This window comes from Pelophylax lessonae, assembly GCF_965119305.1.
Source record: "Pelophylax lessonae genome assembly, chromosome: 3".
Lineage (NCBI taxonomy): Eukaryota > Metazoa > Chordata > Amphibia > Anura > Ranidae > Pelophylax > Pelophylax lessonae.
In genome coordinates, this window is record NC_138770.1 from 279,924,678 (window position 1) to 280,213,035 (window position 288,358).

The 288,358-nt window shown below is 45.9% G+C and overlaps 1 protein-coding gene across 2 annotated transcripts; it reads left to right on the forward strand.

The window, feature by feature from the left end:
* Nucleotides 1–53,541: 53,541 nt before the first annotated feature.
* Nucleotides 53,542–189,217, forward strand: FXR1 (FMR1 autosomal homolog 1). 2 transcript variants are annotated; one of them, XM_082249408.1, is made up of 17 exons: nt 53,542–53,696; nt 104,388–104,440; nt 104,522–104,615; nt 110,148–110,219; nt 121,856–122,004; nt 129,935–130,028; nt 133,618–133,734; nt 134,175–134,345; nt 148,724–148,802; nt 149,026–149,135; nt 149,300–149,386; nt 149,484–149,691; nt 150,386–150,589; nt 151,142–151,342; nt 160,226–160,306; nt 160,769–160,860; nt 188,124–189,217. In XM_082249408.1, the coding sequence occupies exons 1-17, from the start codon at nt 53,646–53,648 to the stop codon at nt 188,274–188,276; spliced, it is 2,016 nt and encodes a 671-aa protein (XP_082105534.1). In that variant the 5' UTR covers nt 53,542–53,645; the 3' UTR covers nt 188,277–189,217. The 2 variants fall into 2 exon arrangements, with proteins under 2 accessions (XP_082105534.1, XP_082105535.1); XM_082249409.1 differs by lacking the exon at nt 160,226–160,306.
* Nucleotides 189,218–288,358: the final 99,141 nt, after the last annotated feature.

Consider the following 288,358-nt stretch of genomic DNA (forward strand, 5'->3'; position numbering starts at 1 on the left):
CTGAAGATTTGGAAGATGAAGAGGAGGTACCCGACTGGTTGTGGTCATCTCAGTTGCCAGAACCCACACCTGCCTCCCTGTCTTCGTCTGACTTGGCTGATAGAAGAGCCCTTCGGGCAGAAGCCCCTGAATTCATACCCTTTCATATGCTTCCAGAAGAAGCAGCTGAGGATGAAGATCCTGAGGAGGAGGTTGCACCCTTCTCTGAAGAAGAACTGACCTCTCTTGAGCCATCAGGTGCCTCTGTGTTGGAACATGAGGAGGGGGACATGGAAGAATCCTCAGAAGTGCCTGATCCTAGTACCTCTGAGAGCATGCCTCCACGGGAACAGAGGGAAAGGAGAGTCATTCACCCACCTAAGAGACTGACCTATGATCAATTGGGTGAATGTTCGGAAGAAGCTGTTTTTATCTCCAAAAGGTCTCCTGACCAGCCTAGTTCCTCCACTGTAGATTTGGTGGGGGACAACCCTAGCTCACCCCCAGGCACAACTGTACAAGCCACCCAAGTTTTGGGGGGTCTGTGAGAGATCATGAGAACAAAGTATTGAAGTAGAAAACGTTTGCATTTAAGTTTGTACATAAGGATATTGGGTTTGGCCATTATAATAAGCACAGTTTTTGAGGTTCACAATTTGGTTTACTTTGTGAGTTAATGTTTGCGCACATTTTGTTGCTCTGACCTCACTATATGTTTTTTTTCTTTCTCACCTTTTGATGTTTTTTTTTCAACACAAACTTTAAGATGTAAGTGTTTAAGAAATTGCAAAGGCACATGTGCTTTTTAAAGGAGCACTATATAAAAGCACTAGAAATTAGCACTATATTAACACTGTAGAAATCACTTATTTGCTTATTAATTGCACTTTATCGTTTTACTGTTGCACTGCTATTAGAATACAAAATTGGATATATTCAGATTGACTTATTTCAGCAAAATGTTAATGTTTTTGTTGTATAATGCCAACCTATGCACTAGGGTACATACTGTTGACCTCTTTGGGGACCAAAGTTTCTCAAGTGGGGGGAGTGTGTAGCGGGGTTAAACATGCCTAAAGACACTGTTTGATATGTGGGAAGGAACTAGGCTCCCTCTAGTGGTAGCTGCATGGAATTTCCCAGGCTGTGACTTCCTTTTCACAAGATGAAGAAACTACATCTCCCAGGCTGCTTTGCAAGATCCAGGGTGCACGGCTGCACCGCACGGCACTATGGGGGAGGTTATTTAAAGGAAGAGAGAAGTGCGCGAAGGGGGGCCTTTCTGCGCTGGACTCTGAGGAACCAGCGAGCGAGAGTGAAGGACTGACACTGGATATTGGGCCAGAGCCTTTTAGCCTGGAGGGACGACGTGGAACCGTCCCATCTCAAGCACGAGGCACATTCCTGGAGGTCATACTGCTGTTTGCCGAGACCGGAAGTCATCCGCCAGAAGGACCCCGCGCGGCTGGCATATAGCCAAAGGACTGAGACCGCAGTGGAAGCGCGCGAAGGAGAAACTTCTGTTGGTGAGAGGGCACATGCCCAATAACTGACTTTATCTGCTGAAGAGACAGTTTTATCTACAGATAGCGGTAGCGCAGCAGGAGGTGATAAAACCCCGGGGTTTATCACCATACTCTCTCAGGAGACTCATAGACAAACAATAAGGTCTGTAAAGGAGTCGCCAGAGGCTTATCTCTCTCGCAGAAGTTATTGCTCAGTTACGCAGACACCCTGCGGTGACAACTAACAGCTCGTTGTTTTCTCTCTCTTGATCTTTATTCCTAATCTGGATTACAAATGAGCTCTATTCAATAACCTTGCTAGCGAAGATCAACAAGAAAGAAGAGAACTCTGGGGGAGGGACTCAGATAGGCCCACCTACCTGGTACTGTGTCTAGCCTTAATGCAGGAGGAGTGTGGGGGTATTCTTTTACCTTTTTAAAGCTGTTTTAAATAACCTTTTATGGACTTGTATTGTATTGTATTGTATTGTATCTCCCCTATTCAATTTGATATATAGTAAACTAAGTTTGGTTAATTACAATCTTGTGCGTTGTTCCATTGTGTCACCCAGAAGGACTACTATTCAAGAAGGTAACAAGGTATTGTTGCATAGTGAAGTATTGTATTCCAACCTGTGTATCTATTTGATAGTCCAGTCCTATTCTGGGTCAGTTGTGCCTGAGGAGGGATCGAGCCAATTTGATTGGGTTGTTAGGCAGGGTGTAGACCCAATAATATAATCAGCAGCTCCTGCGGGGGTGGTGCTACACACAGATTATCTAACCAAACCAGAGAACACATCTTAAACCCTAAACTGTCTCCAGACAAAAGGGCAGGGAAGCAATGCATGAGACGGAGAGAGAAGGGAAAAGCATATAGAAAAAGAATAGAAATATGAAATAACTACTCTTGACGGACTAGATCTTTTTGTATCCTCCATACATATCATTTTTCACCCCCCATTTTTTTTCTTGCCTTTACCTCTCTTACTCACCCTCTCTTTCCCATCCCCCATCCATTCCTATTGTCTTTCTATTCATGAACATAAACACGACTCGTTACCTTGGCTGACGTTCATAGCTAAAAGTTTTTGCCCCCCCACCAATCCACAATAATTACCTTCTTTCTATTGTCCTCTGTGTGCAGCCACATAGAGGTCCTAAACGCAACTTAAACATCTCCACTCCTTTTTCTATAGACACACTCTCCATTTACACCCAAGCTTGAAGCTATGCCCAATTCCTCTGGATACGTTTTTCTCATTTAACCTGACCTATACTGTTTTTCTTTTCATTATCGATTCCTAGGTATCATTGGTTCCAACTGCATTTCCCAGGTTATTGGTGCTGTTAACTTGTTGTGTATCTTTTCACTTATTTGTACTGAACTTGTACTTATTGTGGAACCTTTTTATCACTTATTTTACTCAAACTTTATGGAAAATAAAAAAAAGAAATGTAGCACTCTCCCGTGAAGGTGTCACTGTGAATTGACCCAGATCTCCTTTGCTAGTACAGAGGCTACCAGATAGAGACACAGTTCCAAGCAAACAAATGTAGGGTCAGTCTAAGACATGGGTCCTCAACCTGTGGCCCTTCAGCTGTTTTGGAACTACAAGCCCCATGAGGCATTGCAAGGCTGACATTTACAAACATGACTCCCAAAAGCAGAGGCAGAAGAAGGTAGGGGTAATCAATCACTAAGCTTTGGGAAACCTGGCCAGACCAAAAAAACAGATCATCGCTCCACTTAGTACAGAAGAGCCAAAACTAAATTTAGCCTAACTAGGGCAGGTGCAGATTGGACAGTCTCAGCTATTGTCCCATCGGACATAAAAAAACATAAGTATGTCATGATTCCCAAATTTTAAGGAACTTGGTTTTTGAGAATAATGGATAGTTTCTCATTAACCAGCATGGTATTCATATGTTTCTTAACTTCCTGGAAATAGACAGTGTTTCTTCCAGGCTTTGACTATCATTTGTATAGCAGCCAGAAACAAATGTGTAGCCAATTTCCTTTAGCAGGAAAAGAGACCTGGAATCATATACAATCTAAAAAGCAATCAACTTCGGGCAGGGCCACCAAAAGGGTAGCATATAGACCACACCACCTGAAGCATTTGTCACTATAATTTAGGACAGCATAAGCTATTTGAGCGTGTACCCAATAGCTTTTTGCTGTTTAGGACCAGATTTTGCCCCAGTCGTCCGGTTTCCCCAGGGTCAATGAGTTCCAGCTCCTATTTCCGAACATATGAGTAGTGTCCTTGCACATTCAGAGTGGAATAAAGAAGTGATGCAAGTTTGGGAGATCCCAAATAATGCAAACAGACATGCTCAATGACTAAGTTTGTGTACGGAAACTCTGTTATTTCTGAGGGATGAGATCCAATGTCAGAGTTGAAGATCGTGATAATATTCTGCTCTTGGTGCTTTTTGGTGTTCTTGCAAGGTTGCTCAGGTGGGGAAAGAGTATGAGGTTAGGAAATTATTTCTTTTGATTTACTGTGAATTCCGACAGTTCTGCAAACTGAGTAATGGTTTGATGGAAGCTCTAATAAGGTCTAGCATTAGAGACACCAGTAATGTCTGCTTTGTCTCTGATCACCATTGCTAAGAGCTCTATGGCCAAGATGAAGAGGAGCAACCTTGTTGTATGCCTCAGAAAATATTGAATGGTTGTGCATAGTATCCTGCATATCTAGCGGCGGTGGAAGGGGAACAGTGTAAGGGAGATATCCATGAGAGTATGGATATCCATGGATTCCCCAAAACCTCATCTCTGTATTACATAATGTAGGTATTAATCACCTTGTATATATATATCAAGGGTTAGGAATTTAAGTTGTGGGTAAGGTGGTAACCTTATGGATTTTATACCCAGCTTGGGATCCCAGAAGAAAATGCACTTGGTCCTTGTGGTATTTATTGATCTGACAGCCAATAATTTCGCCCACCAATTTCAGGTCCACTTCCAGGAAGGAAAGAGGTTGAAACTGTTGGAAATTAGAGGGAAAAAAATGGACATTCAGAATTGGTTATGTGTGCTTGCAGAGAGGGAGAAAACAGACAGGCTTCCTTTTTGAGGTAATTGAAAATATGAAAACAACACTTTCTAAATTTTTGCATTGGTATATGTCCCCCCAGGGCTGTGTAACAATCCCTTGCATATTAGCCTTAAAAATTAGTAGAACTGATTTTTCAGATGAATAGACTGAACGGCAAAAGGGTTCGGAATTAAAGTGATTGTAAAGTCTCGTGTTTTTTAAAATAACAAACATGTTATACTTGCCTCCTCTGTGCAGTGGTTTTGCACAGGGCAGCCCAGATCCTCCTTTTCTCAGGTCCCTCTTCGGTGCTCCTGGACCCTCCCTCCAGTCGAGTGCCCCCACAGCAAGCAGCACGGAGCTGCCTTTCAGCCCTGCCCCCTCTCTCTCGATTGGCTAAAATACTTTGACTGCGTCTCAGTCAATCAGAAGGGAGAGTCCCGGATGGCCGAGGGAGTTGTGGACATTGTTGGATAGAGATGGCGATTAGGGGGTGTTGGGGCGGCTGCTACACACAGACGGCTTTTTATCTTAATGCATAGAATGCATTAAGATAAAAAAAAAAAAACCTTCTGACTTTCCAACTCCTTTAGAATGGAAGTAAACTATGAATTTCATAATTCTGCTGACAGGCAGGGTATTTATGACAGAAGAGCCCTATCTTTTTTTTTTTTTTTTGCCATAGATGCATCCTCCTGCATGCCAGTTGCCATATACACTGAGCTGCAAATTTATGGCCCCGATATGTGCAGCGGCGATTCTACTCCCGTGCGCAGGAGTGATGTCATTGCGGCCTGGCATATCAAATGGCTGAAGGCCACAGCCTGCAGGATTGTTCCCACTGCAGCGCGGTTTGAAAGGTAACTGCCATAAATGTACTAATATGCTGTGCATACAAGCACATTATGGCATAACCCACGTGGGGGCCCCTAAAAAGAAGAAGATTATATAGCAGAGTTAACTACCGCTTATAATTAGCAATATTTGAGTTTTATAATGGGTTTAATAAACAGCCTGCAAACCGAACCCAAGCACATTTGCTCATCCCTAAAACCTGCCCAAAAATTTTAATTTTACTTCTTTTCAATAATGTAACAATGACATTGCTTTTACATTTTTCATACGTGACACTTGCAACCAGCAGGTAACAAGTGTTAGTCAAGTACTTGAATCTTTTAGAAGGCTCATCTGCTATTATGCTGTGAATATTCTTTGTTTTGAATAGCAGGTTTTAATTACACATAAAAAAATTGAAAGAGAAGTATGGCTTTACATTTTTTGCCAGTATTATACTTACCTAGGTGGATGCAGCATCGGACCAATGCTGCATCTACCCCGGTGCTTCTACACTGAGAACTGAGCGATCGAACACCACTAATCACTCGGTTCTGACAGCTCCGTGAGCAAAGAACTAGGACATTTTTTTTTCCGTGGTGTGTGAAACACACTCAAAAGCTACACCCGGTGCATAACAAAAGTGCACACACGCAAACAAGGCAAACACAAAAAGTGCACAAGGCGTACACAGGGCCCTCCTCCGAAGAAGAACGGCACTAACCCTGATCCCCCGGGGCGCAAGGCTCCTGACAGGGACTGAGGTACTCACTTGGTCCTGCCTGGCCGAAACCAGGCAGACCCCGTTCTCTGGGAGGACTGCCGAAACAGCCCACCCCCAAGTACTAGGTGGGACTCCCCCGAAGGGAGACCCCATGAGAGAGGGCGAACTAAGCCAGAAGACCATATCCACCCCCTCCGAAGACTCTCAGGGCAGGCCCGAGGACCTATGCCATACTCATCGTGCCGTGAATAAAGCATACCGCCACATAAAAAAGGAAAAACGTGAACACACACAACACAAAAAAGAGTGGGGAAAGGGAAGTGGAGAAGTGCGGGTAGTGTCAAAGTGAAAGACCTTGACAGGCCCCCCTGGCCAGAAATAAAAAATTCCTCTGGTCCCAGCCAAAAGGCCCGTCCCAAGAGGCAGGTGCGAAAAAAGTGTGTATGTGGTGCAGTGACCAAGGTGCCAAAAACTCAAAGATGAACTGCGCCTCACCAGTGAGAATTATGGCACCCCTGAGCTGCCACCCCAGGGGCACGTACACCACTGGCTTTTTTTCGGTCCCGGCCTTCGGCCAGACCAGTGCAGCCTATCCCTACCAGCAGGCATCGGAACCTGAACGGCTTAGGGAGAGCCTACCTTCAACTGGGGACAAGCCTTTTGCAAGGCCAGATTCAACCCAGGAGGAAAGGCCCTCCCATCACCGTCCCTGTTCCTCAGCCAATTACATCCAGGAGCAATACTAACCGGCCTCCCGGACAGACCGGCTTTCTTACTCCTTTCAAACTGGTAGGAACAGCTTAACCCATTCCAATCAGAAGGCGGCGGACCCCACATGCTTTCACGGACATGACTTACTCTCCATACCCCAGTGACGTCCAGGCGCTCCGGATTTTGGTCATGCCGGTACTAGCTACGGTCCATACCCACTGATAAGAAAAGATACTACACTTGATCTTAGCCAAAAGGCCGAGAAGCGATTGTGACAATGCCTGGTGGGTGTTGTGTTGCTTTAAGGACGCTTTATGGTGCGCCAGAAAGCGCCTTATCCACCAGCGGGAGAGGATGTCCATTTAGGACTGTCGCAGACTGGTTCACAGTCTGCTCAGAGACTATAACCTGATGGATCTCATGGAGGAAGAGGAGGTCTGAAGATTTCCCCTTCCCCCACTCTCCCTTTTGTGTCTTTGTCCATTCAAGAAAGCTTCGGGCTTGTGACATCATTCCCCTTCCCTTACCCCTCTCTCCTACCCCCCATCACACCTGTTGCTTTTTTGAAATGTAATATTGATTGATTGATGCAACGTACAGATGTTTTTTCAGTTTCATGCTTTAGGGGTATTGCGGCGTCATGCATGATGTGATGGCACGGGGTATCCTTACTCCGCACAACACATCAGGCATCATACCGCAGAATGAATGTATTTGTTTGAATGTATTTATTTGTATGATCGGAAATGTATTGTAATGTAGTGTATTTATGCGCTGCGTCGCAGTACAGGGGAGAATGTACCCCAACAAAGTATTGTTTTTTGTATATCTTTTATGCAAATAAAGATTGTGAGCAGAGAACTGCTGACTTTCACTTGCCCTGCCCCCTCCTTGCTCATTGGAGCTGGGCTGTGGAGAGGCGGAGCGGCTGGTTCAGGCTCTCAGAAGCTCGCTGAGAGACTGAGTCAGGTGTCTGTCCAGGCACCTGGCAGATCCTGACTTCCATTGCCGTGATGATGCAGTGCCTGGTATGACTTCTGTGACATCAGCAGAGAGCGGACTTCAGCCTGCTCTCTGCTGAAAACAGGTCACAGGAGTGAAGAACGAACTACACTCCTGTGATCCATAGATGTACAGCCAAACAAGCTTTGGTTGTACATCTCCTTTAAATACAGGCACCAAGAGGAGTCTTGCTCAAGATCCTCTATTATGCAAATATAAACAGGAGGCCGAGTTTACCCCGACCCTTTCATATTGGTCACTTGGGGTTATGAGTGATCTCACTAATAAGACACAACAGTGGATAATTGGATTATCTGCATATCAGACAACCTCTGATTACAGGACTCTTAAAGTGGTTGTAAACCCACTTTAATGACTTTTACCTATAGGTAAGCCTATATTAAGGTGCTGTAAATATCTCCTAAACTTGCACCGTTTAGGAGATATTTACAGTGCATGCAGCCGATAACGTCATCGGCACATGCGCTCTGAAGAAACGGCTGCCCGTCCATTTTCTTCAGAGCCGTGTGCCGTGACATACGTGGGAGTAACGTCACGCGGCTCTGACCAGTAATACAGTCGGAGTCTGCAGACCCGGAAGGAAGACAGGTGAAGATGGATGCGGCCGGCAGCAGGGACAACGCGGGCTTCGTTGCAGGTAAGTGTCACATAAAGTGCTACTATGCTATGCATACTAGCACATTATGCATTTACTTTGCAGGGAAAAAAAAAAGTTAAAGAGTTTACTTCCTCTTTAATAAACTCTTATGGATACAGGTACTCTTTGAACAACATTGTTAAAAAAGACTAAAAACCAAAGAACTGACTACTTGTGCAATGAAGCAGGCAGGTCACCAAGGTTTTTTTTTCATGTCTAGTATAGCCTATCGTTTCTGTAATGAAAATGAAACCTGAAACTAAAATCATGTAATAATCACATGTCTAAAAAGAAATGAAAGTAATGCATGCAAGAAAGTAAGAAATGAAAAATGAAAGATTCATTCACAGATGTAATATTTGTTTTCATAAAAAATCTTAAATCTTTTATTATAATCATTAAATGGCAATTCTGAACAATGCTTTTACCTCTTTTTCATCACATAGTAAGGCCACAAAGGCATGTTTATTTAAAGTGAGTGTAAAATTTGTAGTGTTCTCATTCAGAAGTCCTATCTCTTATGGCCTGCACTCCTATTCATAGAGTCTGCTTGCACGTCTTAAAAGTTTAACTGACTAATGGAGTGGCACAACTCCAGATAGTGTGCTGCCAAAACCTGATCCAGCAACTTTAACCTAATCACTGATTGAGATGTGATACTTTGGGTCTTTTCCACCACAATTACCTATAGCTCATCTTTTAGAACTTATTGTATAGATATTACATTATATGGGACAAACTATATGTAAATTCACCAGTTATAACCAGAAAACCCTACATTCAAAGTGTAAAGAAGCTGCCAGGTGCTTAAGAGGCTTGTTTATTTGAAGTTAGGTTTGACTTTAATCATTTGTCTATCGCCTGCATTTTACCCCTGTATTAAAGATCACTTGGATTGAACTTGGACAGACAGGACTCCCGTATTCAGTCTGTTTTCATGGGTTAGGGCTCTTTCACACGGTCCGCCTTCGTAGGCTGATCCGTGCTGCTCAGCAGGGGATCGTAAACACAGATCCCTGCTGAGCAGGAAGGTGACAGCTCCCTCTCCGCACACAGGTGTCAGAGCCCCTTGCATCTCTATAGGGGAAATCAGATGAGAGCGGACCGCCTGTCCGCTGTCCGCTCTCATCCGATCTGATCCCCTGGACGGATGGAAAATAGGGTTTCCATCCATCCGGATTTCACGGAAAGGATCGAATGCGGATGTCAGCGGACATGTCTCCGCTGACATCCGCTGCCCCATAGGGATGCATGAAGCATCTGATCAGATCGGCCTAAAAAACTGGCAGGCGGATCTCATCGGAGCGCTCGTGTGAAAGGACCCTTAGGGTTTTTTAGTTGCCAATTATTTTTAACCACTTAAGGACCACCCGCTGCAGATTTACTGCGGCAGGCAGCCCCCTCCTGCGTGAACCGACGTAGCTGTAAGTTGGTCGTGTGCCTGCAGCTAGGGGGTGAGTGCACGCCGGCAGCGGCGTGCTCACGTCCCCACTCGGCAGCTCCGATTGCCGCCGGGCACCTGCTATCATTCCCCGCTGAGAGAGAAGGACGGTCAGCTGTTGTAAACACAGCTGACCGTTCTTCTCTATGGAATGATCACAGAGCGCCTGTGACCCTTCTATATAGGATCACAGGTCTCTGTGATCATTTCAAAAGCCCAACCCCCATACAGTTAGAAACACTCCCCTAGGCTTACATTTAACCCCTTCATCACCCACTGTGTTAGTCCCTTCCCTGCCAGTGTAATTTTTACAGTAACAGTGCATATTTTTAGCACTGATTACTATAGTAATGTCACTGGTCCCCCCCATAAGTGTCTAAAATGTCAGTTAGGGATCCGATCTGTCCACCGAGATGTCGCAGTCCTGCTAAAAATCGCAGATCGCCGCCATTACTAGTAAAAAAAAAAAAAATTACATAAAAATTTCCCGTAGTTAGTAGACACGATAGCTTTTGCGCAAACCAATCAAAATACGCTTATTGAGATTTTTTTTTACCAAAAATATGTATCAGAAAACAAATTGGCCTAAAATGTTAAAAAAATAGAATTTTTGTAAGAACTTACCGTAAAATTATTTTCTCTGAGTCATCTGACAGTCGCAGCCTGTTCAGTTAGCCTTCACGAGTGGGTAATGCACCTCTCTGTAGGAGTAGGCTAGGCAGTGGAAAGGTTAACAAACAAAAGCTTTTACACATAACACACCTCTAGGGGGCTGTTCCTCAGCTATTACCCATCACCCACTAGGTTCTGCTCTCGGGTTTTGTAGCAAGCAGTACATGAAGACTATCAACCCCAAAAAAGAAAGAGGGGCGGGGACTGAGACTATCAGAGGATTCTACTTTCTCTAACGTCCTCTGACAGTCGCAGCCTGTTCAGCTAGCCTTCACGAGTGGGATGTCCCAAAGCAGTGCAGGTGTGAGGGGTGGGAAGACGCAACCAAAGAAAAGGCAACGTGTCAACCAGGCCAGAGATGAAACAACTGAGCCAACAGGGCAACAAAGCTCAACAGGAGCCAACCCTGAACAAATACACCCCAAGAAGAGATAGAACAACACGTTTCCGCAAAACAACTGCCACGCTCAAAAATTACGCGGCCAAAGGAAGCATCATAGGATGCCAGTACATCAAGCCAGTAGAAATTTGTGAAAGTGCTGTTGCCTTTTGTTATATGTAAATGTGCATACACCCCAATCGTAGTAGTAGCATGCACCTATACACATCTAGATCCTGAGAGATCTTTACACAAAAGAGGTAGTTCAATCCGCAATACATACAGTGGGTACGGAAAGTATTCAGACCCCCTTAAATTTTTCACTCTTTGTTATATTGCAGCCATTTGCTAAAATCATTTAAGTTCATTCTTCTTCCTCATGAATGTACACATAGCATCCCATACTGACAGAAAAACACAGAATTGTTGACATTGTTGCAGATTTATTAAAAAAGAAAAACTGAAATATCACATGGTCCTAAGTATTCAGACCCTTTGCTGTGACACTCATATATTTAACTCAGGTGCTTTCCATTTCTTCTGATCATCCTTGAGATGGTTCTACACCTTCATTTGAGCCCAGCTGTGTTTGATTATACTGATTGGACTTGATTAGGAAATCCACACACCTGTCTATATAAGACCTTCCAGATCACAATGCATGTCAGAGCAAATGAGAATCATGAGGTCAAAAGGAACTGCCTGAAGAGCTCAGAGACAGAATTGTGGCAAGGCACAGATCTGGCCAAGGTTACAAAAAGATTTCTGCTGCACTTAAGGTTCCTAAGAGCACAGTGGCCTCCATAATCCTCAAATGGAAGACGTTTGGGACGACCAGAACCCTTCCTTGAGCTGGCCGTCCGGCCAAACTGAGCTATTGGGGGAGAAGAGCCTTGGTGAGAGAGGTAAAGAAGAACCCAAAGATCACTGTGGCTGAGCTCCAGAGATGCAGTCAGGAGATGGGAGAAAGTTGTAGAAAGTCAACCATCACTGCAGCCCTCCACCAGTCGGGGCTTTATGGCAGAGTGGCCCGACGGAAGCCTCTCCTCAGTGTAAGACACATGAAAGCCCGCATGGAGTTTGCTAAAAAACACCTGAAGGACTCCAAGATGGTGAGAAATAAGAGTGAAAAATGTAAGGGGGTCTGAATACTTTCCGTACCCACTGTATATATTATGTAACCCTTTAAATAAATACAGTGGGTACGGAAAGTATTCAGACCCCTGTACTTGGCCGCATTCATCTTTCCCTCGATTGCAACCAGTCGTCCTGTCCCTGCAGCTGAAAAACACCCCCACAGCATGATGCTGCCACCACCATGCTTCACTGTTGGGACTGTATTGGACAGGTGATGAGCAGTGCCTGGTTTTCTCCACACATACCACTTAGAATTAAGGCCAAAAAGTTCTATTTTGGTCTCATCAGACCAGAGAATCTTATTTCTCACCATCTTGGGAGTCCTTCAGGTGTTTTTTAACAAACTCCATGCGGGCTTTCATGTGTCTTACACTGAGGACAGGCTTCCGTCGGGCCACTTTGCCATAAAGCCCCAACTGGTGGAGAGCTGCAGTGATGGTTGACTTTCTACAACTTTCTCCCATTTCCTGACTGCATCTCTGGAGCTCAGCCACAGTGATCTTTGGGTTCTTCTTTACCTCTCTCACCAAGGCTCTTCTCCCCCGATAGCTCAGTTTGACCGGACGGCCAGCTCTAGGAAGGGTTCTGGTCGTCCCAAACGTCTTCCATTTGAGGATTATGGAGGCCACTGTGCTCTTAGGAACCTTAAGTGCAGCAGAAATCTTTTTGCAACCTTGGCCAGATCTGTGCCTTGCCACAATTCTGTCTCTGAGCTCTTCAGGCAGTTCCTTTGACCTCATGATTCTCATTTGCTCTGACATGCATTGTGATCTGGAAGGTCTTATATAGACAGGTGTGTGGCTTTCCTAATCAAGTCCAATCAGTAGAATCAAACACAGCTGGACTCAAATGAAGGTGTAGAACCATCTCAAGGATGATCCGAAGAAATGGAAAGCACCTGAGTTAAATATATGAGTGTCACAGCAAAGGGTCTGAATACTTAGGACCATGTGATATTTCAGTTTTTCTTTTTTAATAAATCTGCAACAATGTCAACAATTCTGTGTTTTTCCGTCAATATGGGGAGCTGTGTGTACATTCATGAGGAAGAAGAATGAACTTAAATGATTTTAGCAAATGGCTGCAATATAACAAAGAGTGCAAAATTTAAGGGGGTCTGAAAACTTTCCGTACCCACTGTATATACAAATTACACACTAAACAGTATTTACAACACATTAGTATAAATCCCCTGGCTATTTACAAATTACCAACAATAGCCATATTTACAATACAATGTATGTATAAGCATGGAATTAGGTTACCTTTTCACTTCAGGCATGGTGCCTGCAGTGTGTTCAAACACAAAAGAGAGAAGCCATGCATACATTTTAAGTGTGAGAGATATAATCCATATTTACCTTCCCCAGTAGTTTCATCCCGGTCTGCGATGCAAGAGAACTTCCTCTCCTTTATTAATATAGACCCATATCGCCTTGCTCAGAGCCATTCTGATTGGTGTAGCAATCTTACCCTTCTCCTCCCTCTGGGCGTATTATTCAGGATTGGACAATTCCCCCATCCCCTATATTTAGCATAACTCAGCCTCTCGATAGCCCTCCTCTCTGGGGGGGGGGGGGGGATTAATCATGCTAGGTCATCTCCTGGGCCAAATTGTCCATCCTTGGACAGCCAACTACCTTCATTACATATCTAAAAGGGACACAGTCTATGAAGTAGAGGGCGAGATAAAGGAATGACCTGGGACGATCATCAATTATTTTCTGGCCCCGTAATGTCTGGGGAAAAGGAACATAATTATGGGGCTGTACTACAGTTTGTTTATCAGTGTAAATAGCAGACCCCTCCCAGGTAGCCCAGGCATGCATTTCAAACATACTTATCCGTTTGAAATTTTGAAATCAATACTCAATATCTCGTACACACACACACACTATATATATATATATATATATATATATATATATATATATAAATAATATATATATATATATATATATATCTCAATCTATATACAGTCACTAATGGAGATTTATACATAACTCCTCATTAGGCAACACAGTAATGGAGATTACACAAACTCATAAGGCAACAGTGCGCACAGACGACCACGCCGCCCCACGCACACCTTAGCCACATGAAGCCTGACGGCGGAAAGACCAAGAGGCAATGACGGCTCTAGTAGACCGTGCACTCACAGGAAAAGGAGGCATCGGAGCCTATAGCGAATAGGCCCAAAACCAAAGTCCGTTTGATCCAAACCGTAAGGAGCTGCAGCGGACGCAGCCGAACTCTTCCGAGGGCCCTCGGAAGGACAAACAGGGAATCCGACTCCCCAAAAGACTTCGTGGCCGACAGGCAAAAACCTGATCGCCCGAACCACAGTCAAGGAACGCAGTACAAATTCCTTGGGATGTTTGGGCTGCGCCCAAGGCAGAAGCGACGGAAGAAAGCAATGATGCCTGAGGTCTGCGTACCAAGACTGACAAGGCTAGTCTGGGGCCACCAGGGTTACCTGTACCCGTTCCGACGCCAACTAGCAGAGGAACCTGGACAGCTGTCGAATTGGAGGGAAGGCCCAAATCAGCCGATACTGATGACAGGGCACCACCAACGCGTCCGTGGCATCTGCCAGAGAATCGCGGGTTCAGGCCACGAACCTACCCACCTCCATGTTAAGACGGGACGCGAACAAAGCCATGTCCGGAGTCCCCCACCGGGCACACAGGAGGCGAAACACCTCCGGATGCAGGGACAATTCCCCCTGGTCCAAGGACTGGCGACAAAGATAGTCCGCCTGCCAGTGCTCCATTCCCACAGTCAAGGAACGCAGTACAAATTCCTCGGGATGTTTGGGCTGCGCCCAAGGCAGAAGCGACGGAAGAAAGCAATGATGCCTGAGGTCTGCGTACCAAGACTGACAAGGCTAGTCTGGGGCCACCAGGGTTACCTGTACCCGTTCCGACGCCAACTAGCAGAGGAACCTGGACAGCTGTCGAATTGGAGGGAAGGCCCAAATCAGCCGATACTGATGACAGGGCACCACCAACGCGTCCGTGGCATCTGCCAGAGAATCGCGGGTTCAGGCCACGAACCTACCCACCTCCATGTTAAGACGGGACGCGAACAAAGCCATGTCCGGAGTCCCCCACCGGGCACACAGGAGGCGAAACACCTCCGGATGCAGGGACAATTCCCCCTGGTCCAAGGACTGGCGACAAAGATAGTCCGCCTGCCAGTGCTCCATTCCCACAGTCAAGGAACGCAGTACAAATTCCTTGGGATGTTTGGGCTGCGCCCAAGGCAGAAGCGACGGAAGAAAGCAATGATGCCTGAGGTCTGCGTACCAAAACTGACAAGGCTAGTCTGGGGCCACCAGGGTTACCTGTACTCGTTCCGACGCCAACTAGCAGAGGAACCTGGACAGCTGTCGAATTGGAGGGAAGGCCCAAATCAGCCGATACTGATGACAGGGCACCACCAACGCGTCCGTGGCATCTGCCAGAGAATCGCGGGTTCAGGCCACGAACCTACCCACCTCCATGTTAAGACGGGACGCGAACAAAGCCATGTCCGGAGTCCCCCACCGGGCACACAGGAGGCGAAACACCTCCGGATGCAGGGACAATTCCCCCTGGTCCAAGGACTGGCGACAAAGATAGTCCGCCTGCCAGTGCTCCATTCCCGGAACGTGAACAGCCGATATCGCTAAAACGCGCAATTTGGCCCAAAACAGGATCTCGGCCACTACCCTTGAGATCATGTAATTGATCGGGAAACAGATGGAGATTGGAAGGAAAGAAAACTGTCTCCGGGGCGAGAGTGAAACTCAATCTCGCACCCTGAATAAAGCAGTTCATGAACCCACCCGTCCTGAATTAGGGACAACCAGGGTTCCCGAAAAGTAACACAGACGGCCCCCCACCCCCGAAACAGGTCAGGGCGTCCCTCAGGCGGAGAAGGACTGGGCTGCCGAATCGGCCTGACCGGTCATGGGCTTCCCGGACCATGGCTTCCTGTGACCGCCTGAGGCCTTGAAGGATTTACCTCTTTCCCGTGCCCCTGAGGCACGAAGGGACCCACAAAGTGAAGGAAAGACCCCGCCTGGCACATCTAATGCATCCCCAAGAAGCCAAATACCCATAAAAGGGACATCGGACACAGACTTCTAGGAAGCATGGTCAGCCGACCAACATTCAGCCACAAAAAAGCGACAGATTGCGACCCCAACCTCAGGAACCGTGTGATCAGAGGAGCCTCGCTCCAAGGCCGCATCACAAAGGTACTTCACGGCCTGGGTCACGCGATACACCAGGTCAAGGGCAGTCGGAGAGACCGCCTGCACTACCAAGGTGCGCCTAAGCACCGTGGACCATTCCGTGAAAGCATGAGAACACCATCACCGAAGCGAACCTAGGTTCGAGCAGGAAGCCTGCCACCAAACATATGTGGCGTGAAAGCGACACCACGCGCCTATCCACCAGATCCATGAACACCAGGGAGACCTCCACGGGCATCAATGTTGATGTAGTCAACCTAAAAACAGTGGAGTCCACCTTCGGTGACACCGTCTAACAATTACCCACAGCATCCGCAAAGGGATAATGGTAATATGCAGCGCCAGCATATGCGTGATGCGACGCCATAGGTCGTTCACGGTTATGTGAAAAACTCCTCGGGGCAGGGAAAAAAACCTGACCTGACTCCTGGGCTTTTGCAGGACCCGAAGGAAACCCGCCAACCTGACTGGGTGGGCTCAGCAGCAATATTTTAAGTCTCCCTGACGGAGCTAAGAAGTGCATTCACTATAGTGCGGTCCCGTGCGGCAGCGGAGGAGGACCCCTCTTCCTTCCCATCTGAATGTGAGGACTGGGACCCCTCAGGGGGGACATTGTCCGTGACAACCAAAGCAAGCTCCGAGTTAGAAAAAAACTGAGAGGACATTTTGAGTAGCGCATTCAGACAGCAGCAGACCAATCTTGGACGCCAAGGTCACCAATGCAGCAGATAAGGAGGCCATGGAAGAGGATTAAGGGTTCCTGAATCACCTACCATGTCTGTGGGGAATTTTCTATCCTGGGACTCCATTTTGCAATAAAAAAATTGAGTACACTGGCCCTTTAAATCGGCGGTTCCCACGGAGCACACAACAAATCTACACCGCCGGTGGAGACCCCTTTAAAACTGCTACAACAACAGAGAAAGAATAGTTTTGCAGGAAAAAAAAAAAAAACATAAATCAGCCCCACAGTGTCACAGTATACACTAGCACCTCACACATGCTGCTGCAGTGAAGGGAGAAGTGACTGCCCGCACCAGAGGCCAATCCATGCCGAGTCACAATACAATGAATGCCTAATGAAAGTAAATGGGAGAAAGCACTCTCAAAATGGCCGCCACCCTTACTAGGCAGCCCCGCCCACAACAAAGATGGCGCCCGAACCGGTGCCCACAGCGAGAAAATGGCTGCAGCCCACACAACGAGGCCAGATAGCCTGCCCTCACCCAAAATGGCGGCCGTTCGAACGGCGCCAAATCAGCACAAACCCAGGGACCAGGCCACCGCGGGGACACCTCAAAGCCCCCCCGCCCCCCATGGTAGGGGCCGCCTAAACAGGCCAGGGAGGGGGATACTACAGAGACCACATTTTTCTGCCTTCCCCTAGGAGTGGGCCCACACACCCCCCCCCCCCCCCCCAGATATCTGTCCTGGGGACACAAGGGTAGTACCACTCACCATTCCACGGATTGCGGACAATTGCGGACATGTTCATCTTTATCACTATCATCACACTCATGGTCACCAACAGCACTAGTCGATACTACGTCTTCTGTAAAGTAAAAAATATATATAGGTATGTGCATTTCTATTTAATTTATTGTTATTTGTGTGTTCAGAAAAACCAGCAAATACTCATGACAAGAATGGAACACAGGTTGTTTTGGCATCAATAGGTTTTACAACTGGCATGACATATTTACTCTATGTAAAAAATAAAATTGGATTTTTGACTTACCGTAAAACCCATTTCTCTGATGTTCTTTAAAAGGACACAGCTCCTGGTAGTAATAACCATTGGGTTATACTGCCCCCTACAGGAGTAGGGCACTAGGCAGAAAAAAATTCTGGCTATACCCATGGGCAGTCCCAGGGGGTATACTCCCTCTCTCTGCTATAGCTACTCAGTTTTGTAACAAGCAGTGTCAGAAGAATAATAACTCTACAGAGGAGTGGGTGCTGTGTCTGTCAATAAACATCAGAGGAATGGATATTACGGTAAGTCAAAAATCCCAATTTCTCTTCCATTCATTGACGGACACAGCTCCTGGTATTCATAACCATTGGGACGTCCCAAGGCAGTGTTAAACATGAGGGGTGGGAACAACCAAAAAATTCCCCAAGGCTAAACATTAGCCAACTAGGCAACAGGGACTCAACCAAACAACCGAAGCCCACATGAAAAAAAACGATACACCCTCAAAGAGGATCCGATCCTCTTAAACAGCAGCCTGCAAAACCTTGCGGCCAAAGGAAGCATCCACAGATGCCAACACATCCACTTTGTAAAAGTGTGCACCGACGACTAGGTGGCCAACTTGCAAACCTGGGTCAGCTGCCAGGTACACCCTAATTGCCCGGACCACATCCAAGGCATGCAAGGCAATTTCCTTTGGCTGTTTAGGCCTAGGACACAGGAAAGGCAACACAATGTCTTCATTCAAATGAAAGTCAGAGACAACCTTTGGAAGGAAAAACGGACAGGGGCGAAGAACCACCTTATCCCTGTGAATCACTAGGTAAGGTAGACAGGATAACGCTGCCAGTTCCAACACCCCGCCGAAGTAATAGCCACTAAAAAGACCACCTTCTGGGACAATGTAGGCAGGGGAATCCCCCGAATATTATCAAAAGGAGGCTTCTGCAGAGCTGAAAGCACCAAATTAAGATCCCAAGGCAGCAACAGAGCCTGCATTGGAGGAACCAAATGTCGGACACCCTGAAGGTGCACATCAGCGAGTGTGTGGCCAAAGGTCGTTGGAAGAAGGACCACCAAAGCCGACATCTGGCCCTTGATGGTACTCAAGGCCAATTTCTGTTCAACCCCCCGTTGAAAGAAGGTTAAGATCGAACCAAGAAGGAGCGAGGAGGAACCAAGAGACCCCACAAAATGTACATCTTTCACGTAAGATGGTTGATCTTCCTAGAAGTCGATTTCCTAGCTTTAAACAGGGTAGGAATCACCAACTCAGATAAAATCCTTCAGCACCTGGCATTCAAAACAGCCAAGCTGTCAAAGCCAGCTACTGTAAAGCAGGCTGGAAGATCAGTCCTTGGGACAGAAGATCCTCCCTAAGAGGAAGCTTTCAAGGAACGTCAGCGACCAGCTGCACCAGATCAGCGTACCAAGCCTGTTGAGACCAGTCTGGAGCCACTAAGGTGACCAGAATCTCTTCTGCCTCGATCCTGCAAAGAAGTCTGGGCAGAAGCTTGAGAGGAGAGAAGGCGTAAACCAGCCGATACTGACCCCATGGAGCCATCAGCACATCTGTGGCGTCCGCCAGAGGATCCCCTGAGCGAGCCACAAACCTCTGCACCTTCTTGTTAAGCTGACACGCCAACAGATCCACCTTGGGGGTGCCCCTCCGGAGACATAGCTGATGAAACACCTCCAGATGAAGGGACCACTCCCCGTGGTCCAATGCCTGCCTGACAATCTTCCACCTCAGGAATGTGTACGACGGAGAGGGCTGGAATGTACTGTTCTGCCCACCTTAGAATGCCGGCTATCTCCAGAGCTGCCAGAACACTTCTTGTGCCAAGGGCAAATGACTCCTGCGCTTAAGGGGTGGCCTTGTGGCTGGTATCCGGAAAATCCGATTCAGGTCAAATTGTAGTAAATTCAGGCTGTGCTGCCACTCTCAACGGGTCGTGGTAACCCAAAGAAGATACTGGAAAAGAGAAATGGACAGAGGGCGCACCAGCCTAGCGCATTATCTTTAAAACAATTTATTGTAATAGACATGTATACACATTATACTCACAAAACGATTATGAAACACGGGCAATAAGCAATGAGGGACCACCAGGGGTCTCCACTGGGCATCCTCAGCTGCCGCAGGCCGTGGAAGGATGTAGACCTCCAAAAAAAACGCTTACGCATTTCGGGGTGTTCCCCCTTTCATCAGAGCGGTAGTCTGGATTCTTCCAGCGTCCAGATCCCCTGAGCAGGCGGCTTGCCAAGGATGCCTCCCATGCCAGACAGGCTGGCATGCGTGGCGATCACTGTTAAATACAGGAGGAGGAAGGATTTTCCCAGTCGAAGCACCGGAGAACTAAGTCACCATATCAAGGACTCTCTCGTTCCGACTCAGCCAGATCTGATTTGCCAGAGACTGGGGAGTCTTGTCCCATTTGGTCAGAATCTCCCTTTGCAGGGACCTCGTATGGAAGTGTGCAAATGGAACCACCTCAAAAAAGGTGGAACCATCAGGCCAGGCACCCGCATTCAAGTCCGGGCCATCTGTTGGACAACAGGAGGCGAATTGCAGCCTGCAATTTTTGGCTTTTGTCCAGAGGAAGCAGCACCCTGGTTAAGTCCAAGTCCAGAGTCAGGCCCAGATAGTCCAGCTTCATGGATGGAACCAGAGCAGACTTCTGAAGGTTCATAATCCAGCTGAACTCCCACGGAGTTTGTATTGTGAACTCCAGGTTGTCCACCAGAGGAGAGGGAGACTCCGCTCGCAGAAGATCGTCCAAGTAAACCAGTACCGTGATCCCCTGTTGGCGCAGCAAGGCTAGCACCAGGGCTAACACTATTTTGAAGACTCAAGGAGCAGAGGCGAGACCAAAGGGTAATGCCATAAACTGATAATGCTCCTCCCCCACAGCAAAGCGGAGAAAACGTTGGTGACTGGCACATATTGGAATGTGAAGATAGGCATTCTTGATATTGATAGAGGCGAGGATATCCCCCTGACGCAAGGATGCCACCACAGTTCGAATGTGCTCCGTTCTGAACTTCTGTACCCGCACAAAGCAGTTTAGCGCTTTGAGGTCCAGGATTGGACGTACTTTACCTTTCTTTCTGGGGACGGTGAAGATTTGGGGAGGGACTGGGAAGTTTTGAGTAAAAAACGTTCCGAAGTCGGAACCGGGACAATCACCCGTTGAAGGAACAGGTCTTGTACTGCCCCAAACAGGCCCTGTAAGCGGTCTAGGGACAGGTGCAAGTTGGAAGGAAAAAACCTTGCCGGGGGACAAGAGCGAAACTCGATCTTGTAGCCAGACCGAATGACTTCATGGACCCACTTGTCTTGCAGTAGGGAAGTCCATGGGTCCGGAAACCAGGGAAGATGTCCCCCCACCCCCGATATGGGTGAGGGTGCACCTTCATGCTGAAGGACCCTTGTCCACGGTTCTGGAGAAGCCCGATCTTGGCTTGCCAGACCAGGTTCGTTTGGATCCTCCTGAAGAGGTTCTGAAAGGCTTCGAGCCCTTGGCAGTCGACCCTGAGAGACAAAAAAAAACAAAAAAAACTTTGAGCTGAGAAGGAGGGCCCACATCTATGACAAGGTTCCTTGCCCTTAGTAGCCTGCCAAAGAAAAGTACTCTTCCCCCCTGTGAGACCTTTAATAATGTCATCCAGGGTAGCTCCAAACAGGCGATCTCCGTGGAAAGGAAGATCAGTGAAAGCCTTTTTTGAAGTCTGATCCAAAGACCAGCATTTAAGCCAAAAAACACGCCCAAGGACCACTGCCAAAACAGAGAAGCGAGCCATCAGGGGAGCCGCATCCAAAAAGGTATCACAGATAAACTGCAGCCCCTGGACCAGCTAGTCCGCCCCCACCCAGGTCACGGCGTAAGAGCTTAGCCCACTCGGTCTAGAGTTTGCGACACTAGAGCAATGGTGAATACCGGCCTCATTGCCGAACCAGCCAGAGTGTACATATGGCTGGCCACAGTCTCCGCCTTCTGGTCAGCTGGAGCCTTAAAAGGCCAGGGACTCTTCAGCAGGAATCATGGTTGCATTGTTTAAACTGGAAACAGGAGGGTCCACCACTGGCGGCACAGTCCACTTCTTAGGAAGGGACTCTTCATAGCGGTAACGCCTAGTAAAGGCGTTTAGGGACCCCACGGGGACACTTTGGTCATCCCTACACTTTAGCGACAATTCTGTCAAAATAGAAAAGGGAAAGGAAACACCTTTGCCGCTCTGGATGTCATGTGAGTGCCAAAGCCTCCGTCGCAGCTTCCTCCATCTTCAGGGTCTCACGTACAATCAGTGCATCCACCAGGGCATATTATTGCGCGGTCGCAGATGTGGAGGAATCATCCTTACTATCAGAGGATTCCAGGCGCGTGGTTGCAGACCCAGCAGGGTGACCCACGTCTTTGGCGGCAGCCAAATCAGGTTCAGAATCTGATGAGACAGATGAGGCAGGGGAAGGCGGGGGGGGTTTGAGCTTTTTGGTAGTCCGTCGCCCGCAAGCCACCTCCACCCGGGACACAAGGGACTCCAGGACTGCCGGCAGTGCATGGATTGTTGGGACCCGGAGAGCCCCGCAGTCTCAGGGAGGAGGATCAGGTGGGGAAATGTGCTGCAAAGACTCCATGAGTCACCAGGGAGACCCCACAAAAAAGTGTAAAACACTGCTAAGGGACAACCCCCACCGCGCTGGCAGCACCACCCGGTCGCCAGGCACAAAGCACATGTCCATCACGGCAAATTTCCTCACATATCTTTTTAAGTCTTGGATAGAATCCATCCGAGCCCACGCGGAGGAGACCTCAACAAGCTCCTCCTCCAACGGGAGCTAAGATGGATTTCTGATCTTAATGCTACCAATGCCCCTGGGCTCAATGAGGCATTTAATTTTAAGCCCTTTCTCCTGGGCTTTACATCAGGAGGCTATGAGGGTGATTTATAAACAGAATTCTCTGCCCCCCTTTGTCTATACCACTCTATATGTATATATGTGTATTGTCATATCATGTTTTCTTTGACCATACCTTGATTTTTAGCCATTGTGCACGTGTAGCTTCTAATCTGTGATTGTATACAATAGCGCTTATTGGGATATGTTTAGTGATCGACCGATATCGTTTTTTTAATGCCCGATATTAATTAACCGATATTTTGGTCATCGTCCGATATTTTCGGACATGTAAAAAACTGAATTTTTGTAAAATCTTACCGTAAAATTCCTGAGTCCTCTGACAGTCGCCGCCCACTCATACAGTCTTCACCAATGGGTATTGACCTCTTATCCTCAGGAGCAAGCTAGGCATAAGACTTGTTAAAAACAAAGCAATTTACATAGACACACCTACAGGGGGCTGTCCCACTGGTCCAATACCCCCGGCTAGACTCATTCCTAATTCAGTTTGGTAGCAAGCAGTAGATAGTCCATGAACCCCAAAAGAGGACTCAGAGAAAGGAATTTTACGGTAAGATTTTACAAAAATTCAGTTTTCGCTTACGTCCTCTGACAGTCGCCGCCCACTCAAACAGTCTTCGCCAATGGGATGTCCCAAAGCAGTGTAGACATGAGGGGTGGGAAGCGCAACCATCACCAAGGCAACGCAGCACCCAGGTCAGAGAAGCGAACCTCATCTGAACAGAAAGGTAAAAGCTCAACTGGAGCAAACAACCCAGGAAGCAAATAACCAAGGGGGAAACAACCCCAACAGCCAGGGACCTAGAAAACTAGGGCCCCCTTAAGGCACTGCCGCACACAGAGCCCTGCGGCCAAAGGAAGCATCTGCAGGTGCCAGAACCTCAAGTTTGTAAAATTTGGAAAGGGTGTGCACCGACGACCAAGTCACAAGCTGGCACACCTGGGACACCGAAGCCTGTTGCTGGAAAACCCAGGACGCACTCACCGCTATGGTAGAGTGCGCCTTGACAAGGAAGGGCGGTACCCGTTCCCTAAAACGAATAGGCCTGTACAATCGGCCATCTGATCCATCTAGAAATGGTTGCAGCAGACGCAGCCTTTCCCTTCCAAGGACCCTCAGGAAGGACAAAAAAAAGAATCCGACTCCCTAAAGGATTCAGTGGACGACAGGTAAACCCTGATCGCCCGGACTACATCCAAGGAATGCAAGGCATACTCCTTAGGATGCTTAGGGTTCGCACATAGCGAAGGTAAGACAATATCCTCGTTAAGGTGAAAATCAGAAACCACCTTAGGAAGGAAGGATTGGTTGGGTCGCAAGACCACCTTATCCCTATGAACCACCAGGTAAGGAGAGCGGCAAGACAAGGCCGCCAACTCTGACACTTTGCGAGCAGATGCAGTAGCCACCAGAAAGGTAACCTTTCTCGTCAGCAGAGGCAGAAAACATTTTTCTGGTGTATTCAAAGGGAGGATGTTGCAAAACTGACAGGACCAAGTTTAAGTCCCAAGGAGGTAAGGCGCTCTCCGAGGAGGAGCCAAACGACGCACATCTTGATAAAAGGTGCCTATCAACGAAGTAGACGCCAAGGGGCGCTGAAAAAGGATGGCCAGTGCAGATAACTGGCCCTTAACAGCGGTCAGCGCAGACGCTGGTCCACACCAGATTGGAGGAAGGCTAATACCCTCGCCACCGAAAAGGAGCAAGGATGGATGCCCCTGGATTCACACCAGGCAAAATAAGCCTTCCAGGTACGGTAATAGATCTTACCGGACGAGGCCTTCCGAGCCCTGAGCAGGGCAGGAATGACCGCCGACGAGAGACCCCGATCTCTCAAGACCTGGCTTTTAACAGCCACGCCGCTAAGGTCGGCGACTGTAAAGCAGGATGGAAGATCGGCCCCTGAGACAGCAGATCGTCTGGAACGGGAGCCGCCACGGAGTCTCGACGACCAGTTGGACGATGGCCACGTAGCAAGTCTGTCCACCAGAATCACCAACTTCGGTTCCGAGACTAACCTGCGAAGGAACCTGGCCAACAACTGAAGCGGAGAAAAGGCAGAAATCAGGCGATACTGATTCCAAGGCACCACCCGCGCATCCGAGGCGACCGCCAGAGGATCGCGCGGTCGTGCCACGAACCTTCCCACCTTGTTGGTTAGGCGAGAGGCGAACAGATCCACATCCGGGGATCCCCAGCTCACACACAGCATCTGAAAAACCTTCGGGTGTAGGGACCATTCTCCCTGGTCCAGGGTCTGGCGGTTCAGATGATTGGCCTGCCAATGCTCCACACCCGGAACGTGAACTGCCGAAATCGCCGGGACGTGCGTCTCGGCCCCAGACAGAATTCTGGTCACTTCCTGTGCCGCCCGGGCACTCCTGGTGCCCCCTTGATGATTTGATGTAAGCCCCGAAGATGAGCCGACCAACGGAGAAAGCATAATCTGATCGCTCGCAATTCCAAGATGTTCATCGGCAGGGAGGATTCCCCCTCCGACCAAGTGCCCTGGGTAGACAGAATGCCCAGAACGCCACCCCAGCCTGACAGGCTGGCATCCGTGGTGATCACAGTCCACAACAACGGGCGGAAGGAGTTTTCCTCCGTCAGAGTCGCGGAAAGGAACCACCAGAGAAGATCCTCTCTGACTTGGCGACTCAGAGATATCCCCCTTTCCAAGGATTGAGAATGCCTGTCCCACCTGGCCAAGATCCCCGCTTGAAGAGAGTGCGGGTGGAACTGTGCAAACGGTATTGCCGCGAAGGCTGAGACCAGCAACCCCAGGGATCGCATGCAGGCCCTGAGCGACGAGGAATCCATGTCCCGAAGGGACCTGACCTCGTCCTGTAGAGTCCGGAGCATGTCCTCCGGCAGGAAACCTTTACTTGGGCAGAGTCCAGAACCATTCCCAGATAAGGGAGACAAATAGAAGGGGACAAGATCGACTTCTGAACGTTGATGGTCCATCCGGACTCCCGGAGCGTCTGAACGGTAGTTGACAGATCGCGTAAGAGACTCAGGCTGGCATTCGATCGTAACAGATCGTCCAGAGATCCCAAGACCGCAATCCTCTGCGCCCACAACAGGGCCAGAACAGGAGCCAGCACTTTGGGAAACACCCTTGGAGCCGATGCGAGACCGAAAGGTAACACCACAAACTGATAGTGACCCTCCGTGATTGAGAATCGGAGGAACCTCTGAAGACCCGCGAAGATAGGGATGTGTAAATACGCATCCTCGAGGGAGCGGTGGAAGCCAGGAATCTCCTAGACTTAACCACTTGCCGACCGCCGCACGACTATCTACGTCGGCGGTCAGCCCCTCACAGGCAAACTAACGTAGGGCTACGTTGCTTGCTTGTGAGGGTCTAGGGAGCGAGCGCGCCCCCCGGAGGCGCGCTCCCGCGTGGTCACGGACCCCCCCGCGCGTGTGACCAGCGGACCCGATGTCCGCCGGCCACTCGGCGATCGGCGGGGGAGAGGGAGAATGTCAGGCAGCTTGTGTAAACAAGCTGCCTGTCATTCTCCTCGCTGCAAAGACACTGATCACATGGATCTACTATGTAGATCCGTTGATCAGTGTCCTTACAGCTGAAGCCACAGCCAATCACAGTAGAAAGCACGCCCCTAGGGACACACACAGCCCCTCCCTCCCAAATAAAGTTAACCCCTTCACTACCAGTGTATTTTTACAGTAACAGTGCATATATATAGCACTGATTACTGTAGAAATGTCACTGGTAACCCCAAAAGTGTCAAAAATGTCAGTCAAGGGTCCGATCTGTCCGCCGCAATGTCGCAGTACCGCAAAAAAAAAAAAAAAAAAAAAAAAATCGCAGATCGCCGCCATTACGTGTTAAAAAAAAAACAACAAAAATGACAAAAATCTTTCCCTTTGTTAGTAAACGCGATAACTTTTGCGCAAACCAATCAAAATACGCTTTTTGCGATTTTTTTTACCAAACATAGGTAGCATAAAACAAATTGGCCGAAAATGTTAAAAAATTTTGATTTTTACATTTTTTTTGGGGGAATTTCATATAAAAAAATGTGAAAAATATAGTTATTTTTGCAAAATTGACGCTCTTTTTTTGTTTATAGCGCATGATCAAAAAAAATCGCACAGGTGATCAAATACCACCAAAAGAAAGCTCTGTTTGTGGGAAAAAAAGGACGCCAAATTCGTTTAGGTACAGCGTCGCACGACCGCGCAATTGTCCGTTAAAGTCACGCAGTGCCGAATCGCAAAATACCCCCTGGTCGGAATGGGGGTAAAATCTTCCGGGGCTTAAGTGGTTAAGGAGGCCACCACCGAACTGAGGGATTCCATGCGGAACTTTTGAACCCGCGCAAAGCGGTTCAGAGCTTTCAAGTCCAGAATTGGACGTACCTTGCCTGTCCCGATGAGGCACCGGGACGATCACCCCCTGGGCGAGGAAATCCTGAACCGCCCAATGAAGATTGCGTAACCGATCTGTGGTCAAATGAAGATTTGAGGGAAAGAATCTGCCCGTTGGCCGCGAAAGGAATTCGAGCTTGTATCCCGATCGAATGATTTCCAGAACCCACCTGTCCGGAACTCGGAGTAGCCAAGGGTCTAAAAAAAACCACGCAGACGTCCCCCCACCCCTGTAATGGGTGAGGGCGTCCCTGCAGGAGGAGGCGGAAGGACCCGATGGGCCGGCATGGGTGGATTTTCGCTTGCCCGCCCAGGGCTACCTCTGACCACCCTGGCCCTTAAAGGGTTGCCCATTGACCTGTGCCTGGAAGGCACAAAAGGACCCCCAATTTGGTTTAAAGGAAGGGCCCCGCTACCATGGGAAAACTTACCCCTGGTGTTCTGGGGCAGCAGAGTGCTTCTGTCCCCAGTGCCTCCTTTAACCAACTCGTCCAGGGAATCCCCAAAAAGGCGATTCCCCCCATAAGGGATGTCAGACACAGTCTTCCTGGAGTCTGGTCAGCCGACCAGCTCGTCAGCCACATTAAACGATGGAGCAGCACCGTGACACCCGACAGCCAAGCTGCTAGAGGAGCCTCCTCCAAGGCCGCGTCACACAGGTACAAAAAAACCTGCCAGACGCATCTGCTCCACCATCTCCACAGTAGTCGGAGGGTCGGAATCCGCCTCCAGAGTGCGTTTGAGCACTGAACACCGGAGAATCCTCCGAGGGCATGAGAGTGGCCTTGTTTAACCTGGACACTGTGCGATCCACTTTAGGGGACACGGTCCATCGCGAATCCGTAGGAGACGCGAAAGGGCAACGGAATTGAAACCATTTTGGTACCACAAGAGGGCGCATTAAATGTACGCCATTGTTCGTTCACCGTCACGTGAAACTCAGCGGGACAAGGAAATACCTGTGCCGCTTTTCGGGTTCTGCGAGTCCCAAGGAAGACTGCTTACCCGGTGGGTGGGCTCATCCTCTAAATGCAGTGTCTCTTTAACCGAGGAAATAAGCGCAGACATAGCAGCGCGTTCTTTGGCCGTCTTGGGGGGGGGGGGGGGATCATCCCGACCCCCATCCTCCGCCTCCCCATCCGAATGGAAGGACTGAGACCCCTCAGGGGGTATACTGTCCAAGGCAACCATAGCAAACGCACATAGTGAAAAGCCTAGGCCTTTAGCTAAACAGCCTGTTCTGACATCACTAAAGCCCCCTTGGACACTACGTCGCAAGAGCAGCAGTAAGGGTAGAAGATTCAGGCGCACCTGAATCACCCACCAAAAGACTGGGAGGAATTTTGCTGTCCTGGGACTCCCATGAAAATAAACAAAAGTTTGTATGGCGCTGGCCCTTTAAGACGCGACTGCGGCGATACCCACCATCATGCACCGCAATCAGGACCATAACTGAAGCACCCACAGATATCAAAAACAGCCAATAGCAAGAGAATATCCCCCAAAACAGCAAGAAAGACCCCCAGGAGCATTACCCTTTTGCCGAATGATTCCACTGTATGCAGGAAAAGGAAGTGATGTCAGACCCCTAGAGCCCGGCAAGCACAGGCTAAGGAAAAATGGATGCCCATTGATTGCAATGGGAGGCTCCGGGAAAATGGCCCCCGACACGTGTAAACACAGAACCGTGCCACACACAAGATGGCGCCCGAACGGCGCCAATACTGCAGAGGAAATGGCTGCTGAAGAGCCTACAGTGAGGCCAGACAGCCGCCCACACCCAACATGGCGGAGCCTCAGTTTTTTACCGCAGCGGTCCGCCGCCACATGTCTGAACCCCCACACAAAACAGTGCCGACAGGGTAGGGACCCTCACAAACCCCCACACAGTGTTCCGCACACAGTAACTCCCCAGCAGGGACCAGGAGGATGCGAGCCCCAGACACAGACATGAGGGAGGGAGAACAGACCCAGCAGACTGTCATCCCACACAGAGGCCCCACACAGAGTACTACTTCCTCGACCAAGATAGCGTGGGCGCCTCTCCACAACGGGAACCTCCCACCCCAGGTGGCGGGGGTGCCGTCCGCCAAAGACAGGACATATGCCACACACAGTCAGACCGCAACTGAGGCATCCTGGCGAGGTGGCCCTGAGGACAGGGGCAGGTCGTTTACGAGGCCAGGGCGTACGCATAGCCTGCTAATTGCTCGATGGCGGGCTGGGATTCCATAAGATCCTCTGTCCTGGAGTACCAAAACGACCAGTCCGAGTCCCAGCTCCGCAAACGCTGTAGTCTTCCGAAGATCCAACTAACTAAGCGCAGAACAAATAAAAAGCTAGTAGAGCAAGGAAAACACTTTTGCAGAAAATAAAAGTAATAAAACAGAAGAAAGGCTGAGAGATAAAGCCCCAGCACAGGGAAAGCCTATCTTACTCCTATCTAGGCAGAAGACAAACTGAATTAGGAATGAGGCTAGACGGGGATATTGGACCAGTGGGACAGCCCCCCTGGTAGGTGTGTCTATGTAAATTGCTTTGTTTTTAACAAGTCTTATGCCTAGCTTGCTCCTGAGGATGAGGTCAATACCCATTGGTGAAGACTGTATGAGTGGGCGGCGACTGTCAGAGGACGTAAGAGAATTTTTTTTTTTCTTTTTTTCTACTCCTTGTAGACTCCCAAATAGACACTCCTTGTGTCCATACCACCTTGGACAGGTATTGAGATAATAATAGCCTCCTTCCCTTGCTTGTCTTACTATATGAACCCTTCCTATATGCAGCTTTATGATGTGTCATTGCATTCCTTAGACAGATACTTTTATATACTTAACTATTTATTGCAACTTCTAGGACCGATTGATTTCTCTTTGGTGATCCTTGAGGGCAGTTGCTACAGCCGGGACCTGGGAGATATTCCTTTATGGAACCCATTTGGGAATCTGTTTGGTCTGCATAGAGTATTTCAACTGTTTATTCCATATTGATCTACATCCAGCCCATTTCAAGTTAGCCCTACATTGAGGGCCTTTATCTGTGCTGCACTCGGGTAAAAAAGGCACTTGGGATTCAATATGTTTGTATATAACGGTGTATGTACATCTAGCAATTGTGAGTATTTTTTCTGCCATTATTAACTCACTAATATGGGTATATTACTAAATGATAAACTATTGTTGAGGTAAATATTGTACTGATATTTGCATTTTACTTTATAGACTATAATACTGTGTTCAGATTTATTCCCTGAAGAAGGAATTTTTCCAAAACAGGTTGGTAATAATGAGAACACTGGGATGAAGCCTCTTTTGCTCACTATCTGAACCAGTGATACAATTGCATCCATACAGATGGTTTTTCATATTTGTTTTTAATCTAGATCTATTATGATTTTAATCTCTGTCAATAAAAAAACCTTAGTTAGACTTACCGGTGTATTTCTAAGAGCCTTTCTGGACAGCACCCGGACAGGACAGCAGTTTTTAAATCCCTCCTCTTCCACCATGCCTACAATTAAATAGTAGCCTCCAACATGCTGGGAAAACTAAGCACATAATAACCTGTTGTGTTGGTTGTTTTGTTAAGTCAAACTTTAACAAGAAAAAAAAAAAAAAAAAAAAAAAAAAACTTAGGGAGGGTAGTAGGCTGCTGTCCTGAAAGGCTCCTAGAAATACCGTCACCGTTAAGTGTAACTAAGGTTTTCCCATATCGCCTTTCAGGACAGAACCTGGAGAGGATAGCAGAGTAACCTAGCCTACAGCGGGACCGCTGCCTGCAGCACCTTCCTACTGAAAGCCTCATCTGCAGCTGACAGTAAGTCTAGCCTATAGTGCCGAAGGAAAGTAGAAAAACGGGACCAGGTAGCTGCCTTGCAGATTTGTTCAGGCGAAGCACGGGTTCTTTCGGCCCAGGAAGCAGCCATTGACTTAGTAGAGTGAGCTTCAATACCTGAAGGGGGCGTTTCCCCCCTGAGCTATGTAGGCTTCCTTGATAGCCCATCTAAGCCACCTTCCCAAAGCACCTTTTTTGTTTCTTACACTATCACACTCCTCAATCTCATCACCTTCCAGTTCTATGTTTTTCACACTCTCTTTTGCACCTCTGACGGAGATTGATACTCTCATACTTTTTGGATTCTATAGTACACTGCACGGGTTTTAAGATTTAGCACCTTTCCTGGGCTTGGGTTTCCACTTTGTGGACCCTCGCCATTTCTTACGGTTCTTCAGCCCTATTGGTTTTAGTACCTATCTGGACGCCATTACTTTTTGCAACACCGTTTACCTTTATGTCTATATATATCGCCATTTAACCAAGGCAATTCTTAAGCATTTAGCCTTTATTATATATAAATATAATTTTTTTTCTTTATTTAGAGGCTGAAGCTTTCTATTCTATTTTGTCCCTTTCTTGCACATTTGTTTTGCTGTCGACCTTAGCCCAGTCCGGTATCTGCCATCTTTTGAGGTCACTATATCCCTCATTTCACAGGATCTGGGTGGGTTTACCCCTTTGGCTGCACATACACGCTAGAATTCCTGTCGCTGTCATTGATTGTATGTTCCAAGTTTGAACTATTGGTGAGTGTATAATGATGTAAATATGCATATATGTGCTGATCTGTAATCACTGCACCTTTGCACTTTTTGCAGATCTGCGATATTATACTTCAATGTTACTTTACCATGTATTCTATGTTATCTATTTTTAGAACCATTAAAGAGGTCACTACCAGTATTGGTCCCCGAAGAAGTCCACCATGTCGGCGAAACATGTCGGACCCTGGTGACCCCATTACTGTATCTCTTGGTTCAGATCTTTACTCTGTATAAATCATGTACATTGTTCATATTATTTGATAATTTGCTTCCTTGATTTTAATGATTGATGTTTTGATATTGAATAAAATTATATCTTTTAACTGCTTTGTTTACATTTATCTATATTTTGCCATATAGATCACTGCCTTTAAAGTCCCATTTTGGTGGTTCTATCACTGTATGCTCCCTATATATAGGGGGGCTTTTTCACCTTTACGGGATCCCGTGAAGATGAAGAGTGCATTTAATTTTCTGAACTCCTTGGTCACGGACAAATAATGTAACAGACGCCTCCTCACGTCTAGAGTATGAAAGGACTCCTCTTTAGCGTTAGCTGGAGCAGAGGAAAAAGTAGGCAGTACTATTTCTTGAGTACGATGAAAAGATGTAGCCATCTTCGGTAGAAAAGCCGGATCTGTTCTGAGAGTTAAGCGATCCAGAAAAATAACTAAAAAAAAAAAAAAAAATTATCTGCAATTTACATGGCCTGAATTCTCACTGACTCTACGAGCTGAAGTGATCACCACCAGAAAAATTGCTTTAAGAACTAATCTCCTCAGAAGAGAACATAGGCTATTGCCGTCATGTTGTTCGACAAAACCTGAACATGTTGGCCTTTGACAATTTGATTAAAGGACATAAGACCCAGAAAGATGGCTTTCAATTCTCGCCAGTTCGACAACTTCCTGGCTTCTGCCTTGGACCAAGTACCTTGAACAGTATGGTCATCTAAGTGGGGTCCCCAGACTCATGCACTTGCATCCATGGTTAGCCTTTTGTTTAGTGGAAAAGACCAGATTAGGCCCTTTGACAGATTGATCGAGTTTTGCCACCACCAAAGAGCTCTTTTCCCCTTTGTAGAAATCCTGATTGGTTTTTCTAGTGGCTGTAGATATGACCATTTTTGAAGAATGTCTATCTGGAGCGGGCGTGAGTGTAACCTGGCCCAATGGACGGCTGGAATGGATGCAGTGAGAAGGCCCAACGCTGCCATAGCTGTCCAAACTGACAACCTGAGGTTGGTCTGAATCGGAGCCACTGTGGACTGAACTTTTACTACCTTCTCTTGAGGGAGGAAGACTTTTTAAAGTACCAAATGAATGGTGTATCCCAAAAATCAAATCTCTTGCGATGAAGTCTAGCTGGATTTTTCCAGGTTTAAAAGCCACCCCAAACTCTCAAAACGAGATCGAGTCTCCTGTAGATTTGTTAACATCATCTCTCTGGAGTCTGCAAAAAGCAGTAAGTCGTCCAGATAAGGGACAATGGAGATCCCCCCTTAACCTCAGTGGCTCCAGAGCTTCTGCCATCACTTTGGCGAACACCCTGGGAGAGGAGGACAGCCTGAAAGGGACAGCCCTGAATTGGGAGATGCCAAGTTGACCGATAGCCAGGGAAACTTTTGGCAAGACCCGGCTATTGGAATATGTAAAGAAGTCATGAAGCATCCTGGGGATAGCAGTTTTGTTACTGAGTAGATAGTGTCCATCTGAAAAGGTTTGTACCTTATAGACCTGTTTAGAACCTTTAGGTTTAGGATCAATATATATTTGCCTGAGGGCTTCTTCAGCTGGAAGAGGGACGTCATTTGCTTTTGGAAGACTGATCCGGGGGTTTGAAGAGAACCCCGCCCCTGCCCATTTGGGAGGACCATCTAGGCTTGAGGTCCTGTTCCTTACCTCTCTGGTGGCTTTGAAACAGCACAACATTTTTTCTTTATAAGCTGTTTCTTCTTAGAGGGAAAGGCTGCCTTCTTAGCCGCTGTTTTATCCAGAACGGATTCCAGATCTGGGCCAAACAAAAGATCCCCAGAAAATGGTAAACTAAATTTGATTTTAGAGGCCAAATCCCTCAACCACATTTTAACCAAATTGGACACCTGGCAGAATGGACCAGAGCCGAGGATCTAGCAGACATTTTAATGGATTCCGCAGAGGCATCAGTCATATACTTAACTGCCTTAAACAGTAGAGGAAAAGACTCCAACAAATCTTTCCTAGGTGTCCCAGCTTCAACATGAGTTTTGAGCTGTTCCAACCAGCACTTCAAAGCGCTGGCAACCACCGTGGATGCCATAGCCGGTTTAAGGCTGGACGAGGTAGAGTCCCAAGCCTTAAGGAGTAAATCTGCTCTTTTATCCATTGCATCCCTGAAAAACGCCCATATACTCGAATGCCAGAACAGTGTGACGAGAAACTGCATAAACTCTAGGCCTTTTATTCCAAACTTGGGGTTCCTCATCCTCAAAAGGAAACCGTCTCTTAAGAAATTTAAAGAAAGGAGCTTTTTCAGGTTCCTTCCATTCTTTTTTAATGGCTTCTGTCAGAACATTATGCTCTGGGAAAACCCTGTGCTTAGACTCATCCAACCTCTGATACATTTTATCATGCACAGACAGCTGGATCTTTTCTTCCTGAATTTCCTGAGTAGTATCGATTGCAAATCATCTACCTCTTTTAAGGACAGTTTATATTTGGAAGGTCTCCCAATATCTTCCTCTTCCTTCTCATCCGAATCCTCCCTCCGAGTCACTGGCCTCTGCTGACTTTGAGGTGGATGCCAAGGAGCTAGACAGAGTACTTTGCTGGGAGTTTGTGTTTCTGGAACCTTAACCAATAAGGAATGGAGCGAACTCAGTATTAGTTAACTCTCTCACAGAAGAAAATAAATCTTTACATTGTTGTGCAGACTCCTCTTTAACAAGACCTTCAATACAAATTTTGCACACAAGGTTTTAGCCAAGTATCTCTGCAAGAAGGACATTTCCTTGTTACAGAAGAAGACCTGGACTTCGCTGTAGCTTTAACCTGCATAAAAGAGCGGAAAAGAGCCCATTACCTAACTAAACATAAATCCTAAACACCAGGTGAACAAAATAAAAAAGATACTCAGTGCAAAAATCCCAGCCAGACACCAAAACGACAAGACTCCAAGCCAGGCACTGTAAGGCTGAGACTATTAACCCAGCACAAACAGCGGCTGGCTCCAAAGGAGGCAAAAAAAAAAAAAAAAACAACCCCACAAAAGTGAAGATGAAAAAGTACCCCTGTACCCCTCTTCCCTGGGCCTGGACGGTTCTAGCGGCGCCTGCATCTGCCAAAGCTGCTGACCTCACATCCATCCTGTGCAGAGAGCGCAGCGTTATAGGACAGAAACAATTCCCTTTTAAAAAGGCCGATTCTGGCGTCCACATGCTCCGAGGTCCGTTAGCACCGACCCCTGACCTGCTGATGATCCTTCTGTTCAGGGGGCAAAACCAAAGCCGCACAACCTTGCCGGAAGTCCCGCCTACCACCCTCGCAAGCTGGGACCCGGGCCCGACATGCTGGGAAATTCAAAACTAAGAATTCCAGCCTGGGCTGCCTACCAGCCCAATGCAAAAAGTGGTCACCGCCTCCACCTATAACTGGTCTTAATGGTAAGGAGCGCACTGGAAGTGCAGACGCAGATCAAAAAAAAAAAAAAAAACACAGATTTCCAGTCACAACTTACCAACCAGCCAGCAACCAACCGAATTGAACTGTTAGTATGCGTTAAAACAGGGGTTTGGTTGCAAATGAGCTGGGTGTTCAGTGTGACCCTGTGCCTTTAAGGAGGGGTGGGCTTCCTCTAGTCACCTGTCCTCCATCTATCCCATTAGATGCATGTGCTCTCATTGTAGAGACTCTTTAAATTGTATAGTTAGGGACTTCAGATTACAGGGTGCCTTGCCAGGGCCTGCAGCTTACACATGTATTTGCAAATGTGTGCAACCAAACCCGTTTAACGCATACTGTTAGACAGTTCAATTCGGTTGGTCGCTGGCTGGTTGGTAAGTTGTGACTGGAAATCTTTGTTGTTTGTTGTTTTTTAATCTGCCTACCAGCCCAAGACCTGTGGCTCCCAGGTGTGAAAACTGGCGAGGCCTCTGCTTCCCTGAGCCAGAAGGATCGACAGCTCCGGAACACCCCCCCGGCAGCATGGGGGGGGGGGGTGCTGGGATGGCCAAACCGAAGAACAAGCAGACAAGGAGGTAACAAAAAACACTTTTCTCACCTGGAAAGAGCGCAGCCCACTAAGGTTCCTAGCAGTGCTTCCACTATGGCAGAGGAAACACAATAACTGAAGCGTGGTGCTATGCTCTCTCCAGGTGCTGTCCTGAAAGGCAATTTGAGAAATACTGTGTTTTTACTATAATACTATTCATTCATTGACTGCACTAAAAGTCCCATTTTGGGGCTTCTCTCTCTTTTCATGCTTTACGGTACTAAGTTAAATTTCTTCCAAACCTTGCAGTATATCACTCTAGTGGTAGGCTTCCTGGAACTAACTAGGGTCTGTGCAACTTTGTCTTAGAACCCCTGGGAGGGTAAGAGGGAGATAATGGGAGAAACATTTAATTTGATGGTGTTTTCTACTATATTTTTTGTACTTTTGAAAATCAAGCAATAAAATTTATAATAAAAAAAAGAACCCCTGGAAACTTAGTATCTGCTCTTCAGATACCAAGCTGTCAAGTTTAAGGATGCCACCCGAGGATGAGATTCCGAACCCTGAAACCACAGGTCCTATCGCAAATGGAGAGCCATTGGTGGTTTCTAGGCTAGCGCCTGTAGGCATTAAAACCATAGTCTTTTGTGCCAAGAGGGTGCTATCAGAATCAAGTTGGTATCTTCCAAGAGAAATTTCAGGAGGACTTCCGGGATTAGTCTGATTGGATGGTAAGCATAGCAAAGGCTGAATGAGCAGGAGTTAGCAAAAGCGTAGATCCCCAGAGACTGATCCCTTGGGTTCAGGGAAAAAAATCTCTCCGTCTTGCTCTTTGGGGTGCAAAAAGGTCTACATCTGGGAGACCCCACCTGGCAGCAATTTCCGCAAATATTTCCGGGATGAGGGACCAATTGTCCAGACACCTGGTAGTGGCTGAGGTGATCTGCCAAACCATTCTGAGACCCTTTCAGAGGAAGTGCTGAAATGGAGGCTAGATTGGCCTCGACCCAAGATAGAATCTTTTGGGCTGCGAACTGCAAGGTCTAAATTTTGTACCCAGTTTGTTTAGGTACACTACAGTAGCAATCTTGTCGGATAGGATCTACAGATGGCGCCCTCTGACCTCTGCCTGAAAAACTTCTAAGGCTCGCTGCACTGCTAGGAGCTCCCTCTGATTTGATGACGCTCCTTTGTTTTGAATAGGGGCTCCCCATCTGAAAGAGCTTGCATCCGTGGTGAGTCTCTGATATTGGAATGACCCATTCCAGCCTTTTTTCGAGGTGAAATGGCGACCACCACCACAGGGATCTCTTTACTTTGGAGGGATTTACTTTTAATACCAAGGACCCGTTCCAGATTCCTAGAAGGAATAATTGAAGAGGACGTTGTCGAAACCATGCCCAAGGTACAGCTGGAAAGCAGGAGGTCATAAGGCCTATGGCTCTTGAAACATCTGTGATCGAGACCCACTGGTTGGTTTGCAAGGATGCCATCATCTGAGCAGTTTTTGAAACCTTTGCTCTTGGATGAAAATTTTTTTGATCTAGTGATGAAATCTCGTACCTGAGATATGTTACTCTTTGGGAAGGAGTCAGAGATGACTTTTCTTTGTTGATCATCCAGCCTAGCGACTTGAGGAACTCCTGAGCTGTCTGGAGATCCCCCCCTAGTTTTTGACACGAATCTGGCACTACTAGGAGGTCGCCCAGGTAGGGGATGATCAGAACTGATTTTTGTCTCAATGGGGTCAAGGCTTTCCTTAGGACCTTTGTAAAGATGCGTGGGGCTGATGATAACCTGACGGGCAGTGCTTAGAACTGAAAATGTCAGGTCTCTGATCCTAGCTTCACTGCTAGTCATATAAACTTTTGGTATGCTGGCTGAATAGGGATGTGAAAGTAAACATCCTTTAAATGAAGGATCCCGGGTAAAGCAGAATTCTTATGGAATACACTGATTCCATCCGAAAGTGCTTGTATCTGACCAAGCGATTTAGAGCACGCAGATTCAATATGAAGCGATAATTCCCCGAAGGTTTCTCTATCCCAAAAATGTGGGTGTAAAACCCCTACCCTGGTTTGCCCCTGAAATTGGGATCAGAACCTTCTAATCTACCAAGTCTCCTATCTGGAGACTCAGAGCAGCTGCTTTCACTCGATCTCTGGGCAGACTGGTAATTAGCAATCTCTCCGGCGGCTGGGAAGTGAACTCCAGTCTGTATCCCTTGGCCACCAAGTCTAAAATAAAAGGGCTTCAAGTGATCTTCTTCCACTGTGGGAGGAAGGCCCTTAATCTTCCTCTCACTCTGCGGTAGGAGTCATTGTAGCTTGGCGGGGTGTTGGGGAGGGGTTAAACAGGACCCCCCCCCCCACCTCTGCCTTTGTGGCCAGTCCAGTGTTTCTTGGGCCCGGCCTCCTCCACACGCGGACCCTGTTTTCTGCCTCCTTGCCCTCGAACAAACTGAGGATACGGAGTATTTTTCTTGTCTGGGAATGACTTCTTGTCAGCAGTACGTTCCAGAGCTTCCTCTAACCCAGGGCCAAAGAGATGGTCGTCTGTAAGGGCAAGACTACACAGGTGCAATTTGGAAGCAGAGTCTCCTGACCATGTTTTAAGCCAGAAACTTCTTCTGGCCGAATTAACCAACGCTGATGTCCTGGCTGCCATCCTGACCGACTCAGTAGAAGAATCAGCCAGAAAACCTACCGGCTGAAAAAGAAGCGAGAAAGATTTAATAATCTGATCCCTTGGTGTCCTGGCAGACAAATTAATGTGTATCTGTGAAAGCCATAATTCTAGTTGTCTGGATACACAAGTAGACACCAAGGCTGGTTTCAAACTAATAATAAGACGCTTCCCTAGCCCTGAGCAACAAGATATCTCCCCTCTTATCCATTGGGTCTTTAAGTGTACCCATATTGTCAAAAGCTAAATTCATCTATTTGGAAATTTTTGAAAGAGGGGCATCCAATTTAGGATACTTGTTCCAAGGCTGCACCATCATCAAAAGGAAACCTTCTCTTCAAGTTACTGAAAAAAAAAAATGGATTTTTTTCTTACCATAAAATCCTTTTCTCTGAGGTTCACTGACAGACACAAACTAAAATAATCCTGCGAGCAAACGAGTTCGAGCACTAACTATACACTGCAGCGAGCACAGCACTCTCTCATAAGTGTGGGGTTAAATAAATAAAAAATGCCACGCAAATAAAGAGCTTCCAGCGTATATATATACATAAATAAATATCAAGTGCTAATCATATGGTATTGCATAAGAGTATATATAAATATCAAAGAGCTAAAATGATCAAAGTGCTAAAAAACATGCAAATCAGGGACCATAAATCCAATGTGAATCGTAAATGCATAAAGTGCCAAAATTCATACAAGTCCAAATATTTCATACAAATAGGTAAACAATATATACTCAAGAAAAAGTGACAATAGTGCTGTGAACGATCACGGAGGATCTGCTTTGATACACTTTTTTCACTCTGAAGTGGACTATTTATTCGATCACGGAGGTGATCGTTCACAGCACTATTGTTACTTTTTCTTGAGAATATTTTGTTTACCGATTTGTATGAAATATTTGGACTTATATGAATTTTGGCACTTTATGCGTTTACGATTCACATTGGATTAAGCGCCGGTTCACACTACCGCGACGCTAGTTTAGGTGGCGACCTCCGAGGTCGCGGTGCGAGCAGCGCGCCGCGACCTTGGAGCGGCCGCCACGGACTTCATAACATTGAAGTCTATGGCGGTTGCCTCCTGGTCGCCCCAAAGAAGCTCCGGACCCTTTTTCTAGGTCGGAGCGACTTGTGTCGCTCCTATTAGAACGGGTCCGTAGCTTCCCTATGGGAGGCGACCTGCGGCGACCTGTGAGGCGACCAGGTCGCCCTAGTGTGAACCGGCACTTATGGTCACTGATTTGCATGTTTTTAAGCACTTTGATATTTATATATACTCTTATTCAATACCATATGATTAGTACTTAATATTTATGTATGTATTTAGGTATATATACACTGGAAGCTTTAATTGTGTGGCATTATTGATTTATTTATTCACTGACAGACACAGCTTCAAGTCTTCAGACCATTGGACTTATGCTCTCGCTCTCTAGGAGTAGGACTAGGCAGAAAACTTTTTGGTTACACCCCTGGGGCAGTCCCAGAGGGTATACCATCACTTCCTGCTGTAGGACTTCAGTTTGTAACAAGCAGTGTCAGAAGAATAAATAACTTAACCCCAACAGGGAAGCGCGTCGTGTTTGTCAGTGAACCTCAGAGAAAAGGATTTTACGGTAAGACAAAAATCCAGTTCTCTCTTTCGTTCACTGACAGAAACAGCTTCAAGTCTTCAGACCACTGGGATGTCCCAAAGCAGTGTTAACACGAGGGGTGGGAAAAAAAAACAAAAAAGCAGAATTCCCAACAAGGCTAAACCTAGCCAACCAGGTAACAGGAGCTCAACTAGAAACAACTGGAGCTCACCACCAGGAAAACTTTTCACCGTCAAGAAGCGGAAACCTCCTTAACCTGCAAAACTTTGCGGCCAAATGCTGCATCCGAAGATGCAACTACATCCACCTTATCAAATTTTGTGAATGAGTGTACAGGCAACAAAGTAGCCACCTTGCACACTTGAACCATTGACGCCTGATGACAGAAGGCACTAAGCGCACTCAAAGAATGCGCTTTAACAGGTAAAGAAGGAACCTGACCCTTAATGGAGTAGGCCTGCACCACCGTCTGCCTGATCCACTTGGAAATGGTCGCAGCAGATACGGCCTGCCCCTTACAAGGTCCATCCGTAAGAACAAACAAGGCATAAGGTTTCCTAAGCGGTTCAGTCCCCGCCAGGTAGACCCGAATCGCCCTTACCACATCTAAAGAATGCAAAGCAATTTTCTTAGAAGGTTTAGGATTGGGACATAGGGAAGGTAGCACAATGTCTTCATTTAAATGAAACCCTGAGACAACCTTAGGAAGGAACACCTGACAGGGTCGCAGCACCAATTTGTCCCTATGAATCACCAGGTAAGGTGACCGCCTGGACAACGCAGCCAACTCAGACACGCAACGTGCGGAAGTAATGGCTACCAAGAAAGCCACCTTCTGCGACAAAGTGAGCAGGAATTTCTCAAATATTTTCAAAGGGAGGCCTTTGAAGCACTGACTGATTCAAATTTAGATCCCACGGAGGAACCAGGGATTGCACCGGAGAAGCCAGATGGCAAACTCCCTGCACAAAAAAGTGTGAACCAAGGTCTTCGCTGCCAACGGCCTTTGGAAAAAAAAATAGCCAAGGTGGAAATCTGGCCCTTGATCGTGCCCAGAGCCAAACGTTGATCTACACCCAATTGTAGAAACTCCAACAGGCGAGACACAGAAAAGGAGCAAGGAGAAACCCCCCCCCGCGACTGACACCAAGTAATGTACGCCTTCCAAACTCGATAAAACCTTCCTGGAAGTAGATTTACTAGCCTTCAACAGCGTAGGAATCACCGACTGACAGCCCTCTGTCTTTCAGCACCTGGCTTTCAATAGCCACGCCGTTCAAGCCAGCGACCATAAAGCAGGATGGAAGATTGGTCCCTGAGACAAAACATCTTCCCTAAAAAATGGATTTTTGTAAAATCTTACCGTAAAATCCTTTTCTCTTAGCTCATTGACAGACGTAGTCCTCGGTGATACAGCACCTTCGGGTTATGTTGCCTCCACAGGAGTAGGACTAGACAGGAAATAAAATGCTCTGGCCACACCCTAGAGGCAGTCCCAGAGGGTATATCCTCTCTCTCACTGCCTCAGCAAATCAGTTATGTCATAAAAGCAGTCTTTAGAGAATTTAACCCAACCCAACTCAAAAAAACAGAGGGGCGGGTACTACGTCTGTCAATGAGCTAAGAGAAAAGGATTTTACGGTAAGATTTTACAAAAATCCATTTTTCTCTATCGCTCATTGACAGACGTAGTCCTCGGTGATACAGCACCTTCGGGAAGTCCCAGAGCAGTATCACAAATGAGGGGTGGGAAAATGGAAATCAAATCCAAATCTAGAAGGCCCAACCGGTGCCAACTAGAAGTTGACAATGCTCATCCTTAATGATGAGACTCAACAAAAAAATTTTCAAACAGAAAAAAACCCTCGAGGTAGACCACCGGTCTCCTCAAATTGCGGCCTGCAAAACCTTGCGGCCAAATGAGGCATCCGCCGATGCCATCACATCAATTTTATAAAATTTTGTAAAGGTATGTACCGACAACCAGGTGGCCGCTTTACATACCTGGACCACTGACGCCTGATGGCGAAAGGCCCAGGAAGTACTGAGCGCTCGAGTGAAGTGCGCCCTAACAGGGAACGGAGGATTCCGACCCTTAATAGAATAAGCCTGTACCACCGTCTGACTGATCCATGTAGATATGGTCACGGCAGACACAGGCAACCCCCTTCAAGGGCTATCCGTGATCACAAAAAGTGAGTCCGTCTTACGAAAACCACTTTAGGAAGGAAGGATGGATTCGGAAGAAGAACCACCTTATCCCTATGAACCACCAGATCTGGGGAACGACAGGATAATGCGGCCAGTTCTGACACCCTGCATAGAGAAGTAATGGCCACCAAGAAGGCTACCTTCTGGGAATGCAAGCAAGGGAATCTCCCTAATATCTTCAAAGAGAAGTTTCTGAAGAACCGACCACACTAAATTAAGATACCAGGCGGTAAGGGTGCGCGCACTGGCGGAGCCAGATGTCGCACCCCCTGGATGAAATTCCGCACCAAGGAATGATTAGCCAAAGGTTTCTTGAAAGAAGATTGCTAACGCCGAAAACCTGACCCTTGATCGTGCTCAAGGATAGTTTCTGCTCAACCCCAGACAGACCAAAATTCGGGTCACCGAATAGGTATGTGGGGAAAATCCAATAGATTCACACCATGCAATATAAGACTTCCATGTGCTGGAAGTCGCTTTCCTTGCTTTAACTGGAGGTAGGAATAACTGAAGCTGACACTCCCTTGTCCTTCAGTACCTGGGTCTCAATGGCCAGGCCATTAAGCCAGCGACTGTAAAGCAAGATGGAAGATCGGTCCCTGAGACCGCAAATCCTCCCTGAGAGGAAGTCTCCAAGGAGCGTCCGCGACTAGCCTCGCCAAGTCGGCGTACCAGGCTTGACGAGGTCAATCCAGAATTTCCAGAATAACTGGAATTCCCTCCACCTCTATCCTGCGAAGAAGTTCCCGCAGCAACTTGAGAGGATGGAAGGCATGCCGTAGCTGATACTGCCCCCACGGGGCGATCAGCGTTTCTGCTGAGTCCGCTAGAGAATCGTGGCGCGAGCTACAAACCTCCGCACCTTCCTGTTAGGCCAAGGTGCCAACAGATCCACATCCGGGATGTCCCAATGAAGGGACAGCTAGGGAAAAAACCTCTGGATGAAGAGGCCATATGCGATTGGATCCGAATCGGGCTGCTCTAGAGCTGCTCGATCCAGTAAATCAGACAAAATCTGATCGCTCTCAATTCCGATACCCTTATTGGTAATCTGGATACTATCGGAAGAAATTACTTTCCCTGGTTGAGCATCGGAGACTTCCTGGGCCGCTCGCTCAACCGGATCCGATTGTCCAGGGAATCGGAATTCTGATTCCATTAAAAAAGAATCTCCTTCAGGAGAATTCGGGTATGAGACTGGGTATACGGTACTGCCTCTAAGAAGGCCACCATCAGTCCCAGCCAATTGACGGACAGCAACATCCGAATCGTTGACTGAACCTTCTGGAGTTTCCCAGCAAGGAGAAACTCTCTTGCCCAGGATGTATCCAACCTTAGGCCCAGATAGTTCAGTCTCCTGGTGGGAACCAGGGATGATCTTTGGGAAAGCAAAAAAACGCTGATGTCCTGCGATGATGGGGATATAAAGATAGGCATCCTATATGTCTATGGACGCCAGGAAATCTCTTTTATGCAGGGAGGCCACCACTGTACAGATGGACTTCCCAAGTCCAGATTTGGACGCACCTTGCCCTCTTTCCTGGGCATTGTGAATAGGTTCGAATAGAACCCCTGAAACCGTTCAATGTTAGAAGGGCAGAATCGCACCGGTGGAAGTGATCGAAACTCGATTCTGTGTCCTCCAGAAACCGGTGAAGACATCCCCCCCCCCACCCCAGAGATGGGTAGGGGCGCATCAGGCTATATTCTTCAGGCTTGGCTGAGCCGGACTCTTTGTTTACCCGACCAGCGCCATTTGAAACCCCTCTAAAGGGGCTTTGGAGGGTTTCGCCTTATCGCCCGCCCTCGCGGAACGAACAACTCTATATGAGCAGAAAAGGAAGGTCCTCGTTAGTTACGAGGTCTTTTTATCCTAACAGTCTGTGGCAAGACAGCAGGTGGTACCGTCTATCCTATAAAGAGGAATTCCTCAAACGGATAGCACCTAGCCATGCGTTTGGAAATAACAGGGGTTCGTTTCAAAACTACCCCATTTGGGTAAAGGAAAATCCTTCGCCCTTTTGGTAGGCTTACAAGTACCAAAAAGGAATCTCAGTCTCAGCTACCTCTGCCGGTGTAACCTCAAGACTAAAGGTTTCCCGGACGGACACAACTAGTGCATCCACCACTCTTGTGCTATGGCGGAGGCAGAAACGTGCTCCTCACTGCTGAGGAGATATTACCTGAGACAACAGCCCCCTAAGAGGGACCTGCAACTGCATTGACCAGTTCCGAATCCGTATCTGAAGTATCTGATAAACAATAGGGGTAGGCGGGGGTCGCTACTTGACCCCCGTCCCTGACAGGCCACCTCCACCCGGGATACCAAAGACTCCAAAATTGCCGATAATGCATTAAAACACAAGTGGGGTACTGGAGGGTCCTGCGGCCACCTTGAGGGGATCAGGTGGGGATACCTATGCGGCAGGGTCAATGATTATACAAGACACTTGCCAGCGACAAAAAATGACAAAGTAAAAAAAAACTTTTTTTTTTTTTTGTGTCCCCCAGTCGCAACAGCGCCCCTCAGTGTTACCTGCCTTTTTGGACCCCACAGAGAGAGAGACAGACCCCAAGGCTCATCCCTGATGCACAGAAGTTTTCATCAGCTTGCTCAGTGCTTGTCTTGTTACAGACAGGAAGTCTTTGGCCCTATTTCCTGGGTAAAAGAGGCGGCTCCGCCCCTTAACACGCCTGCCGGCTCCTCCCCCTGGCTCCATGAGGTGTTTGAGTCACCTCAAACATGGCCGCCCCCATGCTGGAGACACGAGGCTACACCAAAATGGCGGCCTCGTGCGATCTACCAGACAATGGCGGCGGCCTGCACAGAATAGCGGCATGTCTGCAGAAGGATCTCGGCCTCACAACCCTTCACCCTCATGGTGGTCAGCGTGGTCGGAGGTACCGGACCCTAGCGGGCCGTATGCGGACCGCTGCTTAGCTGGAGGAATGATCTGGAATGCAGTATACATGTATAGACATCGCCCTGTGGCTACTGACAGGTAGGATACCTTATACTATCACAGTAAAGTTCTAGTACTGCCACTGACTACAATCATTTACACATCTTTACAATTAGATTGTCAGCTCCCAAACCAAGCCTCCTGGCTTCTTGTACACAAAAATCACACTCAATTAGGGGGATCTGTGACATGTTGTAGGATAGAGGGGAACCCATCCTTACCATTACAGAGAGGGGCCCAGGTTCACCACAAGACCCGTCAGGGGGAAAGGGGGGAACATACTACTCACCATACCGGAACCAGGCGGGCGCCAACTCCTGACAGTACCCCTCTCCACCGAGGTAGGAGGGCTGTCGACCAATACGGGCGCCGTGACTCATGGTCTTTGGCGTTTCAGCGAGACGTTTAACTCGCAGGGTCAGTCCCCGTCCAGTGGGACTATGTCGCGGCCGACCCAGCGCGGAGCTATGGCCTGCACGCGCTCGTAGGCTGAACTGGGGTGACCACTGGATCTCAACATCCAGCCCGTCGCCCAGTTCAGCTTTCTTGCTTGAAGATCTCACAGGAACACTGGAGAAAAAAAGCTGTCTTAAAAAATTATTTTCTAAGAAAAAAATCCTGCCAGGACCGAAGATCCCAGCAAGGTATCTAGGTCCTTACTCCTGACTAGACAGAAAAAAACTGATTTGCTGAGGCAGAGAGAGAGAGAGGATATACCCTCTGGGACTGCCCCTAGGGTGTGGCCAGAGCATTTTATTTCCTGTCTAGTCCTACTCCTGTGGAGGCAACATAACCCGAAGGTGCTGTATCACCGAGGACTACGTCTGTCAATGAGCGATAGAGAAATGAAGTTTCCAAGGGACGTCTGCTACCAGCCTTACCAGGCCTGTGTACCAAGACCAGCAAGGCAAGTCTGGCCCCACCAGAATGACTGGAATCCCTTCTACCTCGATTCTGCTTAGCAGTCTCTACAGAAGTTGTATTGGAGGAAAGGCGTACATCAGATGATACTGGGCGTCTGTGGCGTCGGCCAGAGGATCCCGAGACCTTGACATGAACCTCTGCACCTTCCTGTTGAGACGGAAAGCCAGCAGGTCCACATCAGGGGTCCCCCACCGAAGACACAGTTGATGAAAAACCTCCAGGTAAAGAGACCATTCTCTCAGATCCAACATCTGCCGACTGAGATAATCCGCTTGCCAATTCTCTACCCCCGGAATGTGCACAGCACAGAGAGCCGGAACATATCGTTCTGCCCACCTCAAAATGCCAGCCCCTTTCCTGGCTGCCAGGACACTCTTTGTGCCCCCTTGATGATTGACATATGCCACAGCCGTAGCCTTGTCCGATCGTATCCGTACTGGGCGTCCCTGCAGAGGATTTGTCCATTGAGACAAAGTCTGATCGCCCGAATTTCCAGGATGTTGATCAGCAACCTGGACTTCTCCTTAGTCCAGACACGTTGGAGAGGAGAGACTCCCTCGAATCCAGACTCAACTGAATCAGACTGTCAAATGACAGCGGATCCTTGTTCCATTTGATCAGAATCTCCCTTTGCAAAAGGTCTGGTGTGGAACTGCGCAAACAGAACCGACTCGAAGGTGGAGACCATCAGACCCAGCACTTACATGCAAGTTCTGAGTGATGATCGATGGTTGAACAGGAGCCGAACAGCCTCTTGTAGCTTCAGCAGTTTTATTTGAGGAAGAAACACCCGGGCTGACGCCGAGTCCAACGTCAGACCCAAGTAGTCCAGGTTTGTGGACGGAGACAAAACCAATTTTTGAAAATTCAGTGTCTTTTTTCTGCGAACCAGCCGGACAAAAGGGCCATTTGTGAGCCGAAAAGAAGGGACCCCACTTACGGCAAGGTTCCTTGCCCTTAGCAGCCTGAGGAAACAAGTTAGTCTTGCCTCACGTAAGGCCCTTAATTATCTCTTCCATAGAAGCACCGAAACAAACGGTCACCTACAAAGGGAAGATCGGTCAGTACCTTTTTAGAAGCCTGGTCAGCTGACCAGTACTTCAACCAGATCATGCAGCGAAGGATCACCGCCATCACAGAAACCCTGCCAGCCGGGGGGGGGGGGGGGGCGCATCCAGGGAATATACTGTAACCCTTGGATCAACCGATCCGCCAGCTCAGAAGGTTGTCGACTCCCCTTCAGATCCTGGTGCAAAACATTAGCCCATTCCCCTAAGGTTTGGGATAACAAGGTGATAGCAAACACCGGTCTAAAAATTGAACAAGCCAAATTGAACGGGTGCCAAATTGCAACGGCGTCGCCGACTCAGCAGCAACTGAGTCCTCCAACTTTAAAGTTTCCCGCACTAATACAACCAGGGCCTCCGCCAGCGCTTTTTCATGCGCGGCTGCAGAGGGGGAGGACCCCTCCTCACTATTAGAGCATTCAGAGTGCGTGGACGCAGACCAAGTGAGCTGACTCTTGTCCGCGGCGGCCAAATCCACCTCAGAATCTAAGGAAGCAGAGGATACAGGTGAAGGTGGGGCGCTTCTTGCCAGGTCTCCTTTGCAGGGCCATATCTACTTTGGTTACTAGTGACTGCAGGGCCACCGTCATGGCTGCCAGGGCAGACTGAGACCCAGAGGGTCCCGCAGCTTCCAGGAGTGATCGGGTGGTGAAACTAGCTCCCCAGGCTCCATGACCATAAAAGGGTTAAGTAGAACATCGTTGCTCAGCAAAGAAAAAAAAAAAAAAAAGGGCGGCCCCTGCTCACGGCTGTGACACTACAAAAAGCAGCGGCACTGTAGTCCTACTCCTAGAGAGCAAGAGTTTAAGCCCAATGATCTTAAGACTTGAAGCGGTGTCTGTGCACGAAAGTGAAAAATGGCTTCCTTTCAGGATCCTCCAATTCTAATTTGATTGTATCTAGAAGGGAGCTGTGCACAGGAAAAACTCTGGCCTATTTCTTATGCATTCTTTCATACATAAGATCATGTTTAGATAACTGAACCTTCTCTTCCTAAATTTCAAGTGTAACAGACAGCTTTCAGCAAAGTATCCACATCCTCTAGTGACAATTTGTACCTAGAGCCTCTGCTGGATTCCCTATCCCTAGGCTCTTCCCCTGATCCTGACTCCTCATGTGAGGAATGGGGGAGGCAGACTTCTCTCTAGGATCCTCCCCACTTGCACTCTGCAGTGGGGCTTCAACCACAGACCTATCTGAGGCTTGACTCTGAGTGGGAGTCTGCATTTTGTCAATAAGGTTCCTAAAAGAGCTAAAAGGTAGAGGAAAGTTCATCATGAACTGAAGTGAGGATCTTTTGGGAGGATATTGCTGGATAATACTTTACCAAACTGTCTATGCATGCACGGCAAACTACTTTCCTCCATGTAGAGCCTAGCTTAGTTCCGTAGACTGCACATTTCTTTCTGGGTGGCTGTGCCCGAACCTTGTTCTACAAACAAAAAAGAAAAATCCAGTTTGTGAATTTAAACCACCAAAAATTCCAAACAATCCTAGTGCAGGAGAGAGGAAAAGTGCCCCTTTCACCAGGCCCATAGCTTGATGGAGGGAAAAGAAAAACCCCACAGGATTGCAAGAGGGAAGATTCCCCAGGCTTACCTGAGAGGTGCTGGTGCCAGAGCCTGGGTCTGCTGCTGGAGCAGTTGCTGCAGAGGAATCCATGCCACTCTGTTACTGTTCCCACAGCCTCTGCTGGGTTCTTCACATAACACCAGCCGCCTAGCAAACTCCTGTTTGCGCTTACCGAGACTGCAACCAGCGTCTCCAGCGCCGCTGATGAGGTCACTGCGACCAGAAGTGACCTCGTCACTTACTGGGGCCAGCGTGGAATGCAGGAGTTCCGCCCCTTCCTCCTACACCTGGAGCGGATACAGGAGACCCTGAAAAAAGCACTCTGCATGGCCTGTGAAGGGAACAGCGGAACAGCAAACACACCTCAGTGCATGTATACCGCCTAAGCACCTCCCCCCGCTGACAAAACACCATATGGATAGGAAGAGACTCCCTCCTTCCTAGGATGCCATCAACAGTCCTGGCCCTCCCCAGGCACTGAGAACAGGAGAAAGAGCAGTCACCACTAACCTGCAAGCAGAGGTATCTCACTGGGCAGGAGAAGATACGTAGGATTCTTTCAAGTCTCCAAAGGACAGACCATAAGACCAAAGAACCAGGTTCCAGGAAACATGTTACCCCCTGTCCGGAGGGAACACTAATATTGAAGGGTGAGGACTGGAGGACCACCTTTTATCTGGTGGGGTTAACGGGTTTCCTGTCCTGGAAGGAGGAGCCCTTGGTCTCATGGGCTGTCCTGGAAGATACTGGGTTTTTTTTGTTTCCAATAGTTTTTATTGGCAAACTTCAGGGATTGCATAACAGATACAAATGTTTATTAGAGAGTTAATATCCATCTTAATCAACCAATGAGAACATACAAAACAGGGAGAGGCCTGAGACTAGGACTTTACATCTACCCCCCCCCCCTCTTAAGTAGAAGAATTCTTGGACTACATATAACTTGTCTGGGGTGTAGTCAAAGAAAAAAGGAGAAAGGAAATTAAATACCTTGCTTTTTTTTTTGTGATCACAATATCCCAAACATGGACTTCAGACTCTACAAATTCCCTACAAGGTAATGAACCCAAGGCTCCTAAATCTTTTCGAACTGTGGAATTTTATCATGGAGGATGCTGAGAGTTTCTCATTCATCATTATCCAGGAAAGCTTGGCCCTAATCAGGTCAAACGGTATTGTGGGGAATTTCCACAACTTCGATATCGCGATGCAGGCCGCTAAGAAGACGAAAGATCAGTGGGCCCAGTAAGGCCTCTTGTGGATTCTTTTTAAGGTTCATGCCTGTTAATGAGTAAAATTAAGAAAGACCCTAATCCAGAATCTATGGACTTTCAGACATTCCCACCAAATATAGAGGAACAAACTATCTTAGGTACAGCTTCTAAACAAGCGAGACACTGGAATTATAATTTATATTAGTAATGGTGGTGATCAGTAAATTATAGTGGGTCTATGATAATATGGTGGGCAATCTGACACTGGGTGGGGGGGAAAACTGACACCAATAGTGGCATTAATAGTGATCAGTGCTAATACTTTACACTGTCACTGTACTGACGCTGGCTGGGAAGGGGTAACATCTAGCGGCGATCAAGGGATTAGCTGTGTGCCTAACAATGTTTATTGTGAGTTTTATGTGGTGCTGTTAACTAAGCAATTTCCCTCCTTATACATACAGGAGACCATTTTCGATCCAGCGTTGTGCTTGAGAGCAGCGGCTCGTTCTCTCTCCTCACAGGGCAGATTGATAGCAGCGGGAGCCATTGGCTCCTGCTGCTTTGAAACAAATGTGACAAGGGAGCGCAGGTATGCCACAATACAATGCAGCTTCCTATGGTGGCACACTGAGAAGAGGAGGAGCTGCTGGCGGGGGACTCCAGAGGAGGATCAGAGCTACCCTGTGCAACACCATTGCACGGAGCAGGAAAGTATAACATGTTTGTGGCTTCGATCATTAGTTAAAGCATGCATGGTCACCATAGTACTCCCTCCTAGACATTTCTCACCAGAACTAGTGCCCCCTTTTGGAAGGCTTCCCATTTATTCCTGCTCTGGTGACAACGCACAATTTTGGATTTTCCCTTAATTTCAACCCCAGTGATAGTGGTCACCACCTTAAATTATTATTATACAGGATTTATATAGCACCAACAGTTTGTGCAGCACTTTACAAGTGGGCAGACAGTGCAGTTACAATACAATTCAATACAAGAGGGCCCTGCTCGTTCGAGCTTACAATCTAAACTCGAGGGTTAATGATACAAAATGTATTACCTGTAGGGCATGAATGATGAAGAAAATAAATCTACAATTATCAGGTCGGGCAGGATAGGCTTCTCTGAAGAGAAGGGTTTTCAGGGATTGCCTAAAAGTGGACAGAGTAGGAGACAGCAAGACAGATTGGGGTATGGAGTTCCATAGGATGTGAAAGGCTTGGGAGAAGTCCTGGAGGCGAGCATGGGAGGAGGTAATAAGGGAGCTAGAAAGCAGGTGGTCTTATGAGGAACTAAGAGAACCGTTTGCTTGGTATTTTGAGACTAGGTTAGTGATGTAGCCCGGGCCCGAGCTGTGGATGGCTTTGTAATTGTTGGTATTTTTCATTTGTTTTTTTGGGCAAGTGGCAGCAAATGGAGGGACTGGCAGAGTGGGGTAGCAGACAATGAGCAGTTGGCAAGGTAGAGGAGTTTGGCAGCAGCATTCATTATAGACTGAATGGGGGGGATAGCCCATGTAGAGGTATTCCAATGAGGAGGGAGTTACTATAGTCAAGGGGAGAGATGACCAAAGAGTGAATGAAAAGCATTGCAGTATCACAATGCTTTTTAGACCCCGTTCACACTGGGGCGACCCGACTTTGCCGGGCGACCTGTAAAGTTGCGGTGCGCAGCTCGCACCGCGACCTTGGAGCAGCCGGCACGGACTTCATATCATTGAAGTCAATGCAGGTTGCCCCAAAGCAGCTCCGGACCCTTTTTCTAAGTCGGAGCGACTTCTATGGCAGGCGACCCACGGCGACTTGTCAGGCGACCAGGTCGCCTGACAGGTCGCCCCAGTGTGAACGGGGTCTAATTGATTAGGAAAGGGTGTATTTTGGAGATGTTATGTAGATTGAGGCAGCAAGGTTGGGAAAGGGATTGGATGTGGGGCCAAGAGGATAGTTCAGAGTCCAGGATTAAGTCCGGCAATGGCACTGTTCAAATTGGCACGATGTCAATTTTGTGGTGCCACACCGATTCTAAAAAGTAACACAAGCATTACTTTTGAGTGTGACTTGACTAGACATCTGTGCATGAACCCACACAGATGTCTTCAAAATCGTACGGAGATGCAGCTTTAAAATGGTATGGTTTCAGAAGTCGCACAATTTCAAAGCTGCAGGTAATGTGAACAGTGGCTTAATTAAAAATACGCAAGGAGACGGATGGAGAGAGCAGAGGGGTCGATATATTTGGGGGTCATCAGGGTAGAGTTGGTATCGAAAGCCATAACAGGCTATGGGGTAGAGTTGGTATCGAAAGCCATAACAGGCTATCAGCTGACCCAGGGAGGAGGTGTAGATCGAGAATAGGAGAGGTCCAAGAACTGGACTTTGGGGGACCCAGATGGAGAAAATAAGAGGAGAGAAGGAAGTAGAGTTGTAAGGGACACCAAAAAGGTGTGTTGGGATAGGTAGGAAGAAAACCAATAAAAAGTATAGTCATGGAGACCAAACGAGTAACGTTTCTGAGGAGGATGGGGTGGTCAACCATGTCGAAGGCAGCATTGAGGTCCAGGAGTACAGAATAGTGTCCATTGGTTTTCGCCATTAGTAAATCATTAAGATTTAGAAGAGTGGTTTCTGTGGTGTGTTGCGGGCGAAATCCAGACTGAAAGGGTTCAAGAAGGTTATTCCATGAAGTGGTCACTTAGTCGGATGTAGACCAGGCATTCAAGCAGTTTGGAGAAAAATTAAATAGACTCTAGTGGTGCACGCGGAGAGGAATAACACAAAAAGCTCTGACCCCCCCCAGCTCTATTAAAAACTAAACAAAAAAGTGTGTGCTTTGTATATGAGAGCCAATGTGCGAGGAGCTGGGGGGGGGGGGGGGGGGGTGCCGGAGAGTTCCCGCTCAGCAGGCACCTGTATGGGTCGGACGGTGTGTGAGAATTCCCAGAGAGGTGATGCTGCTTCTATTCCTGGCTGGGATGCCAGCGCTCTATAATTAGCAGACAACACATGCACGGTACTATATGTGGATGGGATCCCCGCCTTCCCTATTCCTTTCACGGCTAAGCACTACAAACCCGACTGAGTGAGTGTCCCCCCTCCTCCCCTCACACCCCGCGTGTCCTCTGCCTCCCTCTCCCCTGTGGCACCCACCATCTCCGGCCTGCTTCAGTCTCCTCCCCTTCCTCTCCTCCTCCCTGCCTCGCTCCCTCCCTCCTTGGGTGACGCAGAAACTTTCTAGAAATCCTTCCCATCGCCCTTTGCGTTTCCAACATGGAGGACCTGACGGTGGAAGTGCGCGGCTCTAACGGAGCTTTCTACAAGGTAAGTGGGGAGAGCGGGCGTGTCCCCGGTGTGACGAGGAGCGGGGACTCGTGAGGCCGGGCCTAAGTGTAGTGCGGGAGGGGGCGGCGGCCTGGGCTTGGCGGTGCTCTCCGGGCATGTACAGCGAGCAGTGGAGGCCGCGGCTTTGCGGTGTATGGAGAGCATTGTAGTCCCATGTCTGGGGGGACACTGTGCTCTCCTATTAGGATGGTGCTGACCTTATCATTGATTATTCATCTTCTGTGAGCCGAGGGGGATGATGGATCATATAGGGGCCTATCCTGAGAAGAGCTTCAAATGTCTACCTGGGTCAGAGTCTACATAGAGCTTGTCTATAATAATAATAATAATATTAAGGGGGGGGGGGGGGGGCATGTTTGGGATCAGACATAATAATATTAGGGGGGCCATGTATGGGATCAGACATAATATTGGGGCCATGTATAGGATCAGACATAATAATATTTGTGGGGGCCATGTATGGGATCAGACATTATTATAATATGATGTATGGGATCAGACATTATTATAATAATAATAATGGGGGCCATGAATGGGGTCAGGCATTATTATAATGGGGGCCATGTATGGGGTCAGGCATTATTATAATGGGGGCCATGTATGGGGTCAGGCATTATTCTAATGGGGGCCATGTATGGGGTCAGGCATTATTATAATGGGGGCCATGTATGGGTCCAGGCATTATCATTATAATAATGGGGGCCATGTATGGGATCAGGCATTATTATAATGGGGGCCATGTATGGGATCAGGCATTATTATAATAATAATGGGGGCCATGTATGTGAATGCATCAGTATTGATACTTCCTTCTGTATTCCCTATTTTGCAAATTGGTCTAGTAGATTATAAACTGTGGCGGGATTGTGGATGGGTGCCGTGTCTTGGCGTGGTTGGGGTTGGGCAGTGTGTCTTGGCGAGGGGGATTCCACATGGGCGCCGTGTCTTGGCGGGGGGGGGGGGGGGTGGATTCTGCATGGGCGCCGTGTCTTGGCAGGGGGGGGGTGGATTCCGCATGGGTGTTGTGTCTTGGCGGGGGGTATTCCCCATGGGCGCCGTGTCTTGTCTTCCTTCTGTATTCCCTATTTTGCAAATTGGTCTAGTAGATTATAAACTGTGGCGGGATTGTGGATGGGTGCCGTGTCTTGGCGTGGTTGGGCAGTGTGTCTTGGCGGGGGGGGGGAAGATTCCGCATGGGCGCCGTGTCTTGGCGGGGGGGGGGGTGGATTCCGCATGGATGTCGTGTCTTGGCGGGGGGTATTCCGCATGGGCGCCGTGTCTTGTTGGGGGGGGGGGGGGGGGATATTCTGCATGGGCGCCGTTTCTTGGCGGGGGGGTATTCCTCATGGGTCCCGTGTCTTGTCGGGGGGGGGGGGAAATATTCTGCATGGGCGCCGTTTCTTGGCGGGGGAATATTCTGCATGAGTGCCGTTTCTTGGCGGGGGTGTATTTCGCATTGGGTGCCGTGTCTTGGCGCAGAGGGGGGAATTTCTGCATTGGGTGCCGTGTCTTGGCAGGGGGGGGGGAATTTCCGCATGGGCGCCGTGTCTTGGGAGGGATTCCGCATGGGCGGTGTGTCTTGGCGGAGGGGGGAATTCCGCATGGGCTGTGTGTCTTGGCGGAGGGGGGGATTCCGCATGGGCGGTGTGTCTTGGCGGAGGGGGGGATTCCGCATGGGCGGTGTGTCTTGGCGGAGGGGGGGATTCCGCATGGGCGGTGTGTCTTGGCGGAGGGGGGAATTCCGCATGGGCGGTGTGTCTTGGCGGAGGGGGGGATTCCGCATGGGCGGTGTGTCTTGGCGGAGGGGGGGATTCCGCATGGGCGGTGTGTCTTGGCGGAGGGGGGGATTCCGCATGGGCGGTGTGTCTTGGCGGAGGGGGGAATTCCGCATGGGCGGTGTGTCTTGGCGGAGGGGGGGATTCCGCATGGGCGGTGTGTCTTGGCGGAGGGGGGGATTCCGCATGGGCGGTGTGTCTTGGCGGAGGGGGGGATTCCGCATGGGCGGTGTGTCTTGGCGGAGGGGGGGATTCCGCATGGGCGGTGTGTCTTGGCGGAGGGGGGGATTCCGCATGGGCGGTGTGTCTTGGCGGAGGGGGGGATTCCGCATGGGCGGTGTGTCTTGGCGGAGGGGGGGATTCCGCATGAGCGGTGTGTCTTGGCGGAGGGGGGGATTCCGCATGGGCGGTGTGTCTTGGCGGAGGGGGGGATTCCGCATGGGCGGTGTGTCTTGGCGGAGGGGGGGATTCCGCATGGGCGGTGTGTCTTGGCGGAGGGGGGATTCCGCATGGGCGGTGTGTCTTGGCGGAGGGGGGATTTCGTCTTGGCGGAGGGGGGATTCCGCATGGGCGGTGTGTCTTGGCGGAGGGGGGATTCCGCATGGGCGTCGTGTATTGGCGGGGGGGTGGATTCCGCATGGGCGGTGTGTCTTGGCGGAGGGGGGGGGGGATTCTGCATGGGTGCCGCGTCTTGGCGGGGGGGATTCTGCATGGGTGCCGTGTCTTGGCGGGGGTTTCTGCATTAGTGCCATGCCTTGGCGAGAGGGAGGGTTTCCACATGGGCGCCATGTCTGACAATAACAGCATACTTTCCTTGAAGTTAGATTTGTCAAGGCTCTTGTTAAATCTGATGTGCCCGCATGTTAAGCTTTTTCTAAAGCTGAACTTTGCCTGATTTCCGAACCCCAGTAAAATATGCCACTTTATGCAATCTGGGGAACATAAAAACTGACTTGTGGTTTTGCATGGGCACCTGACCTTATGTAAATGGACTGTGCTTCTAGGACCTTGGCAGTCTGTAGTGGGAACATTGATTACGTGTGGGTGCTCAACCTGTGGCCCTCCAGCTGTTGCTGAGTTACAAGTCCCATGAAGCATTGCAAGGCAGACTGGTATAAGCATGACTCCCAAAGGTAGAGGCATGATGGGACTTGTCATTTTGCAATTGTTGGAGGGCCACAGGTTGAGAGCACCCATGGATTAGGGTAATAGCATTGATCTCTACCATCCTAAGGTAACATGGTTCCAGTTTCGTATTACCTTCTGCAGTATATCGCAAAACAATAATGTAGCCCATCCACACTCTGAACCTCCTTTTCCTCTATTAGATCTGCAGTTTCTGACATTACTTATGTTTAACGTTACATGTCGCCCTTTGATTATGTCAAGGGCTGCATTTGAGGCCCCCTTTTAGCTCATACGTTGATAACTCTAGAACCTGAAAGAGATTTGCCTATTATCATGTCTTTCCACTTTGATTGTTGCTGTGTTTGTGTTCTGCCCTGCACAGACCAAAATGTTACTGGTCTTCCAAAATTATTTTTTTTGGAATGGAAGACTCCAGCAAATAGAAAAACTCAGATACGAAACTGAGCTGCTGAACTTTTCTTCCTGGCTGTATGTACTACTTTTGGAGTAATAACTGTTTTGATTCTTGAGCTGTGGTGGCCTAGGGGCCACATGTATCCTGTTGGCACTTATGTGTGGCCTTATATTACGTTTCTTTGTTGCCTATTCATTTTCTCTGCTTACGATTTAAAGTGGATCTTGCTGAGATATGTACTGAATGGCATAGGTAGGGAGCAAAAATGTGGAAGCCTTGATTTTTGTAAAGAGACTATAATACTGTTCTTTTGCATTCACATATGTGTATCCAGTCTGCAACTTTTCTGAAGCATGTTGCCAGTCTCTAACGACTACTGGGTGCCCAATTGTGTATATGGGACTGTATGGTTGTGTGTTTTCTTTTGTTTGTTTGTTTTTTTTCCTATTGACTCGGCTAGATGGACTTGTCTTTTTTTTTTTTTTTTTTCAACCTGACTAACTATATAACTGTAACTCCTATAGCATGTTGCAGTCTGGCAGCTTTCTCTAGGATTCGATCACTGTTTTTCATGTGTGGCCTTTATGCAATGTCTGGGGCTGCATTTGAGGCCCACTTTATCAAGTGAAGTGACCGCCGCTGCTCTAGAGAAGTGGTATCCAAACTGTGGCCCTTTTCTTATCTTTATCTGTCCCTTGGGGCACTATTCCACCAACTGACAACAATAATGGACACCATGCCCCCTACAGACATTATTTCTCCTAATAAAACCAATGATGGGGCACCAAAGCCAGGTCATTTCCTACTCCCGCTGGCCACAGTCTAGCCTTCATAAAGCATGAAGGACGGTAAACTGGCTCTTTGCTTAGAAAGCTTGGAGACCCCTGGTCTAGAGCAAAGGGGAGGTGCTTGGTGCCCCAGAATTTTATATAGGATTTATATAATGGCAACAGTTTGCACAGCTCTTTTCTCGATGAAAGGATCCAGTGCAATTAGAATACAATTAAACATGAGGAATAAGAGGGCCCTGCCCATGGGGAGCTTACAATCTATCACAGATTCCTGAGGGCCAGAATGTAAAGGGATAAAGCTTTTCTAGGAGTTTATTTTGGTGTGCCATTGTGATTGGACCCATACATTGTAGCACGGTATCCAGTTGTCTGCTGGCTCAGCAAATTTTCTGTGGGTGTTCTAAGCATGTTAGTAGGTACACTCTTAGTTGACGCAACCTTGCTAGGAAACCATTCAATGACTGTAAACAGTTGTCTTTTCACTCCTGTCTTACAATAACTGCTGTCAAAGTATAGGTAAAACCTGTTTATGTATGCAGGAGATTTTGGCTGATGCATTTCTGAACAAAGTGGTTTTATAAGATGTAATCAGTTTAGTATTTTTAATCTAGCATTAAATATTTTAGTGACATGACCTTTGGTGTTTTAAATATATTTGTTGGTTAGGCCTTGGCATGCATTGCTATTTAATATGCTGTCATAACTATTCATCCTAAATAAGGAGCGATGTTTTGGATTTTGTCTATCTCGCCTATCTATCTTTTTACAGAAACACATGCAAGAAGAGCTAGCCTGCAAAGAGAAGATTTGTATATGTACCTGTCCTACCACCTGAGTTGCCGTACTTGTCTCTAGGAGATATTCTTGCTGAAGACTCTGAAGCATCCGGAAACACCTCTGGGTGTGCTGGGTGCCTGGTCAACTATTGTGCACTATGGTACCTTCTGCTAGTAGTCTCTGCGCCCCTTTATGACAAATGTTTAATTGGGTTACTTACATAAAAAAAGACCAGCCTTGTAAAAGAAGCCCATCTATACCTGCACCCTTCTGGTGGCCTGTGTTGTAAAACTGCAACTTCAGTGCTGTCTGACCGCTGTAGGTATACCATGTTTCCAGGTGTGTAAATACATGCAGTTTCTGTTGCACACAGTGGTTTATCATGCCAGCTCATGCGACTAGTAGGGACAGACGTGGTAGGGGAGCAGGTATTCAACTTATCTGACTGGCTGCATAACTTCAGTGGCTAGAGAGCAGTAAGGCCTCATGCACACTGGGCGTTTAGCGCCTCTGCATAAGATTCTGGTGTATTTGTTTGGACATAGGGGAACAGGTGTGCACTTCCTGCAGCCTGTAAAACTCGGAAAGGCTGAAAGCTGCTGGGGCTAGATGGTGCACCAAATGGTACTAATGTTTAGGGCAGCATTGCACCCAGGGATGAATGACCAGACTGCAAGAAATCTGCATTTTTGACATTTTATCTCTGGGTGCAAGCTACCCCAAAGCAAGCCATAGATGGAGCGATTTTCTTTTGCAGGAAATAAAATTACTTGATTTCTCCCATCAAAACAGTCAGTGTTTGAAGGAATCCCATCCGCTGAGCCATTGGGGTGGTTTTACTAAAATGGGAGTGTGAAAAATCTGGTGCAGCTCTGCATAGAAACCAATCAGCATCTGGGGTTTTTTTTGTCAAAGCTTAGTTGAACAAACTGAAGTTAGAAGCTGATTGGCTACCATGCACAGCTGCACCAGAGTTTACGTTTTCCCCATTGTGTTCTCCTAGGAGAGCCGTCTCTGCTAGCAGAACACAGTGATCACTGCTAGTGGCTTTAACGGCCGCCAGCAATGACTGCATGTAAAATCCGGCAGGCTGTTTGAACTCAAGTTGAAAGATCAACTTAACCGGCTAAGATTGGAACTGCCTATGGCCAGCATAAATGTTGGTACCACTATGTGCTCCGTCCAGCCGCAGCAGCTTTCACCCCCCTCATAGAATTTTACAGGCGCTGGCAGCAGGCGTGGACAGTGCTCCAATGCCTTCCGCCCACACTAAAACGCCAGAATCTCATTTACAGGGGCTAAACTCCAGTGTGTATGAGGTCTTTATTGATAGCATGTTAAGTGTGCTGCCAGAGAGGTTAGTACCTCTTTTACAGCATTTCAATTAGATGACCAATGTCATTTAATTCAGAGTGAGGTTGCAGTAATTAGGGGACAGTCAGTATTGCTGTATAGTAAGAAAAAGACCTAAAATATGTTGCCAAGGAGTTGACAGTTCCAGTTCAAGTGTATTTCAGCTGTTCCTGTCACTCTCCTATCACAGGCGCATTGTCAGCTATTTGAAGCATGTTCGCCTTTCTATTTATAACCTGGCTTCCTTCATGTGCTGGTCTATATAGAAAATAATTTCTTTAATTTTGTCAAAGTTTTAGTAGTGCCTTAATTTGTTTTCCCAGTACCTAAGTATCTTCGACCAATCAGAGGAAGTTGTGTGTTCATTGATAAAAACACAAGACTTCTGAAAGGTGGAAGGTACTTGGCATCACTTTAACTCTTCCAGCAGACAGGAAGTCGCCTGACCTGCTGCCGAAAAACAGTGCCTCTTAGGCCAGGACCCAGGTTCATATTCAGGGTTTTGAAAATGATCGACGCTTCGCTGTATCGCGTTTCAGCCATTAACGATTCTGCGCCAATGCAGAATCCAGCTGAATCGCGATTGTGCATGACGTCATCCCGACTTCTCCCCCCTACAGAAGTGTAATTACGGCACTGGCGGTGTAATGTGTTGGTGCTCTTTCGCATCCTGCTGCTGACAACTTGCCCGTGGGCTGGCTGCACCCGGCGCCATTGCACCACAATTGGATGTTTTAACCTCAGGAGGCACGCGCTGCAATATGTCGGCATGCCCCCACCTACGCTCCCCCCGACACTTGATTTGTAGCTCTGCACAACTGTCACCTCCCCAATGGGGCGGGTGTTACGCCACTGTGACACGACTGTTACATAGAAGAGCACAGGGATAAGGCACAGTCTGCTTCAGCAATGAACTGAGATTGGGGAAGGGGGGCGGTAGGTTTACATGACCAGAGACCAGCCTGTCATCCTTATTGTAAGTGAGGGGTGAGTGTATAGAAGTGGCACATCCCTGCTGTATCTATCCAGTCTGTGTATACTGAGTGCTATCACATTGGGGGCTGCACTCCTTTTTTTTTTTTTTTTTTTTCTTTTTTTTACTGTCTAGTTCCTTCCTGAAATTTCCCTATAATCTTTCCCCTCTGGAAACCACTATCTGCAAGCAGTATACTTCATTCTGTTGCTGATTGAAATGCCTTTTTATTTTATTTTTATTTTTTGCAGTGATGTTGACCTGTTGTCTATCCAAGTTGCTGCCAAAAGACTGATCAGTGATTTGTTAAAGTGATACGAAAGGGTATTATTCGTTTTTCTTTAAAATAAGAAAAGATATAATACTTACCTGATGACCATCTCTGTATCATATCTTCAGTCTCTTACCATCTCCTGTAGTAGAATCTCTGAAGTCTCTGACCGTCTCTCTTGTATCGTGTCTGCAGTCTGATCGTCTCTCTTGTATTTTGTCTGAAGTCTCTGACCGTCTCTCTTGTATCGCGTCTGAAGTCTCTGATTGCCTCTCTTGTATCGCGTCTGCAGTCTCTGACTGTCGCTCTTGTATCGTGTCTGCAGTCTCTGACTGTCGCTCTTGTATCGTGTCTGCAGTCTCTGACTGTCGCTCTTGTATCGTGTCTGCAGTCTCTGACTGTCGCTCTTGTATCGTGTCTGCAGTCTCTGACTGTCGCTCTTGTATCGTGTCTGCAGTCTCTGACCGTCTCTCTTGTATCGCGTCTGAAGTCTCTGATTGCCTCTCTTGTATCGTGTCTGCAGTCTCTGACCATCTCCTATAGTATATTGGGGGGGGGGGGTGCCTGGAGCTCCTCTAAGTTTTTAAGTTTTTTTTATTTTTTTTCCCTGCTGTGTTCAGACTTTGCTACATGCAGGGAGTGTTCTCCTCCTCCCTTTTTTGTTTGTTTTCTTTTTTTTGAGTTGAGTTCTTCAGGCTGCTTGAATTTTTGATGAAAACCATGGGCAGTAATCGTGATGCATCGCAGAATTGAATAGAATTGTTGACAGCATAATCGTAATCGAATCGTGAGACCGATGAAGATGCGCACCTTTAATTCACATACAGTGGGTACGGAAAGTATTCAGACCCCCTTAAATTTTTCACTCTTTGTTATATTGCAGCCATTTGCTAAAATCATTTAAGTTCATTCTTCTTCCTCATGAATGTACACATAGCACCCCATACTGACAGAAAAACACAGAATTGTTGACATTGTTGCAGATTTATTAAAAAAGAAAAACTGAAATATCACATGGTCCTAAGTATTCAGACCCTTTGCTCAGTGTTTAGTTTGAAGCCCCCTTTTGATCTAATACAGCCAGGAGTCTTTTTGGGAAAGATGCAACAAGTCTTTCACACCTGGATTTGGGGATCCTCTGCCATTCCTCCTTGCAGATCCTCTCCAGTTCTGTCAGGTTGGATGGTAAACGTTGGTGGACAGCCATTTTTAGGTCTCTCCAGAGATGCTCAATTGGGTTTAAGTCAGGGCTCTGGCTGGGCCATTCAAGAACAGTCACCGAGTTGTTGTGAAGCCACTCCTTCGTTATTTTAGCTGTGTGCTTAGGGTCATTGTCTTGTTGGAAGGTAAACCTTCGGCCCAGTCTGAGGTCCAGAGCACTCTGGAGAAGGTTTTTATCCAGGATATCCCTGTACTTGGCCGCATTCATCTTTCCCTCGATTGCAACCAGTCGTCCTGTCCCTGCAGCTGAAAAACACCCCCACAGCATGATGCTGCCACCACCATGCTTCACTGTTGGGACTGTATTGGACAGGTGATGAGCAGTGCCTGGTTTTCTCCACACATACCGCTTAGAATTAAGGCCAAAAATTTCTTTTTTGGTCTCATCGGACCAGAGAATCTTATTTCTCACCATCTTGGAGTCCTTCAGGTGTTTTTTAGCAAACTCCATGCGGGCTTTCATGTGTCTTACACTGAGGAGAGGCTTCCGTCGGGCCACTCTGCCATAAAGCCCCGACTGGTGGAGGGCTGCAGTGATGGTTGACTTTCTACAACTTTCTCCCATCTCCTGACTGCATCTCTGGAGCTCAGCCACAGTGATCTTTGGGTTCTTCTTTACCTCTCTCACCAAGGCTCTTCTCCCCTGATAGCTCAGTTTGGCCGGACGGCCAGCTCTAGGAAGGGTTCTGGTCGTCCCAAACGTCTTCCATTTGAGGATTATGGAGGCCACTGTGCTCTTAGGAACCTTAAGTGCAGCAGAAATCTTTTTGTAACCTTGGCCAGATCTGTGCCTTGCCACAATTCTGTCTCTGAGCTCTTTTAGGCAGTTCCTTTGACCTCATGATTCTCATTTGCTCTGACATGCATTGTGATCTGGAAGGTCTTATATAGACAGGTGTGTGGCTTTCCTAATCAAGTCCAATCAGTATAATCAAACACAGCTGGACTCAAATGAAGGTGTAGAACCATCTCAAGGATGATCAGAAGAAATGGAAAGCACCTGAGTTAAATATATGAGTGTCACAGCAAAGGGTCTGAATACTTAGGACCATGTGATATTTCAGTTTCTCTATCGCTCATTGACAGACGTAGTCTTCTTGATTCTCAAGAGCTGGGTTATGTTGTCTCCGCAGGAGTAGGACTAGGCAGAATGACAAAACGTTCTGGCTCCACCCTAGGGGGCAGTCCCTGAGGGTATATCCTCCCTCTCTCTGCTACAGGGAATCAGTTTTTTTCTGTCTAGTCAGGAGTAAGGACCTAAGTTCCTTGCTGGGATCTTTTGGTCCTGGCAAGACTTTTTTTCTTTAAGAAAAAGACATTTTTTTAGGTAGTTTTCTCCAGTGTTTTTTTCCTGTGAGATCTTCAAGCAAAAATGCCGGACTGGGCGACACTTGTGGTCACCCCAGCCGGCCTACGAGCGCGGGCAGACCATGGCATTGCGCTTGGTCGGCCGCGACATATTCAAGTAAGTATGCGGGGCCGGGCGACGGGCTGGATGTTGAGATCCAGTGGTCACCCCGGTTTCTGCCTAAAAGCGCGTGCAGACCAGTGCGCTGAGTCGGCCGCGACGGAGTCCCAGTAAAGGGACTGACTTTGCGAGTTAAAAGCTCGCTTGGACGCCAGGTACCAGAAGAGTCGAGGCGTCCACAAACCCCCACCCCGGTGGAGAGGGTATTGTGAAGAGAGGGTGCCTGTCGGTTCGGTATGGTGAGTAAACGTTCCCTTTTTTCCTCATTTATGAGGCAGTATATATTATGGGCCCCTCCATACATGGTCAGTATATATCTGATACTTACAAGTCCCCCTTGTAATACAGCATGTGTTTGTGGGAAGTGGACTTGGTTCAAGAGCTAACACTCTACCCAGCAGACTGTAACATTACAGTAGACATAGGAGGTATAATCCTACCTTATGTGCAGTGTATCTCTGTAGATCCATATGTCACCTCTCAGCAGAGTGCAGGTGGATGTGCTGGGAAGACGATATCGGCGGTCCGCCGCCATTTTGCCGTAGACCGTATGCATATATGTCCTCAGGTCACGCCGGCCGCCATGTTTTTGGAGTCTTATGTCTCTTCTATGGGGGCGGCCATGTTTTGTGAGCCCAGCTTCCTCGTGGAGGGCTGGGAACGCCGGAAGGCGTACACAGGGGGCGGAGCCACGCCTTCTGCCCGGGAAAAAGCAAACAGCTCCTTCCAGTCTGTGTAAGACAGACGCTGGCTGCAGTTTATTGGAAACTGCACTGCATCGGTTGGTGAGCCTTGGGGGTCCCTCTCTCTCTCTCTGGGATCGAGAAGCAGGTACTCTGAGGGGCGCTATTGCGCTAGGGGGAGACATACAAAAAAAAAAAAAAGTTTTTTTGTTTTTGCTGGCAAAGGTGTCCTGTATTAACATGGACCCTGCCACTCATGTATCTCCTCCGGATCCCCTCGAGGGGTCTGCGGGATCCTCCAGCACCCCATTGACAATTGAATCTTTGTCAGCTATTATGGAAACTTTTGTGTCCCGGGTGGAAGTGGCTTGTCAGGGACAGGGCGCAAGAAAGCGACCCCCGCCTAACCCCTTATTATCTGAAACCTCGGATTCAGACTCTGAGCCTATTTCTGCAGTTGCAGGTACTTCATCTGGTATTGGTGTCTCGGGTCCTGTCTCTTCAGACAGTGAGGAGGATGTTTCGGCATCTGCCATAGCCCGAGAGGAAGCGTTGGTAAACGCACTCATTGTATCTGTTCAAGAGACTTTAAGGTTACAGGGTATTCCATCAGAAATAGCTGAAACTGAGATCCCTTTTGGGACTAAAAAGCGCATCAAAGTGGCAAAGGTTTTTCCATTGCCCAAATGTTTTGGCAATCCAATCGATGAAGAATGGCGTCTGCCAAAACGCACTTTTAATATTTCCAAACGCATTGACAGGCGTTATCCGTTTGAGGAAACCCTTATTAAGAAATGGACAGAACCACCTGTGGTGGATTCACCTATTGCTAGATTGAATAAAGCCACGGTTATTCCTTTAGAAGACGCTCCGTCTTTTAAAGATCCAGTGGATCGCAAGATAGAAGCTATGTCTCGCACCATGTTTTCCTTGATTGGATCAGCTTTCAGGCCAATAATTGCTATTGGTCTGGTTTCGCAGGCTGTAACTGAATGGACCAAGTGGTTACGCCGGGACTTAGAAGAAGTCCCTCAGGCGGTATCAGATTTGTTGGAACAAATGATACAGGGGTTACAGTTTGTATGTGATGCGGCGTTAGACGCCACTCCATTAATGGCGCGAGCATCAGTCCCAGCAGTGGTTCTCAGGCGTACACTGCGGCTAAAAGGTTGGATAGCCGACCAAGGTTCCAAAAAAGCATTGGCTAATATCCCCTTTTCAGGAGAGCGTCTATTTGGAGCCAACTTAGATGAGATCATTAAGGATCTCACCGGTGGAAAGAGCACCTTTTTACCGCAAAATTTTAAAGATAGAGGAACTCGTCAAAGACGAGGGCCTTCTTTTTCTGCTCACAAGAGGTTTTTTCGTCCAGCGGGTGGAAAAACGAAGTCCTCCAAAGCTCCTGCAGGAGGCGTCAGGGGTCGTTGGTCGGGCAAGCAAAAGCCCGCCCCCTCCAGACCTGAAGATAAACCATCCAAAGCCTGAAGGTGCGCCCCCACCCATAACTGGGGTGGGGGGACGTCTTCGCCGGTTCCCGGATCCATGGCTTTCCAGAATCCCGGACAAATGGGTTTGCGAAGTCATAAAGTCAGGGTACAAGATCGAGTTTCGATCTCTCCCACCGGCGCGATTCTTCCCTTCCAATATCCGACTATCTCCGGATCGTCTAGAAGATCTGCGGAGATCAGTCACAGATCTACTACAACAAGGAGTGGTAGTCCACGTTCCTTGGACAGAACGGTTTCTAGGGTTTTATTCAAACCTGTTTACAATACCCAGGAAAGAGGGCAAAGTGCGTCCAATTCTGGACTTAAGAGCGCTCAATTCTTTCGTCAACATAAGAAGATTCAGAATGGAGTCCATTCGCACGGTAGCAGCCTTCCTGCATCCAGGGGATGTCCTAGCGTCCATAGACATCAAGGACGCCTATCTTCACATTCCCATTTTCGCAGGACATCAGCGTTTTCTACGCTTTTCCGTAGAGGAGAACCACTATCAGTTTGTGGCGTTACCTTTCGGTCTCGCCACGGCTCCGCGGGTCTTCACAAAGGTGTTGGCCCCTATGTTGGCACTTCTGCGCCAAAGAGGTATATCGATTCTAGGTTACCTAGACGAACTTCTGCTTCATGCAGAGTCTCCTCAGACCTTGCTACAAAACATAGAAATTACTATGATTTCTTTACAGGAATTCGGGTGGCTGGTGAACCAGCAAAAGTCATTTCTGGTTCCCACCCAGAGGCTCGAATATCTGGGTGTAATTCTAGACACAGTCAGGACGAGAGTTTTCCTTCCGGTAGGGAAACTTCGAAAGATTCAATCAGCAGTCCAGTTGTTACTGTCCAACAGCTGGTCTTCCCTTCGGACGTGCATGAGGGTTCTGGGGTTGATGGTGGCTTCATTCGAAGCAGTCCCATTTGCCCAGTCCCATACCCGAATTCTTCAGCAAGAGATTCTTCTCAGATGGAATCGGAATCCGGAATCCCTGGACAATCAGATACGATTGAGCAAACAGACCAGAGAGTCTCTGGTTTGGTGGCTTCGGTCTCCAATGCTCAGCCAGGGAAAGTCATTTCTGCCAATATATTGGACGATAGTGACCACGGATACCAGTCTATCCGGATGGGGAGGAATTCTTGGTCAGTTATCTGTCCAGGGACTTTGGTCCCCGGAAGAATCCAGGTTACCGATAAATGTATTGGAACTGAGAGCGATCAGACTTTGTCTGATTCACTGGACCGAGCAGCTCCAGGGCAGCCCGGTTCGGATCCAGTCAGACAATGCCACGGCCGTGGCTTATGTCAATCATCAGGGGGGCACCAAGAGTGTCCGAGCGGCCAAAGAAGTGGCTTGCATTCTTCGCTGGGCGGAACGATTTGTTCCAGCAATCTCTGCGGTGTTCATTCCGGGGGTGGAGAATTGGCAGGCAGATTATCTCAGCCGTCAGACCCTGGATCAGGGGGAATGGTCCCTCCATCCAGACGTTTTCCACCAGTTGTGCCTACGGTGGGGCACCCCGGATGTGGATCTGTTGGCATCACGATTCAACAGGAAAGTTCAGAGATTCGTGGCTCGCTCCCGCGATCCTCTAGCAGAAACCGCAGACTCACTGATCGCCCCGTGGGGGCAATACCAGCTAATATATGCCTTCCCTCCTCTCGCGTTACTGCCAAGACTTCTTCGCAGAATAGAGGAGGAAGGAATCCCAGTAATCCTGGTAGCTCCGGACTGGCCTCGTCGAGCTTGGTACGCCGACATGGTCAGACTGGTGGCGGACGTCCCGTGGAGACTTCCTCTCAGGGAGGATCTACTGTCTCAGGGACCGATCTTCCATCCTGCTTTACGATCGCTGGCTTTAACGGCCTGGCTATTGAGACCCAGGTGCTGAAGGACAAAGGTTTGTCAGCTTCAGTTATTCCTACTCTAGTTGAAGCAAGGAAAGCGACTTCCAGAAAGATTTATCATCGCACATGGAAGTCCTACATTGCATGGTGTGAACCTTTGGGGTTCCGTCCTCGGTCTTATTCGATTAGTCGAATATTGGCTTTTCTGCAACAAGGGGTTGAGCAGAAACTGGCCTTGAGTACTATCAAGGGTCAGGTCTCAGCATTGGCCATCTTCTTTCAGAAGCCTTTGGCTACTCATTCCTTGGTGCGGAACTTCATCCAGGGGGTGCGACATCTGGCTCCGCCAGTGCACGCGCCGTTACCCCCCTGGGATCTTAATTTAGTGTTGTCGGTTCTTCAGAAACCTCCCTTTGAAGATATTAGGGAGATTCCTCTACCCACGTTGTCCCAGAAGGTGGCCTTCTTGGTGGCTATTACTTCTGCACGCAGGGTGTCAGAACTGGCCGCATTATCTTGTCGTTCACCATATCTGGTGGTTCATAGAGATAAGGTGGTTCTTCGTCCGAATCCATCCTTCCTACCAAAAGTGGTTTCAGAATTTCATCTGAATGAAGAGATTGTATTACCTTCCCTGTGTCCTAAGCCCAGTCATCCTCGGGAGTTTGCGTTACACTCCTTGGATGTGGTCCGGGCGATCAGGGTATACTTGAAAACGACAGACTCGTTTCGCAAGACGGATTCACTTTTTGTGATCCCAGATGGACCCAAAAAGGGGTTGCCTGCATCTGCCGCGACCATTTCCAGATGGATCAGACAGACGGTAGTACAGGCTTATTCTATTAAGGGTCGGGAGCCCCCGTTCCCTGTTAAGGCGCACTCCACTCGGGCACTTAGTGCGTCATGGGCCTTTCGCCATCAGGCGTCAGTGGTCCAGGTGTGCAAGGCGGCTACCTGGTCGTCGGTGCATACCTTCTCTAAACATTATAAAATTGATGTAATGGCATCGTCTGATGCCTCATTTGGCCGCAAGGTTTTGCAGGCCGCAATTTGAGGAGACCAGTGGTCTACCTCGAGGGTTTTTTTCCGTTGGAAAATTTTTTCTTTAGTCTCATTCTTTGTTTATAATGAGCCTTTAAAACTTCTAGTTTGGCACCGGTTGGGCCTACTAGATTGGATTTGATTTTGTCAATCCCACCCCTCATTTGTGGCACTGCTTCTGGATGTCCCAGCTCTTGAGAATCAAGAAGACTACGTCTGTCAATGAGCGATAGAGAAAAATGGATTTTTGTAAGAACTTACCGTAAAATCCTTTTCTCTTAAGCTCATTGACAGACGTAGTACCCGCCCCTCTATCATTGAGTTGGGTTGGGTTAAATTCTCTGTACTGCTTTAAACAGAACTGATTCCCTGTAGCAGAGAGAGGGAGGATATACCCTCAGGGACTGCCCCCTAGGGTGGAGCCAGAACGTTTTGTCATTCTGCCTAGTCCTACTCCTGCGGAGACAACATAACCCAGCTCTTGAGAATCAAGAAGACTACGTCTGTCAATGAGCTTAAGAGAAAAGGATTTTACGGTAAGTTCTTACAAAAATCCATTTTTTTCTTTTTTAATAAATCTGCATCAATGTCAACAATTCTGTGTTTTTCTGTCAGTATGGGGGTGCTATGTGTACATTCATGAGGAAGAAGAATGAACTTAAATGATTTTAGCAAATGGCTGCAATATAACAAAGAGTTAAAAATTTAAGGGGGTCTGAATACTTTCCGTACCCACTGTATGTGCGTTCGTGCACAGATTATAGGTAGAGCAGCCCATTCATATCTATGAGCTTCCCTACCTGAGAGGAACGCAGGGGAAAAAGTCCCTGACCCTTTTTTAAAATTGCATCAAACCACATTGTGTTGCGGCACCATGTGGTTTGGCCCATGCATAAACGTGTCATGGGTGCCATTCACAATTACTAGCACTCTTGCACGGTTCTCTGCAGGTCAGGAACATGCACGTTTTTTTTGCGTGTGTTCCCCAGCTGCAGAGATGGAAATTTTGCCTTCCTGTATGTAGCTAATGCTACTACAGTCCAATACAGCACACACATTGACTGCATCCCAATTCTAAAATAGTTGGGACGTTGTGTAAAATCTATATAAAAGCAATGCTATGATCTGCAGGTCTCATAAACCCATATTTCGCTTTCGTTCATTGATGGACACAGCTCCTTTATCATCTTTACTATATTGGGTTATACTGCCCCCTACAAGAGTAGGACTTTAGGGAGGAAAAAGCTTGACTACGCTTTTGGGGCAGGCCCAGGGGGTATACTCTCAGCTATAGGCACTCAGTATTTTTTTCTGCCTCCTCAAGAGTAAGGACCTAGTTCCTTGCTTGGGACTCTGGTACTGGCAATTTTTTAATTTTGAATGGAACTTTTTCCTATGTTTATTATTTAGTTCCTTTGAGAATCTACAATTAACTGCCGGACTGGGCGACTTGACTTTATAATCTAGATCCAGTGGGTCCCCCAGTCTGGCCAGCGAGCACGCACAGACCTCAGCTTCGTGCTAGGGGGCTGGCCTGTGAGTTAAACGTCTCTCAAGGGTGCATACGACCTGGCCTTGGCCTGAGTTGCCGACCGCCCCATTCCGATGGAGCACTGGTCTGTCAGGAGCAGTGCCCACACTGTTCCTGGTATAAGTAGCTGTCCCCCCTTTTCAACTGGAGGGTTTTGGGGTGGATGTGGACCCCTCCCTGGGACGGTGGGACCCTCCGGCTCTCCCTCCTATCCCCAGCTCCTCTAAAATTTCGGTGGTCACTGTGGGTCTTCCGGCACCCCTCTACCCCCCCTGGTGAGGTTATGACCTGGCTTTTGCCGCAGGCTTCTAAAAGGGGCATGTTTTAATTACTGCTGGCCGGGTTTTTCTTGGTGTGCAACGAAGGGGGAGGGGGGGGGGTTGAGCAGGGTTCCTCGCCACCCTTAGGATTGGTGATTAGGGCAGGGATGTCCTCTGGGCTCCCTGCTGCAGTCGTTGGGGTGGGGAAGCAAGTGTTTTGGCATCCGCAAGTCCGCGCCTCACACAGCCGGATCTGACCATAAATTTAGGCCGTGGCTTTGGCGCCTACTGATCGGGAGCTATGTGGGGCGGCCCCAGTGAGGGTGGCTGAAGCCACTACCCTCCGTTTGGGTATCCGCCCTCCACTCCGCTGCCCGTGGGTGGTCGCCTCCACTGAAGCTCATGCCCAAGTGGCTTGGAGTCTTGTCCAGAAAAATTTAGGCCGCGGCCTACTAGGCCATGCGGCCGAGTCGGGCGCCTCGGCTGAGGGGCGCCCCAGTGAGGTTAACTGAAGCCCCTTCTCTTTCTTTTGGGCATCTGCCTGGTTGGGATCCGTACACTTGCGGCTGGACCTCCACAAAAATGTATGCCGTGGCTTGCGGCCTACTAGGCTATGCGGCCAGCTTGGCACCTCCCTTGGAAGGGGTGGCGCTTAGAGCTGCACGATTAATCGTTAAAAAAATCATGATCTTGATTCACCCCCCCTCATGATCTTAAAGAGGAAGTAAACCCTCCTCTGCAACTTGTACCTATAGGTAAGCCTATGATAAGGCTTACCTATAGGCAGACTTGTATAAAGTACTCGAAATTTCTACTTGAGTAAAAGTACAAGTGCTCGATCAAAAAGTGACTTGAGTAGAAGTGGAAGAGCTCGCAGAAAAAGTTACTTAAGTAGAAGTACTAAAGTATTCAACATTTTTTTTACTTAAGTATTGCAAGTAGTTTTTTCAAAAAATTTGCTACTTAAGTACTAAAAGTAAAAAGTACCAGTAGTTTTGAAAAAAAAATTCTACTCAAGTACTGAAAGTAGAAGTACAAGTACTGTGTTATGTAGTTATTAAAGAAAGAAGTCAAAAGTTTGAACATCATATTGTTTTTTATTATTTCAAATGATTTATTCAAATGATTAACCTGTGTTTGTTAGTAGTTTCTTGATGCACTTTAAGCGCTGTAGCACCATTTATTTGTTTGTTTCATATTTTCTTTTTATTGGAAAGATTTGGTATAGCAGCTTTTATTATACACAGCCTTTATTTTCGTATGCGCTGATTTACAAATGACATTATACTCATTTTTTTGAGCTTTATGCAACCTGCCATCTACTGTTCTGGCAGTGGTAATTTTTTTAAAAGTAACGAGTAACTATGCAGCACAAAAAAAAAATATCGGAGTAGAAGTATCGAAATCATCGAAAAAATGTAGTGAAGTAGGAGAAAAAAATTCTACTCTAGGAAAGTACAGATACCGCATTTCGGTACGTAAAGAGGAAGTAAAGTCAGAAAAAAAAAACGAGAAAAAAAAAGCCCTGTAAAGAGAGAGGCATAATGAGCTAGTATGCATCGCATACTAGCTCATTATGTAGTACTTACCTTAAAACGAAGCCCCCGCCGTGCCGCCACCTCAGCGACAGGACGGCGACATGTCCTGCCGTCCCGCTTCCGGGTTCGCGTCCTCCGGCCATCTGATTGGCCGGAGGCGCGATTACATCACTCCCGCGCATGCGCGCGGGAGCCGCCGTTCACGGCACTGAGCTCTGAAGGAACGGCACGGGTGGCCGTTCCCTCAGAGCGCCTGCGCCGATGACGTCATCGGCAGTTTGCGCTGTAAATATCTCCTAAACGGTGCAAGTTTGGGAGATATTTATAGCACCTATAGGTAAGCCTTAATATAGGCTTACCTATAGGTAAAAGTTATACAAGAGGGTTTACAACCTCTTAAAGTACAGTACTTAAGTAGTTCTACTTTGTTACTATACATCTCTGCCTATAGGTACTGTAAATATCTCCTAAACATGTACAGTTTAGGAGATATTTAGCTTGCATGCAGCCAGTGAAATCACTGGCGCGTGCGCTCTGAAGGAACAGCCGCTCCTGCCGTTCCTTCAAAGCCCAGTGCCGTGAAAGTCGGCTCCCGTGTGCATGCGCGGGAGTAACGTCACCGCGGCTCCAGCCAATCCGATGGCCGGATGCCGCAAACCTGGAAGAAGAGCGCCCGAACATGTCGCCCGTGAGAGGTGAGTGAACGGCGCTGCGGAGCTTCGTTCTAAGGTAAGTATTTCATAATGAGCTAGTATGCGATGCATACTAGCTCATTATGTTTGTCTTTCAGGTGTTTATTTAAAAAAACAAAAATTCAGAGGTTTACAACCTCTTAAAAACAGCATGTCCTCAATTCTTATAGAGCTGTTCTCTGCTCACTCACAGCTGTCAAAAGAAAAAAAAAAAAGAGCCTTCACAAATGTTTATCAACATTAAGGCTGCTAGATACATTGTAAAACATTGTGTTTTATAGTTATCATTTCGTTCTTTTAGGTCAAAGGAATGATCTGTGAGGGTAGTTTAACCTCTTAAAGACTAAGCCTTTTTTCTGACACTTTTTGCTTACAAGTTAAAATCAGTATTTTTTGCTAGAAAATTACTTAGGACCCCAAACATTATATATATCATTTTATATTTATATATATTTTTTTTTTTTAGCAGAGACCCTAGAGAGTAAAATGGCTATCGTTGCTATATGTTATGTCACACTGTATTTGCACCGAAGTCTTTCAACCACAGCTTTTTCTGAAAAAATACACTTTCATTTAAAAAAACTAAACAGTAAAGTTAGCCCAATTTTTTTTGTATAATGTAAAAGATGTTACGCCGAGAATTGAGAGAATCCTGATCTTTATTCGAAGCAAAAAAATTGTGACTCATTTTATCCAGAATCATGCAGCTCTAGTGGCACTGTGGGGTTTATTTTTTGATGGCAGCCATGCCCCCAATATTGCGTAGGGCACCTGCCCCTTTTTAGCACTGCGGGACCATCAGGGCCCCCTTTTTAAGGGGCTATTTCCCATTATGCGGGGCCTCTATGGAGGGGTTCGGAGGGCGACCCCCCCTTGTTTTTTTGTGGGGTCCAGTAGGTGGTCCATTCGTGTGGCCCTTGGTCGGCGTACCCTTTGCGGGATCGCAGTCGGCAGCCCTCCCCTGATTATGTTTTCCGGGTGAGCACCTCGTCTCTCATCTGTCTCATCAGATCTTGAATCTCTTTCGACAGACGCGAGTCACCCTTCTGCACAGTTGTCAAACTGGCAGGCCTCCAGCTGTTGCGGAAATTCAAGTCCCATGAGGCATTGCAAGGCTGACAGTTGCAAGCATAACTCCCACAGGCAGAGGCATGATGGCACTTGTAGTTCCGTAGCAGCTGGAGGGCCGCCAGTTTGACACCCCCTGCCCTACTGGGTCTGTGTCCACGCACCCCGAGTGCCCAGATGGTGAGGATGATGCCTCTGCTCCTCTAATGTGCACAGAAAGGCGCTGGTGGATGCACCGATTTTGTCAGTGCGTGAAACTTTTAAAATGGGGGATGCAGCTGATGCTGCGCAGAGGTCCCTTTTGGCACCCACAGGCCCTACAGTGGGTGTTCCCCTTTTCCTCTTGCTTTTACAACATTATCACAAAACAGTGGGGTTGTCCAAAACACACTCTTGTGGTCCCTAAGTGTTTTGCTATGCGGCATCCTTATGAGGATTCCCTGCTTAAAAAGTGGACGGTCCCACCTGTAGTGGACTCCCCGGTTTCCAGGTTAAATAAGTTACCTTAATTCCGGTTGAGGAGTCCCTGGCCTTTAACGATCCAGGTTGATAGGAGAGCGGAGGCTCTGGTCCGCCATATGTTCACTATGGCTGGTCCGGCACTTGGGCCGGTACTTACTATTGCCCTGGTGTCGCAAACCTTGCCCGAGTGGGCTAAACTTTTATGCTTGGACCTGGAGGGGAAACGGTTTCCCCCTGCCTTTTGTGGAGCTGGTGGATTTGTTGGTTCAGGGGCTACAGTTTATCTGTGATGCCTCTTTGGATGCGGCTCATTTTATTTCAAGGCTGTCTGTATCAGCAGTGGTCCTTAGGCATATTATCTGACTGAAATGCTGGTCTGCAGACCAAACTTCTAAGAAGGCCTTTTCTGATCTCCCCTTTTGTAGGGGATCACCTGTTTGGAGCTTCTTTTGATGACATCATTAAGGGTCTCGCAGAGGGGGGTGGAAGAGCACTCTTCTTCTGAAGGCCACCAAGGGCAAGGAGCCCCCTCGTAGACGTGGGTCACTCTTCTCAGCTCATTAGAGGCCTTTTCGTCCCTCAGGGTCTCAAGTCAAGGGATCTAAGCCCTTCAGGGCCTCCACCAGAGGTTCCAAGAGGACCTAGTCTGGGAAGCCACGAGCAGACTCTTACAGATCTAAACACATAGCTTTTTCTGCATGAAGGTGCGCCCTCATCCGTATCTGGGGTGGGGGGACATCTTTGCTGGTTTCTGGATCCTTGGACCTCTCTTGTAGAATGAATCAGTGGACCCACTTGCCCTGTACAAGATCGAGTTTCGGTCTTATTCTCCGGAAAGGTTCTTCCCTTTCCAACCTGCACTCGTCCCCAGATCGCTTATGAGGTTACTTTGGGGCAGTGCAAGACTTGTTACTTCAATGGGTGATTGTCCAGGTTTCCGACTTCGGAATGTTTTTAGGGGTTTTGCTCAAACCTCTTTACAGTTCCCAGGAAGTAAGGCAAGGTACGTCCTATTCTGGACCTCAGGGTGCTAAACTGCTTTGTGTGGGTACAAAAGTTCTGAATGTTGTCCATTTGCACGGTAGCGGCATCCCTACATCAGGGGGATTTTCTCACTTCTATCAATATCAGGGCACCTGCCTTCACATTCCAAAATGTGTCGGTCACCAGCGCTTCCTCCGCTTTGCTATGGGCGAGGAGCATTATCAGTTTGTGGTGTTATCCTTTTGGTCTCGCCTCCACTCCTCGGGTCTTCACAAAAAGTGTTAGCTCCGGTACTAGCATTGTTGCGTCAGCGGGGATTGCGGTACTGGGGTACCTGGACGATCTTCTGCGAGCGGAGTCTCTGCTCTGATAGACAACTTGGAGATTATTCTGCGAACTCTGAGGGAGTTTGGTTGGTTTCTGAGCCTTCAGAAGTCTGCTCTGGTTCTGTCCACAAAACTGGACTATCTGGGTCTGACTCTGGACTCGGTCTAAGCCAGAGTGTTTCTTCCTCTGGTAAAAAACTGCATTAGCTTCTGTTGTCCAGCAGACAGTCACCCCTCCGGGCATGCAATGCGGGTGCTGGGCCTGATGGTGTCTACCTTTTTGAGGCGGTTCCGTTTTCACCGTTCCAAATGAGATTTCTGCAAAAAGAGAATCTTGTGCAATGGTAGAAGAATCCACAGTCACTAGACGTGGCTTCATTCTCCGGCACTCTGGAAAATCCCCCCCTGTACTGGATGGTTGTCATCACGGATACCAGTCTGTCCGGGTGGGGAGGCATCCTCAGCACAGGTTTATGCTCAGGGGGTCTGGAGTCTGGAAAAATCCAGACTGCCGATCAATGTACTGGAACTTCGAGCGATCAAACTTTTTGTCTGGATCATTGGACTATTCATCTTCTTGGGTATCCGGTACTAATTAAATCGGACAATGCCACAGCCGTGACCTATGTCAATCGCCAAGGGGCTACAGAAGTGTCCTGGTGGCTCGGGAAGTAGCAGGCATTCTAAGGTGGGCAAGACGATCGTTCCAGCCCTCTCTGCTGTACACTTTCCATGGAAGGTACAGAGGTTTGTGGCACGGTCTCGGGATCCTCTGGGGGATGCCACAGATACATTAGTGGCTCCTTTGAGTCAGTATCGTCTGCTTTACGCCTTCCCCTCTCTCAAGCTGCTGCCAAGACTCCTGTGCAGGATCGAGGCTGAAGGAATTCTGGTCATTCTAGTGGCTCCAGACTGGCCCCGCCGGTCTTGGTACGCTCATCTGTTACTGCTGGTCGATGATGCTCTTTTGAGACTTCCTCTCAGGGAAGATCTGCTGTCCCAAGGGCCAATCTTCCATCCTGCTTTAGTCACTGGCTTTAATGGCTTGGCTGTTGAAAGTCAGGTGCTAAAGGATAGAGGTTTGTCTGAATCCGTGTTTCCTACGCTGTTAAAGGCTAGAAACTGTACCTCCCTAGGAAGATCTACCATCGTACTTGGAAGACGTACATTGCATGGTGGGAGTCTCTTGGGGTTCTCCCTGACTCATTTTTCGGTGGCTTGGATCTTGGCTTTCCTCCAACAGAGGGGGTTAAGCAGCGCCTGGCCTTGAGTACCATCAAGGGCCAGGTTTCGGCCTTGGCAGTTTTCTTTCAACGTCCATTGGCAGCACATTCCTTGGTGTGCATTGTCCGGGGCATTCGACACTTGGCTCCTCCAGTGTGGTCTCCATTGCTGTTGTGGGACCTCAAATTGGTGCTCTCTGTTCTTCAGAAGCCTCCCTTTGAAAGTCTTCGGTAGGTTCCCCTGCTTGCGTTGTCCCAGAAGGTGGGTTTTTTGGTGCAGGGTGCGTGCAGGGTGTCGAGCTGGCGACGTTGTCTTGTCGTTCACCTTACCAGATGGTTCTTCGTCCCTGTCTGTCGTTCCCTCCAAAGGTTGTCTCTGATTTCCATTTGAATAAAGACATTGCGTTGACAGTGTGTTACCTTCCCTATGTCCCAGTCCTAAAAATCCTAAGGAAACTGCCTTGCATTCCATGGATGTGATTCGGGCAATCGGTGTACCTGGCAGCTACAGAATCTTTTCAGAAGTCAGACTCGCCATTTGTCTGATCCATCTGGAAATGGTCATAGAAGCAGCCAACACTCTGCAAGGTCCATCTGTAAGTACAGACAGTGATTCAGTCCTATACAATTAAGGGTCAGGTTTCTCTTTTCCCTGTTAGGGTGCACTCTACTCAGGCGATTAGTGCCTCCTGGGCCTTCTGTCATCAGGCCTCAGTGCTGCAGGTTTGCAAGGCATCCCCCTGGTCGTCTGTGCACACTCTTACATAGATTTATAAGGTGGTTGTGTTGGCATCTGTGGATGCTTCCTTTGGCCGCAAGGTTTTGCAGGCTACTGTTTAGAGGACCTGGTCCTCTTTGAGAGTTTTTTTTTCAGGTGAGCTCCAGTTGTTTAGGTTGAGCTCCATGTTACCTGGTTGGCTATGGTTTAGCCTTGGGAATTTTTTCTTGCTGTTCCCACCCCTCATATTTGACACTGCTTTGGGACTTCCCAACTGTCAAGAACATAAGGAGCTGTGTCCGTCAATGAACAAAAGAGAAAATGGGATTTTTGACTTACAGTAAAATCCATTTCTCTGATGTTCATTGACGGACACAGCACCCACCCCTCTGTGGAGTTGGCTTTCTTCTGACACTGCTTGTAACAAAACTGAGAGTAAGAAGTATACCCCCTGGGACTGCCCCATAAGTTTTTTTGTTTGTTTTTTTTTTTCCTGCCTAGTGTCCTACTCCCGTAGGGGGCAGCATAACCCAACTGTCAAGAAGATAAGGGACTGTGTCCGTCAATGAACATCAGAGAAATGGATTTTACGGTAAGTCAAAAATACCATTTTTGTTTTTTCACAATAGAAAACGGAAAACCTGAAATGTTTAAACTGAGAAATTACCATTTTAGGGAAAAATAAGATTATTTTGAAAATGATGGCAGCAACATGTCTCAAAGTTGGGACGGGGCAGCAAAAACTGGCAAAGTGGTACAAGGAAGTGCTGGAAGAACTGCTTGCAACTCATGAGAATAATTGGTAACAGGTAGAGCTGCATGATTAACCACTTTAATACAGGGCACTTCCCTCCCTTCCTGCCCAGGCCAATTTTCCCCTTTTAGCGCTGTTGCATTTTGAATGACAATTGCGCGGTCATGCAACACTGTACCTACACCAAATTTGTCATTTTCCCCCCACAAATAGAGCTTTCTTTTGGTGGTATTTGATCACCTGTGGGTTTTTTCCTTTTTGCTAAACAAATAAAAAAAGACCGAAAAGTTTGAAAAAAAATAAAAAAATTTTTTGTTTGTTATACAATTTTGTAAATAAATAAGTTTTTTTCCTGCACTGATGAGACTGCACTGATGGGGTGGCACTGATGGGGTGGCACTGATGGGGTGGCACTGATGGGGTGGCACTGATATGCAGCATTGGTGGGCACTGATGGGCGGCACTGCTGGGCACTGATGGGTGGCACTGACGGGCACTAATGGGCACTGATAGGCGGCACTGATGGGCACTGATAGGCGGCACTGGTGGGCGACACTAAAGGATGGCAATGATGGGCACTTGTGGGCAGCACTGATAGGGAGGACACTGGTGGGCAGCACTGATGGGGAGGGCAATGGGGGGCCTCCCTGAGCCCTGATTGCCATCCCTGGTGGCCATAGTGGGCATCCCTGGGGTCATGGTGGGCATCCCTGGGGTCATGGTGGGCATCCCTGGGGTCATGGTGGGCATCCCTGGTGGATCTAGTGGCATCCCCCCCCCCCCCCCCGAGGGTCTGCACTGGTAATCAATGATCAAAGAAGGGTCCTGTGCGGGTTGTCCAAATGCGATGCAAATTCAGCCATACAATAATCTGCATGACTGAATTTGCATCAAACAGACAATCTGTATGACTGAATTTGCGTCGCACAGACATCACATGTGATTTGTAGAGCAGTGCACTGCAAATCATATGCAATGTCTGTCATCTCAGATATCTGAATATGTGAAAAAAAAATGTTATACATATATATATATAAATGCTGATCGTTGCAATCTTTTGTCGCACTGTATTTGCGCAGAAGTCTTTCATATGCAGTTTTTTGGGAAAAAAACACACTTTTTTAATGAATTAAAAAAAAAAAAAAACGAACCAGTAAAGTTATCCCAATCTTTTTGTATAATGATGTTACACCGAGAATCGTGATCTTTAGCAGCTTGCTATGGGGACACCCGAGCCAAGCCACAGTTCCTGGTGTCCATTCAGACACAGAGTCGTGCCCCTCTCTCCCCGCCCCCATTCTCTCCTGATTGGCTGACTGACTTTGTTTGACAGCAGCGGGATCCAGTGGCACCACGCTGCTGTCTCAGCCAATGAGGAGGGGAGTCCCGGGCAGCCGAGACACTTCTACAAAAACATCGTTGGATCTAGATGGGGGGCCTCAGGTAAGTATAAGGAGGGCTGCTGCACACAAGTCTTTTTTATCTTAATCCATAGAACGCATTAAGATAAAAACCCTTCTGATTTTACAACCACTTGAAGGTGGGCAGAGGTTCACCAATCTGAAAAGCTGCATGTAAAATTTGTTGAACAATTTCAGACTAATGTTCATAAACGTAAAATTGCTAAAACTTTTTAAATATATCATCTACTTTACATATCAAAATATCCTGAGAATCTGGAGAAATCTCTGTGTATAAGGGACAAGGCTGAAACAAATATTAGATGCCGTGATATTCAGGCCCTCAGACAGCACTGCATTAAAACAGGCATGATTCTGTGATGGACATCACTGCATAGGCTCAGGAATACTTCCAGAAAGATGTAAGGTAACGCTATATCATGCAAAGGAGAAGCCATACCTGAACACAATTCAAACACTTCTGTCTTCTCTAGGTCAAAGCTCATTTAAAATGGTCTGTTGCAAAGTGGAGAACTGTTGTGGTCAGACAAATTGAAATGTGACATTCTTTTTGGCAACCATGGATGCCGTGTCCCCTGACTAAAGAGGGGAGGGATCTTGTGGCTTGTTTAATGTTAAAAAATATAGGTTTATAAGATTTGCCGATCTTTGCATTCTGTTTTTTATGTAGAATTTTACAGTGTCCCAAGTTTTTTGGAATAGCGGTTGTAGTATGTTTGAACCAACTTAGCCCAAACAAATTTATTTAAAATGAGATTAAACTTGGTTCTGCTTTAAAGATCTCAAGGCTTGGGTTGTAATATTGTTAACTTTTTTTTTTGAAAAAGTTAAGCTACCTATTGAGTCCTATGTGTATATATACTTGTTCTAATGAGCCACCTTTTTCCTGGCTATCATGCTAATTTCTATTGCTTTCACTTTCACTAGTCTTTGAGCGCAATATAGGCATTAGGAATATTGGTGCTGCTTTTATTTGCCTTGTGCTTGCTCCAGTATTTCTGGAGAATTGGAAGGCAAGCAGCCAGGTATCTAGTATATATGAAAAGTTGGCAGTTGCAGTTCCCATGTTTCTCTCATGAAACCTGTATTTATTTCTTTTCCTATTACTTAGACATCTGATTGAATGCATTAAATACCTTAATCTGTCTTGATTTGTAGCCGATTTAGACACCATTCACTTGGGTCTTTTGCCGTACTGCATATCCCAGTGGTAAAACACACTTCTGGGTTTAAGGCTCCATGTACACGGGACGTTGTAAATGGCCGTTTAGGAGCAGTTGGGCGTTTTTTTTTCAGAACCCATCTACATTTTATCTTATCTGTCCATGTACACAGCGTTGTTTACAGTCATTTGCAGGCAGTTGAGTTCAGGGACGTTTTTTGGAACGCAATTATTTGCGTTCGAACGCGTGTTTCCCGGTGTTTCAAACGCAGAAACACGGCCAAACGTGATGAACGTACGTTCAGCCACGTAGTTTTTTTTTTTTTCTTCCATTCAAAATCAATGGTTCCCTATGAGAGCCTATTGATTTGAATGGAAGTCGCACCGCAAGTCTGATCAGGATGATCCAACTTGCGGGGCGACTTGCGCTGTGAGAATCTTGAGGGGGAACTCCACGCCAAAAATGGTAAAAAAAACTGCGTGGGGGTCCCCCCCCCAGGTTCCAAACCAGGCCCTTCGGGTCTGGTATGGAATTTGAGGGTAGCCCCACGCCGTAAACGGCGTGGGTCTCCCCCAAAATCAATACCAGACCCTTATCCGAGCATGCAGCCCGGTAGGGCAGGAAGGAGGGGGACGAGCGAGTGGCCCCACCCCCCCTGGACCGTACCAGGCCACATGCCCTCAACATGGGGGGGGGGGTGTTGGTGCTTTGGGGAAGGGGGAGCTCTGCACCCCCCACCCCAAAGCACCTTGCCCCCATGTTGATGAGGACAATGGCCTCATCCCCACAACCCTGGCCGGTGGTTGTGGGGGTCTGCGGGTAGGGGGCTCATCGGAATCTGGAAGCCCCCTTTAACAAGGGGGCCTCCCAGATCCCGGACCCCCTCCCTATGTGAATGGGTATGGGGTACACTGTACCCCTACCCATTCACCCCATAAAAGGCAGTGTATGTAAATAACGACAGGAGACGTTTTGGAAAGTTTATTAAAAATCTTCATCTGTTCTTCTCTGCTCTGGTCTTCTCCCTCTCCTGGTCTTCTGCTCTTTTGCTGTCCGCTCCAGAAGAAAGAGCAGAAGAGCGGACAGCAAAAGAGCAGGGACTACTTTGAAGTTTCTCTGACTTGAAGTCGCACAGATCTGAACGGTACTCACTCATTGGAAATCATGGAGTACGACTTGTCATGCGACTTTGCAGTCCCAAGTCACGGGACAAGTCACACAAGTGTGAAAGGGGCCTAAAAGGTAAAACTTTTTAGTTTTGAATAGATTGTAGAGGGATTAAAAAACCTGTGAGATTTGCCCTCTGTGTCCTGTTTACCATTATCATTGAAACTGAAAGTAAAAGGTTCCCAAATGTTTGGCTGTCCCCAGAAAAGTCCTAGAGGGGAAATCTTGCAATGGGAACACTAGTTCTGATAAGGAACTTACTTTAATTAGCAGTGATTTCCTCTTACTTCATGTTTGGCTATGATACAGGAAGTGAAGAGAAATCTCTGCAATGGGGCAAAAAAAAATAAACCGACAGGGTATAACCCTCCCTTACTCCTATATCAAAAAAAAAAAAAAAAAAAAGTTTACCTATAGTTCTAATTTAATCCTAAATGGGGTTGGTATCATATGTGCACATATTGACCACTAGACTGTAAGGCCCTACTTGACTGATAAACCTTCCTGATTTCATTGTGGTGGAGGTGTTTGTTTTCATAGTCTCAGGAGCTTCACTTACATTGTGGCACATCCTTTGTTGGTGAAGTGAAATGATGAAGCTATAAACCTGGGATTCTCATTTTCAGTAACAGTGGTGGTATATTTAATTTATTCACATGGAAGGAGTGAAATGTTTTCAAAGAAAAGTGAAAATACTCTTTAAAGTGACCCTAAACATTTTCTTTAATTTGTGAAAAAAATCCATACACCTCCACTAATTAATGGTGCTGTCATCTATTGTTCATGAAACTTTTTACTTTTCTGCCTCCTTGTAACATCCTCTGTGAGCTCCTAAACCTCTCCTTTCCTTCTTATGTTTGTTTGGAATTACCAGAGCACGTTCCTTTCAGTTTTGTGCACTGCTCTATGCATATTACACATCCCCATAGTGCATAGGCCATAGTCAGAAGTCCATCTCTGTAGCGAGCAAAAGAGGATGGCTGTGTTCCATCTCCTTTGTTCCTCTGTATGTAAGAACATAGCCACCCTCCAACAGTGTCTAAAGCCTGGTACACACTATGAGTATTTTCCAAGTTGAATAGAAAAAAACCTGTCTGCTTTGGTCAAAGCCGCTGTACTAATGATCTGACGTTAGTATAGCGATCTCCCCTGCTGAGCTGTTGCGTTCTGACGGGGGGCTCTTAGCGCTGCTCGTCCGACAGAAGCTGGTCACACTGGTTTTGACAGGTACCTGTTCCCACTTCTGCCCGAATCACAGCGGCGATCTGAGTGGAAGTTCAGCCCCCCCCCCCCCCCATTCGCCCACAGCTTCTGAAAGGCATCATAGGTCCCAAAGACTGTTCGGCCATTCACAAAGCATAGCTTGCGCATGCGCAGTAGGATGCCGGCGCTAGGGACCTGAAGCCCAGTGAAGAATAGGCTTGAATGAGGGCAGTGCTGGACCCCTGGACAAGTAAATGTTCTTGTATTACCAGTCAGCAGCTACAAATACTGCTGACTTTTAATATAAGGAAGGACACTGACCCTAATTTTTTTGGTGAAGACTGGAGCTCCACTTTAACTGCCTCCCGCCCGCCTTAAAGAAAAATTACGGCGGGCAGGATCACCTCTTGTTTCTAGACCAACGTCCTATGATGTCGCCCAGTTTTACCACGATCGCAGGCCGCACGGTGTTGCATATTAGTGCAGCCTTATCAGCACACATTAGTGAAGGAGAAAAATTACTTATTTACGAAAATTACTGCCCAAAGAAAAACTTTTTTTTTTTTCCCATTACAAAAAAAAAAAAAACCCAGCGGTGAATAAATACCACCAAAAGAAAGCCCGATTTGTGGGAAGAAAAAAATTCATTTGGGTACAGCATTGCATGGCCACACAATTGTCATTTAGCCCCAGTTCACATTAGTGCGATCGCGGAGATCGCATGTAATTCAGAGCGCACTGCTCCTAAATTACATGCCATCTCATGTGCGGTGCAAATTTCAGCCATACACTTTGTATGGCTGAATTCGCACCGCATCCGCACTAAACTCGCACATGAGGCTTTTTTCTATCCGCAGCAGAATCGGATCGCATAGTGGTTCACACTAGTGCGATCCGATTCTGTGGAACTTGCAGATCGCACTGCGATATGTGATCACAACTGGTGGTGTCGTTAACTTTTAATTGACACCCCCCTGGGTATCGCATTTGGCAGTGTGAACTGCCAGAGGTGCGGATACGATGCGGCATCACGCTGCATATTCACAGCTTTCCCGCATCGCACAAATGGGAACCGGTCACACGCACTTTCTCCCCAGCTTACAAGCGGGGGGCGGGAGCGGGCTGCCGGCGGCGCGTGCTCGCCCCCTAGAGTCTCCTGAGCGAGCGACATAGTACTGCATCGCTTTGCCCAGGAGCTGCTGCCTGCCGCAGTAAAACTGCGGTGTGTGGTCGCTAAGTGGTTAAAGTGTGACCGTGCTGAAAGCTGAAAATTGGCTTGGACAGTAAGAGGATGAAAATGCCCAGAATTGAGGTGGCTAAGGCAGGAGTAAGCCCTAAAAAAGTTAAATTTCCAGCACATGTAGGAATGTAACTTATCACATTAGATGTGCTCTCAACCAAACTGTCAAACCATCCAATAGCTGGTGTCTTAACTGATCACGTGCAGCACCATAATAGATGATGATTAAACCGAGGCAAATATGGCAGCTTCCTTGGCTGAAAACAATAGAAGGGTTTACTTCCACTTTAAGAATACATACTTGAATAGGAATATTGCTTTTTAATCAGAGTTTAGCGTTCCTTTCAAAGAATAGTTCATCTTTACAAAAAAGGTAAGGGATGTTCGTAGATTAAAGCAAACTGTGTAGCCTGACTAAAGATGAATAATTGCCAGCTGCAACACTAAGAATAATACCCTTTTCTATTGGTGTAGGCCATTTATATATCTTATGAAGCCTGACTGGAATACTCACAGGACGTTGCTACGTGAAGCCTAATCGTTATTGCTCACCTCCACCATCACTGGAGTGAGCTTTCTCTGATTCAGACACCCTCCCATACTCTTTGTTCCCCCCCCTGATGCAGTAGCTCTGAGCTCAGCATTTGAGAGCTCACTTCTGTGATAGTGATGGTGGAGGTGAGCAGTGACGACTAGGCCTTTAGCAACTTCCTGGCAGTATTCCAGTCAGGTTTCATAAGGTATGGAACTGGCATACACCTATAGCAAGTCCTGCTGCATGCCCTCATGGAGGACACACTATTGCTGTGCTGTTGAAAGCCTGCCTACATGTATATTTCTACTCTCTGCGAGGCCTGTCATTCCATAAGGGCTCCATAGGTACAGGACCTTTTCTGCCAGGCCTCAGCATCTCCTGGCTTCCCAGGTTGAGTAACCCTCTTTTTGATGCTCTTCTCCACGATCTACCTCTCTATTCAGGACAATAAACGTTACCTTTGACGTTGGGCAGAAAGTTCTAAGACTGCTTTTAGAGACTTTATTTAGAGCTGCAGTTTTTTTTTTTTTTTTTTTTTTTATCTACAGATGCCCCTTGTCTGCATATGTGATCTATCCCTTTAAAGAGTTCTTTGGTGTTTTCACTGGTTTCATAACTTTCAATGAAACGGATCTTGTAACGAAGCAGTAATTCGGAACACTAAGGGTATAAATAAGACGTATGATGGTCTTAGTTGTAGATAAATAGGCACAGGTGCAAGGAGCACACTTGACTAGAAGTATTTTAGTTATTTAAATACAGCTGGCAAAACAGGTGGTGTTTTAGTATGATTTGCCTTAGCCCTCGTTCACACTGAACACGGCTTTAAAAATCTTCATCTGAACTCGCACTATTTGAGTCCCACTACAGGGGCAACTTGAAAGGCATCTGTGTGGGTTCATGCATAGATGTCTATAAAAGTTGCCCCCGAAGTCTCCAAAAGTAGGGTAGGAACTACTTTTGGAAAATGGTGCAGCGCACAAAGTCAGGCTTGCATCTATAGGGACGGTGCCTTGCCAGGAATAGGCAGCGATTTGACCTGTCAAATCACACCAATGTGAACGGGGGCTTAGTGGGCTTTTCCTTGCTCTCAGCTGGCCATACATGTGGTACCTTTCTGGCAATTTCTATCACTTTGGATCAAGATAGAATCAAAATCCTGAGCAATCAACGTTAGAAATTATTGGTTTCGATCAACTACAAGAATATTTGATGTCATTTTCATTTTGGTTTTCTATATACATAATTGTTTTTTTCCTTCCTTCCTATATTGAACTTGTCCTATTTTAGCCCACATTGAGTGGTCAAATTCAAGTTGTGGTATGTACTCTTCGGGACTGCCCATAGGCGTAGCCAGAACTTTTTTTTTTTCTGCCTAGTGTCCTACTCCTGTAGGGGGCAGTATAACCCTACTGATATGGATCAGAGGACTGCATCCATCAATGAACTTGGGAGAAAAGCATTTTACGGTAAGTCAAAAATCCAGTTTTTCTCTATCGTTCATTGAGGGACGCAGTTTCTGATCTTCATATCAGTAGGGTTATGCTGCCCCCTACAGGAGTAGGACACTAGGCAGAAAAAAGTTCTGGCTACGCCTATGGGCAGTCCCAGGGGGTATACCCTCTCTCCCTACTGTAGAATGTCAGTTTTAATCTGCCTAGTCAGGAGTAAGGACCTAGTTCCTTGCTGTGGGATATCCGGTCCTGGCAACCTTTTTTATTTTTATTTTTTTTTTCTAGATAGTGTTTTCTAGTTCACTTTTTCTCAGGAATTAGTTTTCTGTGAGATCTACAAGCAACTAAGCTGGTTCTGGGCGACGGGCTGGATATATACAGTAGATCCAGTGGTCACCTCAGCTCCGCGCTAGGTCAGCCACGACATAGTCCCACTGGACGGGGACTGGCCCCGCGAGTTAAACGTCTATCCAGGTCACAGACAACTGGGGTCTATGCCCGAGTCGCAGCGTTCCTATTGGTCAGCAGCCCCCCCACTTTGGCAGAGAGGGGTTCTGTCAGGAGATGGCACCCACCTGTTCCTGGTATGGTGAGTCAATGTCCTGTCCCCCCGGCGGATTTTGGGGGTGGACGCGGGACCCTCCCTGGGACGGTCGGACCTTCACAACCCCGGGTTCCCCTCTGTCCTGTCATGCAAAGCCCCCCACCCCACCCACATCACCCCCTTCTCACTACTGGGGCTGTGGGACGGTTTTAACTACCTCCGGGGGCTGGGACCTAGTGTCAGGCCTCATGTGGGGGTGTGCGCCGCTGGCGACGGACGAACGATCATGCCGGGGGGGGGGTTACCGGTCACTCCCAGGCCCCCTTCCTGCCAATCCCATCCAGGAGTCTGATGGGGGGGTCCCCACGAGGGCTCTCTGTAGCTCCGCATTTTCTTGTAGCCCATATGCTCTGCAAGATTCAGCGGCCATATTGGTACACCCGGTGGCCATTTTGTGGTGGATTTCTAATAGGAATCACTGGCAGACATGTTTTGGGAGTTCTTGGAGGCGTTTTTCTTGCTGGAGCCCCTCCCTATACCCTAGTGCTGGTCCTCCAGCTCTTTCTTTCTGCATCGAGATCGCTGCAGACATGTGCTGTGCAGACGTTCTGGGCCTCCTGGTGCATTTTTGGTGGAGAGTCTCTCTCTTTCTCTTTCTCTCTCTTTCTCTTTCTCTTTTTCTTTCTTTTCAGTGCGCTCTGCCTGACGTTTTGAAAAAAAATTAGAAAATACATTTTTTTCTACTCCAATTTTGCTACGGGTTCCCCTAGTGCAACATGGACCCTGCAGAACATGCGTCCCCACCTGACCCCCTCAAGGAGGTCGCAGGGCACCACGGGTGCATTTTTGGTGTTTTTCCTATGGGATTCAATAGAGGGTGCGTGCGCGTTTGACAAGTGCAGCAACGATGCAACATGCAGGACTTTTTAAAGGGCAGCAATGTGAACAGTTACATAAGATCTAAAGAGGAATAATTTTCATGTGCTGTTGTTGCTCTGGAAAGATGTGTTTTAGCGTGGCAAAAGTACACTAGTGAGAAAGGGCCCTAACTGTAAGATCCTTTTCTTGGAGTTTATGAAGGGACCTAGGGATCCCACCCCCTCTTCTCTTCACCTGATGATCCTACAAGTAACTCACATCTGTACTTGGGTAATAACACACTTCCAGTAAAGTGAATAAGTTACGACAACAGAACGCCTTTCCCTTTTCTCATCTCCATTCCATGGTTGGGCTCCAGCAGGTATTTTTTGCACTAAACAGATCAAAAAAAATGCTTTCAATGTAACTTTAAATAGACAAAAGGGGAGCAAGGGAAAGGTTAATTATTGTGGTTTACATAGCCTATGCTGAGAGAATGGAGGGCTGCTTTTGCCTACTTTTTGAAAAAGCAAGTTGCCCGGCTGCCTCAGAGCTTTAAGTTTTTGGCCCGTACACATGAGAAAATTTTACAAAAAATACCACTTTCAATGCGATTTGTACAAGATAATCTCATAGTACAGAGCTTTTGAGAGCTGATCACAAAAGTTCGTCCGATTGCTTATCCTATGGCAAAAGCACGAAAATTTTTGTTTAATCATGTACACTGCTGCTAAAAAACGAACGTTTAGGAGCAGTTGGGTCGTTTTTTTCAACAGCCCCTGAACTCTCCTCGGTTCTCTTACCTGTCCATGTACATGTAGACATTTATAGTTGTTTAGAGGCAGTTGAGTTTTTAATGACTTCTGAAAAAAAATGTGTTCAGAAGGAAATTTATTGGCATTTGAAACGCCAAATGCTTGTAACCGCATCTAAACGTGGTACCTTGTGTTTAAGCGTTTTGTTTTTAGGTGTTTTCAATGGGGATACAATTCTGACCATTTTACAATGTAAAAACGCTTCTAAACCCAAACGCTGGTAAACGTGGCAAAACAGACATTTTTAACCGTCGGTTATTAGCTGTTAAGTCACAGCATTTAGGAGAGGATTTCAACCGTCCCGTGTACATGAGGCCTTATTGTTTGAAAATACAATATAACACACTTCCAAATTTTTATTCTATTGTACGAGAATTTTTTGGTAACTTTAGCAAACTCTACATTTTCAAAATGAGACTAGCGTGCAAAAAAAAGACCATTATTCGTCCTATCTCATTGTGTGCACCAGGCATAAGACCCTGTATGAGCATAAAACAGTAATATTTTGTGTCACACAGGTTTATCAAGTACAAATATATCATGTGGAAAGTCCCTTTATCCCTTGTCTGGTTCAGTTTGCGCTCTGTGCTGGGGAGATTTATCCCCTCTATTTGTACTATTGACCATTATTTCCGGGGCAGAAAGTTTAGATTGAGTTGGTCACCTGGAACAGAAATGCTTGTTCTTCTGACAGCTGTTGGAGGCCATTTCCCTCATTTTGAAGATCTTTCCTTATATTCGCTTCCCTTCCTGTTGTATGTACAGGAAAGGAAGTAAAGCGAAAACTCTGCAAAGATCTTTGTGGATGACCCAAAAAAATAATAGGTACCTGAAGGCCACCCCCTCCCCCCCAATCTCGCACACTTTTTCACAATTAAAACAGGCAGTGAGGAGGCCTAGTCGCCTTCAGAAAAGCAATACAAAATATATTTTGGAGAATGTATGTAAGCCTGGTTGTTGGGATGTCTGTCTTGCTGGAGAAACCAGCAGAAATGTATTAAAAACGCAAGCCTTTTTTGGTGCGTTTCCGTAATTTTCCATCAAAATAAAAAAAAGTCCCTGACCCTTTAAAAAAATATGCATTGGTGGAATACGCACAGATGTGAATGTGGCCTATAGGAAATAATGTTAAATGGACTGTAGTGTTTCTGCAGAACTAAAAAAACGCATAGGTGCGAGCTAGGCTTGTGACGGTATCAGATTTTCATGCTGCGATTAAATGATTAAGGTTTTGCCACGGTATACGGTATTATCACGGTATTCTATTATTAAATTTAAATTATTAAATTTCCACCTCACTTCAATTTCATTGCTGAATTTAGGGGCTTTGGTTCACTTATGCACATTATTATATAGTCAGTCAGTACAGACTCTGTGAACCAGGCCTAAAATAGGTCATCAAGCAGTGTCTGGCCTAACTGGTGATAACTGGTCCTGGCGCTCGGCTCCGATCCGATGGCCTGGTCATTAAGAGGGCAAATCCTTGTGGTCAAGATGTGGTTAAACCTGAAGGAGGTGTTGTTTATAAATTACTTTACTATTGCTTTAGGCCTGGTTCGCATGTATGCGGGTTGGTGGTTCGCATGTATGCGGGTTGGTGGTTCACATGTATGCGGGTTGGCGGTTCACATGTATGCGGGTTGGCGGCCCACATTTGCACAGGCATAGCAGCCCATTGATTTGAACGGGCTGCTATGCCCTCAATTTCCGCAGAAAAAAGGTGCATGCAGCATTTTTTTTAAAATTCAGTGGCCTTGAAATCCATCCTGCTTTTGCACCATGCGACTAACCTGCAGTTCCTGCTCTGGCAAGCTTTCTGCATTTTTTGTATACGTGGGCACGGCATTTAAAAACAGTTTGCGTGTGCAGCAACGGCAGGTAAGTCGCATGGTGCAAAAGAAGGATGGATTTCATGGCCACTGCATTTTTTTAAATTCTGCATGCACCTTTTTCAGCTGAAAACGCAGGCATAGCAGCTCAAGCCCATTCACATCAATGGGCTGCTATGCCTGTGCAAATGTGGGCAGCCAACCCGCATACATGTGAACCGCCAACCCGCATACATGTGAACCAGGCCTAAAGCAATAGTAAAGTCATTAATAGATAAAAACACTGGTCCTCCTGCAGGTTTAACCACTTCTGGATCGCAAGGATTTGCCCCTTTAAAGACCAGGCCATCGGATCAGAGCGCCAGGACCAGTCATCACCAGGTAGGCCAGACACTGCTTGATGGCTATATAATAATGTAATGTGGGCTGCTATGCGTGTGTGTGTGTGTGTGTGTGTATATATGTGTATATATGTGTATATATATATATATATATATATATATATATATAATATATATTAGAGCTGCACGATTCTGGCCAAAATGAGAATCACGATTTTTTAGCTTGGAATAAAGATCACGATTCTCTCACGATTCTCTGTGTAACAAAAAAAAAAATTGGGATAACTTTACTGTTACGTTTTTTTTTTTTTTTTTTATTCATTAAAGTCTATTAATTGCGTTTGAAAGACTGCTGCGCAAATACAGTGTGCCATAAAATATTACAACAATCGCCATTTTTTTCTGTAGGGTCTCTGCTAAAAAAATATATAAAATGTTTGGGGGTTCTAAGTACTTTTCTAGCAAAAAAAAAACTGATTTTAACTTGCAAGCAACAAGTGTCAGAAAAAGGTCCAGTCTTTAAGAGGTTAAACTTCCTTTCTCCCTGGCAGAGGGAAGGAAAAGATACAATGTAAACATTTTTGTTTATAGTTACTGGGAGACTTTGCTGATAGGCATTAGCTGTGTGAGTGAATGAGTCATCCAGCTCACTGAAATGTATCAATTCACAAGTCAGGCAGACTTGACAGAGAAACTCTGTATTTTAAAAATGCCACAATAACAATACCGTGGCTATGCAATACCGCGATATATCGAATTACCGAAAACCGGCATGTGTCTAGTGCGAGCCAGACCGTAGACCCTATTTAAAGTGATTTTACTGGAGTGGGTTTAGTAACAGTTTGTATAAGCAGTAAATCATGCTTGTTATGCTCACTGTGGAACCTAAAGGGTTAATCCTCTGCATTGTGTAAAAAGGCTTTTTGACCCTGTCTTCTCTGATCATTCTTTTCTTTTACTGTCCCCAAACTATCCTGATAGAACGGAGACATGGAGCAAGCTGCGCATGCCCAGTTTGGTGTGTGTGTTGCTATATTTTTGCCCTTATCGTCTTTTAGGACAGGCACCTTTGAGAGAACCTGGCTCCTCCCATCTCAGGAAACGCCGCCGCAAATCACCAAGATCTAAGCCTCCTACCAGCTGGCTGCCTCAGTTCTGATGTTTCCTCCAGCGGGGAGACACCATCTAAGGCAGGGGTTCCCAAACTTTTCAGACCGCGACCCCCAATATTAGATTGCTGACGACCCGCGACCCCGACCCCTCCCCCTCGTATGTAAGATTTGCGATTTGGTTACATACTGACAGAGCTAAAACAAAAAGGAACACAATCTCTAAGCCAGGCTATTTTATTAACAAATTATGGACAAAAACAAATACATCCATAACTGTGAAATGCTTACAGACAGAATACGAACAAGCTGCCGACCAGAAATGAAGTATTTTAAGTTGTTTCCACTGTTGATAGGAAAATGCGAGTGATGGCAGCGGCGCCTCTATCCATGTCATATAGTGCGCGCTCCACTCCGCACAAACACTTGGATATGCGCTTCATAAAAGCTAACATTTATCTGGTTAACGTTAGAGTGAGCGGCCTCTTTCTTTAAACAAATTCGTTTAGGCTTTACAATAAATATTGTTTATGGGCTAATTAATGCCACAATAATTTGTTTATTTTATTGGCTAATTGTATTTTTCATTTTTGTTTTGCACTGAATACCATTGAATATTTTCATTGAATGCATTAAATATTTGCCGTGCACCGCTATGCCAGAAAAACGTTAAGAGCCACCTATTTTTTTTATAATAAAGGGTTTCTATTTCCTATTTACGCGAAATCTACAGACGCAAACAAAGTGTAATAAAATAAAGACCTAAATGTGTATTTCGGACTTTTTTTTTCACCACAGTCTGAAAGAAGACATGTTATTGAAGACAAATATCCAAAAATCTCAAAATTGACCAGTAAAAAAAAACCCAATGTTTTTGCCTGCCGTGTCTCGCATTAACTCGCATTAAAAATAATAAAAAAAAGTTTCTGTAAATCATCTCGCGACCCCCCACTCCGCGACCCCCCGGGGGGTCGCGACCCCCACTTTGGGAACCACTGATCTAAGGGACCTTAGCTGAGCCAGCCAGGAGGCTGGAGCTATACAGAGGGAGTTAGGCTCTCTCAAAGACAGGGACCGCAGGCGGAGAAAATCCCACCTACCTGTTGGTCGCAAAAGTCATTGCCCCAGCCTAGCTCAGGGGAGCTTTCAGTAACACTCTTTTGGTGGCAGGCCGTACTAAGGATGACCACCGTTAAGATCCCAAAGTGTACCCCACAAACCTCCCTTACTTCCCTTAAGAGCCATAAGTGGAAATAAATGTAACGGAGCTGGTTGGAGGGATAAGGAAACGCCACCCCAGGGTTCCTTACCTTATGATGGCTGGTTCTGGTTTCCCCCGGAGCAGTCCCTGAGGCCTGTGCCTCCGACATCTCCATGGAGTGGCTCACCAAAAAAGTATTGCTGTCCCCCAGCTTCTGACTCGGGACCAGCGAATTTTTGTCGGGCCAGCTCTCTTTTACGTGACCTGGAACAGGAAGCCGCGGTTGGCGGCGGAAGTCTGGGGTGCCTTTTAGATTTCAGTGAAGTATGTTATTGTCTTCTATTAGAGTATGGCCCCAGAAAAATCCAATCCACCTCATAACCCTAAGAAAAGATGTCCATCATGCAAGGCCGCTATGGGGGAATCTTGGACCAAGGCGCTATGCAAGGATTGTTTGGATAGCTTAGTTCGGGAACAGACTGATGTACATAACTCTGAGCTAGCTACATCAGATAAGAAGCTTGCTAGCGCCTTGCAGCCCTTTAAGGACCTTTTTTCTAATTTTTAGTTTTCTCAGTTCCCCCAAGTTGGCACAGCAGGAAAATGCCCCACCAGTGGTACCCTCGACAAGTGGGGAAACACATGCGTGGCGTATATATTGCGGACGCTTCGGCGGAATCAGTACGCATGTCAGCTAGGTCTTCAGCTTTAACTAATTCGGCAAGGAGAGCTTTTTGACTAAAAACTTGGCAGGGAGACAGTGGATCTAAAGCCAAGCTATGAGGGGGACCATCTGTTCGATCTAAAATTGTCTCCAAACCTGGGCCGAACAGCAGATCAGAAAAAATCTTTTACTGTCAAACAGGGACATAAAGATTCTTTCAAAAGGAAATCTTTTCCTCAGAAAAATGTCTTTGCTCCAAGGAAATCCGAGGGATAGAGGAAGTCAGAGGAAGTCTTGAAGCCAAAGGAGGAGGGGCTGCAGGGGCGATTTTTCGCCCTCCTTAACAGCCCAAAAAATCACAATGACGAGCTCACTACGGTGGGAGGGAGACAGTGGGAAAAGATCCCCCTCCAGTCAGTTTATCTTGGGGATCATAAGAGGCTATCTGTTAGAGTTTTTAAGCCCTCCTATATGCAGGCTGTTCATTACCAGTCTGCCAAAATGCTGGAAAAAGTCTTCAGCCATCCTCTCCTCCCTCAAGGAACTGAAAAAACAAAGCAAAGGGTCGTTCGGAAGGTACTACTGAAATAGTTTGACAAGGTATTTTACTCCCATGTCTTCGTAGAACAGAAACCTTCAGGCAAATACAGACTGAACTTGAACCTAAAGCCCCTAAATCTTTTGATCATTTACAAAAAATTCAGGATGGAATTGATCTTTTCAATAAGGGCTACCCCCCCCCCCCCCCCAACTTCTTTATTGCCTCTAGACCTAAGAGATGCCTACCTGCATATTCCCATTGCGGAAAGGGGTCAAAAATTCCTCAGGTTGGCCATAAGGACAAAGGAGGGCATACTGCATTGGTAATTTCAGGCCCTCCCCTTCGGACTATCCTCCCCCCCCCCCCCCCCCCACGTTTTTACCAAAGTGATGCCGATGCCAGAGGCCTTGGCATTTATCACGTTCTTAGGCTATGAAATAGATTCCACCATTCAGAAGGTTTTTCTGCCTTTAAGCAAAAACAAAAATAGAGTGGTGGGCCTTTTACAAAACAGTCAAGCAATCTCTGTGAGACAAGCCATGTCGACACTGGGGTGTCACTCACAGCCGCGATTCCAGCAGTACAGTGGGCGGGACTTCACTTCTGTCCTCTACAATTTTTTATCCTAGAGACCTTGATTCCTACATATGGGTGTGATAAAAACTGAGTGCACCAAAAAACTGATAGAGAGACCTGGATTCCTTACTACACATCAAAGCACGGGTAAAAAGATTGCTGTGGTGGTGGAGGAACGCCTCAAATTTGTCTCAAGGCCTCTCTTGGATCCAGACAGCATCCAGTATTGTCGCCAGTGGCACAGGTTGGGGCGCGCACCTGAAATCCAAACTAGCGCAGGGGTCCTGGGGACCCGAAGAGTTAAAGCAGTCCTCAAATTGGAGAGAACTGAGAGTGGTAGAACTGGCCATTGGAGCCTTTCAGATATTATTACAGTTACACAGGGTACATGTCCGCTCAGACAATTCCACAGTAGTGGCTTATGTCAACCGATAAGGGGGAACAAGGAACAGCTCTCCGTGGGTGTTAACAGAGAGAATTCTTCAGTGGGCCGAAGCTCAGGTTCGCTCCCTCTCGGCGGTTCACCTCAAAGGAGAATTTAACCAGTTAGCCGACTTCCTAAGCAGAAAAGCCTTAAAGAATGACTGGACTTTAAAAACCAAGAAGTCTTTGAGTGGGTTATGTAGAAATGGGGAAAACCATGCGTGGATCTCATTGCCTCTAGACAAAACACGAAGTCGCATCTCCTTTTTTTTTTTCCCTAAACGGATGGGACTGGGCTCCCGGGGAAGATGCCCTCACACAAACTTGGCCTTTTCCCAAATGTTATGCCAGCAGTCCTGAGAAATTTTCAGGAAGAAAATACTACCCTGATCCTCCTAGCACCACACTGGCCCAAGAGACCGTAGTTCTCGGTCCTGAAAGGACTAGCAGTGAAACCCCCCTGGTTTCCTGGAAACATTGTTCGCCAAAGATCCCTGGGTGATTCGTTACTTTAAAGCCTTAAGAAAGCAGAGACTGGTGTACAATCTCCCTTTTCCTGTGTGGGATCTATCCGTGGTCTTACAGGCTCTCAAGGAGAGCCATTTGAACCTATTTCGTCTTGCTCGATTAAGTTTTTAACCCTCAAATTTTTTTGGTGGCTATCACTACTGCCAGAAGGGTTAGTGAACTCTAACCTCTTTCTATTAGTGCTCCATTTCTGCAAATTTTTTCAGATCGCATTATTTTTAAAACCGATCCGTCTTTCCTTCCTAAGGTGGTCTCGAAATTTCATAGAGACCAAGAAATCCTTCTACCTTGTTTTTGTTCAAATCCTGTAAAAGAACAGGAAGAAAACTTCCATAAGCTGGATGTTAGAAGATGTGTCCTTCAATACATAGCTTGTACAAAGGAATTCAGAAAATCAAATTCCCTCTTTTGTTTGCTGGCGCTAGTAGAGGTGCTAAAGCATGTAGACATTTGTTAGTCAGATGGCTTAGACTAGCCATTGGGCTTATACTTCTTCCGGGAGGGAGTCCCCTATATGTATCAAGGCACATTCCACTAGAGCTATTGCAGCTTCCCAGGCGGAAAGAGCTGGTGCTACCCTAGAGCAGATCTGTCGGCTAGCGACTTGATCCAGTTATACAACCTTCACCAAGCACTACAGACTGGACCGAATGTCGGCTAAAGATTAGGCCTTTGGTCAGAAGGTCCTTCAAGCGGTAATCCCACCCTAAGGGTAAGTACTCGCTTATCCTCTCAAAGGTGCCTGTCCTGAAAGACGATAAGGGAAAAATAAAGTTACTTACTGGTAAGGTCTTTTCCGGTAGACTTTCAGCACCGTTACCCATACGAAGAAAATTCTGAACGTAAGATGATCAGAGGATGGAGGTTGGTATGATTTATCTTTGTCTCCTCCGTGGCCGGAGGTACTCTTGAAGAACTGAGGCAGCCAGTTGGTAGGACCTCTCAAAGGTGCTGTCCTGAAAGACTACTGGAAAAGACATTACCAGTAAGTAACTTTATTTGTTTTTTTCTCTTGGGAGAGTGCATGTGATCAGCACAGGGCCAATCAGCACTGTCCAGACAGAGAGGTTCAGGGGTCCTGCAGCCTCGTAAAACAGTCAGAGGAGAATAAAAAACTCCTCTTACAAGCTTTAACCAGATACTGATAAAGTCATAAGGCTGCTATATACTGCTGATGAGGAAAGGTATTTAGCAGTTTATATTTACTAAAACTATTGCATTTCCATGTTCTGTGTATTGTGGCAGACCAGATAAAGTGAATGCTGGGTCCTGGGTTTAGTAACACTTTAACTTTGCAAAGACTGTCACAAAGGGGTGGAAGGAAGCTGTGAGCCAGTAAATCAACAATGCTTGTCAAGCACCATTAGCAAAGCTTGGTAATCAAAGCAGTTATTAGGTGATATTACTAATCCTTTATTCCATGTTCCATCCATGTGTCTGTAGGACAAATTATGAGTGTAATAAAGCTGCCAAATGGGTACGTTTTAGAAAATAACTGGTCAAAACATGTCAAGGCCCTCTGATTAAGTTTTAATTTAATTTTGTGCCATGAGGCTCATTTGTTTGAGTGGCTGGGATGTTTCTGAAGCTGCAGCAAGTTGAACATTAGTACAAGCATTATATGGATTCAATTCTAAAATCTTTTGTTTCTTGGTGACTATTTTTGGAGGACATGTAATCCTCCAGTACAGCTGAGTCATTCATTCACTAGGATCTGTTAATGAATAAACTAGTCCTGTCTGCCACCATGGCTTGAAGTTTTCAATGGATTGCCAGTGCCAATTTAGTGCACCCATATACCATTCACACTTCCAGCTTTCTAACTAATAGCTCTATATAGATATGGGCAGAAAGCTTTAGGAAGAGTGTACAGGAACCTGCCATTGTACCCACAATCCACTGATAGCGGGGTACAATACTTTGCAGGCTTCTGTAGGAAAAAATCATGGGTACATATTTTTACATTTCTCAATTCGACCATTGAGGATTCTTTTTCTGCATTAAAGTGTTGCTAAACCCACAACAGTAAAACCAGCATGAAAATACAGTAAAGCATGCACGTTATACTCACTGTGGAACTTAAGGGGTTAATCCTCTGCATTGTGTAAAAACGCTGTTTGATCCTGTATGCACAGATCCTCCCCTTCTTGCATTGGCCCCAAAACATGACCAGATAAGACAGAGTAAGTGGAGTCAAGCTGCACATGCTCAGTTTGGTGTGTATTGCTAGAGAGTGTTTCCTTGGGAGAGTGCATGTGATCCCAGGGCCAGTCACCACTGCCCAGACAGAGGGTCAGGGGTCCTGCATCCTGATAGGACAGCCAGTACAGTATGCAAACTCCTCCACCAAACTTTAAACAGGCAAAGATAGAAGTCACAGGACTGCTATATACTGCTGATGAGAAAAGGTATTTAGCAGTTTATATTTACTAAAATAATTACATTTCCATGTTTTGTATATTGTGGGAGACCAGATATAGGCTCCTAGGTTTAGTAACCCTTTACAGAACAAATTTCAATGCTTGTGTCTTGCTCTGTGCTATTTGATAACAATTCTAGAGTAATCATTCATGGTTACTCTGACATGGCAATATGCAGGGTGGATTTGATTTAAATTCTTATTTTAAATCTCTAATAAAAAGGCTTGGTTTAAATCAATTTGACTTAAATCATAATTTTTAAATAGCATCTGTCAGCTCTGACCTGCTGTTGATTCATTGACAGTCCCATTCACTTTAATGAGGCAGCTGGTGATTCCGCAGTAACACCACAAGGTGAGTGGATGTCCGCTAACAGAAGTTGCCATGATGGTTCTAAAATGACTGGTGCTCTTTAAATGTAAGGACGTATTCTTGCTGGTAGTTAGAATCTTTAATATTTGCACACAAATAAGGTTTCCTATTTAGAATATAAGCTTGTCTGGTTGGTAAAAGTATCAGAACTGATCAGTCATACAATTTGTAGTGTTTGTAGATTTGCAAAACAATGGGATAAAGGAATATCCCCGACCTTTGTTTTATCTTTTGGTAACTGTGAAATTGTGTGTATACATCAATGCAGTGCATCTATCTTAGCTGGCAGAGCTTGGATTCATTGAACGAGTTTACTAAAAATGTAAATATTGCAGAATATACAGCCTCCTGCAACAAAACAACTAAGCTCCATTTCATGCTGAGTAAACTAAATTATTAATGTATCTTAAATAGAAAACTATCTATAGATAGATTTTTACTCCAAAAGCATTTTAATAAAATAAATTTGAAAATATCCCATAAATCTGGCTCCTGCTGCTGCTCGAAGGCTGTGTGAAGAGGAATTAAGGGGAAAATATCTATCTATCTCTATCATCACCAGCCACTTTTATTAGGTACACCTTGCTAGTACCGGGTTGGACCCCCTTTTGCCTTTAGAACTGCTTTAATACTTCATGGCTTAGATTCAACAAGGTGTTGGTAACATTCCTCTGAGACTTTGATCCATATTTACATGATAGCATCATGCAGCTGTTGCAGATTTGTCGGATGCAATACTCCCGTTCCACCACATCCCAAAGATACTCTATTGCAGGAGTCTCCAAATTACAGCCCTCCAGTTGTTCAGAAACTACAATTCCCATCATGCCTAGTCATGTCTGTGAATGTCAGAGTTTTACAATGCCTCATGGGACGCGTAGTTACACAACAGCTAGGGGGTCGAAATTTGGAGATCCCTGCTCTATTGGATTGAGATCTGGTGACTGTTGAGGCCATTGGAGTACAGTGAACTCATTGTCATGTTCAAGAAACCAGTTTTAGATGATTTGAGCTTTGTGACATGGTGCATTATCCTGCTGGAAGGAGCCATCAGAAGATGTGTACACTGTAATGCTAAAGGGATGGACATGGTAAGCAAGAATAATTGGGTAGGCCGTGGCGTTTAAACATTGCTCAGTTGGTACTAAGGGGCCCAAAGTGTGCCAAGAAAATATCCCTCACACCATTACCAATAACCTTCCTGCAGAAGTGGTAGCTGCAAATACAGTGAAGGAGTTTAAGCATGCATGGGATAGGCATAAGGCTATCCTTCATATAAGATAGGGCCAGGGACTATTCATAGGATTCAGATATATTGGGCAGACTAGATGGGCCAAATGGTTCTTATCTGCCGACACATTCTATGTTTCTATTATACCACCACCAGCCTGAACCGTTGCTACAAGGCTGGATGGATCCATGCTTTCATATTGTTTACTTCAAATTCTGACCCTACCATCTGAATGTTTACAGCTGAAAGACTCCTCAGACCAGGCAACGCTTTTCCAATCTTTTATTGGCTAATTTTGGTGAGCCTGCGCAACATGTAGCCTCTCTTTTGCTGTTCTTAACTGACAGGAGCCACCTGGTGTGGTATTCTGCTTCTGTAGCCCATCTGCTTCAAGGTTCGAAATGTGTGTTCATAGATGGTATTCTGCATACAGTACTTTTGGTTTTTAACAAGTGGTTATTTGGGTTACTGTTGTCTTTCTATTCTCTCAAACCAGTCTGCCCATTCTGGTGTGTAGTTGTGCGTTAAAATCCCAGAAGATCAGCAGTTTTTTAAATACTCAGACAAGCCCATCTGGCAACAACAACAGTGCCACGTTCAAGGTCACCTAAATCCCTGTTTTCCACATTCTGATGCTCCGTTTGAACTTAAGCAAGTCTTTACCACGTCTAGATGCCTAAATGCATTGAGTTGCTGCCATGTGAACGGCTGATTAGCAATTTGTTACCAAGCTATTGAACATGTGTACTTAAAGGGTATCAACCTTTTGGTTGGTTTAAGTTGTCATTTTATCAAAGTGTAAAGGCAAAACCTCCCAAGTGGAACACAAAATTGCAAAAAAACAAAACAAACAACCCAACAGGGTTTATGACCCTCCCTTACTCTATCCATATTGAGAAGGGGGGGGGGGCTTTGACTTCAGTTATACTTTAGGTAGATGCACTGAGTGCAACCCACCTAGTTTAATAATTTTTCATCCCACCTCCTTCCAGAAGCTGCTCTTCCACATTTCACTCCTGTGAAGTGAGCCATACTCTGCACAACCGCTTGAGACCACCCTGGCTCCCTTTAGGAACAAATTTACATTTGTCTTTAGCCACTTGACCTACGGAAGGTTTTATGACCAGGCAGTTTTTTGCTATATGGCACTGTTGCTTTAACTGTTGCGGTCCTGTGACGCTGTACCGAAATAAAATTGATGTCCCTTTTCTCCCACAAATAGAGCTTTATTTTGGTGGTATGTGATCATTATTATATATATATATATTTTTTTTTTTTTGCGCTATAAACAAAAAAAGATGAAAAAACAATATTTTTTACTTTGTTCTAAAACTCATTCAAAAAATTAAAAAAACATTTCTTTATCAATTTAGGCCAGTGTTTATTCTGCTACGTATTCTTGGGCAAAAAAGAAAAATCCCAATTGGCTTATGATTAGTTTGCACACTTGTTCTAGCCTCTCCAAACTGTGGGATATGTTAATTGAATTTCTATTTTTTTTATTTTTTTTTTAACCGTAATGGCGACTATCAGTGACTTATAGCAGGATATGCGATATTGCGGCTGACCAATCGGAGGAAAAAAAAAAGCGCATTGCTTCTGTCCGAAGAGAGCCATGTGTTGACCTGCACAGGGCTCTCTTCGGTACTGTCCGTAGCCGATCGACTGGTGCTGGAGACCAATCGCCAGCTGGCACCCACTGATTGGTTGGTGTTGCAGCCAATCGCAGCGCGCTCCCTAGCCTGGCACACCAATCATGTACTAGGTACGCGATTCAGCGCAGAGTGGACACCCTGCCGCAGTATATTTACAGTGGGTAGTCCGCAAGCAGTTAAAGCAAAATTTCTCCCAAAAGAGGAAGTTCTGACTTTCCTCCTAAATTTTTAGGGGAACTAGTATTGATGGGTACCTGCGATCCGAGTGAAAGTCCAGCGCCCATGTCCTAGGTCCCAGAAGGCTGCAGGACCATTCACAATGCACAGCTCGTGCATATGCAACGGGAAGCCAGCTGTGAAGCCGCATAATAATAATAGCACTATTCAATATCTTACCTGTTCAAAGATTTGGAATTTTGTTCAGATAGTAGTTGTATCCAGATGTACTTGCCACATTTTATAGCCAGGGGATGATTTGACTTGCATCTTTGTCAATACCTGATTTTCTGGCTAAATAATTAAGTACCAACATTTTGTTTACTTTGATCTTCCTGTAATAAAGTTTTATTAAACCCACAGTAAGATCAGTCTGTATATGCAGTAAAGCATGCTTGTTATATGGAACCCATACACAATCCTCTGCATTGTGTAAAAAGGTTGTTTCATCCTGTCTTTTCTGACCCTACCCTTCTTTCTCTTTCTTTCATTGACGGACACAGCTCCTTATCTTCTTGACAGTTGGGTTATGCTGCCTCCTACAGGAGTAGGACACTAGGCAGGAAAAAACTTGACAACGCCTATGGGGCAGCCCCAGGCGGTAAACTCCCACTCTCAGCTATAGGAATTCAGTTTTGTTACAAGCAATGTCAGAAGAAAGCAAACTCAGCCCAGTCCCGATCTTGCTCCAGAGCTCCATGTTAACACCATGCTTTAAAATTCTACTCCCATCAATAGATCACTGCTGTAGTGATCTACTGGCACTTACCTTCATGGGGTGGGTTAATTACTGACCTGCTCTGTAAATCCATGAAAAAATGTGGGTGTGTGTATATATATGTGTGTGTGTGTACGGTGCTGGAAAGTTTTTCTTTGAATCTACGAGCCAGCTAAAAAAGTTAGGAGCCAGTTTTTCAAATCAGCTGCCTGGCACCCAGAAAAAAAAAAGAAAGCAAGAGAGAAATGGAAAGAGGAGAAAAAAAAGACAGGGGGGGGGGGGAGAGGGAGGTAGAAAAGGGGCGATAGAGGTGAGGGGGGGGGGTGGTGGTAGTAGAAGGGGAGAGCGAGAGGGGGATAGAAGGGGGGTGGTAGGAGGAGGGCAAGAGGGGGATAGAAAGGGGGGGGAGAGAGAGAGTGAGAAGGAAAGATAGGGGAGGGGGATAGAAGGGGGGGGGGAGAGTGAAAGTCTAAGGTAGCTGTGTATATGTACATTGAGGTCCCCTCAGCTCTATAGTGTGTACAGAGGAATCCTTGCCACCTTCCCCACATACACCAAAAAAATGGCCTACTCTGCTCCCCCACACACGTGTCTGAGGGGGGGGGGGTCTCCCACACCTGGCCAATTATAGGTAAACTGCCCCCCAACTGTGATTGTAGGTTGTGTCCTTCCCTCAGGCAGGGGAGGATAGGCTCAGTCTGCACACCCACCTCCCCAGGGGCTAAAGAAGCAGTGACATGCAGGCAGGCAGGCTGGAACAGTGGGAAGGGGAGTGGCTGACGCATGAAATTCTGGGCAGAGCCCAGGTCCAGTGCACCATTCCCCCGCCCCTCACACCGCTCAGCCGTGGACCTGGCACTCTTTCCCGATGTCAGATAGATGTGTGCCGGGTGACTGCAACGAGGAGGCTGACAGTGACAGAAGTCAAGCAGTGCATCCTATGGATGTGCTGAAAGTGAAGAGGCAGCTGGTTCTGATTGGTCAGCGCTGCCAATGTGACGGTGCTGACCAGTTAGATTGCCTCTTGTCCATGAGAAGTATGGATAGGAGCCACGGGAATTTCAAATAGCGCTCAGGCATCGGGCCGCTGCTCCGCTGATCCAGAGGACGGCTGAAGTCCTAGACATTCAGGCTCCGTTTCTAGTCACCAGTGCGACCTGGCGCCTGGGATTTGTCAAGCCGCGTATATGTGTGTTTGTGTGTGTATGTATGTGTGTGTGTATGTGTGTGTATATATATATATATATATATATATATATATATATATATATATATATAATGTGTGTGTGTATATATTTTTTTTTTTTATGCAGGTCTCTTAATTTTCACAGTTCGAATTCCAGTTTAAAATTTTCCTTGCATTAAAAGTAAACCATAAAATAAGGGGAGGGGGGTTACTGAGTGAAGGTCCCTGAGGTTCTGATTATAAGTAATGGAAGCACAGGGTCTGCAGGAAGGGTCTCCAAGCAATAGAGAAGCTTCATGAACGCTTCGCCGCGTAATCACATATGTATCTGAAGTAAGAGGTGGTGACAACAATGCATCACCATCCTTTTATTTGAAGCTGTGAGTAGGGGGGGGGGGGGTTAACTCATGCTTAATGTCTACATACTGTTCTCAGGTAAACTTATATGCACTTTGTTATCTTTACAGGGATTCATTAAAGATGTCCATGAAGATTCACTCACGGTTGTTTTTGAAAACAAGTATGTATGCCCCTATTTTTTCTTGCTGCGCATGCTTTTGATGAGTGTTTTACTAACACGGAATTGTTCTGCAATCTTTAGCTGGCAGCCAGAACGTCAGGTTCCATTCCATGAAGTTAGAATGCCACCCCTTCCAGATATCAAGAAAGAAATTACAGAAGGGGATGAAGTTGAGGTACGTTTTAAACATAACAGCATATTTAATTCTCTAATGATGAACAATGTTTAGTATTTTTTCCACCTTTGGGAAGAAAGCTGAAAAGCTGCTTTTCGGATTAGTTCGCCCTATGCAGTAACTTATGCAATTGTGTTTCCATAACTTGTAGAGGAAATCTCCCATTCAAAGGTTCCCAAGACAAAATGATGTTGCACCAAAATATCTGAGCAGCCACTGAAGTACTTTGTATAGTATGCAAATTGCAACTAGTTTGGATTACTTTGTTGGTTTGCTGCAGGTCCAAAACACCCATAAACAAAAGTGAAAAATATGTCATTCCAACTAAACTGTAGTGTGATTATGCACCTAAAAATATACAACAATTCATATACCTATGCTACAGAAAAATGGCAGCCGATCACACACAGGATGGCAGCTCAATTGTCCTGAAACTAAACCAGGTAGTGTATAATGGCTTCAGCCCTGTGGACAAAGCGCCCCTCCATTCAGATGATTGGCTGTTAAAAATGGAAGCAAAACAATTTGAAGAATCCAGAAATAATCTTTCAGTTTTTCAGTTCAGTCAGACTAATGAAATATCATGTGTGTGGCTTCCTGTACATTCTCCTTGCTCTGTCAATTTGTATTCTCTTCTACCTGCTGGAATTATTAATACTGAAGCCTGACTAGATGGCTATTTTTTAGCATAGCATTCTGTGGTATGACCAGGCAAATAAACAAAAATACCTTATTACTTACCTTATCAAATAGAATACTGGAAGTAAAGAACAGTCGCTTGTGCAGTAGAGGGCTGTGCTTTTTTTTTTTTTTTTTTTTTATATCTGAAGCTTTTTTCTAAAAGCAGAATTAAGGTAGAATATGTTTGATGGGGTGGTGAATATGCCTACAGCCTTCCTTCGTTTAAAGGTCTTTTAAAACGTCTCCTTAGCTCCAGAAACATTGCAGTATGCATTCAGTGGCTACCCCCCTCCCCATGCCATAGCGTATGCTTCGTAGATGAGTGTCATATCACCAAACTCACCTGCTGTTTTGTGGGAGAAAGCAGGGAGTGCCGAAAATACTTTCTGTAACATACATCCCAGGACACAGAGTATCCTCATTTCTCTTGAGATAGTGTTTCACTGCCACCTACAAGTGTTTGGGCACTGGAAAAAAAGACAGGAAATCTCCTCCCAGGCATAACCCCTGGCCGTCAGGCAGGGCCTCAGTTTTTTGCTTGTGTCTTTGATCATGCTCATGTTTGTGCAGTCTCTGCACAAAAACGTAGCTAGCTGCTTAAATCTTCCGTCTGGGGTTCAACAAGCTTTCTGGGTCAACTTTCCTAGGGGTTTTCTGTACTCAAATGAATGTTTCCTAGACCATGCTCTGCTGGCCAGCACTGAACCCTGTGGAATGGGATCCTGCACAATTATACTGTAAATTGCCTTGCAGAACAGTTGGGTGCGATACAAGTCCAGCTCTCTCCTCCCTCCACCTTTTTAGCAGTAGAGGAACCAGTGGAGGAAGTGGTAAAGGAAGACAATGTTTCGGTAGAAGAGGATGCTGAAGACTTCTCTTCCAAGGAATCTACTCTTGAACTCCAGGGTCAGATTTGATCTCAGACCCAAAAAGGCCTTTGTGCTTTTCCATGTGGAAGTTGTCTAAACTTATTTAAAGTTTTTGCTTTCCAAATCCTCTTCTCCAAAGGTTGGAGGATTTGAATTCTGGCATCTGCCACACCATCCTTACAATCCTGTACATCCTTATTTAAATGTTTTCTTATGTGGACTGGGCTCACTCTGACAAAGTGCTGTTTCTGCCAAAAAGGTTTGCTCTGCAGTACCCTTGAGAGAGTGAGTTCACTAAGAAATAGAGTATGCCTTCGTTGGATTCCACTAGTTTCTTATCTTGATAAGGCCCCTTTCACGTTTGTGTGACTTGTCATGCGACTTTGCAGTCCCAAGCTGCAGGACAAGTCATACTCCGTGATTTCCAATGAGTATCGTTGAATCTGTGCGACTTCAATGTAGTCCCTGCACTACTTTAGTCGGACTTTGATGTGTCGCTCGAGTGACAGGGGCCTAAGACCCACATGTGTCCAATGGATGAGGTCCCAGTATTTAAAGATGCCTCAGACAAATGTCTGGAGGCCATATTTAAAACTGTTTTCTATTGGAGGCAGCCTTACACTTGCAAATTGCGGCTGTAGGTGTGTTCTGAAGCCTTTAAGAGTCTGAGCTTGGCACTTGACAAGAGAAAAGGATCCTGCTAGTGGTGATACCGAAACGAGCAGCAACCTGAAGTATTTTCCACGTGCTCTTAGCTTCTCAGTGGATCCCTTGAAGGACTTCATGAAGCACCTTTTTCTGGTTGGGGTCTTGCCAATACACATGCTGTGTATCTTATGCTGAAGTGTTGATCAGCGGAGTTACCTTGCAAAAAAGCATGTGGCATGCTTACCTTTTCAAGGGGAATGTTGTTTAAACCTGCCTTCGTTGATAACATGTGGAAGGTGACTGTGGATAAGATTACCGTATTTTTCGGACTATAAGGCGCACTGAAAATCCTAAAATTTGATCAAAAACTGGCAGTGCGCCTTATAATCCGGTGCGCCTTATATATGAAAATAGTTTGAAAGTTTACCGTTAACTGGATGGTTTGACCAAAGGGGTGCAACCACTGGACATAAGTGTCAATCGTTCCTTCAAGGCGAAACTGCGAATCACGTGGGAAAACTGGATGATGGAAGGAGAGCACTCCTTCACGAAGACCGGGAGGCAACGCCGGGCCAGTAATGCCACTGTGTGCCAGTGGATAGTGGATGCCTGGCATAAAGTATCCGCCAGAACTGTCATCCAAGGGTTCGCGATGAGCACCTGCCAGTAAACCTCGCACGGATCAATGTTCCAAAAAAAAAGTGCGCCTTATATATGAAAATAGTTTGAAAATTTACCATTCACTGCTACTGCGCCTTATAATCCGGTGCGCCTTATAGTCGTGAAAATACGGTACCTAAAAGAAAACAAAACTCTCGATCATCATCTATTTCAAGGGGTGAACGTTTGTGTTTTCTACTGGAACCCTTTTTATGATTCCAAAACCTGATGCTGTTTTGTCTCATTTTAGACCTCAAGAGACTTAAATCGTTTGCTACCCCAAAACTTCATATTCCTGATATGTGCAAGTCTCCTGTTCTCTTTGTATTGCTTCATTTTATGTGAAATCTCTGGTGTTCCTGCTAGTTCCTGCTAGTTCCTCTTTTGCAGCAGTTCCTTTTTGCCCAGTTTCATTCACTGCCCCTCCAACTGAATATCTTTGTGGCATGAGGCAGGCGGACAGCGTCATTGGCCCTGATGTGGTTATTTCCCCGCATGAGACTGTCTTTGGCTGGTGGATCCCCTCACGGATATTTTAGAAATAAGGAAATCGTTTCCCCTATCTTGGAGGATCCTGATGATGGATACCAGCCTGTTCGGCTAGTGTGGTATTTATGTACTACCTCTCAGTCCAGGAAACTTGACAACTGCAGGAGAGGTCGTTACCCATCGACATATTGGGATTGAGGGCCTTTTGACTTGATCTTCTACTTTGGTCAGTGCAGCTGAAGGGCCTCAATGTGAAGGTTCAGTTGGACAACGCCAAAGCAGTGGTCAGAAATCATTATGGAGGCATGAGAAGTCAGGCGGTCCAGGATGAAATGGATCTTATGCTGGCTCTTCACCCAGAGGTGTCCAAGGAGCTCTGCTGATGCTGGGGAACCCCAGATGTGGATTTTCTAGTATCCAGGTTCAGAAATGCATGCTGCACAGATTTGTTTCCAGGGACTCTTGAGCATTTGTGGTGGATGTTCTGGTGACTTAGCAGGACCAGTTCTCCCTAATCTATGCCTTCCCTCCCATTAGTTTTCTACAGTGACTGCTTTGCAGGATTTCAGGGGAAGGCATTTGGTCAGCAAGTTTTGGAGGCTTGTGTGTAAGGTTTGGCTTATTGCCATGTTGCTTTCCCTTCATTTTTATTGCTTTAGGATATCCCTATTGTAATGGAGATGAATATACCCTGTGTCCTGGCATGTAGAAAATTTAGTTTTTTTTTTTTTTTCTTTACCTGTAAAATCTTTTTCTTGTAATACAACACAGGGATCCCACCACTTTGCTTTTGGGATTTATGGCTAGCTTCAAAAACTGAAGCCTTGCCTGATGGCCAGGGATCATGGGGGATTTTCTTGTCGTTTTTTTTTTTTTTTTTTTTTTTTTATTTATTTATTTTTTTGCCAGATTCAGGTGGAAGCATAACTCTCATAATGAAGATTAAAATACCCTGTCCTGGCGTGAACTACTGTACTCAAAGTAAAGGAATCCAGTATACTAATCAACCAAATATACTTGCCCTTGGTGATGCTTGTTAGATGCATCCTTCTGATTATTAGAATAGTTTCAATATAAATAATTATTTTAAATCTTATTTTTCATATTTAAAATTTTCTATTGGTAGTATTGTTGTAATAACATATTTTCAGAACTATGTAACTATCTATTTTGACAAAATAGGTGTCTGGGGATTGTTAAACAATCAAACTGCATGAAGGGTTTGATGAGCTGCAGGCTTTGGGGACTCCTTTCTTCTGTTTTATTAGAAGAGGACTGTGACACCTTTTTTTATTTAAATACCTGTAAAATGTTAGTAGTTAATCTCTTCCAAAAGTTTAACCTGGTACAAAAATGCTAACAATATCAAGTAAATGTCAGAGTGGATATGATCAAAGGCCAAGTTGTCGTAACCAGAATACATACAAATCAAAAAGACCTAGCCTGACAAGAAGGCTCTACCAAATAGGGCAAGTTTACCAAAGGCATTAGACTCAACCTAATTGCAGGAAGTCAAAATGTGGAAATAATTATGAAAATATATTCCAATAAACTGTAGGTCACACATAGCTCAGTTACATAGAGAGGTAAGGTGTCAAGAATTGGTCCCATTTGCCTCGAGGCACGATACCTTGTTCCCAAGTAAGCATCAAGATAGGGGAAACTCTATGGTTCCCCGTCAGCATCCTTATGGAAGTTATTAGAACATATATTAATATATATTGGTCCCCTCTGCCTGGACCTTCAACCACAGGGTGTTCCAGTATCTAGAGAGCCTGAATGTACACAATCCAGGGGTTCCACACTTTATCTCTAAGGATAGTTGTCAATTTTTCATGAATCCTAATCTAGGCTATTTTGTGTTTCGCCAACGTAGCATTACTCAAGGGCGATTCCCATGCTCGCACTACTGTTATAGCTGCTATGAAGATAAATATGAGAGTTCGGAGAGGTCTGGGGATCCCCTCTGACAAGTTAGCGAACAATGCTGTTTTGGCATCTCTGGGTATATTCTGTCCGGTCACCAAATAGACAAGATTGAACATTCTAATGCAGAAATGCCAGACGGGACCACCAGACATGAAACATGTTGTGTTCATAGTTATTCTAATGTAAATGGGGTTTTTATTGCTTTTATGAAATTGTGAAGAATTGTGTACATCGCCACATACTCTTGTCTTTACAGGTTTACTCCAGAGCCAATGACCAAGAACCTTGTGGATGGTGGCTTGCTAAAGTTCGAATGATGAAAGGGGAGGTAGGTTATTGGCGGTTTTTGTGTACTAATCCCCTGTAGTTATCAGTTGACCTTCACATCCTACTGGTTTGACTGCAAATGTTGTAGCCTTAATATTTTAGTTTCCCCTCCCCCCTCCAGGGCAAACTTTCAGGGGTTTACCACCTAAAGTTCAAGCAGTACTTTATGCAAGTTCAAGGCAGGGTTTTAGGCTTGCATTGATTGATTTGTTGCTTTATGGATTAAGACTCTGATATGGTTGAGGAAAAACTTTTTGCACAAAACTGTATGGTGAAAGGTTTGCAATAGAGAGAGAAAAGCATCTGCTACTGAAACACTACAGACAGTGCATCCTAATACACACCAATTGAAAAATTAAATAGAAGCTTTAAAAAGGTGACTTCAAAAACTTGCCATGAATCAGAAGTAGAAAAATTAGCAGAAATTTATAGCAAGAAAATACTCTTTGGACACAACCCAAAAAACATCAAACTAACACATCTACACTTTCTAATATCTGTGATCTGAATGCTAAGTCATAATTCCAAGGTATCAATTGAATGTGCTGAAAATATTGGTAGAACAGAGCATTTAGAATCAGTTTGTCAGATCACAAACTTTCAAAACTGGAAATATCAGTCCCCTCCAAAGGTCTTCACATTCTGCCCAAGCAGCAAACTGGATCATATGCAGTTATTGTTAGGTGTTTTCGATTTCTTTAGAAGACAGGCTCAAGTAATAAAATCTCCACAACAAAAGCAATCCTACAGCAATGGAGTGTGACAAGAATAAAAAGAGCAACACCTCCACCAGCACATAACTGGACCTACATATTAACTCCAGACTGCAGGTTATATCCACTTAATGGAAAACCGTACAATCTTTCACCTCTGGAGTAAACTGTACAGGAGTTGTGCCACAATCAGGCCGTCACCGTTAAAGCAGCATGGTCCAGCACGGATGAAACAAATACAGGGTTTGGATAAATCTGTATGGCAACTCTACATAGCTTTCAGATACCCCCAACAAATCACAAAACGCAGTGCGATTGTGTGAACACCTAAGCGATTCGGGTGTGGGGAAAAAAGGGTTCTCCGCCATTTTGGTGCGAATGCGGTACAATTTGATCTATAGAAAATGTTTAGCTCAGATTGCTCCGTACAGACATTGCATGTGATGTGCACAGGAATGCGTTGCGATTCCTAGGCAAATCACATGTCTTGTCCCACATCGCATTAGTGTGAATCCAGGCTAAAAGTGGAAGTGAAGTACCATGGGGGAGGGTAGATGGCATAAATTCCACATACAAAGAACACTAGACACACAAAACTAGATTAATAACGGCCGCGGCCCTGTTTATTGTTTTTCCAAATTTAAACCATTCGCTAACTTTTTTTTTTTTTTTTGTTTTTTTCCCCAATTTATTATTTTATTGTAAATTCAAAAATTAATTTTCCAATACTGTCAGACATGGAAAAGGAGGTATGCCAACATATGATACCAATACAGCAAGGTTCAAGAAATATTATAGGTGTAACCTATGATTATATTTCCATGAGCACACCGCTTGCATAGCTTCGCTCAATGAACTTTCGTGAATATGCAACATGAGGATATAAAGGGAAACGGGTATACCTGTGTTCATTTTCCCTATCGCTCCTGTGAATACCAATTGGGGGGGGGGGGGGGGGGAGAGGGAAAATTTGGATGAGAAGACCAGCAATTCATCACATAGGTTCCCAAGAGTACTGAACCCATTTGGGGTTGGAGAGGTCGTAGATTTCTGTCTCAGCCTCTATTCTCTTTTTTGATTTTATTTCAAGTATTTTCTCTTCTTTACTTAGCTGTTATTTTTCAGCATTAGTTTAGTTCTTCGGATGAAGGTGATCATGCGGAGCTGGGTCTCGGGCTGGCCTCCCTGGGTACCCGGGGCTCAGGGCCAGTGGCTTCCCAGCCTGCCATCGAGCGTTCAGCTCAGGTTTCCCTGGCATTTGTGAACGACCCATCCCTGTTCGCTGCAGGGATGCTGCGGTGAGGTGGCTACCTCACCGGACGCCATTTGCGGTTTTGCACCGCAGTTCCACTGCGTCCTGGCTGCGACTCTCCCTGTCCCTAGTGCAGCGGTTTGATCGCTTGTGCGGGTTCCCCACGCCATCCGGATGGTAAGTGTATTCTGTGTGGGGACCTGTCTGTTTTGGGTGTCAGTCTGGGACTGTGGGACCCTGCATGTCTGTGAAAAATCTTTGAGCTCCCTGTCAGTACTAGCCGCCTTTCTGTGGGCTGAAGAGGGGGGGGGGCTCTCCTGCTCTGCTCTGTGTAACAGGCTGAGAGTTCTGTGAGACATGCTGTATGCTATGTGTGACATGCTTGTGCAGAGTTTTTGGAGCATACTGTGCGGCGACCGCTGCTGCGGTCCGCCATTTTTTTACAGCTAGCTATGGTGGCCGGTCCTGTGTGGAAAGAGCGGCGTTTTTGGCGCCAATCGCTGCCATTTTGGCGGCGATCGATCCGGCCTCATGTCAGCACTGTTTTTCTGTATCTGCCTATGGAGCCTCAGCCAGCGGCTATGTTTGTGTAGCCTTTACATAGGCTTCATAAGGGCGGTCAGTCTTGCATCACTTCCTTTTCCTCTGGGACAGCGATCGGTGCAGCAGCCTGTGTGATCCCTCCAGGTTTTACCTTTCCATATTCCTGTATTCCTTGTATTCCTATCCCTGTGGGGGTCAGTGTATTCTGTGAGTGTGGTGGGCTACGATCGCCGCGACCTTAAAGGGGCAGTACTCCTTTTTTTCCTAAGTTACTGGGGCATGGATTCTCAGGAAAGCAAGTTTCCTCCCTCCTTGGTAGGGGGCCAAGGGGCTGCTGCTTCCCCCGAGGGGGCTGATCTGGCTACTATTGTGGCTAACCTAGCTGCTCAGGTGCAGATGCTGGTGGCTGATCGATCCACAAAAAGGCCCAGAGTGTCAATTTCCTCTGATTCAGAGGGCGATGGGGATGCTATGGCTGGAGTGCCCTTCTCAGGGTCTCGCTCATCTCTAGACCTTGCGGGGTCTGAAGGGGAGGCTGAGGTGGAAGGGGTTGATAATTCTCCCCCTGGCTCGTCTGAAGAGCTTGCACTCATGGATGAGTTGGTTGCTTCTATCAAGCAAACGCTGCATTTGGAGGATGAACCGTGTCCTCCTATTTTGATGTCCTCGTACGGGACGCAAAGGGAACGCACAATGTTGCAGGTTTTTCCTTGCTCTACGGAATTTCAGCGCGCTGTTGAGGCACAACATAAAGAAGCCTTTTGCTGTGCCAAGTAGGTTCAAGCTGCGTTATCCTTTTACACCAGCTACTGATGAGCGTTGGTGTGTGCCGCCTCAGGTGGATCACGCGGTGGCGATTTTGAATAAATCCACTGCGATCCCTGCTGAGGATACCCCGGTGTTCCGGGACCCTACGGACAGGAGATTGGAGTCTCTGGCCCGTCACTCTTATACGGTTGCGGGCTCTATGCTGAAGCCTATTTTTGCTTCCATTATGGCAGCCCAGGCTATTGCCGATTGGACGCAGGTGCTCAGGCGCACCCTGGTGACTGACTCTGCCTCGCCGTCAACATTGGCTATGGTGGATCAGATTCATCAGGGTGTCATGTATTTGTGTTATGCGGACCTAGATATGGTCCCTTTGGCTGCGCGTCTGCAGAGTGTGGCGGTGTTGAACCGTCGCCTGATCTGGCTGAAATGTTGGTCTGTTGACCAATCTTCTCGCAAGACTTTGGCTAATTTGCCTTACGCGGGATCTCGCCTTTTTGGCGAATCTTTGAAAACTCTGATAAAGGGTATTTCTGGGGGTAAGAGTACTCTTTTGCCCCAGACTCACAAGTCTAAGTTTGTTCGCGGTAAGAAGAATACTTCGTTTAGACCCTCTCAGGGGTCCTTTCGTGCCTTTCGGTCGCACTATAAGGGTAAGCCCTTCAAGGGACAAGGCTCCCAGAAAAAGCCGTGGGCAGGTAAGCAGAAGTCCGGCCAGTCCGGGTCCGCTGCCCATAACAATACGGCCTGAAGGGGCGCCCTCACCCAGTTCTGGGGTGGGGGGACGTTTGCTCGGTTTTCTTCAATCCTGGCTGGCCCGCGTTCGGGACAGGTGGGTTCAGGAAATTGTTCGATCTGGATACAAGATCGAGTTTCTCTCTCGGCCGGCGGGCAGATTTTTTCTCTCAAATCTTCAGCTGTCTCCGGAGCGATTGCGGGATCTGCACCTGGCGGTGCGGGACCTGCGGGCTCAGGGAGTGGTGATTCCGGTGCCTCATCGGGACAGATTTCGGGGGTTCTATTCAAATCTGTTCACTGTGCCCAGAAAGGAGGGCAAGGTACGTCCGATTCTGGTCTTGAAAGCTCTGAACCGCTTTGTGCGGGTTCGCAAGTTCCGCATGGAATCCCTGCGATCAGTGGTGGCTGCCCTGGCTCCGGGGGAATTCATGGCCTCCATCGACTTGAAGGATGCGTACCTTCACATTCCCATTTTCGAGGGTCACCAGCAGTACCTTCGATTCGCCATTGCGGAGGATCACTACCAATTTGTGGCGTTACCCTTTGGTCTCGCTTCGGCTCCGCAGGTTTTCACCAAGATGCTTGCGCCGGTTCTGGCTTTGTTGAGAGCCCAGGGCATCTCGGTCATGGGGTATCTGGACGACATTCTGGTTCGGTCTGCGACCAGTCAGGACCTGGTGAACGACCTGTCCATCACGATGCAGACTCTACAGGAGTTCGGTTGGACGATAAATTTTCCAAAGTCGACGCTGTGTCCGTCGGTTCGTCTTCCTTACCTGGGAATGATCCTGGACTCTGTTCAGGCGAAGGTCTTCCTGCCGGTAGACAAGCTCCGGAAGCTTCAGGGAGAAGTCGGGTCCCTCAGGGACGTTCAGTACTCGTCCCTCCGGACGTGCATGAGGTGTCTGGGGCTGATGGTCTCGGCTTTCGAGGCGATACCCTTTGCCCAGTTTCACACGCGGGGTCTCCAAAGGGAGATTCTGGCCAGGTGGGACGGACGACCGCTATCTCTGGATCTCCAGATTTCATTGAGTCATCGCGCCAGAAGGGACCTTCTGTGGTGGCTCCAGTTCCCGGCGGTGTCGGGGGGCAAGTCCTTTCGCCCTTGCTCATGGACAATGATCACGACGGATGCCAGCCTGTCGGGCTGGGGTGGTGTTCTGGGCGTTCTGTCTGCCCAGGGAACTTGGTCGGAGGAGGAGTCCTCCCTTCCGATCAACATTCTGGAATTGCGAGCGATAAATCTCTGCCTTCGGCGTTGGTCGGACAGGCTGCAGGGCCGTCCGGTTCGGGTGCAGACGGACAATGCCACAGCGGTGGCCTACATCAACCACCAAGGGGGCACCAGGAGTGCCCGAGCGGCTCGGGAAGTAGCCGACATTCTATCTTGGGCCGAGATACACGTCTTGGTACGCAGACCTCGTGAATCTGGTGGTCGACGCTCCGTGGCGTCTGCCTCTTCGAGAAGATCTCCTGTCTCAAGGGCCGATATTCCATCCTGCTTTACAGTCGCTGGCTTTAACGGCCTGGCTGTTGAAACCCAGATCCTGAAGGATAGGGGTCTCTCCCCTGAGGTCATTCACACTTTGATCAAGGCTAGAAAGTCCTCTTCGGGGAAGGTTTACTACCGTACTTGGAAGGCCTATTTTGCTTGGTGTGAGTCCAGGGGGTATTCCCCTCGCTCATACTCTGTATCAAGGGTGTTGGCTTTTCTTCAAACGGGCGTGGACCAGCGTTTGGCGTTGGCCACGATTAAGGGTCAGATTTCTGCTCTGGCCGTTCTCTTTCAACGCCCTGTGGCGTCTAATTCTTGGGCACCTTTGTTCAAGTGGTGCGGCATCTGGTCCCTCCTAGGAGGGAGCCTTTGCCTCCATGGGACTTGAATCTTGTTCTGTCCGTGTTGCAACATGCTCCCTTTGAAAAAATCAGGGAGATCTCGTTGTCTATGTTGTCCAAGAAGGTCGCCTTTTTGGTGGCAATCACCTCGGCTCGTAGGGTGTCGGAGCTGGCTGCTTTGTCCTGCAGATCTCCGTATTTGGTGGTTCACTTGGATAAGGTGGTCTTGCGACCTAACCCGTCTTTCCTTCCAAAAAGGATTTCGGAATTTCACCTCAATGAGGACATTGTCTTGCCTTCGCTTTGCGCAAAGCCTAAACATCCACAGGAGGTGGCTTTGCATTCCTTGGATGTTGTTCGGGCGATCAGGGTTTACCTGTCATCGGCTGAATCCTTTCGCAAGATGGATTCTCTATTTGTTCTTCCAGAGGGGCCTCGGAAGGGCATGGCGGCGTCAGCTTCTACCATCGCCAAATGGATCAGACAGGTCATTGAACAGGCCTATGCTTTGAAGGGGAAAGTTCCCCCCATGCCTGTGAAGGCGCACTCTACAAGATCTCTGAGTACGTCTTGGGCCTGTCATCATCGGGCTTCTATGGCCCAGGTGTGTAAGGCGGCGACTTGGTCGTCCGTTCACACCTTCTCAAAATTCTACAAAGTGGATGTTCAGGCATCGGCGGATGCTTCCTTTGGCCACAAGGTTCTTTGTGCGGCGGTGCCTTAGGGTTCCTTGTTTTTTTCTTGGACCCTTGGCTGTTGGGATGTTTTTTATCCCTAGGTTATTTGTTTTCCTGGGTTGTTGCTCCTGTTGAGCAAGTTTTTTCATGTTGCCCAGTTGGTTTCCTACCTTTGGTGAGGTTCTTTTCTCTGATGTGGGTATTGCGTTGCCTTGGGCGCGGCTGCTGGTTTCCCACCCCTCATGTCTACACTGCTTTGGGACGTCCCCATTGTGACTAATATGAAGAGGCGGCGACTGTTGGAGGACGTAAGAGAAAACTGAATTTTTGTAAAATCTTACCTGTAAAATTCCTTTCTCTGAGTCCTTTGACAGTCGCCGCCCCGCCCCTCTTTTGGGGTTTATGTACTCTACTGCTATACTACTGAAACTGAGGTAGGAATGCAGGAAGCAGGAGGGTATTGACTGAGGGGACCACCCCCTAGGGGTGGGGTATGCTAAAAGCTTTGATATTAACATATTCTGTTGCCTAGCTACTCCTACGGAGCAAAGGTCAATAACCCCATTGTGACGAATATGAAGAGGCGGCGACTGTCGGAGGACTCGGAGAAAGGAATTTTACAGGTAAGATTTTACAAAAATTCAGTTTTTGCAGATGATACTTTAAAAACTGGTCTATGATCCAACTCCTGATTTTACTCAACTAAAACACTACCAACCCACGTACATTCTGACCTGCATGTGCTCTGTGGTTTAGAATGGCCCTGAAGCCTCCTTGGATGTGTGATGTTGGTATCCGTAGGAGGCTTTGGCTGGCTGACTAATATATTTCTTACCTTGGTGGGAAAGTAGAAGGTGCAAGACCAGTTCCCTGCAGAAAAGCTACCTAACCCCCACCCCTGAAAAGTTTTTACTATCTGTGTAACTGATGGAGAGATGAGAAAAATAAAAGCAAGTGATAGAAGAGAGTGAAGGGCTGTTTACACTGCGCATATACATCTTAACGCGTGTGAATACACTCAATGAGGGGTTATGCTGCCCCCTACAGGAGTAGGACACTAGGCAGAGAAAAGCTTGAGCATGCCTAGGGGACTTCCTGCTATAGGTATTCAGTTTTTTTTTTTTTTTGCCTACTCAGGAGTAAGGACCTAGTTCTTGATGTGATCTCTGGTCCTAGCTATTTTTTTTTCTTTTTAAATTGAATTTTTTTCTCCTTTCCTTGTCAGGGTGCACTCTACTCGGTCGCTTAGTGCCTCCTGGGCTTTCCGTCATCAGGCTAAAACAAAGAAAGAGAGAGGCGCCTCTAAGTGTAGACTTTATATGACAAATTTAATGAATAAAATTATACACTCACATCTGCAAGCATATATTCATGCCCATAGACAAGGTTCCAATGTGGGGAAGTGATCATCATCCAGTCCTAGACATCCATCCTGCTGAAGCCGAGATCCCCTCGCCGTGGCCGGCTAGTACGGTGGGGTTGAAACCAGGAAGCAGGCTCAGTGTAGTAACTGACAGCGAGGCTTGGTGGATAGTCGGATGAGGATGACGTCACCCTTATCCGACTATCCACCAAGCCTCGCTGTCAGTTTCTACACCGAGCCTGCTATGTGGTTTCAACCCCGCCGTACTAGCCGGCCACGGCGAGGGGATCTCGGCCCCAGCAGGATGGATGTCTAGGACTGGGATCTCTGCTCCCAGCAGGATGGATGTCTAGGACTGGATGATGATCACTTCCCCCACATTGGAACCTTGTCTATTGGCATGAATATATACTTGCAGATGTGAGTGTATAATTTTATTCATTAAATTTGTCATATAAAGTCTACACTTAGAGGCGCCTCTGTCTTTCTTTGTTTTAGCCCTGTGGAACCCCTGGCTTTGGTTTCTTGATTGCTGCCCTATATGGTGGAATTTTTCTTCCCCTGTGCCATTAATGACTTTTTCCATTCCCATGGACTCTGGTCTAATATGTGACTAAAGCGCCTGTTACCATTGTGTATTTCCGTCATCGGGCGCCAGTGGTGCAAGTTTGCGAAGTGGCCACCTGGTCGTCTGTGCACAATTTTACAAAGTTTTATAAAGTGGGTGTGTTAACATCTGCGGATGCTTCTTTTGGCCACAAAGTTTTGCAGGCTGCGGTTTGGAGGTCTTATCCTCTTTGAGGGTCTTTTTTTTTTTTTTTTTTTTTATACTGGTGAGATCCAGTTGTTCTCAGTTGAGCTCCATGTTATCTGGTTGGCTATGTTTTTAGCGTTTTGGGAATTTTTTTTTTTTTTCTGCGGTTTCCACCCCTCTTGTTTGATACTGCTTTCGGACTTCCCTACGGTCATGAAGATGAAGAGCTATGTCCGTCAATGAACAAAAGAGAAAAATGGGATCTTTGGCTTAACGTAAAATGCATTTCTCTGATGTTCATTGACGAACACAGCACACGCTCCTCTTTGGAGTTGGGTTGTTTTTTCTTCTGACACGGCTTGTTACAAAACTGAATACCTATAACAGGATGTGGGAGTATACCCCCAGGGACTGCCCCATAGGCGTGCTCAAGCTTTTCTTTGCCTATTGTCCTACTCCTGTAGGGGGCAGCATAACCCTACGGTCATGAAGATGAAGAGCTGTGTCCTTCAATGAACATCAGAGAAATAGATTTTATGGTAAGTGCTATGGGGCTGCAAAATTGCATCACAATTTGCTGGTATTTATGGCACACTTGTTGAACAAATTCCTTATGGACGTCAACCAAATATTGCTATATTGACAATGTTTTTATCATATGGCCAGAAAGGAAAGTAAATGTGAAAAAGTCAGTCTTTTTAACCACTTTACTGCGGCAGGCTGGCCCTCCTGCACGACGTAGCCGACGGCGCGCTCCTTCCCCCACTCGGCAGAGGGGACTCCGATGCACAGGGCAGGCGGCTCCGATTGCTGCCGGCCATCTGCGATCGCTCCCCACTGAGAGTGTGCGGTCAGCTATTGTAAACACAGCTGACCGTTCTTCTTCTTTCTGGAACGATCCGAGCGCCTGTGATCCATCTAAATAGGATTACAGGTCTCTGATCATTCTATATAGGATCACAGGTCTCTGTGATCATTTCAAAAGCCCCCCCCCCACAGAAACACTCCCCTAGGCTTACATTTAACTCCTTGATCACCCACTGTGTTAACCCCTTCCCTGCCAGTGTCATTCTTACAGTAACAGTGCATATTTTTAGCACTGATTACTGTAGTAATGTCACTGGTCCCCCCAAAAGTGTCAATGTCAGTTAGGGGTCCGATGTGATGTCGCAGTCCTGCTAAAAATCGCAGACCGCCGCCATTACTAGTAACAAAAGAACACAAAACAATAAAAATGACAAATCTTTCCTGTCGTTAGTAGAGGCAAAAAATTTTGCGCAAAATATGCTTATTGCGTTTTTTTTTTTTTTTTTTACCACCAAAAATATGTAGCGCAAACAAATTGGCCTAAAATGGTAAAAAAAAAAAGTTATACTTTTTTTTTTTTTTTTTGGGAATGTTTTATAGAGCAGAATGTGAAATAAAAAAAGATGCCGAAGAGAATGAAGCCCCATAAAAGAACACAAAGAATACAGCACACTTGTGGCATATCCCTTACCACACATAGACCATTATATAAAAGCATGAATTTTGGTTGTGAATTATTTTTGACACACACTGGACCTCTAAATATCTACCTAATAGTTTTGTGAACATTCTCACTTCAGTGAATCTTCCCCCTTACTCTCATTCCCCATTCCCTTACTTGTATTACCACGTGTTCCCCCAGGAATTGTTGTCTAGCAGGTTTCTTTTTTGCCTTGTGCATCAGCACTGCTTGAACTTTAGAAGGTAGACCCCAAAACCTTGCGTAAAAAATGTAGGTGATAAAGATAAAAATGTGTTTGTTTTTGTTGTGTGTTTTTTACCTTTCCCTGCATTAAAATGCAACTTTGGTCAGAAAACTAAGTCCTCCTAGATCAATTCAAGCCGGCCCCTTTTGCAGGTATAGCTATGTAAAACACTAAAAATAAATGTCTATACTGTTTAAAAGCCAGTAGTAATACACTGTTTCGCCCTGCTCTGCTTGCACATGCTTAAGTGCAACTTGCACTGTCGAATTTACAGAGGCTAATCTGCTGACAGCCTTAAAGCAGAATTAAACCCTCCTATCCTTTAGAACCAAGGAAGGTGCTTCTGTTTGATCTGCAACTGCCATGGTTCTGCACATGTGATCAGTTATGACACCAGCCATTTGATGGTTTGACAGTTTTGGTAAGGACACAAGCAAATGTGACAGTTCGTAATCCTGGCATTCAAGGAATGTAACTGTTTTTCAAAACTGTTAAATGAATGGGTTTAGTTCTGCTTTATGATTTACTGCCGTTCAGGGGCTCTGTGGCTCTTGGCTTCAGCAAATGGCAGCCTCTAGCAAGAAGAAACAAGAGCAATGCTGAAATGCAATTGACAGCACACACTCATTTTTGGTAGCATAATTATTAATGTGGAAAATGTTTCTTGCTAAAAGAACATTATTATTTACCAAGTTGTTATGGGTAAATTTCCACTTTAATGTAAAAAGCATTTTACAACTTGTTGTGTGTCCCCTTAAATAATTAATCTGAGTCCATTGATCCTGCTCTGTGCACTGCTGCAGCTCTTATCTCCTCTCTGCCTCTACTCACAGGGACTTGGTTCCTACTGCTGTCAATCAAATGTTTGAGGCATGGGAGAGCTGTGCTGTATCAGTGGACGCACACAGCCCAGCTTGAAATCAAGCCTGCATGGCTGCTCACATAGCAAGCGGTTTGCTTTTGGGGGCAGACACCTGATTAGGAGCAGAGTGTGCAGGCAGAGACCCTAGAAGGTTCGGGGGGGCTGCTCTGTGCAATATCGTTGCACAGAGCAGGTTAATAACCTGTTTATTATTTTAAAAAAATTACCTGAGAAATGCTTTGTCGGTTTTTGCAAATTAAAAAATATATATTGGACAGTACTCTACTTTGTCTGTATAGAAAACAGAATATTTTCCACTGTAGCTGAACTTGTAAAAGTGTGAAACTGTTTGGTGATTGTAATTTTTTAAATAGCTTTATTTTGTTATATATTTGTAGTTTTATGTTATTGAATATGCTGCTTGTGATGCTACCTACAATGAAATTGTCACATTTGAGCGGCTACGACCTGTGAATCAGAACAAGCCTGTCACAAAGAATTCTTTCTTTAAATGCATGGTGGACGTACCAGAAGACCTGAGAGAAGCGTAAGTTGTCTCAGCCTTCGCCTTTCTGCTGTCCATTTATTTAGTTATATATGTATTCTGTTTATCATTTCCTAATCATAGCATAAACTGTGTTCCTTGAAAATTTGTTACATATTCCAGTGTGGAAATTGCAATTGTTTTATTTATGAAATACTGTATACCTAAACTACCATGTGTGAATTGAACTGATTAACTTTAGAACAGGGATCTCTTCAACGTGCTTCTGCTGAGAGGCAGCTATAATTCTGTAATTATACAGGGGGGGGGGGGGCATGGGCTATGAACAGTAAAGAACAGTAAGCCAATTTATACAGTGCCTTGAAAAAGTATTCATACCCATTGAAATTGTCATGTTACAACCAAAAAGGTAAATGTATTTTATTGGGATTTTATGTGTCAGACCCAACACAACGTTGCACATAATTGTGAAGTGGAAGAAAAATAATAAATGGTTTTCCTAATGTCTGAAAAAGTGTGGCGTGCATTTGTATTCAGCCCCCCGAGTCAATACTTTGTAGAACCACCTTTCACTGCAATTATAGCTGCAAGTCTTTTTGGGTATGTCTCTACCAACTTTGCACATCTTGAAAGTGAAATATTTGCCCATTCTTCTTTGCAAAATAGCTCAAGCTCAGATTGAATGGAGAGCGTCTGTGAACAGCAATTTTCAAGTCTTACCACAGATTGGATTTAGGTCTGGACTTTGACTGGGCCATTCTAACACATGAATATGCTTTGATCTAAACCATTCCATTGTAGCTCTGGCTGTATCTTTAGCGTCGTCGTCCTGCTGGAATGTGAACCTCTGTCCGTCAAGTCTTTTGCAGACTCCAACAGGTTTTCTTCTAAGATTGCACTGTATTTGGCTCCATACATCTTCCCATCAACTCTGACCAGCTTCCCTGTCCCTGCTAAAGAAAAGCAGCCCCCACAGCATAATGCCACCACCATGTTTTACAGTGGGGATAGTGTGTTCAGGGTGATGTGCAGTGTTTTTGGCTTTTAGGCCAAAAAGTTCAATTTTGGTCTCATCTGACCAGAGCACCACCTTCCACATGTTTGCTGTGTCCCCCACATGGCTTTTCGCACACTGCAAATGGGACTTCTTATGGCTTTCTTTCAACAATGGCTTTCTTCTTGCCACTCTTCCATAAAGGCCAGATATGTGGAGTGCACTACTAATAGTTGTCCTGTGGACAGATTTTACCACCTAAGCTTTGGATCTCTGCAGCTCCACCAGAGTTACCATGTGCCTCTTTGCTGCTTCTCTGATTAATGCTGTCCTTGCCCGACCTGTCAGTTTAGGTGGATGGCCATGTTTTGCTAGGTTTGCAGTTGTGCCATACTCTTTCCATTTTCGGATGATGGATAGAACAGTGCTCCGTGATAAGTTCAAAGCTGGGGATTTTTGGGATTTTTTTTATAACCTAACCCTGCATTTAAACTTCTCCACTGCTTTATACCTGAAGTGTCTGATGTATTCCTTGGCTTTCATGATGCTGTTTCTTCACTAAGGTTCTCTAAAAAAAAAAAAAAAAAAAACTCAGAGGGCTTCATAGAACAGCTGTATTTATACTGAGATTACATTACACACAGGTGGACTCTTTTTACTAAGTAGGTGACTTTTCCACTAGATTTTAGTTAGGAGTATCAGATTAAAGGGGGCTAAATACAAATGCACGCCACACTTTTCAGATATTCGTAAAAATATTTGAAACCTTTTTTAAATTTTCCTTCCACTTGACAATTATGTGCCACTTTGTTGTTGGTCTATTACATAAAATCTCAATAAACTACATTTAGGTTTATGGTTGTAGCATGACAAAATGTGGAAAAATTCAAGGGGTATGAATACTTTTTCAAGGCACTGTAAATTATAATATTTTTAATCCTACATTACAGGATATATTTATAGACCCTGGGTTATAGGCTAGGACCTTTTTAGGTGGTTGGACACTTACAATGTTAAGTCCACCTTTTGAGAAGAAATAATAAAGGTCCTCCGGCAGGGGCCTGCAAAGCATTTCACCTTTTGATCAGTGGATCACAAGTGCAATGTCAGGCTCCTGCAGACAAGCCCTACAGCTTTCAGCCTGTATCTTTGTATGGACTGTCATTTTTAAAGCTGTAGGGCAGTGGTCCTCAACTCCGGTCCTCAGGGCCCACTAACAGGCCAGATTTTAAGCATTACCTTGGGGAGATGCATACTAGAGTACTGCAATCACTGAGCAGCAAATTATATCACCTGGGATCTATTTCAGTTATCTTGCAAACCTGGCCTGTTAGTGGGCCCTGAGGGCCAGGGTTGAGGACCACTGTTGTAGGGCATGTGCATGAACTACGAGCGTGCTAACTGGCATCCTCACAGTTTGGAAATACAAGCCGTTTGCCTTGGTGACAGAAGGAACTTTGTAGTTCTCATCCACAGATTTCTATATGGGTGGAGCCTTGCACCATTGCGCTGTCTTCAAAATGTGACAGCAAGTACTAGGGAAGGAACCCCTGCCCACTGTCACATGGAAGGGGTGGTGGGGGGCGATTGACAACATGGGTGTATTGTGTAACACGCTTCAAAAGGTGAATTTACCTTTTACATGTCCCTCTTTATAAGTGACTCGGGTGCTTCTTTCTCGCTACAGGAGGGTGTACATTGGGATGCTGCGTACTCCTTCATGAACGCACTTGCCCCATTTCCACATTACCCAGAGTACCCTAATAAGGAATACCCTTACGGATAGCAATTTTGGGAACCACAGCAATATCTCAGGCAAACATGATCTGCTGAAGGGCTGCAAAACAAACTGCTAAGTGTGATGATACGTCCCTTGCAGCAGTGCAGGACGATATTTTAACATTGATCTCTGCATCCATTTATTGCGCAGTCTCATGCATGCAACTGTTGGCCTACCTGACTAAGGCAAACTAATCTGTAACTCCATTTCTCAACTAATGGCTTTAATACAGCTATCACTGTCCAGGGCTCAAAGGTGCAAGGCTCCTTCTCCACCCCAACTATCCCTACCGGTGTTGCAAAGTATAATGCCTTCTTTAGAAGATGCAGGCATTGAGGGAAATAAAAATTGACCCAGACACAGTGTTGGCGGAGGCCTCCGATTCTTACCCCCAGGCTACATGCTGTTACAGCTTCATGCAGTATGCATGCCAATGTTGATATGCTCACTTCTGCTGTGTGCAAAAGTCTCAGCATTGTCACACTTGATTCTCCTGTGTCTCACCACACACCTATGGGTACTACCTGCTAAGTTAACAATGCTGAACATGCAGGTTGGGATTTCCACCTTGTGAACCATCATATATTCCCATTTGAGGGGGGGGGGGGGGGGTTCACAGGGTGGAGTGATCCTAGCCATATGGCAATAACCAAAGAAAATGTTACCATGTACCAACAAGCACATAATGAGTAAATGTCGTGTTGTATTAAAGTTTCTCCTTTACCATTATTATTTTCTGTATAAAAAGAACTGTTGTATATGTTTATACTTCAGGATAACGGATATCTTGTGTTTATTCTTTGTATGATTTTTACATGCAAAAATTAATAAAAAAAAATGTATTTTCAAAAAAAAAAAAAAAAAAATTACCTGCTAAGTTTAAAAAGAAATTCCACATCCATGAACAAATAGAATGAGCAATTTTTGATTGGCTCACTCCTGAATCATTACATAGTTCTTTCCAGTGGAAAAATAGTTTGAGTGTTCAGTTGTGCTATAAATTAGAACTTCAGCATTTTTTTCCTTTTTTGTTTCTTTTGTATTATAAACTCTAAGTAATGCTTGCAAACTAGATGCACGTGGTGGCTGGAGATGTTGAAAAGGTTTTTTTTTTTTTTTTTTTTTTTTTTTTTTTAGTGCCTGATACTACTTTAAACCATAAGCTTTAACCACAGTTTCAGAAGCATAGAGTCGCTTACTCCCTCCTACCCTCCATTCATCAAAAGCCTTGTATTTTAACAGAATGCCTTATATTCTGTGAAAAGAATAAGAAGCTTTTTGTGAACCAAAGTAGTTTATCCGTGTAACATTGCCAGTGATGCTCAAAATGTGCACAATATTGCACAAGCATGCACTGGCATTTTTGTACCTGTAGGATTGATGTAGACCTGCCGTAGCTTCCTGTGTCGTCGGCATATCCTCCTGTATCTAGTCCCAAAAGGTCCAATAAAGAGGTGAGAAATTTTTGTTTGTCAATGTTGCCAATTTTTGGAGATTTATAAAATCCCTTCCCTTGACTGTTTTCAGTGTCGGGAAGTCTGCACTGGTATCAAAAGACCCCTAACACTTGGCACACATGCCCGGTCCTTAATACTGAGAGGAATTTTGTCAAGTAAAGTATAAAGGCTGTCGTTGCTTGTAAATTGTACTTTTGTAAATGCTACTTGCCTGTTTTTATGAGGCTTCAATACTTTAAACCACAAACATGAAACAAGCATTCTGTAGACAAGTGTCAGAATCCCCTTCTCTCTCTGCTTGTTGGTCAGTGACTTAATGCATTGAAGCCATAATTATTATATGGAAAGGATAGCCGTGGCATGTCTCAAAATGTTTGTCTTGACAGTGCCACAGGCTGTTAACAATGCAGATCTCCCTCTACAGCAGTTAAGTGGCATCTTTTTATAATTGTGACCGGAAGCCGCTGCCGTTAATACATTGCATTTATACCAAGTTCATTTTGCGGATTGTTTTGGTTGTGTGTTTGTGTCCTCTTTTTGCTGTAAACAAGTTGTTTCTGAACACTACTAGAATTACTCATTAAACTACATAAGCAAACTGTCTCTGCAGTGCGCATTCCTCAAAGCACAACAGGAAGTATTTGGAGGTATTGGTGGAAACTGTACTTTCTCTTTCGTTGAGCGACAAACACAGCGCTCCATAAATCATAACTAGTGGGTTATATTGCCTGTTCCAGGAGTAGGCTTTTGTTCTAGGTAGAACAAAAAACACCTGGCTACGCCCATGGTCTGCCCTCAGCTGGTATATAACCCGCCCCCCCCCCCCCTCTCTGCTCTAGGTAATCAGTTTTAATCGGTCTAGTCAGGAGTAAGGACCTTGGCTCCCGGCTAGGATCTCTGGTCCTAGCAACCTTCCCCTTCCTTACATCTTTTTTTTGTTTTTTTTCTCTCGGGAGATCTACAATCAACTGCCATGCAGTGCGATGGACTGGATAATCTAGATTCAGTGTTCAACCCAGCCAGCGAGCGAGTTCAGACCGCAGCTACGTGCTAGGTCGGCCGCAACATAGCCTCACGGACAGAGGCTGGCCTGCGAGTTAAACGTCTCGCAGGGTCGCATACGACCGGGCTTGGGTCTGAGGCGCAGCAGCCCCTTGACCGACAGCTCCCTTACTTTGATGGCTAGGAGTTCTGTCTGGAGTGTTACCCGCACCATGGAAGGGTAAGTACAGTCCCCCCTTTCCCCTTTTTCTTTGGGGGGTGGGGGGGGGGGGGGACACGCGGGTAACGTCCACGGACGGTGGGACCTGCCTGCATGTAACCTCCTCCCATCCTTAAATCCCTCACTGAGCTGGGTCCTTCCTCACTCCCTTTCCCCCCTGTCTAGACCAGGAGTCTGGTGGGGGTTCCAGAGCAGAGAATGCAACAGAGATCCCTGGGGGTCTCCCCACCCCGCGATCCCCTCTCTGTAAGGGTCCTGGGATAGTGTGTCCCCCTCCCTGGTAGTCTGGACGGGTCAGTGTAGGAGACCCCTAGGTGTATGCCCTGCTGGTTGCAGTGTAGGTATAGTGCGGGGGGTCCTAGTGCAGAGACGAGTGCAGAGGACACAGCAGTGTCTCCCCTAAACGTGTGTGCTAACTATGAGGGGGGTCCCCTTGCAGAGGATTGTAGCATTGCAGACAGTGCAGGAAAGATCCTGGCAGCATGCTTCAGTGTGAGTCTCTTGGGGTTCATCTTCCCTACTTTTCGGTGGCTCCAATCTTGACCTTACTTCAACAGGGGGTTGAGCAGCACCTGGCCTTGAGTACGATCAAGGGCCAGATGTGGGCTTTGGCAGTCTTTTTCAATGACCATTGGCCACACTTTCCTTGGTGCGTACTTTTATCCAGGGAGTTTGACACTTTGCTCCTCTGGTGCAGTCTACATTGCTGCCTTGGGACCTCAATGTGATGCTTTCAGTCCTCCAGAAAACTCCTTTTAAAAATCTTAGGGAGGTTCCCCTGCTTACGTTATCCCAGAAGGTGGCCTTTTTGGTGGCAATAACTTCTGCGCGCAGGGTGTCGGAGCTAGCGGCGTTGGCTTGTCGTTCACATTACTTGGTGGTTCACAGAGATGAGATGGTTCTTCTCCCTTGTCCGTCGTTCCTTCCAAAGGTTGTCTCTGATTTTCATTGTGTTGCCTTCCATGTGTCCCAGGCCAAAACAGCCTAAGGAAATTGCCTTGCATTCCTTGGATGTGGTCTGGGCAATTAGGGTGTACCTGGCAGCTATGGAGTCTTTTAAGAAGTTAGACTCACTATTTGTGCTTACGGATGGACCTCAGAAGGGGTTGTCCGCTTTTGCTGCAACGATTTCCAGATGGATCAGACAGACGTGTGCTTCCAGTCTATTTCATTAAGGGTCAGGTTCCACCTTTCCCTGTTATGGCGCACTCTACTAGGGTGCTTGGTGCCTCCTGGGCCTTCCCTCGTCGGGCATCAGTGATGCAGGTTTGCAAGGCGGCTACCTGGTCATCTGTGCACACTTTTACAACAGTTTATAAAGTAGATGTGTTGGCATCTGTGGATGCTTCCTTTTGGCCGCAAGGTTTTACAGGCTGCTGTTTAGAGGACCCGGTCCTCTTGGAGGATGAATTTTTTTTCAGGTGAACTCCAGTTGTTCTCGGTTGAACTCCATGTTACCTGGTTGGCTATGATTTAGCCTTGGGGAATTTTTTTCTGCTGTTCCCACCCCTCATGTTTAACACTGCTTTGTGAAGTTCCAATGCTTAAGAAGATTAGGAGCAGTGTCCGTCAATGAACGATAAAGAAAATGGGATTTTTTTTTTTCCTACCCTAAAAAACATTTCTCTGATGTTCATTGACGGACACAGCACCCACCCCTCTGTGGAGTTAGATTTTCTTCTGACACTGCTTGTAACAAAACTGAGTGCCTATAGCTGAGTGGGAGTATACCCCCTGGGGACTGCTCATAGGCGTAGTCCAGCTTTTTTTCTACCTAGTGTCCTACTCCTGTATTGGGCAGTATAACCCAATAGTTAAGAAGATTAGGAGCTGTGTCTGTCAATGAACATCAGAGAAATGGATTTTACGGTAAGACACAAATCCCACAGTGTGCATGAATTCAAGCAGATCCTCATCTTTATTGATGTGGTTTGTAGCCAACATTACAGGAAGATTACCCAGGCATTCCCTAAAGTTGCCTTGAAGTCACATTGCCATATTCTTTTTTATGGACTATAGACTGAAGGACTGATGAATAAATGGTTGTAGAATGAATCGTCTGAGTTTTTATTTCTTTTGGGGAAATTTGCTTTGATATACTAGTGATTTTGGATTACAAGCACGTTTCTGGGACTAATTATGCTCGCAATCCAAGGTTTTACTGTACACTGCTACGAAAAGTTTTTGCAAACAGCCAGCGATACCTACTCTTTGCTCTCTGTAAATGCAAACTTGGTTTATAAAGTTTACATTTTGGTTACATCTTTAGCACTTCACTGTTGGTCCAATGTTTGGTGAGGTGTGGGAGGGAGCTAGGCAAACATCTCACTTTTGTATTGGCATATACTGTACATAAACATTTTCAGGAGCTCCTGTTAACTTTGACAATACCTGAATCTTGTGTAAGCAGGGATACCTGCACGAATATATTTTCACTGTAGTTCATATTCTTTACTTCAAGTATACTTTAAAGTTACATGTTTTCTTAAACATCCTTTGTTTTGTTTTATATTACACAGGTGTGCCAGTGAGACTGTGCATAAAGAATTCAAGAAAGCTGTAGGAGCATGCCGTGTGTATTTTAATGCAGAATCTAATCAATTAATTATCCTGGTAAGGATGCACATTATGCTTACACTGATCACTCACACGTACAGCTAAATTGTTTTATGCAGCCAGTATGTAAATGTAAAGTGGACATATACTTGAACATTAAATCTGTATTGTGAAAATTTACCTCAGGTATACTAAAGAAATGAAGTGATGTTTGGCAAAGTTGGGCTCTGGGCTCCCTCTTACAGCCCATCACATGACCATTGACCTGACATTACTGCTTTGGTCTCTGCTAAGGTAGCCTGAAGGAATGTCTGATTTGAGCTGGCCATTTGAAGGCTCTTCGTAAACGGTAGTCCTCTGTTGGCAGAGCCCATGTTTTATATAGTATTTTAAACCTTAAACCTAACATACCATCAAAGAACAACCCAAAATAAATTCTCCTGCTCCTGATGTTTGTTGCATGCACTCATAATAGGGCCCAGCCCCCCCCCCCGCTTAAAACATACACTGATTCTAAAGTGGAAAGTTACATTTTTATTTTTAAATCCAACCTAAAATACAGTGACCCCGATCTCTGACTTTGACACTGAACTAGATCAAGCCCTGATCTTAGCTATTGTATCTTTTATTATTTTTATTTTTATTTTTTTTAACACACACTTTGTATCTTTCTCCTTGCTAGAGGAGAAAAGTAATGTACCCTTTCCCTCCATTCAAGAGGAGAAAACTGCACAGTGGCCTATACAGTGACTGATCACTGTGATAGCTATTCGGAAGCAATAACTGTGATCAGGTGATCTTAAACTGAGCCTCCTTGTTACCATTATTGGTGTGAGTGCTCAGTGTCTGTACTGGTAGTGTTCTGCGCAGTGCATTATCAGCACAAACACAGTGGCCCATATATCCGACCCCACGGAAAAAGGTTCACTTCCATGGTGCCGCGTATGTGCATACGCTTAGTTGGAAGGGGTTACTCGGGTCCAATATTGGTGTAGAAGATTACATTTCCATTGTATGAGTTTCATTGAAATCTCCAATTCTGGCCTTTTTGCAAGTCTTCCAAACTACACATTACTCTTATGAAAGGCAAACGCAAAGAAAAAGTACTGTGTATTTTGGTGAGCACTTATTTTGAATTATTGCAGTTTACATTAAAGTGAATTTTTATATTTTGCAAGTATGCTGTTCTATGTCTGATTATTAAAGTAAATTAACAGATTTGTGCATTGGCCATTCAAGAGCTTTCAGTGTAGTGACTCCTCTCTCTGTGACATGAGATCAGCCACATAGGGAGTGCATTGTTTGTGTCAGCTGACTCGTAGTATGCAGTAGGGATGTAACGATATCGAAGATATCGCGATATCGTATCGTCGTGGTCGTCTCAATATAGTCGTGGTCATGTCTCGATATCGTCGTGGTTGGGTTACAATATTAAAAGGACAGGTGTCCGTCAAAAAGCAAGAGGAATAAACACAGTCCCGCGGAACAAATCATTGTTAACTACATAGACCAGAGTTTAAGGATTTTTTTTACTGTATTTTTTTTTTTTTTTTCAATGTAGATATTTTGATCTTTCTGATGAAAAACGTAAACATAAGCTAAATGATAGGTCAGTGTTTTTTTTTTAAAGGCTTTTTGACTGACTATTTTATTTAAGTTTAAGTTATGTTCCTAAATACCAGTTTTAAAAGGCTGCCTTTATTTGCCTTGCACATTTAAACCTGACTTAACTTGATCTTTGTTTGCACTTAAAGGGAATTGCCTATTGTTTGTTTACAATTGTTCTAGCTGCTTCTTAACTTGAACATTGCACAGAAGAATCAGTTATGCAACCAAATATTACTATACAGAATATCGATGTTCCTGACTACAACTTGCACTTTAAAAGCACTGTGTGATCAGTGTTTTATGTTGTCATGGATCCATAAATACAACAATAAATTGCCTGTTGACTGGCAAAAGCAGAATAAATGTCGGTATTTTTTCGCTATTATCATCACAAACACTATCATGAGCTATTTAACAATACGATGAGCTTTTCCACAATATCGCAATAAATATCGTACCGTGAGGTCAATATCGAAATTGTATCGTACCGTGAGATTTTGATATCGTTACATCCCTAGTATGCAGGATACTGCAGGAAAACACAACGGCTATATACGCTCCCAAGGTAGTAAGCAGGCTGAAATTCAATTAAACAAATTTTACCTGCTTATTGTACACATACAGTATCAATAAATTTTGAAAAAACATTAACATTTTTATACAATTCTTTGCATAAAGCTGTCGTTGACGTGTTTACACAATTGCACAGCCCCTAGGAAATTACTATAAGGCCCCATGCACACAGGGCGTTTTTGCAGCTGCTGTAAGGAGTGTCGGACATTTTTTTTTTTTTTGCAGCTTAAAAATGCCCATCCATGTTATTCTATGGCCTCATGCACACACAGTGCTTTTAGGAGCTCCAAGAAGCATAAGCGTTATTAAGCTGCAAAAAAAAAAAAAAAAAACCCAGGACCAGTGCGTTCTGGAGCTGCAACGTCAAGCTGTAAAAATGTCTGACGCTGCTAAAGGCTGAATAACGATGCTTAAGCCACGTTGTACATTTTTTTTATGTAAAAATCAATGGTTCCCTATGGGAGCCTATTGATTTGAAAGGAAGTCGCATAGCAAGTCTGATCAGGATAATCTGACTTGTGGTGCGACTTGCGCTCTGAGAATCTTGAGGGGGAACTCCATGCCAAAATGGGGGAAAAAACGGCGTGGGGGTCCCCACAGGTCCCAAATAGGCGGGAAAAAAAGGCCTGCCCCCCCAAAATCCATACCAGACCCTTATCCAAGTATGCAGGCCAGTAAAGGAGGGCGACGAGCGAGCAGCCCCACCCCCCCTGGACCATACCAGGCCACACGCCCTCAACATGGGTGCTTTGGGGCAGGTGGTCTGCGGGCAAGGGGCTTATCGGAATCTGGAAGCCCCCAGATCCCCTCCCTATGTGAATGGGTAAGGGGTACATTGTTCCCCCTACCCATTCACCCCATAAAAGGCAGTGTATGTAAATAACGACAGGAGACGTTTTTGAAAAGTTTATTAAAACTGTTCATCCGGTCTTCTCCACTCTGGCCTTCTCCCCTCCGCTCTTCTGGCCTTCTTCCTCTAGTCTTCTTTTTCCTCCGGTCCTCCTCCTCCGATGTCTCCGGTGATTATGCCGACTCCGGGTCTGCGCAGCTTGTTATATAGCCATTAGGGGCGTGGCCTCGTGGTGACATCACCAGGAGACCCCACCTCTTTGTCACAGATGTCATTTGTGACATAAAGGGGCAGGGTCTCCTGATCCGACTTGAGATGCCCATAGGGAACCATTGATTTTGAATGGAAGCCAAAAAAACGCTGCTAAAAGCAACGTGGCCAAAGGTGCAATAACGTCAATGGAAAAAGCTACTAAAAGCACGTTTTTACAGCTGCTTTTTCCTGGCATTAGAATTGGCTCTGCAGCTCGTTTTTTCTGACGCCCTGTGTGAATGGGGCCTAACTGGTTGCATGAACTTGCTGTTTTTTGTTATTTTCAGCTAACTTAAGACACACTTATGTGTTAAATGTGCTTCATTTTCTTTCTCACATTGAGTCTTTTGTATTTATTTAAAGTCTGCAAGTGAATCAACGGTGAAGCGGGTAAATATACTAAGTGACATGCACTTGCGCAGTATTCGCACAAAACTGATGCTTATGTCAAGAAATGAAGAAGCCACCAAACATTTAGAAGTAAGTTATGCCTTTGATATAGTACACTATGGTTTTCTCACTTTTCATCATTAGAGAAACATGTTTAATATTGTTCATGTTATTCATTGTTGTTCAATATTGGCATGATCACCAAACATTTATAGTTTTACATTTAAAGTGGATCTTCACCCTCTAAAGTTCACTCATCCTTACCTCCTCTACACGAGTAGTGCTGTGCTGTTGTGTTTTTTTTTTTTTTTTTTATTCTTTAACTTGATCCTCTGAGTAGCTGAACAAAGTTGGGTCCCCTGAGTATGTGAGTATCTAACCTGTACAGAAAATACCACCCCTTAGGCGAGTGTTCAAAAAAATAAATATGGACGGGGAAAGGTGAAGATCCACTTTAAGATGTCATCGGGTCACAGTGGGATTCATGTGTGCATTGTGTGTTGCTAAGCAACTTTTTTTATTGCTTCTAGTGTACGAAGCAACTTGCAGCTGCATTTCACGAAGAATTTGTTGTCCGAGAAGATTTAATGGGGCTGGCAATAGGTACACATGGAAACAACATCCAGCAAGCCAGGAAGGTTCCAGGTATCACAGCTATCGAGTTAGAAGAAGACAGTGGGACTTTCCGAATCTACGGTGAGGTTAGTATTGCCCTATTTTTTTGGTTCCTAATAATATCAGAACTGTTTTTACCATGGCATTAGGGGAAAATGTCAGACTGCTACTTTAAAGTGATTGATTTGTAAACTTTTTTTTTTTTAAAATAACAAACATGGCATACTTACCTTATCTGTGCAATGGTTTTACATAGAGCAGCCCAATCCTCCTCTGGGTGTCACCCGCTGGTGCTGCTGGCTCCCCCCTCCCCGCCGAATGCCCCCATAGCAAGTGCTATGTGGGTACTGATGCAAGCTTGATCACACACAGAGCATGTCTCAGCCCCGCTCTCAGCTCACTGCCTGTGATTAAAAGCGTCAGGAGACAATAGCTCTCCCTGCTGCCTCCATGTCCAGTGAGGAGAGAGCCGCCACTCTTGGGCACATTTCTTTTCGAGGTTAGGCACAGGCAAGTATAAGAGGGGCTGGAGGGAGGGAACTGCACACAGAAAATGCATTAACCACTTCTGGACCAGAAGGATTTGCCCCAGGCCATTTTTTGCGATTCGGCACTGCGTTACTTTAATGGAAACCCAAATACAATTGGTGTCTTTTTTTCCCCCACAAATAGAGCTTTCTTTTGGTGGTATTTGATCACCTCTGCGGTTTTTAGATTTTGCGCTATAAACGAAAAAAAGAGCTACCATTTTGAAAAAAAAATGCCATATCTTTCTGCTGTAAAACATTCCCAATAAAAAAATTTTAAATTAATTTTTTTTTTATCCGTTTAGGCCAATTTCTATTCTGCTACATATTTTTGGTAAAAAAAAATCCCAAAAAGTGTATTTTCTCTTTCGTCCTCTGACAGTCGCCGCCCACTCATACACTCTTCACCAATGGGTATTGACCTCTTATCCATAGGAGCAAGCTAGGCATAAGACTTGTTAGAAACAAAGCAATTTACATAGACACACCTGTAGGGGGCTGTCCCTCTGGTCCAATACCCCCCTGCTATCAGCATTCCCAACTCAGTTTGTCTTCGGCCTAGTTAGGAGTAAGATAGGCTATCCCTGTGCTGGGGCTACGGTCTCAGCCTTTTCTTCTGTCTTTATTACATAGCTTTTTATTTGTTCCTGCGCTTAGTTAGTCGGATCTTCGGAAGACTACAGCGTTTGCGGAGCTGGGAATCGGACTGGTTGTCCTGGTGTCCCAGGACAGAGAACCCTATGGAATCCCAACCTGCCATTGAGCATTTAGCAGGCTATGCGTACGCCCTGGCCTCGCAAATGACCTGTCCCTGTCCTCAGGGACAAAAGCCCGCGAGGTGACCACCTCGCTAGGACGCCTCAACTGCGGTTCCGTGCGTTGCTAGAGTCCTGTTTGGCTGACGGCACCCCCACCACCTGGGGTGGGAGGTTTCCCGTCGCAGAGAGGCGCCCACGCCATCATGAAACGGTGAGTACATTCTGTGCCTCTGTCTGGGGATGACAGTTGCTGTGTCTGTGCTCTCCCCTCATGTCTGTGTGTCTGGGGCCCGTATTCCTCCTGGTTCCTGCGGGGGCACTACCGCGTCCAGGGCGCTTTTGTGGGGGGTTGTGGGGGTCCCTAACCCTGTGGCACTATTACTGTGTTTTTTTTTTTTTTAATGTAGTACAGGCATGTGTGGGTGGCCCGCAGCGGTGAAAAACCGAGGGGCCGCCATTTTGGGTATGGGCGGCTGCTCTGGCTTCACTATGGGCACTTCAGCAGCCATTTTCTATTGTAGTGTATTGCGCCCTTCGTGCGCCATCGTGTGTGTGGCGGTTTGATTTATACATGTGTTCGGCGGCCATTTTCCCGGAGCTTCCCATTGATTTCTATGGGCAGCCATTTTTCTTTAGCCTGTGTCCTGTTTAGCCTCTAGCGGTGTGACATCACTTCCTTTCCTACATGTAGAAAGATCGTCAGCAAGCGTGGTAACACTTCTGGGGGTCCTTTATTGCTGTTTCTTGGGGAATATCTCTTGGCTATCAGTTTTCTTTCTACCTGTGGGGTATCTCAGTATAGTCCCTATTGCGGTACATTGCGGTGGGATCGCCGCTATTGCTATTTAAAGGGCATGCACCATAAAGCTTTTATGAAGTCTCAGGACAGCAAATTCCCCCCAGCTTTGGTGGATGATTCAGGTACATCTGAATCATCTGCGATTACTGCTGCCCTTGCAAAATTAGCGTCCAAGGGGGATCTATTGATGTCTGAACGGGATTCTAAAAAGAGGCTTAGGCTTTCGCTCTCCTCTGATTCAGAGTCTGATATGGTTGCCATAGACGGTGTACCCCCTGAAGGGTGTCAGTCCTCTCACTCGGAGGGGGAGACGGAAAATGAAGAGGGGGGTGATTCCCCCCCTGGGACGGCCAGAGAACGCGCTGCTATGTCTGCGCTTATTTCCGCTGTTAAAGATGCACTACATTTAGAGGATGAGCCCAACACCGCCGGGTAAGCGGTCTTCCTTTGGGACCCGTAGAAACCCAGAAGGCGGCACAGGTGTTTCCTTGTCCCGCTGAGTTTCACGAAACGGTGAACGAACAATGGCGCAATTTGTAGCGCCCTTTTGTGGTACCAAAACTGGTTAAACTCAGTTATCCCTTTGCGTCTCCTACGGAGTCGTGCTGGTCCGTGGCCCCTAAGGTGGATCACAGATTAAACAAGGCCACTCTTATGCCCACGGAGGATTCTCTGGTGTTCAGGGACCCTACGAATAGGCGGCTGGAATCTCTTGCTCGCCACTCCTATATGGTGGCGGGTTCCATGATGAAACCTGTTTTCGCCTCAGTGAAGGTCTCTCAGGCTGTGGCAGATTGGGCTAAGGTGCTCATACGCACCCTTGTGGCTGGCTGATTCCGCCCCTCCTACTACTTTGGAGATGGCGGACCAGATTATTCAGGCTGTTCTGTACCTGTGTGACGCGGCCTTGGATGAGGCCCCTTTAGCCGCACGACTTTCTGCTGTCGCGGTGATAACCCGTCGTTTGGTATGGCTAAAGAGCTGGTCGGCTGACAAGACTTCCAGGAAGACGGTGTCTGACATCCCTTATGCGGGGAATCGCCTTTTTGGGGACTCCCTGGACAAATTGGTTAAAGGAGTCACTGGGGGCAAAAGGACTCTGCTGCCCCAGAATCCCAAGGGTAAGTTTTTCCGCGGTAAGCGGGGCCCTTCCTTTAAACCAAATCAGGGGTCCTTTCGTGTCTTCAAGGCACAGGACAAGGGCAAATCCTTTAACCACTTTACCACCGGAGGATTTTGCTGTCTTCCGTCCAGGCCACTTTTTGCGATTCGGCGCTGTGCGACTTCAACTGACAATTGCGCGGTCGTGCGACGCCGTACCCAACGAAATTTACGTACTTTTTCCCACAAACAGAGCTTTCTTTTGGTGGTATTTGATCACCTGTGCGATTTTTACTTTTTGCGCTATAAACAAAAAAAGAGCGTTTATTTTGAAAAAATAACAATATTTTTAACATTTTTTTTATATGAAATTCCCCCCAAAAAAGATGTAAAAACCAATTTTTTAAAAAAATTTTGGCCAATTTGTTTTCTGCTACCTATGTTTGGTAAAAATAAATCGCAATAAGCGTATTTTGATTGGTTTGCGCAAAAGTTATTGCTTTTACTAACAAAGGGAAAGATTTCTGTCATTTTTTGGTGTTTTTTTTTAACGCGTAATGGCGGCGATCTGCAATTTTTTTTTTTTGTGGGACTGCGACATTGCGGCGGACAGATCGGACCCTTGACTGACATTTTTGACACTTTTGGGGGTACCAGTGACATTACTGCAGTAATCAGTGCTATATATATGCACTGTTACTGTAAAAATGACACTGGCAGGGAAGGGGTTAATTTTATTGGAGAGGGAGGGGTTAATGTATGCCTGGTGCTTACTGACGTGTAGGGGGGGAGGTGACTGAGTGAGTCATGGACAGATCGGATGTCCAGCTATGCTGAACAGTCCGATCTGTCACTCCCTGTCACTATGGAGATCCATCCGCTTGTGTTTACACAGGCGGGCGGATCTCCACACTAGATCCCCGGCGATCGGGGCAGAGCAGCGGCGAACGCCGCTGCTCCTCCCCTGGCCCGACTCCCGCTGTGAATGAAAACAGCGGGAGCAAGCCTCCGGCGGCGTGCAAGCGCCGCCCAGAAGGGGGAGTGTCTGACGACGTTAATACTACGTCGTCAGACGATAACGAGCCACTCTGCCGCAGTAGTATTACTGTGAGCGGACGTAAAGTGGTTAAAGGCCAGGGTGGCAACAGAAAGCCCTGGGCGGGCAAGCCAAAAGCCGGAAATGCGGGCGTGACGGGCCCGTAAACCTCAACCTGAAGGGATGCCCCCCACCTCAGGGGTGGGGGGACGTCTGCGCGGTTTTCTCGAACCTTGGCTGCTCCGGATTCCGGACAGGTGGGTTCAATAAATCATTCGATCAGGTTACAAGATCAAATTCCTTTCACGTCCAGCGGACAGATTCTTTCCCTCAAATCTTCATTTGACCCCCAGATCGTTTACAGGATCTTCAACGGGCGGTTCAGGATCTCCTCGCCCAGGGGGTAATCGTCCCGGTGCCTCATCGGGACAGATTTCTGAGGTTTTACTCAAATCTGTTCACTAGCCCAGAAAGGAGGGCAAGGTACGTCCGATTCTGGACTTGAAGGCTCTGAACCGCTTCGTGCGGGTTCAAAAATTCCGCATGGAATACCTCCGTTCGGTGGTAGTCTCCCTGAGCCCGGGAGATTTCCTGGCTTCCATCGACCTCAAGGATGCGTATTTACACATCCCCATATTCAAGGGTCATCAGAGGTACCTCCGATTCGCAATAGCGGAGGAACATTATCAGTTTGTGGCGTTGCCTTTCGGTCGCTTCAGCTCCGAGGGTTTTTACCAAAGTGCTGGCTCCTGTTCTGGCCCTGTTACGGGCACAGGGGATTGCGATCTTGGGATATCTGGACGATCTCCTGTTAAGATCGAGTGCCAGCCCGAGTCTGTTATGCGATCTGTCGACTACCGTTCAGATACTCCAGAAGTTTGGATGGAGCATCAACGTTCAGAAGTCAACCTTGTCTTCTTCTGTTCGACTCCCTTACTTGGGAATGGTCCTGGTCTCTGCCCATGCAAAGTCTTTCTGCCAGAGGACAAGCTCCGAACTCTACAGGACGAGGTCAGGTCTCTCTGGGACAATGAATCCTCATCACTCAGGACCTGCATGCGGTCCCTGGGGTTGATGGTATCGGCCTTCGAGGCAATACCATTTACACAGTTCCACACACAATCTCTTCAAGCGGAGATCCTGCCCAGATGGGACAGGCATCCTCAATCGTTGGAAAGGAGGATATCTTTGCGCCACCAAGTCAGAGAGTATCTTCTCTGGTGTCTCTGGCTCTGGCGGAGGGGAAATCCTTCCGCCTATTGTTGTGGACAGTGATCACCACGGACGCCAGCCTGTCGGGCTGGGGTGGCGTTCTGGGCATTCTGTCTGCCCAGGGCACTTGGTCGGAGGAGGAGTCCTCCTTGTCGATAAACGTCTTGGGACTGCGAGCGATCAGACTCTGCTTGCTCCGTTGGTTGGATCAGCTTCGGGGGCCGCCCTGTGCGGGTGCAGACGGACAACGCAACTGCGGTGGCTTACATCAATCACCAAGGGGGCACCAGGAGTGCCCGGGCGGCCCTGGAAGTGACCAAAATTCTGTCTTGGGCCGAGACGCACGTCCCGGCGATTTCGGCAGTTCACATTCCAGGTGTGGAGAATTGGCAGGCCGACCAGGGGGAGTGGTCCCTTCACCCGGAGGTGTTTCAGATGCTGTGTGCGCGATGGGGATCCCCGGACGTGGATCTGTTCGCATCCCGGCTAAACAAAAAGGTGGGAAGGTTCGTGGCAAGAACGCACGATCCTCTGGCGTTTTACAAACTACGGAACGATTTTTGGACTTTTTATTTATTTTTTTTATTAGTAATGGCGGCAATCTGCGATTTTTTTTTTTTTTTTTTTTTGCGACATTGTGGCGGACAGATCGGACCCCTAACTGACATTTTTGACACTTTTTGGGACCAGTGACACTAATACAGTAATCAGTGCTAAATAATATGCAAAAGATAAACAAAACCAGGCGCACATCCAACCTAGTGTATTATAGTTTTTATTAAAGGAAAGTTAATCAATATGAAATGCACTCACATGATACAGCAAGTACTGGACATATGAAGGTTCCTTTCCTCTGTATGGCCTCTTCAGATCCAGCACTGTACCCACTCAGTGTCCACTGAAAAGTGAAGTTCCCCTCAGGACAAGCGATCCGCTGCACCTCCGGCAGATCCCGCACTGGATCCACTCAATGTCCCCTGGAAAGTGAAGCTCCCCTCAGGACGAGTGATCCGCTGCACCTCCGGCGTCTCTGCCTAGTGCGCCTGCGCCTGACTCAGCTTGTCACCGCCGTGAATCCCGCACATGCGCACAGGGATCCAGGCAGAAGCCGATAACTATGGGGACGGAACAACTCCGACAGATGGTAGTGGAGGAAGAAGCCTCCCTCTTCAGGGCGTAAAGAGGGATGCTACGCCTCTGAAACATGTTGTCATAGCAACCAGTGCTGGGCCATAGTTTCCATTCTCCACTACCATCTGCCAGAGTTGTTCCGTCCCCATAGTTATCGGCTTCTGCCTGGATCCCTGTGTGCATGTGCGGGATTCACGGCGGGGACAGCGGAGTTGGGCGAATGCGCACTAGGCAGACACACCGGAGGTGCAGCGGATCGCCCATCCTGAGGGGAGCTTCACTTTCCAGGGGACATTGAGTGGGTCCAGTGCGGGATCTGCCGGAGGTCCAGCGGATTGCTCGTCCTGAGGGAAGCTTCACTTTCCAGGGGACATTGAGTGGGTCCAGTGCGGGATCTCGTCCTGAGGGGAGCTTCACTTTCCAGGGGACATTGAGTGGGTCCAGTGCGGGATCTGCCGGAGGTGCAGCGGATCGCTTGTCCTGAGGGGCGCTTCACTTTCCAGGGGACATGAGTGGGTCCAGTGCGGGATCTTGTCCTGAGGGGAGCTTCACATTCCAGGGGTGATTGAGTGGGTCCAGTGCGGGATCTGCCGGAGGTGCAGCGGAACAACTCTGGCAGATGGTAGTGGAGAATGGGAAACTATGGCCCAGCACTGGTTGCTATGACAACATGTTTCGGAGGCGTAGCCTCCCTCTTTACGCCCTGAAGAGGGAGGCTTCATCCTCCACTACCATCTGTCGGAGTTGTTCCGTCCCCATAGTTATCGGCTTCTGCCTGGATCCCTGTGCGCATGTGCGGGATTCACGGTGGTGACAGCTGAGTGCAGGCGCACTAGGCAGAGACGCCGGAGGTGCAGCGGATCACTCGTCCTGAGGGGAGCTTCACTTTCCAGGGGACATTGAGAGGATCCAGTGCGGGATCTGCCAGGGGTGCAGCGGATCGCTTGTCCTGAGGGGAACTTCACTTTCCAGTGGACACTGAGTGGGTACAGTGCTGGATCTGAAGAGGCCATACAGAGGAGAGGAACCTACATATATCCAGTACTTGCTGTACCATGTGAGTGCATTTCAGATTGATTAATTTTCCTTTAATAAAAACTATAATACACTAGGTTGGATGTGCGCCTGGTTTTGTTTCTCTTGCACAGTGTGGTCTTCCACCACCCAGTGGAGTTGACTGGAGCAGCAGCCAACCTACCTTTTTAATAGACTATGTTTTGGAAGGAAGACGCAAGCTACGTTTGGACTCGTATGATTGGCGCACAGATGGTGAATATCACATTCTGTGTATATTTTGTGTTCTAAATAATATGCACTGTTACTGTATAAATGACACTGGCCGGGGAGGGGTTACTACTGGGGTGATCAAAGGGGTTAAATGTGGACGATCGCGGGAGGGCAGTGTCATTTGCCGCTGCTCCTTCCCATGGTGCGCGGCTCGCAAGCGGTGCCGAAACCACATGCACTCCCGCTGTGTCTGAACACAGCAGGAGCGCGACTCCGGCGGCGCTTGCGCGCGTCCAAAACCACATGCACTCCAGTCACGTAGTACTACGTGACTGGATGCAGCCGAGCCTCCCTGCCGCAGTAAAAAGGCGGCGGGCGGTCGGCAAGTGGTTAAGGTAAAAAATCGCCTACCTTTACAACCACTTTGTAAATAAGCTCCAAATAAGCTTAGACAAAGGATACCAAGACCACATCCTCCCTTCACAATTAAAGTGTATCTACAGTGATCTCTCTCAAAATAATAGGGACTGAGAGGAAATATTGCCAGTGAGGGTTGATGCCTTCTTGGACACTTGATGGCAGAACATTTGCCTTCACCTCTTGTTCTGCTGACAACCAAAACATTTTGAGTTTCCCATCACGCTCTATCCCAATAATAAAGGTAGAAAGAGTTCTACAAGTCCTAAATCTTCCTTATCGATGTAATCCAAAATGTGAAAAACTATTGCCTATATGTACTTTAATGTTAAGTGCGTATAGTTGCCAGACCCAAATGTGACACCCTGCTTTTTTTAATACAGTATCAGTAATATCTAAAGCATGTAGAGTGCTATTTATAGCAACCATGTTCTCTAAAAAACAGGTATTTCTCTATCGTTCGACAGACGCAGCTCATCTTCATGACTCGTAGGGTTATGCTCCTCCTCCTAGGAATAGGCACTAGGCAGGAAAAGAACTTAACCACTCCTATGGGGGCTGTCCCTGCAGGCTTAACCCCTCAGACTCTATCATCAAACAGTTTTGTTCTGCCTAGTGTTGGGAATAGGACCTAACTCCCTACTGGGACTTCGGTCCTAGCTGTAACAGGGAAAGTTTTGTGATTTTTTTTTTTTTTTCTTTTTTTAACTAGTTAGTTCCTGAGGACCAAGATGCAGAGGAACTACAAGCAACAGCCGCTGCGGTTTCGCACTGGATCATCTAGATCCCTAAGGTCTCCCAGCCTAGCCATCGAGTGTGAGCAAGTTGTAGTCCAGAACTAGGCCTCGCCACATCAGTGCCCCGATGGATGGGGACGAGCCTGCTAGTGGACACTGTTGCTGGGACACATGGACCTGGAGCACGCTGAGTCGCAGCTTCCCCTTGGCTGACTGCACCCCCATCCCGGGTGGGAGGTGATTTGTTACGGAGTGGCGCCCACCTGATACCGTGGTATGGCGAGTAAAATTGTCCCCCCAAACACCCTTGGGGCGTGCGTGGGCCCCTCCCTGGAATGGACGGACCCTAGGGGTTCCCAGGCACCCTGGAGGAATGATCTGGTGTACCCTTTGGCATTCCCCTATCCTTAGCAGGTTTTATGTTTGGGGGGGGGGGGTTAATAATGCGGCTATTAAGTCGCCTATTTGAAGGGGGTGGGTCCCTGGTTAGGCAACTTTAGATGCCTATTGTTCTGGAGACCATATTGGGTGCCACGAGGGCTGCCATTTTGTTGTGGTTCATGATCTCTGTATTCCCATTCGTTTGCATGGGCAGCCATTTTCTTGAGGTCCGTGGGATGGACAGGCATGCCGCATGGCTTTATAATGATAGAGGCAGAGCTTCTTCCTCTTCCTGTGCAGACAGTTTCGTTTTTACACTGATCGGGCTGGATGCTTCTCTGTGATCTGGTAACGTTCCTAAGGTTCCCTGTGGGTTTTTCCTCTTCTGCTCTGCCATTATTACATAATCGAGGATTGTGAATCCGCAGTAATAGCGGTGGGACTGCGTTTTTTGCGATCTTAAAGGGACACAAAAAAAATTTTTATTTGAGCAATGGAGTCCCAGGATAAAAATTCACCTGCAGAGCCCTGGAAGCGGCTGCGGGACCCTCCGGTTCACAGTCGCAGCCAGAAATTGCAGTTTTTCACATTCGAATGGTGAAGAGGACCTGTCCTTATTAACCGCCACGCTGGAACGCACATTGGTGGAAGCTCTGATAGTTTCTGTGCGGGAAACCCTAAAATTGGCTGAACCTACAGCGTCAGATACGCAGGTGTCGTTTGGCTCCCTCAAATCCCGTAAATCGGGCAAGGTATTCCCTTGTCCAGAATTGTTTCATACTATTGTGGATGAACAATGGCGACGCCTTAAGCACATGTTGGTGGTGCCTCAGCCTTTTGCACACCGTTATCCTTTTGCGAAGGTGGTGCCCAATAGGTGGACTGTACCACCGAAAGTGGATTCTCTGGTGGCCAGGTTGAATAAAGCGACTCTGGTACCGGTGGAAGAGAGTCTCCAACCTTTCCAGATCCCGTGTATTGACGGGTGGAATCCTTGTCGCATTTACATATGGTAGCAGGTCACATGTTAAAGGCTACCTTTATGAATGTTTTAATAGCGCAGACTGCTATTGAATGGGTGCAGTTACTGAAAAGTAACTTGAAACAGCACGGCTTCCCCCTGCGGAACTGGAACTAATAGACCAGTTAACCCAAGCACTGGTGTTCATCTGTGATACGTTCCTGGATTCAGCTTTGTTGGTGGCCAGGACATTCGCGATGGGGATTGCTATTAGGCGCATGGTATGGCTAAATTGCTGGTCGGCTCACCAGGCTTCTAAGAAGGCTGGGACTGATTTTCCTTTTACAGGGGAGAGGCTGTTTGGATCCTCCCTGGACAAGTTGATCAAGGTATCGGGGGGGGGGTTAAGAGCCCCAATCCTCTAAGGGCAAGGCGCTGCGTACTAGGCGGGGGCCTTCCTTTACTGCTCACAAACGTCTTTTCCGTGCCTCCGGGTCGCAAGAAAATGGTAAACCGTTTAGGTCTGCTGGGGGTTCCAAGAAGCCATGGTCGGGAAAATCTAAGTCCGGCCAATCTGGACCTGCAGAGACAAGTCCTTGGCTGCATGAAGGGGTGCCCTCATCCGAGTCTGAGTTGGGGGGACGTCTTTGATTCTTTCAGGAACTCTGGACCTCCTTGATTCAGGACAAATGGGTTCACAAACTGATCCGATTAGGATACAAGATCGAATTCCGGTCGGACAGGTTCTTCCCATCCAATCTTCAATTATCCCCAGTCCGGTTAAGGGACTTGCAAGGGGCGGTACGCGACTTGCTGTCACAAGGATTGATTGTGCCCACTCAGGAATGTTTTCAGGGGTTTTATGCAAACCTATTCACCGTGCCCAGAAAAGAAGTCAAGGGGTGCTTCCCAGCCTGGATCTCAAGGCCCTGAGCCGCTTTGTGCGGGTATAGAGGTTTTGGAAGGAGTCCATCCGCACAAGAGTAGCGTCTCTGCATTTAGGGAGATTTCTTATCCTCCATAGATATCAAGGACTCATATCTACACATCTCTATCTACGCTTGACACCAGCAGTTTCTTCGCTTTGTAGTAGCAGAGGAGCATTATCAATTTGTGGCATTACCCTTTGGTCTCGCCTCCGCTCCCAGAGTGTTTACCAAGGTACTAGCACCGGTATTAGCACTGCTGCGTCGGCAGGGGGTTGCAGTACTGGGGTACCTGGACTATCTCCTGTTGAGAGCGGACTCTCATTCAGCCTTGTTGGGGGATCTGATGATTACGGTCAGAACTCTGCAGGAGTTCGGTTGGAACATCAATTTCAAGAAATCTGCGCTGACTCCGGTTCTGAGATTGGATTATCTGGGCTTGACTCTGGATTCAGCCTTGGCGAGGGTTTTTTCTTCCCTCGGACAAGCTGCAAAAGTTGCAGGGGGCGATTCAGTTGTTGTTGGACAACAATCTGTACTATCTACGAGTTTACATGCAAGCCTTGAGTCTGATGGTAGTGGCCTTCGAGGCGGTTCTGTTTGCTCAGTTCCATACAAGGCCAGTATGGAAAGGGAGATTCTTGTAAAATGGAACAAGGATCCAAAGTCCTTGGATTCTTTGATTCGGTTGAGCCACAACACAAAATCTGCTCTGTTGTGGATTCAGTCTCCAGTACTCTGTCGGGGCAAGTCCTCCTTTCCGTTATTTTGGACAGTGGTAACCATGGACACCAGCCTATCGGGCTGGGGCGGGGTGCTGGGGAAGCTCTGTGCCCAGGGTACCTGGATGATGGAAGAGTTAAAACTTCCGATATAAATGTTTTGGAGCTCAGCGATAAAGATTTGTCGGAGTCATTGGACGACTCGTCTGCAAGGTTGTCTGGTTCGGATTCAATCAGAAAACACCACAGCTGTGGCTTGCATCAATCACCAGGGGGGCACCAAGGGTGTCTTGGTGGCCAAGGAGGTGGCCAAGATTCTAGCCTGGGTGGAAAGCGTTGTTCCAGCCCTCTCTGCTATACACGTTCCAGTTGTGGAGAACTGGCAGGCGGATTACCTGAGTCGTCAGGTGTTGGATCAAGGGCAGTGGTCTCTAAACCCAGAGGTGTTCCGCCTCTTGTGTGTTTTGCCTCTCACTTCAACAAGAAGGTGCAGAGATTCGTAGCCAGGTCTCGAGATCCAGTGGCTGACGCCGCAGACGCACTGGTGGCTCCTTGGGGTCAGTATCGGCTGATTTATGCATTTCCCCCCCATTGAAACTCCTGCTGAGGAGTGTGCGCAGGATAAAGGTGGAAAACATTCCAGTAATTCTGGTGGCTCCAGACTTGCCTCGCTAGACGTGATGAGGCTGGTCGCCGAAAACCCCTTGGAGACTTCCTCTCAGGGAAGATCTGCTGTCTCAAGGTCCGATTTTCCATCCTGCTTTACAGTCGCTGGCTTTAACGGCATGGCTGTTGAAAGTCAGGTGTTGAGAGATGGGGGTCTTTCTGACTCTGTGATTCCTACACTCTTGAAGGCTAGGAATTCACCTTTCAGGAAGATCGATCATCGTACGTGGAAATCGTACATTTCATGGTGTGAATCGCTGAAGGTGCACCCTCTTGTTTTTGATCGCTTGGGTTTTGGCCTTTTTGCAGAAAGGGGTTGAACAGCTGTTGGCTTTGGCTATATATTTTCAACGCCCGTTAGCCACGCATGTCCTAATCCGGACTTATATCCAGGGAGCGCACCATATGGCTCCTCTGAGGCGATCCCGGGTTACCTCCGTGGGGTCTAAATCTGGTGTTATCTCTTTCAGAAGCCTCCTTTTGAAAAAATGTGGGAGATTTCACTGCTTTTTTTGTCTTAGAAGGTTGCCTTCTTGGTGGCGATCACTTCTGCCCGCAGGGTATCGGAGTGGGCCGCGTTGTCTTGCGCTCACCTTATCTGGTGGTACACAGGGATAAGGTGGTACTTCGACCTAATCAGTCGTTCCTTCCTAAGGTGATTTCTGATTTTCATCCGAAAGAAAACATTGTGCTGCCTTCACTTTGCCCTAAACCTCAGCATCCTAAGGAGTATGCCTTGCATTCTTTGGATGTGGTTCGGGCAATCGGTTTATTTAGAGACCACTGAATTCTTTAGAAAATCAGACGCTCTTTTTGTCCTTACTGATGGACCTCGTAAGGGATTGGCTGCGTCTGCTGCGAACATATGCAGATGACTCAGGCAGACGGTGGTACAGGCTTATTCATTGACTTTCCTAGTGAAGGCTCATTTAACGAGAGTGCTGAGTGCCTCTTGGGCTTTTCTGCCATCAAGCGTCGGTGCTACAAGTTTGCAAGGCGGCAACTTGGTTGTATGTGCATATGTTTACAAAATTCTACAAGGTAGAAATGTTGGCATCCACGGATGCTTCTTTTGGCCACATTGTTTTGCAGGCTGCAGTTTTAAAGAGAACTCAGTTTAGTTTCTCTCTGAGGGTTCAATTTTTTCTGGGCTAGCTCCTGTTGTTCCTGGTTGAGCTCCGTGTTACCTGGTTGGCTAAGTTTAGCCATTGGGGACTTGCGTTTCCAACCCCTCATGATTATACAGCTTTTTGGACATCCTTATGAGTCATGAAGATGAGGAGCTGTTTCTGTCGAACGATAGACAAAACTGGATTTTTGTAAGAACTTACAGTAAAATCCTTTTTCTCTGAAGTTCGACAGACGCAGCACCTGCCCATCTACTTCTGAGGTATAGGTTTTTTTGTCTTCTAAACACTGCTTTCAACTAAACTGTTTGTTGATAGCAGAGTCTGAGGGGTTATGCCTGCAGGGACAGCCATAGCTCGTGTTTAGTGACTTGAAAGTGCTAAAATCAGAGGGTTGGCATATCGGCCAAGCAGCTAGCACTTTGAGGAGATGGATGGCAATGGCAACATACATATTGCTTTTAATGGTAGGTTTACTTTAAAGTAGTTGTTAACCCTTACATATGCACAGGAACAGATGAGGCTGTCCATTCCAGGTTGTGTGCTGGAGCTTCCTCCCACTCATGCTGATAGTAGAGGAATGAGGACGTATATAAAAATGACACTTGGTGCTCTGGATTGGGACAAGCATACACTAAAGAGGGATATGCTTTGTTCATATTTCATGTCTGAAAAACTTATGGTAGCACAGTTTTCAGAATATAATGTATGTTAAAACATTTGCTTGCTTTTCTAGAGCGCAGAAGCAGTAAAGAAAGCACGGAGTTACTTGGAGTTTGTAGAGGACTTTATTCAGGTTCCCAGGAATCTTGTTGGTAAGAATCTTTTGTCTGTTGTGTTTTTTATTTTTTTATTTTTTTTTTTGACATTTTAAAATCTTAGGAAATAGGCGGCAAAAATGTCCTTGTGTTCTAGTATAAAACAATGTAACACGTGCACCTGCTTAAGGATTGAGTAAAACATTGCTAAGTTGTTTCTGTGACAGGATTACAAATTCTTTTGCTTTCATAGAATTGTGTGCGTAAAATTCTTTTTCAGGAAAAGTCATTGGCAAAAATGGTAAAGTTATTCAGGAGATTGTGGATAAATCTGGAGTTGTACGGGTGAGGATTGAAGGAGACAATGAAACAAAGCTACCCCGTGAAGATGTGAGTTTGGCAATTTTTTTTTAGGACTTTCAAAATGTAAACTTTTTTTCATTATTATTATTATTATTATTATTATTATTATTATTATTTCTTCTTCTCAGCCTGTTAAATGCATTTGACCATTTGATTATTCTCTGTTGTATGGCTTGTGTTTATCTCGGCAGGGCATGGTTCCATTTGTATTTGTAGGAACCAAGGAAAGCATTGGAAATGTTCAAGTTCTTCTAGAGTACCACATTGCCTACCTTAAAGTAAGTTTAAACTTTTTGCTTATGGCCCTGAGAATAACTTTGGGGATTGATAGAAAAGTTAATGTTTGCTTGTGCTATTTTAAAAAAAAAAAATCAGGAGGTAGAGCAGCTAAGACTGGAAAGACTTCAAATTGATGAGCAACTTCGTCAAATTGGTATGGGCTTCCGGCCATCTTCAAGCAGAGGAACAGAAAAAGAAAAGGGTTACGCAACTGATGAAAGCACTGCCTCTTCGGTCCGTGGAAGCAGATCTTACAGTGGAAGGGGTCGAGGACGTAGGGGCCCAAATTATACATCTGGCTATGGTATGTCTACTATTTCTTTGCCTTAAGTCATTATTTCTTTTTCTTCTACTAAGTAAAAGGCACTAAAAAATCTACACTTGTGCCTTGGCTACTCTCCCATGCGGAATACACTGGTTATGTTCAATTTAATCAGTAGGCTGTTGCTTCTGCACAAGGGTCACATTTCAAGCACTACACAGGTGTTTAAGGTACAAAATATTCTTGTTGCCCATAGCATCCAATCAAATACTCCCTTTTTGTGTTTCCATGGTAGCATTGGAGAATGAAAGGGGGAATCTTATTGGTTGCTTTTTTCAGATAAAAGTATATACGAGGCCAAAACCTGCTTGCAGTTGATCTGATATTTTCTGGCTCCAATGTGGTGAAACAGACTGTTCCCTGAAGAGTTGTAGAAAGCCACGGGGTAAAAATCTCAATTCTTTGCCTTTTCTGTGAGCATTTCCTTGTGCCTTCTACACCCAAGAATTAGCACTCTTCTATACTTGTTATCCGTGACTTTCGCGTTTTGGTGATTGAATTTAAGCTCATCCTGAGTTAATTATACATATTAAGTGTTGGCTATCTTTATTTACATTTCTTTTTGTGGAATAAATGTACAAATTATTTTTCAGTTAGTTGTATTCTTGCTTTACCATTGCAAACCTTTTAAATTCACATTTTATTTTTATTTTATTTTGTTCATCTTTTTTACAAGGTACAAACTCTGAGCTATCCAATCCTTCTGAGACGGAGTCAGAAAGAAAAGATGAGCTAAGTGACTGGTCACTAGCTGGCGAAGATGATCGAGAGAGCCGCCAACAAAGAGACAGCCGAAGGCGCCCTGGAGGCCGAGGTCGAAGTGGATCTGCTGGACGGGGGCGTGGTGGATCTAGGGGTGGCAAATCTTCTATTAGCTCTGGTACCATTTATTCCATTTTATTTTTTAAACACTCCAGAAGGTAAATGCAGTGCAGTTTACACTTCTTTGGAGTCCTTTGCTTGCTATTCTGCTTTGAAAACTCCAACCCCTGCTGCAGCAGCTTGCAGTCCCTGCATGTTGCTTGAGCTGACATAGTTAACCAATAGAAGTCTATGGGGCACTACAGCATTAATTCAAATCATGCAGACCCAAGTTCAAGGAGCAGAAGTTACAGGTAACAGACTACCCCTGACGGCTTAGTTTTCAAACAAGAATATCTAGCAGAGGACTTTGCAACGGCAAAGATTTATTGCGCTCTCCTCCCATGGTGCTTTAGACTTCTTGGGGGGCTTTTATTTAAGGAATACATTTTAAACTTTTTAATCTTAACAAATTGCATTGTAATTAAAGCTGTTTTTTGTATTAACTAATACATATGCAGCATTTGTCAGTATCAGCCATGTACATTTATGCAAAGTTTGTTTTCTTTAAAAGACAAGAATTTTACAAAAGCCTTGATGCCAAACCTGACTAGGCTGTTTTTATCCTCAGTTCTCAAGGATCCTGACAGCAACCCATACAGTTTACTTGACAACACAGAATCAGACCAGACAGCCGATACTGACGCAAGCGAGTCTCACCACAGCACTAACCGCCGCAGGCGATCACGCAGGAGGAGGACTGATGAAGATGCATCTTTGATGGATGGAATGACTGAATCTGATAATGCTTCTGTTAATGAAAATGGCTTGGGTATGTTTTTTGTGATGTGCTAGTATTCAATGTTTAACTATTTTTTTTTCTTAATAAAATAGGTAATTTTAATCCAGTGTACATATACAATTTTTTTTGTGAGTGATTTCATTTCATAGATGTGATTCCCAAATAATTACATTGTAATGTATCCTGTAATCTAACATTTCATGGTGTTTTTTTTTTTTTTTTTGGTTGTATTCGTTCATTTGATTTTTTCAAATAATATACAGAAAAAAAAAAAAAATCTAAGCTTAAATTTCACCTTACCACTTGGTGGAGTTCCCTTTATCAATGTAGCTGTTGTCTATTCATGTGATTGGCTGTCATCAAAGAAGTAGCCATTGTCACTGTCAATGGGGCGTTCAATGGATGAACCAAACTTCATGGTTAGCACATGTGCAGTTTGATCAAGATTTGATTCAAGATTCTTGAATGGGGGCCCACTCATATAGGCTAGAACCAGGTGTAGTGCTTTCTCTAGCCCTGATGAGGTATTTTCCTTTTCCTTTTTGCGGGGGGCTAATTTATATGTGAGGACTCCTGTTTGTGTTGTAAAAAAAAAAAAAAAAAACAGAACATTTGCTCCAGTTTACCTCTTTTAGAGAGGAAGTAAACCTCCTCTGCAGACATTTACCTATAGGTAAGCCTATAATAAGGCTTACCTATAGATTGTAAAAATATCTCCTAAATGTGTACCGTTTAGGAGATATTTATATTACATGCAGCCAGGGACATCACTGTCACATGCGCTCTGAAGCCCTGTGGCGTGAACGGCGGCTCTTTTGCGCGCATGCGTAGAAGTGACGTCATCGCAGTGCCGGAGCCTGCCTTTTATTTTTTTCTGGGTTTTACAGCCTTTTTAAAGAGGAAGTAAAGCTTCCTCTGTAACTTGCACCTATAGGTAAGCCTATGATAAGGCTTTCCTATAGGTACTGTAAATATCTCCTAAATATGCACGGTATAGGTCGGGAGATTATATTTAGTTTGCATGTGGCCAGTGACATCACTGGCGCATGCGCTCTGAAGGAACGGCTGCCTGTGCCATTCCTTCAGAGCCCTGTGTCGTGAACAGCGGCTCCCGCACGCATGCCATGTGCGGCAGTGAGATCTCTGTGGCTCCGGTCGGAGGACGCGAACCTGGAAGAAAGATGGGTGAACATGTCAGCTGTGTCAGGGGTGAGTGGGCGACACTGCGGGGGCTTCGTTCGAAGGGAAGTATTTCATAATGCGCTAGTATGCAGTGCATACTAGCTTATGCCTTTTTCTTTCAGGGTTTAATTTTATTTTTATTTTTTTCTCTTTCGTTCATTGATGGACACAGCTCCAGAATCTTCTTGACCATTGGGTTAAGCTGCCCCCTACAGGAGTAGGACACTAGGTAGGAAAAAGCTTTACCACTCCTATAGGGCAGTCCCAGGGGGTATACTCCCTCTTCTGCCCCTCTTCTGCTATAGGCACTACATTTTTTTCTGCCTAGTCAGGAGTAAGGACCTGGTTCCTTGCTGGGATCTCTGGTCCTAGCGTTTTTTCTTTTTTAAATACATTTTTTTTCCTCTCATTATTTTCCGTTCTGTGAGTACTACAATCAACTGCTGGGCATTCTAGATCCTTACGGTTTCCCCAGTCCGGCCAGCGAGCCTGTGCAGACCTCAGCGCTGCGCTAGGTTGGCCGCGACATAGCCCCACTGGACGGGGCTGGCCTGCGAGTTAAACGCCACGCGGGGACACATACGATCTGGTCCAGGCCTGAGTCGCAGCATGCCTCCTGGCCCGCAGCACCACCATTCCAAAGGAGAGGTGGTCTGCCTGGAGTGGTGCCCACCCGGTTCCATGGTATGGTAAGTAGTGTTCCCCCTTCCCTGGTGGCTTTTCAGAGTGGAAGTGGGCCCCTTCCTGGGACCGTCGAACCCCTCCGGGTTCCCCTCCTTCCCACACAGCGTCCCCATCCGCTGTGGACCATCCACCTGCATCTAGCTCCCCCCTCCTGTCCCCCCCAGGGGGTGACCATACCTGTCCAGGTGCATTTTGGAGGTGTCGATCGGGTGATTGGGGGGGGGAGGGGGAAATGTGTGCCCCCGGCAGCCAAGTGTATGTTTTCTGGTTTTTTTTTGGGGGAGGTGTCCTAGGGGGGGCTTCTGTCAGGGCCCCCTTTTCTGTACAGATGTCCCTTGGTGTACCCTGTGAGTCTCGGGCGCCACGTGGAGCCGCCATTTTGCCGTGGATGGCTAGCTATATATTCAGCGGCCATTTTTGTGTAGTCCAGTGGCCATTTTCTAGTGGTTTCCCATTGAATGAATAGAGCAGGGGCCATGTTTTTGGAGCCTTGTGGGCGGTGATTGTGTTGGTGGACCTCTAGTGCTGACTCCTGGTCTTCCTCTTTCTCCTTGATTGCTGCATGGTGTACAGCATCTGGCGCTCTGCTCTGTGCTGACTGGGGGTGGTGAGTTCCTGGGGGTGCCCTGCGGCTCTCCCTCTCTCTGCTATAGCAGCAATTTGGTTGTGCTGGGACCTGCGGTGCCGCTAACGCGGCGATGGGAGTCACTTAGCAGTGTTTTTGTTTTCTCAATTTTCTGTGTGGTTCCCTGGAGCACATTTCACCCTCTAATCCCATGTTAGAGGCAACGGGCCCTTCTAGGTCCCAGTCCACCTTGTCTGCTATGGCGGCGGCTCTGAGGTCCTTAGTGTCCAAGGTCGATATGGTCCAGCAAAAAGCACTCAGCTGCCTCCTCTGTCTCCTCAGATTCGGAGTCTAATCTGGCTGCCGTGGACGCAAGTCACCCTGCTGGGTCTGCGTCCACGCACCTTGAGTGTTCCGATAGTGAGGATGATTCCTCTTCTACTACCGCTGCGCATGAAAGGTATCCCTTTGAAGAGTCTCTGTTAAAGTGGACGGTCCCTCCTGTGGTGGATTCTCCGGTCTCCAGGCTGAACAACTCCACTCTAATTCTGGTGGAGCAGTCTCTGGCTTTTAAGGACCCTTTTGATGGGAAGGTAGACACCTTGGTCCGGCACATGTTTACTACGGGCAGTTCAGTCCTTAGGCCGGGGTTCACCATTGCCTTGGTGTCCCAGACCTTGAGGGAGTGGACAAAGCTTTTGTGCCAGAATCGGGAGGGGGAATAGCTTCCCCCCTGCCTTTGCGGAGTTGGCGGACTAGTTGGTCCAGGGGCTACAGTTTATCTGCAATGCCTCTCTTTATGTGGCTCCCTTAGTTTCCAGGATGTCTTTGACGGCAGTGGTCCTTCGGTGCATGATATGGCTGAAATGCTGGTCTGCGGACCAAGCTTCCAAGAAGGCCTTATCGGGTCTCCCTTTTGTGGGGGATCGCCTGTTTGGGTCTTCCCTGGATGAAATCCTTAAGGGGGTCACATGTGGGAATGGCACTCTCCTCCCACAGGCTTCCAGGGGCAAGGAGTCTCGTCGCAGACGTGGTCCTTTTTTTTTTCTCGGCTCATAAGCGGCTTTTTTGTCCCTCAATGTCTCGGGACAAAGGATCCAAATCTGTCAGGAATGTCTCCGGAGGTTCCAAGAGGCCCTGGCCTGGTAAGCCCAGAGCAGGTCCTTCCAGACGAGCTTTCTTCTGCCTGAAGGGGGGACATCTTGTTTTTTTTTTTTCGGACCCGTGGACCTCTCTGATTCAAGACAGGACAAGATTTAGTTTCAGTCTTCTCCAGAATGTTTTTTCCTTCCAACCTGTGTTTGTCCCCAGATCGCCTGTGTGGTCTCCTCAGGGCAGTACAAGACTTGCTACTGCAAGGGGTGATTGTACCGGTCCCAATCTCGGAACGTTTTCAGGGTTTTTATTCAAGCCTGTTTACAGTTCCCAGGAAGGAAGGTAAAGTTTGTCCAATCCTGGACCTCAAAGCCCTGAACCGCTTTGTGCGGGTACAGAAGTTCTGCATGGAGTCCATCCGTACGTTGGTGGCGTCCCTTTATCGAGGGATTCTTCTGGCCTTTATCGATAACAAGCACGCTTACCTCCATATTCCTCTGCTTTGCCGTGGGTGGGGAACATTGTCGGTTAATGGCGTCACCCTTTGGTCTCGCCTCAGCTCCTCGGGTATTCACAAAAGTGTTGGCCCTGGTGTTTGCATTGTTGTGACAGCGAGGGATTGCAGTACTGCGGTACCTGGATGATCATCTTTTGCAAGCAGCGTCGTCGACTGCTCCAAAGGACAACCTGGACATCACTGTGCAGACTATGCAGGAGTTCGGTTGGATATTACATTTCCAGAAGTCTGCTCTGGTTCCGTCAACCAAGTTGGACTATCTGGGTATGATTCTGAACTTGGCCTCAGCCAGGGTGTTCTTCCGCTGGACAAACTCCAGAAGCGGCAGGATGCCATTCGACTTCTGTTGTCCAGCAGTCATCCTCTCTCAGGACTTGCATGCAGGTGCTGGGCCTGATGGTGTCTACCTTTTTTGAGGTGGTTCTGTTTTCACAGTTCCATACAAAAACTCTACAGAGGGAGATTCTTGCCAAGTGGTACAAGGATCCACAGTCTCTAGACAATCTGATCCTGCTGAGTCGGGGTACGAGGGAATCCCGGATATGGTGGCTTCGCACTCCGCTCTTTGACAGGGAAAATCCTTCCTTCCCCTGTACTGGACCGTGGTCACCACAGACACCAGCCTGTCCGGGTGGGGAGTTGTCTGGGGCATGGAATGTACCTAGGGGGTTTGGATTTCAAACTACTGCTCAATGTATTGGAACTTCGGGCGATCAGACTTTGTCTGGCCAATTGGGCTGTTCGACTTAAGCGGTGTCCGGTACGGATTCAATCGGACAATGCCACGACCGTGGCATATGTCAATCACCAAGGGGGCACCAAGGGTGTCCTAGCGGCTCAGGAAGTAGCCAGCATTCTAAGGTGGGCAGAACGTTTATTTCCAGCTGATGAAATGGTTTAAAATGCCGACACTGGTTCACCTTCAGCCAACAATCACTGCCACATCCCTAATTGAAATACTGGAGAAAATATGAAAAGGTGTTCAACACCTGTATTAACCCACGGGTTAGCCCCTATATATAGGGAGCATACAGTGATAGAACCACCAAAATGGGACTTTAAAGGCAGTGATCTATATGGCAAAATATAGATAAATGTAAACAAAGCAGTTAAAAAGATATAATTTTATTCAATATCAAAACATCAATCATTAAAATAAGATCTGCTGCTTTGCTACGATCTTCATGGATGGGCTTTGTCACTTTTTCTTTGACACTACGATCCGGTATCTTCTTTGGAAGTAGACTGGTCTTCACATTAAGTGATTTCTCAGGGGTTTTTTTGTTTCTTACACTATCGCACTCCTCAATCTCATCACCTTCCAGTTCTATGTTTTTCACACTCTCTTTTGCACCTCTGACGGAGATTGATACTCTCATAACCTCATACTTTTTGGATTCTATAGTACACTGCACGGGTTTTAAGATTTAGCACCTTTCCTGGGCTTGGGTTTCCACTTTGTGGACCCTCGCCATTTCTTACGGTTCTTCAGCCCTATTGGTTTTAGTACCTATCTGGACGCCATTACTTTTTGCAACACCCTTTTACCTTTTAGCTCTGTATATCGCCACTTAACCAAGGCAATTCTTAAGCATTTAGCCTTTATTCTATATATATATATATATATATATATATATATATATATATATATATATATATATATATATATATATATATATATATATATATAATTTTTTTTTTTTTTTTTTCTTTATTTAGAGGCTGAAGCTTTCCATTAATTTTTGTCCCTTTCTGGCACATTTGTTTTGCTGTCGACCTTAGCCCAGTCCGGTATCTGCCATCTTTTGAGGACACTATATCCCTCATTTCACAGGATCTGGGTGGGTTTACCCCTTTGGCTGCACATACACGCTAGAATTCCTGTCGCTGTCATTGATTGTATGTTCCAAGTTTGAACTATTGGTGAGTGTATAATGATGTAAATATGCATATATGTGCTGATCTGTAATCACTGCACCTTTGCACTTTTTGCAGATCTGCGATATTATACTTCAATGTTACTTTACCATGTATTCTATGTTATCTATTTTTAGAACCATTAAAGAGGTCACTACCAGTATTGGTCCCCAAAGAAGCCCACCATGTTGGGGAAACATGTCGGACCCTGGTGACCCCATTACTGTATCTCTTGGTTCAGATCTTTACTCTGTATAAATCATGTACATTGTTCATATTATTTGATGCTAATTTGCATCCTTGATTTTAATGATTGATGTTTTGATATTGAATAAAATTATATCTTTTAACTGCTTTGTTTACATTTATCTATATTTTGCCATATAGATCACTGCCTTTAAAGTCCCATTTTGGTGGTTCTATCACTGTATGCTCCCTATATATATATATATATATATATATATATATATATATATATATATATATATATATATATATATATATATATATAGGGGCTAACCTGTGGGTTAATACAGGTGTTGAACACCTTTTCATATTTTCTCCACTTTATTTCCAGCTCTCTCTGCCGTGCATATCCCAGGGGTGGAAAATTGGCAGGCGGATTACCTCCGTCAACAGACCTTGGATCAGGGAGAATGGTCACTTCATCCAAGGGTGTTTCATCGGCTGTGTCTCTGGTGGGTAATTCCCTAGGTTGACCTGTTGGCTTCTCGCCTCAATGGGAAGGTGCAGACATTCATGACAAGGTCTCGGGATCCTCTGGCCGACGCCCCAGACGCACTGGTGGCTCCTTGGGGACAGTACCGTCTGATATACGCCTTTCCTCCTCTAAAACTTCTGCCGCGACTTCTGCAAAAGATTGATTCAGAAGGAATTCCGGTCTTTCTAGTGGCCCCAGACTGGCCTCGCCAGTCTTGGTACACAGATCTAGCACAGCTGGTCGCCTATGTCCCTTGGTGACTCCCTTTCAGAGAAGACCTATTGGCCCAAGGGCCGATCTTCCATCCTGCTTTACAGTCACTGGCTTTAACGGCTTAGCTGTTGAAAGCCAGGTGCTGAAGAATAGGGGGTTGTCTGACTCAGTGATTCCCACGCTGCTAAAAGCTAGGAAATCTACCTTTTAGGAAGATTTACCATTACTTCTGGAAGTCGTACATTGCATGGTTAGAGTCTCTGAGGGTTTCTCCCCGTTCCTCTTCGGTGGCTCGTATTTTGGCATTCCAAAGAGGTTGTTCGGGGGTTCGCCACTTAGCTCCAACTGTGCGGTCTCTGTTGCTTCAGTGGCATCTTAATTTGGTACTGTCGGTCCTTCAGAAACCGCCTTTTCGAAAATATTTGCGAGATTCCTCTGCTTGCATTGTCCCAGAAGGGTCGGAGCTGGCTTCCTTGTCTTGTCGTTCACCTTACTTGGTGGTTCACAGAGATAAAGTGGTGCTTCACCCTTGTCCGACGTTTCTTCCTAAGGTTGTCTGGTTTCCATCTGAATGAAGACATTGTGTTGTCTTCCCTGTGTCCTTAGCCTAGGCATCCTAAGGAGATTGTCTTGCATTCTCTGGATGTGGTTTCAGGCGATCAGGGTGTACCTGGCAGCTACTGAGTCATTTAGGAAATCAGACTCGCTGTTTGTCCTTACGAATGGTCCTCGCAAGGAGTTGGCTACGTCTGCCGCGACCATTTCTGGATGGATCAGAAAGACGGTAGTGCAGGCCTATTCGATCAAGGGTCAGGTTCCTGTGCATTCTACGCGGGTGCTTAGTGCCTCCTGGGCCTTCCGCCATCAGGTGTCAGTGATGCAGGTTTACAAGATGGCCACTTAGTTGTCTGTGCACTTTCACAAAATTTTACAAAGTGGATGTGCTGCTTTTGACCGCAAGGTTTTGCAGGCTGCTGTTTGTAAGGACTAGTCCTCTGAGGGTGTATGTATTTTCAGGTGAACTCCAGTTGTTCCTGGTTGAGCTTCATGTTACCTGGTTGGCTAGGTTTAGCCTTTGGGATTTTTTTTCTGCAGTGTTTTTCCCACCCCTCATGTTTGACACTGCTTTGGGATGTCCCAATGGTCAAGAGGATTCTGGAGATGTCAGTCAGTCAATGAACGAAAGCGAAAATTGGATTTTTGTCTTACCGTAAAATCCTTTTCTCTGATGTTCATTGACGGACACAGCACCCACCCCTCTATTGAGTTGGGTTATTGTTCTTCTGACACTGCTTGCAACAAAACGGAGTGCCTAGAGCTGAAGTGGGAGTATACCTCCTGGGACTGCCCCATAGGCGTGGTAAAGATTTTCCTGCCTAGTGTCCTACTCCTGTAGGGGGCAGTATAACCTAACAGTCAAGAAGATTCTGGAGCTCTGTCTGTCCATTTTTTTTTTTTGGAAGTTTACAACCTCTTCAAGAGTTGTGAAATGAAGACAATCCAGAGTACTGAAACTTTTGTTTGCATCAGAAGCTGGATAAATGGCAGCTCCTGTTCATGGCAAGAGCAAGTTTCTAAGCAACATGACACTGATTATTAATTTGTCAACTGTTAGTAGGTTTTCAGCAGGGAAAATGTCCCTTCACTTTTTTTTTTTTTTTAAACACTGCCATATAGAAATTGCATGGTGTTTTTCACCATGCGATTTCCGTGTGTGGGAAACTGCAAAAACATTTTTTAGTGCGTGGGGGGTGTAATTAAGAATTATTAGCACCCCCATTCATTTTCCATGCAGCACATTTTGTATGCGGCTGTGGGAATGTGTGCAATTTACACCTCCTCCCGCATATATGTGAACCCTAGTGTAATGCATGCTAATCCATTTTAGTTGTTCTTTCTGAAAAGCATGACAAAATGGTGTTTGTACTTTGGAGTGTTTTATTCATGAATTGCATATGACCGAGGACTTAACTTTTTATCAAAGAGTAGTAAAGTTTTTGATGCACTTTACTGTTGCAGATGATAGTGAACAAAAACCCCAGCGACGCAATCGTAGCCGCAGGCGTCGCTTCAGGGGTCAGGCAGAAGATAGACAGCCAGGTAACTGAAGTGGGTGGAATCATTGGTAACTAATCTGCATGAAAATGCACTGCTATTACATTGGGTATTTGTGCAATAAGTGGCAGTGGACAGTTTAACATGCCGTATAAATAGTAAAACCTTATTAGTAACTTGTAATTCCTTACCTAATTACTAAAAATTGTAACCACTTATAAGTGGAATTACTCAAATTTCTGTTTTTTAGTTACCACTTTGCTTTGCAGTATGTTTTCTTATTGGTCAGTACTAATATCCTGATAATTTTATAAATGAATTAAGTCAAATCTGTTTGTGTGTGTTTTTTATAGATTTCTCATAACCTGCACATTTATTAAATGTACTGATATTTTCAGTGCAGTTTCTTTGCCTGTGGTCACGTCTATTATACTTGGTTAGTTTATAGTTTAAATTATCTTTAACTATTTTTTGTTTTTACACATATAAACTGTTATTGCTTTACAGTTACAGTGGCAGACTATATCTCCAGAGCTGAGTCTCAGAGCCGACAGAGAAACCTCCCTAAAGAAGCACTGGCTAAGGGCAAAAAAGAAAAGGTAGGCTATATAACTTGATGCCGTGAATGGTGAATTTTAGAGGTCAACTACTGGCAAGTTGAGGAATTCTGTAGTAAATTGCAATATAGATGCTATGTCAATTCAGGCAATCAGGCTAGTCCTTACCCTCCTGAGCAAGGCTGTGGGTGAATCTAGTCAAGGAGAGTGGTGGACACTGTTCTTTGTGAATGAAATGTTCTAAATGTATTTCTAGAGACATCTACCTAACATTTTCAATGTGATTGACTTTCAGTGCTGTGTATTTACTGCTGTTAAAGTGAAACTTCACCCAAAAGGGGAAGTTTGGCTTAAGATACCTCCCCTGCTCCTCTTTAACATTTGGCACCTTTTTGGGGAGGTTGCCTGGCTTGCCTAGGTGATCCGAGTGGATGTTCGCCCTGTTCTAGGGGGTACTCTCACCACCATGAAGGGCGAAGTCTGATTCTTGTATAGCTTCATAGACGAGCAAGACAGGGTCACCCTGTATCTCTGGCCCTTACTGCTAAGACACGGGCGATTATTTGAATGGTATTCACCACAGTGTAAACCTTTAAAATTTTGACGGTAACACGTAGTTGCTTTGTCTCAGGTGCATGACCAGTTGTGACATCACACCACAGGTCACATTTTACAGCCACTTTCACCTATTGCATTTATATGGTACTCTGGTGCTTCCTGCCCTTTCACCTCCCCCCTTCCCCCGCAATCTTCTGGGAAACATGCCCAAAAGACTGCAAAACAATTTAAAAAGTGCAGCACAGAAAGAATCTGGCTGTAGAACCGGAAGGCTTCACAGCCAGTTTCCCTTGCTTTAGATGCTGGTGCTAGGGACTCAAAGCCCATCCAGGAATAGGCTCGGGTGAGGACAGTGCTAGGTTCCTACAGTTTTTGTAGCTGCTAACTTTTATTTGATTTTTTTTGGGGGAGGGGGAAGAGACTAGAGCTCGCCTTTAACTACATCATAGTGGTGTAAGCACTGTTGGAAGATTATTCATTTAATATTTCAAATGATTGATACCATTACCCCTGGCAGTATGCTCGGTATAGTTCCTTGACACCGCTGTGGATGTTTACATGCTATTTGTGGGGGAAAAGGGCTTTCTGCATGAGGTGCCTTGCAACTTGTTTAATACTGATTTACATCTTTTCAGTGTGTTGCACTTGGATCTATCTATATTTCTCTTTTCGCCTTTCCTGGACAGCCCAAACATGAGATGATAGGCTCCTCCCCACAGGAAACAATCAATTAACAGTTGTTAAAAGGCCCCACCCTTCCCTCTGTCCCTCAGTTTAGATTGTGTTTCTTCCTACAGCGGAACGTTTGTTGTTTTCACTTGACCTGCAGACTTTTGTAGTCCTATATTCCCCCTGTGAGCCAGGTTTAGCAAATTGCCGTAAGAGCTGAGCTCTACCTGCCGCCTCCTCAAGGCTTCTCACTGGTCGCCCCCATGCCTACAAGCCATCGGTCACCTGGGTGCCCCTCTAGGCTTGTCTCCGGCGCCAGCAGCTCTCCTCCACAGAAGGTTTTTTGGAAGCCGCTGGACGGGCGCCTCAAGCCGCTTCTTTGAAACCGCAACTTCCAGGATGCAGCAGCGGAAGACAAAGTGTGGAGGAGACGCTGGATCCGCTTACTAGCGGGAAAGCAGACTCCCAGGCTACAGGAGCCCGGACAGCTGAAGGGGAAATGATGCCCTCCACAACTTACCTTCCGGAGAAAGAGGTGGAAGGCTGGTCCAGTCGCAGCCAAACCCATGGTTTTGAACCGGGTAAAAGTGCTGGAACATATCCTTGCATGTTATTAAAGATTGCTGGAGCTGAGTCCCGTTTCCCGGACCTTAGTCGGACTTACTTAGTGTCCTTTCTATGGTCCATGTATAATAAAAGAAAAGGATGCATCCGGACAGCTGCAAAGCAAGGATGCCTACTGCAACCCACCTCATGTGAGAGGAGGGGGAAGGTCGGTTTAGGTGGCTACAGGTAAGCCCAGTCGGAACCAGGTAAGTGCTGTGTTTCCTTGACTGTTTGGGACTAATACCAGCATTAAGCAATCCTTGGTAAGTGCCCATATGTTCCCTCAGCGGGACCTGTAGCCAGAAAATTTACTGTGAACAGGAAGAGTGATCTGGTAGTGGTTTCCTCTTCTCCTGTGAATTCCCCAGATGGGATATTAAGCTAGAGCCATGCTCCCCGTGGGGGAGCATGTAGCCGGCTTACTATGAGCAGGAAGAGCGACCTGGTGGTGGTCTCCTCTTCCCCTGCGAAATCCCCAGATGGGATATTAAGCTAGAGCCATGCTCCCCGTGGGGGAGCATGTAGCCGGCTTACTATTTGCAAGAAGAGCGACCTGGTGGTGGTCTCCTCTTCCCCTGCGAAATCCCCAGGTGGGATAATAAGCTGGCTGATGACGAGGCCTTAGGCTTAATATAAGAGTCCTCCTTCCAAGGGATAGAAAATCCATGCTTCCCTCAGGGAGCATGAAGCCGACATACTATGAGCAGGAAGAGCGATCTGGTGTTGGTTTTCTCTTCCCTTGTGAAATCCCCAGATACCACAAGACACAGTCCTTTTCTTATTAGGTCATACCAGAGGTCTTCCTCTGCTTAAAAACCTGGTAATGTCATAAGACCCTAAAAGAGGGATAACATATCCTCCTCTGGCCTTTAGGAACATGTGCATGGGAGTTTATCACCTCAGCCAGAAGGGTAAGGACGTGGTAGTCTAAAGAGTCAGTATCAGGACCTGTCTTACCTGTATGCCCTACACTGTAGTTTTACGTCTTGGGAGGTATCCCTCCTGGGTACCCTACGGTATTAAAAGGGCTCAGCTCCTTTCCGCTTAATTGTGGACAGATCTATAAGGGGTTAGTTTATAGCCTGATATCTACAATAGGGCCAAAATATTAATTTATCTAGCTCCTGTCTGCTTATGGTGGACAGATCTATAAGGTTGAACCTATAGAAGAGGTTCCCTTTTTACGTTTTGGTCCTCAAAACTAGCTTCCTGTAATTGTCACTTCAGCCAGAAGTGTAGGGGATTCATAAGATCTTTCTGGAAAAAGATCTTTTACGTTTTATCTTCCCAGATAGAAGTATTCGCAGGCCAGATCCCTTAGACCTGCCCAAGGTAACCTCTTCCTTTTACAGGAAGCAAGTAATAATTTTAGCATCCTTGGGTGGTAACCCTAAGAATGCAAGATAAATAGGATTTCACGGATTAGATGTGAGGAGCCGCCTCCTCAAATTTAATTATGGAGGATCAGGGGATTTGTGAGATCCAATCATCCGCAGATCCTCTACCCTGGACCAATAGGACTGCGGGCCTAAAAGCTTTCAGTCCCTGGGTGGTTTGGATAAGCCATTAACATGGCTTATGAAGTTTCAGGTGCTCTGGCATTAGCAAGCTAAAAGCACACTCGACAAGAAGCCCTAAAAACATCCTGGGCCGAAAAAGCTGGTGCATCTGGAGAACAGATCCGCAATACGGCCACCTGGTCCAGAAATAGCACGGCTCTGAAGAATTACCATGTAGAAGTACTGTCTCAACTAGACCTAGCCTTTGGCCGGAAGGTCTTATAGGCAGTGGTCCCACCCTAAAGTAGGCCTATGGGTAATCTAGTATCCTCTCATGTTTGGGCCGTCCTGGAAGGCGAAGAGAGAAAACTTACCGTTAGTGTAGCACCACCCCCGCAGGAGCTGCTGATTAGATTATTGGGTCTACGTCCTGCCTACCAACCCCTGAAATTGGCTTGAACCCTCCCTAGGCACAACTGACACGAAATGGGACTATAATACCAAATGGCTACAGGAGAACACAATTCAGGATATATCGCCCCAATAAGTAATAATAACTTGTTACCTTTCTCCAGCCGCAGTCCCTCTGGGTGACACAAGGTGCAACACACAGACTTTTGCTTAACCAAAGTAGCTTTACTGAGAGTTAAAGTACAAGTTGACTCCAAAAGACATCACAAGAGTCAACTAAGAAAGATAACGTTATTGACACAATAATAAACAATATGATTAAGATAGCTATTTTTGTATACTTATGCAACTAAAAGATAACTCATAAGCTTTCTTTTACCCAATTCAGGCTATACTTTACACGCGTCTAGTCTCTTGTATCAGGTAGGCAGAACCTATTTGAATCCCACACACAGTTCCTTCCTTTTGGTTTGGAATCTTCGCTAGCAATCGTTGGTGCACAAGCTATTTGTAATCCAAAAGTAAGGATATATAGTCAAAAAGGGTGAGAAAAAAAAGTTACAATCACCCGCAATGTTAATTACTGAGTAATTGGGCGTATGAATCTTCTTAGTGGTGCATATATAGGCCCCTGACACCTTATGTACTTGTGTTTAAATGCTTAGTCTCCTGGAAGGTGCACTAGGCCGCTGAGTGTACCGCGTACTATCTGCAGTATAGTTAGCACCGGCTAAAGTTAATTTCTTCCAAGCGAGAATCAGATTTGGGCATGTGCCCTGCTCACCAAATGGCCTCTTTCTTCAGGAGCTCTCCACCTCCGATTTCTGTCACCAGCCGCGCTTGTGGTTAGATGTGGGCGACACCAGTCTCTGCAGAGCATCGATGGGTTCTCTGGGAAGGCTCCTTTACTGAAGATGAAATACTTCCACTCAGTCACTTCAGGCCCAGGCTTCAGGCCTAGTCCGCAGCATCAGCCCACAGCACTTGCTTCCTTCTAGGTGTTGTGTCAGGAGACAAGAGACAGAGCCTGGCTCCTCCCTTCCTTTATAAAGCCTCCCCCAAAAGGCTGTGCGGTGAAGCAATGCACCCTGGTATTCCAACTGAATTGTGGGTATCGTAGTATAAAAGAACGTCTGATGAATATCACCAAGCTGCAGTGTGGCAGTTTGGCCACTAGAAACTTCTGATGAAAATCACCAAGCTGCAGTGTGGCAGTTTGGCCACTAGATGGAGCCGAGTTCCTTAAAATGTCCAGCAGCAGTCTTTTACAACTTGTATAAGGGGAAACCTCACTACATTAGTTTACCGGTAACGGCTTTTCTATTGAGCCTTCCAGGACGGCCAGCCTACCCGCCCTGTTAAAAGGGTGCAAGTAAGAGTAAACTTAGGTGGTAAGTACCTATAGACTTTTTGGAACACTTCCCTCGAAAATGGTTGTGAAAGATACTTTTTTACAACTGAGGGACAGAGGGAAGGGTGGGGCCTTTTAACAACTGTTAATTGATTGTGTTTCCTGTGGGGAGGAGCCTATCATCTCATGTTTGGGCCGTCCCGGAAGGCTCAGTAGAAAAGCCGTTACCGGTAAACTAACGGTAAGTTTTCTCTTTCGTTCATTGACGGACACAGCTCCTGATCTTCATAACCATTGGGTTATACTGCCCCCTACAGGAGTAGGACACTAGTCAAAAAAAAAAAAATCTGGCTACGGCTATGGGCAGTCCCAGGGGGTATACTTCCTCTCTCTGCTATAGGTACTCAGTTGTTTTTCTGCCCAGTCAGGAGTTAGGACCTAGTTCCTTGCTGGGATCTCTGGTCCTGGCAGATTTTTTTCTTGCATTTTTCCTGTGAGATCTACAATCAACTGCTGGACTGGGCGACGGGCTGGATAATCTAGATCTGGTGGTAACCCTAGTCTGGCCAGTGAACGCGCGCAGACCTCAGCTCCGCGCTAGGTCAGCCACGACATAGCCCCACTGGACTGCGGCAGGCCTGCGGGTTAAACGCCTCGTGAGGTCGCATATGACTGAGTCGCAGTGTATCTCGTGGCTGACAACCCCCCCCATTTCACTGGAGAAGGGGTTCTGTCTGGAGCAGTGCCCACCTGGTTCCTTATATGATGAGTAGCTGTCTCCCCGTAGAGGATTTTGAGGTGGACATGGGCCCCTCCTTGGGGCGGTCAGAACCCCGTGTTCCCCTCCTTCCCAGTACCCCCCTTTCATCTGACCCCTATCCACATATGCTTAGTGCTGTTTGGACGGTCTGGTCCACCTCCTGGGGTGGGGTCTATTGTACCCGTTGGGGGGGGGGGGTGTCCTGCTTCTGTCTTTGAGGCCTAGGGATCCCTCCTGGGTCCCTGGAAGCCTCGTGGGGGCTGGTATTTTGCTTTAGCCTGTGTGTTTCTATGCACGGTGGCCATTTTGCGGTGGTTTGCTTTTGAAAATAGCAGCAGCCATGTCAGTGGAGCTCTGTGGTCAGCAATTTTGGTGGTGGGAGCCCCTCCTCATCCCCTGGTGCTGACTCCTGGATCATTTCACTTTCTGATCACGGCACATGGAGTGCAGATTATTCTGGTGGCGGCAGGTTCCTGTTTCTGCTGGTTGGAGAGTCTGGTGGGGTTCTCTCCCTCTCTGCTGAGGATCACTTGGTGCTTTGTGCCTGGCGACCGAGTGGTGCCAGCGCGGTGGGGCTTGTCCCTTGCAGTTACACTTTTTGTGGGGTCCCCTTGGTGACTCATGGAGTCTTTGGAGCACATCTACCCACGATTTTCTAGGCGTTACCCCTATGAGGAGTCCCTTATTAGGAAGTAGACTGTTTCACCTATGGTGGACCCTCCGGTTTTCAGATTAAACAAGGCAACCATAAATCCGGTTATCGAGTCCCCAGCCTTTCAGGATCAGGCTGACAGGAAGGCAGAGGCTGTGGCCCACAATATGTACACTATGGTTAGTTCGGCACTAAGGCCATTATTCACCTTTTACCTGATGTGGGAAACTGACCAAGTGGGCTAAGCTTTTACGCTGTGACCTGGAGGGAGAACAGTTCCCCCTTCCTTTGCTGAGCTGGCGGACCCAGGGGTCCAGGGGCTGCAGTTTATCTGTGATGCATCTTTGGATGCGGCTCCCCTAGTGGCCCGACTTTGTTTCAGCAGTGGTTCTTCGGTGTGTCTTTTTGTTTAAATGCTGGTCTGCGGACCATACTTGTATAAATGCCTTGACTGATCTACCCTTTCAAGGAGATTTCCTGTTTGGAGCTACCCTGGATGACATCATTAAAGGTCTCACAGTGGGGAAGAAGAGTACCTTTCTTCCGCAGGCTACTAAGAGCAAGGAACCTTGTCGTAGAAGTGGGCCCCCCTTCCTCTGCTCAAAAGATGTTTTTTCATCCATCAGGGTCGACTGACTAGGACTCAAAGCCTTTCAGGGCCTCCTCTGGAGGATACAAACGAACCAGGTCTGGCAAGCAGAGAGCTGGCTTCTCCAGGCCCACGGACAGGGCTCCTTCAGCATGAAGTTGCGCCCTCACCCGTATCGGAGGGGGGGGGGGGGTGTTGTCTTCGCTGGTTTCCGAACCCGTGGACTTCCCTGGTACAAGACAAGTGGGTCCACAAAGTTGTCCGGCTACAAGATCGTGTTTTGCTTTTGTCCCCCATCACGGTTCTTTCCTTCAAACGCCTGTCTTTGGACTGCTTACAGGGTCTGTTTGGGGCGTTACAAGAACTGTTGCTTCAAGGGTTGATTGTTCCAGTTCCGACTTAGGAACGTTTTTAGGGTTTTTACTGAAACCTGTTTACAGTTCCCAAGAAGGAAGGCAAGGTGCGTCCAATCCTGGATCTCAAGGCGCTGAACTGCTTTGTGCGGGTGCAGAAGTTCATGATGGAGTCCATTCGCATGGTGGTGGTATCCGTGCATCAGGGGGATTTTCTTGCCTCTATCGACATCAAGGATGCTTACCTTCACATTCCAATATGTACCGGTCACCAGCGCTTCCTCCGCTTTGCCGTGGGAGAGGAGCATTCTCAGTTTTTGGCATTACCCTTTGGTCTCGTCTCTGCTCCTCATTTATTTACAAAAACGTTTGCCCCGGTACTAGCACTGTTACGCCTTATGGGGGATCATTGTACTGAGCTACTTCGACTTCTGCAAGCGGAGTCTTCTACTGCTCTGGTGGAAAATATGGATATCCCCATACAAACTCGGCGGGAGATCGAATGGATTCTGAATTTTCAGAAGTCTGCTCTGGTTCCGTCCACAAAGCTGGACTATCTGGGTCTGACTTTGGACTTCCAGAGTGCTCCTTTCTCTGGACAAACACCATGAAATTGCAGAAAGCAATTTATCTCCTGTCCAGCAGATGGTCATTCCTCCGGACTTGCATGCTTGGTTGCTGGGCCTGATGGTGTCTACCTTCAAAGCGGTTCCGTTTGCACAGTTCCATACGAGGTCCCTGCAAAGGGAGATTCTGGACAATCCGATCTGGCTAAGACGGGGAACGAAGGAGTCCCTGATATGGTGGCTTCGTTCTCTGGTGCTTTGTCTTGGAAAATCCTTCCTCCCCTTGTATTGGACAGTGATTGCAACAGATTCCACCCTGTCCAGCTGGGTGGCGTCCTTTGCAAACATTCTGCTCCAGGGGATCTGGACACTGGAAGAGTCCAGACTAGGGCTGAACGATAGTCGATGCGATATCGACTATCGTTCTGCGGGCGGGGGCGATATTCATATCGCCGAAGACACAATATTTAGCATAGGCAAGTTGGGGGGAGGAGGAGGACTCGCAGTGCTGGCAGCCGACACATCCGTTTTGCTTTCGGCTGTGATCGGAACTCCGCCCCTCCAGCCCGATGCAATCCAGCCCTCCCAGCTCTGCCTCTAGTATCCAGCCGACCATTACTCCGCCCTGCTCTGCCCATTGTGTCTCCTGGCTGCATCGGGGGCGGGATCAGGCTGTAATGTTTTGTAAATAGATTCAATGGAGAGACAATGGGCAGAGCAGGGCGGAGTAATGGTCGGCTGGAGACTAAGAGGCAGAGCTGGGAGGGCTGGATTGCATGGCGGATTGCATGGTGGCGGAGAGGCTGCAGAGCGCTACAGTGCAAAGCAGCAGGAGAGGGGGGAGAGACGTCCGGAGCATGGCGGAGGAGCACCGGGGGACAAAGGCTGCTACCATACTACTGCTGGGACACTTCACTCAGCCCGCTTACTCTACACTCCGGCTCCGACACATGGCTTGGGCTGTCTGGGTGGGAGAAGTTCTACAAGTGTGGCGGATCCCCTGGCGGAGAGCTGAGCTCTGCTCACTGGTCCCTCCTCCAGAGACTGTCCGGGGCGCTGTGTATACGGTGCTGGCACTGGGTGCAAGGATCTTCTACCTCCTACCACCACTGTGAGTCCCGACTCTGCCTAATCCACACTGTCAATGTCTTCTGCATTCCACCCAGAGAAATATTGCTATATATATATATATATATATATATATATATATATATATATATATATATATATATATATATATATATATATATATATAGTTGAAAACCAAATATCGCAATGTACTTTTTTCCCCAATATCGTGCAGCCCTAGTCCAGGCTATTGATCAATGTCTTGGAACTCCGAGCGATCAGACTGTGTCTGGACCATTGGACAGATCGTCTTTAGGGATGTCTAGTGCGCATTCACGGCCGTGGCTTATGTCAATCACCAGGGGGGGCACAAGAAGTGTCCTGGTGGCTCTGGAGGTAGCCAGCATTCTAAGGTGGACAGAACAGTTTGATTTTAGCCCTCTCCGCTGTACACATTCCTGGGGTGGAAAACTGGCAGGTGCATTATCTCAGTGGGCAGGCGTTGGGCCAAGGGAAGTTTTAACCGGAGGGGTTTCATTAGTTATGTCTCTGGTGGGGTGTCCCTGAGGTGGATCTCTTGGTGTCTTGGCTCAACAGAAAGGTGCAGAGGTTTGTGGCTCAGTCACGGGATCCTCTGGCGGAAGCCACAAATGCGCTAGTGGCCCAGTTGGGTCAGTATCATCTGATTTACGCCTTCCCTCCTCTCCAGCTTCTGCCAAGACTTCTAGTAGGATCGAGGCAGAAGGGACTCCAGTCATCTTAGTGGCTCCGGACTGGCCTCGCTGGGCTTGGTACACCGATCTGCTGCGGCTGGTTGCGGCTAGTGCGCTTGAAGCTCAAAAAGGTGCGTGCGGTTGCTTGCACGTGGGCAGCCTACTGAAATAAATGGGCTGCTCTATGTATATGGATCGACAGTGCCCAAAGATACATACAGTATATGCGTGGCATGATTTTACACCCTTTCAGGAAACTCTATTATGTGAACGAAGCCCAACATCTCACTATTACTTTGGAAGAAGCAAAATTAAATTTTTGTGTCTCAGGATTGTTTTGTATTTGCAGGTTCTAGGGAGGGGAATATTAAAGGTTTCTGAGAGTTATAAACAAATCTTTAGACCCATCCAACCACTTCTGCCTCCAACGTACGCGTACATCACCAAGTTGAAGGGGTTATACTGGGATAATGCCTACAGCTACAGGCATCACATTGGTATAGCCACTAAAAAGCCACTGGATTGGGGGTCCCATCCCACCGGGAGCCCAGGATTAAAGCAGGGGGGTTCTGTCGGCTAATCAGAGATGACCGAGGACCAGAACGTCTCTGCTCATCATGGTCTAACTGGAAGCAAAATATATTTTCACTATTGGTTTCAGTCTGATGTAAACAGGCCGTTACCGGCCTGTAAGGGAATCGGATCAATTCGATCTTGGTGTGATCTGATGCTTTTAAGTGCAGAGGTGCGATCTGGGGTTATACTCTGTCATATTAAAGTTTAAAGGAATACTAAAGGCACCTTCATTACATTGGGCATTAATAACTGGGACAAAATGTTTTAGTTCTGTTGAAATATTTTTTCTTACTTTGAAAATCTGTGCATATCTTTCGTCCATTTCTGTAGCTGCATCTGCTGCTTTTTTAGCTATTGTATCTGCCCACAGGAGGAGTGAGGCATCGACTTCCTGCTGATTGCAAAAGAGGGAAAAAATATTTCCCTGCATCCTTTAGCCGTGCATGTTCCAGAAAGCTGGACTGAGGATGGGCTCAGGCGTGTTCGGATCATGGTCCCAACCCACCTCAACAATCCGTCGTGCATACCGCCAATCATGATTAACCTAGTCAGGGAGTTTGAATGTGCAGCTGTGGGCCAGGAAATGCCTCTCTGCCTATGATTGGCGGTGTACAGTGAAGGCTTCCACTCCAGGCAGGATTGCTCAGGAGGTTTGGCATTAGGATCTGAACATGCCTCGGCACATCCCTAAGCTGGACACTGCATGGTGTAGACTTTGGCTATGCAGCCTTTCAAGATGAGATGCTGGTTTACGTTCTCTCAGATCTGCTTCTTGAGCCGTAATTAAGCAACTAATTAGCACACCTAAAGTCTGTACCATCTAGTGGGGAGGAACCTGCTCGCCTAATGGGTTACGGAGAATGAAGTTTTTATCACTCAGATTTAGCACTTCACACACACACTCTGCTCTGTGTACACACACTCTGCTCTGAGAGATTAAGAAGGCAGAATAAATTGTAGACACAGACTTAAAGGAAATAGATGCAGAATGGAATCTCTGGAATAATTTTAAGGTGTTTATCGGGGACGTAAATGTACACAGAATTTTAAACAAACAAGATGAAACGATGGCAAATTGAAACTTGGGGCATTTGTAATTTCTGTTTTGATTTTGGTTAAAAATGTAGAATTAGGCTACATTCACACCTGAGCGTAGCGTTTTCGTGCGATTTTTACAGCGATTTACAGGCGTTTTGCAGGCGTTTTTAGATTGAATAGAGACCAATGGAAAATGCCTGTAATCTGCCCAAAAAGAAGCTCATGTACTTTGAGCGTTGGGCGTTTTGCTCACAGCGTCTAAACGCTCAGATGTGAACAGGGGCCATTGAAATGAATAGGATTTTTCTTGTTGGGCTTTTTAAGAGCTGATCCTAGAGCAGAAAAACTCCCCAAAAACGCCCCAAAACGCCTACATGTGAACGGAGCCTTTCAACAAACCCAACAAATGTGTCACTAAATATTTATTTTACCTTTTTGTCATGCTTTGTCAAATCTCCTACCCACTGAATATAATTTAAAATGTGTATCTAAATGTATTGGCAGGTAAAAAAAATTCCTGGATTCTCGGACATGTCCTCCGTCTGACTGTTAGATGAATCATCACTTAGGGAAGAAAAAAAAAAACATGACTGGTTTACCACTTGAATTAAAGCCCTGCATCAACCTTATCCTACCTGCTAATCTGAAACATTTAGCAGTTCTGTGGTTGGCCAAGAAGATGATACATCCAAGGCTGGCCATACGTGGATCAGTTTTTAATCGAGAGAGAGTGAAAAAAAAATGAGCGCCCTCATACACACAAGCGAGGTGGATGGAGGGATCCTACCTGCTTTGTTGTATTCTGACAGCTGGGACTCCTCTGCTGATAGAATAAACTGATCAGTGCTGCAAGTAGTTGGCTGCAGCGCTAATAGAAGGAACATTTTTCTAAGAAGCCAGTTTGAGAGCAGTCAGTCGTTGGATCCCTGCTGAACTGGCCAAATTTTGATCCATCTATGGTCAGCTTAAGATGAAATAAAGAAATTCCTGCGAGCAAAACAAGACTTAGCACTATTTCCAAAACTGCAGCGAGCACACCACTCTCACAAAAGTGTAGGATTCAATAAATAGTGTCGCGCAATTAACGGGTTGCTGACCGCCCACCGCAATTATACTGCGGCAGGCAGCCGCTCCTGCACAAACTGACGCGCGCGCTCCCGCCCATCAGCGGGGACTCCGATGCACGGGGCAGGTGGCTCCGATTGCCGCCTGACACCTGCGATCGTTCCCCCGCTGAGAGAGAACGGTCAGCCGTTGTAAACACAGCTGACCGTTCTTCTCACTGGAATAATCAGAGCACCTGTGATCCTTCTATATAGGAACACAGGTCTCTGTGATCATTTCAAAAGCCACACGCCCCTAGGTACACATTTAACCCCTTGATCACCCACAGTGTTAACCCCTTCCCTGCCAGTGTCATTACAGTAACAGTGCATATTTTTGGCACTGATTCCCCCAAAAGTGTCAAAAATGTCAGTCAGGGGTCCGATCTGTCTGCCGCAATGTCGCAGTCCCCCAAAAAAATTGCAGATCGCCACCATTACTAGTAAAAAAAAAAAAAAGAAAAAGCAATAAAAATGACATTAAATCTTTCCCGTAGTTAGTAGACGCGATAACTTTTGCGCAAACCAATCAAAATACGCTTATTGCGTTTCGTTTTTTTTTTTTTTTTTTTTTTACAAAAATATGTAGCAGAAAACAAATTGGCCTAAAATGTTAAATTTTGATTTTTCATTTTTTTGGGGAATGTTCTATAGCAGAATGTGAAAAATATTGTTTGTTTTTTTTAAATTTTTTTAGAATGGTCAATCTTTTTGCAACAAATAAAAATCGCACAGGTGATCAAATACCACCAAAAGAAAGCTCTATTTGTGGGGAAAAAAGGACATCAATTTTATTTAGGTACAGCGTTGCACAACCTCTTAATTGTCCGTTAAAATAATGCTTGGCGAATCGCAAAATAAGGCCTGGTCATTAAGGGGGCAAATCCTTCCGGTCCAGAAGTGGTTTAAGTGCTTCTATTACATGTATAAAAAATATTAGGTGATTACAGAATAAATATATGAAATATATATATATATTTATGTGTGCCACTCTAACCAAAGTGTTAAGATACATGCACAACAGTGATCAAAACTTGTGAATAAATATGCATAATCACTAAATAAATATATAAAATACAAATAATCTGGTAAACAATGCACACTCTTGAAAAGTGCCAGTGTTGCTATGAACGAGCACCACCGTGATCAAATAGTTAATTCTCTTCCCAATGAAAGGGGATTATTGAATAGTCCACTTCAAATGTGAAAAATCTGTGTTAAATAGATCCTCCGTGATGAGTCATGCCTCAACCTCAGACACCCTGTGTGAATGGGTCCTCACCTCCACTCCAGTGACCTAGCACTTAAGCTTGGTCTAAAAGCGCAGTTTACCCTCTCAGAATCACCCTGAGAATAAAATAATTGTATAGACGCTGTTTTTTTATTTAATTGCAAAACTCTACACCTTGCGGACTTCTACCTTATTATGGGTAATAATAGGCTAAATGATTCATCAAACTAAATTACATCTTAATTGTACAGTACAGGTTACAAGCAAAGTATTCATAGAACCTGGTTTATAGGCTCATTTATGTGATCGGACGCTAGCAAGTTTTTGAAGACACGCCCACTGGGGGCACATCCCCTCTATCCCTACCTCACTCTGAGTCCTCGGTTTTGTGTTAGTGGCCTAAAGTGATGAACCTCTTCTCCTTCATGGAGAAATCACTCTTAGCTCAGCCTCATTTTTTTTTTTATTATTTTATCTTCAAATTCTTCAACACATCATTGCCTTCTGTTTGCACAAATAGCAGTACATCCGGATTGGCAAGGCTTCAGTATACATCAAGAGCTGGGGGGTGGCCTGTAATGTTGCTTTGGGCACTGGATCACCTTCGCATTTAGTGTAACGCATGTAATCAGCTGCAGGTTGCTTTAACAGTCCAGGGTCATGATCCATTTATTTGGATCCCAGTCCTTGAAGACCCCTTAGGGGGTAGCTTAATGATGAAGGGTGAAGCCTGATTCTTGTATAAGACAGGGTCACCCTGTATCTTTGGCCATTACTGTTAAGACTGGAGCGATAATTTGAATTGTATTCAGTATTCACTACCATGTAAAGATTTCAAATTTTGAAGTTAAAGTGGAGTTCCACCCATTTTTGGAACTTTAGATCTTTGTAATCCCCTTTAAAATGGCTTTTACCAATGGAAACTTTTTTTTTTTTTTTTTGCTAGTAAATACCTTAATTTTGGCTTTATTCCTCCTCTCCTCACTTCCTGGTCCGATCGGCGATGACGTCATTCGGCGATCCGCAGTGTCTGCTGGGATGTATTCTATTCCAGAAATCTCAGTAGCTGTATCTGTACTGAGCCGTGCCTGCCCCGCCTCCGCCCCGCCTCCTCTCATTGAATTGCATTGTATGAATGTATTAAGGCTGTTCTCTGCCCAGCCTCCGCCCCGCCTCCTCTCAATGAATTGCATTGTATGAATGTATTAAGGCTGTTCTCTGCCCAGCCTCCGCCCCGCCTCCTCTCAATACAACTCAATGAGAGGAGGCGGGGTGGAGGCGGGGCAGAGAATGGCCTTAATACATTCATACAATGCAACTGAATGAGAGGAGGTGGGGCGGAGGCGGGGCAGGCACGGCTCAGTACAGATACAGCTACTGAGATATCTGGAATAGAATACATCCCAGCAGACACTGCGGATCGCCGAATGACGTCATCGCCGATCGGACCAGGAAGTGAGGAGAGGAGGAATAAAGCCAAAATTAAGGTATTTTCTTATCAAAAAAAAAAAAAAAAATTTCCATTGGTAAAAGCTGTTTTAAAGGGGATTACAAAGATCTATGTATTCCAACCTATTAAAAATGGGTGGAACTCCGCTTTAAAACTTAATTGCTTAGTCCCAGGTGCATGACCAGGTGTGACATCACACCACAGGTCACACATTTTACTGCCACTTCTACCTATTGCCTTTATATAGTGCTCAGGTGCTTTCTCGTGCCCTTTCACCACAAGGATCACTACTGGACAGTCTACACCCAGGTTGCTACGTTCTTCTGGACACGCTTACCCTATATTTTGCACCTCACCCTATTCAGTGTATTGCCCTGTGGGGTACTCAAATAATGTAGCTATGGCAGAAGCCAAGCAAAAAGGAAGCCATTGTAAAACCTCAGGGGAATGTGTGTTCTGAGGAAAGGCCCTCACAACACTCCTCCTCAGGCTAATGATGCGCCATTTGAATCACAACGTGAACCAACTCTAACATCGGTCTCTGCATCCAATTCTAGATCTATTTCAGGCACGCAACAAGCAGCCCACCTGACAGGAGCAACATTATCTGCATCTATGTTGCAACTTCTTTTTTCACAGATTTAATACAGCCATCCTTGCCCAGTGATCAAAAATGCCTCACCTCTCCAACTCCTTTTTCTCTACCGGAGTTGTATTCGGATTTGCGACATGCTTGTTAGTGTGAAAAGGCTCAGTGCTGCCATCCTCAAAAGCATTGGCATTGTTCACCTTTATTCTCTTCCAACGTCACATACCCATTTGGATACAAAGAGACCTGTAGAATCCAAACCTTCCCTGTGCATGAGCAGATTGAATATGCAGTCTGACTGGCTCACACCAGACAGGTTTTAAATCTTTGTGAACACTTTTTCCACTTGATAGAAATCAGCAAAGAAGTGGTCTATTCTGTGGTTGGTCCTGCTATCTCAGTCTTAAAAACCTCTCACTGTAACTATTGAAGGTGTTTTTCCTTTCAAAGACTCTGCAGATAGAGATTCCCTGAAAGGTTTTCTTTACTCTTACGGGTCCAGCCCTGCAACCAGCTCTCACTGCAATTTCAGTATGCCAACCTGCAGTTTACTGGACTAGGACAACAGACAACCAACATGATCCGGTTTTCCAGGTTTGTGCCTTACCTGAGCAATTGCAGTAACTGCCTTCCACTCTGCTGTTTTTGTGTTGACACCCTGGGTCTAGAACATGTCATGAGTCATGGCTCTAATCTCCATTCACATGTGCAGAATTTTTGGCTAAAGGCTTGGACAGCCGAAGCTGCCTGTAAAGAGAGCTCAAACGTATGCCTTTTCATGGAGGATATCGATTTGTAGAGACACGCAACCAATTTATCAAAAATATCACAGGAGGGAAGGTTTTACTCCCAACAACCCTCTTCATTGCAGCACACCTAACTTCTCTACCCAAGTCAGCAGTCTCACTCAAAGCCCTCTTCCCAATGAAGGGGTGCCCTCTCTCCTAAGAGTGGGGGGAGGGGGGTGTCCAGGTTGCCTTTCTCTGAGAATAAAATGGCGATGGCAATATTTTGTCATTGTATTTGTACAGCGGTCTTTCAAATGCAATTTTTTGGTAAGAAATACACTACAATGAATAAAAAAAGAAAAACTAAACCGTAAAGTTAGCCCATTCTTCTTCTTCTTTTTTTTTTTTTTTTTGTATAATGTGAAAGATGTTATGCCGAGAATAGTGAGAGAATCATGATCTTTATTTTAAGCAAACAATTTGCTTTGGTTGCTGTCACATCTGCCAGACATCTCTAAGTTGGCAGCTTCCTCCTGTAAAGGAGTCTTTTCTCATACTCCTACGTTGCAAAGACACGGTTGTTTTTAAGCCCAAGCACAATCCTTTATTCCCAAGGTGGTATTGAAGGGAAATTGTGTGTCTCTGAAGCATTAATTAGACGGATTCCTATTTTAGTCTGCCTTCAAGGACACCCCCTGCTTCAAAGTCCACCATCAGGAGATCGATAGGAAATCTGATTGCTATAGCTTGCACTCCCTCCTGCGCTATTACATGCCCATTTCACCAGGTCAGTGGGAGTTTCCTGAGCGTTTCATCATCAGGCCTCTGTAACACAGCTCCTTAAAGACGCCACCTGGTCTTCTGTTCATACGTTCATACTTTTTTTTAAAGTTCTACCAGGTTGATGTCCAGTCTACTTTCGGCTGCAAGTTTCTTTCAGCAGCATAGTGACGTTGGGGTCTGTTAACAAGACACATTTCTGTTTGCCTAGTTGCTCCCCACCCTCCTCATTCATTGCTTGGCAATGTCCCAGGATCTATGAACACTTTGACTGTGTTCTGTACTCTACGATCAAGATGAGAGAAATTTTGACACGCCTCCTACAAGTTCAATATCTTGGAGTACAGGACACGGGCCACCCTCTTTCATTCCCTCGTTACTCTACATTGCTTGCTTCTAAACTGAGGAATCAACAAGGGTAGGGTTATAGGGGAATGAGCCAGTGAGCATGTCCTCAAAAGCTTGCCATTGTCCAATAACCTGAATGTACAAGCCTATAGCCCAGATTCTATGAATACTTAGCCTGTGTTGTAGACTGTGCGCCAAAATAAGAAATTTACAGGTAAGTCTAAATTCTTCTTTAAAATTCTGAACAGTTGAATTTCATCACAAAGTACTTAGTTGTGACACAACAGAGAAGAAAGGCACAGTTGTTTTATATAGTTGCGCTATCCTGCGGGGGGAAAAAAACTAGCTCTGGTGGCTAAACTTACCCAATAATTAGCACATATTTTTTAAAGCAACTGTGCATTAATACACACTGTTGTGTGTACAGAGGGGACATGAATACTACAGTAGCTTCATGGGAGTAAGCTGAAGAAATAAAACTTTCTTTTGTTCATTGATGGACACAGCTCCTCATCTTTTTGACTACATGGGTTATGCTGCCCCCTACAGGAGTAGGACACTAGACAGGAAAGAACTTGACTACGCCTATGGGGCAGCCCCAGGGGGGTATACTCCCACTCCCTGCTATAGGAATATTTGTTTTTTTCTGCCTAGTCAGGAGTAAGGACCTAGTTCCTTGCTGGGATCTCTGGTCCTGGCAATTTTTTCTTTTTTAAATGGAATTTTTTTTCTCTTTATTATTTTGTTCCTGTGAGATCTACAATCTCACATGCAGACCACAGCTCCGCGCTAGCTCGGCAACGACATAGGCTAAATGGATGGAGGCTGGCCTGCGAGTTAAGTCTTGCGGTGGCTCATACGAACTGGCTTCAGTCTGAGTTGTAGCATTTCCCCCTGGCCGACAGCACCCACATTACGATGGAGCGATGGTCTGTCCGGAGCGGCACCCACCCTGTTTCTGGTGTTGAAAGTAGCTGTTCCCCCTCTACCCCTGGAGGACTTTTGGGTGGACGTGGGCCCCTCCCTTGGATGGCCGGACCCCCTCCCTCCCAGTTAGCGTTCCTCCTTTCTTGGTCGTCTTCTGTGGGCCTTTGCCCCCCTGTGTGGTGGGAGCCCCTCCTCGGCCTCTAGTCCTGATCCCTGGATATTACTCATAGTGTGCAGTTAGTTCGGTACTGTGAGTACCTGATCAGTGGTGGGGAGTCTGTGGGGTACTCTCTCCCTCTCCCTGCTGTTAAAGTGGTAGTGCTCTGTGCTGGGCCTTGTGGTGCCGCCGCCGGTGGGTTGTTCCTTGCAGTGTTGTACACTTTTTTTGTGTGGGTTCCCTTCTCCATTCAAGGAGTCCCTGGCACATATTTTACCACCTGATCCCCTCTCAGAGGCTGTCGGGCCCTCCGGGTCCCAACAACTGACTGCACTGACAGCGGTCCTGGAGTCCTTGGTGTCCAAGGTAAATTTTGGTCCTGGGCAAGATGGCTAGCAAAAAGCGCCCCCTGCCTTCACCTGCTTCCTCTGTCTCATCAGATCTATAATCTGATTTGGCTGTCACGCATGAAAAAGGCGCTAGTGTTTGTTCCGGCCTAGGAAACAAGGGGGTTTGGGCGTACCAAATTTTTGGGCTTATTACCGGGCGGCGAGGCTAGCGCAACTTTCAATAGTATATTCCCGATACGAAAAACCGGACTGGGTTCAAATGGAGAGGCAGACGGTCCCGACATACACTCTGGGCTTCCTCCTCTGGGCCTCCCCTAGACAAAGACCACCCATACTGTCCCCCACACTCTCAGCGTCTTTTGCACTCTGGGATTCTCTGCGAACCCTGCCGGCTCTGACATCCTCTCTCCAACCGCTCTCACATATATTCAACAATCCACAATTCCCTCCGGGCCTGAACATCAAAGCATTTCAATGGTGGCTCGACAAAGGCCTCTACCGCATAGGGCAGTTTTTCACCACTACTGGCCCATACACTCTGAAACATTGTCACGATAAACTGCAGATGCCCACCTCGGAAGCATATAGGTTTCTGCAAATTTCTAATTTTCTGCGCTCGATCTCTACAGGGATGACTCCCCCATTTACTTTCACGGCCTATGAGACGTGGTGCGGAAACTCAGCGGCACAAAGGGGTGGCATATCTCTGATATACTTAGCATTAATGTCGGAAGACTCCAAACTACCCTACATGGAAGCATGGGAAAGGGATCTGGCGGAGGCGTGGGGGGTGGAGGAGTGGGGAAACATGTTTTTCCGCTCTTTCAGGGGCATCAGAAACATATCCTTGATAGAAGCAAATATAAAAGTTTTAACTCGCTGGTACTTAGTACCCGCGCGAGTCCATAAAATGTTTCCCTCCTCCTCTCCACTATGTTTCCGAGGATGCCGGGTTCCTGGCGACATGCTCCACGTGTGGTGGGATTGCCCGAGGTTACGGAGCACATGGAATAGAGTACACCACATGATATTCAAAGTCACCGAACTTAGAATCTCCAGACGAGCGGCTTATGCCCTGCTGGGATCTAGAGTGCCCAAGATTTCTAAACACCTGCAACAACTAATATTTTTTATTTTTCTGGGCACAAAAATGACTATTGCCGCAGCCTGGAAGCAACAAAAGGTGCCCATGAGACAAATCAGAAACAAAATCACGTGGATTATGTCCCAAGAAAAGATGGTGGCATCCCTGACAGACACGGTAACTACGTTTGAAAAGATTTGGGAACCATGGGCTGCTTATGTGGGAATATCCCTTGTTCCGGGATTGACTTAGGCCATGAGGTTGGGGCGTGCCTCTCTGGAGTTCGGCTGCTTCCCCCTCCCCCCTTTTCTCTCTTCCTTTTTCTACTTCCCTCACCTTTCCTTTCTAGCTTCACTCTCTCTGTTCTTTTCTTCTTCCTTATGTTCAGCAGTCTGGGTCAGTTTTATCTTAGATAGGTCCAAATTTGTACTATATTTCTATGCAGTCCTTGACCCACCCGACGATGCTGTAGATTCCTCCCACCTACTCAGCTATGAGGGAGCTTGGACTCTTTAGCCATAACTTAGACTGTAATTACTCTATGCAGTCAGTCCTTCTCCTTATTGTTAACTTAATTGGTGCGTACTTGGTATCACAGCTCCCAGATACATCTCTGTTGTATTTCTCACTCTAGCCTCATCTACGCATTGTCATCAATGTTGGATCTGCTTTATTGTACAACAATCTTATGTAACCCAGATTGCAAATGTTTCGATTGTTATCTTCTTTATGTTCTTGCTTTTGAATTATTAAAATAAAATATTTGAAAGAAAAAGGCGCTAGTGGATGCGCTGATTGTATTAGTGCAGAAAACCTTAAAGATGGAGGATGTTACTAACGTGGCATCGTAGGCGCGGGTCCCCTTTGGCACCCACAGGTCCTCCAAAGGTGACCCACAAAGGTGTTCACCTTTCCCACCTTCTTTTGACAATATTGTGACAATACAGTGGGGTTGCCCAAAACGCACCTTTGAAATCCCGAAGTGTTTTGCAATCTGGTACCCGTATGAGAATTCCCTCCTTAAAACATGGACGGTTCCTCCTGTAGCGGACTCCCCGAATTCCAGGTTGAATAAAGCAACCCTAATCCCGGTTGAAGAGTCCCCGGTCTTCTCAGATCCAGTTAATAGGAGGTCGGAGGCCTTGACCCACCTTATGTTCACTGTGGCTGGTTCGGCATTTAGGCCGGTATTTATTATTGCCCTGGTGTCAAAAGCTATGACAGAGTGGGCAAAACTACTACCCCGGGACCTGGAGGGGGAACAGCAGCCCCCTGCCTTTGCGGAGCTGGCAAATCAGTTGGTCCAAGGGCTACAGTTTGTGACGCCTCTTTGGATGCGGCTCCCTTAAATTCAAGACTGTCTGTCTCAGCGGTGGTCCTGCGGCGCATTATCTGGCTGAAATGCTGGTCTGCGGACCAGGCTTCTAAGAACGCCTTATCTGATCTTCCGTTAGTGGGGAATCGCCTGTTTGGCGCTTCCTTGGATGACATCATCAAAGGCCCCACAGGGGGAAAGAGTACTCTTCTTCCTCAGGCTTCCAAGGGTAAGGAGTCCTGTCGCAGACGGGGACCTCTTCTTCTTTTTTTTTTTTTTTTTTTTTTTCGGCTCACAAGAGGCCTTTTTGTCCCTCAGGGTCTCAAGAAAAGGGATCTAATTCCTTTAGAGCAGGGGTCTTCAAACTATGGCCCTCCCAGTTGTTCAGGAACTACAATTCCCATCATGCCTAGTCATGTCTGTGAATGCTAGAGTTTTACAATGCCTCATGGGATGTGTACTTCTGCAACAGCTGGAGGGCCGTAGTTTGAGGATCCCTGCTTTAGAGCCTCCGCCAGGGGTTCTAAGAGGACCTGATCTGGCAAGCCACGAGTAGTTTCTGGAAGACCTGTGGACAAGGCTTCCTCCGCAGGAAGGGGCACCCTCACCCGTATCTGAGGTGGGGGGACATGTTTGCAGGTTTCCGGATCTGTGGACCTCCCTGATACAGGACAAGTGGGTCCACCAAGTCATTCTCTCTGGCTACAAGATCGAGTTTCGCTCATCCTCGATGGGTTCTTACCTTCCAACCTGCACTTGTCTCCAGATCGCTTAGGGATCTCTTTGGGGCAGTGCAAGACTTGTTACTTTAGGGGGTGATTGACCCAGTTCCGACATTGGAAGGTTTTTACTCAAACGGGTTTACAGTTCCCAGGAAGGAAGACAAGGTGCGTCAAATTCTGGACCTCGAGGCACTAAACTGCTTTGAGCGGGTACAGAAGTGCCAAATGGAATCCATTCGCACGGTGATGGCGTCCCTTTATCAGGGGGATTTCCTTGGCTCCATTGACATCTAGGACGCCTACCTACACATTCCAATATGTGTCAGCCAACAGCACTTCCCCCGCTTTGCTATGGGCGAGGAGCATTATCAGTTTGTGGCGTTACTCTTTGGTCTCGCCTGCGCTCCTCGGGTCTTCACAAAAGTATTGGCCCCGGTGCTAGCATTGTTGCGTCAGCGGGGGATAAGCAGTACTGGGGTATCTGTACGATCTGCTTTTGAGAGTAGATTCTTCAACTGCTCTGCTGGACAACTTGGAGATTACTCTGCGAACTCTGAGGGAGTTCAGTTGTGTACTTAATCTTCAGAAGTCTGCTCTGGTTCTGTCCACAAGACTGGACTATCTGGGTCTGACTCTGGACTTGGCCTCAATTAGACTGTTTCTTCTCCTGCAAAAACTTCAGAAATTGCACAAGGCAATTTAGCTTTTGCTGTCCAGCAGACCGTTCTCTCTTCGGTCTTGCATGAGGGTACTGGGCCTAATGGTGTCTACCTTTTTGAGGCGGTTCCGTTTGCACAGTTCCACGAGATCTCTGCAAAAAGAGATTCTGGTGATATGGAACAAGAATCCTCAGTCTCTAGAGAATCTGATCCTGTTTAGCCAGGGTTGTGGCTTCATTCTCCGGCACATTGTCAGGGCGAATCATTTCTTCCCCTGTACTGGACGGTCATCACCACTGACACCAGCCTGTCTGGGTGGGGAGGCGTTCTCGGCACAGAGTGTTCTCAGGGGGTCTGTACCCTGGAAGAGTTTAGGCTACCGATCAATGTACTGAAACTCTGTGCGATCAGACTCTGTCTGGATCATCGGACATGTCATTTCCAGGGGTGTCCGCTACAGATTCAATCAGACAATGCCACGGCCGTGGCCTATGTCTATCACCAAGGGGGCATGAGAAGTGTTCTGGCGGCTAGGTAAGTAGCTGGCATTCTAAGGTGGGCAGAACGATTAGTTCCAGCCCTCTCTGCTGTACACATTCCAGGGGTGGAAAATTGGCAGGCGGATTATCTCGTCAGGCGTTGGACCAGGGGGAATGTTCACCTCTTCCGGAGGGGTTTCATCAATTGTCTCCCCGATGGGGTACTCCGGAGGTGGATCTGTTGGCCTCTCGCCTCAACAGGAAATTGCAGTGGTTTGTGGCACGGTCCCGGAATCTGCTAGCCAACGCCACAGACGCATTAGTGGCTCCTTGGAGCCTGTATCATCTGATTTACGCTTTTCCTCCTCTCAAGCTTCTGCCAAAACTCCTGCGCCGGATGGAGGCAGACAGACTTCCGGTCATCCTAGTGGCTCCAGACTGGCCTTGCCGGTCTTGGTACGCCAATCTGATACAGCTGGTCGCTGATGCTTCTTTGGAGACTTTCTCTCAGGGAAAATCTGTTGTCGCAAGGGCCAATCTTCCATCCTGCTTTAGTCGCTGGCTTTAAAGGCTTGGCTGTTGAAAGGCAGATGCTGAAGGATAGAGGTTTGTCTGACTCGGTGATTCCTACGCTGTTAAACGCTAGAAAATATACTTATGGGAAGATTTGCCATCGTACTTGGAAGACATACATTGTGTGGTGTGAATCCCTCAGGTTTCACCCTCGCTCCTTTTCAGTGACTCAAATCTTGGCTTTCCTACAATGCGGGGTTGAAGAGCGCCTGGCCTTGAGTACCATCAAGGGCCAGGTTTTGGCTTTTGCGGTTTTCTTTCATCGTCCGTTGGCCACACACTCCTTGGTGCGTACCTTTCTCCATGGAGTGAGACACTTTGTTCCTCCACTGCGGCGGTCTCCATGGGACCTCAATTTGGTGTTGTAATTTCTCCAGAAGCCTCCCTTTGAAAACATTCAGAAGGTTCCCCTGCTTACATTGTCCCAGAAGGTGGCCTTTTTGGTGGCTATTACTTTGCTGTCTTGTCGTTTGCCTTACCTGGTGTTCACCAGGATAAGGTGGTTCTTCTTTCATTTCCGTCGTTCCTTCCAAAAGGGCGTCTGATTTTCCTTTGAATAAAGATATCATGTTGCCCTCCATGTGTCCCAGGCCTAAACATCCTAAAGAAATTGCCTTGCATTCCCTGGATGTGGTTCAGGCAATAGGGTGTACCTGACAGCTACAGAGTCTTTTAGAAAGTCAAACTCCCTATTTGTCCTCACGGATGGACCTCACTAAGGTTTGGCTGCTTCTTCTGCGACCATTTCCAGATGGCTCAGAGACAGACTGTGGTTCAGGCTTATTCCATTAAGGGTCAGGTTCCTCCTTTCCCTATTAAGGCGCACTCTACTCGGGTGATTAGTGCCTCCTGGACCTTCCGTCATCAGGTGTCAGTGATGCTGGTTTGCAAGGCGACTATCTGGTCGTCTGTGCACACTTTCACAAAGTTTTATAAGGTGGATGTGTTGGCAAGAGTTTGCAGGCTGCTGTTTAGAGGACTTGGTCCTCTTTGAAGATGTTTTAATTTTTTTCAGGTTAGCTCCATCTTACCTGGATGGCTATGTTTAGCCTTGGGAGGTATTTTTTTTTCCTTGCTGTTCCCACCCCTCATGCTTTGGGACATCCCACGTGGTCAAGAAGATGGGGAGCTGTGTCTGTCAATAAATTAAAGCGAAAAATTGGATTTTTGACTTACCGTAAAATCCATTTCTCTGATGTCCATTGACGGACACAGTCCCCACCCCTCTTTTTAAGTTTGAGTTTTTTCTTCTAACACTGCTTGTAATTAATGAGTACCTATAGCAGAGAGTGGGAGTATACCCCCTGGGACTGCCCCATAGGCGTAGTCAGGTTTTTCCTACCCAGTGTCCTACTCTTGTAGGGGGCAGCATAACCCACGTAGTCAAGAAGATGAGGAGCTGTCTGTTAATGAACATCAGAGAAATGGATTTTACAGTAAGTCAAAAATCCAATTTTTTCCACCTAGTGCTCTTGTAGTTAAAGTGGAGCTAAATTATTCTATCCTTTACAGCAAAGGAAGCTGTCATCTTGGCCCCTATTTGATCTGCAATTGCCATGGTGGTACTGCACATGTCATCTATGACATAAGCCATTTGATGGCATGACACCTAAAGCGCTGTTCCAGCTGGGGGGAAAAAATAAATAAGTCCGCAGCTACAAATACTGTAGCTGCTGACTTTTACTATAAAGACACTTACCTGTCCAGGGAGCCTGCGATGTCGGCACCCCAGCCTATCAGCTGCCGCCGCTATTTGTTGTAAGGGAGACCGGCAGTGAAGCCTACTGCGCTTTCTAAATTCCCCTAATTGGGAAAGAAGGCTGGGGGCTGAACTTCCCAGGGGTGGCGCTGTCTTATGGAATTGGGGAAGGGTACCCCCCCTCCCCGCTGAAAGGTGCCAAATGTGGCACCAGAAGGGGGGGGGGGGGTAAAGAAGCACATCAGTGGAATGTTCCACTTTTTGGTGGAACTCCGCTTTAAATTGAGAGCTAACATAAGCCTTCTAGGAACTGTAAGGCCTCATGTACACAGGGCATCTGCTTAGTCCATTTGAATGCCAAGTTTTTTGTATTTTTTGCTAGAAAACTTAGAAACCCCAAACATATGTTTTTTTTTTTCATCAGACACCCCTAGAGAATAAAATGGAGATCGTTGCATAACTTTCACACCGTATTTGCGCAGCTGTCTTACAAATGCCATTTTAAAAAAAAAAAAATAAGAAAACTGTTAGCCAATTTTTTTTTTTTTTTTATAATGTGAAAGATGTTACGCCTAGTAAATTGATACCCAACAGGCTTCAAAATTGCACACGCTTGTTGAATGGTGACAAACCTTGGTACATAAAAATCCTCATAGGCGACGCTTTAAAAATTCCTACAGGTTACCAGTTTAGAGTTAGAGGAGGTCTAGTGCTAGAATTATTGCTCTGACGATCGGCAATACCTCATGTGTGGTTTGAACACCGTTTACATATGTGGGCACGACTTGAGTATGCGTTGCCTTCTGCGTGCAAGCTCAGAGACACGGGGCGCTTTTTTACCTTTTACCTTTCTTTTACTTTTTTTTTTTTTTCTTTTTTACACTGTTTAAAAAAAAAAAAAAAATGGGCCCTTTAAGGCCGTTGGGAGGAAGCGACATTTGACGTCGCTCCTGTCCTCCTTTGCCATAGTGGAGTGAGGGCCATCTTGCCCTCACTCAACTTCCTGCCTGGGCAAATGGACGGAACGTTTTACCTGCTACCGATGGGTCCAAGAAGCGTGGGGGCACCTCTCCCGCCTCCCGTAAAAGTGATCCCGCGGTGAGAATACCGGGGTTTTGGCAGCTATCTGCCATAACAGTGGTATTTAACGTCAATCTACCAACGTAAAATTGCAGCAGGCGGTCCGGAAGTGGTTCCACACCCCCTTACATGCCGCATTTGGCATGTCAGTTTTTTTCGCAGGGGGGGGTGGTGAGTACCTAGTTTTTCTCTCCCCCCCTCCCTCCCTGCAATCTTCTGGGACACGTCTCAGGTCCCAGAAGATTGCCCAGCCATTGAGGGAGCGCAGTGCGCACCTGGCTATGAGGCCGCAAGCTTTCACAGCCACGTGCCCACAGTTGGGATGTTAGAGAGAGGTAAGGGAGAGAATCAAGGGTTCGGGCAGCTGGCTCTTGGGACAGGTGAGTGTGTGTTTATTAAAAGTCAGCAGCTACACTTTTTGTAGCAGCTGACTTTTAATAAATACAAAAACGACTGGAACTCCGCTTTAAGATAGAATGGAGGTTTTTTATTTATTTATTTTTTATCTTTCTTTCTTTCCTACCTTGATGAGCATCATGCCATTATTTTTGTAGTAATTTTTTTTTTTTGTTTCTAAATGTTACTTCTCTTGCTTGCTTTGATAAAAGTTTTCATTTTCCAGGTAAAGGATGTAATTGAAGAACACAGTCCTGCAGAAAAGGTTACAAATGGCCCTCGAGGGTCCTCTGGCGACAGTGCTTCAAAGTCTCAGACACCAGCCCCAGAAAGAAAAGATGGAAGCAACCAAGAAGCCATACTGAATGGGGTGTCCTAAAATGGAGTTTCCTAGTTTACAGTTCCTTTACATTACATTTTACAATAGTGCTTGTACAAGCTTGCCAAAGATAGATTAAGGATCGCCAGTCTTTACACCACACTTTCAGTTCCTCCATTTGGAATAAAGAAAGGGGAGGGATCCTGATACACATGTTAAACATAAGTTGATACCTACTGTGTTCTAAATACATCATCAGATGTGCCTTGAGATAGTATACAAAACATTAAAGAAAAAAGTAAAAAAAAAAAAAAAAGTGCTGGCTAAAGGAAATGTTTTGTTTTCAAATATAGCATTGAATTGGGGAGATCCTGCATAATATTTGTTCTGAAAGCATTAGCTGCTTTTGTTACATTTTTAATAATATGCAACCACTTCTTCACCTGAGGAAAAACTAGAAAATGCAGTCTAAAAGTATTTTGCACTGAACTGTAACTTCTCCATTGGTTAGGTCTGGAAACTGGTCGTTTTAATACATGTTTAATTTTTTTTTTTTTTTCTTTTTTATTAAAAAAAAAAAAAAGCTGTATGGAGGAAACTGCAGACCACTGGAACAGACAAATACTCATCTGCAGCTATTGGCAGTGACTGTTCTTCATTGGGGCTTTGTTTGGTTTATTTATTAAACTGTACAGTATTTAAAAATCAAACATTGCTATAAACACTAAACCGAACGTAGTCATGTCCACAAAGGTATAATCCTAACTACTGATGAAAAGATCAATTTCCAGAATGTTTCTCCTGTATAAAACTGCATATGTTAGTCCTTAGTATGGTATTTTTATTTTTGTTTTGGTTGTTTGATGTGCAATATGTTTTTGTATGCAGGTAGTAAAAAGAAAAAAAAAAATAAACTTTGATCTTCCATTTTTGATTATCTGCCTAGTTTCCTATGGGGAAGATATTAAAAATTCTTAAAGCTGAACTCCTGGTATATATATATATATATATATATATATATAAACAGTTATTTGTAAAATGTCGTATTTTTAAATGCAACAGTTGTAAAAAAAAAAATAAAAAATAGAATTTTCCTTTTTATTTTACCTACTTCTACTCCCCTACTTAGGAGCGCTCGGGCATGGAAGGGCCAGAAGTAGGATCTTGTCGGTCTCTCTGCTGACAGGAAATAAGTTAACAAAAATGTGCAGTGTGATCTATCTCTTCAATGTGCTGCTGTTATTTCATTATACAATCTGCAGGCTGGTTGTATGTTTTCTAGGCAAAATTCTTCTGCAGTGCTGTTCCGAAGATTTGGCTATGCTGCCTGGTAAGGGTCCATGGCTTACAAAACAGGCTGCAGTTCCTTTGGTTAAATTAGTTCCAGAATGTTGTGTATTGAGCTGCCTACCAGGAGTTCAGCTTTAACCCCTCAGTTACTTAGACATCCAGCAGCAGAGAGGTTAAAATGTGTGTATACATAATGACCTCTGATTGAAAAATGTGATCACAGTTGACCAGTTTTGAGATTTAAGTGCTTGATAACATTTGCAAGAAATAAGTGATGACAAATTATGATTCCTTTTTTGTACTATACAGATTTCCTTGATTTTACATCACGTGTCATAATTAACCCTGGTTTTTGGTTCTGCTGATGTTGGCCACACCTACTGAGGGCCCAAATACATAACTGGACAGAAATCCAAGAAATAAACATCTTTCCAGCACATACTTTTCAAGCATATCTTGTCTGCTTCTTTTTCATTTCTCACATTTCCTCATACAGCCTTTTTTTGTCCTTCATCAGTGCTTTGTGACTTTTCCTTCTTTCTGAGTTTTCTTGCTTTCAGTGATTTGTGGTTCATGCAGTTTCAGAAAAGCTTTGTGATTGGTAAACATCAGACATAAAATCTGAACAAATATCTTTCTGTAGTGTCTGCTTGTCTCAAGAGAACTAATTTTCATTTCTTCTTGCTGCCTCGTTCCTCTATCAGCACGAATCCCTTCTGAAAAGTTTTCCTGACACAGAGAAAAAGGTGACCGGGAGGCACCTTGAGCTAATTGACAGCCTCGGCTCTGTTCCTGTGTGCTGTGTGAAGAGGGGGTGTCCCCTCTATTCAGTTCTCCTCACTGACCTCTGCAATGTGTAATTTCAGCTCTCTGCCCCCTTTTTTCCTGACCACTCAGATAAGCTGGACTTTGAACAGATATAGAGAAGAGGACTGCAGATGAACAGGCACAACTTATGTAGGAGGATTTGTTTCCTCCCGGTGTATCACTTCAGGCCAGTTACTAAACTGGGTATACAATGGATATAAAAGGTCTGTTAAAATGTCAGGTTTCTATGATGTAAAAAAAATGAGACAAAGATGAATAATTTCAGAACTTTTTCCACCTTTTTAATGTGACCTATAAACTGTGCAACTCAGTTGAAAAACAAACTTTTAGGTGGTGGGAAGCAAAAATAAAAAACAAAAGTAATATGGTTGCGTAAGTGTGCACACCCTTAAACTAATACTTTGTTGAAGCATCTTTTGATTTTATTGCAGCACTCAGTCGTTTTGGGTATGGGTCTATCAGCATGGCACATCTTGACTTGGCAATACTTGCCCACTCTTCTTTGCACAAACAGTCCAAATCTGTCAGATTGCGAGGGCATCTCGTACACAGCCCTCTTCAGATCGCCTCACAGATTTTCTTGTCAAATTTGTTTATTTAAATATAACAAAGGTTTACAAATTGAGTACATACAAGGATGGTGGTACATATTCAAAAAGCAATAAAGCTAAATATATTGATTTATGAACAGGATGAATACATAACAATGTAAAAAAAGTAGCGAGTAGAGCAACAAATAAACCAAAAAAGTTATTAAATCAAAAGCATTAAAAAAAATTCCATCAAAGGGGGGAAAAAAGTAAACTAGTGACTATTGGTTCATTTTATAAAAGTAGTAATTAGGAGATCAATCTAATAAGTATATGATAAGAACAGAAGAAATAATGTGTTTATAAGTACCACACAATCGTAAAAGAAAGGTGGGTAGAAAAAAATAGGAGTAGAAAAAAAGCTGGAAAGGGAATGGGGTGGGGGGGGGAGGGCGTTTAATAATGGTGATGTAATCCAAAATGAATAGAAAGTATAGTCAAGGTAAGTGGAGTAAAATTACCAAGGCAATATTAGTGTGTCATCAATGTCTGGAGGTAAACCATGCTTAACCCAAGGGAGGCAGAGTTTCTCCTTCTGCCTCCAGAATTTTTTGGGCAATACCATCAAATATGAAGTTGAGTACCAGACTCTGAACTGCCGCAAATACAAGCTCTAGGGTAATCAGAAGTATATTTAGATATTTTAGCAAATATCAATTGGTTAGCACCTTAAATTTAGATTCCACAGGAACACCATTAGAAGAAGTGGACTTGGTGGCGGACCATTTGCTAGACCATTCAGGAGTAATTGATGAACGATTAAGGTCTAGTTCCCTTTTCGAGACATAGGAGGGGGGGGGGGCAGTGTTAGTACTAGCTAAAATTAGCTTATAGAGAAATGAAACCAGTCCTCTAGCATGAGGGTCAGAAGTACATATGTGCTCAAAAACGTGACATCTGGGATAGTTGGGAGCTGGAAGTGAGATAGGAATGGAAAAAAATTTTGATCTGTAAATATCGGAACAGTTCCGATTGAGGAAGTTCAAATGTATCTCACAAAGTAGGAAAATAATGTATGGAGTTGGCAGGTACCAAATTATATACTCGTTATAAATTAGCTGTATTCCATCCTTTGAAAGAATTAGGAGAGATCCAGGCAGGGTAAAAAGTGGGATTTTTAACAAAAGAAAGAAGTGGTAAATGAGAAGGCCAAGAGAAGATTTTGTGATAGCATTACAACTAGAAGTACAATTAGTTGGTTCTAGCCATAACACGTTAGATACTGAAATAGGGTCACAGTCAATTGACTCAATTGTTGCCCATAAAGGAATTTTTGATTGCATGGTATTTTGGTAGATGTGCAAGGTGAGCAGCATGATAGTAAGAAGAAATATTTGGAAGACCTAAACCTCTGCAGCATTGTAGGAGACAGAGTGGATTTAGAGGTTCGAGGTTGTTTTACCCCAGATAAAGGAGATACTTATGTGCTGTATAAGCCACAGAAAATGAGATGGAACTGGGATGGGTAGGACTCTAAAAAGATCTAAAAACTTGGGCAACGTAGCCACCTAAATTGCAATAATTTTGCCTATCCAGGATAGAGGGATGGAGAACCATTGTGATAATTCAGTAACCAGTTTTAGTAATGGAGAGAAGTTAGCAGAGTATAAATCGGTTATCTTAGGAGTAAGTTGTATTCCTAGGTATGGAAGTCTGAGATGTCCAAGAGAAAGGAAGTGAATCTTTAGCAAGTGTAAGGTCTGAAGGAGGCAAGGATATGTTGAGTGCCATGGATTTTTGATAGTTTATATGTTAAACCTGAAATCTGTGCAAAAAGGTCTAGGACCGAGAGGAGACATCATCTGCAAAAATACTTACTTTATGGTGACATCCAACTTATTCAATACCTTTTTATGTTTGAATCAGATCTAATTAAATGGGCCAAGGGTTCAATGAGGAGTGCAAATAAGAGAGGACATCCTTGATGGGTGCCTCTTCCAATAGGGAAAGGAGGGTCTGTTTTAAAACCAGCATATTTGGTAAATGCAATCGACTTGTTGTATAAGGATGAAATCAATTTCATAAAATGCGGTCCAAATCCCCATTTTTTTTTTGTAAATATGGCCATGAGACAGTGTCAAGCGTTTTCCTTTATCGCGAGCGATTAAAAAACACGCAGTTGTACATCTAGATTTAGCGATATGGGTGAGTAAAGAAGCTCTGCGAATATTATCACTTGCTTGGGTTGAGCAGATAAACAAAACTTGATCTTGATGAACAAGTTCGCCTATTACTATATTCAAGCGCATTGCAAGTATTTTAGCTAGAAGTTTGTGAATATTAAGAGGCGAAATAGGACTGTAATTTGTCCAAGAGGTTGTATCAGATGTAGGTTTGGTAAGCATAGAAATTATGGCTATTCATGATTCAGAATGAAAAAAGTGTCCCTTCAACAACGTATTAAAGGCCTCAGTTAGAATAGGAGATAATATATCAGAACATTTCTTGTAATAAGTAGAAAATCCATCTGGGCCAGGACGTTAATTAAGTTCTAAAGCCTTAATAGCCGCGATGACTTCTGCTGCAGAGACCAGACACGTGAGTAGTTCACGGTGGGTTTGTGAGAAAAGGGTATCAGCAGCAGCATGGTCAAAATTATGATTGGGCGAGTATAGTATAGCAAGATTTGAGCAGAATGTGAGTATAATTTTAATAAGATTACTTGTGCAGTGAGCGTAAGGTTCAAGCCAATAAGGTATCTGGTTTGTTTGCTTTGCGATTAAAAAATGTGTTGTGATTTACGTATTAATTTATCTGCAGAGTCAGTGAGAAACTGGTCAAATTCTAAGTGAGCTGTATCAAGCTTAGCGTTAGTGGAAGGGGAAGGAGCGCTTTGGAATGCATCATGGCACAGATTAAAGTCATTTTCTAATTTTTGGTGGAGGAGCTTACGCTCGCGTTTGAGAAATTATGCTTCCCGAATAAGCATACCTCATAGTACAAGTTTATAGGCTTTGCAAAAGGCTGAAAGAAAAAGGAAAGGAATTGGCTCTCGTTGAAAACATATTACTAAGATTTGTAAAATAATAGAGCGCTAATAGCTCAATAAAACAGCGTACTTGGGGAGTGACATGCGGTCCACCAGAGGCCCAAGAGCTAGAGGCCCAAGAGTCCATCAGAAGCCCACATAACAATAGGGATCCGAGGGTAGCAAACTGGAGGCGCAAAAACACCACCAAGGAAAATACTGCCAACAATAAAAAGTAATACATAAATAGAAATGTTACCATTGTCCTAAAATGTTCCATACCCATCAAAGTGCCATGATAAAGCATTTGAAGAGGGTTGTAAAGGATGGGGTAAGGTGTATACAAGTAAGCATTTGAAGAAGGGTGGAAAGAATGGGGTAAGGTGTATACAAGTAACAAAAAAAAATTTAAAAAAAACGAATAATAGCTTGAGGCTATGTAAAGAAATATAACGAACAACTCGCTGCTGTCATTAAAAATAGACCAGTAGTAAATTAGGGAGTTAAACAGAAAAAAGTTTGCATAAAGTGAGTTTTAAACTGGTAAGACCAAACAAAGGTTTACCAAACCTCTAGTTAGTTGGAAGTTAAAGATGTGAGAATACCTGACGTTGAGTCAAACAAAATGAAAAAAGTCAGTCCCATAGAGTTCTCAGAAGTTGGCGTAGGAGAAGAAACATGACCACGTTTTGATTGCCCCTGCCAACTTTTATTTCCTTTAGCACCAGCTGATTTTTTTGCAGGGAACTAGGAACCATTCAACTTTGTGTGGTGTTTTGGTTGGGAGGGCATTTTAGACACCTAATGGTTTGTAAAGCAGATTGGAGTTCTTCAGCAGAATGGCAGACGTATTTAGATCTTTGGTAGGTGAAGCGAATTGGAAATGGAAAGCCCCATTGATGGGTGATTTGTTGTCATCGTAAAACTTGAAGTGGTTTCAAAGCCCGACGCTTTGAGATGGTGAGCTGAGATAGATCAGCAAAATGTTGATAGGTATGTCCCTGGAAAATCAGTGAATCTTTTGATCTAGCTGCAGATATAAGTTGTTCCTTGGTACGGAAATAGTGAAATTTGGCGATTAGTATAAAGTGGTGGTCTGTGAGCTTTGCAAGATGTCAGGGCTCTATGAACCCAGTCCATCTCCATTTGTTTGACTGGTATGGAAGGCTGTAGTTCTAGAAATAGCATAGTGGCTTGCAAATCAGTGATAGATTCAGGTATTCCACGTATACAGATATTGGAGCGCCGGGCCCCATGTTTGTTCTTTTCTAAATGAGATTGACTGTTTTCCTCTTTTGATGTTTTTAAATTCAACTGGATAAGCCTGGGTGTTATTTTCAAGTTCATCAAGATTTGCAGTGTATTGGCCCAGTTCTCTGATTTCCCTAGTCAGGCTGTCTGTAATATGATCTGAGGTCTGTTTAAGGGCTTAGTGATGAAACGTTTTTGTCCTAAAAACAGAAGAAAGAGCAGGGTCTGTAAAGGATGTAATTTGTGAAGTTTGTATAGATTAATCATCCCCCTGTGTTGCCACAGATACCTTCGAGTGCTTGAGAGGATTTCACTGAGTGTGAGGTACCAGGGGGAGGGGATTAAGCTAATGCCATTCTGACTGAAGCCCGAGACAGCACTTCTTTGTTTATTTGGCTTCATTTTCAGGTGAGTATTTCTAAGAACTATTACATTAAGTGGTGGGGGTTATTAGCAGACTGAGTAACAATTTTTACCAGATGAAGCTGAGCCGGGACAGTATAATACGGAAAAAAAAGTCCCTTCACGAGCGGAGCTCTAAACTGGCATGTTTGCTCAGTCAAGCCCCGCCCATGAGCCTCCTACCCCATGGATCTAATTCAGGTCTGAGCTCTGGCTAGGCCATTCCAAAACTTTAATCTTTCTGGTGAAGCCATTTCTTTTGTTGATTTGGATGTATGCTTTGGGTCATTGTCAGGCTGAAAGATGAGGTTCCTCTTCATGTTCAGCTCTCTAGCAGAAGTCTGAAGGTTTTGTGCCAAAATTGACTGGTATTTGGAACTATTCATAAATCCCTCTACCTTGACTAAGGCACCTGTTCAGCTGAAGAAAAACAGCCCCAAAGCATGATGCTACCACCACCATGCTTCACTGGGTATGGTGTTCTTTTGGTGATGTGCAGTGTTGTTTTTGCGCCAAACCTCTTTTGGAATTATGGCCAAAAAGTTCAACCTTGGTTTCATCAGACCATAACAAATGTCCCCACATGCTTTTTCGGAGACTTCAGATGTGTTTTTGCCAAATTTAGCCAGGATCGGTTTCTTTTCTTAAGAAAAGGCTTCCGTCTTGCCACTCTACCTAATAACCCAGACTTATGAAGAATACGGGTGATTGTTGTCACATGTACAACACAGCCAGTACTTGCCAGCTCCTTTAATGTTGCTGTAGGCCTCTTGGCAACCTCCCTGACTGTTTTCGTCTTGTTGTTTTGTTAAGGGACGTCCAGTTCTTGGTAATGCCGCTGTTGTGCCATATTTTCTCCACTTGATGACTGTTTTCCATGGTATATCTAATGCCTTGGAAATTCGTTTGTACCCTTCTCCTGACTGATACCTTTTTAACAATAAGATCCCTCTGATGTTTTGGAAGCTCTCTGCGGACCATGGCTTTTACATTTTCTTAATTCTGAGCACAGCTACATCCTCAGTAATAGGAGGGTTGTGCACACATTATTTTAGTTTTTTTTTTTATTCTCCTCCAACCCCCCCCCCCCCAAAAAAAAAAAAGATGTGTTTGTTTTTCAATTGAGTTGTATGGTTTATAGGTAACACTAAAGGTGGAAAAAGTTCTGATTTATGTCATTTTTTTACAACACCGAAACCTGTCATTTTAACGGGTGTGCACTGTAGACTTTTTTTTTTTTTTTTTTTTATATCAATTGTATGTAATGGTTTAAGTTCTCCACTGTAGGTAGAAGATGTTGAATTGTCAAAAGTGAAGGTGGTGTCCATGGCATTTAGTGCAATTCCATATACAATTCTAAAGTCTACATTAGAAAACAATGGAAACAAATATGTTCACTATGGACATAATTACAACTTCCAGTGTTGAACCACACCCTTTAAGGAAGATGAATATATTGACCGGTTCTCTTTTAGCCCATTATTTTAGCAGTTTCAAATATGACAATTGGATTTAAAGTGGGAAGTGGATGCTCATTCAAATCAATGAGGTTTGCCTGTCACCTGCACATTCTATTGTATTACTTTGCTTTAGAAATGTTGCCATTTTAAGATAGTACTGTGAAAGCATTTCTCAGTCCCAGCACTTTTTCAAGAAGGCAGGTCTGTGGTTGCAGTTGATGTTAGTGCAGGAGTTTGAATTGAATAAGTACACTCTGGTCCATAAATATTGGGACATCAACACAATTCTAATCTTTTTGGCTCTATAATGGATTTGAAATGAAACAAATAAGATGGGCTTTAACTGCAGACTTTCAGCTTTAATTTGAGGGTATTTACATCCAAATCAGGGGAAAGGTGTAGGAATTACAACAGTTTTTGTATATGTGCCTCCCACTTTTTAAGGGACCAGAAGTATTGGGACAATTGATTGCTGAGCTGTTCCATGGCCAGGTGTGTGTTATTCCCTCATTATCCCATTTACAAGGAGCAGATAAAAGGTCCAGAGTTAATTTCAAGTGTGCTATTTGCATTTGGAATCTGCTGCTGTCAACTCTCAATATGAGATCCAAGGAGCTGTCACTATCAGTGAAGCAAGCCATCATTAGGCTGAAAAAAAACAAAAACCCATCAGAGAGATGGCAAAATCAACTGTTTGGATGCACCGGTGAGCTCAGCAACACCAAAAGACCTGGAAGACCACGGAAAACAACTGTGGTGGATGACCGAAGAATTCTTTCCCTGGTGAAGAAAACACCCTTCACAACAGTTGGCTAGATCAAAAACACTCTCCAGGAGGTAGGTGTATGTGTGTCAAAGTCAACAATCAAGAGAAGACTTCACCAGAGTGAATACAGAGGGTTCACCTCAAGATGTAAACCATTGGTGAGACTCAAAAACAGGAAGACCAGATTAGAGTTTGCCAAACAACATCTAAAAAAGCCTTCACAGTTCTGGAAAAACATCCTATGGACAGATTAGACTAAGATCAACATGTACCAGAGTGATGGGAAAAGAAGAGTATGGAGAAGGAAAGGAAGTGCTCATGATCCAAAGCATACCACCTCATCAGTGAAGCATGGTGTTGGTACTGTCATGGCGTGGGCATGTATCGCTGCCAATGGAATTTGTTCTCTTATATTGATGTGACTGCTGACAAAAGCAGCGGGATGAATTCTGAAGTGTTTCGGGCAATATTATCTGCTCATATTTAGCATAATGCTTCAGAACTCATTGGACAGCGCTTCAGAGTGCAGATGGACAATGACCCGAAGCATACTGCGAAAGCAACCAAAGAGTTTTTTAAGGGAAAGAAGTGGAATGTTATGCAATGGCCAAGTCAATCACGTGACCTGAATCTGATTGAACATGCATTTCACTTGCTGAAGACCAAACTGAAGGGAAAATGCCCCAAGAACAAGCAGGAACTGAAGACAGTTGCAGTAGAGGCCTGGCAGAGCATCACCAGGGATGGAATCCAGCGTTTGGTGATGTCTATGCATTCCAGACTTCAGGCTGTAATTAACTGCAAAAGATTTGCGACCAAGTATTAAAAAGTGAAAGTTTGATTTATGATTGTTAATCTGTCCCATTACTTTTGGTCCCTTAAAAAGTGGAAGGCACATATACAAACTGTTGTAATTCCTACATCGTCCACCTGATTTGGATGTAAATACCCTCAAATTAAAGCTGAAAGTCTGCAGCTCAAGCACATCTTGTTTGTTTCATTTCAAATCCATTGTGGTGGTGTATAGAGCCAAAAAGACTAGAATTGTTGATGTCCCAATTAGGGCTGGGCGATAAATCGATTTGATCGATTTATCGATTTTTTAGTTTGGAACGATTTTTTTTTTTTAAACTCGAGTTTTTTTCTACAATACTTTTTTTCTGCCTCGGACCACCGCCGCGCCTGGATGTGACGTCAGCTGCGGGGCGGGCGGTGCGTCTGTACATGCCGTGGGCTTTTAGCGTGCTGTGCGGATCCCGGAAGCGCTCGGCTCATTGGTTGGCGTGAAGTGACATGTAGCTGAGAGGCGAGGAACATGTGGGTTGCGATGTCTGTTGTACTGCGCATGCGCTACTCCTGGTGAACTGGTATCGCAATGGTTCAGGATGACGGCGGTCCTCAGTGGTCGTTGGATATGGAATCCATCAGAATGGAAATCTAGAGACAAGACCCCACCGTGATCTCTGTGATCGTGGCCCTTGTGGTTGTGCTGGTCAGCCTGGGTGAGTTCTATACAGGAGTGTCAGGATACATGTGTCAGTGTACCAAGAGAGGAATGTATGGGAGGCACAGGGAGCATTGTGACGATACAATTACCTCATATATGTACTAATAGGCTGTTATTTCTTTCTTTATTTTATTTTACATATTTTAATTACTTTTTTTTTTTTATTTAACTTTATTACTATGACAAGGGAAGAAACACATCCCTTAGGATAGCTTGGGCAATGACAGGTACTCTTTATTGAGACATCAGACCCCTAACATCTCCCCTGCAATTCATCTGGTGAAACACTGATTGTGTTTGTAGCAGCCAGGAAATGGTGGCACCAAAATCAGAAGTGATGAAATCCTTGTCACTGCCAGCCTCTCACCATAGAGGAGATCAGGGTACGGATGTTCCGTCATCTTCTCTATGGGCAACTGATCCAAACAGAGTCAGACACACATATACAGCGCTTCTCCTTCTCCTCAGTCCTCCCTCCAGACTCTGCAGTCATTTTTTAAGTGCATTGGAAAAAAAAAATCGAAAATCGAATCGAAACTCGAATTTTTCTTTAAAAATCGAAGATTTTTTTTTTAGGCAAAATCGCCCAGCCCTAGTCCCAATATTTATGGACCTGACTATGTCTTGCTGTGAATAACATGACTGTGCGGGCAGAGCCATGCGCAGCCGCGTGGTTTTGAAAATGTGACAGCGGGTGCAGGGAGAACTTCTTCTGCTGTTACAGAAACGGGGTCAATGGCAGTGGGAGGTGGGTTAGTAGGAGCATGTTGCATCCTAAATATGAGTGTATCATTCCTTTCTAAAGGTGATCCTACCCTTTAAAACTCTGTGCTTAATTTAGGAAAGACTTCTCACTTTTTTTTTTGTAAAGCTTGCCAACAGGTACACCAGATTCAGGTTCTTATTACACCCACTTGTAGAATCTGTTGCTGTAGCTATGACAGATTGAAAAAAGAATTACCGCCAATTACCGCCAGTTTGAAGGTAAGTAAACGGGCAGTAATTAAGACTTAGGCCCCTTTCACACTATCCGTCCGTCAGACGGATTCCGTTTTTCTCAGCGGGGGACCGAGCCACCGATCCCCCACTGAGCAGGAGGATGACAGCTGTGTCTGCGCGCTGTGTGCGGAGACACAGCTGTCAGATCCCCATGCATCTCTATGGGGGAAATCGGATGGGAACGGACTGTCAGTCCGTTCTCATCCGATCCGCTGGACGGATGGAAAATAGGGTTTCCATCCGTCCAGATTTGGCGGATCGGATCCGGTCGGATGTCAGCGGACATGTCTCCGCTGACATCCGATGCCCCATAGGAATGCATGGGGGGACCGTTCAGATCCGCCAAAAAAACGGACAGGCGGATCTGAATGGTCCGCCTGTGTGAAAGGGGCCTAACACTAATGCTCAGAGTTGGAGCATTTTGTAATGAGAAGCGGTCTTTAATTGCAGCTTCCTGCACAATTCTTCTTGGTTAAAATAAAGCCGACGTCTTAGCAACCGATTACTCATCTCTAGCCTCATTCAGCTGCTGCCTGGGAAATACAGAAGGCCTGAATGTGTCCATTAGTGAAGGACACCCTGGCCTCAGTGCCGCCTACCTCCATGCAACAAATTAATTTAATGTGCCTGTTGCTTGCAGGTACATTTTATTTTTTTTGCAGGCACCAACATTTGTCATGTGGAGGCACAGGAGAATTCTAAATTATCTGTGACATTCTATATGAATTCCAAGGCATGTGCTCTACGTTTTACATGGGGGGGGGGGGGACTAAAACAAATGAATCCTCTCAAAGTACATTCCTGCTTCTCTGGAAGACCAGCATGTGTGATGAAATTAAGAATTTAGAGATCCTAAACCTGTGAATTTGGAACCATATCACTAATTTTGTATTTGACTTTTACTTTTGTTACTTTGGTTCAAACCTTCTGTTCCTTTCTAGGATTGCATTATTTGAGGTGGTGGGGGTAATCAGGGCTAGGACCACTCTCTATGTCCTGATTTCTCTTCACTTCCAGCCCAGAGAGTCAGTAGGAATAGAGAGGGAGCTGGCAATTTCCCTTTTTAAAATGAGGTTCAAATCAATCCCCTATTTAAAAAAAAAAAAAAAAAAATTGGCTATGCATACATTCTAGGATGCAAATCTCCAGCTTTCATGTAAAGGGAAAGTTTTGCATAGCCCATTTCCTCCTATGCCTAACTATTGGCGTCTTAATGTGAGAGGTGTCCTGTTAGGTGTTGTTTTACAGGGAAAAAAAAAGTGCTGCCTAAATCTCCAGATCTATTATTTTTTAAGAATTTAGGAAGAACTCCAGCTTTTTCTCCCCAAAACATTGTGCATGTAAATGAATCACATCTATACTGTGTGTTTTGTGTGTAACATAACTACTTAAGCTATATACAGCGGGTTTCTGTGTCTGTGATGTCACTTCTCCTCCTGGATTAATTTCAGAGTTCTTTGGCTTCCTGTTTCTTTCCTTTTTTTTCCCAGTCCTGATACTATATGTCCCATTATCCTTTGAGCCTCTGTAGCTTCAGGGCAGGCTATGGGAGTTGATTGTACCAGTTTTGGGAGTTTATGTGGGAGGAACCTAGGGTTAATGTGGGTGTTTCTGGGCCTTTGTGTGGGTGGTGAAAGGTGTAAAGTGGTCATTCCGGTATTGCAGCATAGTTACATAGTTAGTGAGGTTGAAAAAATACATCAGTCCATCCAGTTCAACCTATGATGTGTGTGTGTGTTTGTCAAAGAATAATGGCTTACTGCATGGCTACAGAGGAAGGGGCTATGGGGAGGTTATTGTAAAGGTGCTTCCTTCATATGTAAATGAATCACTTCAGAGCGCAGGGCTCTGGGAGAGGTGCGTCTCTCCCTGTTCATACTGGTTGGCATATTTAACTGGGCAGAATAGCTTTCTAATTGTGATCCATTCAACAGGCTGTGTAAAATAATGATATGATCCCCTGCAGATTTTGTAAATTAGCCCACTTACAAAGTAATGAAGGGTCTATCATTTTTATCATGTGTAATTTAAATTATATAGACAGAATATCAACCAAAAATCCAGAAAAAACACAATACAAATGTTAAAAATTGCAGTTCAGTGAGTAAAATAAGTATTTGATCGCCTACCAACCAACAGTATGGCTCCAACAGACTGGCTACAGTATGTACTGATGTGGTACACAGATTAATCCTGTCAATTTATTGAAGGTGCTCGTAATGACAACTCGGTATGTGTATAAAAGACACCTGTTCACCAAATCTTTTTTCCATTCAAGCTGTACCATCATGGGCAAGACCAAAGAGCTGTCAAAAAGCATCAGGGACAAGATTGTAGACCTGCACAAGGCCGGAATATACTACAAGACGATCAGCAAGAATCTTAATGAAAAGGAGAAAATTGTTGGAGTGATTATTCGCAAATGGAAGAAATACAAAATAACCATCAATCGCCCTTTGGTCTGGAACTCCATGCATGATTTCGCCTCATGGGGGAAGGATTATCATAAGAAAAGTGAGATATTAGCCCATAACTACACGAGAGGAGCTTGTGAATGATCTCGAAGCAGTTGGGACCACTGTCACCAAACCATTGGTTACACAATACACCGCCATGGATTGAAATCCTGCAACGCCTGCAAGGTCCGCCTCCTCAGAAAGGCACATGTATAGGCCCATCTGAAGTTTGCCAGTGAACATTTATGTGATTCAGAGAAGGATTGGGAGAAAGTGCTGTGGTCAGATGAGACCAAAATTGAGTGTTTGGCATTAACTTGACTCGCCATGTTTGGAGGAAGATAAATGCTGACTGACCCAAAGAACACCATTCCCTACAGTCAAGCACGGAGGTGGATATGTGCTTCGGGGCTGTTTATCTCCTAAAGGTACAGGCCGACTTCGGCCCCTCAATGCGGCAATGGACAGGGCCATGTATAGTAAAATCTTGGATGAAAACCTTCTTCCTTCAGCCAGAACACTAAAGATGGTTTGTTGGATGGGTCTTCCAGCATGACAATGACCCAAAACCTATCGCCAAGGCAACCAAGAAGTGGCACAAGAAGAAGCACATTAAGGTCATGGAGTGGCCTAGCCAGTCTCCAAACCTTAATCCTATAGAAAATCTATGGAGGGAGCTAAAAATTTGAGTTGCCAAGCGACAGGCAAGACACGTTAAGGATTTAGAGAAGATCTGTAAAGAAGAGTGGACCAAAATCCCTACTGAGATGTGTGCAAACCAGATAACCAACTACAAGAAACGTCTTACCTCTGTGCTTGCCAACAAGGGTTTCGCCTCCAAGTACTAAGATATATGTTTTGCTTGGGGATCAAATACTTATCTTACTCACCGAACTGCAACTCAGTTTATGACATTTGTATTGTGGGGGGGGGGGGGGGGGGTTTCTGGATTTTTGGTTGATATTCTGTCTCTATCATTTAAAATACACCTGTGATCAAAAGTATAGACCCTTAATTTCTTTATAAATTAGCAAACTTATAAAATCTTCAGGGGATCAGAAATGTATTTTCCTGTGTGTGTGTTTCCTTCTTGAATAATGCTGTGATCTGTAAGGCAAGACTTTGGAGGTTTGGACTCTTACTGTAGGTGTGATTGGGAGGAATTGAATGCTAATTAGGATGTATTCAATCCCACAGCTGTGAAGGAAGTTACATTATTTGCAGAGTCTTAATGGCTACTAGGAGGTGTGTTTTAGACTTTAGCTGCTGTGGAAAGGACAGAGTTTTTCAGCAGGATTTAGAGTGTGTCACATGACAAAGCACCAACTAAACCCAGAATTTTAGGGTATCTGCAGACAACAGAGCAACATTGTAGAGAGGTATGATCTATGCTGGGATTTATCATTCCATTCAGTTCTAGTTAAAAGAAAGTTGCAATTCAGCTTCAAAGACATGTTTTCTTCACATGGTAAGTCTGTCTGCTCCAGAAATACTTAACTCTGGTGGTTCCAACAAATATTTGTATAAACGAGTTTGCAAAATTTACAATATTTTTTTAAAATTCTAAGTTGAAAAGGAATAAATTAAGCAGAAGATTGTAATTTACGTGCACTGGCCTCTTTATTAGATATGCCTGTTCAATTGCTTGGTAAAACAAATTGCTAATCAGTAGTCAATCGCAGCAACTCAATGCATCTAGACGTGGTGAAGACGGCTTACTGAAGTTCAAACTGAGCATCAGAATGGGGGAAAAAATGGGATTAAAGTGACTTTGAACGTGGCATGGTTGTTGGTGCCAGATGGGCTGGTCTGAGTGTTTCAAAGACTGCTGATGTACTGAGATTTTCATGCACGATCATCTCTAGGGTTTACAGAGAATGGTCAGAAAAAGAAAAAAAATCCAGTAAGCGGTGGCCGTGTGGATGAAATAGCCTTGATGTCCGAGGAGAATTGGCAGATTGGTTTGAGATGAAAGCAACAGTAACTCAAATGAATGCAGAATACCATCTCTGAACACACAACACATCAAACCTTGAAGCAGATGGGCTACAGCAGCAGAAGACCACACTGGGTGCCACTCCTGTCAGCTAAAAACAGGAAACTGAGGCTTTGATGAGTCTCGATTTCAGCTGTGACATTTGGTCAGAATTTGGCATAAACATGAAAGCGTTGATCCATCCTGCCTTGTAGCTGCGGTTCAGGCTAGTGGTGTAATGTAGTAGGGGATATTTTCTTGGCACACTTTGGGCCCTTTAGTACCAGTTGAGTATTGTTGTTGACCATGTCCATCCTTTTAGGACTACAGTGTACCCATGTTCTGATGGCTACTTCCAGCAGGATAATGCACCGCCACCAAGATAAAATCGTCTCAAACTGTTTTCTTTAACATGACGAGGAGTTCACTGTACTCCAATGGCCTCCACAGTCACCAGATCTCAATCTGATAGAACATCTTTGGGATGTGCTGGAATTGGAGATTTGCATCATAGATATGCAGCTGACAAATCTGCAGCAACTGTGTGATGCTATCATGTCAATATGGACCAAAATCTGAGGAACGTTTCCAACACCTTGTTGAATTTATGCCACAAAGAATTAAGGCAGTTCTGAAGGCAAAATGGGGTACCTAGTACTAGTAAAGTGATCTGTGAGTGTATAAGTTAGCATTTAACAATTTATCAGTGCTAGGTAAAAAATGACTATGTGATACGTAATGAAATAATGCTAATGCATATAAATGCTTAAAATTACTTGTAAGTTTATTTACTTGAAATGTAATAAAGTCCTGTTTTAAAGTCACCATTTCTTGACTGCCCTAATGATAAAATGTAAGCTAGCTTCCTTGTCTTCCTCTCCCATGCTTATCTCCAGGACTTCTCCAGAGCTTCTCTCGTCCTCTGGAACTCACTACCCCAATCTGTCCAGCCATCTCCTACACTGTCCACTTTTTGGCGATCCCTGAAGACTCATTTCTTCAACGAAACCTATCCTGCCTTCTTCTAATAACCGATCTTTATAGGCTTTTACCTCCTTTTGATTGGACATTGGAAATGGGCTTTGCTGGGCACATCACATCCGTAATACCTTGGGATCTGTACCTGGTCCCCACATTGTTGGGGGTGGCTCATAATGTTGCTTCGGGCACTGGGTCCTGTTTAGGGACTCACCTTGGCAGTGAGTGCAGCAAGTGTAATTAGCTGCAGGGTTTTATATAGGGCCATGGCCAATTTCTAATTCCTATGGTTCCCAGACTCTAAAGACCCCTCTGAAGGTATGTCTACCATAACGGAAAAAGCCTGGGCCCAGCTAGTGAACCAAAACGTTAGCTTTACAGCACGTATGAGGCTCCATATCTCCATTACTTGTACACTTATTTGTACGTCCCCTGAATAGTATTACTTTTTGTGTAAAGCTATCAGGGAGCTGGGAATGTGTATGGGTTTACTAATAGGTGTTTAAACTTTCTGACTTGTGTGTAAAAATTCCAACATTCAGAGCCTGACCTCAGGTAGATGAGTAGGTGTTACATTACACCACAGGTCACACTTATACCACCGCTTATGATGCTCCTTGAAGACTTTGCTACAGGATGGTGGAAACCAGGGTATCTGTTTATCGATCTATGGACACGCTTATCTCATTTCCGCACCCTTTGTCAGTACCTCACAGGGGAACACCTTCACTGATGGCAATGGTGAAAATCAGGTGCAAGGGAACCACAGAAAAAACCTGTTCCAAGGAAGGGTTGCAAAACACTGACGTTGCTCAGAGTGACGATGATTTCCTTGCACACGAGTCTGATGCTAGTTTAGCACTGGTCTGCATCTGATTCTATTTCTCTGGCATACAAGTTGCCTTCCTGACCAAGCTAGATTTATTTGCAACTTTGACACGCTTTCTCGGACAAGCTAAGCTTAAAGGCATAGTTTACCTTTACCAAAAAATGCCTATGCAGATAAGGGACATCTGTAAATAGAAACAAGCTGTGCAGCTTTGATCAAAATTGAATAATGCCCTTTGGTATAGGTGTAGGCCGTTTTACGTACCTTATGAAGCCTAACTGGAAATCTCCCAGGACATTGGGAAGAGAGGCCCAGGTGTTATTGTTCATCAAAGGAGTGAGCTCTTTCTGAATAAAACCTCCTCACATGCACTTTCTCTCCTCTGATGCAGTAGCTCTGAGCTCAGCGTTTTGAGAGCTCACCCTTGTGATAGTGAAGGTGAACCGTAACAGCTGGGCCTCTTTTTCTAAATTCTTTATTTGAAGAATCACATAGAAATTTGCACATACAAATATAAAATGTAAAACTATCAAATACCGTAATTTTTCTTTCCTGATGCCAAACCAGGGCCTCTTACTAGTTATAGAGCTCTGCCTCTCATCCACTCCTTCAGGACCAGTGAATAGCATAAATAAAGGAATAGTTAGACCCCTCCCTTATTCTTTGTAATTAACTATATGCTGAACCCTACAGGGTGGGCATATATGCTGCCATGGTTTGGCGTCGGGAAAGAAACATTTATGGTAAGTATTTGATACAATTTCCTGTTTTCCTGACCGGAAATTGTATCTAGCTGGTAACTAGCTGCCAGCGTGGGTTCTGCTTGCCAAATCAATATTTTAATTAGGATGAGACAGAAGACTGAATATAGTCCTCCCTTTTAAAGTCCACTGTTGACAAGGCACCTAAATCTACTCTGTAATACTTGAAAAGGTATGCTGAGATGACCATGATACTCTCGCATGGGCCACCCATGAGGCTGCAACTGCTCTCGTAGAGTGCGCACTGCGCAGCCACCGCTGATGTAGGCTGAAGACCCCTCACCCTATATGCACAACCAAGCTTGTTAGAGTCCAGGTAATAGCCTATTTTCCCTGATGATTTCTGGATGAAACGGCAAAACGTTTTTTAGAGGATCTGAAAGGAGCAGTTTGGACAGATACTACTTTAAAGTTCTGAAAACATCCAATTTGTGTGATTTTTTTTCCTGTGTGATCTTCTGGAAAGTTAGGTGATGCCCAGATGTCTGTTAAATAAAGGACCGTCACTACCTTTGATATAAGATGATCTACAGGATGCAACTCTACTCTCTCTGAACAGAGAAGTCAGAGGCACTGGAATGGATCAACAGGTCAGGCAGCAAGGAGTAACTAATCAATGACAGTGATTCAATCAACCTGAGCCAATTAACTAGTAGACTGCCGTCTTTGAGCTCCTAAAGTACAATACACATTATCCGAAGTATAAACACCGAACCCACAGTAGACAACAGGCAATAAAGATGTCCCAGCTTGATGTTATCATTTGTACAACCATGGTATGGAAATAATCTTGAACCGTAGGCTTGGAGGAGAACACTGGAAACCTGGAAGAGAACAAGGGACTGATCTGGACAAGCTAGGTTCACATCTGTGCATTGCAGGAGATGCCCAAAATCATGCTCACCACTTTAGCAGGTGCTGTTCTATCCATTAAAGTTAATACGTTTAATGCACTATGGGAGTATCTTTGCTTATTTCCTATGCACACTGAGGGGGATGAGAATTGAAGAGCTGCTGCCCTATTATTGATTGGGTTGTCTGGTCCCACCGAGTGTTCAAGCCTTGGATATAAAGTTTAGCCCTGGATCATCTGAGTGCTATACTGATGCTGTCAACTACTTATGATTTAGTGGTCATTGGGATCTGGTAAGGAGATATCTCAATCACATCGGGTGTATTTCCCTCCTCGGAGATTTCTAATCACACCATCTGTGTGCGATTCTCCTTTGAGAACTTTGGTGTTATCTACTATTCCCTCTGGACTTTATGTGCTATATATGGACTTTTCATGTGGCTATATATTTTCATTATTTACATTTTAATTATTTCTGTGATTAGCGCTGTACTATTTTATGTTGATATAGGCTAAATTGCAGTTTCAGGGAGAGACCAGAGCATCTGTCCCCTCTGCCTTGCGGTGCGGAGTCCGAGTCAGGCATCTCCTGAGTTTTTGATTGCTGTGGGAAGCGAAGAGGTCTGCCTGTGGTAGGCCCCACCTGTGAACCAGCTCAGAGAAGACCTGGGGCGTAGGGCCCACTTGTGATCTGGGAAGCTTGCATGATAATCAGTCTGTGTAGGAGGTAAACTGCTCTAGGAATTAAGTGATTTTCTGCCTTTTCTGACATTGATTTCACCTCAATAACATATTGCTGCAAATTCCTCCCTGATGTTAAATATAGGCATCTGCTGCCCTGTTGATCAACTGCAGAGAGACTGGTCTTCCCTTGATTCTGTGGAGCCAGGTCAAAAATACTAAAAAGGCTGCTTGGACTTCCACCGCATTTGAGACCACTCACCTTGACTAGGAATCTCCACTTGCCCTGAATCGAAATTCACTCGCAGTGCGCCTTCATGGCTATCTTGCCAACGCAATTTGTAACCGTAATCCAGTCTAACAAGACGTGACTTTCTTAAGGTCTCTCTCTCTTTGGCCACCACTGCAGACTCCTGCTTATATTAAGTGAGACTTTATTAACTGTGCTAGATACTATATCTTTTTCAAAAGCCACTTTGTTGGATCAAAACGTCAAGCCGTTGTCCGCACGTATGACGCACGTCACTTCCGGTGGTTGGAGCGCAGGACACGGAAGTGGCGTCCACCTCCATGGAATACTAATACAAGGCGATTGTTTTTCATCTGTTTGTAAGTGTAATGTTATTTCAAATAAAATACAAGTTTTAATGGTACTTCACTATGGAGATTTATTTTCTCACATGGCTGGGGGGTATCCATAAGGTCATCTGAGATAACGAAAGCCACCTTTCCCTACAATTGGTAGTTGCAGTGTGTGCAGCAAGAGGATTTGCAGTCTCCCTTGGTCTTTTCAAGTGTGGTTACAGGCGCTTTATATACCATTTTCTGGTGAGTGGGGAGCACCGATTGCAAGCACTTTTTGGCACATTTTTTTGTGATGAAGATTACAAGCACCAAGCACTTTTTCTTGAAAAGGAAGAAGCACTGAGCACATTATATTTATAATTTATTGATGGATGTTTTATTTATTTAATATTTCTTGTAATTTATTTATCATTGATGATTTATTCATTTAATTGTGTGATATTTATTGCACAAGGTTTATTGACTTAATTTATTAGTATATGGATACACAAATGCACATTTAAGCAGCGCTGACACCTTATTCACTTACTCATCAGAAGGGCTTAGTGGGTTCCTGCGGGATATTCAAGGTTTTTTACTTATGGGCCTTAAGAAAAGGTTGTCTGTGTTCCCTTCCATCCTCTACCTGGGACCCCGGCCTTGCAGCAGGCTCTAGGTTCCCTGGACATAGAGAAACAGAACTTGCCTCCCGTCTTGTGGGAGCAGACCGGACTTGCCAATGGTCACCCCGATATGGCTGTCTCCAGCTTACTACTGAACAGAGATTTTTTTCTTTCGTTCATTGATGGACATAACTCCTGGTATTCATAACCATTGGGCTATACTGCCCCTACAGGAGTAGGACACAAGGCAGAAAATAATTCTTGCTACACCCATGGGCAGTCCCAGGGGGTATACTCCCTCTCTGCTATTGCCACTCAGTTTTTTCTGCCTAGTCAGAAGCAATGACCTAGTTCCTTGCTGGAATCTTAGGTCCTGGTAATTTTGGGCCGGATAATCTAGATCCAGCGGTCACCCCAGTCTGGCCAGCGAGTGTGCGCAAAACCCAGCTCTGCGCTAGGTCGGCCACGACATAGCCCCACTGGATGGGGGTTGGCCTGCGAGTTAAATGCATACGACCGGGTCTCAGCCCCCCCATTTCAGTGGTGAGGGGTTTGGTCTGGAGCGGTGCCCGCCTGGTTCCTGGTATGGCGAGTAGCTGTCCCCCCTCTCCCCCTGGAGGGTTTTTGGGGTGGGCCCCTCCTTGGGACGGTCATAGCCCTGGGTTCCCTTCCTTCCCACAAGCACCCTCCCTTGCTGAGTCCCTCACCTGCCCCCCTCCACATACAGTACAGACCAAAAGTTTGGACACAACTTCTCATTCAAAGAGTTTTCTTTATTTTCATGACTATGAAAATTGTAGAGTCACACTTCAAGAGGTAGTCACCTGAAATGGTTTTCACTTCACAGGTGTGCCCTGTCAGGTTTAATAAGTGTGATTTCTTGCCTTATAAATGGGGTTGGGACCATCAGTTGTGTTGTGCAGAAATCAGGTGGATACACAAAAACCATCAAGCGCTACAAAGAAACTGGCTCACATGCGGACCACCCCAGGAAAGGAAGACCAAGAGTCACCTCTGCTGCGGAGGATAAGTTCATCCGAGTCACCAGCCTCAGAAATCGTAGGTTAACAGCAGCTCAGATTAGAGACCAGGTCAATGGCACACGGAGTTCTAGCAGCAGGCACATCTCTAGAACAACTGTTAAGAGGAGACTGTGTGAATCAGGACTTCATGGTAGAATATCTGCTAGGAAACCACTGCTAAAAAAAGGCAACAAGCAGAAGAGACTTGTTTCGGCTAAAGAACACAAGGAATGGACATTAGACCAGTGGAAATCTGTGCTTTGGTCTGATGAGTCCAAATTTGAGATCTTTGGTTCCAACCACCGTGTCTTTGTGCGACGCAGAAAAGGTGAACGGATGGACTCTACATGCCTGGTTCCCACCATGAAGCATGGAGGAGGAGGTGTGGGGGTGCTTTGCTGGTGACTTTGTTGGGGATTTATTCAAAATTGAAGACATACTGAACCAGCATGGCTACCACAGCATCTTGCAGCGGCTTGCTATTCCATCCGGTTTGTGTTTAGTTGGACCATCATTTATTTTTCAACAGGACAATGACCCCAAACACACCTCCCAGGCTGTGTAAGGGCTATTTGACCAAGAAGGAGAGTGATGGGGTGCTGCGCCAGATGACCTGGCCTCCACAGTCACCGGACCTGAACCCAATCGAGATGGTTTGGGGTGAGCTGGACTGCAGAGTGAAGGCAAAAGGGCCAACAAGTGCTAAGCATCTCTGGGAACTCCTTCAAGACTGTTGGAAGACCATTTCAGGTGACTACCTCTTGAAATGTGACTTTACAATTTTCATAGTCCTGAAAATAGAGAAAACTCTTTGAATGAGAAGGTGTGTCCAATCTTTTGGTCTGTACTGTATGTTAGGACTGTTTTGGTGGTCTAGCCAATGTTCCTGGGGTGGGGGCAGGGCGCTTACTAGCGATAGGGGCTGGAGGGTGCACCTCTGGCGACCAGATGATCGACTGTGTGGGGGATTGTACCTGGTGGGGGCTCCTGCCTGGATCTGTCCCTGAGGCCTGATGTCTCCATGCAGGGCTACCATTTTGTTGTATTCTGTGTATTCCTATACACGGTGGCCATGTTTGCTTAATCCGGCAGCCATTTTGCTGTGGTTTGCCATTGAAAATAGCGGCAGCCATGACAGTGGAGCACTGTGGGCAGCGATTTTCGGTGTTGGGAGCCCCTCCTCATCCCCTGGTGCTGACTCCTGTATGATTTTAGTTCCTGATCGCCGCATGTGTAGTGGTGGCTCCAGGCGCTTGTTTCTGCGGGTGGTGAGTCTGGTGGGGTCCTTTCCCTCTCTGCAGTGGATCACTTGGTGCCTTGTGCCCGGCAACCAGGTGGTGCTGCCAGCGCAGTGGGGGTTGTCCCTTAGCAGTGTTTTACAACTTTTGTGTGGTCCCCCTGGTGACTCATGGAGTCTTCGGAGCACATTTCCAGACCTGATCTCCTCTGATGCTGCGGGTCCCAACCATCCATCCATGCAGTGATGGTGGTCCTGGAGTCCCTTGTGTCCAGGGTGGAGATGGCTTTTGGGTAACGGGCTAGCAAAAAGCGCCCCGCACCTTCCCCTGTCTCATCTTTCATCAGATCCTGAATCTGATTTGGCCACCGTGGACGTGGGGTCACCCTGCTGGGTCTGCAACCACGTGCCTTGAAACCTCTGATAGTGAAGATGATTCTGCGACCTCGCATGAAACACTGCTGGTGGATGCACTGATTGTATCTGTGCAGGAGAACCTAAAGATGGAGGACACAGCTGGAGCTGCGACAGAGGCGCAGGTACCCTTTGCAACTCACAAGCCATCCAGGGCAGCAAAGGTTTTTCCTTTCCCCGCCTATTTTGACATAATTGTCCCAAAAGAGTAGGAACGACCAAAGCATCCCTATGGGGTTCCTAAGCACTTTACTAGGCATTACCCCTATGAGGAGTCCCTTCTTAAGAAGTGGACTATGCCACTGGTGGCGGACCCTCCGGTTTCCAGATTGAACAAGGCAACCATAATTCCGGTTGAAGAGTCCCTGGCCTTTAAGCATCCGGCAACAGGAAGATGGAGGCTGTGGCCAGCAATATGTACATTCTGGCTGGTTAGGCAATGAGGGTGGTATTCACCATTGCCCTAGTGTCATAAACCCTGAGTGGGCTAAGCTCTTGCGTCGTGACCTTGAGGGGGAACAGCTCCCCCCTGCCTTTGCCAAGCTGGTGGACCAACTGGTCCAGGTGCTGCAGTAAGTGTGATGCCTCTTTGGATGCGGCTTCCCTCTCTGTTTTGGCAGTGGTCCTTCGGGGTGTCCTTTGGCTCAAGTGCTGGTTTGCGGATCAGACTTCAAAAAAGGCCTTTACTAATCTTCCTTTCCAAGGAGATCACCTGTTTGGAGCTACCCTGGATGACATCATTAAAGGTCTCACAGTGGGTGGAAGATTATTTTTCTTCCGCAGGCTACTAAGGGCAAGTAACCTTGTCGCAGACGTGGGCCTTCCTTCTCAGCTCATAAGAAGTTTTTTTTGTCCCTCAGGATCCACTGACAAGGGCTCGAAGCCTTTCAGGATCCAAACAAGCCTGGTCTGGCAAGCCAAGATTGGGCTTCTCCAGACCAATGGATAAAGCTCCTTCTGCATGAAGGTGCGCCCTCACGCGTATCAGGAGGGGGGGGGGAACTTCACTGGTTTCTGGATCCGTGTACTTCTCTAGTACAAGACAAGTGGGTCCACAAAGTCATTCAGTCTGGCTACAAGATCGAGCTTCGCTCTTGTCCCCCGGCAAGGTTTTTTTCCTTCCAACTTGCGCCTGTCCCCAGATCGCTTACAGGGCCTGTTTGGGGCAGTAAAAAACCTGTTTCTTCAAGGGGTGATCGTCCCAGTTCCAACTTATGAACTTTTTCAGGGTTTTTACTCAAACCTGTTCACAGTCCCCAGGAAGGAAGGCAAAGTGCATCCAATCCTGGACCTCAAGGCGCTCAACTGCTTTGTGTGGGTACAGAAGTTGAGAATGAAATCCGTTTGAACGGCAGTGGCATCCCTGTGTTGGGGAGATTTCCTCGCCTCTATCGATATCAAGGATGCCTACATTCACGTTCCAATATATGCCAGTCACCAGCATTTTCTCCGCTTTGCTGTGGGAGAGGAGCATTCTCAGTTTGTGGGGTAACCCTTCGGGCTTGCCTCTGCTCCTCAGGTCTGCACAAAAGTGTTATCCCCGGTGCTAACTTTGCTACACTAACAGGGGATCGCGGTACTGGGCTACTTGGATGATCTCCTTCTGTGAGCGGAGTCTTCCTCTGCTCAGGTGGAAAACCTGGAGATCACAATATGAACTCTGCGGGAGTTCGGCTGGATTCTGAATTTTCAGAAGTCTGCTCTGGCTTTGTCCATGAAGCTGGACTATCTGGGCCTAACTCTGGACTCGACCTTAGCCAGAGTCTCCTTCCTCTTGACAAATGCCAGAAATTGTAGACTGCAGTTCGCCTACTGCTGTCCAACAGATGGTCGTCTCTCTGGACTTGCATGTGGGTGCTGGGCCTGATGGTGTCTACCTTTTGAGGTGGTTCTGTTTGCACAGTTCCAATACGAGGTTCCTGCAAAGGGAGATTCTGACCAATTGGGACAAGACTCTGCAGTCTCTGGAAAATCAGATCCAGCTGAGCCGGGGAACAAGGGAGTCCCTGATATAGTGGCTTCATTCTCCGGTGCTTCGGCTTGGAAAATCCTTCCTCCCCTTGTATTGGACAGTGGTCACCACAGATGCCAGCCTGTCAAGCTGGGGAGGCGTCCTATGGCAAGCATTCTGCTCGGGATCTGGACGCTCCGAGCAATTAGACGTTGTCTAGATCATTGGACAGATCGTCTTCGGGGTTGTCCAGTGCACATTCAATCGGACAATGCCACGGCCGTCGCTTATGTCAATCACCAAGGGGGCACAAGAAGTGTCCTGGTGGCATTCTAAGGTGGGCAGAATGGTTCGTTCCAGCCCTCTCCCCCATACACATTCCCAAGGTGGAAAATTGGCAGGCGAATTACCCCAAGGAGAGTGGTCCCTTCATCCGGAGGTGTTTCATCAGCTGTGTCTCCAGTGGGGTGCCACCGAGATGGATCTGTTGGCGTCTCAGCTCAACAGAAAGGTGCAGAGGTTTGCGGCTCTATCAAGGGATCCTCTGATGGACACCACAGATGTGCTGGTGGCCCTGTGGGGTCAGTATCTGCTGATTTACACCTTCCTTTCTCTCAAGTTTCTGCCTAGACTTCTATGCAGGATCAAGGCAGAAGGGATTCTGGTCATCATAGTGGCTCCTGACTGGCCTCGTCGAGCTTGGTACACTGATCTGGTGCGGCTGGTTGCTGACGTTCCCTGGAAGCTTCCTCTCGGGGAGGATCTGCTGTCCCAAGTACTGATCTTCCATCCTGCTTTACAGTTGCTGGCTTGGCTGTTGAATGCCAGGTGCGGAAGGATAGAGGTTTATCTGAATCTGTGATTTCTACACTGTTGAAAGCTAGGAAATCCACTTCTAGGAAGGTTCACCAATGTATGTGGAAGATGTACATTGCGTGGTGTGAGTCGCTTGGGATTCATCCTCGCTCCTTCTCGGTGGCTCAGATCTTAACCTTCCTTTTAGCGGGGGGTTGAACAGAAGTTGGCCTTGAGTACCATCAAGGGCCAGGTGTCGGCTTTGGCAGTCTTCTTTCAATGACCTTTGGCCACACACTCCCTGGTGCGTTCCTTTCTTCAGGGTTTCCGACATTTGGTCCCTCCAGTGCAGGCCATGTTGCCGCCTTGGGGGTCTCAATTTGGTGCTTTCAGCTCTACAGAAGCCTCCCTTTGAAAATATTCAGGAGATTCCACTGCTTACGCTGTCCCAGAAGGTGGTCTTTTTGGTGGCTATCACCTCTGCGCGCCGGGTGTTGGAACTGGCTGCGTTATCCTGTGGTTCACCCTATCTGGTGATTCACAGAGATAAGGTGGTTCTTCGCCCCTGTCTGTCTTTCCTTCCAAAGGTTGTCTCTGATTTTCATTTGAATGAAGACATTGTGTTGCCTTCCCTGTGTCCCCGGCTTAAAAATCCGAAGGAAATTGCCTTGCATGCTTTGCATGTGGTCTGGGCAATTAGTGTGTACCTGGCAGCTACAGAGTCTTTCAGGATGTCAGACTCTCTATTTGTGCTCACAGATGGACCTCGCAAAGGGTTGTCCGCTTCTTCTGCAACCATTTCCAGATGGATCAGACAGACAGGGGTCAGGTTCCTTCTTTCCCTGTCAAGGCTTAGCGCCTCCTGGGCCTTTTGTCGTCAGGTGTCAGTGACACAGGTTTGCAAGGCGGCCACCTGGTAGTCAGTGCACACTTTTTTACAAAGTTTTATAAAGTGGATGTGTTGGCATCTGCGGCTGCTTCCTTTGGCCGCAAGGTTTTGCAGGCTGCTGTTTAAGAGGACCTGATCCTCTTCGAAGGTGTATTGTTTGTTTGTTTTTTTTCAGGTGGGCTCCAGTTTGGTTGAGCTCCTGTTATCTGGTTGGCTAATGTTTAACCTTGGGAATTGTTTTGGGTTCCCACCCCTCATGTTTAACACTGCTTTGGGATGTCCAAATGGTTATGAATACCAGGAGCTGTGTTTGTCAATGAAAGAAACAGAGTGGCTATAGCAGAGAGAGGGAGTATACCCCCTGGGACTGCCCATGGGTGTATCCAGAATTTTGTTATCTGCCTAGTGTCCTACTCCTGTAAGGGGCAGTATAACCCAATGGTTATAAATATGAAGAGCTGTGTCCATCAATGAACATCAGAGAATTTGATTTTTATGGTAAGTCAAAATCCAACTTTTCTGTCATAAGGTATCTCACACCAATTTTGCTTTAAAGCAGCAAACCCAAAATTCATTTCGGCTAGGGCCCAAATTCTATCAGCTTTAGGGATTCTCTTTTCAACTGCTGCCTCCATATCCTTGGTCCAGAACCCTAGAGCACTAGCCATCTAGGTAAGGGCCACTGCCAAATGGCATGCCCCCCTGGCCACCTCTTTACTAGACTACTTCCACATCTACTGTAGGCAGTGATTCAAGTGATGCTATATCCGATTCCTGACAAGGATAAAACTTGAATAGACGAATGAAGGAGAATCTCTTTTCGGTCTTTTGCCACTCCTGCTGTATTACTTGTTGTAATTTTTAACATAAATGGAAAAAGGATTGCCATTTTGAAGAAAGGGAAAATGACTTTTTCTTTTTACCCCTGTAATGGTCTGCTTGACTTTCTGGATATATGGTTCCCCAAAGAAAAAACTGAAACCAAGCAGCTCCGGGTTTTCCTCTGATGAAGAGGAGCTACTATTGTCTGCAGGCTGCCCACTGGAGGCACTGCTGATAGACAAACTCAGGATCTTCTGTTTACTAAACAGGATAGCAGAACTGGTTGAAGCACTCAACAGCGGTTGAACACTACCTGCCTAGGTTGCTCAAGTGGCCTGCCTGGCAACTAGGGGGGCTGCCTAGCCTAGATTATTAAAGTGAGTTCAAAATAGAATCTCGTGCCACCCTCTTTAATAATGATATTTGAGCATTGCATGTTGAACTCCTCAAGGCCGCCTTTACACACCAATCTATTGGGCATAGGTCCTACACCACAGGCTCTACAGGACTTTTACTGGGGCTCTGGTGTTGCTTGGAAAAGAGGAGGTAGGACGTCTTCCTTGTAATTTTTCCCTTAAGTGGGAGCAACATCTAGGGCAGTGATGGTGAACCTTGGCACCCCAGATGTTTTGAAACTACATTTCCTATGATGCTCACTTACACTGCAGAGTAGGGCTGTTGAAAATAATCAATGCATCGCGATGCGGCCACCCGCGATTCTACATCGATGCGGACCCCCCAATAATAAATTTCTGGCTCCTCCCCCTCCCTCCCTCTTCTGGCTCCTCCCCCTCCCTCTTCTGTCATTGCTGGATAAGACGCATGTAGGCGTCCGCTTCCCGCTTAGCTCTCCTGCGCAACAGCTCTGCTTGCTTCCGGCTACAACCACCAAGTTCCGGACGCCATGCAAATGGCAGGAAAGGCTCCTCCCGCAGCGGTGAAACGCTCCCTTTGAAAAAATCCCTTGGAAAGCTGACCGACGATCGTTCTTTGAGGAAACTACTGATGGGGGTAAGGAGTTAATTTTAAAGCCTAAAAGGCCTCTTGCTTAGCTGATGGGACGATCGCTCTTTGGGGAATCTATTGATGGGTGGAAGGAATTAATTTTAAAACCTAAAAGGGCTCTTGCTTAGCTGATGGGACGATCACTCTTTGGGGAAGGAATTCATTTTAAAGCTTAAAAGGACTCTTGCTTAGCTGATGGGGAAACCCACTAACAATATATAAGGCTGATTTACACATTGAACCCTACTCCAAAGAGACTGCCTCAACTCTCTGAGCAAACTGCATTTTATGGCTGGATTTTGTGTCAGTGGAATTTCCCTGACAGCTGGAATAGGAGTGCATTGCTATTACCATCCCAGAGTAATCTGCAATTTATGGCTGAGTTCTGTCATTGGAATTCTTCTGACAACTTGAATTAGGAGTGCACTGCTGCTATGTGGAGTCCAAGTAACTGAGTATGAAACCTATATCATGAAAGGCAACCTGTTTAAACCTTTCAGAATTCTTGTGATTTAATTGGGGAAATTTGCAGTTTCTACTTGTAACTAGATTAGATTGCCTTGCAGCTTTGTTGATTACTTCTGGGACTACATCCATTACCAAACTAAGTCTATTACTAGTGGAGTACTTTACATAGATGTCTAGAATCAAGGAAAAGTACATTGGATTATGAGCTAGAGACTGCCATGCCTGAGTTGATCTCTTATGTGTAGGGGATATGTTCTCCAAATTAGCCGGAAAATTAGCTACTTGTTTAGAGCTTTGATACTTGCTATCAAGAGCCAAATACTTGCTCTTGATACCATCTCCTGTACCATGTCTGCAGTCTCTAACCGTCTCCGGTATCATGTCTGCAGTCTCTGACCATCTCCTGTATCATGTCTGCAGTCTTTGACCTTCTCCTGTATCATGTCTGCAGTCTCTGACCTTCTCCTGTATCATGTCTGCGGTCTCTGACCCTCTCCTGTATCGTGTCTGCGGTCTCTGACCCTCTCCTGTAGTGTGTCTGCGGTCTCTGACCCTCTCCTGTAGTGTGTCTGCGGTCTCTGAGCCTCTCCTGTAGTGTTTCTGCGGCCTCTGACCCTCTCTTGTAGTGTGTCTGTGGTCTCTGACCCTCTTCTGTAGTGTTTAGGGGGGGAGCCTTGAGCTTTTTAAGTTGTTGTCTGCTGTGTTTGGACTTTGCTACATGCAGGGAGTTTTTTGTTTGTTTGTTTTAAGAACAGATAAAATAACCATGGGCATTAATCGTGATGCATCGGGGAATCGAATCGTATCGAATCGTGACTCTAATAATCGTAATCTAATCGTGAGGTGAGTGAAGATGCGCAGCCCTACTGCAGAGTGCATGGGCATCATGGGAAATATAGTTCCATCTGGGGTGCCAAGGTTCGCCATCACTGATCTAGGGCTACGCTCCACTGTAGAAAGTCTGTCCTCTCTCTGGCTCTTGATCTTTTAGAGCGTGAGCATACGGACCTGAATCAAAGCAACCTGCATAAAGAGGCACCCTTTTGAGATTCCTGAAAACGTACTGACACAGTGGTACTTTACCTTTTAGGCTTGAGGGTCTTTTTGCATAAGCGGCACTGACTCAAAGTGGAGGAAGAATAGGGTGGCCAGCTGGAAAAAGGATAGCTAAAAAAAATTGACCAAGGAAATTTTTGTCACAGAAAAAAAACTTTTTCCAAAATAAATCCCAAATAAAAAGCATATTTTTTTTAGTGCCCTACCTGAGCCAAGCAGTAGGGGGTGCCAGAGGAAAATAAAGAGCTACACAGTCTGAAGCTAGGCCGTAGAGCAGGCATGTCCAACCTGCGGCCCGGAACCTCAAGCAATGCGGCCCACTGCCCCCTGACAATTTTTTTTTGCTGTGGAGGAAGGAAGTCAGGTCGGGGGCATGGCCACAGCAGCTTCCAACTAACGGTAGGCAGAGGCTGCCTCAGAGGGGGCAGGGGAGCATGTGCAGTGTTTCTGACTCCTACCACCATGACCACTTCAAATCACTGAAGTGGTGATGGTGGTTAGAGTGTTCCTTTATTATCGCTCAGAAGAAGTATAACCTCTGTATACTGATTCCATTTCATTTGATCATCCTCTAGTTGTGTTAAATTAGTGTGGGGGGCGCGGCGGCGTGGGAAGGGCGCGGTGGCATTTTATTACTTATATACCTTAACTCTAGTATATATTTAATATGCGGCCCGAGAAAATTTCTCTACACTCAATGTGGCCCAGAGAAGCCAAAAGGTTGGATACCCATGCCGTAGAGGCTGAGAGTTGTCTATAAACATGAGGCATAATGAGCTTTTCTTTTGTTTATTGACAGACACAGCACATTATCTTCTTGACCGTTGGGTTATACTGCCCCCTACAGGAGTAAGACACTAGGCAGGAAAAAGCTTGACTATGCCTATGGGGCAGTCCCAGGGGATATACTCCCACTCTCAGCTATAGGCATTCAGTTTTTTTCTGCCTAGTCAGGAGTAAGCACCTAGTTCCCTGCTGGGATCTCTGGTCCTGGCAATTTTTTTTTCCTTTTTTTTTTTCCATTACATTTTTATTGAAAAAAACTTTACAATATAGCAAAATAGTACAAACCAGTATAAAATGATAGGTACCAAATACAATTGCAGTCAGGGCACAACTCGAACAGTCCAGTAACATCAGTGTCGTAGGTACCGAGATATCGGTAATAACAGTGATATACAAGTGCGAAACATGACAGCCGTATCAGGGTATTACCATAGGGGAAGGGGAACATAGGAAGAGGTGGGGGGGGGGGGACGAGGAGAAGAGGTCGACAGGACACAGAGGAGAGTTGGGGGGGGAAGGAGGGAGGAACAGGAGAGGAAGGGGAAAGGAAGAAGACGAGGAGAGGAAAAAAAAGAGGGGGGGGAAACTGGAGAAGATATGGGGGGAGTAGGCAGAATGAGGGAAGTGAGTGGAGGGAGGGAGAGAGAGAGCTTGGGGGGGGAGGGAGCAGCTAACGGAGGGGGGGAGGGGACCAATGCGGATAAGAGGAGGGATGAAGGAGGGAAGGGCCAAGGTAAGGGGAGAAGAAGAGGTGGGGAAGAAGAAGACGAGAGATAGCTAAAGGATCATTGTATCCACTATGGGGAGATTAGCGTATATTAACATATTTCACACGGCTTAATACGGCTCGAGTTGTGTTCACCTACTGTTGAGTTAGGGAGAAAGTAGATGGAGGGAAAGAGAACTAAACACAGCATAACATATGAGAAGGGGGGGGGGAGAAGAAGGAAGGAGGAGTGGAAAGGATTGGGGGGGTGGTCAGCGCAGAGGAGACATAAATATACTGTACAGTTCAATTAACAGACAACCAGGAATGCCATAGGCACCATTGTTTATCAAACTCTTGTCCTCTGCCCGCCCTGCGGGCCATCACCCCCTCATATGCCTGAGTGGTCTTAACCAGTTCCAGAACAGCGGACACCCTAGGTGTCTCGTCCGCCTTCCACTGTCGGGTTATTGAACTCCTTGCAGCTAAAAGGATGTGTGTAACCACAGGCCAACAATCCCTAGGGAAGCGGTCGATACCCAGATTTAGAATCGCCAGTGCTGGAGAGGGGCGGATGAGCACTCCCGTGATGTCTGAGATAACAGTAAATATTTTATTGCAGAAGCTAGTTACATTTTTACATGACCAAAACACATGTTTAAGATGAGCTATCTCCCCGCAACCCCTCCAGCACAAAGGCGAGTAATTTGGGACGAATTTAGAGAGGCGATAGGAGGTGAGGTACCATCATAGGTTTATTTTTTGGGAAAGCTCCCAGTGGTTGGAGCAGGAGGAGGCGAATTTGATGGAGCGGAGGGCAATGCGCCATTGGTCATCAGTAAATGTTTCCTCCAAATCCGCCTCCCACTTTTCCAGAGGGGGGTCTTGCAAAACTCCAATTTTTGCTGAAAACAATTATAGAACAGGGAAGTACCCTTAACGGAGTGCGGGGTTCCAAGTAGGTACAGCCAGCCAGACGAGGGTAAGTAGATATGCGGAGATGGTAATGTGCGGAGGAAGTGTGCAATTCTCATATATAAATAGTACTCATGGCAGGGAAGCCCAAACTCCTGTTGCAGCCGAGGAAACGGCTTGAGGGAGTCCTTAATCAAAAGGTCATCTACGGTAGACATACCCCTCCCTATCCAACTCCCAAGAGAAGCATGTGGCATTACCAGTTCCAGGACTTTAAGCGGGACGGGTATTCTCACCAATGAAGGGGGTTTAAGCGCAAATGAGGCAAATCTCCTCCATGCCAGGAGGGAGGCCTGGACCGCCAACGGCAGGCCCCGCAGAGGAAGGGGTTTCCATCTGTCAGCCAGGAGCACCGACCACAGGGACGAAGGGGCACAGAATTCTGCCTCCATGGCGCTCCAGGCGGTCCCGTGTGGCGGAGACACCCAGGAACGCAGCTGGGCCAACTGTGAGGCCAACAGATAGTCTCCAACATCTACCATGCCCATTCCCCCCGCGGACCAATGCCTGACCAACAGATTATGGGTGCTCCTAGGTCGCTTGCCCCTCCACACCAACCCCTTTAGAGCAGCCTGAAGTTGTAGAACATATTTACGCGGGATGGGGATGAGCAGCGTTCTAAAAATATAAAGAATTTGGGGCAGGAGGATCATTTTGAACGAGGCAAGGCGGCCCGACCAGGTAAGTTCAGTTTTGGATATACAGTGGCTTTCAGTAGAAATTTTAGCAATCAAGGGGGGCAAGTTAGCATTGGCTAGCTGGGAAACCTTAGGGGTCAGGTGGATACCACAATACCCACGTGTAGGGATATGTTTCACGTAGTGTATTACATAAGTGTGGGGGAACGGCTACTGGCAAAATCAGGGACTTGGAAAAGTTGACCTTAAAATAAGAGACGAGGCTAAAGCGTTGGAGGATCTCATGAGTGGCTGCCAAGGATCGAACAGGGTCCGTCAAGAAGATAACGTCATCTGCAAACAGATTGACCACATGGTGTCGTGAGCCAATCCAAAATCCCTTGACGGCCCCCGAGGACCTCACCGCCTCTGCGAGTGGTTCAATTAATACGTTAAAGATCGATGGGGACAGCGGGCAGCCCTGCCTCGTACCGTTTGTGATGAGGAAGGGTTGGGAAAGCATACTGGAGGTGTATACCCTAGCAGAGGGATTGGAATACAACGCCAATATTGCGGATACAATAGGACCCCCGAAACCGAATTTCTGGAACACCTGCTTCATGTAGGCCCAGTGGATCCCATCGAATGCCTTCTCCGCATCCAAAGATAACAGCAGAGAAGGCACCCGACCAGAACCAGCCCTGTCAATCACCCCAATCACTCTCCTCGTTGTGTCCGAGGCCTGTCGACCCCGTACAAACCCAGTTTGGTCCTCCCGAATTAAAGTGGGCAGAATGGGATGCAATCTTAGTGCTATAACCTTGGCATACAACTTAACATCTGTATTCAATAAAGATATTGGCCTAAAGTTGGGAGGAGACGTGGGGTCTTTCCCAGGCTTAGGCAGTGTCACAACATAGGCTTGTAACATCTCAGTAGGCAGGGAGGCAGAGGAGACAGCCGTCTCGAACACCGAGGCCAGATGCGGACTCAAAACATCAACAAATTTCTTGTAGTAGAGATTTGGTAGGCCGTCAGGGCCCGGAGACTTCCCACTAGGCAATGTGCGAATGGCCTTCGCAAGCTCTTGAGGAGATATAGGGGCATTAGGATCCTGAAGTTGAGCAGAAGTAAGATGTGCTAAATTTATGGAGGTCAAGAACTCAGATATGGGTTGGGGAGTAGAGGGGACATCTTTTAGATTATACAGGGAGCTGTAGTAGCTAGCAAATGAGTCGGCGATAGCTTGAGGATTCATAATTTTGGAATTTGTAATAGGGTCCAGTAAGTATGCGATCTTGTTTTTGACCTGTCTCGCTTTTAATTTGCTAGCTAGTAATTTACCTGCCTTATTGCCATTTGAGTAATGGGAAATCTTCAGGGCCCTGAAGAATTTATCTTGTTGTTCCACCAAAAGTTTTCTAAGATCCGACCTTATACGAGTAAGTTGAAGAGCTAACGTCGGTGAAGGGGAGGATTTGTTTAGGGGTTCTAGCCGTTTAATTTCTTTTAGAAGGTGGTCCAGCCGCTGACTCCTCTGCCTCTTAAGTTTAGCACACAACTGAATGAGGATTCCCCAAATAAAGGCTTTGTGCACGCACCAGACCACTGTGGGATCTGATACAGAACCTGCATTAGACAAAAAATAATCCCGCAAACATTGTTCAATATAGGAAGCATGCTGAGGAGATTCTAGGACCTGGCTATTTGCTTTCCACAAGTATGCAGGGCCAGGAGATCCCGACTCGGTCAGAACCACAGAGACTGGAGCGTGATCCGACCAAGTAATAGAATGTATGTCAGATGTTTGAACAAGTTGCAGCAACCGTTTGTCCACCAGAATCATGTCGATGCGGGAGTAGGAATTATGGCGTTGGGAGTGATAGGAGTAGTCACGCTCTCCCGGGTGCAGGCACCTCCAAGTGTCATACATATCCACTGAGTGGAGCAGGGGCTGCAAAGCAGGCGGAGAACGGCGGGGAGAGGAGGTGGTGTCCAGCTGGGGGTCAGAGATAAGATTGAAGTCTCCACAAACCACCGGGAAGCCTCTCCCATGTTTAGTCATTAGGCGAAATATCTTCTTCCAGAAGCGAATTTGATGCGTGTTAGGAGAGTAAGCATTTATCACCGTAAATGGCATGTTATTAATTTCACAGATCACAATCAAGTAACGGCCATTGAAAGATATGTGGAAATTGTCTATGCGCCATTTCAGGCGCGGATAGGGCCTGTAGATGTGTCTCTTGAATGCACAGGACATCACTATGAAGTTTCAACGCCTCTTTCCACATAGATGCCCATTTGGCCGGGTGATTGAGACCCCTGACGTTAAAGGAGGTAATCTTAATAGGCATGTGTGTGAGTCAAAGGACTGATAAATGTACCTGTATCACGATGCATCATGAGGAAGTTCGCTGGAAGGCATCCATGGAGTGCAGAAGGCAGGTGGTTGTCAGGATACGTAGGATCGAGGCGATGGTCCTGGGCCACAGGTGTTCAGATGGTGAGCTGACCAGGGAAGGTGTCAGGAACGGGAAAGGTTGAGGGAAAAAAAACACGGGTAGGGAACAGAAAAACAGTTAGTAAAAAGGAGAGTATAAACTCGAAAGCAGTCTTGCTGCACATCTTGGTGGGGGGTTAAGAGCAACAGTGGTCTGAGTAGCCAGACACGCTGAGAGAGTTAGTACGGATTGCTGGTGGGCGGCGAGCCCTTTGAAGATTTTTTCCCATAGGAGACCGTCTGCCGGGATCGGGGAAACACGTGTAGAGGGTGCAGGTTGGGCTGAATCTTGAGTTGGGAGGATACCCCAGGTCTGTAGAAGATCAAGGCCTTCTTGCAGTGAAGTAACAACATATGCCTTATTATTGTAGGTTACGGTAAGTTTGACCGGGAACCCCCATTTATACGTGATGGCATGGTTTCTAAGCGCTTTGGTAAGCGGTTGAAGGTTTCTCCTCTTCTGTAAGGTATGCTGGGACAGATCTGCGAGGAGCTGGATCCGGGCATATTGCTCTGGCACAGGGGTCATCTTCCTGAACTCCGCCATTAGTCGATCTTTCACATGATAAAAATGCACCCTCATGATTACGTCCCTAGGGATGTTTTCAGAAAGGTGAGATGGCTTATGGAGGCGGTGGATACGATCGATCACCAACTCAGAGGAGGGAATAGATGGGAGGACCGCGTGTATAAGGTCACAGGCGTATTGCTCTAGATCGCTAGGTTGGACCGATTCAGGCACCCCCCGAATCTTGACGTTATTACGTCGCGAGCGGTCCTCCATGTCCGCTATTTTATTTTTGAGCCTATCCAGTTCTTCCTCATGAGTATAGTGAGCATCGATAAATTCATTATAGGAGGCTGCGAACTCCATCTTAGTTTCCACTTTGTCCCCCCAGGGCCTTAACTTCCACTTTAAAGGAGCCTACACATTCCATTAGGTCCGCGTGCATGGATGCACGTAGGGACATCATCATGTCCTTCATTTTGGCCTCAGAGACCGGGCGATCACTGGCAGGGAATGAGTCAAAGTTAACAGTAAGCTCCCTGGTGGAGTTCAGAGATGAGGAGTCCCCATGGCTTACTTCTGCCGGCGCTGTGTCTTCAGACAGTCTGGGCCTGCTTTTCGCCGGGCTCCCGGACAGCGGAGTCGATGCGGATGGAGAGCGGGGTTGTCCAGCCTTCTGGGAGACAGGAGGTGAGGAGCCGTGCAGCGACCCGGACGTACCGCTAGAGGAGGCCGGAGAGCTACCGCCGGCGCCATCTTGTCCTCTATGCTTGTCCTGGGCCATGAAGAATTGCTGCAATTGTCGCGGCTGGCCGCCCTCCTTCTTTCTGGCCATGGCAGCGGATGTAGGAAGCGATGCGGGATCGGCAGAGGTAAGTGGCGGATCGATGCGCTGTGTCAGGGCGCCGATGGAGATGGATGCTCTCTCAGGGTTGTCGGAGCTGCGAGCTCATGCGGCTACGCGGCGACCACGCCCCCAATTTTTTTTTCCTTTTAAATGCAATTTTCTTTACTATCGTTATTTTATTCCTGTGAGAATCTACTATCAACGGCCAGACTGGCTAGATAATGTAGATCCAGAGGGTCCCCCCAGTCTGGCAAGAGAGTGCGCGCAGGCCTCAGCTCTGCGCCAGGTCGGCCGCGACATAGCCCCACTGGACAGGGGCTGGCCTGTGAGTTAAATGCCTCGTCAGGGAGCATTTGACCTGGCCTCATTCCTTTTCCGATGGAGCAGTGGTCTGTCAGGAGCGGTGCCCACCCTGTTCCTAGTATGGTAAGTAGCTGTCCCCCCACTAACCCTGGAGGTTTTTGGGGTGGACGTAGGTCCCTCCCTAGGACAGTCGAACCCCCAGGTTTCCCTCCTTTCTATGCAGCATTCCCCTCTTTCTCGGTAGTCCTCTGTGGACATTTCCCCCATCTGCCCACACCCTCCTTCCCCTTCCATGGGATGGCCATACCTTTTAGGTCTGTCTGGGGTGTCGAGCTGGCGATGGGGATTGGAGGGGAGGGGGCTGCCAGCCACCGGACGATCGACCAACAATGTCGTCTGAAACGACAGAGCTTCCATCAAAGACATCCCCCCACATCTAAGAAATGTTTATCTCTAAATTCAAAGATATCAATGGCGGTGGCCATGATATATCCAATGTTGTTGAAAAAAAAAGCTGCAGAAAATGATGTCAGTAAAATACAAATGGAAAAAATGGGGGTAATTTCTGCGCTAGGAAATGATACAAATGAAAAAAATTGAAGTGTACAAAGCAGCTAACACATGATCTACAGACAGTGATCAAAGAATACCAATAATAACAAAAAGTGCAGTGCTAAAATATAAATGATGATAAATACAATAAAAGAATTCAATCAGAAAAAATTGTAAAGACGTGGGAAAAAATAAAGGAGTGACCCACAAAAGAATCCAATATCAAAACAAATCCAGGAAAGTAAACGTGATAACGATCCTTTTTTCCTGTGACACCCAGGGAAATGTGCAAAGTGAGGACACCTCGGTGTACTAATAGGAGAAGCAACTTACCAGAAAGCGATGGCTACTCAAATAAATGAGACAGCCTCGCCAGACAAAGCATAAATCTCAGGACCTCCAAAAGACCGTAGGTAGCGCCATAGAATGATAAGTTCCTCAATGCAGCTCCATAATGATCAGATGGGAGTATGAAAAAGAACAGCACACAGGACCATAGCGTAATTCCGTATAAACAATAGTAAGGTTTATTCAAAAACTACTCACATGGGTGAAAGTACAGACAGGCACAAATAAATGGTGGCTAGGGATTCGATCGCGGCGTCCCGCATATATCCTAGTCAGCACAAACAGTAGTAGCTGGCTCATGGAAGGGGCGTGTGGACATTGCGTCTGGAGTCGCCTACGTTTCATCATCAAAAGACGTCGTCTGTGCGTGATTACCAGACGCAAGAGACACACGCCATGAAATCCCCTTGAGCTGAATGAATGGCAAACATCTCGGCCAATAGCGGGGGGCGGGGGTGGAGACTGGAACCTCGCGTCACGCAGGTCGCTAGGTTAATGATAGATGACCCGGCCAATCACACCCCTGCAAGGACAGAGAGCCGTACACCACACCATCACAAGAAAAATGAATGGTATACAGGTACGCCAATGTGTGGTAAGCAACATGTGGGGCGACTTATTTGTGGGATCACATTCACTTTCCTGGATTTGTTTTGATATTGGATTCTTTTGTGGGTCACTCCTTTATTTTTTCCACGTCTTTACAATTTTTTCTGATTCCGAATTCCTTTTTATTGTATTTATCATCATTTATATTTTAGCGCTGCACTTTTAGTTATTATTGGTATTCTTTGATCACTGTCTGTAGATCATGTGTTAGCTGCTTTGTACACATTATCAATTTTTTTCATTTGTATCATTTCCTAGCGCAGAAATTACCCCCATTTTTTCCATTTGTATTTTACTGACATCATTTTCTGCAGCTTTTTTTTTCATTGATATCTTTGAATTTAGAGATAAACATTTCTTAGATGTGGGGGATGTCTTTGATGGAAGCTCTGTCGTTTCAGACGACATTGTTGGTCGTTTTTTACGACTTAAAAATCTAATGACATCTGAAACTCACACCAATTGGGATATTACATTCCTAGAAAGATATGTATTTGATAAGATGGTTCCTCGGAGCCTCCGATGGGAGGTTAACCCTCAGATTGAGGAACCAGACCCTGAGGGCTGGTTTCGATACTTTAACGAGGCGGGGGTCAGATCCATTCAATTCCTCATTGGTAGGAAAAAGAGTAAACTTGCCAAAATTATGATGAAATAGAGAGTTTAAAAATATCTCTGGCAGACTCTAAAGATAATGAGGAGTATAAAAAGAGGCCCGAAACCCTTAAAAACCATTTAGAGAAAGAAACCTTAGAACAAAAAAATAAAAAGAAACGTAAATTTAACAGAGACCTGCAGGATTATAAAAACAATACTGTTTTTAAGTGGCAAACACTGAGGAATCCCAATGGCTCTGACACCGATAATGCCCAAAGTGATGCAATGGAGGTCCAAATAGTCCCTCTCCCTCCACCCCCAAAAGTACATTAGGGGAATAAAGCATACAAACCCCCTCCTAAAAAACAGGGGTATCAAAATCAAAGGGGCAATACATCTAATAATAATGTTCAAAAATCATATAGAAATCCACCTCATAACAAGGGTGGAAATGGTAATAACACCTATCGGGGACCTAACCCAGGGTTTATAACACCTAGACGCCCCGATGTGCCAGTCTATAACAGATTCGCTCCATTAGAGGATGAAGGATGGGATTCCCCGTCTTACTCTGACGGTAGAATTGTTACTAGACATCCACTAAGGGGTCCCAATGAGGGATTGGACGATGATAGAAGACCCCGTGAGGTTTACTATTCACCCAATACCCCCCGCCCCCAATATACCCACTATGGATATGTTCAAGAAGGGAATCACCAACAAGGGGATTTTCCCAGGGGAGGCAGGAACAACAAGAGGTATATGGAACAAGGGAGAGATGGTCAAGGACAAAAAAGGAGGGTATAAAGGATTCTGGTATATTCAATTTATCTCAAACACAGTTTTCTGACGAGGAAAAGGCCCTTCTTCATCGAGGGCTCAAATTTGCACCTCCTAGGCCGCTGAGTAAGTTTGGCGCCTTTATGGACGTGCAAAAGTACATCAGAAAACTTAACATACAAAGATACATAATTTCGAATCCTACCCGCACCCTTAATAACACAGTCCATAGATATACACATACTTCCTTGGCCAATGCCTTTATTTTCAACCCCCCTGGAAAAACTGCCCCTTCTATACAGGTCTTCAAAGACCTAGTTCTTAACGATATAGATAAAATCAAAATTAAAAAGCCTCCTAATAAAGATACATTTCACATGGGCCTAAAAAAACTTTGTGATAATAAGGATATCGTGATCCGCCCCGCCGATAAGGGGGGCGGCATAGTTGTCTTGGATAAGACGGACTATGTCACTGAAATATTCTCAGTGATAGAGACACATACAAAATCCTGAGATCAAATCCTACTGTTAAGTATAAACAAGAACTCCAATCTTTAATAGACGGGGCATATGGGGAAGGGATCTTAAATAAGAAAGAAAAACTCTTTCTGATACCTTCTGCTGCCCGTCTGCCTATCATCTACTATTTGCCAAAGGTTCACAAGAACCCTACAAAACCCCCGGGACGTCCTATCATCAGTGGGATAGATTCCCTATGTTCCCGGGTGGGTAAATATGCAGATGAGTTCTTGCAGCCTCTGCTAAAAAAGATTCCCTCCTATCTTAAGGACACTGCCCATGTCCTCAACATTCTCCAGGACATTCCTTGGAAGGAGGGATATATTATGGCCACAGCAGACGTGGCATCTTTATATACTATTATAGACCATGGACAAGGCTTGGAAGCCATACAATACTATCTAAACTTATGGAGCCCCCTCCCCTGTGAACAGAAGGAATTTATTGTGGATGTCATTAGGTTCGCTATGACCCACAATTTCTTCTGGTTCGGTAATACGTATTACCTGCAGAACAGGGGAGTTGCGATGGGGGCTAAATTTGCCCCCAGCTTAGCGAACCTGTTCATGGCTAAATGGGAGGAGGATGTCATCAATTTGGATCCTCCGCCACAGTTGATTCTGTGGCGGAGGTATATTGATGACATCCTCCTCCTATGGGATGGTGACTCCTCATCCTTGGAGTCCATCTCTGGGCTTAACATCAATGATAGAGGTATCAAACTGGAATATACCAGTAGCACAACACACATTACATTTTTAGATTTGAATCTAGTGGTACGTGGTGATAAAATTACCACCATCACCACTTTTTTTAAAAAACCGATAAGAATAGTTTTATTCCTAATGATAGCTGCCACCATCAATCGTGGCTTAAGGCTATACCAAAGGGGAAAGTTTTACGTTTGCGACGTAATTGTACCCGACTTGAAGACTTTGTCCAACAGGCTGGCGTTCTTAAATTAAAATTCCTTGATAAGGGTTATGACGATGCCCAATTGGACACAGTCATCAATAATACAATAGCGACAGATAGGTCTTCCTTACTAGTTCCCAATCCAAAGAGGAACGACAATCAAAATTTTAAAAACTCGTTTGTTACCTCTTATTCGACCCAACATTTTTTGATAAAAAAACATCATCAAAAAACATTGGCCGGTCATTAAAAACGACCGTATTCTGGGCCCTATTCTATCTGATCATCCTAAAGTTATTTTCAGAGGAGCCCCCTCACTGAGACACAAAATTGCTCAGAATGTGATTGAGAGACCTGTTCAGCCCACCTTTTTTGGTGAGTTTAAGGGATATTACCTTTGCCATAGGTGCAAGATTTGTTCACTTAATTCCTTTAAAAGAAGAAAGATTGACAAATTTGTATCTTCGAGCACCGGTCGTGAATATAATATCAATTCCTTTATCACTTGTTCATCTACCAATGTAGTTTACCTATTACAATGTTTGTGTGGTAAACAATATGTGGGGCGTACCACTAGGAAGATGCAGATTAGATTGGGAGAACACGTGGGAAACATTAAAAACGGTTTCTCTAAAAACGGTTTCTCTAAAAACCCCAAAAATACACTGTTCATTGCCATTGATAAATTTTCAGCCCATTGGAGGGGATCCAATGTTAGGCGTGAAATTTCATGAATGGAAACACGCCGCTGGATATATTCCCTCAAGACCTATGTGCCATATGGGCTAAACGTCGAATGGGACGTTAATTATTTTATTAATAACAGTTGATTTTAACATTTTACAATATGTTTTATATTTTTTATGATATATAAATTTACGTAATTTGTACATGGTATGAGTAGGTATGGTATACACCCTGTAAGAATTTTTTATTTAAACAGGTCCGCCATCACACTTTTTATTTTTATATTTCTTTTAAGTGTTTTTGCAGTGTTGGGGTTTTTTTTTGTGTGCCCCCTCTTTTTTTGATTTTGGCTTTTTTTCACTCTATAATATTCACACATTATATCAATTTAATTTTTTTGGGTAGGACTTCATTGGTACTACTCACAATTATTATTATTTTTTTTTTTAAATATTTTAAAATATAAATATATTTATATGCACGTTGGTAATAATGAATTTACATATTTTGTCTTTTCATTTCACGTGAGTCTAAATTGTTATCACAACATTTTTAATTTTATATTTTTCGGATTCAGTATTCTTCACATTAAGCATACTTTTTTTTGGATATGATCTGGAGAGACAATTCCCTCTTGATCTGTGGTTCTTTTGTTATATATTCATATTTACAAACCTGATTCCAAAAAAGTTGGGACACTGTACAAATTGTGAATAAAAACAGAATAAAGTGATGTGGAAGTTTCAAATTTCAATATTTTATTCAGAATACAACATAGATGACATATCAAATGTTTAAACTGAGAAAATTTATAATTTTAAGGGAAAAATAAGTTGATTTTAAATTTCATGGCATCAACAAATCTCAAAAAAGTTGGGACAAGGCCATGTTTACCATGTGTGGCATCCCCTCTTCCTTTTATAACAGTGTGCAAACATCTGGGGACTGAGGAGACAAGTTGCTCAAGTTTAGGAATAGGAATGTTGTCCCATTCTTGTGTAATACAGGCTTCTAGTTGCTCAACTGTCTTGGGTCTTCTTTGTCGCATCTTCCTCTTTATGATGCGCCCAATGTTTTCTATGGGTGAAAGATCTGGACTGCAGGCTGGCCATTTAAGTACCCGGATCCTTCTTCTACGCAGCCATGATGTTGTAAATGATGCAGTATGTGGACTGGCATTGTCATGTTGGAAAATGCAAGGTCTTCCCTGAAAGAGACAACGTCTGGATGGGAGCATATGTTGTTCTAGAACTTGGATATACCTTTCAGCATTGATGGTGCCTTTCCAGATGTGTAAGCTGCCCATGCCACACGCACTCATGCAACCCCATACCATCAGAGACGCAGGCTTCATAACTGAGCGCTGATAACAACTTGGGTTGTCCTTGTCCTCTTTAGTCCGGATGACATGGCGTCCCAGTTTTCCACAAAAGTTCAAATTTTCATTCGTCTGACCACAGAACAGTTTTCCACTTTGCCACAGTCCATTTTAAATGAGCCTTGGCCCAGAGAAAACGCCTGCGCTTCTGGATCATGTTTAGATATGGCTTCTTTTTTGGCCTATCGAGTTTTAGACGGCAACAACGAATGGCACGGTGGATTGTGTTCACCGACAATGTTTTCTGAAAGTATTCCTGAGCCCATGTTGTGATTTTCATTACAGTAGCATTCCTGCATGTGATGCAGTGCCGTCTAAGGGCCTGAAGATCACGGACATCCAGTATGGTTTTCCGGCCTTGACCCTTACGCACAGAGATTGTTCCAGATTCTCTGAATCTTTGGATGATATTCTGTACTGTAGATGATGATAACTCCAAACTCTTTCAAATTTTTCTCTGAGAAACTCCTTTCTGATATTGCTCCACTATTTTTCACCACAGCATTGGGGGAATTGGTGATCCTCTGCCCAACTTGACTTCTGAGAGACACTGCCACTCTGAGAGGCTCTTTTTATAGCCAATCATGTTGCCAATTGACCTACTAAGTTGCAAATTGGTCCTCCAGCTGTTCCTTTTATGTACATTTAACTTTTCCGACCTCTTATTGTTACCTGTCCCAACTTTTTTGGAATGTATAGCTCTCATGAAATCCAAAATGAGCCAATATTTGGCATGACATTTCAAAATGTCTCACTTACAACATTTGATATGTTATCTATATTATATTGTGAATAAAATATAAGATTATGAGATTTGTAAATTAGTCCATTCCTTTTTTACTCACAATATGTACAGTGTCCCAACGTTTTTGGATTTGGGTTTGTATATATAGTGAACCCTATCCTTGCTGATTTTATTATTTATCACTAATCACTGGTGTTATTTAATATTTTTCCACATGATGTCGCTAGCCTATTCAAAATTTACATATATATATATACTGTATTTGGGTTACTATACCATACAAAATTCGTCCATTTTTTAACAAAGTTTTTAACATTGTTTTATATGATTTGATGACCAATGATTTTTTGATTACATTTATGTTTTTATCTTTTATATGAAAACATGGCACATCAAGTTCCGGTTTTCCTAGGGGTGATTGGCGTAATTGTATACCATTCATCCTTTGTTGATATTTGTGTTTTTGTTCTTTATATGAAAATATGATACATCAAGGTTCATTTTTTCTCATGGTGATTGGCGTACCTGTATACCATTCATTTTTCTTGTGATGGTGTGGTGTACGGCTCTCTGTCCTTGCAGGGGTGCGATTGGCCGAGTTATCTATCATTCACCTAGCGACCTGCGTGACGTGAGGTTCCGGTCTCCGCCCCCGCCCCCCTGCCATTGACCGAGATGTTTGCCATTCATTCAGCTCAAGGGGATTTTATGGCGTGTGTCTCTTGCGTCTGGTAGTCACGCCCTGGCGACGTCTTTTGATGACGAAACGTTGGCGACTCCAGACGCAACGTCCACACACCCCTTCCACGAGCCGGCTACTACTGTTTGTGCTGACTAGGTTATATGCGGGACGCCGCGATCGAATCCCTAGCCACCGTTTATCTGTGCCTGTCTGTACTTTCATCCATGTGAGTAGTTCTTTTTGAATAAACCTTACTATTGTTTATACGGAATTACGCTATGGTCCTGTTTGCTGTTCTTTTTCATACTCCCATCTGATCATTATGGAGCTGCATTGAGAAACTTATCATTCTATGGCGCTACCTACGGTCTTTTGGAGGTCCTGAGATTTATGCTTTGTCTGGTGAGGCTGTCTCATTCATTTGAGTAGCCATCGCTTTCTGGTAAGCTGCTTCTCCTATTAGTACACCGAGGTGTCCCCACTTTGCCCATTTCCCTGGGTGTCACAGGAAAACAGGATCGTTATCACATTTACTTTCCTGGATTTGTTTTAGATTGGACTTATTTGTGGGATCACATTCACTTTCCTGGATTTGTTTTGATATTGGATTCTTTTGTGGGTCACTCCTTTATTTTTTCCACGTCTTTACAATATTTTCTGATTGAATTCCTTTTTATTGTATTTATCATCATTTATATTTTAGCGCTGCACTTTTTGTTATTATTCATATGTTCTCTTTGTATAGTTCAGCACCCAGGCCAGTATTTTGTATTGCCCTGGTGTCGCAAACTCTGACCGTGTGGGCTAAACTTTTACGCCGGGACCTGGAGGGGGAACAGCTTCTCCCTGCCTTTGCGGAGCTTGTGGATCAATTGGTCCAGGGGCTACAATTTGTCTGTGATGCCTGTTTTGGATGCGTCTCCCCTGATTTCCAGATTGTCTGCAGTGTAAAATCAAAAGTATATTGCAGCGCTTAGTGAAATTTTAAGTAAAAAAATCCATCAGTCCCAGTATCAAAGGATATGTCAAATAGAAACACCTCCAATAAAGAATCCATCTGATGTTAATCAAGCATATAGTCCTCAGATGTAAAATCCGTATATGCAAAGAGATGAAACGAAGATCATGGTGCAGTACATCACAATTAGTGAAAAACCCACATATAGGGAGGGTTCCACCTGTGCAGGGTTAATGCAGCATGATGTGTACACACCCTCCTCCACCCCTTATGCAGTGCACACTCACCAAAGCTAAAACAATCACTTGCTTGTAACAATACAGGTTTGTTGGGATGGTTCGCATGCACTTGGAGGATACAGCAAGCCAGGGTCTTCTCCCAATCTCTCAGAGGTCAATGATCATCAATGCAAAGGAAAATGGAAACTACATTTATTCAGTAGTAAAAGCACAAACAGCACAAAGTAATAGCCACTCACATTGAAGAACACTCTGCTACTCCCAGCTAGCGGTGCAGTTACAGTTCATCAGTGGGCGGCTTTGCCTGACATGTTTCCGGCTACAGCCATTTTTCCAAGGGCTCCTTTTGGGTGCCTCGGATATTGGCTTTTCTCCAACGGGGGGGGGGTTGAGCAGCGCCTGGCCTTGAATACCATCAAGGGCCAGGTTTCGGCCTTAGCGGTTTTCTTTCAACGTCCATTGGCCACAAATTTCCTTGGTGCGCACCTTTATCCAGGGAGTTCGATACTTGGCTCCTCCAGTGCGGTCTCTTTTGCCACCTTGGGACCTCAATTTGGTGCTATCTGTTCTTCAAAAACCTCCCTTTGAAAGTCTTGGGAGGTTCCCCTGCTATAGCCTGCCTGGCTATTACTTCTGCATGCATGGTGTCAGGGCTGGCAGCGTTGTTATTACTTCGAAAGGTTGTCTCTGATTTATATTCAAATAAAGACATTGTGTTGCTTTCCCTATGTCCCAGGCCTAAACATCCTAAGGAAATTGCCTTGCATTCTCTGGATTTGGTTTGGGCAATCGGTGTACCTGGCAGCTATGGAGTCTTTTCAGAAGTCAGACTTTGTACTCACGGATAGAGTTGAGCGAACACCTGGATGTTCGTGAACCGGACTTAACCCGAACTTTGCCCCGATCCCGAACCCCATTGAAGTCAATGGAGACCCGAACTTTTGAGCACTAAAAATGCCTCTAAAACAAAAATGGAAAGGGCTAGAGGGCTGCAAATGGCAGCAAACTCATCTTAAGAGGTGAAGGTGTTACGCTGACCGTAAGAGGAGGCGGTAGAGGATGAGGAAGTGGAGTAGGAGTTAGGAACAGGAGGCAAACTGAAGCGCCCTGCAATCCTCGGTGGTGGATGGACATGCGTCAAACTGCTATCCGCCTCAGGCCCAGCCGCCACTGCATTTACCCAGTGTGCTGTTAGGGAGACATAACGTCCCTGACCGTGCTTACTGGTCCAGGTATCCATGGTTAGGTGGACCTTGCCACAGATGGCGTTGCGCAGAGCACAGCTGATTTTGTCACCCACTTGGTTGTGCAGGGAAGGGATGGTTGCCTGGAAAAGTAGTGACGGCTGGGCACGACGTACTGTGGGACCACCACCGCCATAAGGCTTTTAAAACTCTGCGCCTCCACCAGCCGGAATGACAGCATTTCAAAGGCCAGGAATTTTGAAATGCTGGCATTCAGGGCCAGGGATCGTGGGTGGGTAGGGGGGTACTTCCTCTCCCGCTCCAGTGTTTGGGAGATAGAAAGCTGAACGCTTCCACGGGACATTGTGGAGATGGTTGTTGGTGACCCAGGTGGTGGTGTTGCTAGTGGATCCTCTGTTTGTGGGGTGGCAGGTGCCACTGTCACTACAGAGGTGGATGAAGAGGCCGAGACTGCAGCAGCAGAAGAGGAAGCAGGAGGAGCCAGAGAGAGACCTTTCTTGGTTTTTGAGGTGTGCACTCCACTGCAGCTCGTGCTTTGCACTTAGATGCCTGGTCATGCAGGTTGTGCTCAGGTTGAGAACGTTTATGCCTCGCTTCAGGCTCTGATTGCACAGTGTGCAAACCACTCGTGTCCTGTCATCATCACATTGTCTGAAGAACTGCCACGCTAGGGAACTCCTGTGAGCTGGCTTTGATGTGCTCGGTCCCTTCCTGTGTTGGGCAGTAGCATGCGTAGCATCTAGGGCACGGCCGCTTCCCTTTTGCACCCTGCTCCCTCTTCTGCTGTGCTGGTGGCTCTGTGCAACCACCGCCTCTTCATCCAAACCACTCAGGTCACCTGCATGACGTTCATTCCATGTGGGGTCGAGGACCTCATTGTCCTCCACATCGTCTTCCACCCAGTCTTCACCCCTGCCCTCCTTGTCGGTCTCCACAATTCGAAATTCCGCAGCAGTTGGCACCTGTGTTTCGTCATCATCCAAAATGTGCTGCGATGGTCCTCCCATGTACTCATCTTGAGACATAAGTGGTTGGGCATCGGTGCACTCAATCTCTTCCACTTCTGAGTCAGGGCTAGGTGGATGGCCCTGGGAAACCATGCTAACAGAGTCATCAAAAAGAAGAAGAGACTGCTGCATGACTTGGGGCTGCTTGGCTGATTTGCAAGGGGTGAGGTGAAATATTGATGGACATCGGCTGCAGGTGCCAACTCTGACCTTTCAGCAGAAGACTGGGGGGGGGGGGGGTTGAGCAGCGCCTGGCCTTAAATACCATCAAGGGCCAGGTTTCGGCCTTAGCGGTTTTCTTTCAACGTCCATTGGCCACAAATTTCCTTGGTGCGCACCTTTATCCAGGGAGTTCGATACTTGGCTCCTCCAGTGCGGTCTCTTTTGCCACCGTGGGACCTCAATTTGGTGCTATCTGTTCTTCAAAAACCTCCCTTTGAAAGTCTTGGGAGGTTCCCCTGCTTATGTTGTCCCAGAAGGTGGCCTTTTTAGTGGCTATTACTTCTGCATGCATGGTGTCAGGGCTGGCAGCGTTGTTATTACTTCGAAAGGTTGTCTCTGATTTATATTCAAATAAAGACATTGTGTTGCTTTCCCTATGTCCCAGGCCTAAACATCCTAAGGAAATTGCCTTGCATTCTCTGGATGTGGTTTGGGCAATCGGTGTACCTGGCAGCTATGGAGTCTTTTCAGAAGTCAGACTTTGTACTCACGGATAGAGTTGAGCGAACACCTGGATGTTTGTGAACCGGACTTAACCCGAACTTTGCCCCGATCCCGAACCCCATTGTAGTCAATGGAGACCCGAACTTTTGAGCACTAAAAATGCCTCTAAAACAAACATGAAAAGGGCTAGAGGGCTGCAAATGGCAGCAAACTCATCTTAAGAGCATGGCAAGTGCTCTGAAAACAAATGTGGATAGGGAAATAACTTAAAATAACATAAAAAACAGAAAAATAAAAAATATTCATCTTGAATGATGTAGGAGGAGGACGAGGCCCATATGGAGTAGGAGGTTGAGGTGGCGGTTTAGGTGGAAGTGGCGGCGGCAGTGGAGGAGGAGGAGGACAAGGTAGCCAACACTGGTTTTGGATTTTAATAAAAAAAAAATGTAAATTCGGGTACACCCCAAAAGAGTAAGAAAGATCAAATCCAGCAATGGCTGGGTAAAGCCGGTATACATGTCTATTCTGCACAAGGTATGGACAAGTCCTGTGGGATCCATGCCTGGTTCATTTTAATGAACGTGAGCTTGTCCACATTAGCTCTGGACAGGCGGCTGCGCTTGTCTGTGATAACGCCCCCAGCCGTGCTAAATACCTGTTCAGATAATACACTGGCTGCAGGGCAGGCCAGCACCTCCAAGGCGTAAAGGGCAAGCTCAGGCCATGTGCCCAACTTGGAGACCCAGAAGTTGAAGGGGGCAGACCCATCATTCAGTGCGTCTAGGTGTGTGCACACATACTGCTCCACCATGTTAGTGAAATGCTGCCTCCTGCTAAGACGTTCCATATCAGCTGCTGGTGCTGCTGCTTGTTGTGGCGAGCTGACAAAGCTTTTACACATTTTGGCCATTCTAACCCTGCCTTCTGAGGTGCTGGTGGTGCCCTGGCAGCGTTGACGACCTCTTCCTCCTTCTCCTCCTCCCCTGCCTTGGCCTTGTGCTTCCACTGTTCCCCCGCTGTCAGGTGGGAATGCCACCAGCAGCGCGTCTACCAGCGTGCGCTTGTACTCACACATCTTCCGATCACGCTCCAGTGAGGGAATTAAGGATGGTACGTTGTCCTTGTAACGGGGATCCAGCAGAGTGGCCACCCAGTAATCATCACAAGTTACTATGTGGGAAACTCGGCGGTTGTTGCGGAGACACTGCAGCATGTAATCGCTCATGTGTGCCAGGCTGCCCAGAGGCAACGAAAAGCTGTCCTCTGTGGGAGGTGTATCCTCTGTGTCCTCCGTATCCCCCCAGCCACGCACCAGTGATGGCCATGAGCTGGCCTGGGTGCCACCCTGCTGTGAACATGGTTCCATATCCTCCATCTCCTCATCCTCGTCATCCTCCAGAACTGTGCCCCTGCTGGACAATTGATTGATCCACAAGGTGCAGGAACCCATCCTCGGAGCCACTTGCGAATGACTGCCCTGAAAGCCTTGGAAAGGTTACCTCTTCATCCTCCTCTTCCTCATCCTGTGCCACATCCTCTTCCATCATCGCCCAAAGTGTTTTTTCAAGAAGGCATAGAAGTGGGATAGTTAAGCTGAGAACGGCGTCATCGGCACTGGCCATGTTGGTGGAGTACTCGAAACGGCGCAACAAGGCACACAGATCTCGCATGGTGGCCCAGTTATTGGTGGTGAAGTGGTGCTGTTCCACAGAGCGACTCACGCGTGCCTGCTGCAGCTGAATCTCCACTATGGCCTGCTGCTGCTGCTCGCACAGTCTGGCCAGCATGTGCAAGGTGGAGTTCCACCTTGTGGGCACGTCACATATGAGGCGGTGAGCGGGAAGGCCGGAGTTACGCTGCAGCGCTGACAGGCGAGCAGCAGCAGGGTGAGAAAGACTGCCTGCACTTTCTGCAGCAGCTCTGACATATCGGGGTAATTTCTAAGGAACCTCTGCACCACCAAATTCAGCACATGCGCCAGGCAAGGGATATGTGTCAAATCGGCTAGGCCCAGAGCTGCTACGAGATTTCGCCCGTTATCGCACACCACCAGGCCGGGCTTGAGGTTCACTGGCAGCAACCACTCATCGGTCTGCAGTTCAATGCCCCTCCACAACTCCTGCGCGGTGTGTGGTTTTTCACCCAAACAGGCAAGTTTTAAAACTGCTTGCTGTCGTTTACCCCTGGCTGTGCTGAAGTTGGTGGTGAAGGTGTTACGCTGACCGTAAGAGGAGGCGGTAGAGGATGAGGAAGTGGAGTAGGAGGAGTTAGGAACAGGAGGCAAACTGAAGCGCCCTGCAATCCTCGGTGGTGGAAGGACATGCGTCAAACTGCTATCCGCCTCAGGCCCAGCCGCCACTGCATTTACCCAGTGTGCTGTTAGGGAGACATAACGTCCCTGACCGTGCTTACTGGTCCACGTATCCATGGTTAGGTGGACCTTGCCACAGATGGCGTTGCGCAGAGCACACCTGATTTTGTCACCCACTTGGTTGTGCAGGGAAGGGATGGTTGCCTGGAAAAGTAGTGGCGGCTGGGCACGACGTACTGTGGGACAGCCACCGCCATAAGGCTTTTAAAACTCTGCGCCTCCACCAGCCGGAATGACAGCATTTCAAAGGCCAGGAATTTTGAAATGCTGGCATTCAGGGTCAGGGATCGTGGGTGGGTAGGGGGGTACTTCCTCTCCCGCTCCAGTGTTTGGGAGATAGAAAGCTGAACGCTTCCACGGGACATTGTGGAGATGGTTGTTGGTGACCCAGGTGGTGGTGTTGCTGGTGGATCCTCTGTTTGCGGGGTGGCAGGTGCCACTGTCACTACAGAGATGGATGAAGAGGCCGAGACTGCAGCAGCAGAAGAGGAAGCAGGAGGAGCCAGAGAGAGACCTTTCTTGGTTCTTGAGGTGTGCACTCCACTGCAGCTCGTGCTTTGCACTTAGATGCCTGGTCATGCAGGTTGTGCTCAGGTTGAGAACGTTTATGCCTCGCTTCAGGCTCTGATTGTACAGTGTGCAAACCACTCGTGTCCTGTCATCATCACATTGTCTGAAGAACTGCCACGCTAGGGAACTCCTGTGAGCTGGCTTTGATGTGCTCGGTCCCTTCCTGAGTTGGGCAGTAGCATGCGTAGCATCTAGGGCACGGCCGCTTCCCTTTTGCACCCTGCTCCCTCTTCTGCTGTGCTGGTGGCTCTGTGCAACCACCGCCTCTTCATCCAAACCACTCAGGTCACCTGCATGACGTTCATTCCATGTGGGGTCGAGAACCTCATTGTCCTCCACATAGTCTTCCACCCAGTCTTCACCCCTGCCCTCCTTGTCGGTCTCCACAATTCGAAATTCCACAGCAGTTGGCACCTGTGTTTCGTCATCATCCGAGATGTGCTGTGATGGTCCTCCCATGTACTCATCTTGAGACATAAGTGGTTGGGCATCGGTGCACTCAATCTCTTCCACTTCTGAGTCAGGGCTAGGTGGATGGCCCTGGGAAACCATGCTAACAGTCATCAAAAAGAAGAAGAGACTGCTGCATGACTTGGGGCTGCTTGGCTGATTTGCAAGGGGTGAGGTGAAAGATTGATGGACATCGGCTGAAGGTGCCAACTCTGACCTTTCAGCAGAAGACTGGGTGGGAGACAATGTGAAGGAAGTGGAGGCACTGTCAGCAACCCAAATCTACTATCGCCTGTACTTGTTCTGGCCTCAACATTTGTAGAGGCACATTAGGCCCTGCCAAATACTGCTGCAGGTTCTATCGCCTACTCGCAGCTGAGAAATGTGTTTCACCTGTGCGTGTAGCTGGCACAGATCGACCACGTCCTCTCCTTACAACAGGAGCTCCACCAGCAACACCACGACCCAGGCCACGTCCCTTATTTGACCTTCTCCTCATATTTATCAAATTTTGGATCTTCCCCGAAATGTTTTTTTATTGCAAAGCGCAATACAACAGTATGCAATGGGTGTATCTCACTGTAACATATGCAGACAGGGCCGCAATCAACTTTTTTTTTTTGCCCCTAAATGGGTTTTTTTATTGCAAAGCACAATACAACAGTATGCAATGGGTGCATGTCACTGTAACATATGCAGACAGGGCCGCAATAAACTTTTTTTTTTTGCCCATAAATGTTTTTTTTTTATTGCAAAGCGCAATACAACAGTATGCAATGGGTGTATGTCACTGTAACATATGCAGACAGGGCCGCAATCAACTTTTTTTTGCCCCTAAATTGTTTTTTTATTGCAAAGCGCAATACAACAGTATGCAATGGGTGTATGTCACTGTAACATATGCAGACAGGGCCGCAATTAACTTTTTTTGCCCCTAAATGTTTTTTTTTAATTATTGCAAAGCGCAATACAACAGTATGCAATGGGTGCATGTCACTGTAACATATGCAGACGGGGCCGCAATTAACTTTTTTTGCCCCTAAATGTTTTTTTTTTGCAAAGCGGAATACTACAGTATGCAATGGGTGTATCGCACTATAACGTATGAATGAAAATCTGATAAATAATTGTCCCCTTAATTGGTGCTTGTTGAAAAGCAGATTTGAAATGCAGTGTCTGTCTAAACATAGAAACATAGAAACATAGAATGTGTCGGCAGATAAGAACCATTTGGCCCATCTAGTCTGCCCAATATATTTGAATCCTATGAATAGTCCCTGGCCCTATCTTATATGAAGGATAGCCTTATGCCTATCCCATGTATGCTTAAACTCCTTCACTGTATTTGCAGCTACCACTTCTGCAGGAAGGTTATTCCATGCATCCACTACTCTCTCAGTAAAGTAATACTTCCTCATATTACTTTTAAACCTTTGCCCCTCTAATTTAAAACTGTGTCCTCTTGTGGTAGTTTTTCTTCTTTTAAATATGCTCTCCTCCTTTACCGAGTTGATTCCCTTTATGTATTTAAAAGTTTCTATCATATCCCCTCTGTCTCTTCTTTCTTCCAAGCTATACATGTTAAGGTCCTTTATCCTTTCCTGGTAAGTTTTTTCCTGCAATCCATGTACTAGTTTAGTAGCTCTTCTCTGAACTCTCTCTAGAGTATCTATATCCTTCTGGAGATATGGCCTCCAGTACTACGCACAATACTCCAAGTGAGGTCTCACCAGTGTTCTGTACAGCGGCATAAGCACTTCTCTCTTTCTACTGCTTATACCTCTCCCTATACATCCAAGCATTCTGCTGGCATTTCGTGCTGCTCTATTACATTGTCTTCCCACCTTTAAGTCTTCTGAAATAATTACTCCTTAATCCCTTTCCTCAGATACTGAGGTCAGGACTGTGTCAAATATTCTATATTCTGCCCTTGGGTTTTTACGCCCCAGGTGCATTATCTTGCACTTATCCACATTAAATTTCAGTTGCCAGAGTTCTGACCATTCTTCTAGTTTTCCTAAATCCTTTTCCATTTGGCGTTTCCCTCCAGGAACATCAACCCTGTTACATATCTTTGTGTCATCAGCAAAAAGACAAACCTTACCATCGAGGCCTTTTGCAATATCACTTATGAAGATATTAAACAAAATTGGTCCCAGTACAGATCCCTGAGGTACCCCACTGGTAACATGACCTTGTTCTGAATGTTCTCCATTGACTACAACCCTCTGTTGTCTGTCACTCAGCCACTGCCTAATCCACTCAACAATATGGGAGTCCATGCTCAATTATTTTAGTCACCCAGTCAAAAAAATCTATAAGATTTGTTTGACATGATCTCCCTGAAGTAAACCCATGTTGTTTTTCATCTTGCAATCCATGGGATTTAAGATGTTCCACAATCCTATCCTTTAATAGGGTTTCCATTAATTTGCCTACTATTGATGTCAGACTCACTGGTCTATAGTTGCTCGATTCCTCCCTACTACCTTTCTTGTGAATGGGCACGACATTTGCCAATTTCCAATCTTCCGGGACGACTCCTGTTACTAATGATTGGTTAAATAGATCTGTTAATGGTTTTGCCAGCTCACCACTAAGCTCTTTTAATAATCTTGGGTGTATCTCATCAGGACCCTGTGACTTATTTGTCTTCACTTTAGACAGCAATCTTAGAACGTCTTCCTCTGTAAAGACACATGCATCAAACGATTCATTAGTCATCCTTTCAAGTGGAGGTCCTTCTCCTTTTTCTTCTGTAAAAACTGAACAGAAGTATTCATTAAGGCAGTCGGCTAGCCCTTTATTCTCTTCTACATACCTTCCGTCCTTTGTTTTTAATTTAGTTATTCCTTGTTTTAATTTCCTTTTTTCATTTATATATCTGAAGAATGTCTTATCCCCCTTTTTCATAGACTGAGCTAGTTTTTCTTCTGCCTGCGCTTTAGAAGTTCTTATAACTTGCTTGGCCTCTTTCTGCCTAATCTTGTAGATTTCCTTATCTTCATTGCTCTGGGTTTTTTTATAATTACAAAATGCTAGTTTTTTATTTTTAATGATTTGGGCCACTTCTGCTGAGTACCACAGTGGTCTCTTCCTTTTTTTGCTTTTACTGACAAGTCTAATGCAATTTTCTGTTGCCTTTAATAATGCACCTTTTAAGTAGTCCCATTTCTCCTGGACTCCATGTAATCCGTTCCAGTCTGATAAGGACTCATTTATGACTAATTTCATTTTTGAAAAGTCTGTTATTCTAAAATCTAAAACATTTGTTTTTGTGTGGTGTGACTCTTTCACAGTTCTTATATTAAACCACACTGACTGGTGATCACTAGATCCCAAGGTTTCGCCTACAATGACATTATATACCGAATCCCCATTTGTGAATACCAAATCCAAAATGGCCTCCCTCCGGGTTGGCTCCTCAACCACTTGTTGCAGAGACAACCCCAGTAGGGAATTTAGAATAACTGTACTCCTGGTAGAACTTGCTATTTTGGTTTTCCAGTTTATATCTGGAAGATTGAAATCTCCCATAATGATAACTTCTCCTTTCATTGTCATTTTAGCTATTTCTTCAACTAGTAGATCATCTAGTTCTTTAACTTGACCAGGTGGTCTATATATCACACCTACACGAGTTACTGCATGATTAGCAAACTGCAACGTAACCCAAACTGACTCTATGTTGGCCTCACCAACTTGTATTAGGTTAGATTTAATGCTATCTTTCACATACAGGGCCACTCCTCCTCCTTTCTTGCCTTCTCTGTCTCTTCTGTATAAAGAGTACCCTGGTATGGTTATGTCCCAGTCATTTCTTTCATTAAACCATGTCTCCGTAACAGCCACTAAATCTACATTCTCAGATGCCATTATTGACCCAAGTTCATTGATTTTTTTACCTAAACTGCGAGCATTTGTAGACAGGACTCTGAGCTTATCATTTCTTAACCTCTGTGCTTCTGACCTGTTCTGGCATTGTTTCGGGGGGCAATTGGACTCTTGTATTTTCACTCTTTTGCCCCCCCCTTCCTAGTTTAAATACTCTTTCGCAAATTCTTGGAGTTGGTCACTAAGTACATTTGTTCCTTTGAGAGAAAGATGCAAACCATCTTTTTTGTACAGTTCCTTTCTATTCCAAGTAGAGCTATCATACACTGAAAGTCACAGTAAAATATGAAGGAAAAAAGTTTTTTACTTTTTTAAATGCAGATTAAGCAGACACATATGCACTGAGGTTGCAGTAAATGGCCGCTACTAACCGCACGCCTAACAGGTTGGATACTGTTGTTGTTCTATTCTGCTATTGTATTGAATAAAAAACAAAAAACCATTTGAATGAAAAACTGAAAAATCATTATTTTTCCCCTTACATTGATGCTTCTTGAAGAGCAGGTTAGAAAAGCAGTGTCTGTCTAAAGTCTGTATGTCAAAGTTAAATATGAAGGAGGAATTTTTTTTTTTTTTTAAATGCAGATTAAGCAGACACATACAGTGGGTACGGAAAGTATTCAGACCCCCTTAAATTTTTCACTCTTTGTTATATTGCAGCCATTTGCTAAAATCATTTAAATTCATTCTTCTTCCTCATGAATGTACACATAGCACCCCATACTGACAGAAAAACACAGAATTGTTGACATTGTTGCAGATTTATTAAAAAAGAAAAACTGAAATATCACATGGTCGTAAGTATTCAGACCCTTTGCTCAGTATTTAGTAGAAGCCCCCTTTTGATCTAATACAGCCAGGAGTCTTTTTGGGAAAGATGCAACAAGTCTTTCACACCTGGATTTGGGGATCCTCTGCCATTCCTCCTTGCAGATCCTCTCCAGTTCTGTCTGGTTGGATGGTAAACTTTGGTGGACAGCCATTTTTAGGTCTCTCCAGAGATGCTCAATTGGGTTTAAGTCAGGGCTCTGGCTGGGCCATTCAAGAACAGTCACAGAGTTGTTGTGAAGCCACTCCTTCGTTATTTTAGCTGTGTGCTTAGGGTCATTGTCTTGTTGGAAGGTAAACCTTCGGCCCAGTCTGAGGTCCAGAGCACTCTGGAGAAGGTTTTTGTCCAGGATATCCCTGTACTTGGCCGCATTCATCTTTCCCTCGATTGCAACCAGTCGTCCTGTCCCTGCAGCTGAAAAACACCCCCACAGCATGATGCTGCCACCACCATGCTTCACTGTTGGGACTGTATTGGACAGGTGATGAGCAGTGCCTGGTTTTCTCCACACATACCGCTTAGAATTAAGGCCAAAAAGTTCTATTTTGGTCTCATCAGACCAGAGAATCTTATTTCTCACCATCTTGGAGTCCTTCAGGTGTTTTTTTTAGCAAACTCCATGCGGGCTTTCATGTGTCTTACACTGAGGAGAGGCTTCCGTCGGGCCACTCTGCCATAAAGCCCCGACTGGTGGAGGGCTGCAGTGATGGTTGACTTTCTACAACTTTCTCCCATCTCCTGACTGCATCTCTGGAGCTCAGCCACAGTGATCTTTGGGTTCTTCTTTACCTCTCTCACCAAGGCTCTTCTCCCCCGATAGCTCAGTTTGGCCAGACGGCCAGCTCTAGGAAGGGTTCTGGTCGTCCCAAACGTCTTCCATTTGAGGATTATGGAGGCCACTGTGCTCTTAGGAACCTTAAGTGCAGCAGAAATATTTTTGTAACCTTGGCCAGATCTGTGCCTTGCCACAATTCTGTCTCTGAGCTCTTCAGGCAGTTCCTTTGACCTCATGATTCTCATTTGCTCTGACATGCATTGTGATCTGGAAGGTCTTATATAGACAGGTGTGTGGCTTTCCTAATCAAGTCCAATCAGTATAATCAAACACAGCTGGACTCAAATGAACAAGCAAAGGGAGACAGACTCATAGATTGTATAAATAGTCAAAGCACCACGTCCCAGTTGAATATGTAAAGGGAAAAGAAATAGGGCTCAAAGATTGAGGGGGACTTTACAATAAGGGTGCTGGTAGAACAAATATAATGGTACAATTAGAATATCAAAAAATATTAATTTTATTAGGGAAAATAAATCATTAAAAATTAGCGTACTGTATTCAAACAGATACACAGCATCAATAAAAAACATATACCATTTCAGACCATGTTCTTATATACAGTTTAAATACCATAAAGTGTACAACAATTTCTACAAAATGGTAAACCGTGTAGGGATTTATCCTGTACCGCAGAATATTGATGTTTTGTGCGGAGATGTGGAGATATCCACACGTTCAACCCAACATGTTTCGCGGCCAGTAGCCGCTTCCTCAGGGGTATTATTTTACGCACATAGAGAAGGAAATATTTGTTACACACAAATTTTATGGTAAGAACACTGAAGTGGAAAAAAGAGAAAAAACAACATTGGGTAAGTATAAATATTCAAATAATTTTTCATAATGTTAATGGTGTAGATATTAATACATTACACTGCAACATAACATTAAATGTTTTACAAGTATGTCCTGCTGAGATAAATTGATCAAATATGGAAAAAAAATAGTGTATATCACACCTGTCTAGTATATGGTCAGTCACCAGAGTGGTATCATGTCAGGACCGCAAGGTAGAGGGGAGGACCCCCCCGGGGCGGATACGGGAGCGTAGCCAAAGAGGAGGGCAACACTGCTGGGGTAAGGACTTATATGTCTAGAATTGAAGAAAAATGTGTAAAGAAACAGATATTGATATGGATCCTATATGGTATATAAGGTTCCATATATTAATTTGTACAAATATCTAAATATGGAACTTTAATCATAATCTTACCCAAACTGCTCCCAAGAAATTGAATATGGGCAGGGGCGGGCAAAGATATGGTAACAGCCATACGTATAGAGGGTAAAACCGGCAGGTTCTTATATTTTGCCACCTGGAAATAAATAGGACGTCACAAATAATGTCACATAGTAAAATAGTTCTATAAAATAGAACACACACCATGTGCTCCACCCATCATGCAGTGGTTGTAAACATAGTGAAAAAGTAGTCCAGACTAAGTGCTTGGTGGAACCCTTAATATGATATGTAATCACGTGAAATATCAATATGGAATCATCTAGTAACTTATATAAAAAATTGTGATGAAGTATTCGAAAGTAGGGATCCATCAAGCACACAGTATGAAAAAGAGGGGAAAAAATGTGACCGTGAAGGTATCCAAGAAAGTATGAAAGAGCAAGGAAACAAGTAGACCTGGTAAGATGAATAAGTAGACCAAACATCACAGAGAGTGGTGTCTTGGTCCAAATGGTTTGAAATCAATCGTAGGATTACCTGCAATGATGTGTCGACGAGGCGTCCCGACCCTGCAATGCAAGGAGAGACGCCCGCGTCGCCGCCTAAATGGGGAAAGCTCCACCCAGATGACGTATAATGCGAGCGTGTCGCCGAGTCACCTGGGCTGGCGCCGGGAAGTGCGTGCGTGCGCGTCAATCGCGCCTGCGCACTGGCCAGCGGTCCAAACGTCATCGCCGCGCGACTGCAGGATCCATGGAAACAACAACGCCATGTCAGCAAGTCGGGGCGTGACGGAGACAGCCGGCGCATCACTCCAAAAACATTATTATACATTATTCTTGTATACTATGTATGTATATATTCAAAAATGTGTTGTGTCTGACATCCGGAATTTTACTTAATGTGAATAATATTGATTTGTACACATTATTGTCCCCTGAGATATTGGATCGTCTTGGGAATTTTTTCTTTGTTTTTGGTCCCTGTCACCAGAAGCTAGCTATCCATGTCTTTAGGATCGCTTTGGGTGCCTCCCCCTATGGCGGGTACGTGACGTCGGGCATCATCCCTATGTTTTTGGAGTGATGCGCCGGCTGTCTCCGTCACGCCCCGACTTGCTGACATGGCGTTGTTGTTTCCATGGATCCTGCAGTCGCGCGGCGATGACGTTTGGACCGCTGGCCAGTGCGCAGGCGCGATTGACGCGCACGCACGCACTTCCCGGCGCCAGCCCAGGTGACTCGGCGACACGCTCGCATTATACGTCATCTGGGTGGAGCTTTCCCCATTTAGGCGGCGACGCGGGCGTCTCTCCTTGCATTGCAGGGTCGGGACGCCTCGTCGACACATCATTGCAGGCAATCCTACGATTGATTTCAAACCATTTGGACCAAGACACCACTCTCTGTGATGTTTGGTCTACTTATTCATCTTACCAGGTCTACTTGTTTCCTTGCTCTTTCATACTTTCTTGGATACCTTCACGGTCACATTTTTTCCCCTCTTTTTCATACTGTGTGCTTGATGGATCCCTACTTTCGAATACTTCATCACAATTTTTTATATAAGTTACTAGATGATTCCATATTGATATTTCACGTGATTACATATCATATTAAGGGTTCCACCAAGCACTTAGTCTGGACTACTTTTTCACTATGTTTACAACCACTGCATGATGGGTGGAGCACATGGTGTGTGTTCTATTTTATAGAACTATTTTACTATGTGACATTACCCGTCCTATTTATTTCCAGGTGGCAAAATATAAGAACCTGCCGGTTTTACCCTCTATACGTATGGCTGTTACCATATCTTTGCCCGCCCCTGCCCATATTCAATTTCTTGGGAGCAGTTTGGGTAAGATTATGATTAAAGTTCCATATTTAGATATTTGTACAAATTAATATATGGAACCTTATATACCATATAGGATCCATATCAATATCTGTTTCTTTACACATTTTTCTTCAATTCTAGACATATAAGTCCTTACCCCAGCAGTGTTGCCCTCCTCTTTGGCTACGCTCCCGTATCCGCCCCGGGGGGGTCCTCCCCTCTACCTTGCGGTCCTGACATGATACCACTCTGGTGACTGACCATATACTAGACAGGTGTGATATACACTATTTTTTTTCCATATTTGATCAATTTATCTCAGCAGGACATACTTGTAAAACATTTAATGTTATGTTGCAGTGTAATGTATTAATATCTACACCATTAACATTATGAAAAATTATTTGAATATTTATACTTACCCAATGTTGTTTTTTCTCTTTTTTCCACTTCAGTGTTCTTACCATAAAATTTGTGTGTAACAAATATTTCCTTCTCTATGTGCGTAAAATAATACCCCTGAGGAAGCGGCTACTGGCCGCGAAACATGTTGGGTTGAACGTGTGGATATCTCCACATCTCCGCACAAAACATCAATATTCTGCGGTACAGGATAAATCCCTACACGGTTTACCATTTTGTAGAAATTGTTGTACACTTTATGGTATTTAAACTGTATATAAGAACATGGTCTGAAATGGTATATGTTTTTTATTGATGCTGTGTATCTGTTTGAATACAGTACGCTAATTTTTAATGATTTATTTTCCCTAATAAAATTAATATTTTTTGATATTCTAATTGTACCATTATATTTGTTCTACCAGCACCCTTATTGTAAAGTCCCCCTCAATCTTTGAGCCCTATTTCTTTTCCCTTTACATATTCAACTGGGACGTGGTGCTTTGACTATTTATACAATCTATGAGTCTGTCTCCCTTTGCTTGTAAATTAATTAGGTGGATAACACACCAAGGGCGCGATCTCTCTTTTTCCGACAGCTCTATTAAGTACAAATTTATAAAATAATTGCTTACCCCTTTTTTTTCTTTTGTACGTACTACTTCGCGTTCTTTAGTGAACACGAATCTTATTACGTTGTCAACATGGACCTTTCTGGTGAAGCATGGACAGGTTTCATGTCCCAAATTCAGTCGGCGTATACATCTGAGCACAAGGACATTGAAGAGTTAAAAATATACTCCCAAAAAATCTTAGGGCTATTAAAGAGGAAGTCCCACCTCTATTGGCATATTGATTTCCTACAAAAGTATATCAGTGAGGATTTAAACCCTCAGGGTTTACGTCTCCACACCTTTCCTAATATCAAAAACCCGCCAGACACCCTCAAGAAAAGCTGGGAATCGGCCTTGGATGAATGCACCAAGAACCTAATGGGAATCTTGGTGACACAATACAAGGCGGACATGAAAATATTGGATACTGAGATTAATAATCTCAATACACAGTATAAACATGTAACGGAACATTCCGATTTCCCTGCTAAATGGCTTGACATTAAATCCAAACTAGAGAAAATAAATCAGGATATTTTTTTTAAAATACAATCTAAGTTCAATCGAGACAAAATGGCCTTCATGGGCGGATACGCCTATAGATGGACAGAAAAACCTCCTACTAATTCAGATAAATCGAATAACCCGGGTCAACAGCTGTATGACAATTTTGAATCTAATCTATCTAATTTTGCTCCCACTCACCCACAGACCAATCTACGATCTACTGCCTCACGCGGCCGCGCTACGAAACGTACTCGCCATGGTGGAGGATCACCTTCTCACCCGACGGGTAAGAGACGTCCCTCCCTCCAACACACTCAAACTAGCGATCTCACCCCAGCACTACAGAAAATCCTCACCAACCCCCCTCCACCCCAAACACAAAATCCCTTCACGGACGATGGGATTTTTTTAGATCCACAATTGGGTGCAACACCCAAAGTCAAAAAACAAACCAAATTAAAAGGATTTGTCACTCAAACCCCCACAACCACGACACTCCCTTAAAAGACAATTCGAATGCACTCAATATTATCAACCTCACAAATTTTCCACTTACACAGGATCAAATACAAGTATTAGAACTTGGGTTGGGATTTTGTCCAGCACAACAGGTAGATGTCTATGAGACTATCAAGGACGTCTACCTGTTTGCCCGGAATCTCACTTACAAATTTATTTTTGATGAAAATCGTCAACAAAAGAAACTCGAAATAGACCTTACCGAACAACTTAAACACTACACGATGGAGGAATTCCGCGCTCTGAGGGACCTCATGCTCCTCTACGAAGAGGGGTCCACACATTCTGAGGTACCCGAATCTTTTGACACGGAGTCTGTGATTCCCAGCGGACCCCCTGACAAAAGATTCAAATCTAAATCCCAGCGCTTCCCTGATCTATCCACTTGCCCTCACATTTGGTCATTGGTATGCCAAACAGTAAGGGAATTAAAACGTACACGCTGGCACCCGATATCTGACAACTTAACACCTGCTCAAAATACTGCACTCAAACAATTACAAAACAACCCTCACTACGTCATAAAACCCTCTGATAAAGGGAGGAACGTGGTGATTATGTCACATGATCAGTACCAGACCATGTGTCTTGACGTATTAAAAAATCCTCACTGGTATACTCCCATTCACCCTGAGACAACAATTAACTTCCAGAATGACTTACAAAACTTATGCCTTGAAGCATATCTTGCAGGCATTATTGATAAAGACATACTAGACTTCCTAATAGTCAAACATCCCAGGACTCCAACACTATACACACTGCCGAAGATACATAAAAATTCAAAAAAACCTCCGGGGAGACCGATTGTCTCCGGCATAGGCTCGATATCGGAAAATGCGAGTAAATATGTTGACTTTTTTTTACGCCCGTTTGTCCAGGCTTTACCTTCCTTTGTTCAGGATACGCCGGACCTTTTGAGACGCATTGATGGGATTCAGATACCCCCGGACGCCCTCCTCGTGGCGGTAGATGTCGAGGCACTATACTCGAGCATCCCGCACGAGGCGGGCGTCCGGTCGGTAAGCCTGTTTCTACATGAACAACATGAACAAACCTGGCCACACAATGGCTTTATCCTTTCCCTCTTGAAATTTATTCTGACACATAATTTCTTTACGTTTATGGAAACCACTTTTCTGCAGAAACAAGGTGTGGCTATGGGGACGTGTTGCGCGCCCTCCTATGCAAATCTGTTTTTGGGAGATTGGGAAAGGCATGTTTCCTCCAGCTACTTTTACGCCCCTTGGCTCAAATATGTGACACATTGGCTTCGCTATATTGATGACTTATTCATAATTTGGACAGGTCCACAGTTAGAGCTTGAAAAAATGCTCTACTCACTCAATAATAATCACTTTAACTTAAAATTTACTTACAATTTCCATCCTGAATCTATTGTATTCTTGGATGTGGAGATAAAAAAAGATGCCAATGGCTTTGTCACTACGAGCCTTTATCGTAAACCTAGCGCCGGAAATATGCTGCTGCACGCATCCAGCGCCCATCCCATCCCACTGAAAAACAGCATCCCATATGCGCAATACTTGCGCATAAGGAGAATCTGCTCATGAGACATTGATTTTCTGAGAGAGGCTAGAGAACTCCAAAAAAGACTACTTTTACGAGGCTATTCTCGTACTACTCTTAGGAAGGCCTTCAACAAGGCGAAAAACCAGAGTAGAAGGGACATACTACAAAAGAAGATCAAAACTGATTCTAATCAAACTGTAAAACTAATAACTCAATACTCTGACAACAATAAACAGCTAAGAGCCATCTTTCAGAAGCACTGGCACCTTCTGAGCGAAGAAACAACTCTCTCCAAATATGTGAAGGAATATCCAGAGTTGGTCTTTAGAAGAGGGACATCCCTTCGTGATCTCTTAATTAAAAGTCATTATTGCAGTGACCCCCCTCGACCTAGGCGCATTTCGGGGACCTACCGCTGTGGCGACTGTCCCCGGTGCCCCTGGATCGAGGAGGGCCCTATTACACGACTACCTAACGGCTCTATCCACAAACTTCCTGGATATGCCGACTGCTCCACGCGTGGAGTAATTTATCTCATGAGCTGCCTATGCTCAGCCTTCTACGTTGGTAAAACGATTAGGCAATTTGGACAAAGGGTGGGCGATCATGTCTATTACTCTGGGGGGGGCAAGATCCTCACCCCGGTTACTCGACATATCGGCCTGCATCACAGGTTTGATAATTCCTGTGTCTCCTTTAGGGTCCTTGAGATTATTTCTCCGGACCCTAGAGGAGGAGACTGGGATAAGAAAATATTAGGTCGCGAGACTATATGGATTGAAAAACTCAATGCCATCATTCCTCCGGGTTTGAATGAAGCCCACACATATAAATCGTTCTTGTGATGTTATCTGCCACTGATTTTCAAAATAACCCCTTTTTCCCCCTCCCCCCTGTTTTTCTTTCCCCTTCCTGCCCGGCTTCACCTAGCCATGTTATAAAGATCCATAAAACTTTATACCTAGGGTTTTATTTTCCAAGATATATTATGCCTGGATAAAACTTTTGGTTCTTTTTCAGTGAGATGTATTCCTCATTGCTTATTAATTTATTTCTGTATACAGTGGTACATGCAATTATTCTTGTATACTATGTATGTATATATTCAAAAATGTGTTGTGTCTGACATCCGGAATTTTACTTAATGTGAATAATATTGATTTGTACACATTATTGTCCCCTGAGATATTGGATCGTCTTGGGAATTTTTTCTTTGTTTTTGGTCCCTGTCACCAGAAGCTAGCTATCCATGTCTTTAGGATCGCTTTGGGTGCCTCCCCCTATGGCGGGTACGTGACGTCGGGCATCATCCCTATGTTTTTGGAGTGATGCGCCGGCTGTCTCCGTCACGCCCCGACTTGCTGACATGGCGTTGTTGTTTCCATGGATCCTGCAGTCGCGCGGCGATGACGTTTGGACCGCTGGCCAGTGCGCAGGCGCGATTGACGCGCACGCACGCACTTCCCGGCGCCAGCCCAGGTGACTCGGCGACACGCTCGCATTATACGTCATCTGGGTGGAGCTTTCCCCATTTAGGCGGCGACGCGGGCGTCTCTCCTTGCATTGCAGGGTCGGGACGCCTCGTCGACACATCATTGCAGGTAATCCTACGATTGATTTCAAACCATTTGGACCAAGACACCACTCTCTGTGATGTTTGGTCTACTTATTCATCTTACCAGGTCTACTTGTTTCCTTGCTCTTTCATACTTTCTTGGATACCTTCACGGTCACATTTTTTCCCCTCTTTTTCATACTGTGTGCTTGATGGATCCCTACTTTCGAATACTTCATCACAATTTTTTATATAAGTTACTAGATGATTCCATATTGATATTTCACGTGATTACATATCATATTAAGGGTTCCACCAAGCACTTAGTCTGGACTACTTTTTCACTATGTTTACAACCACTGCATGATGGGTGGAGCACATGGTGTGTGTTCAATTTTATAGAACTATTTTACTATGTGACATTACCCGTCCTATTTATTTCCAGGTGGCAAAATATAAGAACCTGCCGGTTTTACCCTCTATACGTATGGCTGTTACCATATCTTTGCCCGCCCCTGCCCATATTCAATTTCTTGGGAGCAGTTTGGGTAAGATTATGATTAAAGTTCCATATTTAGATATTTGTACAAATTAATATATGGAACCTTATATACCATATAGGATCCATATCAATATCTGTTTCTTTACACATTTTTCTTCAATTCTAGACATATAAGTCCTTACCCCAGCAGTGTTGCCCTCCTCTTTGGCTACGCTCCCGTATCCGCCCCGGGGGGGTCCTCCCCTCTACCTTGCGGTCCTGACATGATACCACTCTGGTGACTGACCATATACTAGACAGGTGTGATATACACTATTTTTTTTTCCATATTTGATCAATTTATCTCAGCAGGACATACTTGTAAAACATTTAATGTTATGTTGCAGTGTAATGTATTAATATCTACACCATTAACATTATGAAAAATTATTTGAATATTTATACTTACCCAATGTTGTTTTTTCTCTTTTTTCCACTTCAGTGTTCTTACCATAAAATTTGTGTGTAACAAATATTTCCTTCTCTATGTGCGTAAAATAATACCCCTGAGGAAGTGGCTACTGGCCGCGAAACATGTCGGGTTGAACGTGTGGATATCTCCACATCTCCGCACAAAACATCAATATTCTGCGGTACAGGATAAATCCCTACACGGTTTACCCTTTTGTAGAAATTGTTGTACACTTTATGGTATTTAAACTGTATATAAGAACATGGTCTGAAATGGTATATGTTTTTTATTGATGCTGTGTATCTGTTTGAATACAGTAAGCTAATTTTTAATGATTTATTTTCCCTAATAAAATTAATATTTTTTGATATTCTAATTGTACCATTATATTTGTTCTACCAGCACCCTTATTGTAAAGTCCCCCTCAATCTTTGAGCCCTATTTCTTTTCCCTTTACATGGACTCAAATGAAGGTGTAGAACCATCTCAAGGATGATCAGAAGAAATGGAAAGCACCTGAGTTAAATATATGAGTGTCACAGCAAAGGGTCTGAATACTTAGGACCATGTGATATTTCAGTTTTTCTTTTTTAATAAATCTGCAACAATGTCAACAATTCTGTGTTTTTCTGTCAGTATGGGGTGCTATGTGTACATTCATGAGGAAGAAGAATGAACTTAAATGATTTTAGCAAATGGCTGCAATATAACAAAGAGTGAAAAATTTAAGGGGGTCTGAATACTTTCCGTACCCACTGTATGCACTGAGCTTGCATTAAATGTGCAGAACCACACGCCGCCCACCTAACAGACTGATACGTTTTTTGTTTTTTTTTCTCCTTTCTCCTCCTCACTGGGCTCAGGTCAGGGCATAAAGATCGTGCACTGCACCCCCACACAATCAATCAATGTAGATCGCTGTCTGATTAAAGAAGATTGTTCCTATCTATGCTTTCCCTCAAAGCAATCTCCAGCCTGACCCTACAGTAATCTCCTATCTCTCCCTCCGGGCATAAAGATCGTGCACTGCACCCCCACACAATACAATCAATGTAGATCGCTGTCTGATTAAAGAAGATTGTTCCTATGCTTTCCCTCAAAGCAGTCTCCAGCCTGACCCTACAGTAATCTCCCTATCTCTCCCACAGCAGAATCAGCAGGAACCTCTCCCTAGTATAGTTTGAGCAGAGTGACACGCGGCGCTATGTGACTCCAACTTATATAGACTCTGGGTCACATGCTGCACTGGCCAATCACAGCCATGCCATTAGTAGGCATGGCTGTGATGGCTTCTAGGGCACACTAGTTAAACGCTTGCTGATTGGCTGCCTTGCACCTGTTGAAACCGCGCCATTAAAACCACGCCAAAACATCAAATAACGTTACCGAACAACGGACAGTACCCGAACATACAGTGAAATGTTCTGGTTCGGGTCAGGGTTCCGAATACCCAAAAGTCCGGTACGAACCTAAACAATACAGTCCGGTTTCGCTTAACCCTACTCATGGATGGATCTCAAAAAAGGTTGGCTGCTTCTGCTGCAACCATTTCCAGATGGTTCAGACAGACGGTCATTCAGGCCTGTTCAATTAAGAGTCAGGTTCCGCCTTTCCTTGTTAAGGCGCACTCTACTTGGTCGATTAGTGCCTCCTGGGCCTTCCGTTATCAGGTGTCAGTGACGCAGGTTTACAAGGCGGCTACATGGTAGTCTGTGCACACTTTCACAAAGTTTTATAAGGTGGATGTGTTGGCATCTGCGGATGCTTCCTTCGGCTGCTGTTTAGAGGACCTGGTCCTCTTTGAGGGTGTATTGTTATTTCAGGGGAGCTCCAGTTTTTTATGGTTGAGCTCCATGTTACCTGGTAGGCTACGGTTTAGCCTTGGGAATGTTTTCTTGCTGTTCCCACCCCTTGTTTGACACTGCTTTGGGCCTTCCAAACGGTCAAGAAGATTAGGAGCTGTGCATGTCAATGAACGAAAGGGAAAATGGGATTTCTCTTACATCCTCCGACAGTCGCTGCCCACTCATACAGTCTTCACATATGGGTATTGACTTCATCTCCACAGGAGTAACTTGTTAAAAAACAAAGCATTTACATAGACACACCTATGGGGGCTGTCCCACTGGTCCAATACCCCCTGCAATCAGCCATCCCAACTCAGTTTGTCTTCTGCCTAGTTAAGTGGTAAGATAGGCTTCCCTGTGCTGGGGCTACAGTCTCAGCCTTTCTTCTATTTTATGATTTTATTTGCTGCAAATGTGTTTTTTCTTTGCACTACTAGCTGTTTATTTTGTCAGCGTTAGTTAGTCGGATCTTCGGATGAAGACGGCGTTTGCGGAGCTGGGAGTCGGACTGGTCGTCCTGGTTTTCCAGGACAGAGGGCCTGATGGAATCTCAGCCTGCCATCGAGCGTTTAACAGGCTATGTGTTCGCCCTGGCCTTGCAAACGACCCATCCCTGTCCTCAGGGATGCAGCCTGCGAGTCGGCTACCTCGCCTGGACGCCTCATCCACGGTACCCTGTGCACTGCTAGCGTCCTGCATTTGTGGCTGACGGCACCCCTGCCATCTGAGGGTGGGCGGTTTCCTGTTGATGAGAGGCACCCCACGCCATTGAGTGCAGGTAAGTACATTCTCTGTGGGGCCTCTGTCTGGGGCTGGCAGTCCTGTGTGTCTGTGTTATCCCCTCATGTCTGTGCATTTTTGGGCTCCCTGATCCCGGGCCCTACGGGGGTTTTTTCTCACAGCCAGTGCGCTGTGTGGGTTTGTGGGGGTCCCTCTCCTGTGTCACTTTAGGGTGTTATTTGGAGGTACAGACACGTGTGGCAACCGCTGCAGGGTTAAACACCGCCGGTTTGCCATTTTAGGTGGGGGCAGCATGTCTGGCTACACTGTGGGCGCTTATACAGCATTGTATGTGGTGTGTTTTGGTGCCTTGCGGCGCCATCTTGTGTGTGGCAAAACGTTCGTTCCGTGCACATGTCGGCGGCCATTTTCCCGAAGCCTCCCATACTTTCTATAGGCAACCATTTTTCCTTGGCCTGCAGTCTCAGTTCAGTCTCCTGCGGTGACATCACTTCCTCCAGTTCAGAAGAGATCGGCTGCGGTGGTAACACTTGTGGGGTCTGTCTGCTGTCCTTTTTTTGTGTGCAAAATACTTCTGGCTATCAGTTTATCCTGCTCAGGGGTCTGTTTGTCACAGTCTTGTAGCGGTGTGCTGCGGGGGTCTGCGGCGCGCTTAAAGGGCCAGTACCTTAAAAAAAAAAAAAAAAAACTTTTTTACTATGGAATCTCAGGACAGCAAATTTCCCACAGCCTTAGTGAGGGATTCAGGTTCCTCTGAATCTTCTGCTCTGTCTACTTTGTCTGCTGCAGTGGCGACTTTGGTGTCCAAAGTGGATATTCTGATGACTGAACGTGCTGACAGAAAAAGGCCTAGTTTTTCCTTGTCTTCTGATTCTGAATCGGATATGGTTGCCGTAGGTGGCGTGCCCCTTGAAGAGTCTCGCTCTTCTCTGTCTGAGGGGGAGGCGGAGGTTGCAGGGGTGGATCATTCCCCCCTCTGGGACGGCCGAGGACCGCGCAGCTATGGATGCGCTAATTCTTGCCATTAAGGAAACACTACATTTAGAGGATGAGCCCAATCCTCCGGGCATTGTGTCCTCTTTTGGTACACACAGGACCCGCAAGGCGGCGCAGGTGTTCCCTTGCCCAGCTGAGTTTCACGCTACTGTGAATGATCAATGGCATCATTTGAAACGCACCTTTGTGGTGCCTAAGAGGTTTCAACTCCTTTATCCCTTTGCATCTCCTATGGATTCGCGCTGGTGTGTGGCCCCTCAGGTGGATCACACTGTGGCCAGATTGAACAAGGCCACTCTGGTACCCACCGAAGATTCTCCGGTGTTTAGGGATCCTACGGATAGGAGGATGGAATCCCTTGCCCGCCATGCCTACATGGTGGCGGGTTCCCTGCTAAAGCCTATTTTTGCCTCTGTCATGGCGGCTCAGGCTGTGGCGGATTGGACCAAGTTGCTAAGACGCACCCTCGTGGCTGATTCTGCTCCCCCTACTACCGTGGCTATGGTGGACCAGATTTATCAAGGAGTCAAGTATTTGTGCGATGCGGCCTTGAATGAGGCCCCATTAGCTGTGCGCCTGTCCAGTGTCGCAGTGTGTTAACTGTCGCCTGATATGGTTGAAAAGCTGGTCGGCTGACCAGACTTCAAGAAAAAAGGTGGCTGACATCCCCTATGCGGGGTCTCGCCTGTTTGGGGAATCCCTGGATGAATTGGTAAAAGGGGTCACTGGGGGCAAGAGCACTCTGCTGCCCCAGAATCCTAAAGGCAAGTTTTTCCGCGGTAAGCGGGGCCCCTCCTTTAAACCAAATCAGGGGTCCTTTCGTGCCTTCAAGGCACAGAACAAAGGGAAACCCTTCAAGGGCCAGGGTGGCCAGAGAAAGCCCTGGGTGGGCAAACCTAAATCCGGCCATGCTGGTGCGGCGGCCCAGTCCACCTCTACCTGATGGGGCGCCCTCACCCGTTTCAGGGGGGACGTTTGCGCGGTTTCCTCCAGCCTTGGCTGCTCTGAATTCCGGACAGGTGGGTTCAGGAAATCGTTCGATCAGGTTACAAGATCAAATTCCTTTCGCGGCCGGCGGACAGATTCTTTCCCTCAAATCTTCATTTGACCCCAGGGCGGTTACAGGACCTGCATCAGGCAGTACAAGATCTCCTTGCCCAGGGGGTGATCGTCCCGCTGCCTCATCGGTACAGGTTTCGGGGGTTTTACTCGAATCTGTTCACTGTGCCCAGAAAGGAGGGCAAGGTGCCTCCGATTCGCTATCGCAGAGGAACATTATCAGTTTGTAGCATTACCTTTCGGTCTCGCTTCGGCTCCAAGGGTGTTTACCAAAGTGCTGGCTCCCGTTCTGGGCCTGTTACGGGCACAGGACATTGCGGTCTTGGGGTATCTGGACAATCTCCTGTTAAGATCGAGTGCCAGCCAGAGCCTGCTGCGCGATCTGTCCACTACAGTTCGGACTCTTCAGGAGTTCGGGTGGACCATCAACGTGCAGAAGTCGACCTTGTCTCCTTCGGTTCGTCTCCCATATTTGGGAATGGTTCTGGACTCTGCTCAAGCGAAGGTGTTCCTGCCAGAGGACAAGCTCCGGACCCTACAGAACGAGGTCAGGGCCCTCAGGGAAAACGAATCCTCATCACTCAGGACCTGTATGGGGTCCCTGGGGCTGAGGGTCAGCCTTCGAGGCGATACCGTTTGCACAGTTTCACATGAGGTCTCTCCAAGTGGAGATCCTGGCCAGATGGGACAGGCTCCCTCAGTCTTTGGATCTGAGAGTGTCTCTGAGTCACCAAACCAGAATGGATCTTCTGTGGTGGCTTCAGTCCCCGGCTGTGGCAGACGGAAAATCCTTCCGACCGTTACTGTGGACAGTACTTACCATGGATGCCAGCCTGTCGGGCTGGGGTGGAGTCCTGGGCAACCTGTCTGCCCAGGGCACTTGGTCGGTGGAGGAATCCTCCCTCTCCATAAACATATTGGAATTGAGAGCGATCAGGCTGTGCCTGTTCCATTGGTCGGATCGTCTTCAGGGCCGCCCTGTACGGGTGCAGACGGACAATGCCACTGCGGTGGCTTACATCAATCACCAAGGGGGCACCAGGAGTGCCCGGGCGGCCTAGGAAGTGACCAGCATTCTGTCTTGGGCCGAGACTCATGTCCCGGCGATATCGGCAGTTCACATTCCGGGTGTGGAGAATTGGCAGGCCGATTATCTGAGCCGCCAGACCCTGGACCAGGGGGAATGGTCCCTGCACCCAGAGGTATTTCAAATGCTGTGTGCGAGATGGGGATCCCCGGATGTGGATCTGTTCGCGTCTCGGCTAAATCACAAGGTGGAAAGGTTCGTGGCAAGAATGCACGATCCTCTGGCAGACGCCTCGGATGCGCTGGTGGTGCCTTGGCATCAGTATCATCTGATATATGCCTTTCCTCCGATTCAGTTGTTGTCCAGGTTCCTTCGCAGGTTGGCCTCAGAACCAATGTTGGTGATTCTGGTGGCACCGGACTGGCCGCACCGGACTGGCCACGCCGGTCCTGGTACGCGGACATCGTTCACCTGGCCGTTGAGCCTCCATGGCGGCTACAAATGCGAGAAGATCTACTGTCTCAGGGACCGATCTTCCATCCTGCTTTACAGTCACTGGCTTTAACGGCATGGCTGTTGAAAGCCAGGTCCTGAGAGACAGGGGTCTCTCCTCAGAGGTCATTCCGACCTTACTCAAGGCTAGAAAAGCCTCGTCTGGTAAAATTTATTACCGTACATGGAAAGCTTATTTTGCCTGGTGTGAGTCCAGGGGCTTCTCTCCTCTTTCATACTCAGTGGCGAGCGTGTTGACTTTCCTTCAGTCTGGTGTGGACCAGCGCCTTGCGTTAGCCACGATTAAGGTAGGTATCTGCTCTGGCTGTCCTTTTTCAGCGCCCCGTGGCGTCTGATTCTTTGATTCGCACCTTCATTCAAGGTGTGCGTCATTTGGCCCCTCCTCGAAGGGAGCCCTTACCTCCATGGGACTTGAACTTGGTTCTGTCCGTGTTACAACGTTCCCCATTTTTGAAAACATCAGGGAAATATCGTTGACTCTGCTGTCTAAAAAGGTTGCCTTTCTTGTGGTGATCACTTCTGCTTGCAGAGTGTCAGAGTTGGCGGCCTTGTCTTGCCGCTCCCCTTACCTCGTGGTTCATAGGGATAAGATGGTCTTGCGACCTAACCCATCCTTTCTTCCAAAGGTGGTTTCTGATTTTCACCTTAATGAGGACATTGTTCTGCCTTCACTCTGTGCGAATCCTAAGCATCCTAAGGAGGTTGCCCTGCATTCCTTGGATGTTGTCAGGGCGATCAGGGTTAACCTGTCGTCGACTGAATCCTTTTGGAAATCGGATTCTCTCTTTGTCCTTCCTGAGGGACCTGAGAAGGGTATGGCTGCGTCTGCGGCGACCATTTCAAAATGGTAGATCAAACAGACAATTGTAGAGGCCTATTCTTTGAAGGAACGGGTACCGCCCTTCCCTGTCAAGGCACACTCTACCAGAGCGGTGAGTGCGTCATGGGCTTTTCGGCATCAGGCCTCGTGGCCCAGATGTGCAAGGCTGCGACTTGGTCGTCAGTGCACACCTTTTCCAAATTCTACAAAATTGATGTTCTGGCATCAGCTGATGCCTCCTTTGGCCGCAAAGTTCTCTGTGCGGCAGTACCGTGAGGGGACCCTGGTTTTATTGCGGGTCCCTGGCTGTTGGGTTTGTTTATCCCCTTGGTTATTTGATTTCCTGGGTTGTTGCTCCTGTTGAGCTTTTTTTGTTACCCAGAGGGTTACCTTTCTGTTCGAGTAAGGTTCCTTTCTCTGATGTGGGTACTGCGTTGCCTTTCTGACAGTTGCGTTTCCCACCCCTCATGTCTACACTGCTTTGGGACATCCCATTGGCGAAGACTGTATGAGTGGGTGGCGACTGTCGGAGAACGTAAGAGAAAACGGAATTTTTGTAAAATCTTACCGTAAAATTTCTTTCTCTGAGTCCTCCGACAGTCGCCGCCCCCGCCCCTCTATTGGGGTTCTTATAGACTTAACTGCTTGCTACCAAACTGAGTTGGGGTGGCTGATTGCGGGGGGTATTGGGCCAGTGGGACAGCCCCCATAGGTGTGTCTATATAAATGCTTTGTTTTTTAACAAGTCTTATGCCTAGTTACTCCTGTGGAGATGAAGTCAATACCCATTGGTGAAGACTGTATGAGTGGGCGGCGACTGTCGGAGGACTCAGAGAAAGGAATTTTATGGTAAGATTTTACAAAAATTCAGTTTTTTGACTTACCGTAAAATCCATTTCTCTGATGTTCATTGACTGACACAGCACCCACCCCTCTGTGAAATTGTAATTCTTCTGACACTGCTTGTAACAAAACTAAATGCCTATAGCTGAGAGTGGGAGTATACCCCCTGGGACTGCCCCATAGGCGTAGTCAAGCTTTTTCCTGCTTAGTGTCCTACTCCTGTAGGGGGCACTATAACCCATCAGTCAAGAGATAAGGAGCTGTGTCGGTCAATGAACATTAGAGAAACTAATTTTACGGTAAATCAAAAATCCCATTTTTTTATCCTGGGAAAGAGCGAGAGACCTCCCCAGGGGTCCACCTCCCATTACTGGAAAGTGGGAAGAGATTTTTCCCACAACCAAGATGGTGTCTGGTATTCCCGCCGGCCAGCATGCATGTGTGAGCTGGCCCATTCGGATGACATCACCAGGACAGCGTGCATTAAAAAATAGAGCTGGGTGGCGGCGCTCTACCTATAGGGATACCGAATGCCCAGGCAGTGAGGAACCTGTACACCAATCAGGAACAGGTAAAAGGAAAGAGATAAACAAGGGAGAAGACAGCAGACAGAACATAAAAGGACAAGAAATGCTAATATGGCAATGTATAGGGAGACAGGAAGTAAAGGGAAATGCAACTCTGTGAGGCACAAGGGGCCAAGAGAGAGAAATGAAGTAGCTGCCCTCCCCCCCCCCCACACTCCATATTGCAGGCACTTCGTTCCTAATGAGGAAACCCTGCAGGCCCCATCAAAACTCACAGAAGGGTTCCCAGGCTATTTAGAGGGAGAGGCTGAACCTAGATGGATACTGCAGAGGTGGGGCTTACTCTTCACTGTTGTGTTTAAATATGAGGAAAAAAGAATGGGGGAGGGGCCTAACTTTTCCTTTATTTATGCTATGCACTGGTTCTGAGGGAGTGGATAAGAGGTGAAGTTTCTATCACTAGTATGCTAGGAATGTAGGAAAAAGCATTTACATAGTGTGAGGAACAGTATTCCCACAAAGCTGGGAAACCGAGTAATAGTAAAAACTGAACATTGTATCATCATACAAAGGGGAACAGTAATCCTCAGCTAGGCTTACAAGGTAACGATGCGGGGAGCCCAGTCTCACAGTACTGACTAAAGTGATGTATTTTTTTTTTTTATAGAAAGAGGAATACAGCAGACTGGAAGGGTCTCTCTACACTCAGGTAAGAACAGTCTAAATGGATATAGTGTCCCCAGCCAGGGTGAGATGGTCGAGCCTTCCCCTCTTCTGAGAAGATATAATAGTTGCAGTGGGACCAGGTCTTTTTGTATACTTCATGTTTGTGAGCCAAAAGGACAAGATCTTCCATGTGATTCTCAACTTTGCGAAGCCAGAGCGCAATGGTTGGGAGATTGGGGTACTTCCATTTCAATGGGATGAAGGCTCTGGCTGCATTTAAAAGGTGGCAGAGTACAGAGCCAGTTGGAATTTGCTTGGATGCTGTTACATACCTGAAGGGAGACTGAAATGATGAGGTCAGCTTCTCTTGTATCTCTTACCCAGGACCCACTGAGAGTGAAACAGAGGGGGTGCCGAGGTACAGGAGGAACACGAGTGCCTGTAGGTGCAGATCTGGAAGCTTGCAGCGGGAGATGCAATTCTGGGGAGACAGGAGAACCATCAGATCAGGAGCCATAGCGAAGCAACGTTTTTGAGCTAAGTTTAAAGAAGCACTCCACTTGTACTGCAGGAACGGAGTGGGTGACAGGTCCGAGCCTTTAGCAGCCTTGCATATCGTGCTAGGCCATATCGTGGCCATATCGTGCTCAAGCCCACCACTGCGTCAAAGTACCCCATTATCAGTGGGTCCTACACTATCCATAGAAAAGGGGTGAATCCAGCCTCTCCAACCCTTGGAGACAACACTCCTTGCTGGGATGGATGTGCTAATGCACTACAAAGGACTCCTCCTGTATTTACTTGATGGTGGACTCTGATAGAGTACAGGTGTGTGTGGGGGGTGGGATGCTCAACCACAGCAGTCTGGTCGGACCGAATACATAATAAACAAGCAAAAAATTGGGGGAGCAAACCCTGAACATGTATATCTAAAGCCGGTGCAGCTATGGACCAAGCAACATGTATATTAAAAAAGAATAGCGCAACCATGCAAAAGAAATGACTATTAAATATGGAGACAATCCATAAATAAAAATGGGGGTTTAGTCCCACCATATGGCCATATCGTGCTCAAGCCCACCACTGCGTCAAAGTACCCCATTATCAGTGGGTCCTACACTATCCATAGAAAAGGGGTGAATCCAGCCTCTCCAACCCTTGGAGACAACACTCCTTGCTAGGATGGATGTGCTAATGCACTACAAAGGACTCCTCCTTTGAAATTCCCCGCTCCTGTGCTCAGCTGGAACCTTTCTCCTGCTCATTGCGGCGGCGCTCAGCAAAGTCTCCCGCCCCCACCCCCGAGTCGGCTCCCGCGTAAATGAAGTTTAAACTGCTGTTGTACAGAAGCCCTATGAGAACCGGAGGACACAGCAGGCTTGTCTGCAAGGGCAGCCCCCCTCCTTCCCCCTGTCATACACAGGTCGCCCTCGGTCGGAGTCTGAGCGATGCTGATCACCCATCCGTGCTGCTGCTGGAGGAGCCCAGGTGACCAAGGATGAGTGAGCTGCAGCTTTGTCATGGTGAGTGAGACGACCCCATATTCCCCACACACCATCCCATCCCCCAACCCACTCTATCTCCCCTGGGACAGGGACCCCTTCTCCCCTGGGGACAGGGACCCCTTCTCCCCTGGGGACAGGGACCCCTTCTCCCCTGGGGACAGGGACTCCTTTTCTGGGGACAGGGACTCCTTCTCCCCTGGGGACAGGTTCTCCTTTTCTGGTGACAGGGACCCCTTCTCCCCTGGGAACAGGGACTCCCTTTCTGGGGACAGGGACGCCTTCTCCCCTGGGAACAGGGATCCCTTCTCCCCTGGGGACAGGGACCCCTTCTTTTCTGGGGACAGGGACCCCTTCTCCCCTGGGGACAAGGACTCCTTTTCTGGGGACAGGGACTCCTTCTCCCATGGGAACAGGGGCCCCTTATCCCCTGGGGACAGGGACTCCTTTTCTGGGGACAGTGATCCCTTCTCCCCTGGGAACAGGGACTAATTTTCTGGGGACAGGGACCCCTTCTCCCCTGGGGACAGGGGCCCATTCTCCCCTGGGGACAGGGGCCCATTCTCCCCTGGGGACAGGGATCCCTTCTCCCCTGGGGACAGGAACTCCTTTTCTGGGGACAGGGACCCCTTCTCCCCTGGGAACAGGGACCCCTTTTCTGGGGACAGGGACCCCTTCTCCCCTGGAGACAGGAACCCCTTCTCCCCTCAGGGACAGGGACTCCTCCTTTTCTGGGGACAGGGACTCCTTCTCCCATGGGAACAGGGGCCCCTTCTCCCCTGGGGACAAGGACTCCTTCTTTTCTGGGGACAGGGACTCCTTCTCCCATGGGAACAGGGGCCCCTTCTCCCCTGGGGACAGGGACTCCTTTTCTGGGGACAGGGATCCCTTCTCCCCTGGGAACAGGGACTCCTTTTCTGGGGACAGGGACCCCTTCTCCCCTGGGGACAGGGGCCCATTCTCCCCTGGGGACAGGGGCCCATTCTCCCCTGGGGACAGGGACTCCTTTTCTGGGGACAGGGACCCCTTCTCCCCTGGGAACAGGGACTCCTTTTCTGGGGACAGGGACCCCTTCTCCCCTGGAGACAGGGACCCCTTCTCCCCTCAGGGACAGGGACCCTTCTTTTTTGGGGACAGGGACCACTTCTTTTCTGGGGACAAGGACTCCTCCTTTTCTGGGGACAGGGACTCCTTCTCCCATGGGAACAGGGGCCCCTTCTCCCCTGGGGACAGGGACTCCTTTTCTGGGGACAGGGATCCCTTCTCCCCTGGGAAAAGGGACTAATTTTCTGGGGACAGGGACCCCTTCTCCCCTGGGGACAGGGGCCCATTCTCCCCTGGGGACAGGGGCTCCTTTTCTGGGGACAGGGACCTCTTCTCCCCTGGGAACAGGGACCCCTTCTCCCCTCAGGGACAGGGACCCCTTCTTTTTTGGGGACAGGGACCACTTCTTTTCTGGGGACAAGGTCTCCTCCTTTTCTGGGGACAGGGACTCCTTCTCCCATGGGAACAGGGGCCCCTTCTCCCCTGGGGACAGGGACTTCTTCTCACCTTAAGGCTTCTCCGTGGCTATCTCCCACCAGGAACTCTTTCCCTACAGGGAGTCCCAGGGGCCCTACTGCTGCCCGATAGGGATGATGAGACCCCTGAAGTGGTGAAACTCACACAAACCATTTTTTTTCATCGTTTTAAGCCAATTTGTTTTCTGCTACATATTTTTGGTAAAAAAAAAAAAAAAAAATCGCAATAAGTGTATTTTGATTGGTTTGTCAAAAGTTATCGCATCTACAAACTATGGGAAAGATTTATGTCATTTTTGATTATTTATTACTGGTAATGGCGGCGATCTGTGATTTTTAGCGAGACTGCAACATTGCGGCGGACAGATCGGACACCTACTGTAACTGACATTAGATAAAAAAAAAATGACACCATGCTTGAAAGTCGGAACTGGTTACTAAAATTTTTGAATCCCACCACTGCTTTCAGGGGCACAAAATGTGCCTTCTTGGACAAACGATCCAATATCACAAAGATGGTGGGGAATCCTTCTGATGGGAGTAATTCAACAATAAAGTCCTAAGAGATCATGCTCCATAATTCATTGAGCACAGGAAGAGGTTCCAACAGACCCCAATTCTTAGTTCTATCAGACTTGCTCCGTAAGTATGCTGTGCATGATTTAACATAGTCTCTATAACTCTGCACCAGGCCTGGCCACCAGAATGAGCAAAGAACTAGGTCTGAAGTCTTGTGCACTCGGAAATTACCTGCCAGGGGATGGTCATGGCACATGTAAAGGACTGCTGTCTGAAATTGCTCCAGAACAAAGATCTGCTCACCATGGAAATAGAGACACTCTTTTAGTTGAAGGTGAAGTTCCTGGGGTGGAGGATGATCCAGAACTGCTGTCTTGATTTGAGAAATTAGATCAGCTTGCAGTAACAAAGTTTTTAGCAGGTAAAATGGTGTCAGGTTCAGGGGGTACCATAGTATCTTGAAACATACGAGAAAAGGCATCAGGTTTCCCATTCTTAGATTCAGGCCGATAAGCAATATGGAAGCAAAACCTAAAGAAAAAAAAGCACCCATCTAGCCTGGCGTGGTCTCAGATGTTTTGCTGCCTTTAAATACTCCAGGTTCTTATGATCTGTGAACACAAGAATTGGATGTGCCGCTCCTTCTAGCAGATAACGCCATTCCTCCAAGGCTGATGTAATGGCAAGTAATTCCCGATTGCCTACATCATAGTTCCTTTCTGAAGTACTTAGCTTCCTGGAGAAAAAGACGACAGCGTGGAGTAGGGACTTCGCTCCCTGTCGTTGAGACAGTATGGCCCCCACAGCATTCTCGGAAGCATCCACCTCTAGAGCATATGGCAATGCTGGATCAGGAAGTTTTAAGATGGGTGCAGATGTAAATAGACCCTTCAGTCTCTCGAACACAGCTTGCTCTTCCACAGTCCAGGAGAAAGTTGTGCATAGTTTAGTCAGCTGTGTGATAGGGGAAATGCTACCAGAAAAATCCTTGATGAACTTCCTGTAGAAATTGGTGAACCCCACAAACCACTGCACAGCTATCCTAAGTATAGAGGACACCTTCTGGGGATCCATGGCAATCCCATCTGCAGGGATAATCAGTCCCAAGAACTGGATGGGGAGTTTCTCAAGAGGTGATGTTCCCTCAACTTGCTTAACACTCTTCTTACATGGTTCTGATGAATTTTTAGAGAAGCAGAGAAAATAAGAATATCATCCAAGTAGACCATAACAAACAAATCTAGAAAGTCCCGAAAGATGTCATTAACAAAATGCTGAAAGGCAGCAGGTGCGTTGCAGTGTCTAAAGGGCATCACAAGGTATTCAAAATGCCCAAAACAAGACCTAAAGGCCGTCCTCGATACGTCACCTTCCCTGATTCTGATCAAGTTATATGCTCCCCTTAAATCTAATTTGGAGAATACACGTGCTTCCCGTAGTTTCTGGAACAGTTCAGGAATGAGTGGCAAGGGATAACGATTCTTGATGATTACCTTGTTAAGGTCTAAATAGTCAATACAAGGTCGAAGTGTATGGTCCTTCTTTTCAACAAAGAAAATCCCTGCTCCAGCTGGTGATGTGGATGGCCGGAAAAACCTTTGTCAAGATTCTCATCAATGTATTTGCGCAGCTCCTCCAGCTCCAATTCAGAGAGTGGATAAATTCGTCCAAAGGGAATTTCTGCTCCTTGTAATAGCTCAATAGGACAATCATAATTCAATCATTATTTTTGAAGACGTCTAGGTACTCATGGTAGATTGTGGGTACCAACTTAGCGGTTTCAGAGTCTATAAATGATACTGAGGAGAGGTTCTCCCAGACTACAGTCAGGTCCATAAATATTGGGACATTAACACAATTCTAATCTTTTTGGCTCTATACACCACCACAATGGATTTGAAATGAAACAAGATGTGCTTTAACTGCAGACTTTCAGCTTTCATTTGAGGGTATTTACATCCAAATCAGGTGAACGGTGTAGGAATTACAACAGTTTGTATATGTGCCTCCAACTTTTTAAGGGACCAAAAGTAATGGGACAGATTAACAATCATAAATCAAATACTTTGTTGCAAATCCTTTGCAGTCAATTACAGCCTGAAGTCTGGAACACATAGACATCACCAGGCGCTGGGTTTCATGCCTGGTGATGCCCTGCCAGGCCTCTACTGCAACTGTCTTCAGTTCCTGCTTGTTCTTGGGGCATTTTCCCTTCAGTTTTGTCTTCAGCAAGTGAAATGCATGCTCAATTGGATTCAGGTCAGGTGATTGACTTGGCCATTGCAAACCATTCCACTTCTTTCTCTTAAAAAACTCTTTGGTTGCTTTCGCAGTATGCTTCGGGCCATTGTCCATTTTCACTGTGAAGCGCCGTCCAATGAGTTCTAAAGTATTTGGCTGAATATGAGTAGATAATATTGCCCGAAACACTTCAGAATTCATCCTGCTGCTTTTGTTAGCAGTCACATCATCAATAAATACTAGAGAACCAGTTCCATTGGCCGCCATACATGCCCACGCCATGACACAACCACCACCTTGCTTCACTGATGAGGTGGTATGCTTTGGATCATGAGCAGTTCCTTTCCTTCTCCATACTCTTCTCTTCCCATCACTCTGATACAAGTTGATCTTGGTCTTATCTGTCCATAGGATGTTGTTCCAGAACTGTGAAGGCTTTTTTAGATGTTGTTTGGCAAACTCTAATTTGGCCTTCCTGTTTTTGAGACTCACCAATGGTTTACATTTTGTGGTGAACCCTCTGTTTTCACTCTGGTGAAGTCTTCTCTTGATTGTTGACTTTGACACACATACACCTACCTCCTGGAGAGTGTTCTTGATCTGGCCAACTTTTGTGAAGGGTGTTTTCTTCACCAGGGAAAGAATTCCTCGGTCATCTGCCACAGTTGTTTTCCGTGGTCTTTCTGGTCTTTTGGTGTTGCTGAGCTCACCGGTGCGTTCTTTCTTTTTAAGGATGTTCCAAACTGTTGATCTGGCCACACCTAATGTTTTTGCTATCTCTCTGAGGTGTTTTTTTTTTTTTTTCAGCCTAATGATGGCTTGCTTCACTGATAGTGACAGCTCTTTGGATCTCATATTGAGATTTGACAGCAACAGATTCCAGATGCAAATAGCACACTTGAAATGAACTCTGGACCTTTTATCTGCTCTTTGTAAATGGGATAATGAGGGAATAACACACACTTGGCCATGGAACAGCTGAGCAGCCAATTGTTCCATTACTTTTGGTCCCTTAAAAAGTGGGAGGCACATATGCAAACTGTTGTAATTCCTACACCTTTCACCTGATTTGGATATAAATACTCTCAAATTAAAGCTGAAAGTCTTCAGTTAAAGCACATCTTGTTTGTTTTATTTCAAATCTATTGTGGTGGTGTATAGAGCCAAAAAGATTAGAATTGTATCAATGTCCCAATATATTTATGGACCTGACTGTAGGTGCAGGAGGAAGACAGAACTTCTTACAATAGTCAGAATGGAAAGTGGACCAGTTGATGAGAGGATTATGGGCCTTCAACCAGGAAAAAAGGAGAAGTAATGAAGTCTAGACATATGAATTCACGATGACCTGAGGCTGTAAAACACAGGACTGGTACATTCTCTAGAGTGTCAGGCCCAGACTTCAAGCCTGAACCACCCACCAGATGGAATGAGAAGCTATTCTTGTTGGCACGCAAAGGCAGTTCATGCTGGACTGCAAACGAGGAGTCCACAAAACAGCTACAAGCCCCGGAATCCACAATAGCAGGAATGGAGAGCATCTTTCTGGTGAACCGAGACAAAACCAACAGAATAGTATGAGCTTGATCAGGATTCAGAGCAGCAACTGTGTGGGGTGGAGGAGAAGGTCTTCTAAAGCATCTTCTGGGACAAGTCCGTGAAAAGCATCCTGCATTACCACAGTAAAGGCAGAGGTTACCACAGCCGTGTCGTAACCATTCTTGTTCAGACAGGGGAGGTCTCAGGAAGCTGGATCATGGCGATTCCTTGATGCCTGAAGCATTTCTTGGCATGGCCTCAATAGAGGCGGCGAGTTGGGTCATGGGCTTAGCAGCGATGTGGCGGAAGTTTCTGGATTTTTCGGACTGTCTTTCATGCAGACGACGATCGATCCGTATACAGAGATGAATTAAATCATTGAGAGGTGGGTGTTCCCAACCCGGAAAGTTCATCCTTGTTAGATTCAGACAGGTCAAGACGAAATTGGAAGCGTAATGCTGAATTATTCCACTTAGTATCAGCGCTCCATAACAGAAAGTCAGATACATAGTCCTCCACTGGTCTTGGGCTCTGTCATAAGTTGCTAAGCATGGTTTCGGCAGTCTGGTGATGGAAAGGGTCAGCATATAACTGGGACATGACTGAGAAAAAGGAATGCACAGAAGTCAAGGCAGGATCACATTGCTCCTGTAGGTGGTGTGCCCAAGCCTGAGGTTCCTCCAGCAGCAGGAAGATGAGAAACCCCACCTTCACTTCCTCAGTAGAGAATGTTCGAGGCAAAAGAGAGAAGTATAATTCACAGTAGTGATGGACTTCGTGTTTAAGTCGAACCTAAGTTCGACTCAAACACAACCCGTTCGCCCGTTCATCGAATGGTGAACAAATGGGCTTCTTCTTGGGAATTTCGAGTTCCCGCATCCATAATGCACTGCACACTGGCAGTGCATTATGTGATTGGCCAAAGCATGGACTCTGCCCTCCTTGCTTTGGCCAATAAAATCATCTGTGCCATGATTGACCAAAGGCAGGTGCCTTTAGCAAATCATGGCTCAGGGGCGGCTGTTAAACTCACTCCACTCTCCCTGAAGGAATTCCACTTATAAATAACCCACTGGCCAAGGGATTCAAACCCACAACCTCTGAATTGCAAACCTGGTAATCTACCACCTACGCCACCGTTAAGCCTGCTTAGGTTGAACACACTCTCCCTGCCTAACTAGTGTAATATAGTTAATAATACATTGCTGGCAGGGAGAGAGATTTTTGCTTTCTACAGTTTGTTGAGATCAGATAGTGCAGTGTATACCACAAAGTTTTTATATATATATATACTGTATATATATATATATATTTCTGGAGAAAGCCGACCCTCGCTTGTGAAAACATTAAAGGGGTACTCTGCTGCATTAGTAAACGGTAATTTGAATATATATATATACATATATATAGTCCCAGCTTGGGTACATCTATATATTACACACATATATATATATATATATATATATATATATATATATTCAAATTACCGTTTACTAATGCAGCAGAGTACCCCTTTAATGTTTTCACAAGCGAGGGTCGGCTTTCTCCAGAAATGGACGAACTGGATTGTGGGAGATGTGGTCTAAACCTGAAGGCAGACTGTTGTGTGGATCGCAGGAGGGTCTATACTCCCAGGGAGCCACGGGAGAGTGAAGGATCATAGGAGAGCTGATATACCATCTGCTGGGCCGGGCGCGTGCTCTCTTCCAGAAATCGAGGAGGACAGATCGGTCAGGGAGGTGTGAGAGGAGCCTATCCTCAGCGGTGCTGTCAGAGAAACCTTCAGCTGCAGACTGGTCATCACATGACAAGCACCACATGACTTCCACATGACTTCCTGGCTGCCTATAAAAGCTGAGCAAGTGCTCAGAGGAATTGCTGGTTTGTCTTTCAGCTTCCTGTATCTGAGTTCCTGTTTCCTGTGTGATCATTTACCTGCTGTGACCCGGATTGACCCTGACCTACTCTGCTCTTCTCCTGGACCCGACCTTGGCTTGTTTTACGGACTTTGCTTTTGCTTACCTGTGTTTGACCCTCTGCCTGCGACCCGGATTTACCTTCAGTCTCCTGTGCCTTGACCCTCTGCTTGTGACCTAGTCTTGTCTCCTATCTCCAGTGCCTTGACCCTCAGCCTGTGACCTGGATTGTCTGCTTACCTGTGTTTGACCCTCAGCCTGCTCCGGACTTCTTCTGCTGGATCCTGATCAGTCTCTGCTTCAGTTCTACAGGACCTCCACGCAAGCTCTACCTGCCTGCTGGTAGCTTGTGCCTCTTTGTGCCACCCACCCTCTGTATCACCTCCAGAGGGGCGGAGTGCGCTTAGTCGCAACAGCGAACCGCTCTCGGCATCTCGGCCTCGGTGAGTACCTCTATTCTGATAGTACAAACCAGACATGTCAGAGGCCGACAGAGCGCATTCTCCTCTTGAGATCCTGTGCCAGCAGGTCACAACCCTCACTGATGCAGTCCAGAAACTGCAGGAAGGCTATGCCCAGATTGACGGTCGTCTCCAGCAACTTTCAGGGTCACCTGCATCAACAGTCGCAGCCTCTGCGCCCACCAGCGGAGCCTCCTCTTCTCAAGTTGCATCAAGCCCCACAGTGATCATGGCTACCCCTGAGCCCAGGGTTCCCACACCGGAGCGTTTTTCAGGCGATCGCAAAAAGTTCCGGGCTTTCAAAAATGCCTGCTCCTTGTACTTAGCCCTTCAGCCCAGGACATTTTTGTCCGAAGTAGTTAAGGTGGGATTTGTCATCTCCCTGTTGACCGAAGAGCCGCAGGCCTGGGCCCACAGCCTGATGGAACAGAGGAGCTCTCTTCTGAATTCTTTGGACCTTTTCTTTGAAAGTATGTCTCAACTATATGACGACCCTCAACGCACCGCTACTGCAGAAGCCGTGCTACACTCCCTGTCTCAAGGAAAGAGACCAGTGGAGGACTACACTGCTGAATTTCGAAAATGGTCAGCTGACACAAGGTGGAACGAACCCGCTCTTAAATACCAGTACCGCCAGGGGCTGTCAGAAGCTTTGAAAGATGAGTTGGCCAGGATTGAAACCCCTGCCACTTTGGAGGATTTAATCCAATCCGCTACCAAGCTAGACAGGCGCATGCGCGAGCGGCGCTCTGAGCGCTCCCAGGGTCCCCGACCTAGTTGGATGCTCCCTAAACCTTCTCCCGTTCACCCATACTTTCCAGTGACTCCTGTCACCTCTGCTCCAGAGGCTGAGCCCATGCAGCTTGGATTGGTCCGTGCTCCTCTTACCCCTGAAGAGAAGCAACGACGGCGACAGGCCAATCTCTGTCTTTACTGTGGGGGAACTGGACATTTTCTGTGTACCTGCCCCGTGAGACCCAGTAAGTCACGCTCACAGTTTTTCATGAACTTTCAAAACCCTGGTTTATCCCAGACTTATGTCACCCTCTCTGTCTCCTTACAGCTAATGGAAAAGGAAGTTCATCTACCAGCAATTATTGATTCCGGAGCCTGTAGTTGTTTTCTAGACACTTCACTGGCCCAAAAACTACACATTCCACTGCAAACCAAAGAACAAGGCCTCCAAGTCTACCTGGCTGATGGGTCTCTCCCTCGCTCTGGATTTGTCACACAACAGACAAGGCCCATCCTTGTCACCACGGACTCCGGCCACCAGGAGCTTCTAAGCTTTAACATCATCTTCTCCCCCATGTTCCCCATCATTTTGGGGCTCCCCTGGCTACACCTGACATCAATTGGAACAAGAAGAAAGTCTCCTTCTCCTCTCCCTACTGTTCCCAGCATTGCCTTCCTCCAGCTCCAGCCGCCTGTTTAACCGTAGCACCTACACCTGACAATCTCCAGCACGTCCCTCCGGTATATCTTGAATTTAGAGATGTCTTCGATAAACAAAAAGCTGATTGCATACCACCTCATCGGTCTTACGACTGCCCCATTGATTTGCTACCTGGTTCCGAAATACCCTTTGGCCGCATCTTTCCACTATCAGAATAGAGGTACTCACCGAGGCCGAGATGCCGAGAGCGGTTCGCTGTTGCGACTAAGCGCACTCCGCCCCTCTGGAGGTGATACAGAGGGTGGATGGCACAAAGAGGCACAAGCTACCAGCAGGCAGGTAGAGCTTGCGTGGAGGTCCTGTAGAACTGAAGCAGAGACTGATCAGGATCCAGCAGAAGAAGTCCGGAGCAGGCTGAGGGTCAAACACAGGTAAGCAGACAATCCAGGTCACAGGCTGAGGGTCAAGGCACTGGAGATAGGAGACAAAACTAGGTCACAAGCAGAGGGTGAAGGCACAGGAGACTGAAGGTAAATCCGGGTCGCAGGCAGAGGGTCAAACACAGGTAAGCAAAAGCAAAGTCCGTAAAACAAGCCAAGGTCGGGTCCAGGAGAAGAGCAGAGTAGGTCAGGGTCAATCCGGGTCACAGCAGGTAAATGATCACACAGGAAACAGGAACTCAGATACAGGAAGCTGAAAGACAAACCAGCAATTCCTTTGAGCACTTGCTCAGCTTTTATAGGCAGCCAGGAAGTCATGTGGAAGTCATGTGGTGCTTGTCATGTGATGACCAGTCTGCAGCTGAAGGTTTCTCTGACAGGTGCTCACATGGTGGTGATATATCCAGTGGAGCTGAGTAGAGAGTGGGTGAAGCTGAGCTGATTGACCGGGACAGCCGAGTGCCAAACATTCCCCAGTGATGCAGGAGACACATCGCTTGGGTGCCAGGATAATCACAAGTGGACACTGTCGAGCGAGAGAGTGCCTGGTGAAATCCTAAATCGCAAGTATAAATCTGCATCTATTATAAACTGACTGCAGATAGGATTGCACATACACCACATTGGGATTACAAATATCACACTGAAGAGTGAAAGGAGCTCCAACTGCCGGCGAAGATTTAGCAAGGCCTTGCTAGGACAGGAACTTTAGCCTAAGCCATCTTAAAGGGGACCTTTTAAAATACTGTTGTATTCTTATTGAGTGAGAGTTGGATACAGCTAGCCTTGACTCTAGAGGGATTCATCCGAAGTCATAAGTTAATACATGCTGCAATAGCTTTGACAGTTAGAGCTGGTAATATTGTCAGTTTACATTATTCAGTGATACAACACCCTGTTTGCGTATTTACATTTACAGTGTCGGTTCCTTGAGCCCCATTGTGTTTAGTGGGGTTTAATTGATTGACACTGCTACACTTGTTATTATTGAATTCTATTTGTTTTCAATGATTTCTCTTCCTGACAACCGTGGGCTGTGGTTGTGGGGGTCTGTGGGGGGAGGCTTTTTGGAATCTGGAAGCCCCTTTTAACAAGGGGGCCCCCAGATCCCGGCCCCCCCATGAGCTGTTTGAGTTTGACAGCTGTTTTATAGGGATCTGACGTCACAAGCACCCCATAATGCACTGCTCAGGTTCAGTGAATAAATTACGCTTGTGACGTCGGATCCCTATAAAAGAGCCATCAAACTCAAACAGCTCATTAGCGCGTGAGGCGTCTTGAGAAGCAGGAGCCTTTTTTTTTCAATTTTTCGGTTGCGGGCGGGCACATCGGGGGACACTATTTTATTTTTATTTTTGAAAAAAGGACTTGTCCAAAGCTGCCTTTTGTCTATATTTTTTTGTACACTTTTCTGGTGAATGGGTAGGGGTACATCCATCCAATATCCATTCACATTCCCCCCCCCCCCCAGGCATCTTCCTTTGCTTTTCTGGTCTCATCCGTGCAGTCGGGAAACCTGGGAAATGAATCTACCAATGGCGGCGGTTTACCATAGAGCTTTAGATCTCTATGACCCTCGGAGGCCAAAAGACACAATTTTGACATTACTTCTGGCTCTGGCGGATATAAACACTGCCATTTTATTTTTGCTGGAAAGGCTGAGATTGATTTTTTTTGTTTGTTTTGATCTTAGGCTTTCCAGCATAGAGGAGAGATGCGGGAGCTTAGACCCCAGATCTCTCCATAAAGAGGACCTGTCCTGCTTATTTGTATTATAAGGGATGTTTCTATTCCTTGTAATCGGAATAAAAGTGGAAAAAATTAAAGGTAAAGTGTAAAAATAAAATAAACATTTTTTTTTTTTAAAGTGCCTCCATCCCCTCGTGCTTGCATGCAGAAGCGAACACATACGCAGGTCGCACCCGCAAATGTAAACTTGTTCAACTTCAAACCACATAGTGTGAGGTATCGCTGTGATTGTTGGGGCGAGGGTAATATTGCTCTAGCACTCCTCTAACTCCAAACTGGTAAACTGTAACATTTTTTTTAAAGCGTCATCTATGGAGATTTTTAGGTACTGTCGTTTGGCGCCTTTCCACGAGTGTGTACAATTTTAAATCGTGACATGTTTGGTATCTTTTTCCTCGGCAGAAAAAAACATTGGGGTAAACATTGTTTTTTTTATCCACTTCTGGACCAGAAGGATTTGCCCCCTTAATGACCAGGCCATTTTTTGCGATTTGGCACTGCGTTACTTTAATGGAAAATTATGCAGTCGTGCTACACTGTACCTAAATAAAATTGATGTCCTTTTTTTTCCCCCACAAATAGAGCTTTCATTTGGTGGTATTTGATCACCTGAGCAATTTTTTTTTTATTTTTTGCGCTATAAACAAAAAAAGAGCGACAATTCTGAAAAAAAAAAAAAAAGAAATATATATATATATATATATATATATATTTTTTTTTTTTTTTTCACTTTCTGCTATAACATTAACAAAAAGAAAAAAGATGTAAAAATTATTTTTTCTCATCCTCTTAGGCCACTTTGTATTCTGCTACATATTTCTGGTAAAAAAAAAATCCCAATAAGCGTATTTTGATTGGTATGCGCAAAAGTTAGCGCAAACCACTGGCAGCTGGGATGCCGATCCATGGGACCGGCCACCGTGGCACCCATGATTGCTTCCTGCTGAGAGAGAATAATGGTCAGCTGTTGTAAACACAGCTGACCGTTCTCTCTGAAATGATCAAAGAGCGCCTGTGATCCTTCTATATAGGATCACAGGTCTCTATGATCATTTCACAAGTCCATCCCCCATACAGTTAGTAAACACTCCCCTAGGCTCACACTCTAACCCTTTGATCACCCCTGGGTTAACCCCTTCCCTGCCAATGTCATTATTACAGTACCAGTGCATATTTTTACTGTAGTAATGTCACTGGTCCCCCCAAAAGTGTCAGAAATGGCAGTTAGGGGTCCGATCTGTCCACCGCAATGTCTCAGTCCAGCTAAAAATTTCAGATCGCCGCAACTACTAGTAAAATAAATAATAAATAAAATTGACATAAATATCTTTTCCCTAGCTTGTAGATGCGATAACTTTTGCGTAAACCAATCAAAATACGCTTGTTGCGATTTTATTTATTTTTTTTACCAAAAATATGTAGCAGAATACACATTGGCCAAAAAGGATAAAAATTTTTGATTTTAAATTTTTTTTTGGGGATGTTATATAGCAGAATGTGAAAAATATTGTTTTTTTTGTTTCAGAATTGTTGCTCTTTTTTTTGTTTATAGCGCAAAAAATTGAAATCACACAGGTAATCAAATACCACCAAAAGTAAGCTCTATTTGTAGGGAAAAAAAGGGACATCAATTTTATTTAGGCACTGTGTCGCACGACCACGCAATATTCTGTTAAATGAACGCAGTGTCGAAAAAAATGGCCTGGTCATTAAGGGGGCAAATCCTTCTGGTCAAGGACTGGTTAAACAGGTACATGCCATCCCTATTGAATTATTTTTAGAAAGGGTCATAAATCATGGCTTGTGGGAAGAGTAATGCCCCATACACACGTGCAGATTATCTGCAGACTTTTGTCTGCAGACTTACCTTTTCTATGTAGTGCAAGGGCCTGCCGGATTGCATACAAATTGAAAGTGTTTAGGTTTGACCTCATATTATATGGTTTTGGTAAGTCTGCAGACAAAAGTCTGCAGATAATCTGCACGTGTGTATGGGGCATTAGTGTTTAAATGTTTCTGAAATATACTGAAAAACTAAAGCCCCGTACACACGTACCGATGGTCGGCATACAAATGTTCCTCTTTTCTCCCCGGGATGTCGGTGTCTGTTGAAAAGTGCAAAGACAGCACAAGGACAGCACAAGAATTTTGTCTGCAGACTTCAGCTGACTGCAGAAGTGATGTCATGTAATGGTTAACTTTCCCTGTGTTTTTAATTTTCTGAGCATGCCCAGTCTTGCAAATCTGCGGTCTGTCGGCCGAATTCTGTACTGACAGGCGAACAATCGTCCGTTCTGGTGTCGGCATACAAAAATTTTCATGTTTGCAAGAAAGACTTTTGTCCGCGGATTGTGCGCAGACATCTGTCGGAGGCACCATACTAACACGCGTACAATCGGCAGATCCTTCGTCCACCGACGTTTGTATGCCGACGATCGGTACGTGTGTACGGGCCTTAACAGTTGAAATGCCAAAGGTCTGCAACATTGTAATGGCTGCAAACGGATGAATCTATTCTAGAATTATATAGTCTGATAAAAAGATTATGTATAAAATAAATAGAATAGATTTTCTTTCTTGGTCATTGAGGGGCTTTATCTTCCGGATACCTTTACATCTCTGGTAGAGCTGGTTTGTACTATTGCAGCTATTCTCCGCCTGACTGAGTGCTGTGACTGACTGGATGTTTTTGGGTTAGCCTAGAAGTTACCTTTGGGCACTAGTTTCCACATTCGGCAACTTCTGACCCCATTATGCTAACATGTTAGTCACAAAGCGCTTCCCAGGTCCAGTTAACTCGATTAAACGGATTGACTAAGAACTGGACGCTAACTCGTTCATTTGGATGGCTAAGCACTTTCAAAGTTCCTACTTTCTGGTTCCTACCCTGAAAGGGTTAATGCTGCAGAACTGAAGGCTCATCTCCTGAGTCAAACATCACAAGTGCAGGGTCTGCTCTCTTTCCTGTCATCCAGTGTCGAGAATGCATTTCCCCTTGCAAAAAAAAAAAAAAAAATGATTTCCCTGCTGCTGCTTTTGATCAGGACTCTGATTTTCCATTTGTTCCTACTGCCCACCTACAGTAACTTTGGTGCCTTTGTTATCTGATCTTCACTAGCTACCAACAGTCTTGATTCTTGAGCCATTTCCTTGTACCCTGAGCCTTTGTTTCTTGCTATATGGTTGCAAGGTCTCTCTAGACCTGGAACATTCCTGCTAGAACAGATGACACCATCTCACACATCTAATGAGGCCAAGGATGTCTGTTCTGTGCCTTCTAAAGATACTGACATCCATAAATCGCATGTGCAAAATGCTCTGTTTAAAGCACTGGGATGCAAACACTGCATCCAAGGAGTGTCTGATCTGCTTCATCCTAGAGGGTCGACTCATCAGGCCAACACTTGACCTTATTAAGGACATCTATGAAGGCCAACACTTGACCTTATCAAGGACATCTATAACAAGTCTAGAGAAAAGTCAGCTAAGTCTCCTTTTTCTTCTACTCTTGGAGTATACAGGTCCTTCTCAAAAAAATAGCATATTGTGATAAAGTTCATTATTTTCTGTAATGTACTGATAAACATTAGACTTTCATATATTTTAGATTCATTACACACAACTGAAGTAGTGCAAACCTTTTTTTTTTGTTTTTAATATTGATGATTTTGGCATACAGCTCATGAAAAACCAAAATTCCTATCTCAAAAAATTTGCATATTTCATCCGACCAATAAAAAAAAAGTGTTTTTAATACAAAAAAAGTCAACCTTCAAATAATTATGTTCAGTTATGCACTCAATACTTGGTCGGGAATCCTTTTGCAGAAAGGACTGCTTCAATGCAGCGTGGCATGGAGGCAATCAGCCTGTGGCACTGCTGAGGTGTTATGGAGGCCCAGGATGCTTCGATAGCGGCCTTGAGCTCATCCAGAGTGTTGGGTCTTGCGTCTCTCAACTTTCTCTTCACAACATCCCACAGATTCTCTATGGGGTTCAGGTCAGGAGAGTTGGCAGGCCAATTGAGCACAGTAATACCATGGTCAGTAAACCATTTACCAGTGGTTTTGGCACTGTGAGCAGGTGCCAGGTCGTGCTGAAAAATGAAATCTTCATCTCCATAAAGCTTTTCAGCAGATGGAAGCATGAAGTGCTCCAAAATCTCCTGATAGCTAGCTGCATTGACCCTGCCCTTGATAAAACACAGTGGACCAACACCAGCAGCTGACATAGCACCCCAGACCATCACTGACTGTGGGTACTTGACACTGGACTTCAGGCATTTTGGCATTTCCCTCTCCCCAGTCTTCCTCCAGACTCTGGCACCTTGATTTCCGAATGACATGCAAAATTTGCTTTAATCCGAAAAAAGTACTTTGGACCACTGAGCAACAGTCCAGTGCTGCTTCTCTGTAGCCCAGGTCAGGCGCTTCTGCCGCTGTTTCTGGTTCAAAAGTGGCTTGACCTGGGGAATGCGGCACCTGTAGCCCATTTCCTGCACACGCCTGTACACTGTGGCTCTAAATGTTTCTACTCCAGACTCAGTCCACTGCTTCCGCAGGTCCCCCAAGGTCTGGAATCGGTCCTTCTCCTCAATCTTCCTTAGGGTCCGGTCACCTCTTCTCGTTGGGCAGCGTTTTCTGCCACACTTTTTCCTTCCCATAGACTTCCCACTGAGGTGCCTTGATACAGCACTCTGGGAACAGCCTATTCGTTCAGAAATTTCTTTCTGTGTCTTACCCTCTTGCTTGAGGGTGTCAATGATGGCCTTTTGGACAGCAGTCAGGTCGGCAGTCTTACCAATGATTGCGGTTTTGAGTAATGAACCAGGCTGGGAGTTTTTAAAAGCCTCAGGAATCTTTTGCAGGTGTTTAGAGTTAATTAGTTGATTCAGATGATTAGGTTAATAGCTCGTTTAGAGAACCTTTTCATGATATGCTAATTTTTTGAGATGGGAATTTTGGTTTTCATGAGCTGTATGCCAAAATCATCAATATTAAAACAAAAAAAAGGCTTGCACTACTTCAGTTGTGTGTAATGAATCTAAAATATATGAAAGTCTAATGTTTATCAGTACATTACAGAAAATAATGAACTTTATCACAATATGCTAATTTTTTGAGAAGGACCTGTACATGCCTAGACCTCCCAAACTTGATTCTCAGGCCTCCTGCAAGGTAAAGTTTAAAGCCTTCATCAATATGAAGCTGTTTCTTGGACCTTACGGACTCCTGGGTAGTTTACCTCTAAGACAATCAGGTGCAGAAAGCAAGATTTTAGGATTACAGATTTAACCGGAGGTAGGAGTCCAGGACAACCTGGGCTCTAGCGATCACAGGATGATCACATTTAGTGTAAATAACAACATAACAAGACAAGTGGGGAACATAAGAACCCTAAACTTCAGAAGGGCAAACTTTCCAAAATTGTACTCAATGATGGAAAAGGTAAACTGGGACCAAACCCTGGGATCCCTGACCACAGAGGAAAAATGGGAATGCTTTAGGAACATATTAGGCAAAGGCATCTTGCAGTGCATTCCTATGGGAAATAAATTTAGAAGAGACAAAGCCAAACCTGGCTGGCTAAACTGTAGCGTCATAAAACTTATTAGGGGGAAAAAATTGGCCTTCAAGAAGTATAAATCAGAGGGCACAGTATCGGCTTTCGAGCAATACAAGGAGGCAAATAAGAAAAGTAAACAAGAAATCAAGATGGCTAAAATCAACTTTGAGAGACAAATAGCGGAGGATAGTAAAAAAAACCCAAAGAAATTCTTTAAATATATCAACAGCAAAAAAACTAAGGCAGAGCATATTGCACACATAATTAACAATGATGGGAGGATGGTTACAGAGGACACTGAAAAAGCAACCGTGCTAAATGCTTTTTTCTCGTCAGTCTTTACACAGGAAAAGGAGGGGTACACTGACCATGACTGTATGGTTAGTAGTAATAAACAGGACTTGCCACCATGGCTAACAGAGGGGGAAATCAGGGAAAGGCTGGATAAACTTAACACAAACAAATCACCAGGACCGGATGGCATACATCCGAGAGTACTCAAGGAACTCAGTAAAGTTATATCGAGACCACTGTTCCTGATCTTTGCTGACAGTATTAGGACAGGAGATGTACCAGGGGATTGGAAGAAAGCTAACGTGATTCCAATATTCAAAAAGGGCCAGAGGCATATCCCGGGAAATTATAGGCCTGTCAGTTTGACATCAGTAGTATGTAAACTTCTGGAGGGGATGATAAGGGACTATATCGTAGAGTTTGCTAAGGACAACAACATCATCAGCAGTAATCAGCACGGGTTTACAAATGGGCGTTCTTGTCAAACCAATCTCCTTACATTCTACGAGGAGGTGAGCTGTGAGCTAGATAGGGGCAGACCAGTAGATGTGGTGTACTTAGATTTCGCTAAGGCGTTTGATACAGTTCCCCACAAGCGCTTAATTTATAAAATAAGGTCTGCAGGTATCGATAGCAGGGTTTGCTCTTGGATACGGAACTGGCTAAAAAGGCGGGTCCAAAGGGTAGTAATAAACAGCGCATACTCAGACTGGTCTGAGGTGGTAAGCGGGGTCCCCCAAGGCTCAGTCCTGGGACCAACCTTGTTCAATTTATTCATAAACAACATTGAGGTCGGGATCAGTAGTTCGATATCAGTTTTTGCAGGTGACACAAAATTGGGCAGGGCAATAACTTCACAACATGAAGCAGATATCCTGCAGAATGACCTGGACAAAATAACAGAGTGGGCAACGACATGGCAAATGAGGTTTAACGTGGAGAAGTGTAAGGTTTTGCACTTGGGGACTAAAAACATAAAATCACAATACACGTTAGGAGGGGAGCCCTTGGGGGAATCAAAAATGGAGAAGAATCTGGGAGTATTGGTTGATGATAGATTAGGAAACAGCATGCAATGTCAAGCGGCAGCTTCCAAAGCCAACAGAATATTAGCATGCATAAAGAAAGGGATGCATTCCAGAGATAAGACTATAATCCTTCCACTTTATAAAACTCTGGTCCGACCGCATCTGGAGTATTCCGTCCAGTTCTGGTCGCCAGTCCTCAGGAGGGATGTGTTGGAGCTGGAGAGAGTCCAGAGAAGGGCAACTAAACTAATTAGGGGATTGGAGGACCTTGACTATGAAGAGCGTCTACAATCGCTCGATTTATTCTCCCTGGAGAAGAGACGTCTGAGGGGGGACATGATAGCAATTTATAAATATCTTAATGGGGATCCCAGCTTAGAAAAAAAGCTGATCATTCGAAGGGATTGCATGAGGACTCGAGGGCATACAATGCGATTAGAGGAGAAGCGTTTTAACCTCAGGCAACGCGGGGGGTTCTTTACTGTTAGGGCAACAAGATTGTGGAATTCTCTACCACAAGAGGTGGTTTCTGCGGGTAGTATGGTGGCTTTCAAAAGACTCTTAGACTTACATCTCAAGGATCAGAACATTCAGGGGTATGGGAGATGATTACAGCCACACATGCCTACACAGGTTGAACTGGATGGACTATTGTCTTTATTCAACCTCACCTACTATGTAACTATGTAACTATGTAACCCAGCTGCCTTTTTAGTTTTCACCTCCTTTGTTACTGCACAAATTAGCAGACCTGCCTTAGCCCATTTGGAGTATCCTAAATTAGAGGGTTAATTAAAGGGAATTTCCTCAAGAGATAAAATGATAATTCTGCCACTTTACAAGACTCTATTCTGGCTGCATCTTGAGCATGCCACCCAGTTCTGGTTACCAGTAGGGTTGAACGAACACGGACTGTATTATTCGTGTTCGTACCGAATAATTGGATTTTTGTTACCCGAACACGGACCCGAAAACTTTACTGTATGTTCGGGTAAAAATCCATGTTCGGTCATTTTATTTCCGGGTTTTGCATGCATTGGCGCGCTTTTCATGGCGGGCTTTCAACAGCCAATCAACAAGCCTAAGCCATCCCAGCCATGCCTACAAATGTATTAGTAGCTGTGATTGGCCGTCTGAAGCATGTGACCAAGTCTTTATAAGTTCGAGGCAGCGCCGCTGCGGCGTCATTCTGCTGTGTACTAGTTCAGGGACAGAGCACACATACGTGCTGGCTGCTGATTAGGGACAGACAGGCAGGCAAAACTCATTTGTGTCCGCATAGAATTGAGGGACAGGTCGGAGTGTGTTAGGCAGGGTGAGTTGTAGGCATTTTAGGGAGAGAGTCTGCTGCTGATTTTTAGGGTCAGTTTTCTACGATCGACTTTGCTGTGTGGGAGGGGTTTGCAGTGACCGATCTACGATCTTATCAATCCTTTAAGGGAGAGAGTCTGCTGATTTTTAGGGTCAGTGTGTTCTACAAACTACAATCAATATTGCTGTGTGGGGTGGGGTTTGCAGTCACCCGATCTACGATCTTAACAATCCTTTTAGGGAGAGAGTCTGCTGATTTTTAGGGTCAGTGTGTTCTACAAACTACAATCGATATTGCTGTGTGGGGTGGGGTTTGCAGTCACCCGATCTACGATCTTATCAATCCTTTTAGGGAGAGAGTCTGCTGATTTTTAGGGTCAGTGTGTTCTACAAACTACAATCGATATTGCTGTGTGGGGTGGGATAGGAGATAGGCAGGTGTCAGTGGTCCACATCCATTTTGCTGTGTGTGGGCTGCTGTGAAAACAATCTTTTTGGGGTGCAGTGAACACAATCTTTTTGGGGTGCAGTGAACAAAATCTTTTTGGGGTGCAGTGAACACAATCTTTTTTGCCCACTGAGGAGGAGGGAGAAAAGTATTTTTCTATCAGTCACTGTGTCAGGGAACTTCCCACAAGAGAGCTGGATCTTCCGCCCACACTAATGCAGCGACGCCCAGTGGCCTATTTAAACCAGCCTGCTCCAGCCATTAGTTGCTGGATGATCTTCAGCTTCCTGTTTCCTGTGTTCCTGAGTTCCTGTTCCTGTTTACTTGGATTACCTGTTACCGACCCGGCTTGTCTCACCTGTCTTGTCTCTCCTCCTGGCTCCGACCATCGGCTTGTTTACCCACTCTGCTTCAGTCTGCTGTTCCCGTGTATGACCCCCGGCTTGCTCCTACTGACTCCTCTTCTGCTTGATGAACTGTGTTTGACCCCTTGGCTTGATCTTGACCTCGCTCTTGTCGCACGCCTGGCTACCTTCTCCAGTCACCT

What these genes read in the sequence shown, in the direction of transcription:
- FXR1 (XM_082249408.1), top strand. Translation starts at nt 53,646, where the DNA reads ATGGAGGACCTGACGGTGGAAGTGCGCGGCTCTAACGGAGCTTTCTAC. An exon ending in AAATTATACATCTGGCTATG is followed by an intron (nt 149,692 to 150,385) that starts GTATGTCTACTA and finishes CTTTTTTACAAG; the next exon opens with GTACAAACTCTGAGCTATCC. An exon ending in CAAATCTTCTATTAGCTCTG is followed by an intron (nt 150,590 to 151,141) that starts GTACCATTTATT and finishes TTTTATCCTCAG; the next exon opens with TTCTCAAGGATCCTGACAGC.